Source organism: Scyliorhinus torazame, chromosome 17 (assembly GCF_047496885.1).
Source record: "Scyliorhinus torazame isolate Kashiwa2021f chromosome 17, sScyTor2.1, whole genome shotgun sequence".
Lineage (NCBI taxonomy): Eukaryota > Metazoa > Chordata > Chondrichthyes > Carcharhiniformes > Scyliorhinidae > Scyliorhinus > Scyliorhinus torazame.
In genome coordinates, this window is record NC_092723.1 from 54591962 (window position 1) to 54880319 (window position 288358).

Sequence of the window (288358 nt, forward strand, 5' to 3'; positions counted from 1 at the left end):
GGTCCCCACCAATGGCCTCCGACCTGATACCGCTCCCCCCCCCCCGCTCCCCCCCCCCCCCCCCCCCCCCCCCGGTTGCCTCATTCACCCCTGCGCCACCCACCCTCCCACCAGCAAACCTCACCACAGACCCCACCCCAGCAGGATTTGCTCCCTCACTGCATCCACTAAGGGGTGACGAAGAAGAGGACAACATGCTCCCGGAGTCGCAGGTGTCCACGTCGGCGCCCACATCACCACCAGGACTGAGGCAATCGCAGCGGAGGGTCAGGGCCCCCGACAGACTCAATCTGTAATGTCTTTCTTCAACCCCGCCGGACTCTTTTTTAAACAGGGGGTGAACGTGATAAACACCACTGGTAACACATTGCATGTATTACGGTACTGCCACTGTATTACAGGTACCACAGTTAATCCCAGCCTGCTGGCTCCTCCCAGCAGGCAGCGTATAAAAGTGTCTGCTCTCCTGCGCTGCTCCCATTCTGGTTCCAGCTGCAGGAGGCACAACATCTTGTGCAATAAAGCCTCGATTGTTTCACCATTCTCGTCTCGTGGTAATTGACGGTAATCATGTATGTACTCCAAGAAGTGCGTCGAGTCTGGATGGCCACATATGAGTGGTTTCCCCTTGCTGTGAATGGTACAATGGGCAGGATTTCCAGCCCTTCAGGTCCTGCCGAAGGCGCCCCCTCCCCACCCCACCCCTGGCTGCTCCCCCGGCTGTGAGGCGGTCAAACAACGCAAATGACCATTGACTTTGATGGGACTGGAAGACCCTGTCAGCAACCAATGGCGAACCGCCACCACTGCCGGAACCCTCCCCATAGAGAAGGCCGGAAAATCCCGTCCAATGTATTCCAGGCTATAAAATTGGTTAAAGCTCTTTCCACAGTTAGTGCACTGGAACACTCTGACTTGGGAGTATGTGTCTTGGTGCTGTTCCAGTCACACGGATATTTGAAATCTTTCCTCACAGACAGAACAAACAAACGTATTTCCTTCCACATTCAAAGGTCGCCGATGGAAGATTCAGATGAATCGAGTGACCCTGTCAGAATCGAGTGACCCTGACAGAGTTTCACATGGCGTTTGGTTTGACTTCCTCATTTGCAAATCCAACCTTCCAATTGACCCTTTACTGCCGCCTTTCCTCATCAAACCTGACCATTCCATCCCCTGAAAGGAAACCGATCATGACACAATAATTTTTACGACAATGATTAGTTCACTTAAACATAGGGGGCAGGATTCTCCATTTCTGAGACTAAGTGTTGACACCAACGCAGAATCTGTGGACTTTTGCGACAGAAAAACTGGCGCCGCACCTGGACCAGTTCTGCTACTGTTGAGGGGCTAGCACCGCTGCTGCGTGAAATGCAATCAATTCCATTGAAAAACAGTGCGGGATTCACCGGGAGGCTGACACGCTGCAGCAGCACATACACAGTACAATCCCCCACAATCCTCCATCCTCCCTCATGCTTGGAAGGTTCTCAGGAGTCATGTGATGGTGCACACTCAGAATACTGGTCCTCCATTCAGGATTCCTCACCCTCCTGCCTCATCTACTCCATCGGGACCTTCTGGAAATGAGTTAGTGCTGAAAGGAAGTGAAATAGGGTCCAAAACAATGTGTAATTAAATCTAAATGAACTCTGTGTGTGTGATACCTGATGCGCTCTCCAAGCCTCTGCGACACCCCCATCTCTCCATTGCCATGGTCAGGACTTGCACCACTCTGCTGAACTCCCTTCTTTCTCCATCGCAGTCAGAATGGCAATAGCTGCAGCTCCCCCCACCAGCGTCTCTGCCTCCCCCTGGAGCTGTGGGCTCTCTTCTTCTGCAATAAGAAAAGGCAAAGAGTTTGGAGGGTGAGAGGCGGGTTGAGCGCTGAGGGCGGACACTGAACATTTCAGAAGGATGATTCTAAGGAATGGGTGGCAGAGACTGAGTGTGACTAGGCTGAAGTTGAGATGGAGATTTTAGGAGGAGACTGGATTGTGTGCGGCAGCTAGGTGTGTCGATAAGAGGAGTGCTGTGCAGGAGAATGCTAAGGAGGGGTGAGACAGCGATGGCTGCCAGGGCAGTTTCAAGACACTCACTTTGTCAGACCTATACGGTCTGTAAACCTTTTCTGATACTGGATCCAGGTCCTTGGTACCAGATTCCTGCTGCTTACAGCCTCCACTACTTCTCAGCGCACCTGCTTTGTCAGGCATCCTCCTCCCATCCTCAGGGAAGAGCCCTTCTCTTCTGGACCCAGCTGTGTTCACTGTGATCTCCAGGGACGAGTCTGAGAACCAGAAGACAACCTTTCCACATCTTCCTTCCATCCTGCTGAAACTTCCTTCTTCTCACCAGTATATTCAATCACTGACTGCTGCCATTGTGAGACCTGCCAGGCACCCTTTCAATAACAAACCCTCATTGCATATTTATGTTCATCCACCTGCCAACCCTCTCTAATTGGTCAGGTAACCCAGAGGCAGGATGATAAAACCCGGTGGGAAACTGCCTCAGTTGGTGCTTTTCTTCCAACACCTAGTAGTGCACAAGACACATTTTCACCTCATCCCATAACTAATTTTACTGGAACACGTCACTGGCCTGTCGCCAGAGGCTTATAGCTTGAGGGGCGCCATGCCACATCCCACATGGCTGACCAGGTGTCTATTCCACGCTTGCCAGTGCCATTGGTATATTAGAAAGATTTTGCAGGTTGATATTCACCCTGTTTGGCTGCGTTATGGACGCACCTTCCTTGACCCAATTTGTGGGGAGGCAGTGGCATAGTGGTATTATCGCTGGCTGAGTAATCCAGAGACCCAGAGTCATGCTCTGGGGACCCAGGTTCAAATCCCGCCATGGTAGATGGTGAAATTTGAATTCAATAAAAATCTGCAAGTAAAAGTCTAATAATGACCATGGAACCATTGTAGATTGTTATAAAAACCCATCTGATTCACTAATGTCCTTTAGTGAAGGAAATATTTTGTCCTTACTTGGTCTGACCTACACGTGACTCCAGATCGTAAGCAATGTGGTTGACTCTTAAATGCCCTCAAGGATGGGCAATAAATGCTGGTCCAGCCAGAGACGGCCACAATAACAAAAAAGGTCCTGGGGTGGGACTCAAACCTGGAGATTCTGGCTCAGAGGCAGCGATGCTATCCACTTTGCCACAAGACCTCTCTGAACAACCAAAGTAGAATCCACGAATTAATCAAACAAGTTTGTGATCAAGCAGTTCAATCAATACAACAGGGTCTTGGGGCTGGATTCTTCAGCCACACCCGCGATCGCCGTGGATGGAACGCGGACCATCGGGCTATTGACCTCGGGCGGGAATGTCCGGTTGCCGGGTAGGCGAGGCTGAAGAGTCCCGTCCAATATGTGGAAAATTTAATCTGTTGTTCCCAAAATTGGATTATTTGTGACACTCTGTCCTAAGGTCTGGGTTCGATCGGAGGGCAGGGGTGACCTTATACGCAGCCGGGCAATTTTTGGGTGGGCGGTCCGGGTCGGCCGCACGGCCGATCGGGGGCACTATGTTCAGGGTCCAGTTCCGCGGTCTGAGTCCGCCATGGAGCACGGCACAGCCACTGGAGGCCGCCGCTGTGCACATGCGTGGCCTCTGACCCGGAAGTGCGGGGGCCCGTATCTGAGGCAAAAGCTGCTAGTTTCACGCTGGTTCACTGCTAACCCCCTGCAGAGCTGGGAATATGTGGCCCCTTCACGCCAGGTTTTCTGGCGTGAAAGTCCACAGTTTTTACAATGGTGAGGGGACATACTCCCAAAAACAGAGAATCCAGCTCCTGATGCCACAGGTCTATGTTTAGATCATCACAAAGCACAGGGGCCCAGCACGGATGAACATAGGCCCCCACGGAACCAACCCGCCCGTCGATCGGTAGGCCCCGATCGCGGGCCAAGCCACCGTGGAGGCCGCTCCCGGGGTCAGATTCCCCCCCCCCTCCCTCCAGGACGGCTCCCACAGACACAGCTGCCAGGTCCCTCAGTGTGGGACCTGAGTAACCCACGCCGGCAGGACTCGGCCGAACTCGGCTACCACTCGGCCCGTCGGGGTCGGAGAATCCCGGCCAATATTCTTGTAAATATCAGGGACACGGGTTCAATTCCGGCGTCGGGTTACTGTCTGTGTGGAGTTTGCACTTTCTCCCCGCGTCTTTGTGGGTTTCCTCCCGGTGCTCTGGTTTCCATAGAAATCATAGAATTTACAGTGCAGAAGGAGGCCATTCGGCCCATCGAGTCTGCACCGGCTCTTGGAAAGAGCACAATACCCAAGGTCAACACCTCCACCCTATCCCCATAACCCAGTTACCCTACCCAACACTAAGGGCAATTTTGGACACTAAGGGCAATTTATCATGGCCCAATCCACCTAATCTGCACATCTTTGGACTGTGGGAGGAAACCGGAGCACCTGGAGGAAACCCACGCACACACGGGGAGGATGTGCAGACTCCGCACAGACAGTGACCCAAGACGGAATCGAACCTGGGACCCTGGAGCTGTGAAGCAATTGTGCTATCCACAATGCTACCATTCCCCCCACAGTCCAAAGATATGCAGGTCAGGTGGATGGACCATGCTAAATTGCCCCTTAGTGTGCAAAAGGTTAGGTTGGGTTACTGGGTCTATGGGGAGAGAGTGGAGGCATGGGCATAAGAAGGGTGCTCTTTCCAAGGGCCGGTGCAGACCTGATGGGCCGAATGGCCTTCTTCTGCACTGTAAATTCTATAATATCTATGGTTTGGCTGGGTAGGCAGAGATGTGGCAAATGGAATTCAATCCGGCCAAATGTGAGGCATTTTGGGGGGGAAACAAAGCAAGGGAAGATATTGAAAGGGGCTGAGGAAGTGACAGACCCTGGAGTGCATGTCCACAGGTCCTTGAAGGAGGCAGGACAGGGTGGACAAGAAAGCATACGGAATGTTTTCCTTTATCAGGCAAGGTATTGAATATAAAAGCAGGAATCTGGTGATGGAACTGTATAAAGATTCTTCGGCCGCAGTTGGAATTTTGTATACAGTTCTGGTTACAGGAAAGTCATAATTGCTCTGGAGAGGGGGCGAAGGATATTTACAAGAATATTGTCAGCCTTGCAAATTGCGGTTATGAAATGAGATGGATGGGCTAGGATTATTTTTCTTAGAACAGAAGAGGTTAAGGGGGTGACCTAATTAGGTGTGCAAAACCATCATGGGCCGAGATAGGGTAGACGGGAAAGACTTGTTTCCCCTAGCTGAGGGGACAATTAACAAGGGACATAGCTTTAAGGTGATTAATGGAAGGATTAAAGGAGACATGACGAAAACTATTTCACTCAAATGGTGGCGGATGTCTGGAATTTGCTGCCAAAGTTGGTGTTTGAGGCTGAAATGCTCAACTCGTTTAAACAGTACCTGGACCCGTATCTGAAGTGCTGTAACCTGCAAATCTACGGACCAGATACTGGAAACAGGGATCAAAATGGAACTGCAAGTTTATTTTTTATCTTTTTAGGCTGGCGCAGACACGATGTACTGAATGGCCTCCTTCTGCACCGTATCCTTTCTATGGTTCCCTGAAGATCGCCATTTGTCAAGGCTGTTTGTCTACCCACATAGTCCCAGGGTGATGGGGAGGAATTACAGGTCAGTCATACAAACCTACAAAATGAAAACAGCAACAACAAAACGTACAACCAGTATGATTAGTTGTCTTTTTTATTCTAATACTTCTGGAAATATATATTTTATTTACAAATTCACCCATTGTGTGAACACAGCAATTTTATTACACCAAACCATGACATTTGCATTTAGCAATTCATTTAAATAATAATTTTCGTATGTACAGAGTTGCTTTCTCTTTTGTGCTATTCTGAAATTCCTTTTACTTTTACAAAACAATATCTGATGGCGAAATGTTGATGTATAGTAAACAGGAACTTAAATGAACAACTGTGAGAAGGTGAAAGGGTCAACTGCGAATCCTGATGATTCCACATAAGAGTTTGAAATCGAGAGCTTAGCTCACCTATTGATGAAAAACACTTTAAGAGATACTACATATTATCGGGGAAAGCAAAAGGTGGTTTAACAATATGATAAATCTGATGCATTCATCACACTGCCTAAAATATGATGGCTCATTTCATACTTAATACAACAAAAAGTTAATTTGTATTCAGAAATAATTAATTCAGGTAAGGTTGCCATGGAATGTGTTAAATCCAGTTGAAAGGCCTTGCATGGGTCGGATTTGCTTTCTGCTAATTTTCCAAAATGACCAAACCCCTCTGTCCCTTTTCATGTCCAAGATTTTAATTGTGACTTTTATAACCCTCAGAAGGACCATGGGAAAACAATTTTTATCTCCCCGTGGACCTGTGGAGTGCAAGCTTTCCATATAGGGGGCGGAGGGCACCCAGCTGGAGCTCATTAAAGACTGTAGATAAAAGCCTGCCCAAAACAGGGTCTGGTATGGTTAGTTCTCCCAGCAAGGACTGTACCGGGAGGGAGTTACTGCCGTGAGTAGAATGTCGTACATAGTTAAATAGATCTCTGTTCCACGATCTATTCTTTAAGTTACTAAAGTGACCTTCTGCAGTCATAATCATATTTAGTTTCACTTTCCACTTCCGATGTCCTCTTACTTCAGATGATGTATCGCCAAGATCGTAAGTCAAATAACACAGGAACCTTTTCCACCTGAAGATGGTTTCCAATGTCACTTAACAGGCCCAACTATGAAGCAGCGTTTCCAAATTTCAGTTATATCATTACTAAATAAGTCTCAACCCGTCCAATCATTCTGATTCAAAAACTTAGCTTGAGGAACATAAGAACATAAGAACTAGGAACAGGAGTAGGCCATCTGGCCCCTCGAGCCTGCTCCGCCATTTAATGAGATCATGGCTGATCTTTGTGGACTCAGCTCCACTCTCCGGCCCGTACACCATATCCCCGAATCCCTTTATTCTTTAGAAAGGCATCTATCTTTTTCTTAAAAACGTTTAAAAAAGGAGCCTCAACTGCTGCACTGGGCAAGGAATTCCAGAGATTCACAACCCTTTGGGTGAAGAAATTCCTCCTACACTCCGTCCTAAATCTACCTCCCCTTATTTTGAGGCTATGCCCGTTCTGCTTTCCCTGACCAGTGGAAACAACCTGCCCGCATCTATTCTATCTATTCCCTTCATAATTTTATATGTCTCAATAAGATCCCCCAACATCCTTCTAAACTCCAATGAGTACAGTCCCAGTCTACTTAACCTCTCGTCATAATCTAATCCCCTCAACTCTGGGATCAACCTAGTGAATCTCCTCTGCACTCCCTCCAGGGCCAATATGTCCTTTCTCAGATAAGGAGACCAAAACTGAACACAATACTCCAGATACGGCCTCACCAACACCCTATACAATTGCAGCATAACCTCACTAGTCTTGAACTCCATCCCTCTAGCAATGAAAGACAAAACCCAATTAGCCTTCTTAATCACCTGTTGCACCTGCACACCAAATTTTTGCGACTCGTGCACCAGCACACCCAAGTCCCTCTGCACAGCAGCATGTTTTAACATCTTACCGTTTAAATAATAATCCATTCTCCTGTTAGTCCTCCCAAAATGGATAGCCTCACACTTGGCAACATTGAATTCCATCTGCCAGACCCTAGCCCATTCACCTAACCTATCCAAATCCTTCTGCAGACTTCCGGTATCCTCTGACCTTTTTGCTTTACCACTCATCTTAGTGTCGTCTGCAAACTTTGACACATTGCACTTGGTCCCCAACCCCAAATCGTCTATGTAAATTGTGAACAACTGCGGGCCCAACACTGATCCTTGAGGGACCCCACTAGTTACAGGTTGCCAACCAGAGAAACACCCATTCATCCCCACTCTCTGCTTTCTGTTAGTTAACCAATCCTCTGCCCATGCTACCTCTTTACCCTCAATGCCATGCATCTTTAGTTTATGCAGCAACCTTTTGTGTGGCACCTTGTCAAAAGCTTTCTGGAAATCCAGATATACCACATCCATTGGCTCCCCGTTATCCACTGCACTGGTAACGTCCTCAAAAAATTCTACCAAATTAGTCAGACACGACCTACCCTTTGTGAACCCATGCTGCATCTGCCCAATGGGACAATTTCCCTCCAGGTGCCCCGCTATTTCCTCCTTAATGATAGATTCCAGCATTTTCCCTACAACCGAAGTTAAGCTCACCGGCCTATAATTACCCGCTTTCTGCCGACCCCCTTTTTTAAACAGTGGTGTCACATTTGCTACTTTCCAATCCTCTGGGACCACCCCAGAGTCTAGTGCATTTTGATAAATTATCACTAGTGCTTTTACAATTTCCCTAACCATCTCTTTTAACACTCTGGGATGCATCCCATCAGGGCCAGGAGACTTGTCTACCTTTAGCCCCATTAGCTTGCCCAATACTGCCTCCTTAGTGATTACAATCATCTCAAGGTCCTCACCTATCATATCCTTATTTCCATCAGTCACTGGCATGTTATTTGTGTCCTCCACTGTGAAGACTGACCCAAAAAACCTGTTCAGCTCCTCAGCCATTTCCCCGTCTCCTATTATTAAATCTCCCTTCTCATCTTCCAAAGGACCAATATTTACCTTAGCCACTCTTTTTTGTCTTATATATTTGTAGAAGCTTTTACTATCTGCTTCTATGTTCTGAGCCAGTTTACTTTCATAGTCTACCTTACTCTTCTTTATAGCTTTTTTAGTAGCTTTCTGTTGTCCCCTAAAGACTTCCCAGTCCTCTAGTCTCCCACTAATTTTTGCCACTTTGTATGTTTTTTCCTTCAATTTGATACTCTCCCTCACCTCCTTAGATATCCACGGTAGATTTTTCCCCTTTCCACCGTCTTTCTTTTTTGTCGGTATGAACCTTTTCTGAACACTGTGAAAGATCGCTCGGAAGGTTCTCCATTGTTCCTCAACTGCTTCACCATGAAGTCTTTGCTCCCAGTCTACCTTAGCTAGCTCTTCTCTTATCCCATTGTAATCGCCTTTGTTTAAGCACAAAACACTAGTGTTTGATTTTACCTTGTCATCCTCCAACTGTATTTTAATTTCCACCATATTGTGGTCGCTCGTTCCAAGAGGATCCCGAACTATGAGATCATTAATCAATCCTGCCTCATTACACAGGACCAGATCTAGGACCGCTTGTTCCCTTGTAGGTTCCATTACATACTGTTCCAGGAAATTATCCCGGGCACATTCTATAAACTCCTCCTCAAGGCTGCCTTTACCAACCTGGTTAAACCAATCGATATGCAGATTAAAATCTCCCATGATAACCGCTGTACCATTTCTACATGCATCCGTTATTTCTTTGCTTATTGCCTGCCCTACCATCCTGTTACTATTTGGTGGCCAATAGACTACTCCTATCAGTGACCTTTTCGCCTTACTATTCCTGATTTCCACCCAAATTGATTCAACCTTGTCCTCCATAGCACCAATATCATCCCTTACTATTGCCCGGATGCCATCCTTAAACAACAAAGCTACACCACCGCCCTTACCGTCCATTCTATCCTTTCGTATAGTCTGATACCCTTGGATATTTAACTCCCAGTCGTGACCATCTTTTAAACATGTTTCAGTAATGGCCACTAAATCATAGTCATTCACGATGATTTGTGCCATCAACTCATTTACCTTATTTCGTATACTACGAGCATTCAGGTAAAGTGCACTTATGCTGTTTTTTATGTCTTTGTTATGAATCCTAACACCTTGATCAGTAACTTTTCGCAATTTATTTTTCCTCTTACCCTTTCTCCTAATTTTCCTTGTCTTTGAACCCATATCTCTACATAATAACCTGTCACGTAACCTGCTGCCTTGATCTCCATTAACCATTGTACTGTCCATAGCTTTACACTTCCCTTCCCCCCAACTTGCTAGTTTAAAGTCCTTGTGACCAACCTATTTATCCTATTCGCTAGAACACTTGTCCCAGAATGGTTCAGGTGAAGACCGTCCCAACGGTACAGGTCCCTCCTGCTCCAGTCCTGATGCCAATGCCCCATGAAATGGAATCCCTCTTTCCCGCACCACTCATTTAGCCACATGTTAACTTCTCTAATTTTCTCAACCCTATGCCAATTGGCACATGGCTCGGGTAGTAATCCAGAGATTATAACCCTGGAGGACCTGTTCTTTAATTTAGTCCCGAGTGTTTGATAATCCCCAAACAGGTCCTCTTTCCTAGTCTTACCTATGTTGTTAGTCCCAACGTGGACCACAACAACTGGATCCTCCCCCTCCCTCTCCAAAATCCTTTCAAGCCGATCAGAGATGTCCCTCACCCTGGCACCGGGCAGGCAACATACCATGCGGGACTCTCGATCTGGATGCCATCAATCCCCTAATTATAGAATCCCCTACAACTACCACTTGTCTTTTTGCTCCCCCCTCTTGAATGGCTTCCTGTACCACGGTGCAGTGGTCAGTCAATGCATCCTCCCTACAGCCCTCATCCTCATCCACACAGGGAGCAAGTACCTCATACCTGTTGGACAAGGTCAAGGGCTGAGGCTCCTCAACTCCTAAACTCAGGATCCCCCTACCTGCCTCCCTTGCAGTCACACCACTCTGTCCCTGACCACTGTCCGAATTAACAGAACTTATTCTACCGGGTGTGACTGCCTCCTGAAACAAAGCGTCCAGGTAATGTTCCCCCTCCCTGATGTGCCGCAGTGTTCAGCTCGGTCTCCAGCTCATCAATTCTGAGTCGAAATTCCTCGAGCAGCCAGCACTTGCTGCAGATGTGCTCACTGACGGTCTCAATGGGATCCACCAATTCCATCATCATACAGCAACAGCACGTCACCTGTCCAGCCATATTCAACTAGTTAATTAATTCAAATATTTAAAAAAAAAATTTTTTTAATATATAACCTCAAGGATAAACCCGAACACCAACAAAAACACAGCCCTCTATGGCCACTCACCCAAACTCAGTCACTCACCTGAACTCAGATGCACTCTGTTCCAATCAGCACTCCGTGACTAAAGGCACTCCTGCCACCCTTTTGTGCATTCACCTCTCCCAGCACTGTCCCGGCTCTCTCCTCCCGCGCTTTTTAAATCTCCCGGCTCTCTCCTCCGACGCTGTTTTCACTGTTCCTGGCTCTCTCTGCTCCCGCGCTGTTTTCGCTGTCCCTGCTCTCTCCTCCCGCGCTTTTAAAATCTCCCGGCTCTCTCCTCCGGCGCTGTTTTCGCTGTCCCATCTCTCTCTGCTCCCGCGCTGTTTTCGCTGTCCCGGCTCTCTCCTCCCGCGCTTTTAAAATCTCCCGGCTCTCTCCTCCGGCGCTGTTTTCGCTGTCCCGTCTCTCTCTGCTCCCGCGCTGTTTTTGCTGTCCCGTCTCTCTCTGCTCCCGCGCTGTTTTCGCTGATATGTGAATATGTGTGTGTGAAAACACAGAAAACCATTCATAAACACGTGATAAGATGTTGTCTGAACAACTGATTTCATTTCCTGGTCCTTTTATTCAGTTCTCTTCATTATAAATTGCAGCATCATATGATTTTCTGTGATTCTGTCAATGTCTTTCAGGCAGCTCTTATTTTCAATGTAAGACTATCATTGTTTTGGGTTTCTATTAAGTATATGAGATGAGGCGTCCCGGGATACATTCGAAACAGAAATGTCACCTCAAATTGATTTAGAGCTAGTTTGTTTTGATGGACTAAACATTTTTGTTCATTAATTGTCTTATAATATAGCAGAGCTACTTTTTGACTCAGAGAAGAAAATCCAGCAAAGTTATTGCAATAGAGTAGAAGAAATATTTATACAAAGCATTTTTAAGGAAATGTGTGTATTAACTGGTCATTTTTCACACCTGTAATGGTATCGCCTGCACAACTGTCATTCTATCTGACATAGGTTAACAAGAAGTCTTATTTTCATAAGAGTCTCAGGTATCACAAAGTCTCAGATTCTGCTAATACCTGATTTGAAACTTGGAAAGTTGTTACAATCGATATTTATTAAACTGTTTCAATAAAATGAATGTGGTCGATTGATCTGGTTACCAACATGATACGAATCCAAAATCTTGGAAATCAATTGGAGTCTACATCGCAAAAGAGATGACCTGCTAATAAAGTCTAGATTAATAGGAGCAACTACTGTTACAATAACATCCTTGTCATTTAATTTCGTTTCATTTCTCATTTTGGCGTCTATTCATAAGCTTCAAATGCTACCATAAAATTACAAAGAGGTGTCCATTCCACATAACTAATTGTAATAAAGTGCATTTGGGAAATTTATGGATGCATATGTAATAATCCTTAAAATGTGCAAATTAAATGATTTGTTAATTAAAAATTGAATTATCAGGATATATTTTACTGAGTGACTAATAATTTTGGATGATTTTTCAGCCCTTCCCAAACCCCTGCGGCAGGCAGAATGGACAAACCACGCAAAATGCCATCGGCATCCAGAGACCCTACAGTGCAGAAGGAGGCCATTCGGCTCATCAAATCTGTGCCGATTTCCCGAAAGAGCACTCTATCTAGGCCACCTCCCCCACCCTATCCCCGTAAAGCCACGTATTGATCATGGCCAATCCACCTAACCTGCACATCTTTGGACTGTGGGAAGAAACTGGAGGACCTGGAGGAAACCCACGCAGACACGGGGAGAACGTACAAACTCCACAGAGACAGTCACCCAAGGTCAGAATTGAACCCAGGTCCCTGGCACTGTGGGGCAGCAGTGTTAAGCATTACGCCACCATGATGTCCAATTGGCGGGATCAGAAAATGGTGAGCTACCTCCACTGCCAGGAAACACACCAGAAAATCCTGCCCTCTGTATTAAAATAAGTAATTCCCCACGAGAACACAACCTGAAGTACCTTAACCTCTGAATGTGCATGCCTAAAGATTCCTTCAGTAACAGTAAAGTACATTATCCTAGCCTTGGAGAGGAAGTATAATGCTAAATGCTTGAAAGGTACAGCCTCCTTTCCTGAAGGCAATGAGTCATGCTGAGGTATAGTTCCACTGGCACCAGCAATGATCTAGTACCTCACACAAATGATCATTTGTCATATATCAAGTCTAGACGGTGAGTAATGGAATGCTATTACATTGAGGATGGGATCACAACCAAACCTAGCTTTGCTCTCACTAGTACCCACCAATGCCCACAATCCACCATGAATCATTGGATAATAAGCAGTTGCAAAAGCTATGGCTTATTTTTCTTCTCTGTTGTGTTGAGCCAACAGAGTCTTTCCAATGCTCTGATTGAGATCAACCAACAAAGGAGTGGTTCAGGATCAAAACTAAAAGATCCTGCTCTGGTTGATCCAAAGCTAGGTTTGGTTGTGATCCCATCCTCAATGTAATAGCATTCCATTACTCACCGTCTAGACTTGATATATGACAAATGATCATTTGTGTGAGGTACTAGATCATTGCTGGTGCCAGTGGAACTATACCTCAGCATGACTCATTGCCATCTGGTAAAAAGGCCAGGTCTAAAGTGAAACAAATAAAAAACAAACTATACATGTTTTTCATAAACTGACGAGGGAGAAAACTTTCTTATAGGGATATCTATATAGGAATCAATGTGTCAGCAAGCCTTGTGGCAGAATGGTAGTGCCCCTACCACTGGACGAGAAGCTCTGGGCTAAGTCCAACGCCAAGACTTGTTGGCCAAGGAAGGAACGTTCAACGTGGTTCAACGGGCTGACTGATAATCAGTGTGAAAATCCTCCCCCACTATTCCCCGCAAGGGTATAGGTAGGCTAGCAACAACAATGTGTCAGCTCGTGAGCCTAAGGTGCGGCAGGGCGTTCGGTATGACTTGGGCAAACACTTAATTTTATATTGAATAATGTCAAGCAAACAAAATTATTTTTGAATGCCAAAGAAGAATTTTCAATTCGCTTTAAAAGCAACATTACGTCAAGTGGAACTGTTCTGACATGTGAAGAAATCTCTGGATGAGCAGGAAAATATAATCCACCTGTTTTTGTTATGAAGAAATCGGTGGAATGATGCAAGTTCACGATGCAGGGGACCTTTGGTACTTATCCTAGTCTGTCTGCTGAAGCAACTGCTGTGTCACCAATAAAACTGTTTAACCGACTCCACCATGAGAACCATTTTCTAACATTAGATGCCTATCAAATAATTAGTGCAAAGTAGATTGGAGGCATGAAGACGATCTGGCATCACATTTTCTACAATGAACTGAGAGCTGCTCCTGAAAAACATCCAGCTATTCTCACGGAAGCCACCCCTGAACCCCAAAGCCAACAGTGCAAAAAAAAAATTCCATTTGATAGGTAAAGCATTCCTTTGTCAAAATGCTCCAGTTAGACCATAACACCCGAATGAGAAGTAGCATTGATAACTACTTATCTTTAGAACTCTTTTTGGTAACAACACTGATGCCACCATATGCAGAGCTCCTTCTAAAGGCATATAGGTAGGCGCTGCTCCAGTGTATCCACTCTAGATGCAGTGCCTGAGATAGTTTCCTCTCATGAAGCTTACATAAAGAACTGAAACAAAAAGAAAATGATTCACCGCCAAGGCGAAACTAATGACAAATATGAGCTGGTGAAGACATTGGAAGCTGAATACTTTTAATCAATAGTGTCAGGCTGAACAAAATTGATAAATGATAAGTCGCTGAAAGTAAGCGCACATGTAAAGCAGGCAGTAAAGAAGGAAAAAGGTATGTTGGCCTTCACAGCAAGAGGATTTGAGTATAGGAATAGAGATGCTTTAAAAAAAAAATTTAGAGTACCCAATTCATTTTTTCCTATTAAGGGGCAATTTAGCGTGGTCAATCCACCTACCCTCCACATCCTTTGGGTTGTGGTGGCTAAACCCATGCAAACACGGGTAGAATGTGCAAACTCCACACGGACAGTGACCCAGAGCTGGGATCGAACCTGGGACCTCGGCGCGTGAGGCAGCAGTGCTATCCACTGTGCCACCGCGCAGCTCCTTCATTTTTTTAAATTAAGGGGCAATTTGGCGTGGCCAATCCACCTACCCTACGCATCTTTTGGGTTGTGGGGGCAAAACCCATGCAAACACGGGGAGAATGTGCAAACTCCACACGGACAGTGACTCAGAGCCGGGATCGAACCTGGGACCTCGGCGCTTGAGGCAGTTGTGTTAACCACTGCGCCACCGTGCTGCCCTGGAATAGAGATGTTTTACTGCAATTGTATAGGGCATTGGTGAGGCCACACCTGGAGTATTTTGTACAGCTTTGGTGTCCTTATCTGAGAAAGGATGCTATTGCTATGGAGGGAATCAACGAAGGCTTACCAGGCTGATTCCTCGGATGGCAGGATTGTTATATGAGGTGCGACTAAATCGGTTAGGGTTAGGGCGGCACAGTGGCTAGCACTGCTGCCTCACAGTGCTAGGGATCTGGGTTCAATTCCGACTTCGGATGACTGTGTGGACTTTGCACTTTCTTCCTGGGTCTGTGTGGGTTTCCTCTGGGTGCTCTGGTTTCCGCCCACAGTTCTAAGATGTGCAGGTTAGGTGGACTGGCCCTGATAAATTGCCCTTTAATGTCCAAAAGAGTAGGTGGGGTTACTGGGTTATAGGAATAGGGTGGGGCCTGACTTTAGGTAGGGTGCTCTTTCAGCGGGCCGGTGCAAACTCGATGGGCTGAATGGCCTCCTTCTGCACAGTAGGAATTCTATGATTCCATATTCATTGGAGTTTAGAAGAGTGAGAGGGGATCACATAGAAACTTTACAAAATTCTAACAGGATTAGACAGGGTAGATTCAGAAAGAATGCTCCCGATTGGGGGGTGGGGGGGGTCCAGAATGAGGGGTCATAGTTGAGGATAATGGGTAAACCTTTTAGGACTGAGATGAGGAGAAATTTCTTCACCTAGAGAGTGGTGAATCTGTGGAATTTACTACCACAGAAAGTAGTTGAGGCCAAAATGTGTAATTTTAAGAAGGAATTATGTATAGATCTTGGGTTAAAGGAATCACGGGATATGGGGGTAGAAGGTGGGATCAGGCTATTGAACTTGATGATCAGCCATGATTATGATGAATGGGAGTTAGGCCCGAAGGGCCGAAAGGCCTGCTCCTGCTTCCATTTTCTTTTTATGTTTCTATGTATATTAGATAAACACCTGGGAGCCATTCTATACATAAATACGAATCTCTGCATGAGGAAATGTCATTAATTATGACATGTATTTTACACATGGAAATTATTCAATTGTACCATTGGCTTACAACATCTGAATGCAGGTAAATGTTCAGATTAAATACAGAAGAAAGTCATGTACATCCTGCTCGTTATAAACTCTGTAGTAAGCGGCATAAAATAAACATGGGCAATCAACACATGTGTAGATCGCCAATGTCTTAGTGCAAATTTTAGGTCAATAACAATGATTTCTCTCTTCTAATTAACCACCAAAGATTCAAATGTCAATTAAAAATACCACAATAGTTTACAACTAAATGTAAGGCCTGCTGGCTCTATCTTACAGAGTAATAGAGCGAAATGAACCACCTGTATCAGCAAACGTACACTCATGATTTTATAAAACCCACTTGCTCGTAAAGCATATCGTCAGGCTACCACATTCCTCACAATGATGCACAGCGGCGGTCTTGAATAGTAGTCTCATTTTGGCTGTTTAAGTGCATCACCGTCTTGATCTAAGTTAATGCCACTCTGTTAAAATAATTGAATCCTTGAGGAAAGTTCACTGTACACGTGGAAGTTGGCATTATGGCGCTTTAGCAATGATGCTGCTAATGGAACAGGATCTGTTTATTTGGGAGCTGGAACATCTTTTCCCTCGACGATGTGATTGATGAGGCCAGGGACTGGAAGCGAAAACCACTCTCTCTGCACTGTGCCACCTGTAGCATTTCTCATCCTCCTCAATCCAGCAGCCCGGTATCTCAGCCCGTGCTCACCCTGTTGTTAAATTCTGAGAACATGTAAACATGACAGGAGAGAAAACACAGAGCAAAAAAAAAACTGTGGGAAAATAAAGGCTCAGAAAGACTTTGTCAGCTATGGTTCAAATCGTTGGGGGGGGGGGGGGGGGGGGGGGAGACATTCTTTGATCGGATGTCACGTGACAGCTGAGGATTCATTTTGAAGATTTACCATAGCAGCACACAGTATTTTAAAAAGTTGATGAGCTCAATGGCAATGTATCAAAGTCAACCATGATCATAATTTTTGCACTTGATTATCCAGGCCCAATCACTTCAGGTTAAGAAGTAAATATATTACATAATACTTTTCTGTTCTCTTATAGCCCTTAACTGTTCTCTGCTCAAATTATTCGAGTTGTGATTTTTATTGCAACAAATGTACTGGCTCCAAATCTGGAGAAAAGTCACCCGGAACTTGTTTATCTTGAAAGCATAGACTATGGGGTTTACAGCAGAGTTTGCGTGGGTTAGAAAGATGGCGATGTACATCACTATATTTGGTTTTTCACAGAAAGGACAGAACAGTGTAATGCAGTTGATGATGTGTAGAGGAAGCCAACATATTGCAAATAAAAGCAACACTAGAGCCAGCGACTTGGCAAGTTTCAGCTCCTTCCCAAAGTACCTGCTTGGATCGGTATTGTTGATTGACACTGCCTTTTGATTCAGGTGCTTCCGAATAAGATTAAATATTTCCACGTAGATCACAAAGATCAACACGAGAGGTGGCAGCACCCATCCGAAAAAGTTGAAGTAGACCATGTAGTCCATGCTGATTACCGTCTCAAACTGGCACACAATTATATTGTTCACGAGGCTTGAGTTCACCCCATCTTGAGTTGCCTCTGTGTAATTGTTCCATCCAAACATTGGGATCATACCGACAATCATAGATATGACCCAGCATAGAATAACAGCAGCCCCAGCTCGCTTCTGCGTCACGACACTCTTGTAGCTATGGAACAGAAATAAAAACACTAGGTTAGGTCATCAACTTCACATTTAAGCTCAACGTAACAATCTTCCTTCTGAAACGATTCTATTGCAGAATCTAAACCAATGCACAATGTTGGAGAAGCAGGGCCCAACCATGGACTGATAGTTTTCCACCATTCTTAGCCATTTCTTCTTGAGGTGGTTCCAATCAGAAGCAAATGCTTATCCTCAGCAAATCAAGAAGAACCAAAAGTCCATTCACTCTGTGGTGATCCCTGTAGGTGCATGCACACAAGGGGTTAATGGGCAGATAGCAGCACCACATGATCACCAGGGGACTGGACCAACAGGGGTATAAAGGGCAGCCACATGGAGTCTCTCTCTGTCTCTCGGGTGTGCTGTGAACAGGGAAACACCAGAATCACATAGATAGTTACTGGAGTTACATTTAGTTACAATTGTTAAATCTTGTTATCCAATTCCAATTCCCATGTTAAGGTAAAGAACTCACGCATTAAAAGTTATAGTTACTCAATAAACCTTTGTTGTTACTGGACGAGTTTGAGTCTTCTTCAACAAGATTCAGAGGACCTCACCATCAGCCAAGGATTGAGTAACACGTGTATCGACCACGCAGGTAACACTACACACTCTTGGCCACTTTAAAGTACCTCCACGGAACTCTCCGGCAAAGGGACAAATGGAGATGAGAACGTTGGGAATAATTGCAAGCATAATCTTTCGTTTTCATCCAGAACGTAATCCAGAACGTCCAAAACTTTATTTCCCTTATAATAAACAGGAGACAGATTGTGGCCTTTAAGAGTTGTAAATGGAGCCTGAATCAGCTCAATTAAAGCCATGAAACGTAGCACGAGAAAAGCTCAGCTGATTAGTAGAAAATGATTGGTGTCTAACAGTAGCTTGCCATTAAACTTAGATTTTCGCACAGCGGAATCGAATAGTAAAGGGCCTGTTCTAGATGTTGCATCTGTGAGAAACATGCATTTAATTAGTAAACAATGATTGGATTGAAACGTTGAGTAATACAGAAATGCTGCCAATGTTAGTGACAGATTCAATTTCACAGAATTTTACTTGCTTTGATGCTTTGACATTACAAGTTCCAGGAAGTGGAAGGCACAATTGTCTAAGGTCTCTCGGTAATTTGCAGCCACAAAATTAGATTCCGCAGTACCACTGGTGCCGGTTTCATGGACAGCTGAAACTGCCAAAAACTGGGCCAAGACTCTTCCAGCCAGGATGCCAACATGTGTGAGTTGTGCCTGCCGCTGCAAGCCTGCAGTGTGGGAAGATTGTGATGTCAAATCGCTAACAATGATTTAGCCACCATCTGCCATTTTGAGCATGCAGGCCCATTTAACATCAAGGTTCAGAGATTGAGCACAAAAAACAAGGCTGACATTCAGTACTGAGAAAGTGCTGCACTGCCAGAGGTGCAGGTAAGATATGAAAGCAAGTCACCCCCCCCCTCTCCATACCCCAAATCACCCCCCCCCCCCCCCGCCCCCCCCCCCCCCCCCCCCCCCCCCCACACACACACACACACATACATGGACAGATGTAAAAGATCCTACGGCACTATGTGAGGAAGAGCGGGTAAGTTATCGCCGGTGTCCTGGCCAATATTTTTCCCTCAATCAACACCCCAAAAAAAAACATGGGCCGCGATTTAACGGTAAAACTTATAAGTATTATTTTGGGCGAGTTAGGCGGGATGTTTCTCCCTGGCTTTTTTGGTGAGATCCACACTGGTATTTACCCACATTTATTTTTGGGCCTTGGGAAGTTTCCCCTCGATCAAGCCCAAGCTTAGAAATGCTTTCAGCATTGGGGAGCTGAACTCGCTGGCGAGACTGGCTACTCAGAGATTGGGCCGCCATTTTGAAAGGGTGCCCCGACCTCCAACTGAGCTTGAGGCTCCCCCACACTCTCCACCCATGGACAATGCCACCCGCTGCACACATACACATTACCCCAACCCCCCCCCCCCCCCAAGTGAGGACACCCCGCTACGGGGCCAGTCAGGGGGGCCCCTTTTCAGGCCTCCCTACCACACATTTGGGGCCCGCCCCTTTCAGGATCTCCACCCTTCAACCACCAATCTTTAGGAGGCCCCTTCATACCTGCGCTTCAAACCCTACCCTTCAACCCCCCTTTCATGAGTCTGGCCCCCATCAGGCCCAGGCCCTGGCCCTTGTACCTTGACAGTGCCAGCCTGGCAGTGCCACTGGGACACCTTGGCAGTGCCAGACTGGCAAGGTGCCTGGGTGCCAAAGAGAGAACCAATGTGCCACCCTGCCCTTTCCCTGACCACCCAAGGGTATCCAATGGCCTGGGACACCCTCCCCAGGTGTCGTTAGGCCTGTTCCACATTTGTGTGGACTAGTGATAAACAGCGCCATGGCGAGGTCTCCCAGGCACGGGCCTTAGTTCCCGGGCACTGGAGTAATCCCTCACAGACAAATGTAAGTGAGCTCATTTAAATATATATATATATGGATGTCACCCTTGTGTCGTCTTGCGAGATCTCGTTAGATCTCACAATGCGTTCTGAATGTCACATGTCCTGCGAGAGAACTCTCGTGAGATGTAGCGGCCTTGTTGCATTACCATGTCGGGCGTGACGAGGCCGTTCGATCGCGCCCATGATCTGGTCATTATCACATTGCTGATTCCGGGAGCTTGCTGAGTGCGTATTGGCTGTTTCAATTTCAACAACAGTCATATTACTTCAAAAACTACCTCATTGTCTTTAAAGCACTGTGGGACGCATGTGGTCATGAAAATCACGATAAATACAAGTCTTCCTTTTTCTTTCTTAATCACTTCCAGGTGAACGTACTTTTAGCTGCACAAGGGACCCTCACCCCACCGTGCCACCATCTGAATCCCAACTACTTGTGGTTAAAGGGCGAATCATCCAACAGTCATGTGAGGTTCTTGTGACATTCTTTTATTGGTGCAGAGTTAGTGGAAGATATTTATATTTGTTCACAGGATGTGGTTGTTGCTGACAAAACCAGCATTTATTGCCCATCCCGAATTGCTGGGGCTACAATTCCTCAATTAATAAAGCAGTGTGCCTGCATGCAGAAAGATCTGGACTATATTTGGGTCCGAGCTGATAAGTGGTAGACAATATTCACAGCACACAAGAGCCAGGCAATGGCCATCTCAAATCTAACTACCTCCTCTTGACATTTAATAGCATTACTGTCCCTGAGACCCCCACCACCAATACCCTGGGACAACATTGACCAGAACCATAATAAGATCATCTATATAAACACTGTGGTTACAAAACCGAGTCAGTGGCTAGGAATTGTCCGGTGAGTAACGCACCACCTGACTCCCAAAAGGGTTAACCACATCTACAGAGACACAAGTCAGAGCTGTGCAATGCTCTCCACTTGATTGGACAGGTGCAGCTCCAGCAACACTCAAGGAGCTCGACATCATCCAGGACAAAACAGCTCCTGTGATTCGCACCCCATTTACCCAGTGTCACCCAGTGGTTCCCATGAATGCCGTGTGAACTGATTTTTTTATAACTCTCGCTATAGTTCCCTAATCTTCCACCAAATGAGGGGATTTGCTTTTAATTACCAACTTAAAACATGTGTTCAACTGCAGCACAATTTCAGCATTAAAATGGAGCACCATTTCTTCCACAGGGCTCAGGTGATACGAGTGTGCCTACCCTTGTCATAATATACATCTATGTATATAACGGAGTGCAGACAGGCAATGATTGACACACAGGATGACCAGTAAGCACACAGAACAGAGCAGCCAATCACCAGACAGGACACGACCACTATAAAGCCAGAGGGCACCAGTTTTCCCGCTCTCTCGGGACCCAGCCTCTGAGACAGTCAGAGTTCATGAGCTGGCCAGTGCAAACACCATGTGGTAGCTAGTAAGTCTGGTTAGGCTAGTATCAGGTCTCCAGTCAAGTCAGCATAGTGTCAACCCACAGTTGAACATGTATAATAGTTTGGATGTTAAATAAAATCGTGTTGCATCTTATCAAGTGTTGGAGGTCTGTCTCTCGCTACACTGCATCAAGTGCAGCCCACATCGACCAAGCCTACCCAACACATCAACCCCCATCTAGTTTTCTGCTGCTTTCTGTGGTTTTGTCACGCTGTCCTGCAAGAGAGGGAAATGAATGTCAGTGTGTGTGTGCTGTAATGTGTTTGGGTGATGTGCCTGCACTAGCTGAATAGCTAGAGGAATGCAAATTGTGGGTGTGAGGTGGCAAAATTGGTGTATGTTTGAGGGTGAGATGGAGCATCTGAAGGTTAGGCAGAAGTCCTGATTGCCAGAAATGGCCAATGGGCGAGTGATGGGAGTCTGGTAGGTGGAGATGTCATTGGCATATTCATTCACTGGCCTCGGCCACCCGTGTAAGGTTATTGACATCTTGCAACACTGAGGCTAAGTCCTGGGTTCAGACGCTAGGAGTTAATCACTTTACCACCTGTCCCCATGTCCTGCTTAGGATACGTCTGAAAGGCTGCCTGGCTCCTTTGGAAACATGGCGTCTTTCCTCCATTCCACCTCCATCATTAGTGCCTCTAGAACCATAATCAAATGCCTGGGAGCCTCTCTCTCTCTCTCTCGCTCTCTCTTGCCCGTTGCACCATTTGTTGCACTTTTCTTTCCAGCCAATTCTCTCGCACGCCTGCAGCTCTCTCTTAGGTCTCCTGCCTTCCAGAGGTCCGGGCTGGCAGTGGGTCGTGCGAGCCAAGCACACAATTAGCTCCCTTACTGAGCCTGCGACAGGTTCGCAAAGCGCGGTGTTGCACGCTGAAATCTTTTCAATATGCAAGCAGCGCAAAGTCTGTGTGCCGGACATTGGGCTTGTCTAACCTCCCCCAGGATATTTAGCTCAGGCGAGGTCATTGCATCATAATAACATCAAATTGATCAGTAACAAGACTCTTAAGAGCTGAACACTGATCATTAATTCTGTACAGCAGGAACCGTGTTACAGAAAACACCACTCACTAAATCAGACAACATTGACATTTGCAATTGGCTGAATTCCAGACATGGTCAAACACAGCATAGGGTAGAAATCACTTGAAATATTTTCTGAAATCTATTTTCCTTTGCCAGCTCTATCCAATTTACTTTTGTACTTTAACATCCACCCATTTATCTGTCTGAACAGAATTCCAAAAGTCCTGCTTCCATTGTGGCGCTGCCATGTTATGCCAGTTTGTTACTATAGCAACATAGGAACAGAAGTAGGCCATTCAACCCATCGAGCCTGCTTCTTTAATATGATCATGGCGGATCAGACACTTCAATGCCTTTTACACCAACTCTCCCCATAACTCTTTACGTTATTATTAATTAGAAATATATCAATTTCTACTTTAAACATACTCGATGAATGAGCTTCCATAGCCCTCTGAGGTAGAGAGTTCCAAAGATCCACAACCTTCTGTGAAAATAAATTTCTCCTCATCTAATAGTAATAATAATAATCTTTATTGTCACAAGTAGGCTTATATCAATACTGCAATGAAGTTACTATGAAAAGTCCCTAGTCACCACATTCCGGCGCCTGTTTGGGTACACAGAGGAAGAATTCAGAATGTCCAAATTACCTAACAGCATGTCTTTCGGGACTTGTGGGAGGAAACAGGAGCACCCGGAGGAAACCCACGCAGACACGGGGAGAACGTGCAGACTCCACACAGACAGTGACCCAAGCCGGGTATCGAACCTGGGACCCTGGAGCTCCGAAGTAGCTTTTCCATTATCTTAAAATTGTGCTCCCTGGTTTTACACTCCCACCAAGGGAAGCATCTTACCTGCATCTACCCTGTCTATATCTTTATGTCCCACTACATTTAGGCGTGAGTGGTGGTGGCCATCTATCTTGAAAGATGATGGTTTGCATCACGGTTAAGCATCAGCTGGAGCGCCATTCTGGCCTGGCAGTCTCTGCCACATTCGCTGCAGAGGAAGACAGTGGGCTGAGAAGGTGCATAAATTGCTGGCCCCTGAGCTTTTCGATTCTGCCCACCTCTTTCAAAGTCCTTGAAAACTGTCAGACACCAGAGATCGCAGCCATCAGCCACTGTCCCCCAGTTGTCAGTGTCAGTGTCTGCCATCTTCATGTCTAACTTGCAGGTGTCCTTGTAGCCGGTGACCTGGTGGCAAGTTCACCGTACAGAACATCTTTGGATTTAGGGCTGCCATTCATCCGATGAACATTTCTTAGCCAGTGCAGATATCATTGGGTTATCAATGAGTGTTTGCTGACAGAAATAACATGCTCAGGGCAACGCGGTGGTGCAGTGGGTTAGCCCTGCTGCCTCACGGCGCCGAGGTCCCAGGTTCAATGCTGGCTCTGGGTCATTGCCCGTGTAGAGTTTGCACATTCTCCCCGTGTTTGCGTGGGTTTCGCCCCCACAATCCAAGGAACTTTGGATTTCTTGTCCGCTACGCGTTTCATCACATTTTGTGCGACTTTTAAATGTTGTCTAGCCAATTCACCTGCTCTATTTAATCGTTCCCTAAAATTTGACATGTAATCCAATAATGTAAGTTCTGATTTCTCACTCACCAATTTTTCCTGAATCAATTTATGTGGTCCTCTTACCTCATGACCAAAGATTAGTTCAAAAGGACTAAATTTGGTTGACTCATTAGGTGCATCCCTAATTGCAAACATTACGAATGGAATTCCTTTATCCCAATCCTCTGGATAATCGTGACAATAAGCCCTCAACATTGTCTTTAATGTCTGATGCCACCTTTCTAATGCTCCCTGCGATTCTGGATGGTACGCAGTTGATTTAAATTGTTTTATTCCTAAGCTATCCATAACTTCTTTGAATAACCTTGAGGTAAAATGTGATCCTTGATCCGATTGTATTTCTGTGGGTAGTCCATATCTAGTAAAGAATTTAAGTAACTCCTCCACAATCTTTTTAGCTGTAATATTACGTACTGGAATGGCCTCTGGAAACCGAGTAGACACATCCATTATAGTCAAAAGATATTGATTCCCACTTTTCATTTTAGGAAGCGGTCCTACGCAATCAATTAGGGCAGCACGGTAGCATTGTGGATAGCACAATTGCTTCACAGCTCCAGGGTCCCAGGTTCGATACCAGCTTGGGTCACTGTCTATGCGGAGTCTGCACATCCTCCCCGTGTGTGCGTGGGTTTCCTCCGGGTGCTCCGGTTTCCTCCCACAGTCCAAAGATGTGCAGGTTAGGTGGATTGGCCATGATAAATTGCCCTTAGTGTCCAAAATTGCCCTTTGTGTTGGGTGGGGTTAGTGGGTTATGGGGATAGGGTGGAGGTGTTGACCTTGGGTACGGTGCTCTTTCCAAGAGCCGGTGCAGACTCGATGGGCCGAATGGCCTCCTTCTGCACTGTAAATTCTATGATAATCTATGACCCTTGTAAAAGGTTCCTCAAATACTGGAATGGGTATTAAGGGCGCTGTTTTTATCACTGCTTGAGGTTTCCATATCACTTGACATGTGTGACATGATTGACAAAATTTAACTACATCTTTATGTAGTCCAGGCCAATAAAAATGTTTCTGGATTTTAGCTTGAGTTTTCTTTTTCCCAAATGACCTCCAACTGGTACCTCATGTGCAACTCGCAATTCCTCCTTTCTATACCCTACCGGCAATACTACTTGATGAACTTCTGCCCACTTTTCATCCGCTTGCATATGTAAAGGTCTCCATTTTCTCATCAAGACATTACTTTTACGGTAATAACACTCTGGTATACACTCAGATTCCTCTTCCGTGTATGTTTTTTGATACAGCCGTTTTATTTCTAGATCTTTCTGTTGTAACTCAGCCAATTTTCCTGAACTAAAAATATCCACCTCATCCTCGTTCTTGTTCTTTTTAAACCTTCTGATCAAAAAATGTTTCTGACAATTGCACTTCAACTTTATCTTCACGCTTTGATTTCTCCTCTTGCCTTAACTTGTGACTTTGCAACCTTGTTACTACACAATCCTGAAAAATCCCAGGATATTCGTCCTTCAACACTTCAGTTGTCTGATTTTCCACTGGCATATCAACCACAGTAGGCATCATTCCCACCTGCGATCCAGCTATATCATTACCCAAGATAAACTGTATTCCTGGACAAGATCGTTTCTCTATTACTCCTACTACCACTTCACCACTCTTCACTGGACTTTCCAACCTTACCTTATATAATGGAACACTACTCCTCTCACCCTGAATTCCACATATTTTCACATTTTCTGGCAATATTCTTCCCAAACTACATACCTCCTCATCGCTTACCATTAAAGATTGACTAGCTCCCGTATCTTTTAAACTTGTGACTTCTTTACCTGCTCCTCCTGATACACATGAGTAAACTTTACACACACAAGTAAATTCTTTAAAGAAATCTGGCACCTTCTTATCAATCACCTCTTGATCAGGCTGTACAATCTTTCGCACCTCCTTCGCTTCACTTGGGCTTCCCTTTACCACTTTAACAAACCCCACTGTCTTATCCTGTTTTACCACATCAGCCTTCCCAGTGCTTTTCTTCAATCACCAACACTGACTTTACATGGCCTAGTTTAGTACAGTGAAAACATTTGAAACTTTAAATTTTTCTTCCACCCACCTGGATTTCTTTTTTAAACTGAGGTACACTCTCCTTCTTATCTCCCATCAGATCACCTTTACCTTTACCACTTGAGTATTTCTCATGTCCCTCACAGGCTGAAACTGATGACGGAAACCAAACTTTGGTTTATGAACTAATTCATAATCATCTGCCATTACTGCTGCTAATCTCGCAGTTTTAACCCTCTGCTCTTCCACATGAGTTCTCACTACATCAGGAATTGAATTTTTTAACTCCTCCAAAAATATAATTTCTCTGAGAGCTTCATACATTTGGTCTATTTTCAAAGCCCTTATCCACCTATCAAAATTACTCTTTTTGAGCCTTTGTCTGTAGGCTTCAGGCATTAGTTCATATGCACCTAAGATGGATTTTTTTCAACTCCTCATACGTCCCAGATACCTTCTCCGGTAGTGATGAAAACACTTGACTAGCCCTACCTACCAGCTTTGTTTGAATCAGTAATACCCACATGTACTGTGGCCATTACAATTGTTTAGCTACCTTCTCAAATGAAATGAAAAATACTTCCACCTCCTTCTCATCAAACTTTGCAATGCTTGGCCATATTTAAATAGATCCCCACCAAGCCTTCGACTATGACGCTCTTTCTCACTATCTTCATCACTATCCTCCAACTGTACGTTTCCCTTTACGTCTGCCAATTTTAACTGACTTATGTTTCATAGCCATTTTCTGAAATTCAAACTCTCTCTTTTTCCCTTTCCCCTCTATCTCTTTGTTTTTGTTCTGCTAGGGCTTTCTTTGTTTCTTTCTTCTCTGTCCTTTTCTTTTTCCACAATCTGTATCTCCCTTTCTCTTTCTTTATCTCTCATTGCATATTCAAGCTGTTTTAATTCTTTTTCATGTTCAAGTTGCTTAATCTGCAACTGGATCTTTGCCATTTCTAATGAGTCATACTGTATCTCAGGCAACTTTAAATGCTCAGCTACCATGGTAAGTACCTCATCTTTTTGCATTTTGGTAGGTAATGTTAACTGCAATGTTTTTGCCAAATCTAAAAGTCTGGTTTTAGTCTCTATCCATAAGGTGCTGCGTGTGACCGTACCAACCCCAAAAACTTCAGAGCCTCTGAGAGAGCCATTGGCCACAACATAAACACAACACCACTTAAACTAAAACACCACACCTGAAAAGCAATATGCTCATCCCACTGTCTTTCAGTTCACTAAGCCAATCCAATAGATCGACTTTTATCCCGGATGAGCCCCCAATTTGTTATGCGCCAGGGTTTAGAGAACCCCAAAGTGTATCATGGAGTTCACCTGACCCACAATTTTTAATAGATTGTGGTATGGGGAGCACATGGCCCACTCTACAGGTGTGGTACAGCAGAAATGGAAAAGCATTTTTTTAAGCAAAGCAATGTTTATTCTATGAACTCAAGTTAACCTTTTTAAAACATACAGTGAACATCTTAGCAACCATCAATTCAAATAGAACCCCCAAAGAATACAACACTAAGTAATCCTTAAGCTGCCCTTTTAACATCCATAAGACTTTAAAAAAATGTTTAAAACACAAAGATCAGGTTTAAATTCACTATTGAGAGCAGTTATTAGTTTTAAAACACCAAATGATTGATTTACAGTGTTTAGATTACAGAGGGAGAGACTAATACACCTTCTGGTTGTGACTGCAGCTATCCAGCTCTGAAAATGAAGCTAAAACACACCCTGCAGCAAACAGCCTAAAACGAAAGTAAAAAGCTGACAGACAGCCCAGCTCCACCCACACTCTGACATCATTGATAAATACCCATTTCTGAAAGGTACGTTTCTTAAACACCCATTTCTTAATGGTACTCTCAGGTGACACTCCTCTCCTGCCGAGCACAAGTTGTCCAGGTCTCATAACTCAACTTTGACAAAGGATTATCTGGACTCTAAACATGAGCTCTTTTCTATCCCTACAGATGCTGCCAGACCTGCTGAGATTTTCCAATATTTTCTCTTTGGTTTCAGGTCTCATCACAATTGAGGCGTGTGCTGAGGATTCAGGTTTGGTAGATTGAGAGTTTGGCATTCTGAGTCAGGTTGCTGTTGTTCCGGCCTGGTTATGTGCAGCTATCGACAACCTCCAGTGTTGCATCGTCAATGCTGATGGATGCCGGCATGGTAACATTTGGACCTTGACATTTCTCTTCCTGACTCTGATGGTCACACTAAACTCTTTAAATACTTGAGAGGGTCTGTCTATTTCTCGTTAAAGATTTTCCTCGGTATTGAATGCCAGTGTGACATTATCAGTGGGAAGCAACCCTCTGATGAGAATTTGATGCACCTTGGTTTTGGATCTCAGGCAAGCCAGACTGAATAGTTTTCTGTCAGTTCCGGTATAAGTAGACAGCCTCTGTAGGTGACCTGAAGCCATGTGACATCAGCAAGGTGGTGAATGTAGCAGAAAGTGTCAGGGCCAGAACACAATCTGTTTGACCCCACTGCAGATCTCCTCATAGCTGACCTTACCCATCATGTTGTCATGGCAAGAGGAACTTCGGTGGGCAGCCTATTTTCTACAGTAACTTAAATAAACTGTTTCTGCTCACATGTCCTGATGAGATGAATTAAGGCAGTAAATAGTGGCCTCCTTTGTTCACGGTATTTTGCTTGCAGCTGCTGAACTAAATGGATCATGTCAGCTGTAGATCTTTGCAGATGACTCCTTATCGATCGTGAATGGAGGTAGACAATTCGACAACTTAAAAGACAAAGAGGCTCCACAAATATCCCAAGCTTTAAGACAAGTCTAAAGCATCCACAACCATTTCAGCCAGATGGAGTAAGGGCACGATCTACTGGCCACAGCCTTCTGGAATCGTAGCAGCATGCAGATGGTAGACCCCGAGAGAGGCCTTCCCCCGGATTTATGACGGCCGTCATGCCTCGCAAGATCTAACCAGATCTCGCGAGATGTCACAATCTGGATCCTGGCCACAATGTGCAGGACCCAGTAGTTTAAGAACCCACTTAGCTGTGCTGCCACCGGATCGATCGGCCTCCCGGCATCTACCAGTCTCACTGAGGAAACCCCAGATAGGGGCTATTCAGTACTGGTCCCCGCAAGCAGGGAGCAGGCAGAACGGTTCCTGGGGAGTGTCCCGGGCGACCAGAGGCCCCCGGGTGGTCAGCCTGTGGGCAACGTGGCACCCTGGCACTGCTGGTGCCACCCAGATATCTTGGCACTGCCAACCTTGCACCCTGGCAATGCCACCCAGGCATCCTGGCAGTGCCACTTGGGTGCCAACTTGGCATTGCCAGTGTGTCTAGGTGGCAGTGCCAGTGTGTCAGGCTGGCAGTGCCAAATTGCAAGGCTGGTATTCCCCATGCCAGGGATCAGGCTCGGGGGGGGTGCCCTGCCATGTGTGGTGGGGTGCGGGGGCCCTCGAGCACCCCCTTATAGGTGAGTTGGGGCATTGGGGGTATCCGGGGTTTGCGTCGGGGGAGGGGGTCGCAAGATAGGGACGCCATTAATAAATGGCTTCCTGATTTCTCCCTGTACTGGGGAACTCCACTCGCTGGAGCTTCTCAGTGCAGGAAATGATGCTAAGTGCGGTTTCAGGGGGGGGGGGTGCATTTGCCTGTCGGGGCACTAAGAATAAACAGAGTGCTGTTAGATAGCAGGGTTGTTCCCAGTGCTAATCCTGCCCAGAATGGTCTCTATTTTTTTTTTAGTTCGATCATGCCTAAACTTAAATACGTTTATCAAAAAAATTCCATATTAAACAAAACCATTCAAAGCAATTAACCAATATTATACAATAGAAGAAAGAGATAAACAAGCAAAACACATATTAACTGTAACCCAAAAAACTAAACTAAGTCTGCATTAGCTGACGGTGACTAGCTCCTTATAAAAGGAAATGAATGGCTGCCATCTCAGGTAGAACCCTTCCTCCGACCCTCTAATGGTGTACTTAACCTTCGCCTGGGCAGAGTAGGAGACGTCCACCCAAGCAGAACTTGTCTCCGGGCTTTCAATGAGGCAAAGGCACAGACATCCCCGACTTCAACCCCGACTGAAGCACCGGCGAGTCTGATGCCCCAAATATGGTCACCAGCGGACCTGGATCCAAAGCAATAATGAGTATCTCCAACATGGTGTTGAAAAAAAGAGGCCCAGAAGGTTACCAACTTGGGAAAAGACCAGAACATATGAGTGTGGTCAGCTGGCCCCTGAGAGCAGCGCTCACACTTTGCCCTCCACTCCGGAGAAAGATTTGCTCATCCTCCCTTTAGTCAGATGTGTCCTATGCACCACCTTGAATTGAATCAAACTTAGCGGAGCACATGAAGACGCGTGATCAATCCGGCAAAGGAACTCACTCCACGTGTGGGATTCTTCGATCCCCCGCCGGGGGGCGGCGTGAATCCCGCCCCGACGCCGGCTGCCGGATCTTCCGGCGCCGGTTGTTTGGCGGGGGCTGGAATCGCGTTGCACCGGTCGGGGGCCGTTGGCAGCGCCCCCCCCCCTCGGAGGATTCTGCACCTTCCGGGCGGTCCGATGCTGGAGTGGTTCACCCACTCCTTGGCGCCGGTACGGCCCGCCCCGCCGGGTAGCGGAGAATCCCACCCGCATCTCACCATCCAGAATAGAACATAGAACATTACAGCGCACTACAGGCCCTTCGGCCCTCGATGTTGCGCCGACCTGTGAAACCACTCTAAAGCCCATCTACACTATTCCTTTATCGTCCATATGTCTATCCAATGACCATTTGAATGCCCTTAGTGTTGGAGAGTCCACTACTGTTGCAGGCTGGACATTCCACGCCCTTACTACTCTCTGAGTAAAGAACCTACCTCTGACATCTGTCTTATATCTATCTCCCCTCAATTTAAAGCTATGTCCCCTCGTGCTAGACATCACCATCCGAGGAAAAAGGCTCTCACTGTCCACCCTATCCAATCCTCTGATCATCTTGTATGCCTCAATTAAGTCACCTCTTAACCTTCTTCTCTCTAACGAAAACAGCCTCAAGTCCCTCAGCCTTTCCTCATGAGATCTTCCCTCCATACCAGGCAACATTCTGGTAAATCTCCTCTGCACCCTTTCCAATGCTTCCACATCCTGCCTATAATGCGGCGACCAGAATTGCACGCAATACTCCAAATGCGGCCGCACCAGAGTTTTGTACAGCTGCAACATGACCTCATGGCTCCGAAACTCAATCCCTCTACCAATAAAAGCTAACACACCGTACGCCTTCTTAACAACCCTCTCAACCTGGGTGGCAACTTTCAGGGATCTATGTACATGGACACCGAGCTCTCTCTGCTCATCCACACTACCAAGAATCTTACCATTAGCCCAGTACTCTGTCTTCCTGTTATTCCTTCCAAAACAAATCACCTCACACCTTTCTGCATTAAACTCCATTTTCCACCTCTCAGCCCAGCGCTGCAGCTTATCTATGTGCCCCTGTAACTTGCAACATCCTTCCGCACTGTCCACAACTCCACCGACTTTAGTGTCATCTGCAAGTTTACTCACCCATCCTTCTACGCCCTCCTCCAGGTCATTCATAAAAATGACAAACAGCAGTGGCCCCAAAACAGATCCTTGTGGTACACCACTAGTAACTGGACTCCAGTCTGAACATTTCCCATCAACCACCACCCTTTGTCTTCTTCCAGCTAGCCAATTTCTGATCCAAACTGCTAAATCACCCTGAATCCCATGCCTCCATATTTTCTGCAGTAGCCTACCGTGGAGAACCTTATCAAACGATTTACTGAAATCCATATACACCACATCAACTGCTTTACCCTCATCCACCTGTTTGGTCATCTTCTCAAAGAACTCAATAAGGTTTGTGAGGCACGACCTACCCTTCACAAAACCGTGTTGATTATCTCTAATCAAATTATTCCTTTCCAGATGATTATACATCCTATCCCTTATAAACCTTTCCAAGACTTTGCCCACAACAGAAGTAAGGCTCAATGGTCTATTACCGGGGTTGTCTCTACTCTCCTTCTTGAACAAGGGGATAACATTAGCTATCCTCCAGTCTTCTGGCACTATTCCTGTAGACAAAGATGACATAAAGATCAAAGCCAAGGGCTCAGCAATCTCCTCCCTAGCTTCCCAGAGAATCCTAGGATAAACCCCATCTGGCCCAGGGGACTTAGCTATTTTCACGCTTTCCAGAATTGCTAACACCTCCTCCTTATGAACCTCAAGCCCTTCTAGACTAGTAGCCTGAATCTCAGTATTCTCCTCGACAACATTGTCTTTTTCCTGTGTGAATACTAAAGAAAAATATTCATTTAGTACTTCTCCTATCTCCTCGGACTCCATGCACAACTTCCCACTACTGTCGTTGACTGGCCCTACTCTTACCCTAGTCATTCTTTTATTCCTGACATATCTATAGAAAGCTTTAGGGTTATCCTTGATCCTACCTGCCAAAGACTTCTCATGTCCCCTCCTGGCTCTCCTTAGTTCTCTCTTTAGGTCCTTCCCAGCTAACTTGTAACTCTCGAGCGCCCTAACTGAACCTTCATGTCTCATTTTTACATAAGCCTCCTTCTTCCTCTTGCTAAGTGTTTTGACTGCTTTAGTAAACCACGGTTCCCTCGCTCAACCACTTCCTCCCTGCTTGACAGGTACATACTTATAAAGGACACACAGTCGCTGTTCCTTGAACAAGCTCCACATTTCCATTGTGCCCATCCCCTGCAGTTTTCCTCTCCACCCAATGCATCCTAAGTCTTGCCTTGTCGCATCATAATTGCCTTTCCCACAGATATAACCCTTACCCTGCGGTATATACCTATCCCTTTCCATCACTAAAGTAAACGTAATCGAATTGTGGTCACTATCACCAAAGTGCTCACCAACCTCCAATTCTAACACCTGTCTTGATTCAATACCCAGTACCAAATCCCATATGGCCTCACGTCTCGTTGGCCTATCTACATACTGTGTCAGGAAACCCTCCTGCACACATTGGACAAAAATGGACCCATCTAAAGTACTCGAACTATAGCGTTTCCAGTCAATATTTGGAAAGTTAAAGCCCCCCATAACAACTACCCTGTTGCTTTCGCTCCTATCCAGAACCATCTTTGCAATCCTTTCCTCTACATCTCTGGAACTTTTCGGAGGCCTATAGAAAACCCCTAACAGGGTGACCTCTCCTTTCCTGTTTCTAACCTCAGCCCATACTACCTCAGTAGACGAGTCCTCATCAAACGTCCTTTCTGCCACCGTAATACTGTCCTTGACTAACAATGCCACCCCTCCCCATTGTTTACCACCTTCCCCGAGCTTACAGAAATATCTAAACCCCGGCACCTGCAACAACCATTCCTGTCCCTGCTCTATCCATGTCTCGAAATGGCCACAACATCAAAGTCCCAGGTACCAACCCATGCCGCAAGTTCACCCACCTTATTCCGGATGCTCCTGGCATTGAAGAAGACACACTTTAAACCACCTTCCTGCCTGCCGGTACACTCGTGCAACTTTGAAACCTTACTCATGACCTCACTACTCTCAACCTCCTGTATACTGGAGCTACAATTCAGGTTCCCAATCCCCTGCTGAACTAGTTTAAACCCTCCCAAAGAGCATCAGCAAATTTCCCCCCCAGGATATTGGTTCCCCTCTGGTCCAGGTGTAGACCATCCCGTTTGTAGAGGTCCCACCGACCCCAGAATGAGCCCCAATTATCCAAAAATCTGAAACCCTCCCTCCTGCACCATCCCTGTAGCCAAATGTTCAACTCCTCTCTCTCCCTATTCCTCGTCTCGCTAGCACGTGGCACGGGCAACAACCCAGAGATAATAACTCTGTTTGTCCTAGATCTAAGTTTCCACCCTAGCTCCCTGAATTCCTGCCTTACATCCCTATCCCTACCTATGTCATTGGTACCTATGTGGACCACGACTTGGGGCTGCTCCCCCTCCCCCTTAAGGATTCCAAAAACACGATCCGAGACATCACGGACCCTGGCACCTGGGAGGCAACATACCAACCGCGAGTCTCTCTCGTTCCCACAGAATCTCCTATCTATCTTCCTAACTATGGAGTCTCCAATGACTAATGCTCTACTCCCCTCCCCCTTCCCTTCTGAGCAACAGGGACAGACTCTGTGCCTGAGACCTGTACCCCATGACTTACTCCTGGTAAGTTATCCCCCCCAACAGCATCCAAAGCGGTGTACTTGTTTCTAAGGGGAACAACCACAGGGGATCCCTGTACTGACTGCTTCCTCCCAGCCCCTCTCACCGTCACCCATCTATCTTTATTCTTTGCAGTAACTACATCCCTGAAGCTTCTATCTATAACCACCTCTGCCTCCCGAATGATCCGAAGTTCATCCAGCTCCAGCTCCAGTTCCCTAACGTGGTTTCTGAGGAGCTGGAGATGGGTGCACTTCCCACAGATGAAATCAGCAGCGACACTGACGGCGTCCCTCACCTCAAACATTCTGCAGGAGGAACATTGGACTACCTTACCTGCCATCCCCTCTAGATAAAAAAAGAAAAAGAAAGAAAGAGCTTACCTGTTAATCACTCTACCCCTTAGGTTAAAGGAGGTGGAAGGCTGGGGGACACTACAAGTGTAGTGTCTAGGGTTTAGAAACTGCCCAACTTAAATACAGGTAAAAATAAAACGCTTAACCAGCAACCACTGCGCCCCACACAAAAACAGCAATCAGCTGTTATGGGCCTGCGCAAACAATTTAAATCTTTACTACTTACCCAGCAGTCACTCTGTCCTCCCTCCGACTGGATTCAGCTGCAAACTCCCTACAGTAAGTTTTTTAAAAATTTACTCCCCTTCTCAGCAAGCACTCACTCAGCAACCACTGCGCCCCGCACGATAACACCTCAGGGAAAAGAAAAACTACTTACCAGTCATCAGTCAATCACTTGCCTGCAGGCTATGACGTCACGGTTCAACTTCTTTCTACTTCTACCTGCCCTCGAGCCTTCCTCTCGGCTGGGATCCTCACAGCGGTTGGTTTTTTTGGTTAGAGGAGGGGGTAGGGAGGGAAACACTGAAGAAGTGTTTTGGGTTTAAGTGTCACTTGACAAAAGCTCCTCCACAAACCACCTTCAAGTTACGGCGACCACAATGCACGTATGCAAATTTCCCCCGCAACAGGCAATCAGCAGCTCCGCTCTACTGGCCTCTGCTGGATGCTTGTCTTCACTTGAACAGCTAGGGTCTCTTGCACAGGTACACTTTCAAGTTACGGTGACCACAATGCACGTATGCAAATTTCCCCTGCAACAGGCAATCAGCAGCTCCGCTCTACTGGCCTGTTCTGGATCAAACTCACTAAGTTGGTATGAGATGTTATGGGACCCAACTCAGCCTCCCATTTCATCTGCACTTCAGTTAATGGAGCCGACTCCGCTAAGAGGAGATGGCCATATCTGCCCATTATAGCCCTCCATCAGACATGGCAAAGACAAAATCCTCTTCCACAGGGGAGAGGGAGGTGTCAAGGGAAAGGAGGGAAAAGCCTTGCGTGCAAAATTGAGAATCTGGAAGTACCTGAAAAAACTGGAACCAGGCAGTAGGAATTTCTTCGCCAACTCCTTAAAACTGGCAAACCATCCCTCCATAAACATGTCTCCAAACCCTTCCAAATTCTTCCTGTCCCATGACTTAAATGGCGGATCAAAACCCGCTGGCAGAGAAAGGTGGCTGTTGCAGATGGGGGTTAGCGAAAATATAGAATACAGCTTAAAATGCTGCCTGAACTGCTTCCAGATTCTTAGGGTGGACACCACCACTGGATTCAGAGAAAATCTTAACGGAGAGAAAAGCAACGATGCAGTAACTATTTCGCCAAGGCTAGAAACAGTGCATAAAAGCAAATTATTGCAGATGCTGGAATCTGTAACAGAAACAGAAAATACTGGACAATCTGAGCAGGTCTGTCAGCATCTGTGGAGAGAAAAGGGAGCTAACGTTTCGAGTGGATGACTTTGACAAAGAGTGCCGGCGCTCGCTTCCATTTGTCTCCATGTGGAGCCAGGAACACTGAACCACAACAATATCTTCTGAATATTGGCTGCCCATTAGCAAAACAATAAATTGGGTATAGCCAAGCACCCTGATTGTCTATCTCTGTGGAGCAAAGCCTAACAGATCCTGGAGTCCTCCCCGCCCAAAATGATCTCATCCTCCACCTCAAGATGCCCATCACAGATTCCAGCCTTCAGCCAGATTCACTCCATGTGATATCAAGAAATAGCTGACTATATTGTATACTAGAAAGGGAATCGGCCTTGATGACATCTCATAGTACTAAAGACCAGTATTTCAGAAATACGTATTCCCCTATCCAAGTTGTTCCAGTACAGCACTGTCATCGAGTCAACAATGTGGAAAATTGCCTAGGTATAACCTGACCACAAAAAGCAAGAAAAATCCAATCAGGCCTATTGCCAGCACATCAGTCTATTCTCTATCATCAACAAAGTTGTGGACAGCATTAATTTAGTTTTAATTTAATAATAATCTTTATTGTCACAAGTACGCTTACATTAACACTGCGATTAAATTACTGTGAAAAGCCCCTAGTCGCCACATTCTGGCGCCTGTTCGGGTACACAGAGGGAGAATTCAGAATGTCCAAATTACCTAACAGCACATCTTTGGGGACTTGTGGGATGAAACTGGAGCACCCGGAGGAAACCCACGCAGACACAGGGCGAACGTGCAGACTCCGCATAGGCAGTAACCGAAGCCAGGAATCAAACCTGGGAATCGCACTATGCTACTGTGCTGCTCACAGATGGAGCGATCAACCTGTTCACTGATGTTCATTTTACTTTCAGCTAGGGCTACACAACTCCAGGAGTCCTTACAACCTGGATCCAAACATAGACAAAAAAAATGAATTGAACAGGTAAAGTGAGAGTGACTGCCCTTGGTATCAAGGTGGCATTTGCCCGTGTAACAACAATGAGTTCTTGCAAAACTGAAGTCAATGGGAATCAGGAGGAAAACTCTCTACTGGTTGGAGTCATACCTCACAGAAAGGAAGATGGTTGTGGTTGTTGGAAGTTATTCATCTCAACTCCACGACATAGTTACAGGAGTTCTTCAGGATTGGTGTCTTAGGCTCAACCATCTTCATCAATGACCTTCCCACCAAGATAAGATCAGAAGTGGGAATGTTTGCTGATGATTGCACATTGCTCAGTACCAATCACAAATCCTCAAATGGTGGAGCAGTCCATGTCCACATGCAGCAAGATCTGGACAACTTGGGCTGATAAGTGGCAAGTAACTTTCATGCCACACAAGTACCAGCCGCATATTAGCACTCCACTCCCCACACACATTTAACCCAGCCAACAAGCTGGCACTTATTTGCACTGGAGTGCACCCATCCTGCTGATGGGGCCAGGAGGTACCTGGACCCATACGAGCCGTGGCACTAAGTTCCCATTGGACAGTCAGCGGCATGCGCAGCCATGTGGTTGCCTTGCAGGCTCCGGCATTGCTCCACCCTGACCCCACAGTCCACCTCTGAGCTGTCCCCCATTACTCCCCCCCTGGCCCTGGCAGACATCCCCTGGCCAGCGGCACAACTGTTGGCACACAATGGCGATGGGTGACACTTTCCGTACCTCTCTCTACTCCTCAGCAGCCACGGGGCCTGTGTCCCGGCCTTTGAAACCACAAGTGAAACATGCCGTTGGTAATTCCTCCTGACAGAGGCGGAGCATCGTGGAGCCCCCGGAGAATATCACGTCAGGCCCGCTAATGATATGGCAATGCGGTTACTGTACATGTGGTGTAGAAGGCATTGACATTGCTGCCAAGACACCGGAGCATGGCAGTCTGGTGGGCACCCGGCGCCTGGAACAATTTTGGCCTCACAATTGATTCTCCGCCAAATTGCCTTTGCCGATTTTGGCCTCAGCCGACAGAATCCCGCCTGTTGTTTTTAACCTTAAGTAAGTAGGCCATGGGACTCGAGTTGGATGAAGATGATGCACATAATGGGAGGAGCCATGTTTGAGGCAGGCAGTAGTTTTAGATTAGCTTTTGGGAGCTACGAGTTGAACAGCAGCTTTTGGGCAGAAGGCCTGTTAGGTTCAGCATTAATCTGAAAGGCAGGCATCTGCAGGCTGTTTACTGATGGGATCTTTCTCTTTCTTCAAGCAGTCTTTTAAAATAACTCTTTATCCAGAGGCTAGCAAGTAATCCGGTGTTTGCTCATTTTATTTAGAAGTGTTTTTGACCAATAATGGATTTTGCTTGATTGGAGATGAAGAAGGTATCAGTTCGAAGTTAAAGTGTTGCCTTTTATTTTATTGTTAAGCATTGTGTAACTGTTGATTGTGAGCTACATTTCTTTAAGGTGGTTTAATACTGTGTTAATAATAAAGTTTGTTTTAATATACCATGTCCTTGCTTGTGCATAGGATCACTCCTGGAACAAATTATCCTTTCCTCACAGTTTTACAAATTTAAAAACATGCCGGGGTTCTTGTCTGGTATCCGAGCAAACGTTGGGGTCTTGTAATGTAATAATCTTCATCCATTCACATTTACAATTTAAATGTAGTTACAAGATCACAAATTGATTTGCATTTGTGGAATCGACACGATTTACAAAGATACCTCAATTGGGTTTGATATTGTAATCTTCATTTCAGGATATCTGACACCATATAGTACTGACATTCCTGTCCAGACTCTGAGTAGCAGAGATCTCTCCCAAGGTCAGACAACTCAACTGAGAAAAGTAAGCTGCACTGGCCATTATTGTTGGCAGGTTCAAATATCAGCCAGCGCTGCTCTTAACCCCGTAATTATAGCTGTCATGTGACCAATACCACAACCATGATGTCATTTCAATCTTCATGACATTTAAACAAAAATCTCTAGAACTTTCACTTCTCCTCATCTCTCCTGAAACCATTGGCTGCGAAATCCGATAATGCCTGAAAATTGGTCCGGTGATTGAAGTGAGTGATTAACTGTTCCTTCCAATTTGGAATAATGAGAGGTCAGTGCCAGTCAAAGATGGACTACACTGCTCAAAACCAGATGGATATTCTTAAAAAGATTTTGACTGGAATAGGGACTAGGAATGGTGAGGCAGGTATGCCTGAGCAATACGAATAGTGAAAGATGGAGGAGTAACAAGGCAGCCAGATGCAGCACTGGAGGCCTTAGTCCTGGACGTGGGCAAGAGGTGCTTTATCCATCGGAGACCAGGGGATTCTCCAGACAGAGACTACAAAGGCAGTGGGAGCAGAGATCTGTCATGGTTAATGCCGGCAGATTAGCCCCAGTGTCTTGGATTCAGTGCAATAAAAGGTTTAATGACCTCACACGAGTGGTGAAGGTGAGTGAATGCATCTTCTTAATAATAATGTTTATTGTCACAAGTAGGCTTACATTAACACTGCAATGAAGTTACTGTGAAAAGCCCCCAGTCGCCACATTCCGGCGCCTGTTCGGGTACTCAGAGCAAGAATTCAGAATATCCAAATTACCTAACAGCACGTCTTTCAGGACTTGTGGGACAAAACCGGAGCACCCGGAGGAAACCCATGCAGACATGGGGAGAACGTGCAGACTCCACACAGACAGTGACCCAAGCAGGGGATCGAACCTGGGATCCTGGAGCTGTGAAGCAACAGTGCTACCCACTGTTCTACCGTGCTGGCACATCACACACTGCTTGATTCGCTGCCGCCCTTCCATTCACCTACCAACAAACCTCACACTCATAGCTTCACCTTATCCTCGCACACTTAAGCATGGCTGCAAGCCTCAGACTCACATCGCAAGCTTACAGACACTGTTGGCTATTCAGCCATGACAACAAATTTACATCCCTTTAAGGTACAAAAATCCAGCAGTAAAAGTGATCCAACAGTGGTGAACAAGAGAAATTCTATCATATCAGAGGAAGAGGCAGAAAAGGTTGCCAAAAAAAATAGTAAGCCTGAGAGGATAGGGAGCATTTTAAAATTCAGCAAATGGGAACCAAGAAATTGATAAAGGAAGGAAAAGCAGAATATGATATTAAACTAGCAGGAACATAAAAATGGACTGTAAGTTTCTATAGTAATGCAAAAAGGAAAAAAATTAATTGAGACAAATGTGGGCCTATTACAGAATGAGAATTGAGAATTTATAATCGGTAATACGGAAATGACAGAGAAACCAAACAACTACTTTGGCCAGGATTTTCTGGTGCTGCCTGCAGCGGGAATTATTGCGGATTTGACAGAGAATTTGACGGGCCAGCCAAAGGTTCGTTGACTTTGGGCGGGAACCTTTGGTTCCTTGATGGGAATGGTGAGAAAATCCCAGCCTTTGTGTCAGTCTTCTGGAAGATATGGAAAGCCTCCCTGAAATATTGGGGAGCCAAGAACTGAGTGAGGTTGAGGATCTGAATTAGTATGAGTAAAAAAGTCATACTGGTGAAATTAATGGGACTGAAAGTTGGTACGTCCCCTGGACCAAATGGCCTGCATTCCAGAGGTGGCTGTAGAGATAACGGATGTATTGGTGATCATCTTTCAAACTTCTATTGATTCTAGAACAGTGTCTGCAGATTGGAAAGTAGCAAGTGTAATCCCACTATTTAAGAAAGGAGGGAGAGAGAACACAGGGAATGACAGTCCTGTTATCCTGACGTCAGTAGTAGGGAAAATGCTAGAATCTATTCTAAAGGATGTGATAACTGGACACTGAGGAAACAGTGGCGAGGTTAGGCAGTCAATGTGGATTTATGAAAGAGAAATCATGTTTGAGAAATGTGTTAGAGGTTTTTGAGAATGAAATTAGTAGAATCGATAAGGGAAAACCAGTAGTTGTGGTCTATTTGGATTTTCAGAAGGCTTTCGAAAAGGTTCCACATGAGTTTGTAAGCAAAATTAGAGCGCATGGGATTGGGATTCGGGGAAATATATTAGCATGGGTTGAAGATTGTTTAATGGACAGAAAACAGAGTGTAGAGATAAACAGGTTATTCTTGGGTTGGCTTGCTGTGACCAGTGAGTTACCACAAGGCTCTGTGCTTGGTCCTCAGCTATTCCCAATTTATAGCATTTATTTGGATGTGGGGACCAAATGTAATATTTCCCAGTTTGCTGAGGACACAAAACCTGGGACTTGTGAGGAGGATGTGAAAAGGTGTCAAGGAGAATTTAGACAGACTAAGTGAGTGGACAAGAACATGACAGATGGAATATGAAGGGGTTAAAATCATTGAATGCAGTGGAGTTCCCCTGGGAAGCTGCTGTCAAGTTTCCACAGCTGCAGACGGGCTGAACAAACCAAATGACCAAGAGACAAGAATAAGGGAACTTTTCAGCCCCAAGAAGGTAGCCATAACAGCCAAGCTCTGCAGGTGTGGATGTTTGGATGGTGTAACCATGTAGGCGTGCGGATTGCCGGTGGCAGTTCTGTGGGAGTAAGTCGCACATTTGGTGGCTCCTGCTCTTGCCGGACTTATGGACCTTTGCCCCCGACCTTTTTGCGTTTTTGAGCGCTGGCTTTGAAGGCGAAGTCAATCTGCCACTGGTTCCTCACATTGGTATATGGAACGAAGAACCCCAAGGGATCGAAAAGCGAGAAATAAGAAGACAAGCAAGGGCTGGGTGGAGGCTGCGGCAGAAGGCAATATGGCTGATGTTCGGACCCCTGCTGTGACGGCCCACCCATCAACGGAGGAGTTGATGCAGGTCATTCAAGAGGGCTTCGCTAGGCAGAAAGGGGACTGTCTTGATCCGCTAAAGGAATCAATCGATCGGCTGAATGCAGGCTGGATGCCCAGGATCGGACGATTCAGAAGCTGGAGAAAGCGCTGGCGGACCAGGAGGAGCACCAAACGGTGGTTGAGCTGGAGGTGGGGATGCTGAAGGATCAGCAAAAAAAGCTGCTGGAGAAGGTAGAAGACCTGGAGAATAGAGCTCGCCGGCAGAACTTAAGAATTGTCGGTCTCCAGGAGGGGGCTGAGGGGGCTGATGCTGGTGCGTTTGTGGCGAGTATGTTTCAGAAGTTTCTGGGGGAGGGGGCTTTTCCCTGACCATTGGAGGTAGACAGGGCATACAGAGTGCTGGCGAGGAAGCCGCAGCCGGGGGACCCCCCAAGGGCGATGGTGGTCCGGTTCCACAGGTTTTTGGACAAGGAGTGTGTTCTCTCGTGGGCAAGCATACGCAGAGCTGCAAATGGGACAACAGCAAATTGTGTGTCTACCAGGATCCGAGTGCAGAGGTGGCCAGAAGGAGGGTAGGCTTTAACCAAGTTAAGGCAATCCTGTTCAAGAAACGGGTGAAATTTGGACTGTTATACCCGGCGCGTCTTTGGGTTACGCACGAGGACCAGCACTATTATTTTGAGTCGCCCGAAGACGCGATGGACTTTGCGAAGAGGAAAGGGCTGGTGCTGAACTGAGAACTTTTTGTTTTAAGTTGCAACTTTTTGAGTGATGCTTCTATATTTGTATTGTCGATTCTCTTTTGTGTTTGAGTTTGGTTGAAGAAGGATGAAGTAAAAGTTGTTCGGTTTCTGCGGGTTTTCGGTGTTTTGGGGGGGGTGGCTGGTGGGGCTTTTTACTTTGTATTACTTTGACTATCATGTATTACACTATTGGGGGGGTTTTCTGTGTGTTTTTCTTTTTGGGTTGTTTTTTCTTTTTGGGTTGTCTCTTATGTTAATTGGGCGATTGTTTGGGGCCGGTTTGATGAGGGAAATGGTTTCGATGGGCGGGGGAGGGGAGTGAGGGAGCAATAGGTGGGAGACTTCTTGGCACCGGATGCGAGGGTCACCAGGCTAGCTGGGTGACCTAGTCTACGGAAGCAAAGTGTGGGGTGTGTATATGATTAATCTATGGCAGGGGTTAGGTTACAAAGTGTTGTTGCTGGGGGGTGGGGGAGGGGGGAGTTACTCTGCTGACGAGGGAGGGGACTTAGGTTTTGGGACAGAGAGGAGTCGGTGGTGGGGGCTGCCGGAGGTGTGCCGATGGAGGTGCGGCGCATGGGCTGGTGGAGGGCCCAGGAAAGGGGATGGCTGATCGGCGGAGCGGGGAGGCACGGTGCCCCCCAACTGGGCTGATCACCTGGAATGTTAGAGGGCTGAATGGGTCGGTCAAGAGGGCACGTGTGTTCGCGCATCTGAGGGCTCTGAAGGCGGACGAGGTAATGTTGCAGGAGACACACCTGAAAGTGGCAGATCAAGTCAGGCTAAGGAAGGGTTGGGTCAGTCAGGTCTTTCATTCGGAGCTGGACACAAAGACGAGAGGGGTTGCAATTTTGATCAACAAGCGGGTGCAATTTCAGGTGGGCAGTATAGTCTCGGACGGTGGGGGCCATTATGTCATGGTTAATGGTAAGCTGGAGGGGAGGGAGGTGGTCTTGGTTAATATGTACGCGCTTAATTGGGATGACATGGAATTGAGAAAGAGGCTGTTGGGGAAGATACCTGACCTGGACTCGCACAAGCTGGTTATGGGAGGGGATTTTCATAGAATTTACAGTGCAGAAGGAGGCCATTTGGCCCATCGAGTCTGCACCGGCTCTTGGAAAGAGCACCCTACCCAAGGTCAACACCTCCACCCTATCCCCATAACCCAGTAACCCCACCCAACACTAAGGGCAATTTTGGACACTAAAGGCAATTTATCATGGCCAATCCACCTAACCTGCACATCTTTGGACTGTGGGAGGAAACCGGAGCACCCGGAGGAAACCCACGCACACACGGGGAGGATGTGCAGACTCCGCACAGACAGTGACCCAAGCCGGAATCGAACCTGGGACCCTGGAGCTGTGAAGCAATTGTGCTATCCACAAGGCTACCGTGCTGCCGTGATTTTAAGACAGTCATGGACCCCGGCCTGGACCGGTCGTGTTCGAAAACGGGGAGGGTTCCAGCAATGGCTAAGGAACTGATAGGGTTCATGGAGCAGATGGGGGAGGTCGACCCATGGAGGTTTAGGCAGCCGACGGGGAAGGAGTTTTCTTTCTATTCGCATTTTCATAAGGTTTATTCCCGGATAGACTCTTTCATTTTGAGCAGGGATTTGCTGGCAGGGGTGGTGGACACGGGGTACTCGGCCATCACTATTTCGGATCATGCCCCACATTGGGTGGAACTGCAGGTTAGTGAGGAGGGCTTCCAGCGCCCGCAATGGAGATTGGACGTGGGCTTGTTGGCGGATGAGGCGGTGTGCGAGAGGCTGAGGAAGTGCATGCAGAATTACCTGCAGGTTAATGACATGGGGGAAGTCTCAGCAGCGGTGGTCTGGGAAGCGCTGAAGGCAGTGGTGGGAGGGGAGCTGATTTTGATCCAGGCTCATAGGGACAGGACGGATAGGGCAGAGACGGACCGATTGGTTAAGGAGATCTTACAGATAGACAGGAGGTATGCGGTGAACCCGGGGGTGAAGCTCTTAAGGGAACACCGGAAGCTGCAGGCTGAATTTGGGGTGTTGTCCACTGGTAAGGCAGTGGAGCAGCTAAAAAGGCGAGGGGGGTGTTTTATGAACATGCAGAGAAGACGAACAGAATGCTGGCACAGCAGCTTAGGAAGAGGGAGGTGGCCAGGGAAATAGAGAGGGTGGTTGATGGGGATGGGAACTTGGTAGGGGAAAAGGCAGGGCTAAACAGGACGTTCAGGGACTTTTACAATAGGCTCTACCGCTCGGAACCCCCCACAGGGCCGGAGGGGATGGGACGCCTTTTGGATGGACTGACCTTCCCAAGGGTGGGTAGGGAGCTGTTAAAAGGGCTGGGGGCTCCAATTAGGGCCAAAGAAATAGTCGAGGGCTTGAAGGCAATGCAGTCGGGTAATGCCCCGGGGCCGGACGGGTATCCGGTGGAATTCTATAAAAAGTTCTCGGGGATTTTAGGGCCGTTGCTGGTCAAGGTTTTCAATGAGGCAAGGGACAGAGGGGTGCTGGCCCCGACGATGTCACAGGCCACTATTTCATTGCTATTGAAGCGGGACACGAATCCGGAGCTATGCGGGTCATACAGGCCGATTTCCCTGCTTAATGTGGATGCCAAGTTGCCGGCCAAAATTCTGACCTCCAGGATTGAAGATTGTGTGCCGGATGTGATTATGGAGGATCAAACCGGGTTTGTCAAGGGCAGGCAGTTGGTGGCCAATATAAAAAGGCTGCTCAATGTGATCATGATGCCCCCGGAGAGTAGGGAGGTTGAGGTAGTTGTGGCAATGGATGCGGAAAAGGCGTTTGACCAGGTGGAGTGGGACTATCTATGGGAGGTGCTGGGACGGTTTGGGTTCGGTTGGGGCTTTATCAACTGGGTCAGGCTGTTGTACCAGGCCCCGGAGGCTAGTGTAAGGATGAATAGGACGACCTCAGACTATTTTAGACTGTACCGGGGGACAAGTCAGGGGTGCCCCCTCTCCCCACAGTTGTTTGCGTTGGCTGTAGAGCCGCTGGCAATTGCTCTGAGAGCTTCAAGGGGCTTGTTCGGGGGGGGGGGGGGGGGGGAAGAGGGGTGGGGGGTTGTGGAACATAGAGTCTCGCTACGCGGACGACCTGCTCTTATACGTATCGGATCCAGGGGCAGGGATGGGCAAAATTATGGCGATTTTGGGGGAATTCGGCCGGTTTTCAGGGTATAAACCGAATATGACAAAGAGTGAGATGTTTGTAGTCCAGGCGAGGGGTCAGGAGGGTCGGCTGAGGGAGCTGCCGTTTAGGTTAGTAGGGGACAGTTTCAGGTACTTAGGGATACAAGTGGCGCGCGATTGGTGCCGGTTACACAAGTTGAACTTGTCCCAGTTGGTTGAACAGATGAGGGGTGAGTTTCGGAGATGGGATGCGCTCCCGCTGTCATTAGCTGGGAGAGTGCAGACGGTCAAAATGATGGTCCTACCGAGATTCCTGTTCGTATTTCAGTGTCTCCCAATTTTCATCCCGCAGTCCTTTTTTAAGAGGGTTAATAAAATCATCTTGGGCTTTGTATGGGCGGTTAATTCCCCGCGAGTGAAGAAGGCGATGCTCGAGCAGAATCGGGGGGAGGGGGGGCTTGCGCTGCCGAATTTTAGTAATTATTACTGGGCGGCTAACATAGCCACGATAAGGAAGTGGGTGGTGGGGGCGGGGTTGGTTTGGGAGCGGATGGAGGCAGCTTCGTGTAGGGGTACCAGTCTGGGGGCATTGATAACGGCACCTATGCCATTCCCGCCGGCGCGGTACTCCACCGTAGTGGTGGCGGCCCTGAGAATATGGGGTCAGTGGAGGAGGTACGTTGGCGCAGTGGGAGCATCGGTCTGGACCCCAATATGTGACAATCACCGGTTTGCCCCGGGGAGCTTGGATGGGGGATTCCGAGTATGGCGAAGGGCAGAAATTGAAAAGATGGGGGACTTGTTTTTAGAGGGGAGCTTCCTGAGCTTGAGGGCTCTGGAGGAGAAGTTTGGGTTGGCAAGGGGGAACAAATTTAGATATTTACAGGTGTGGGACTTTCTGCGCAGGCAGGTATCATCCTTCCCACTCCTGCCACTAAGGGGGATGCAGGATAGGGTAGTGTCTAGGGGGTGGGTGGGAGAGAGGAGCGTCTCGGACAGCTACAAAGAACTCATGGGGGCGGAGGAGACGCAGACCGAGGAGCTGAAGCATAAGTGGGAGGAGGAGCTTGGTGGTGAGATGGAGGATGGCTTATGGGCGGACGCATGAGCAGAATCAACGCAACCACAACATGCGCCAGGCTCAGCTTGATCCAATTCAAGAACGCACACCGGGCCCACATGACAGTGGCCCGGATGAGTAAATTCTTTGGGGTGGAGGACAGGCGTGTAAAATGTGCGGGAGGACCTGCGAACCATGTCCACATGTTCTGGGCGTGTCCAAAACTTGGGGGATATTGGCAGGGGTTTGCGAACGTTATGTCCAGAGTTTTGAAAACAAGGGCGGCAATGTGTCCAGAGGTGGCGATTTTCGGAGTGTCGGAAGACCCGGGAATCCAGGAGGAGAAAGTGGCAGATGTTCTGGCCTTTGCTTCCCTGGTAGCCCGGAGACGGATACTGCTAGCTTGGAGGGACTCAAAGCCCCCGAAGTCGGAGACCTGGCTAACTGACATGGCGAGCTTTCTCGGACTAGAGAATGTCGTGTTGGGTGTTCTGGTCTACAAACAGGTCAACACGGCTGGAGATGGTGTAACTCTATTTTATTAACAACTCAACTGTAATAACATACTGTAAGCTAGGGTACGTGCATTACCAGCTTATCTGTGGACCCTGTCCTATCACTATCTAGGTGAGGCACTCAGCACATGGTGAATGTCTGAGAGGCAGGCTGTGAGCTCTGCTCTGAGCTGGCTGCTGCTAGAATGAGCGGGAACTCTGGTGTCCCCTGTCTTTATAGTGCATGTGCTCTCACTGGTGATTGGCTGCGATGTTGTGTATGCTGGTTGGTCCTACTGTATGTCCATCAATGTGTCAGTGTGTGTGTGATTGCACCATGATATGCTGATGTATATCATGACGTCCCCCCTTTTCGCAAAGAATATGAGCATGGTCGAGGTCTGGGACGTGAATGGACGGCACAGTGGTCCTGAAGGTGCGACCCATAAGCAGTTGGGCCAGCAATAGGCCCGTGGACAGTGGGGCCAAGCGATAGGCCAGCAAGGCGAGGCAGAAGTCAGATCCTGCATCAGCAGCCTTGCAGAGAAGCCTTTTTACAATGTGGACGCCCTTCTCTGCTTTGCCATTTGACTGAGGGTGCTGGGGACTGGACGTCACGTGTGCAAAGTTGTATGCACTAGCGAAGGAAGACCATTCCTGACTCGCGAAGCAGGGGCCATTGTCTGACATCACGGTGAGCGGAATGCCGTGGCGAGCAAAGGTCTCCTTACAGGCCCGGATAACAGCCGATGACGTGGTGTCGTGCAGGCGTGTGACCTCAGGATAGCTGGAAAAGTAGTCGATGATGATGCTGTAGTCCCTGCCGAGCGCATTGAACAGGCCCACGCCCACCTTCGACCAGGGGGACGTGACCAACTCATGGGGCTGAAGGGTCTCACGTGGTTGTGCCGGCTGGAACCGCTGACAGATGGGGCAATTGAGCACAGTGTTGGCAATGTCCTCATTTATTCCCGGCCAGTATACAGCCTCTCGGGCCCTCCGTCGGCACTTCTCAACGGCGAGATGGCCTTCATGCAGCTGTTCTAAGACAAGCCGGTGCATGCTGTGTGGGGTCATAATGCGGTCCAGCTTCAGGAGGACACCATCCACGACTGCCAAGTCGTCCCGAATGTTGTAAAACTGTGGGCATTGTCCCTGAGCCACCCGTCCGTCATGTGGCGCATGACACGTTGCAGAAGGGGGTCAGCCGCAGTCTCACGGCGAATGTGGGCAAGGCGTTCGTCAGTGGCCGGCAGATTGGCAGAAGTGAAGGCTACATGTGCGTTGACTTGGCCAACGAACCCCTCTGGGTCGGACGGAGTGTCGAGTGCCCTGGACAGAGCGTCTGCTATGATCAGGTCTTTACCCAGGGTGTGTACAAGTTGGAAGTCGTACCTCCGGAGTTTGAGCAGAATGCGCTGGAGGCGAAGGGTCATGTCGTTAAGGTCCTTTTGGATGATGCCAACCAGCGGGCGATGGTCGGTCTCCACAGTGAACTGGGGAAGGCCATACACATAGTCGTGGAACTTGTCAACGCCAGTCAACAGGCCTAGGCACTCCTTCTCAATTTGCGCATAGCGCTGCTCTGTGGGGGTCATGGCACATGACGCATAGGTGACAGGGGCCCATGATGAGGCGTCAGCTCGTTGCAGGAGGACCGCCCCAATGCCGGATTGGCTGGCGTCAGTCGAGATCTTCGCCTCCCGTGCAGGATCGAAGAACGCCAGTACCGGGGTGGTGGTAAGCTTGACCTTGAGCTCCTCCCATTCACACTGGTGGGTGGGAAGCCACTGGAAGTCAATTGTCTTCCTGACAAGGTGCCGGAGAGCTGTGGTGTGGGAAGCGAGGTTAGGGATGAATTTTCCCAGGAAGTTGACCATTCCTAGGAAGCGTAGCACCGTCTTCTTGTCTGTCAGCTTCTGCATAGCCGTGGTGGCTGCCACCTTGTCGGCATCCGGCCGCACACCCAACCGGGAGATGTGGTTCCCCAGGAACTTGAGCTCGGTTTGGCCAAAAGAACATTTGGCTCTGTTAAGGCGCAGGCCCTGGTCCCGTATCCGTTGAAAGACGCATTGGAGGCGACTGATATGCTCCTGCGGTGTGGTAGACCAAATAATGATATTGTCCACATAGACGCGCACGCCTTCGATGCCCTCCATCATCTGTTCCACGATGCGATGGAAAACTTCAGAGGCCGATATGATTCCAAATGGCATCCTATTGTAGCAGTATCTGCTAAATGGAGTGTTGAAGGTACACAGCTTCCAGCTGGACTGATCCAATTGAATCTTCCAGAAGCCCTTTGAGGCATCAAGCTTGGTGAATATTTTTGCCCGAGCCATCTCGCACGTGATCTCCTCACGTTTGGGTATAGGGTAATGTTCCCTCATTATATTGCGATTTAAGTCTTTCGGGTCAATACAGATCCGGAGCTCGCCGGAAGGCTTCTTGACGCACACCATGGAGCTGACCCATGCAGTTGGCTCCGTCACCCGGGAAAGCACTCCTTGGTCCTGAAGGTCCTGCAGCTGCTGCTTGAGGCGGTCCTTGAGGGGTGCTGGGACTCTGTGAGGTGCATGAACTACCGGGGTGGCATCCTGTTTGACCAGGATTTTGTATGTGTCGGGCAGTGTACCCATGCCCTCGAAAGCATCCTGGTTGTGAGAGAGGATTGAGTTTAGTTGGGCCCTGAATTCCGCATCTTGGAAGTCAGGCGTGCCTTCTGGAGAGAGTGTACTCACTGAACGAGGTGGAGGACTTTGCACACCTGTGCGCCTAGCAGAGAGTCATTTGAAGAGCCCACGATCTCGAAGGGTAGGATGGCTTTACGCGAGTTGTGCGTCACTTTGAGTTGGCACAACCACGTGGCGGGGATGGCGTTGCCATTATAGTCGACCAGTTGACAGATGGATGGAAGAATTGCTGGCTTGACCCTCAGGGTTTGAAGGCCTGACCATGCGAGGAGATTTGCGGAAGCACCAGTGTCCAGGCGGAATGTGATCTGGGATCGGTTGACCGTCAGGGTGGCACACCACTCGTTGTCCGGATCAATGCTGTGCACCGACAGCGGCTGGTGCGTTCGACTCGGGGACAACTTGTTCTTGTTGATGACAGCAATGCGGAAAGGCTCCCTGTCCTCAGTGTCACTGGTGTGTATGATGTCAGGATCGGACCTGGTAATTGTAGAATTGCCCAAACATTTCTGCGAGGCTGGTTAAACTGTTGCGAGTTGGCAGGCTGAGGTGCTCGACAGCAGGCAGCATAGTGGCCAAGCCTGCCACAGCGTAGGTATTGTCGCGCTTTGGCCGGACATTGCCGCTTTAAATAGGCGGAGCCACAGTTGCCGCACGTCATGACACCAGTGCGTTTGTTGCCCCATCGCGCATGCGCGTTGCAGTCATGCGTAGTGCGCGCCTGCGCATCGTGTTCTTCTGCGTCAACGTCCCCTCTTTTGGCGCGTACATGCACGGGAGGCCTCGGAAAGCGTGCAAAACGGCCGCCCTCCTCCGGGCCACGGGCCAGGAGGTACTCGATCGTCTGGACCCGCTCCGCCTCGTGGGGCCCCTGCCGCGCCGTTTCAGCCGCCTGGATGTGTGAGTACCGGCTGGTGGCGTTCTCATGCAGGACGCAGGTCTCGATGGCCCTCGCTAGGGTGAGTGGCTTGATTTTAAGGAGCTGCTGGCGCAGGATGTCCGACATGACCCCGAAAACGATCTGGTCGCGTATCATGGAGTCAGAGGTGGGCCCATAGCCGCAGGACTGCGCGAGGATGCGGAGGTGCGTTAAATAAGACAGGAAAGGCTCGTCCTTACCCTGCAGGCGCTGCTGGAACAGGTACCTTTCGAAGCTTTTGTTAACTTCAACACTGAAGTGTTCATCAAATTTTAGGAGCACCGTCTTGTATTTGGTTTTGTCCTCGCTGTCCGCGAATGTAAGGGAGTTAAAGATGTGGATGGCATGTTGCCCTGCCGTGGAGAGAAGAAGGGCAATCTTCCTGGTGTCTGATGCATTCTCCCTGTCTGTGGCCTCTAGGAAGAGCTGGAAGCGCTGTTTAAAAAGCTTCCAATTCACCCCGAGATGGCCAGCGATGAGTAGCGGCGGCGGCGGGTTGATGTTCTCCATGCTGCAGGATGGCGGGTTGCTGATAAGTTGCAGGTAGGTCTCACAGGGGCTAGTATGCGTCCACTCCTGGAACCATGTCGTGTTGGTTGTTCTGGTCTACAAACAGGTCAACACGGCTGGAGATGGTGTAACTCTATTTTATTAACAACCCAACTGTAATAACACACTGTAAGCTTGGGTACGTGCATTACCAGCTTATCTGTGGACCCTGTCCTATCACTATCTAGGTGAGGCACTCAGCACACGGTGAATGTCTGAGAGGCAGGCTATGAGCTCTGTGCTCTGAGCTGGCTGCTGCTAGAATCCGCGGGAACTCTGGTGTCCCCTGTCTTTATAGTGCGTGTGCTCTCACTGGTGATTGGCTGCGATATTGTGTATGCTGGTTGATCCTAATGTATGTCCGTCAGTGTGTGTGTGATTGCACCATGATATGCTGATGTATTACATGACAGAGAAGATTAAGTTCGCCTTGAGAGGGTCAGTGTTAGGGTTTGCCCGGAGGAGGCAACCATTCATCGACTTCTTCGCGGAGAATTAATCGTTTGCAGGGGGGCGGGGGCGGGGGGTTAGGGTAGCGTAGAATAGGGGGTCAATTAGGCGGGTCTTGGCAGGTTGGAAGTCGGTGATTGCACTATGTTTATTGTTCTTTGTATATTGTTTTTATACTGTTGCTGTTTGTAATGGCAAAAATACCTCACTAAAATTGTTTGTTAAAAAGAAAACCATGTAGGCGTGCTTAGTTGAGCAACTGACTATTATAATTAGACAAGTGCTTAGAGACTGTAACTGGTTAACTATATTCACCTGACATAAATGAAGTCATTATAACTATTAGCTGTAATTGGATATCAATGACTTTAGAACAAATGTATACTTGTGATTGGTACATACAAATCACTTTTACGATAACCAATTGTGTAATTACTGTTGCAATGTGTTGCTCAGGGAGTTAGTGCACTATTTTGTGGATACGGCTCCCCTGCGTACCTGAATAAACTGGTGAAAAAAGAATCCTGTATGCATCTGGCCTTCTGCATTGAGGAAGAAAACTGATATGACTGGATAGCTGGTAGTCCCCCTGACAGAATATAATGTGGAAACATTTAGGCAGCATCGTGGCATTGTGGATAGCACATTTGCTTCACATCTCCAGGGTCCCAGGTTCGATTCCGGCTTGGGTCACTGTCTGTGCGGAGTCTGCCCATCCTCCCCGTGTGTGCGTGGGTTTCCTCCGGGTGCTCCTGTTTCCTCCCACAGTCCAAAGATGTGCAGGTGGATTGGCCATGATAAATTGCCCTTAGTGTCCAAAATTGCCCTTAGTGTTGGGATGGATACTGGGTTATGGGGATAGGGTGGAGGTGTTTACCTTGGGTAGGGTGCTCTTTCCAAGAGCTGGCGCAGACAAGATGGGCCGAATGGCCTCCTTCTGCACTGTAAATTCTATAATAATCTATGTGAGCTTATTGATTTTGAATGTGGGCGGTACAGTGGTTAGCACTGTTGCTTCACAGCTTCAACATCCCAGGTTCGATTCCCGGTTTGTGTCACTGTCTGTGCGGAGTCTGCACGTTCTCCCTGTGTCTGCATGGGTTTCCTCCGGGTGCTCCAGTTTCCTCCCACAATCCAAAGATGTTCAGGTTAGGTGGATTGGCCATGCTAAATTGCCCTTAGTGTCCAAAAATGTTAGGTGGGGTTACTGTGTTATGGGGATAGGGTGAAGGTGTGGGCTTAAGTAGGGTGCTCTTTCCAAGGACTGTGCAGACTCGATGGGCCGAATGGCCTCCTTCTGCACTGTAAATTCTATGATTCTATGATAGGAAAAACAGGAATGTAGAGTATTCTTAAATAGGGAGAAATTTGGAAGTGTTTTGTCCAAAGGAACCAGGGTGTCCTTGTTCATAGGGCTCTGGAAGCCAACATGTGCGTACATAACGTGGCCAAAAAGGTTGAGTGTCAACTTGCAAAATATTTTCAAACACACCGTTTGGCGGTAAGAGCAGGAGAGACACCTGGTCAGCCATGCTTGATGTGAAGTGGCGCCCCTCAATCTATGAGCCCCTGGCCGTAGACTAGCGAGCTGTCCCAGGAATAAGTAGCTATGAAAATGGACGAAAATCTGCCTTAGCGCAACACTAGATGCGGGAAGAGAGAGAAGAAGAAAACCGACTTGCAGGTATAACAAGCAATTTGGAAGGCAAATGGCATGTTAGCCTTTTTTTGCTAGAGGATTTGAATACAGGAGTAAGAAAGTGTTGCCGCAATTGTATCGAGCCTTGTGAAGCACCGGGACACAGTGGTTAGCACTGCTGCCTCACAGCGTTGAGAACCCGGGTTCAATCCCGGCCTCGGGTCACTCTCCGTGTGGAGTTTGCACATTCTCTCCAAGTCTGCGAGGGTCTCACTCCCACAACCCAGGCTTTATGGATTGGCCACACTAAATTGCCCCTGGGTTGCTCAAAATAGAACTGGGTACTCAAAATTTGTTCTTTTTTAAATTGTATCCACACCTGCAGCATTATGTGCAGTTTTGGTCTCCTTACGGAGGGAAGGATTCACTGGCCATAAAGGAAGTGCAGTGAAGTTTCACCAGACTAATCCCAGGCATGGCAGGATTGTTCTGTGAGGAAAGATTGAGGAGACTGGGACTATATTCACTAGAGTTTGGAAGAATGAGGGGTGATCTCATTCAAGTGTACAACATTTTTACAGGACTTTGTCATAATATACACCAATATATCATGGTGCAGACACACACACTGATGGACGCACAAAGCAAGACCAATCAACACACACAACACCGCAGCCAATCACCAGTTAGAGCACACTCACTACATAGACAGAGGGCATCAGAGTTCCCGCTCATTCGGGATGCAGCCTCCTAGAAGGACAGAGCTTACAACTTACAGCACAGATCTTCACCATGTGCTGAGTGTAGAGACTGGTTAGGACAGGCATAGGTCTTTAGTTTAATCTAACATCGTGTTAACCCACAGTGAAAGTATGTTCAACAGTTTCTAACTTAATAAAATAGTGTTGTACTATTTTAAGTGTTTGTGACCTGTATGTGTTCCACAGATCCAGAGCACCCAACACATCAGGGTACCAGTAGTTGAGGGATGTGAGAACTTCTTTGACCTACCTGCAAGTGATCTGCCTTCCACCAGCATACAGCCATCCTGCAAAATGGACAGCGTCCGCCCGCCGCCGCTCCGCATCACCGGTAACCTAGGGGCCAACTGGAAGACATTCAAACAATGCGTCCAGCTCTACCTTGAAGCCACAGACCGGGACGATGCCTCAGACACCAGGAAGATCGTTCTCTTCCTATCCACGGCCGTGGAACATGCCATCCACATTTTCAATTCTCTCACCTTTGCTAATGGTGAAGATAAATCAAAATTCAAGACGTTCCTCCTTAAGTTTGACAGTCACTGCGACATCGAGGTGGATGAAAGTTTTGAGCGCTATGTATTCCAACACCATTTGCAGTGTAAGGATGAACCTTTCCAGTCCTTTCTCACCCACCTCTGCATCCTTGCGCAGTCCTGTAATTACGGGCCCATCTCCGATTCCATGACACGCGACCAGATCGTTTACGTTGTTCAGTCGGACCCCCTACGCCAGCAGCTCCTCAAGGTAAAGCAGCTCACCCTAGCGACCGCCATCGAGACCTGCGTGCTACATGAACACGCCACTAGTCGGTATTCCCACATCCAAGCGGTTGAAACGGCGCGGCAAGGTCCCCACGAGGCAGAACGGCGCCAAGCAATCGAGCAACTCCAGGACCTCAGCCTGGATGAGGGCAGCTATTTTGCACGCTTTTCGCGGACTCGAGGGGACGGCGACATCGATGAACGTACTGCGCAGGCACGCACCACGTACGACCGCACCGCGCATGTGAGGTGGTGCAGCGAATGTACTGACGCTACAACGTGCAGCAACTGTTGCTCCGCCCACTTAAAGCAGCAATGACCTGCCAAATCCCGACGATGCCTGCGATGTGGTAAACTTGGTCACTATGCTGCTTTATGCAGATCAGCTCAGCCTGCCAACTCTCGTCGCTCCAGCCAGCCCCACAGGAATGTCCGGGCCATTCAACCCACGGACACCGAACCCGATTCGGACCTGTTACCTGATATTGACACCGAGGACCCGAAGGCGCCATTTCGAGTCGGTATCATTACAAAAAACAGGGTGTCCCAGGAGCAAAGAATCCAGCTTCTATCGGTATACAGCATCGATCCGGACGATGAGTGGTTGCCACCCTTACGGTCAACCGTCCCAAATACGATTCTGCCTGGACACCGGTGCCTCCGCCAGTCTCATTGCGCGGTCTGACCTCCAAAGCCTTTGTGTCAAACCAGCCATCCTGCCATCAGCCTGCAAGCTATTAGATTGTAATGGCAATGCCATTGCTGCCAGCAGCTCATGCCAACTTGAAGTGACGTACAGGTCACGCAAAGCCATCCTTCCCTTTGAAATCATGGGCTCCTCGAAGGACTCCTTGCTTGGCGCGCAGGCATGCAAGCTGTTGAACCTCGTTCAGAGAGTTCACTCTCTCTCTCCTGCTGACGCATCTGCCTTTCAGGACACTGACTTCAGGGCGCAGCTCGACGCCATTATCAACCAGTACCGCGACATCTTCGAGGACATGGGCACGCACCGGTACGCCTACAAGATTTTATTAAAACCGAATGCCACGCCTGTGGTGCCACGCACCTCGCAGGGTCCCAGCACCCCTTAAGGACCGCCTCAAGGAGCAGCTGCAGGACTACCAGAACAAGGAGTGATTTCCAAAGTCACGGAACCGACCAACAGGGTCAGTTCCATGATATGTGTAAAAAAGCCTTCCGGCAAATTGAGAATTTGCATTGATCCCAAGGATCTAAATCGCAATATTATGAGAGAGCACTATCCAATTCCCAAGCGCGAAGAGCCCACATGTGAGATGGCTCGCGCCAAGCTCTTTACCAAACTCGACGCCTCAAAAGGATTCTGGCAAATCCAGCTCGACAAATCCAGCAGGAAACTCTGCACATTTATCACCCCCTTTGGAAGATATTGTTACAACAGGATGCCGTTTGGGATCATTTCTGCATCAGGAGTGTTCCACAGGATTATGGAACAAATGATGGAAGGTATTGAAAGTGTTCGCGTCTATGTCGATGACATAATCATCTGGTCCACCACCCCGCAGGAGCATGTTAGTCGCCTCCAGCGGGTATTCAGACGTATACATGAGCATGGCCTCCATCTCAACAGGGCCAAATTCTCTTTTGGTCAGACAGAACTTAAGTTCCTCGGGGACCACATCTCCCAGTTGGGTGTGCAGCCGGATGCGGACAAGGTAGCTGCCATCACAACTATGAAAACACCAAAGGACAAGAAGGCGGTCCTCCGATTTCTGGGCATGGTCAATTTTTTAGGGAAATTCATCCCTAACCTCGCCTCTCATACCACGGCTCTCAGGAACCTGGTCAGGAAGACGACAGACTTTCAATGGCTCCCTGCCCACGAGCGCGAATGGAGAGAACTCAAAACAAAACTGACCATGGCCCCAGTCTTAGCTTTCTTTGATCCAGCAAAGGAGACCAAAATTTTGACCGATGCCAGTCAATCCGGCATTGGGGCAGTGCTCCTTCAACGTGATGAGGTCTCATCATGGGCCCCCGGTGCATATGCGTCACGTGCGATTACCCCCACGGAGCAGCGCTATGCGCAGATAGAAAAGGAGTGCCTGGGCCTTCTGACCGGTGTTGTTAAGTTTCACGATTATGTCTATGGACTTCCTCAATTCACCGTCGAGACCAACCATCGCCCGCTGGTCAATAAAATACAGAAAGACTTGAACGACATGACGCCTCGCCTCCAGCGTATTCTTCTCAAGCTCCGGCGATACGACTTCCAGCTGGTATACACCCCAGGCAATGACCTCATCATTGCTGACTCTCTCTCCAGGGCAGTCAATACTCCATGTGACCCAGCGGGATTTGTCTGCCAGGTTGACGCCCATGTGGCATTCGCGGCCTCCAATCTACCTGCCTCGGATGAACGGCTCGTCCAAATGCGCCGCGAGACGGCGGCTGACCCCTTGCTACAGCATGCCATGCGCCACCTAATGGACGGGTGGCTCAAGGGCCAATGCCCTCAATTCTATAATTTCAGGGATGATCTGGTGGTCATTGACGGGGTTCTTCTAAAGCTGGACCGCTTTGTCATCCCGCACAGCATGCGCCAGCTTGACCTGGAAAAAGTACACAAGGGCCACCTTCGCATGGAAAAGTGCCGCCGACGGGCCTGAGAGGCAGTGTACTGGCCTGGCATTAATGAGGACATAGCCAATACAGTGCTCAACTGCCCCACTTGTCAGCGCTTCCAGCCGGCCCAACCACGTGAGATCCTGCAGCCCCATGAGTTGGTCACGTCACCATGGATCAAGGTGGGCATCGATCTGTTCCACGTGCTGGGTAGAGACTATGCCCTGATCATGGACTACTTTTCGAATTACCCGGAGGTGATACGGTTGCATGGCCTCACCTCGTCTGCAGTCATTCATGCATGTAAAGAAACCTTTGCTCGACACGGCATCCCGCTCACGGTTATGTCGGACAATGGCCCTTGCTTCGCCAGCCAAGAAAGGTCCTGCTTTGCCAGGTGGTACAATTTTGCCCATGTGACATCCAGTCCCCTGTACCCCCCAATCCACTGGCAAAGCAGAGAAGGGAGTACATATCGTCAAACGGCTCCTATGCAAGGCTGCTGATGCTGGGTCTGATTTCTATCTTGCCTTGCTGGCCTATCGCTCTGCCCCACTGTCCACTGGCCTGTCGCCAGCCCAGTTACTCATGAGTCGCAGCCTGAGGACGATGGTGCCGTCCATCCATGTCCCAGACCTCGACCACGTTCCGTTCCTTCGCCGGATGCAGCTGTCTCGTGCACAGCACAAGGCGGCTCATGACTCCCGTGCAGCTGATCTCCCTGCTCTGGCTCCAGATGACAACATCCGCGTCCATCTTCCGGATGGTGGCTGGTCTGCAACCGCTGTTGGCCTTCGGCAGGTGGCCCCCCACTCGTTCCTGGTTCGTCTACCGGATGGCTCTATTCTGCGCCGCAATCGACACGCCCTTCGTCTCGTTCCACGCTCGCCATGTGATCCTCCAGTGTCACCTCGCCCTCCTGCTGACCCTGCCACGGACTTTGCAGAGCTCCCTGTCACTCTGCCTCCCCTGACTTTGACAGAGTCCAGCCCGCTCCTGAACCGACGTCTCTCATTTACATTTCAACCCACCCTTGAGGCGGTCAACCAAAATTCGTCGCCCACCTCAGAGACTAGATTTATGAACTTTTCAAATTTATGGACTCTCTGAATTGTTTCGTTGCTTTGTTTGATCGTTTCCCTGGTTTGTATATAGTGTTGATCTTGTTACTCTTGTTGCATACTGCTTCTCTGCACCAGGCACCTTCGCATGTAAATAGCTTAGTTCTCATGTACATAGTCCTGTAAATATGTCTTCGCACCCCACACGTAGTTAGCAACATTATCACCACACATTATTTATTGCCACACACATACATGTTTTTATAAAAGGGGGGATGTCATAATATACACCAGTATATCATGGTGCAGACACACACACTGATGGACACACAGCGGGACCAATCAACACACACAACACCGCAGCCAATCACCAGTTAGAGCACATTCACTATATAGACAGAGGGCATCAGAGTTCCCGCTCATTCGGGATGCAGCCTATCAGAAGGACAGAGCTTACAGCTTAGAGCACAGATCTTCACCATGTGCTGAGTGCATAGACTGGTTAGGACATAGGTCTTTAGTTTAATCTAACATCGTGTTAACCCATAGTGAAAGTATGTTCAACAGTTTCTAACTTAATAAAATAGTGTTGTACTATTTTAAGTGTTGGTGGCCTGTATGTGTTCCACGGATCCAGAACACCCAACTCATCAGACTTGACAGGGTAGATGCAAGATGGATATTTTGCCTTGCTAAGGGGTCTAGAACCAGGGCACTCAGTCTCAGATTAAGAGGTAGGCCTTAGAACTGAGATGAGGAGGAATTTCTTTAGTCAGAGGCTGCTGAATCTTTAGAATTCTCTACCCCTGAGTGCTGTGGAGGCTCAGTCATTGAGTATGTTCAAAACAGATACATTTCTAGAAACCAAAGATATCATGGGATATGGGTATAGTGCAAGAAGATGACCTTGATGTGGAAGATCAGCCATGATCTAGTTAAATGGTGGAGCAGGCTTAAGGTGCCAAATGGCCTACTTCTGCTCCTATATTCCTATATAACCAAATACATTGCACCACATTCGCAGATAGACTTCCCTCTCTCTTGCAGTATCCTTCCTCCTCATCCCACAATCCCTTCTCACACACAAGCTGCAGATGGTATAAGCTTGTCTCCCTTCCTTTCATCCCCCACTTCTGCCTTTCTTCCTGCAGACTGCCAAGAAACTGCAACTTGGGCAAGCAGCAGCAGCAGGAGAAAGACGTGGAAATTAGAGAAGAGACTGTCAAAGAAACATTGTTATTTACTCTTGTCATGATATCCAGGTGAACATCATAGCACATGCATACATACATACTGATGGACAGATCAACGGACCGATCAACACACACAACACGACAGCCAATCACAGGCAAGAGCATACACAGTACAAAACAGGGAACACAACACTTCCTGGGCACTCGAGGATGAGACAGCTCAGGGCACAGAGCTCATAGCAAGCCACTCAGACATCCACCATGTGCTGAGTGCCACTACAAGATAGAATTAGGAGTAGGTCCACAGATTCAAGGGTGATGATCGAACCTCAGTAAACAGTATACAACTGTAAATAGATGTTTGAAATAAAACTGAGTTGTACCATTCGCAACCGTGTTGGTTCGTCTGTGTAGCAGAGTACCAAACACTTCAACTCTCACATGCAACACCAACCAGCACAGATGCTGATAACACATATACTTTAGAGGGTAGCTAAGAAGAAGAAACTACACACGATGAGACATGTGTAGCCTGCAGACAGGGCTGGGGAAAAGGTGCCGCAGGTTCCCACAGGGGTTCCGTTGCAGAGGGCTCAGATGAGATCTTTGACGGGGTGGCCAACAGAAAGTAAGTTAATGGGTGCACAATGAAATGGTTGCTGCAGTGGTAGACCTGCCAATAATCTGCAGTCTCTGTCAAGGAGCATTGAAGAGTCCGGCTCCAACCCAGCACATGGCTTTGTGCAGAACTTGGAGCTTGGAGCCTATTGTTTCCGGCATGGAAGTAGTGACACTCCAGGAACACATCAGCAGACTCAACCATGACACAGCATCTGATGGTCGGTGTCTCAGCTTCTATTACAGCGCAGGCAGAAGACATTCCGTGTCAGTCTGCTGCACTGGACGCTCAGATTGAAGTCAGACAAGCTCGGCTTGCTGCCATCACAGCTGCAGGTACCAGCGTGCAAAGGGTTTTCAGGGTATCACAGCAGTCCAGCCATTGTGTTTCAACATGGCGGCACAGTGGTTAACACTGCTGCCTTGCAGCTCCAGGGTCCCAGGTTCAATTCCGGCCTCGGGTAACTGTGTAAAGTTTGCACTTTCTCCCCGTAGCTGCTTGGGTTCCGCCGGGTGCTCCGGTTTCCTCCCACAGTCCAAAGATGTGCCGATTAGGTGGTTTGGCCATGATCAATTGCCCTTAGTGTCCAAAAGGTTAGGTTAGGTGGGGTTACTGGGTTAAGGGGATAGGGTGGAGGCCTGACGCTAGGTAGGTACCCTTTCAGAGGTTCGGTGCAGACTCGATGGGCCGAATGATGTCCTTTTGCACTGTAGTGATTCAATGAAAACATTGCCAGGATTGCTGAGGCCCTGCCCCGTGGGAATGGTAGCAGGTCTTTGATGTGCAAAACTGAGGTCCTCTTTCAGATTCAGGAATTATCCTCAAACTCTGTCTCTGCCATTCTGTTAGTGACTTTCCTGTTGCCTGTTGCCTGCCAGCCAGCTGGTTCAGTCTACATGTCCAGGCGATGCAGTCGAAAAACAGGCCTTCTCGAGCCAGAGATGAGCAGGGTCGTCTTACAAAGCCAAGTGAAGCTTTACCCACCAACCATGCAGTTGTCACTGGGGTGGCACTCCTTCAGAAGAGAGAGGACAGAGGCTAAGGAAATACACAAGGGTAATTAGCTATCATTTGTATGGAATTTTGGATGGTTTGTTTGGCAAAGTTGGTTTGGAATGCATGTTTTCTGCTGACTTTTATTTTAACCCTGTGGTCATGAGGACACTTTGATGGTCAATACAAAGGGGAGGTAAGACATGGGACTGCCGTTGAATGGGGAATTGAGGTTGCATTTACTGGTATTGCAGTTGGACGAAACAAACACAGACTGCCCGGCTGGCAAGAGGATGTGTTGGTTGTCTCCTTCCTCCTCCTGTTCCTCCTCCACCTCCTGTTCTCCTCCTCTTCCTCAGCTGCTTGCTGTATACCTGGAGGTAGGGCCTGTCCTGGAATTATAGAATCCCTACAGCACAGGAGGAGCCCATTCAGCCCATCAAGTGTGCACTGACCCTCTGTAAGAGCAATCCACCAAGCACACTCTCCCGCCCTGCCCCAATAATCCCTTAACCTCACCTAACACACATCTTTGGACACTAAGGGGCAATTTAGCGCAGCCAATCCACCTAACCTGCACATTTTTGGACGGTTGGTGGAAGCCCACACAGACATGGGGTGAGCATGCAAACTCCACCCTGACAGTCACCCAAGGGCGGAATTGGAACCGGGTTACTGGCGCTCTGAGACAACGGTGCTTTTAAAAAAAAATGATTTTATTACAAACATGTATCGAAACAGGTTACAGCAAATAAACATACTTCCCAACAATCAACTATGCAGTCTGTACAGATTTTTCCCCTTTCTCACCGCCCCCCACTGAGATGAACAGCCCCTCAAACACGGTCACAAACATCCCCCACCTTTTCTCAAACCCCCGTGCAGAACCCCTTAACTCATACTTTGTCTTCTCTAACCGCAGGAAGTCGTACGGGTCACCCAACCGTGTCGCTACCCCGGGTGGCGATGCCAACCGCCACTCCAACAGCACTTGTATATATCCCAAATTTTTCCCATCCCTTCAACATCCGGAAGCAGCAGTCAATCCAGCAGGGTGTATCCCGGTAACCTAGGGAACCCCCTCCAGACCTTTCGTGCAAAGTCCCTAACCTGCAGATACCTGAACTCACTCCCACTCGACAACTCGACCCTTTCCCTTAGCTCCTCCAGACTGGTGAACTCTTCCTCCAAATACAAATCCCTCACCTTGACCAGCCCCACTTCCCTCCACCTCTTGTATACACTATCCATCCCCTCCCCCGGCTCAAACCCATGATTCTCGCACAGCGGCGTTAGCACCGACATCCATTCCACCCCAAAATGCCTCCTCAACTGATTCCATGGGCGGGATTCTCCGAACCCCCGCCGGGTCGGAGAATTGCCGGGGGGGGGGGGCGGTGTGAATCCCGCCCCCACCGGCTGCCGAATTCTCCGGCGTCGGGGATTTGGCGGGGGCGGGAATCACGCGGGCTAGCAGCAGCCCCCCCCCCGGCAATTCTCCGGCCCGCGATGGGCCGAGTGGCCACCCGTCTTTTGCCGGTCCCGCCGGTGTAAATTAGAGTAGGTCCTTACCAGCGGGACCTGGCGGCGCGGGTGGCCTCCGGGGTCCTCGGGGGTGGGGCTGGGTTGATGCCAGCACATGCTGGCGCACCTGCGCATGCGCCAACTCGTGCCGGCCGGCAGAGGCCCTTTGACACCGGTTGGCGTGGCGCCAAGCCTCTTCCCCGCCGGCTGGCACGGCGTAAACCAGTCCGGCGCCGGCCTAGCCCCTGAAGGTGCGGAGGATTCTGCACCTTTGGGGCAGCCCGACGCCGGAGTGGTTCACGCCACTCCTTCCCGCCGGAGTTGCCTGCCCCGCCTATTCCCGCAGAAACCTGCCCCATATCTTCACCGTGGACTGTACCACCAGGCTCCCTGAATGCCTATTCGGAGCCATTGGCAATGTTGCCATCACCATAGCCCTCAAACTAGACCCTTTACAAGATTCCTCCTCCACCCTAACCCACTCTACCCCTTCTCCTTCCAACCGCTGCCGTATCTTATCCACATTCGCCACCCAATAATAATGAAGCAAGTTCGGCAATGCCAACCCCCCTGCTGCCTCTGTAGCAGGGTCCTCCCCACCCTCGTCACCTTCCCTGCCCATACAAAGTCCGAGATGATTGAGTCCACTTTCTGCAAAAATGCCTTTGGTATAAAGATCGGGAGAGGCTGAAAGATAAACAAGAACCTCGGCAGAATATTCATTTTCACCACATGGACCCTCCCTGCCAACATTAAGCTGAGACAGCAGTGCTAACCACCATGCCACCGTGCTCTCATGATGGTGATGCCCCGCAGTTTGCAGCAGACAAAATGGCCGGAATTTTCCAGCTATTCCTGCCGGTGGGATCTGCTGCTTCATGCACTGTTAATGGTCACACACCAGCTGAACAATGAGGAATAGAAGTCCTTGTAGATGCAATGTGTCTCCAAATGTATATGCAGGTTCAATAAAGTGGCATATGTCTAGTCAATGACAATCTGTACCATGGGAAAGCTTGTCATTCAGGTAATGATGTATGCTCACTCTGCCTTCCTCTCTCTGGAAAGGGGAAATGCAATGTATTCCCTTCTCTGCATACAGTTTGTCAGTCACCTGCTTGACACAACAATGAATGGAGAACTGCAAGATTTTGGAGAATGCTCCATTCATCTGGAATGGAAGGAGCCTGACCAGAAGTTGTTTGTGGCCACGGCCATTTACACTGTTATTGGCACTGCCTTCCTCACCTTGCTCTGAAGTTACAATTCGGGCTGTAAGGTGGGAGATTTCAGTGAGCACCTCCTTTGCGAAACAGAGGTATCGAACGCATTGTGACTTACGAAGGTTGTGGTCAGAGATTTGTTCCCTGAAGATCCTGGGTGAATAAAGCCACATCCAGAATGCCCTCTTCCCCTCCTCCTCCTTCTTCAACCAGTTTTTCCTCCTCTGCTTCACCTTTGCTCATTCTCCCTGTCACGCAGGCCAGAGGGGATGGAATCCAGGGCCTCCAGTGTCTGAGATCATGTGGTCTGAGGAAAACACTTGAGTTAAGGCCTTCATCGCACGTCACGCCATTCTTTGCAGCAGCACAACTTACCAAACACTTAACTAACTCAGAAGCAGCCAGGAGAAATAAGTCAGCAACATAGCCAGAAATGGTTGATAAATCATTTAAGTAGAATTGGTGAGCGGATTCTTTCCATCTGTTGGACACATGTTCAGCTGTTTGAGGATAAGGTCGGAGGTTTCTGAAGCACTGACGTTGAAAATGGCCAAAACAGCATAGCACACTGACAAGCATTATGATCTGCTGCGTCTGCTGCAGCCTTCTACAACACTACTGACTTACCTCAAATAGTGGCACATATGGCCTGCACCAAATCAAGCAGATCAAACCCTTTTTTTGGATGCGAAGATGCTAAAAATAAGGCATTATCCAACCGAACTTTCAGCCAATATTTTTTAAATAATGCAGCTAAATAAAATCTTTGTAAGAAACTCGACAAAAGAGACTCGGTGCTGTCTACAAAATGTCATGTTACATATTTACATTTGATAGATTAAATGCACAACTACTGGGGGATTTTGAAAATGACACTTGGCGTGATTGTGTGGCCTCTTTGCGCCCCACTCGGGCGCGACAAGGCTGTCAAATCTTGTGAAAAGCCTCTCGCAAAATCTGCTACGCTCGGGACGCCTCACGAGATTTTATGAGATCTTGTGAGATTTTGTGAGATGTCACGATCTGGATCTCACCCTCACTGGGCAAGACCCAGATTTGCATATTTAAGATTTGCATATTTAGGATTTGCATATTTAGGCTCACTTAAATATGTCGGCGCCTGAGTCTCCCAAGGCCCGGAAACTAATGGCTGGGAGACCTCGCAATGGCGCCATTTGATACTGGTCCACACAAAAGGGGACCAGGCATAATGACACCTGGGGGGATCTTCCAGGCCATCAGAGACCTCTGGGTGGTCGGGCTCTGGTCAGGGTTGTACCCTGGCACTCCTGGTGCTACCCGGGTACCTTGGCATTGAAACTCAGTCACCCTGGCAGTGCCACTCATTCACACTGGCAGTGCCACTCGTTCTTCCTGGCAGTGACACGCCCGAAATGGGATTCATTTTTTTTCTGTTAAATCGTGCCCACTCTTCTTGATGTAGGAAATGGAAATAGTTGTAATAGGTCATCAGCCTTTGAGATTGTCTTCCTCAAAGGCAGTGGAAGTACAGTCTGAATATTTTTAAGGCAGAGCTAGATAGATTTTTGATTAGCAAGAGAGTGAAAGATTATCGGGGTAGGCTGGCAATGTGGGTTGAGGTTACAATCAGATATCAGATCAGTCATGATCTACGTGAATGGCGGAGTAGGTGCGAGAGGCCGAGTGACCTACTCCTGCTCCTAATTCCTATGTTTGTATGTACATCATTTTTATTGCAACATCACGTACAAAAATGTGAAATATATTCTCATGATGCAATGCTGAACCTTGACATAAGTGGCATTTGCATAATAACAAAATGGCAAAAAACTGTGTCTAGATTGTAAACATACTTCTGTGGAGGAAATAGCTGTTTCAATCATGATTGTACATATTTGTTTGAAGGGATAAAGATGGTCAGACATACATTGCTAAATAAGTACAACCAGCAGCAAATCAAAAGTGACCCTAAAACTACCCGGCCCAGTCACACTAGCTCGCTTACTCAAGATATCTACAATTTTGCACATCTACAACCAATGGTTCCTTCATCCCCCTTACACACCTGAGCACCAATCACCATTCATTTTCCCGTTCTACAAGTTTATTACTGTTCTTCTGTAATTTCATAGAACATAGAATTTACAGTGCAGAAGGAGGCCATTCGGCCCATCGTGTCTGCACCGGCCCTTGAAATAACACCCTACTTAAGCCCATGCCTCCAGCCTATCTCCATAACCCAGAAACCCCACCCAACCTTTTTTGGACACTAAGGGCAATTTAGCAAGGCCAATCCACCTAACCTGCACATCTTTGGACTGTGGGAGGAAACCGGAGCACCCAGAGGAAATCCATGCAAACACGGGGGAAAAAGTGTAAACTCCACACGGAAAGTCACCCGAGGTCGGAATTGAACCGAGGTCCCTGGAGCTGTGAGGCAGCAGTGCTAAACACTGTGCCACTGTGCCGCCCGTGCAGCTTTTTCCTCCACAGAAAAATGTGTTTATATTCTAGACACAGATTTTAGTCATTTTTATAATCATGCAAATGCAACTTATGTCAAGGTTCAGCATTGCATCATGAGAATATATTCCACATTTTGTTGCAGTTCTCCTTAGCATTGACCAGTGCCTCCTCAGCTTGGTGTCAACTGCAAATTTAGAAATTGTTTTTGATTCCAAAATGTAAATCATTAATGTAATTTCTAAACAGCAAAACTGATCCCTGTGGAACAGATTCCCCAGCTTTATTAAAAACAAAAACAAATTTAGAGTACCCAATTATTTTTTTTCCATTTAAGGGGCAATTTAGCGTGGCCAATCCACCTAACCTGCACATATTTTTGTTTTTGGGTTGTGGGGGTGAAACCCACGCAAACCCGGGGAGAATGTGCAAACTCCACACGGACAGTGACCCAGGGCCAGGATTCGAACCCAGGTCCTCAGCGCCATAGGCAGCAGTGCTAACCACTGTGCCACCGTGCTGCCCTCCCCAGCTTTATTAATAGAGGCATAGAATCTAAGAGCAAGGAGGTTATGCTGAACGTATACAGGACACAGGTTAGACCTCAGCTGGAGTGCACAGTTCTGGGTGCCACACTATAGGAAGAACGTGAACGCATTGGACTGAGTGCAGAAGAGGGGCTGATTCTCCGGTCCCCCAGGCGCGTATTGTTCAGTAGCGCAATATTCACCGGTGGCGGGATTCTATGCTCCCGCCGCTTGTCAATGGGATTTCCCATTGAAGCCACCCCACACTGCCAGGAAACCCTCCTAGTGGGAAAAATGAATTGCAACAGCTGGAGAATTACGGCCAAGGTTTACAAGAATAGTTCCAGGGATGAGAAAGTTCAGATTGGAAAAGGTTGGGATGTTCTTTTGGAAATGAGAAGGCAAAGAGGAGATTTGATAGAGCTGTTCAAAATCACCAGGAGGCTGGACAGTGTAAATGGGGAGAAACTGTTCCCACTGGTAAAAGAATCGAGAATGAGAGGGCACAGACTTAAAGTGATTTGCAAAAGAAGCAAATGTGACATAAGAATTTTTTTTTCACACAGCGAGTGGTTAGTGTCTGGAATGCACTGACTGGAAGTGTGATGGAGGCAGGTTCAATTGAGACATTCAACAGGGGATTAGATAATTACTTGAATAAAACCAACGGTGAAGGGTGCAGGGGAAAAGTAGGAGAATGGCACTAAGTCACAATGGCACATTTAGTGAGCCGGTGCAGATATGATGGGCAGTAACAATTCTGTGATGCTGTGCAAACAGCACTTCCCACCTTCTGGCATTTTGAGTAACACCCCTTTTGTAAGGGCCCCGAAGAATCCAGCACGAGTTTTAAGGATACGAAATAATAACATTTATTTACTATAACAATATATACATAGCAGTAGCAGTAACTTCCCTTGCTACCTTCTCCTTCCTCCTGGTTCCTGGACTGGCCAGCTTATTTATAGTAGGAGTTTCTCCGCCCCCCTCATTGGGGAAGTTCATACTCCCATAGGATTGTGGGATAATCATTAGTCCCCAGCCAATCGTCAGTAGGCAGGTTATAACATCCCTCCCCCCCAAAGTCCAAGGAATCCACCGTAGGCCCTGGCGAAGGGAGGCGTCGAACTCGTTTGGCCGCAGGCCGGACGCCATTTGCACGCGGCGCTGGATCAGGCGGCGTATAACGAGACGGAGACCGGCGCTTCCGTGATGAACGGTGCGGTTGTACATCCACGGCCTGTGGACCCGAGGATTCCCCCTCTGATTCATCCTGTGTCTCCATCTCGGAGTCAGAGTCTGCTGCCTCCGTCATGTCAGCGTCTCTGCCCCCATTCGGTCCCGTCATGACCTGCGCAGGCTTTGAGTGAGGCACCAGTGGAAGATTTGGAGGACTACCTACCCTTGTTTCTGGTCTTTGCCGCTGTTGAACTGAGCTCCGGGGGCGGGGAATCTTTTGCGGGGATGATCTTCTGGACCGGACGTGGTCTACATGTTTTCGCTGGAGACGACCCTGGGCTTGCACTTGGTACGATATAGGGCCCGTTTGGCGAAAGATTACCCCAGGAACCCATTGGGCACCACCAGCAAAATTCCGCACGAATACTGGGTCACCGGGCGCAAACTGCCGAATCGGACGATGCTGAGACAATCCCGGTCCCTGCCGTTCTTGTGTGCGGCGTACTTTTGCGCCAATGTCCGGGAAGACCATACTAAGGCGGGTGCGAAGTCTCCGGCCCATTAGGAGTTCTGCGGGAGCTACCCCAGTCACTGTATGGGGGGTGGTCCTGTACGTAAACAAAAACCGAGCCAGTCTCGTGTCCATTGATCCGGAAGACTGCTTCTTTAGGCCTCTTTTGAATGTTTGCACTGCACGCTCTGCCAACCCATTTGAAGCCGGGTGGTAAGGGGCAGTGCGGATATGGCGGATGCCGTTCATCTTTGTAAACCTAGCAAACTCCTCACTCGTGAATGGAGTGCCATTATCCGTGACCAGCACCTCGGGGAGGCCATGCGTGCTAAATGATAAACGCATTTTTTCAATTGTTGCGCAGGACGTTGTCCCCTGCATCTTATGCACCTCCAGCCATTTGGACTGGGCGTCAATTAGTAGAAGGAACATGGATCCCTGAAAAGGGCCTGCGAAATCTGCATGTAAGCGTGCCCAAGGCCGCCCTGGCCATTCCCAGTGATGTAGGGGCGCGGCCGGCGGAAGCTTCTGATGCTCCTGGCAAATGGAGCAGTTTTGGGCCACCTTCTCAATGTCGGTGTCGAGGCCTGGCCACCAGACATAACTCCGGGCCAACATTTTCATCTTGGTCACGCCCGGATGCCCATTGTGCAAGTCTGATAATATCAGCTCCTGGCCTTTTTCCGGGACAACCACACGCATCTCCCACAAGAGGATGCCGTCTTCCACGCTGAACTCTGACAGCTTGGAGGAAAATGCCCGTAACTCGCCTGGGAGCTGTCTATGCTGCCCACCATACAGGACTATGTGCCGAACCTTTGACAGGACTGGCTCCGTCTGGGTCCACTCACGGATCTGTGATGCCGTGACAGGCAAGGTGTCCATAAAATTTAGGGTTGCGACCACCTCACCGGTCGTGGGGGTCGACATGGGGCCGGTCGATAAAGGCAATCGGCTCAGTGCGTCGGCATTTGCTATCTGCGTACCTGGTTTGTGCTCCAGAGAATACTCATATGCAGCAAGCAACAAAGCCCAGCGCTGGATCCGTGCAGAAGCAATGGGCGGTATCGGCTTATCCTCTCTGAAGAGTCCCAGCAGGGGCTTATGATCAGTCACGATAGTGAAATGGCGGCCGTACACATACTGGTGGAAGCGTTTCACCGCGAAAACCACTGCCAGGCCCTCCTTCTCGATCTGCGCGTACTTCTTCTCCGCTGCAGTCAATGTGCGGGAGGCGAAAGCTATCGGTCGCTCGGCCCCGTTCTCCATCTTGTGGGACAGGACAGCCCCAATACCATACGGGGATGCATCACATGTGACGAGCAAAGGCTTTCCCGGATCATAGTGGGTTAGTAACCCAGACGACGACAATTGTTGCTTTACCCGCCGGAAAGCGGTTTCTTGCGGCTGACCCCAAACCCAGGTGTGATTTTTCTTTAGCAGCAGGTGTAAGGGGGCCAGCGTAGTTGCCAGATTGGGGAGGAACTTCCCGTAATAGTTTACGAGACCGAGAAAAGAACGAAGATGCGAAGTGTCAGTCGGGGTGGGGGCATGTTGAATTGCACGCACCTTCTCTGCGACGGGGTGCAGACCCTCGCGGTCCACCCGATAACCTAGGTAGACTACTTCTTTTGCCTGAAATACGCACTTTGTGTGACGTAAACGGACTCCAGCCTCCGAAAGGCGTTTAAGGACAGCCTCCAGATTTTCCAAATGCTCTTGCTCCGACGTCCCTGTAATCAACACGTCATCTAGGTAGACAGCCACACGTGGTAAACCTCTCAAAATGCCCTCCATAACACGTTGAAAAATTGCGCAGGCAGAGGATACTCCAAAGGGCAACCGTGTATATTCATACAGGCCCCGGTGTGTGTTAATTGTTACATATGGTCGGGAGGCAGGGTCCAGCTCCAACTGCAGGTAGGCGTGACTCATATCTAATTTTGTGAATGAGAGTCCGCCTGCAAGTTTCGCGTAGAGATCCTCTATGCGAGGCATTGGGTATCGGTCGAGTCGGGAAACTGTATTCACTGTAAGTTTATAGTCGCCACACAAGCGAACTGTGGCATCTGGCTTCATTACTGGCACAATTGGTGCTGCCCAGTCAGCAAAACGGACAGGCCTGATAATACCCAAACACTCCAAACGAGTGAGCTCCCCTTCTACCTTCTCGAGCAAAGCGTAAGGCACTGGGCGCACCCGGAAATAGCGCGGTGTGGCTCCTGGTTCAACTTGGATACAGGCTACGGCCCCTTTTATTTTCCCCAGACCAGGCTGGAATACCTCTGGGTATCGTCCTAGCACCTCAGTCAACCCTCCAGAAACTGTTTGGAGGATGTGCTGCCATTGCAACCGCAAATGGCGCAACCAGTCCCGACCCAACAGGCTGGGCCCATGGCCACGCACTACGATAAGTGGGAAACGCCCCTCCTGGCGTCCATAGACAACAGGGGTCATTGTAGTTCCTGCAATGTCCAGTGGTTCCCCCGTGTAGGTGGCCAACCTGGCCTGTGAGTCAGTTAGTGTAAGGGTCTGTATACCCTGCTTGATGCGGTCGAATGTCCTCTGGGCGATCACGGAGACCGCTGCGCCAGTATCCAACTCCATCTCCAGCGGGTGGCCATTGACCCGTACTGTCACCTTAATGGGGGTCACACGGGGAGCTGCCACACAATGCAGCTGCAGGCAGTCGTCCTCCGTCTCCACGTCCTCAGGAGTGGTCGCCGCAGGTTCATCCACATGGAAGGTACGGCCTCTGGGCTGGTCCCAGTTACGGCCCCTGGGCTGGTCCCAGTTTCGGTCGGAACGACGGCGCCTCTGGCGTCCCCAGGACCGCCGTCCGCGACGGGGTTGGCGCCTACAAGTCTGACACGGACATGGCTCCTCATCCATTGGCTCTGGAGAAGGCTCCCTTCGGGGAGGAATGTCCGATGGCCACTGGCGTCGGTCTGGTCGTTGCCTCGCCCAAGGTACCGCAGGAGTGCGGGGGGACGTTTTTGGGCGGAAAGGGTTTCGCCCCAAGGCATGCACTTCCATTCCCTGTAGCTCCTGTACTCCTCGCTCTGCGCTCTCTCGGGACAAGACTATTTGTATTGCCTGTTGAAAAGTCAATGTTGGCTCCGCTAACAACTTTCTCTGGGTGGCCGCATTGTTAATACCGCAAACCAAACGGTCGCGTAACATTTCTGACAAGGTCTCACCATAGTCACAGCATTCCGCAATCCCGCGTAGCCTGGATTAAAAAATCGGCAAGGGATTCTCAAGGGGTCCTCTCAGCGGTATTAAACCGGTAACGCTGGACTATCGTGGACGGGGTTGGGTTAAAGTGTTGCCCCACTATATTCACAAGTTCGTCAAACGTTTTGGTGTCCGGCGCAGCTGGGTACGTAAGGCTCCTAATCACCCCAAACGTATGCGGTCCGCAGGCGGTGAGCAATATGACCACCTGGCGCTCGTTTTCAGTGATATTGTTTGCCCGGAAATAGTAACGCATCCGTTGCGTGTACTGGTTCCAGCTTTCCAGCGCAGCATCAAAAACATCCAAACGTCCGTACAGAGGCATGGTATAATAGAAAACAACTTCCAACCTGTATCCAACAAAAATCCAGGGAGGTGGCTTCAGCAGTGTAGACAGCTATTCACTTTTACCTTCGTCGCCAGTTTTGTAAGGGCCCCGAAGAATCCAGCATGAGTTTTAAGGATACAAAATAATAAAGTTTATTTACTGTAACAATATATACATAGCAGCAGCAGTAACTTCCCTTGCTACCTTCTCCTTCCTCCTGGTTCCTGGACTGGCCAGCTTATTTATAGTAGGAGTTTCTCCGCCCCCCTCATTGGGGAAGTTCATACTCCCATAGGATTGTGGGATAATCATTAGTCCCCAGCCAATCGTCAGTAGGCAGGTTATAACAACCCCTTTCGTCCTACTCCCTGCTCTCTGTCTTGAAGCTCGCTATCAATCCATTCTGCCATTTGTCCCATGACTCCACATTCCCTGACCTTATTCATTAGACTATTTGGGGGAAACCTACAGGAGGCCTTTTGAAAAGCCAGATAAATTACAATCACTTTCTGACTCTTGTCCACTGTCTCTGTTGCCTCCTCAAAAAAAAATCAGTAAGGTTGGTCAAGAAAGATTTTCCCTTTGAAATTCATGCTGACTCTATATTCATTTGTAGTTTACTTTCCACATCTTGTATTCTTTCTTTTAGTAAGGATTCTATTATTTTTCCTTGATGTTCAGCTGCTTGGTCTATAATTCCCTGGACATGTTCTATATATAGGAATTACACTCGATATCCCCCAGTCCTCTGCCACTACACCTTTTTCGAACAAATTATTAAATATGTTTAGAAACGTATCTGCTATCTCTTTCCTAGATTATTTTCAAATTACAACAAGGTGACTTGATGCAGAACAGAAACGTTAATATTTTATTTAATTATGAAAGAAATGAGAACATTTTCCAAAACCAGAACTTGAGCAAATTGCAAGTCAAATCCTTATTCATTGAAGAAGCAATTCAAGCCAGTTAAAACACACAAAAATACAGTAAAGAAAATTGGGATCAGGCCCAGTCAGGAAATAAATATCACGTTAATTCCCATGATTTTCTGACAATTTATGCTTGGAATATTTTGATCCCATGTACACTACACTACAAGTGCATAAGAGGTGAAAAAGGACCACTTAGCGAGTTCTGTAAATGTTCAATGGTTAACTTGACTATAAAATCCATGGCGAATTGCTTGCTCTTGGATTCTGTCAGCAATTCTGGAGTTGAAGATTTAAGACAATCGATAGCATTGTGCTGAAATTCTTTTTGCACCAGGAACATATTGACAATCAAGAGCAGTTGTCAATAGTTTATGATGGAGAGTTCTTTTTTTATCAATGCTGCACACAACTTAGTTCTCTTAAAGTGAATTGATCAGACTTATAGGGTTGGATTGTTGCGACAGAGACAGGCAGCTGGAGTCTGGAATTTTTCCTGACTTGGCAAACCTGCCTCAGTTTAACAGGCCCTGTTGTACACTATGGCTGGAATTCTGCGGGTTTCCCAATGGCGTGGGTTGGCTTCAATGAGGATTCCCTTTGACAGCGACAGGTGCAGAGAATCCCGTCATCAGCAAACTGCGCACCACTTCCCACCGCCAAGAATCACGTGGCTGGGAAACCAGAGAGTCCCGCCCTATGTTGCTCCTGAAAGGCAGGGGAGGGACTGGCTTTCACCAGCTGACTCCAGAAGCGGATTGTAGGTGGACATAGATGCGGGAGAATGTTGAGGTGGGTTGGTTTGAAAGGCTGCCTCAGTTCAACTGTTTTAGTAGCCGTTGGGCCCTCAGAGCTCTGAACCATCACACTCCCTCACCGATTTCCCATAGCCGCTCCATGCCAACTGATTCTATCCACACAACATGCTTCCTCATACCTCTCATGCCACCCTCACATCCATGCAGTATTCACCATGGGCTAACTCCTGGAGCTATGTGGATATGAAAAGAAAATCTTCAAACAAGCGTGTACCGCTCTCATTCATCGACACTTGACATTGAGAACTCCCATTCATGAAACCCATTCAAGGTTTTAAATCTCTTCATGGGGTTATTCCCTTATAAAAGTAAACAAACGTCTATTCAGACCCCAAATCAAAGAAAGCTAATAGTCAATAACTATTCTGATTAAAACTGTGAACTCAGATGCCCCTATTGAGATAATTGTAGCTCAGCAGTCATTATGGCATAATAAAAGCTTGTGGCAAATATCAACTCAGACCTCCACTGAAATTGCATGAAAAGATGATTTTTTTCCTAACTTACACCAGATGGCCTGTCAGTCAAAGCAATCTAGCAAAGGGTTTTTTCAACTCTTACTGACAGCTGCAGCCTGATTTTTTTAAATCATGTCTAAAGCCCAGCAAATTTTTAAAACTTCAGATCATGGCTCTTAAACAGATTATATCCAACCTTCAAAAGTGTTTACATGTACTCCATCAATTTGTGACTCCTGTAGTATGGGTTAAGGTCCTTGAACCAGTCAAATTGAGGCCTGTTTGAACTTAGCACTCAGTTCAAATGGTCCAGTTAAGTTCTGCTTTTCCTCCTGTGTGAGTCACACTTCTGGTAAATATTGGATCTGTCTGAAATGGATCCAGGTCTCACCCGCTACATTTAAAGGGTTTCAGATGCCTTTGCTCCACAAAAATTCAAACCATAGAGTTCCTATGGTAAGCTATTCAGTCCCTGGGCCTGCTGTTACTTCAAGGGGTTACTTCTATTGCATATTTTGTTTGTGAAATTTGATAAGGCCCAAAAACGGGTGAGGGAATTTCAATGTGTGATTAGTATATGCCCATTGCTTCCAAGCAGGCAGCATGCAAACTGCCTGTCAGTATGCTATGCTGTTTTGGCTCTCGTGGTGCCATTTCCGATGTCAGTGCTTCAGAAACCTCCGCCCTGAACCTCAAACAGCTGACCATGTGTCCAACAGATGGAAAGATCCCTCTCACCAATTCTACATAAAGGATTTCTGGCTATGTTGCTGATTGATTCTACTGGCTGTTTCTGAGTTAGTTAAGTGTTTGGTAAGTTGTGCTGCTACAAAGAATGGTGCGACATGCGATGAATGCCTTAACTCAAGTGTTTTCCTCAGATCACATGATCTCAGTCACTGGAGAGAGATTTATCCACAGGCGTCCGGGATCATTTCCAGGCATGCGCTATCTAGGGCTAAGGCTGGTCACTCCTGAACACCTTTGCTATGGAACACCCTATGATTCCTGAGTTTGTTTAGATTGGAGTACAGGATACTTACTGGATACTGCGAGGCCTGGATAGAGTAGACATGGAGAGGGTGTTTCCACTTGTGGGAAAAACTAGAACCAGATGGCACAATCTCAGACTAAAGGGATGATCTTTTAAAACATAGATGAGGAGGAATTTCTCAGCCAGAGGGTGGTGAATCTGTGGAACACTATGCCGCAGAAGGCTGTGGAGGCCAAATCACTGAGTGTCTTTAAGACAGAGATAGATAGGTTCTTGATTAATAAGGGGATCAGGGGTTATGGGGATAAGGCAGGAGAATGGGGATGAGAAAAATATCAGCCATGATTGAATGGCGGAGCAGACTTGAGGGGCCGAGTGGCCTATTTCTGCTCCTAGGAAAGGGCCGGTGCAGACTCGATGGGCCAAATAGACTTCTTCCGCACTGTAAATTCTATGATCTATGTCTTATGATCTTATGGAGTACTCCTTAGTTGAGGTTTTAAGCTAGGCATCAATTTCCTCAGGAACGTGCAAAACAATTGGATTCTACAGAAGGTTGGGAAACCAGCAGTAGGGAAATATCAGGAATTGGCATGATAATGCAAAAGCACCTAAGAGTACATTTATAGCACTTTGTCAATCCCCTCAAATAACTATAAGACAATTTTCCAGCATCCAGAGGCTGGATGCCATTTCTTCTGCGGACCTTTACTTTCTGGGCTATCTTCAGCCCAGCGGAAGAGACGATTCAATCACTTTTATAACCTTGCAGCAAATATTAGTTCTCCCCTCTCTTTTTCCTCCCTTTCGGGAGGTCACTTAGAAGGAACAGAAGGTTACAAAGTAAACATAGTGTGCTTTTACAGCAAATATTAGTAATCCCCTCTCTTCTTCCTCCCTTTAGGAGGTCACTTGGAAGGAACAGAATGTTACAAAGTAAACATAGTTTGGTTAATAACATCATTTACACTGCATTCGCCTCTGCTCCCATCTCACGTCCACTGCTAGTCATTCAATTTCCTGGGAGAGACCTTAGGAATTTGTCCAGTTCCTATTTGAAGGGCGGTGAATATTTGATTTGAAACCAATCCTAAGTACAGACGATCTGCTTTTGAGGCCAATAACTTACTGTAAAATTATATGCTTTATCACATCAAACCAAAATTCTTGCTTAATATTTCATACACATGCCCGTTTCTCGTTCTATCTCAAATTAAGCCACCTATCTTTTGAGGTTTATTTATCTTTATCTCTGTATTAATAATTTTAGAATCTTCAACCATGTGTTCCATAAGCCGATGCAGCTCTATTGCAAATAGATTCAAATGAATGGGCTGAAATTTCCTTTCTTTCTTCTAAGTGCTGGCTCAGGCGAGGAAAGTGGTGTGCAGCACACCAGTGACACACGTGGAGTTTCTCACCATATTGTCCGGTGCTTTGAAGAAAAATATCCTGGAGGCATATCCTACGCAGGTGGGGTTCGGCCTGAAAAAGCCGGTAATGTACCCCCTCCCCGCCCATCCCCAACCCCTGCATTGGACACAGGACACCCTCCCCCCCCCCCCCCCCGCCCCCCTCACATACAGGCGAGCCCACTCTCCACAGACACCCCCCGCCCACCCACATGGAACTCCTCAGAGGAACCTCCCACTTGGTACTGTCTCCTGGCACCCTGGCACTGCCTACTGGCATCCTGGCACTGTCCCTTGACACAATGAGTCACTCATAAAAAGTAAAAGCACTTAGACTGGATTGGACTTCTTTGTACCTTCTCCATGGCTTCAACATACCCTGCCTTTTACGGGACTAAAATTGGGTGCAGCGTTACAAGGAGAAGTGCACCAAACCCCTGTGTCATCAATGTGAAGCATTTTTAGTTTTCCATTTTATTCTACTAAAAAATGTATTTATTCACTTCCCAAATGGTGTTGATGACTGCTGAACAACTGTCCCCCCTTGCTCTGCATTTATTTAGTGGGAATCCTTGTATTTTATATAGTCGTCAGATTTTTTGGAAACCAAAATGCATAACAGTGCAATAAACTACATTGAAAGATAACCTTACATGTGGCCTATCCTTCTCAGCTTCTCTAATCTATTAATTTGATCTAGCTTCTGTGCAAAACGGTGCCCTTTACAAGCCATCAATGATATAATGAACAGCATTGGTCCAAACATCAGTGGTAGCCTGCCTCCTTGCAGATCTATATTTTCATATTGATGAAAACTCTCTGCCGTCAGGATTACAACCAATCTTCTGTCCAGAATATCTGACTCACCTGATGAAATCATTCGCAGTGACCTTTCAAGCTGAACCCTGAAGGCGATATATTTCTTATCTCAGGAGCAAACTCGCCACAAATGTCTACAGTGACAGTGAGGCATTTGTGTCCGCATTTGTCCATTCACGCAAGAAACTGCAGAGGAAACAAGGTATAAACGTACAGCAAATCCTGCTCTGAACAAAGCTGTGGGAATACCTCCCTCTTATATGCTTATGTTATGGACAGGGGAGAAATGATAGGTATCGTTCCCCCTTTTCCCACCCTCCGACTGACCAAAGGCGGCAGGATTCTCTGTTTGGGAGACAATGTTCACCCGCTGGAGGTGAAACGGAACTGATTTGTGCTCCTAGCCGAAGCAATTCACTATCCCTCGGCATGCAAATTTAAGTATGGCGAGACATCCGAGGGAATCCCGCTATTGGGCCGTTATTTTGACCGGGTGGCCCGATAGCAAGATGCCTCTGCTGGTCATCCCCCCTGTCTCCCCCTCATCTCAAAGCAGCCCTTTCCCCTCCACATCACGATTCAGCCCTCTGCCCCTGGATTTTCCGGGTCCCTTCAGCCTTCCCCTCAGTATAGGGGTGTCCCGACCGCCCCCCCCCCCCCACACCTTGAGCCCCTTGAATAGGGGGACTCCCCGAGACCCCAGAACGAAAGGGGCCCCCAGAGACCCCTAAAGAAAGGGACGCCCCAGAGACTCCCTAACTAAAGGAAACACTCCCTCCCCAGTCCACCCAGAAAATAGTTAAGTGCTGTCAATTTCCAGCTCAGCACTTCAAAATCACTCAAGCATGAAGGGGGGTGGTGATGATTGAAATGCACTTAGCTTTCTTTGAAGTGGTTGATGTTTGTAAACATTGTGCTTATAGCATTTCGAGTTACTCACGCATGAAGGAAGATGAATGAAGCAAGGCTGATACCTGTGCCTGTGGAAGCTGTCAATCACAGCCCACTAAGAAAAATTAATGAATGGCTTGTAGCTAAAGGATCTGAGAGGTTTAAGCACAGGTCACTGCCTTTCTCTGTCCAGGAATGGACACGTGGTGCTTCCTCTGTTTGAGCCAGCAGGTGTATGCCCAGGTGAATGTTATAACAGTAGTTTTTTTTCACTGCCTCTGTCTGGACTGCTCTCTAGCTTCCAGACAGGGGTCTCTTTTCTGGAGGGTCTGTGGGGGAGTTCCTTTGGTTAGGGTTCTCAGGTGGGGGGGGGGGGTCTCTTTAGTTTGGGGGTCCCTGGGGGTCCCTTTAGTTAACGGGTCTCTGGGGGGATTTACTTTAGTGAGAGGGTCTCTGGGGGTTTGGTTTAGCTAGGGGGTCTCTGGTTTTTTAAAATCCCTATTTAGAGGTATCTATGGGGGGTCCTGCTATCTAGGGGGTCTCTGTGGGGGTCCCCCTATCGATGGATTCTCTGGGGGGATCTCCCTATCTAGGGGGTCTCCCCTACTTGGGGGTCTCTGGGGGTGTCTCCCATGTTATGGGGTGTCTGGAGGGTGGCGGTAGGGGAGGGGTGGCAGGTCGTGCATTGTGGGTGGGTGGTCCTCGGGTTACCACTTTGGGGAAAACTCGCTTAAGGGGTTACCACCTTGGCCCATGGCGAGCTCCACTACATCAGGGCCACACTGGGAAAGACCAATAGTGATCCCCGCCACATGATTCCCGGCTCAGAGGACCGGAGAATAGTGAGGGGCTGATACTTGATTTTTCTTGAAGTCTTGAAATGGTGCAGGTGTATGTTGCTCTTTTGGTCCATGAAGATGAGTCTGGAGGTTTTAGGAAGGCGGATTTGCTGGGAGCGATCTACCGGCCGCGTTGTGCCCGAACCCACTTAAGCGAGCGAGACTTGGTCCAGCCATTGTGGACGGTATTCTGATTGCGACGCCTCGCGGGATCTGGCTCGATCTCATGAGATGTAATGGCAGTCAAGAAGCCCATGGGCAGCCTTGCCCGGCATTTGCCGGTCGCGTTTCGCATTCGCAAGTAGCCGGTAAATCGCGCCCCACATCTCTCAACTCCATTTTGTTGTGAAGTAAAATGTCCATTTCAAATTTATACTTCATGATGTGTGAAGTATATTGTGTGATTGTGGCACTTGTGAGACCTGGACTTCCAACTCCAGACATATTGAGCAGTTGGATTGTTTCCACGCGAAATGCGTTGGGAACATTGTGGGCATCAAATGGAAGAGCAGAAATGTTTGGTATTCAAATGCTCTTCATCAAAGCTCAGCTCATATGGAGTTGACATGTAAGATGTACGACCATTGATAAAATCCCTAAGGCAGTCATGTCTTCACAACTTAAACTTGGACATTGTTGTGCGAGCTAGGCTGAGATTAAGATTCAAGAACTCCTTGAATGCAAACCACAGAAAATGTGGCATGCCCACCATAGGCTGGGAGAAAAACAGAAAAGAAAGAACTACCTGGGAAGCAAACTATGGTAGCGCCATTTTTTTTCCTTCAAATAGCATTGATAGCAGAAAAACAAAGGAGAAAAGGCAAGTTAGACAGAAAGGACGTTCCATCAAAATCAGACAACTTTTCCTTGGCCTCACAGTGGATTAGGTCTGCTATTAGGTACCACGGTCACATTGGAACGCACAACAGATGACCCTACACATGTAAGAAATGACCACCTTCGAGATGAAGGGAAACCAATTATGCTGACAAACCTTCTAACCTCTATTTCATCTCAGTCTTTTGGAAATCATGATTATACATCCAGTACAGTGTCATCATTCACTAGCTCAGTCACTTAGAACATAAGAACATAAGAACTAGGAACAGGAGTAGGCCATCTGGCCCCTCAAGCCTGCTCCGCCATTCAATGAAATCATGGCTGATCTTTGTGGACTCAGCTCCACTCTCCGGCCTGTACACCATATCCCCGAATCCCTTTATTCTTTAGAAAGGTATCTATTTTTTTCTTAAAAATGTTTAAAGAAGGAGCCTCACCTGCTTCACTGGGCAAGGATTTACAGAGATTCACAACCCTTTGGGTGAAGAAGTTCCTCCTAAACTCGGTCCTAAATGTACTTCCCCTTATTTTGAGGCTATGCCCCCTAGTTCCGCTTTCCCCGACCAGTGGAAACAACCTGCCCGCGTCTATCCTATCTATTCCCTTCATAATTTTGTATGTTTCAATAAGATCCCCCCGCATCCTTCTAAACTCCAATGAGTACAGTCCCAGTCTACTCAACCTCTCGTCATAATCTAATCCCCTCAACTCTGGGATCAACCTAGTGAATCTCCTCTGCACTCCCTCCAGTGCCAATATGTCCTTTCTCAGGTAAGGAGACCAAAACTGAACACAGTACTCCAGATGTGGCCTCACCAACACCTTATACAATTGCAGCATAACCTCCCTAGTCTTGAACTCCATCCCTCTAGCAATGAAAGACAAAACTCGATTAGCCTTCTTAATCACCTGTTGCACCTGCACACCAACTTTTTGCGACTCCTGCACCAGCACACCCCAGGTCCCTCTGCACAGCAGCATGTTTTAACATCTTACCGTTTAAATAATAATCTATTCTGCTGTTATTCCTCCCAAAATGGATAGCCTCACACTTGGCAACATTGAATTCCATCTGCCAGACCCTAGCCCATTCACCTAACCTATCCAAATCCTTCTGCAGACTTCCGGTATCCTCTCACTTTTTGCATTACCACTCATCTTAGTGTCGTCTGCAAACTTTGACACATTGCACTTGGTCCCCAACTCCAAATCATCTATGTAAATTGTGAACAACTGCGGGCCCAACACTGATCGTTGAGGGACCCCACTAGTTACAGGTTGCCAGCCAGAGAAACACCCATTTATCCCCACTCTCTGCTTTCTGTTAGTTAACCAATCCTCTACCCATGCTACCACTTTACCCTCAATGCCATGCATCTTTAGTTTATGCAGCAACCTTTTGTGTGGCACCTTGTCAAAAGCTTTCTGGAAATCCAGATATACCACATCCTTGGCTCCCTGTTATCTACTGCACTGGTAACGTCCTCAAAAAATTCTACCAAATTAGTCAGACACGACCTACCCTTTTTGCTGCGTCTGACAATGGGACAATTTCCCTCCAGATGCCCCGCTATTTCCTCCTTAATGATAGATTCCAGCATTTTCCCTACAACCGAAGTTAAGCTTACCAGCCTATAATTACCCGCTTTCTGCTGACCCTTTTTAAACAGTGGTGTCACGTTTGCTACTTTCCAATCCTCTGGGACCACGCCAGAGTCTAGTGAATTTTGATAAATTATCACTAGTGCGTTTACAATTTCCCTAGCCATCTCTTTTAACACTCTGGGATGCATCCCATCAGGGCCAGGAGACTTGTCTACCTTTAGCCCCATTAGCTTGCCCAATACTGCCTCCTTAGTGATTACAATCATCTTAAGGTCCTCACCTATCATATCTTGCCCAAAGATCTCGATTGAAGTAGTGTGGCAGAAACTTAATTTTCTAATTTCACAACGAGCCTAGCGAATTCTTGTCAACTCCTCTCACCGATACTAAATTACACCCTTATCACGCCTGCCAGCATTTTCTATGCACCTCGGGCGCGATTCTCCGATGCCGCGCCGTTTGGGAGAATCGCCTGGGGCGCCATTTTTTCACGTGACGCCGGTCCGACGCCCTCCCGCGATGCACCTAAGCGGCGAGATCGGCACTATCTAGTTCTGCATGGCACAGTCCGGTAAATCGCCCGAGACACCCAAAATGGCAATTCTCCGCCACCCCCACTATTCTCAGGCCCGGATGGGCCGAGCGGCCTGCCCAAAACGACGACTTCCCGCCGGCGCCATCCACATCTGGTCGCTGCCGGCGGGAACAGCGCGGGAACGCTGGGGAGGCGGCCTGTGGGGCGGCGATGGGGGTTCTTTCACCGGGGTTGGACTCAAAAGGGGTCTGGCCCGCGATCGGTGCCCACCGATCGGCGGGCCGGCCTCTCTGAAGGAGGACCTCCTTTCCTCCACACCCCACAAGATCCATCCGACATCTTCTTGCGGGGCGGCCTCGGGGAGGACGGCAACCGCGCATGCGTGGGTTGGCGCGGCTGGCGCTGGCCAACCCGCGCATGCGCGGGTGATGCCAGTTAGGCGGGGGATGATGCGGCGCCGCTTTTATGCGGCGCCAATGCCCGGCGCGCGCTGACGACGCTGCTTTAGCGACACGCCCCCCCCCAGTTTCTCGCGGCCCCGATCCTAGCCCATTTTTGGGCCCTGAATCGGTTGAGATCGGGGCCGTTTCGTGCCGTCGTGAACCTCGACGGCGTTCACGACGGCGTGGGCACTTAGTCGCGGGAGCGGAGAATCGTGCCCCCTATGTTACATTCATTAATGTACACCTGAACCCAATTAATAGTAAGTAATATATGAATGGTCAGAATTTGTGGGAGGAGTGCTGCACAGCAGTGAGCAAAGGAAATCATTAAAGTAGTAATTGCTGAATGATTTTAGTGGTCTCTTTACCTTGCTCAGCAACTAATTCTGCTCATCACCTTATTCCCTATCGTCCAGCTGCCTTTTTCGCTTGATTGATATTTAGAGAGCATTCTGTGGAGGATGTTTGTGATGACACACAAGTCAACCATATTCTTAGGGCTCAGGATTGGCCAAATAGTGGAACTCCACTAAATCACCTAGACAGCTGAAGTGCGCCTCAAAGATATCTTTCACTTCGGGTTTTGATGATGTTAGGCACATCTTCTGCTCTCTTTTCATTGGATAGCGCCGAGGTGTTTTGATGAATGGCCACAAAGCCAATCACTGACTCCAGACGCCATCATTGGACTCTCCTTGACCGCTTGATTAAGGCTGGCACAGTTGTCAACTGCAGAATGAATGAATCATGGGAGAGAAATGTGCAGCAACAGGCATGATTCTGCTCCCGTACTCACTGATGACCCACAGTTGGCCAGATGGATCCTGCCACATTAATCTACCTGTAATACAGGAGTCCAGTTACAGATCCCTCCCTGGAACAGGAGATGCAAAGCTGCATGCCAGCTTCCTCCAAGTCTCTTCAGAAAAATTATGGGGCACAACACTGTGCATGATTGACAGCAGAGACCAGTCAGATTAAATCACACTTGCCTTTCATGCTTTCTCTAATCTTATCACCTCCTCTGTCAGAAAATATCCCAAAGGAGTACCCATACATGGAAAGTAGATAGCTCTCTTAACAACAATGGAGGTAGTACCACATTTCAGAAGCTATCAGCAGATGGACAACTATTTCCAGTACGTGCTGCTGTGCTATAAGATGACAATTGTGCAGGAACAGCTCCCAGAATGCAACTTAAACACCATGTCCTTTTAAAAACAAGGGCACGACTATGTGAAACTGGCATTTAGCCTTTTTTTCACAGTTATTTCATGGCATCAAAGCTTTGTTGCAAAGGCCAGCATATGTCACCCATTTCAAATTTCTCTTGAATAGTGGTGGTGAACAGCTGCATTTCAGGCGTTAGAGGCACACCCTCAGTGCTGATAGGGAGGAGCTCCTGGATTTTGACCAAGCTAAAGTGACAGGACGGTGATATGGTTTCAATCCAGGAAAGTATGTGGTTTGGAATGGAACTTGTGGAATGGTGCCACAAGTTGCCCAGAAACCTGCCTTTTTCTCTGTAATGCAATTCTGTTTGTTTGTACACAGTTGATTTAATGAAAGGATTGTGGGTGGGAAGATGGACAGTCCAGTACCTGGGATTAATCAATGAGTCACCAATAATACTCTACAGCTCATCTACCTCTTTCTGAAAAATACATTAAGTTAGTCAAAGGTCTGAAGAACAAAAAAGCCTAAGATTGGTAACAATACAAAAACCCCAACAAAATTAAAGCACAGGTACAGCCTGGTACATTTGCAACCTGGGAATGTGACTAACTGACTCATAAATCAGTGGGGTGCTGCGCTATTGGAAAGCTGGCAGAGTGGAGACTTATGTGGAAACTTTTCCATACTTCTATGGCAAATATCTACTGATTCTAACAAAGATCTGGGGCGGGATTCTCCAGACTGCCAGCTGCATGTTTCTTTGCGAGGAGAGGAGGGGTGCTGTTCGCTGGCGGTGAGATTCTCTACTCCCAGCGCTGTCAATGGGAATTCCCACTGAAGCCATCCCACACCACGAGGAAACCAATGGGACCACAGAATCCCACCGGTGTGAACGGCCTGAGAATTCCTGCCCTCATTTCAAAGCAATTTAACTGGGTAGGAAGATGTGTTCACTCTGGTTCAGTAACCAAGCCCCCCCCCCCCCCCCCCCCCACCCCACCCTTCCCCAATGCTCCCAAATGGTGGCAGGGGTGGTTCGTCATTGGCTGCCAGCCAGATCTTCTGGTCCCGCCAATCGTGGCTGGTCTGCCCCGCTGCCAGGGAACTCACCGCAGGAGGTGGCTTTTGGCGGGAAGATGCTGCTGGCAGGAAGGGCGAGAAAATCTCCCCCATACAAATATTATCCCACATTTATTCACTTCAGTATTTTCGTAATTTGCTTTAATACCTTTAGAGCACTTTAGTTTCACTGCCCGTTAATCCTTTCTTCTTGTTCTACAAAACGGTAGACATTGATTCAATAAATTAAGGTTCACTTCAGATGATTCAGCTGAATGTGTGATTCTGGAATTTCCATTTTGAAAGGAAATCTGGAATGAAAAGGAATATTGCAACGCTGGACCGTACAGATTGTCCAATTTTACCTTCTCCTGCACTGCTGTTCAAAGTTAGCTTTTCAGCATAAATTCGACTCATTCGGTTAAATTGCTTCATTTTATTTGAATAATTTATAGATAATTGCTGAGGATTGTATTTTGAATTTTTCAAAATTAGCAGTGATTTGTTTATAATATTTGGGATGCATAGTAAATCATTCAAATCGCATCTTTAATTTATTTTAGAGCAATGTCAATAAATGTTGCAGCCACCATTTATGCTGTCAAGATTCTCTACATTAATTTTTAAATATCAGTGAAAGTCAAAATCAAATTACATTGCACCCCATTCGGCACTGTAACCAGTGCTCTTAATGTACTGATGTGGTAACCATGAGTAATCACTCTACAATGGGACCACAGATCTCCAGGCTATGTTATCTATGAGAGCCAGACATGCCGGACACCTTCTCCATGAACAATGCTTGGTTTAATATGTCTTTCATCTCGTATCTTTTTTTAAAGCATCCATGCGAGTTGATCATAAGTGCAGGAAGGAATCCCAAAGCCAGGAGATAGTTTTCATAATGTGATTCAATCCCCTAAATGAACGTGGCATGCATAGAGAAAAGGCAAATAGCAAACTAAAGCTACTTCTAGATGAGCCTTGGATCATCAGCTCCCATTACACAAGTCTCACATAGCCTGTGTCAAAACACACCTCTTGGGACATTTAATGCCCCCTCTCCAGCCGAGCATTCTGGATTTCCCTGACTGCTCGGGAAATTGCTGAGAAAAGAGATCTGTCAAAGCTTTCTTTCTTACACTCATCAGACACTTTGCAAGAATACCAATATGAGGGGAAAACAACAATGCTTGGCAGTTTTCTGTCAGTTACTCTCACTGGTGCATTCTCCATGGCAGCACCTCTACCAACCAGAATCTATTTGCCAATGAATCTGCATACAGTACAAATTGCTGATTTCCCTTAAACTGGCACTCTTGCAAAGTGTCCTGATGAGTTCAAGATGAAAAACATTGACGCATCTCTTCTCAGCAAACTCAACCAGCTGCTGGGCGTATTTATGCTTTGGTGATGCTGGCAAGCGTTTCTGGCGATGTCATTGAATTTCATAACATAGCCATGCCCCTCTGCTGAAGTGGCATTGTCAAGCTTTATCATGACATCTCCAGACCATGTACATGCATGGGCCAGAAGGTCTTTGCCAATCAGTGGCATTGGGGATTGTGGTTCATCCACAGCGCTTATAGGAAAATCAGCTACAAAGCAAAAATTTGCTAGAATAAGAATGGAGGTAGAGCAGTGAAAAAGCACTTACATCAGGCAAGCTTACATAGTGGTTGTTGCTGAAACAGTGCTTGGCTTTATAACTGCTTGAGACTCACTGTGTAATGTGTATAATATATTCATTTACAGCTCGATAGAACATGAATTCACAAAGGTTCACAATGTATTTCCCTAAATTGGCCTGCATCTTGATCTAGTTTTTGTTGATATCACAAACCATATGGTTTCTGAAGAGGGTGGCGTTTGTAAATATTGTGATGCACAAGGCATCACAGTTGTACGAAACAGGTAGGGTGGACCAGAGGGTATTCATATTCCTGTCCATCATTCTTCACATGTTCATTTGCAAGTGAAGGGAGGCTATTCAATCTGTCAAGGAAAGGCATCCCCATTATCTTAACTGGTCACCTTCACTGGAAAGAAATAACTGAAAAACTTGACATGAGGAAGACAAAGTGTACAATAAATATTGAATCATTTTTAGATTAAATACTGCTGAGGTGAAACAACTCTTACAATAAATCCCTCAGGTTTTTCACTACAATCTCTTACAACTACCACAATTTTCCATTACCAACAACCCTCCCTTCCTCTCCCAGCGACCAGGGAAAGGATGGCTTATAAATGAATCAGCAGTAACAAATTAAACACATCTGAATAAAAAAGCCTTTGCCTCTTCGTCCATCAGAGCTCAAAGTGCACTAATTTAATATTGACAGACGATGTAAAGGCCCGTTGACCTCAGGCAGAAATTTCCAGTCTTGGGCTAGATGCGACCAGAAAATCCTGCTATAATAAAATGCATGTCTGATTAGAGAGAAACACAAAGGGCTGAAGGATTTACTGATTTTAAGAATAAAAAACATGAACAAAATTTCGATCCATTCTTTCTTTGAACAACCTTTTTTTGTTTCTAGTTGTCACTTTTCACGTTTCATTGCAACATAACCTTATTATTACACTGAAGCCCATTGGAGCCATAAAGAACTCACATTAGCATTAAAATTCGCAAGCACGAACTGAGCTATAAAATTCTGACCAACACACAGTATATAGAAAAGCAACTCGAGCAGAGAATATTATATTCCTTCCAGTCAATTTACTGATTTATAACTAACCTATATTTTCATTATAACTTAGTTCACATTAAAAACAAGACAGGAACAAAGGCAACTTTTGCTCAACTCTTAATTTTGTATGCTTTGAGGTGTGATATACTCGTGTTGGGATAGAGAATATCTCAGGTGCACATTAGCAGTGCTCATCAGCAACTCATGCATATAAAGCACCGTCTATAGCATTCATATGACAGTTTTCCATTTCACATATCAGCCTGTGGTTTCTCTCAGCAATGTGCCAATTTCACCATCAGTAAGTAAGTCTTCACATGTTCTCAAGTGACCATCCAATCAATGCCCTTCACCTCGATGTACTTAACGTCAGTTGATACATAACCACTGCTACTATAATTTGACCTATGATGGAGTCAATTGTAGAGGAGACAGGCAACATGCAGACTTGCAACTATAATTCTCTAAGTAGCAATTTATTCCCAAATTAATGATTGAAACTAGTCAAACCTCGGGTTTCAGAGTGAATTTGAGCAACGGAAAAATATTTTTCCAAAGGGAGTAAGCAAAAATTAGATAAGGAATGACTGTACTTAGCATGGGTGACTTATAGAATATAGTATTTGGTAGTGGCCAAGGGATATGTTATCATGGGCATCTTTGGCCTATAGTGCAATAATAAAACAGAGGTGAAACAGATCTAAAAATGGGGCAACAGTAAAATAAGGACGTCTGGCTCTTATCACATTAATTTTTCTTATTTATGCCCTGCCACTAACTCTAATGAGGAGCACATGGATCAAAAGTGAATACAGACAGTACTGTGGACTTCTGAGGGTGGATTCACCAGTCAACATCGCACCGATTGGGAATTCCAAATGGGTGGAGAATGGAGGGTTTTGTGAAAAACGAGTCTGATGCCCGGCGTCAAACCCGTTGCGATACTCCAATCCCCACCGGCGGCCTTAGCAGACTATCTGCCCCGCGGTGGTGGTAGGATGCAAATCAAGTATTTAGACAAATTTAATATCATTAACGGGCTCGGAGCTCGTGTCCCAACTCCCCTTCATACTCCGATCCCCAAAGCGGGAAATCCATCGGGCGGAATATGGTGCCAGTTTGCACAAGCATAGCGCTGATTCCATGGATCCCGAGGTGGGGCAAGGGGGTTAGAGCACAATTGAGGTGTCCCCAAAGTCCAATGGAATTCCTCGTACCTCCCACAGTGCAATTCCTGCCCTCCCTCTTGACAAGTAGGGCCATTCCCCTTCCCCACCACGGGAATAACAGGTCTTCCCACCACAGCACGCAAGCATGAGGGTGGACCAACACCCCCAACCAATCCCCCAAAGCCTCCCATCAACCCCCCCCCATTCAGGCCCCCCCATCAAATCTCCCATCAGTCACCTCCATCAGATCACCCATCAGACCCATCAGAGACCCCCATCAGTTACCCCCATTAGAGATTCCCCATCGGACCATCCCATCAGTCATCCCATTAAACAACACATCAGAGGCCCCATCAGTTACCCCCATTATAGAATGCATCCTGAGATCCCAATTTGAGACGCCCATCAGACCCCCCATCAGACCTCCCCACCATCAGTCACCCCATCAGAAACCACATCAGATATCCCCATCAGACCTCCAATCACACCCCCATCACACACTCCCATTAGTTCCGCCCCATCAGTCCTCCTATCAGTCCTCCCAGCAGTTCCCCCATCAGAGAGCTCCATCAGAGACCCCCATCAGACGCCCCCCATCAGAAACCCCCATCAGAGACTCCCATCAAACCCCCCCATCAGAGAACCCCATCAGTCACCCCGATCAGAGAGCTCCATCAATCACCCCTGCCTGAAAGCTGAAGAGCAGTCCAGGCAGTAGAGTGAAATTTAATTGCATTTTCACTTACCCTTCTCTAACATCAGATGCCTCAGAAAAAAGTTCAAAGCAACAGTTGTTACAAATGTCAGATGCTTCCTCGAGAGCCAAATACATTTAAATGGGTTTCAAATCCCTTGACAGCCTTTGAAATGCAAAACCCTCTCACCACATCAAAAGCAGCTAAGTGCTTTCTGCTGAGAAAAAGAGAAAGTGAAAGCACTGAACATTGTGTTTAGCATCAATGGAGGGCTCTGTATAACTAAAGCACCCCTCAACTGTTTTTTATTTCACTTCCCCCTTGAGCCAAGGAACAACTTCCCATTTTTCTTTTTAGTTTTGTAGTTGTGCACAAGCTTTTAATCATTTATGTACCATTACACACAAACCCATTCCTAGTCACTCGCCCAGCAAAAAACTCTGAAATAAAAATATGATGCTTTATTCACTTATCTGTTCTCAGTGGGTGGTGGGCTCAGTTGTTGGCTGATTGTCAACTCTGACTCACTGAGAACAGCTCAGAACTTTCCAAATTATTTGTCTTCTTTAACTGGTAAAAATCCTCCAACAATTCCATGAATAATGGTGAGGAATTTAATTATCAGAGTGGAAACAACCATGTGTATTCAGTGAGCTGGTCCTGATTCTGGAAGAAAATTTTAACATGAGTAAAGCTGCTGCGATTGGGTTTCGGAGATTTGGGCGTTAAATGTACAAAACATTCGCGTGCGTTGGAAAGTTGCCTCTGACCCCCCCCGGGTTCAGGGTTTTACTGTGGGACGGATGACCAATCATCTCCCCGGAGTCAGGTTGATATTTTAATGTGTTATTGAGATTAGTGACCTCAGATTTAGCCTGCTTTGCAAATTTGACCATGGCATGCTGGAAATGCAATAGCTCCCTGGAAAGCCTTCACAGTATTCCTTATGGGCCGTGGGAAGCAGCAGTGTTCCTCGGTGGGGGTAGGGTTTGATGACCCCCCTAACCACCACTTCTGGTTTGGACCCTCCCACTGGGGGTCAAGGATCAAATCCCATTTGGGATCACAATACTTCTTCCTCAGATCAGGGAATTGGCTGGTATTAGGCCCTGCCCCCATCCCTGTTGAATCTACCGAGTTGTGAAATTCCTGCAACGTTACTTGGATAACTGTGGTAATTCTAGAGCTTGTCAATCAGGGAGTCTGCCACCTCTAGATCTATCAAGACCCCTCTGGCCTGCTTATTTACAACCCTTCCAAATTAAATTATGATCAGCAAACTTGGGAAGATCTCTTGAAAACACTATAAGACTAGAAATGATCCCCATTATATATCCTGCTGGTCAAATCTTTGCAGTTAGACAATGGTGGCTCCTGAACTGCATCTTGTATACCCTGAGCCAACCAGTTGATTATCCACTTCAAAAACTTTACTCCTATGCCATACCTACTACTTTGTCAAGGAATCTGTAGCCAGCATCACAGAATCTCGACAGAATCTCCTCTGGAAATGGTTCTGTGGTGTTGAACAACATAAGACCTTTCAATTTACGCTCCAACATTGCTGACTGCTGTGACTGTTGATGCTTCATCAACTGGCCTTGCTGCATGTTCGTATCCAACTTCAGAATTATAGCGACAGGCAAGCAATATTCTTCGCATCCAGAGCCTTAATGGTGACCGAGCGACACTATGCCACCATCAAGAAGTAAATACTGGCTGTTACATGATAGATTCCTGGATTAACGTATGAGCTTGTCCTTCCAATTATTGAAGAGCATAAGACCCTCATTCCCCACTTGAGTTTCAAGGAGATTGTTAAAGTGCCCCTACATATGATGCATTATCTATCTACATTCCAGGAAAGCCACACTCCATGGCTGATGCTCTCTCCAGAGCTACAATAGGCCAAGCTATTACCTTGGATTTCACACTAATCTCAGAAGTGGAAGCATTTTCCTCAACTATAATGAGTCTAGTGTCCATCTTCACCATAAAGCTCCAGGATGCCCAACAAGATCAAAGGTGGATGAGGAATGTGCTCAACTCCAGAACTTCTGCCTGCAATGGTGGTTTGAATATACTGTCATGTGAGAGTACCTTTAAGAAATGGGTGTTTAAGAAATGTGCCTTTAAGAAATGGGTGTTTATCAGTGATGTCAGAATGTGAGTGGAGCTGGGCTGTCTGTCAATTTTTTACTTTCGTTTAGGCTGTTTGCTGCAGGGTGTGTTTTAGTTTTGTTTTTAGTGTTGGAGCTGAAGCCAGACAAAGCAGGTGTACTGCTGTTCTCTCTGCCATGACAAGACTATCTCTTGATCATTTGGTGAATTCAGAATTATAAATGTTCTCAGTAGTGAACGTAAACCTAATATGCTTCTCTTAAAAGGTGTTTCTTTTGTCTTCTGGATGTTGTTTGGGAAGTTATTAAGGATTACTTAGTGTTGTATTCTTTGGGGGTTGTATTTGAATTGATGGTTGCTAAGATGTTCACTGTATGTTTTAAAAAGGTTAACTTGAGTTCATAGAATAAACATTGTTTTGCTTAAAAAAATATTTTTCGATTTCTGCTGTACTACACCTGTGGGCAGTCTGCTCCCCATACCACAATCTATTAAAAGTTGTGGGTCAGGTGAACTCCATGATACACTTTGGGGTTCTCTAAACCCTGGCCCATAACAAATTGGGAGCTCGTCCAGGATAAAACTCTATCTATTGGATTGGCTTAGTGAACTTAAAGACAGTGAGGGGTAAGTATATTGTGGTTGCTTTTCAGGTGTGGTATTCTAGTTTATGTAGGGAGTGTGTTGTGGACAATGGCTCTCTCAGAGGCTCAGAAGTTTTTGGGGGTGGAGACGGTCACATGCAGTACCTTACGGACAGAGACTAAAAGCAGACTGTTCGATTTGGCAAAAACATTGCAGTTAACATTACCTGACAAAATGCAAAAATATGAGGTAATTATGGCGATGGCTAAGCATTTAAAGTTGCCTGCGATACAGTTTGACTCATTGGAAATGGCAAAAATTCAGTTGCAAATTAAACAAATGGCACATGAGAAAGAATTAAAGCAGCTTGAATACGAAAGAGGGGAAAAAGAAAGAGAGAGAGAGGAAAAAGAAAAGGAGAGAGAAGAAAGGGGAAAAGAAAGAATAGCCCGCGCAGAACAAAAAGAAAGAGAAAGGGAGATACAGATCAGGGAAAACGAAAAAGAGAAAGAGTTTGAACTTCAGAAAATAGCCATGAAACATGACAGTCAGTTAAAATTGGCAGACGTAAAGGAAAACGTACAGATGGATGATACTGATGAGGATAGTGAGAAAGAGCATCAAACATGAAGGCTTGGTGGGAATCTATTTAAATATATCCAAGCATTGCCGAGGTTTGACAAGAAGGAGGTAGAAGTCTTTTTCATTTCATTTGAGAAGGTGGCTAAACAAACGAAATGGCCACAGGACATGTGGGTATTACTGATTCAAACAAAGCTGGTAGGTAGGGCTAGTGAAGTGTTTTCATCACTACCGGAGGAGGTATCTGGGACGTATGAGGAGGTGAAAAAATCCATCTTAGGTGCATATGAACTAGTGCCTGAAGCCTACAGACAAAGGTTTAGAAATTTAAGGAAAGGATTTGGTCAAACATACATGGAGTTTGAAAGGCACAAACAGAGTAATTTTGATAGGTGGATAAGGGCTTTGAAAATAGACCAAACGTATGAAGCTCTCAGAGAAATTTGGAGGAGTTTAAAAATTCAATTCCTGATGGAGTGAGAACTCATTTGGAAGAGTAGAGGGTTAAAACTGCAAGATTAGCAGCAGAAATGGCTAATGATTATGAATTAGTTGAAGAAAAGCACTGGGAAGGCTAATGTGGTAAAACAAGATAAGACAGTGGGGTTTGTTAAAGTAGAAAAGGAATGCCCAAGTGAAGCGAAGGAGGTGCGAAAGATTGTACAATCAAGAGGTGATTGATAAGAAGGTGCCAGATCTCTTTAAAGAATTTACTTGTGTGGGTAAAATTTACTCATGTTTATCAGGAGGAGCAGCTAAAGAAGTCACAATTTTAAGAGATACGGGAGCTGGTCAATCTTTAATGGTAAGAGGTGAGTAGTTATGTAGTTTGGGAAGAATATTGCCAGAAAAGGTGGTAATCTGTGGAATTCAGGGTGAGATGAATAGTGTTCCATTATATAAGGTAAGGTTGGAAAGTCCAGTGAAGAGTGGTGAAGTGGTAGTCGGAGTAATAGAGAAACTATCTTGTAAATACAGTTTGTCTTGGGTAATGATATAGCTGGATCGCAGGTGGGAGTGATGCCTACTGTGGTTGATAAGCCAGTGGAAAATCAAACAACTTCCATACAGACTTAACCCTTTAAAATTGGCACAGGTTAACAAAGAGATTGAGAATATGCTTAAAAATGGCATAATTGAAGTGGGTTGCAGCCAATGGAGCTCACCCATAGTGATGGTACCAAAACCAGATGGTACCCAATGGTTGTGTGTGGACTATAGAAAGGTTAATACAGTTACAAGAACAGACTCTTATTCTATCCCACGTTTGGAGGATTGCATTGAGAAAGTGGGACAATCAGCTTCTATTTCCAAACTGGATTTACTTAAAGGTTACTGGCAGATACCTTTATCCGAAAGGGCGAAGGAGATTTCAGCTTTTGTGACTCCAGATGGTATATACCAATTCAAAGTTATGCCATTTGGCATAAAAAACGCACCAGTCACATTTCAACGGTTAACGAACAAAGTTGTTTCAGGATTACCCAGTTGTGTGGTATACATCAACGATCTGGTAATTTTCAGCCAGTTATGGACAGAACATTTGAAACATCTGATGGAGTTATTCGATCGACTTCAGGAGGCGGGTTTGGTGATAAACCTAGCCAAAAGTGAATTTGGAAAAGCCCAAGTCACTTTCCTTGGCCATACAATCGGACAGGGTCGAATGGTCACATGGGATGTGAAAACAAAAGTTATTGGGGAGTTTCCAATACCCTCAAGACGAAGGGAAATAATGCGACTTCTTGGCATGAGTGGATTTGATCGAACATGTCTGCAAAGTTTTTGTAGCGTGATTGCTCCACTGATGGACTTGCTGAAGAAACGTCGAAAATTTCAATGGACAGCGGAGTTTCAACAGGCATTTCACTGCCTGAAAGCTGTGATAACCAATGCTCTTGTGTTGGAGAATTGCAAGGGACTCTGATCAGACTGAACTAAAATATCTGACTTTAAAGAGACATTCCATGGTGTAGATGGATCGTGCAGAGACCTTCTTGTTCAATGAGATTGTCAATCGAGAAGGATTTCAGTTGGAGGAACATAAGAACATAAGAACTAGGAGCAGGAGTAGGCCATCTGGCCCCTCGAGCCTGCTCCGCCATTTAATGAGATCATGGCTGATCTTTTGTGGACTCAGCTCCACTTTCCGGCCCGAACACCTTAACCCTTAATCCCTTTATTCTTCAAAAAACTATCTATCTTTATCTTAAAAACATTTAATGAAGGAGCCTCAACTGCTTCACTGGGCAAGGAATTCCATAGATTCACAACCCTTTGGGTGAAGAAGTTCCTCCTAAACTCAGTCCTAAATCTACTTCCCCTTATTTTGAGGCTATGCCCCCTAGTTCTGCTTTCATCTGCCAGTGGAAACAACCTGCCCGCATCTATCCTATCTATTCCCTTCATAATCTTATATGTTTCTATAAGATCCCCCCTCATCCTTCTAAATTCCAACGAGTACAGTCCCAGTCTACTCAACCTCTCCTCGTAATCCAACCCCTACAGCTATTGTTATGGGCCAGGGTTTAGAGAACCCCAAAGTGCATCATGGAGTTCACCTGACCCACAACTTTTAATAGATTGTGGTGTGGGGCGCACATGGCCCACTCAACAGGTGTGGTACCCCTAACCTAGTGAATCTCCTCTGCACACCCTCCAGTGCCAGTACGTCCTTTCTCAAGTAAGGAGACCAAAACTGAACACAATACTCCAGGTGTGGCCTCACTAACACCTTATACAATTGCAGCAGAACCTCCCTAGTCTTAAACTCCATCCCCCTAGCAATGAAGGACAAAATTCCATTTGCCTTCTTAATCACCTGTTGCACCTGTAAACCAACTTTTTGCGACTCATGCACTAGCACACCCAGGTCTCTCTGCACAGCAGCATGTTTTAATATTTTATCATTTAAATAATAATCCCTTTTGCTGTTATTCCTACCAAAATGGATAACCTCACATTTGTCAACATTGTATTCCATCTGCCAGACCCTAGCCCATTCACTTAGCCTATCCAAATCCCTCTGCAGACTTCCAGTATCCTCTGCATTTTTTGCTTTACCACTTATCTTAGTGTCGTCTGCAAACTTGGACACATTGCCCTTGGTCCCCAACTCCAAATCATCTATGTAAATTGTGAACAGTTGTGGGCCCAACACTGATCCCTGAGGGACACCACTAGCTTCTGATTGCCAACCAGAGAAACACCCATTAATCCCCACTCTTTGATTTCTATTAATTAACCAATCCTCTATCCATGCTACTACTTTCCCCTTAATGCCATGCATCTTTATCTTATGCAACAACCTTTTGTGTGGCACCTTGTCAAAGGCTTTCTGGAAATCCAGATATACCACATCCACTGGCTCCCCGTTATCTACCGCACTGTTAATGTCCTCAAAAAATTCCACTAAATTAGTTAGGCACGACCTGCCCTTTATGAACCCATGCTGCGTCTGCCCAATGGGACAATTTCCATCCAGATGCCTCGCTATTTCTTCCTTGATGATAGATTCCAGCATCTTCCCTACTACTGAAGTTAAGCTCACTGGCCTATAATTACCCGCTTTCTGCCTACCTCCATTTTTAAACAGTGGTGTCACGTTTGCTCATTTCCAATCCGCCGGGACCACCCCAGAGTCTAGTGAATTTTGATAAATTATCACTAGTGCATTTGCAATTTCCCTAGCTATCTCTTTTAGCACTCTGTGATGCATTCCAACAGGTCCAGGAGACTTATCTATCTTTAGCACCATTAGCTTGCCCATCACTACCACCTTGGTGATAACAATTCTCTCAAGGTCCTCACCTATCATAGCCTCATTTCCATCAGTCACTGGCATGTTATTTGTATCTTCCACTGTGAAGACCGACCCAAAAAACCTGTTCAGTTCCTCAGCCATTTCCTCATCTCCCATTATTAAATCTCCCTTCTCATCCTCTAAAGGACCAATATTTACCTTAGCCACTCTTTTTTGTTTTATGTATTTGTAGAAACTTTTACTATCTGTTTTTTATATTCTGAGCAAGTTTACTCTCATAATCTATCTTACTCTTCTTTATAGCTTTTTTAGTAGCTTTCTGTTGCCCCCTAAAGATTTCCCAGTCCTCTAGTCTCCCACTGATCTTTGCTACTTTGTCTGTTTTTTCCTTCAATTTGATACTCTCCCTTATAAGACGAACAAAAAAAAAATGGACTATATTATTAGACCTGTTTGCGTGTGATCTCTTGATCTCTTGATCATTTGGTGAATTCAGAATTACAAATGTTCTCAGTAGTGAATGTAAACCTAATGTGCTTCTGTTAAAAGGTGTTTCTTTTGTCTCCTGGATGTTTTTTGGGAAGTTATTAAGGATTACTTAGTGTTGTATTCTTTGGGAGTTGTATTTGAATTGATGGTTGCTAAGATGTTCACTGTATGTTTTAAAAAGGTAACTTGAGTTCATAGAATAACCATTGTTTTGCTTTAAAAAATACTTTTCGATTTCTGCTGTACCACACCTGTTGAGTGGGCCATGTGCGCCCCACACCACAATCTATTAAAAGTTGTGGGTCAGGTGAACTCCATGATGCACTTTGGGGTTCTCTAAACCCTGGCCCATAACAATAGTGCAGCTGACCTGCCAGCTCACCCTTAAATACCACGAGTATCATGGACTCTACCATAGTGGACGACCTCTTAGTTTTTGATCACTCCTTGGTCATTCTTCAGTCCATGCAAGAGGAGAACCTGCGCAAGATCCATGGAGGCCACATTGGAAAGTGGAAAGCATGAGCACTGCAATCTGTGTGGTGGGCGAGCATCACACAGGGTGTTCAAGGTTGTGTCCTATCCTGTCAGACCTGCCACATTAACAGCCAGACACCCAGGGAAACTCTGGTGCCATCCAGTTTTCCACATCGGCCTTTGCAGAAATTGGGGCTTGACCTACTTAGCCATCAAGGCAAGACATACCTCATTGCTGTAGATTATTACTCTCGTAGACTGGTAGTAGTCAGACTCTATGCCACTACCGCAGTCAGTGATCAGATGCAGACTCAGTAATCGACTTTGTGTGTGTCGTACATAGTGGACAATTGGGAGGTCAGTTAGACCAGTTGGCTGGACAGCTGCCCGTGATATGGAGCAGACACCAACAGCGTGGGTTCAATTTCTGTACAGGCTGAAATTTTTCATAAAATCCCTGCCTTCTCAATCTTGCCCCTTGCCTGAGGTGTGGTGACCCTCAGGTTACATCATCACCATTCAGCTCTCTCCATGGTCCTCTGGGATTGTGGCAACATTTACATTTTATTTTACTCGTGTGTTTTTGAGTAGACACATCTCCTCTGAGTCTGCTATACCGAGCCTCGAGCACATATTGTACATATTTGCTTAAATCTGGTTTATTTACACTATTCTTTATTGTACATAGTGCAAATAAACCAGTTTTAAGCAAATACTTGAATCAAGCTATGTATCCTCTTTATAAGGTACAAAACCTAGTGACATTGCGATAATATTGCTGGATTTATAATCCAGAGACCCAAGCTAATGTTCTGAGGGCAAGGGTTCAAATCCCACCATGGAAGCTAGTGGAATTTAAATGGGATGGGAGTGTGAGCCGGAGCTCCTTGGTGCCTGGGGGCAGGGTGCCCCAAACCTGAAGGGGTTGAACCCTAACCCTAAAAATTGAGCCTGGGTGTGAAAATAAGGGCCTGGCAAACTTCACGCCGGAGGCACTGTCACCGTGAAATTGCATCTGGGGCGGGGTGGGCAGGATCCCATCCACTCAACCTGCCAGGTGACAGCGTAAAGTTGATCAGGAAAACCCGGATAGGTTCCTGGTCTCAAACATCACAAACATTAACGCAGAATCCATTAACTATAGAGGGAAACAATCTGCCAAGGGATCCTATCCTCGTCGCTATTCATTGAGAGTTACTATAAAATAGAAAATTTTAAACAAGGAGGCCTGGTAGACACAGGTAAAGCTAATGTTTAAAATCAGTTTCCGAAGAAAAATGTATAGAATTGCAATTGAGTTAAAATAATAAAAACACAGCGAAGGGGTGGGAAATAGAAAAAAAAACCAGAATCTAGGACAAAAAAGAAAATACCAACGCTGTAAAATTTTATTTGTAATCTTTCCAATGTTTAGCCTAGTTATATCAGAAAAATATTACAACATAAAAAGCTGTTGTGACACCAGTAAAGATTTTTTATCGCAACTTCAGAGCAACACAATATCTTGTTTGATTCATGGCACTAAGTTTGTGCCTCACGGGCCAAATCTATCAACTTTCCCACATGCTTGTTCAAACTGAACATGGTTGTACACAGTCTCAAGAGTCCTATTTGATGCTTTGCTGAGCTTCAAATATCAAATCTACCCCCACAAGAAGTCTGGCTCTTTGACTTCCTACAATGCTGTTTCTCTATGTCCAACTCCGTACCATCCCTGCTGAATCCTTTATTAATGCCTGTGTCACCTCACAGTAAGATTTCTTCATTGTTCTCCTGATACCTCGCCCGACATAATATTTAACTCATCCTACACACCTAGCATGCCTGTCCTCATGAATCTCCAACCTCCTCTTCTGGCTCTGCCACACACCGTCTTCATTCCCACCTTCCTGCATGTATGTGTTCTACCTGATCTCTGTAATCTCCTTGAGATCTACGTCCAGTACGTGCCCTCCACTTCAGAGTGCATTTCTCCTCCAGCCGCCTCCACTCTCAGTGGATAAGCTGACAGCCACCACACCATTGCATTGTGGAACCCGCTCCCTAAAGCACCTCTGTCCTTTCCTTCATAAGCTTCCTTGCAATTTTCCTCTTTGACTGCATTTATGGTTATCTCTCATTACTGTTTTTCACGTCTTGTTTGCTGCCCTCTGGCCTCCTGTAAGGAAACATGGAGTGTTTTGTTACGTAAACTGTTGTATGTCAAATTTCACTTTGTTGTTCGAGTGAAATCCTAAAATTGGCTAATTGGATCGCCAAAAAGCTGGCATACGCAAAAAGTGCTGAATGGCCTCTTCCTATGCTGTATCATTCTATGATTCCACTCTACAACTAGTGCAGGGTGAGTGGAATTTCCTGACCTTGCTGGCAATCTATGGGTTACATTTATTTCTATATTTAGTCTCATTCAGTTTCAGACTAATAATCTCAATTTATTGTTTGGCGATTAATAAAGGCCTACATCTGACCAGGCTGACACAAAGCCATAGCTGCACGGCTTTTAATTTCTCTTCCCAGGTAATTCCCGCGCCCCCCCTCCCCCACCCCCGATAATTGACACTGTTCAGACACACTGAACCTAATTGACATTTGTTTGATTCCCAAATGCATGTTATCTGATCCAATGTAATCCAGGGTTTGAACATGTCGCCTTCACCATTTAATGTATCTGGCCACCTACTCCTTTTCAAATGGCTGGACAATTGCAGCGCCCTTCAAAGAAACGTAGGAACATAAGCATTGTAACATAAAAAAGACCACCATACATCTGGCTCATCTTCTATCATCCAGTTACATGATTGATCTTTTACAGTATTTGTTGAAAGAAATAATCTTAATGCATTATAAGCCTTCAAAATCTGAACTTTATAAATAACTCTGACTTGCTGTGCGGTATTCTGCAAGGTACATCATAAGGTTAGGGCTGCATTACTTGTGAGGTCAGCTGAGGTTTTCAGTATTTGATGCAAAAAGATGAACAGTATGAGGAGCCAGTGTTGCTTGCAGCTTGCTGAGGATGTGCACACAACATGATATAACCGACTGTAAATAATTTGTGGTACAAATGTTGACGCCAATTAATGTGCACGACCTATGGGTGCACAGGTAATTTAACATATTCCGTGATTGTTAATGGGCTTGGTATTATTGTCAGTGGGCAATAACATTTTATCGCCGTCCGTATATCTCCCTACCTAATGTTGGTTATCAATCAGATTATGCAAATTAGCATTCAGGAGTATCTTGGCATTGTTTATTTCGTAAATACAGCCACTGCCTGTAGAAAGTTGACTGAACAGCTAATACAGGCTGTGTTTCAACAATGGCACAAAAATTGCATTTATCTAACACCTTTTAATGTAGGAGAGTCCCAAGGGGCTTCAGAGGGGTGTAATCAAACGTGAACCAAAACCCGGCCAAAGAGTGCGGCACGGTGACAGAGTGGCTAGCATTGCAGCCTCACAACACCATGGACCCGGGTTCAATTCTGGCCTTGGCTGACTGTGTGGAGTTTGCACATTCTCCCCGTGTCTGCGTGGGTTTCCTCCGGATGCTCCGGTTTCCTGCCACAGTCCAAAGATGTGCAGGTTAGGTGGATTGGCCATGCTAAATTGCCCCTAGTGTCCAAAGATGTGCAGGGTGGGTGGGGGTACGGGGATAGAGCGGGATGGGGTGCAGACTCGATGGGCTGAATGGCCTCCTTCCGCACTGTAGGGATTCTATGATTCTATGATTAGGACAGTTCACCAAAAGTTTGGTAAAACAGAAGCATCTTCAAGGAAAAAAGTGATGGGGAGAGTTTAAGGGAGGAATTCTAGAACATAAGATGGCAAGCATGGTTTCCATTGATTGCACTAAATTAATTTCAGGGATGCGCAAGAGGTTAGAACTGCTGGAATAAAGAGTTATCGGATGTTTGTATGGCTGGGGGAGATTACAGAGAAATGGAGAGGTGAAAAGGCCAAGGATAGAGTTGATGGAACGAAGGGCAATACGGAAATCGATCACCAGCCTACGTTCTTTTCCCATCAGGCACAAGCCTCCAATGGTAACTGAGCATTGACTAATTTTTAAAAAAATGCTGCTATGTGGAACAAATGTCAGTCTTTGTCAGCTTTTATATGACTTGAATTTTAAATAATCTAAATTTGAGAGATGAAATGTCTGGCCTATTAATTCACCTGATTAGCCCATTCTACTCTGTAGCAACAAATGGCAAGATGTTAGATAAATCACAATATCAGGGGGGGATTCACCGACACCCCCCCCCCCCCCGCCCCCCCGCTGAGTCGGAGATTCGCCGGGGGGGGCGGCGTGAATCCCGTCCCCGCCGGCCGCCAAATTCTCCAGCACCGGAGATTTGGCTGGGATGGGAATCACGCCACGCCGGTCGGCGGGCACCCCCGGCGATTCTCTGGCCCGCGATGGGCCGAAGTCCCGCTGCTGTAATGCCTGTCCCGCCGGCGTGAATCAAACCACCTCCCTTACTGGCGGCACCATGCGGTGCGAGCAGGCTCCGGGGTCCTGGGAGGGGCGCGGGGTGATCTGGGGTGGGATTCTCCCCTACCCGGCGGGGCAGGAGGTCCCGGCGGGATGGAGTGGCGTGAACCACCCCTGCGTCGGGCCGCCCCAAAGGTGCGGATCTCTCCGCACCTTTAGGGGCCAAGCCCTCATCTTTAGGGGCTAGGCCCGCGCCGGAGTGGATGCCGTCCCGCCAGCTGGCGTGGAAGGCCTTTGGTGCCACGCCAGCCAGGGCCGAAGGGACTCCGCCGGCCGGCATGCACTGGAGCGTCAGCAGCTGCTGACGTCATCCCCCCGCATACGCGGGGCGGGGGGTCACTTCCGCCAGCGCCGCCATTCCCGCTGGTATGATAGGTGGTTTGATTCACCCCGGCAGGACTGGCATGACAGCAGCGGGACTTTGGCCCATCGCGGGCTGGGGAATCGCCGGGGGGGTGCGCCGGGCATCGGTGCCGGAGAATTCGGCGGCCGGCGGGGGCGGGATTCACGCCGCCCCCCGGCGATTCTCCGACCCGGCGGGGGGTCAGAGAATCCCGCGCTAGGCCCCGGGGGGTGCCCCCACGGTGGCCTGGCCCGCGACCGGGGCCCACCGATCCGCGGGCGGGCCTGTGCTGTGGGGGCACTCTTTTCTCTCCGCGTCGGCCTTAGTCTCCGCGATGGCTGACGCGGAGGTGACCCCCCCTCCCCGCGCATGGGCGGGGATGATGTCAGCAGCCGCTGACGCTCCCGCGCATGCGCGGACTTCCGCCGGCCAGCGGAGTCCTTTCAGCCACGGCTGGCGTGGCACCAAAGGCCTCCCACACCAGCCAGCGGGACGGCAACCACTCCGACGTGGGCCTAGCCCCTAAAGGTGAGGGCTTGGTCCCTAAAGGTGCGGAGAAATCCGCAGCTTTGGGGTGGCCCGACGCCTGAGTGGTTCACGCCACTCCATCCCGCCGGGACCCTCGCCCCACCGGGTAGGGGAGAATCCCGCCCCAGATGTCCATCATTTTCACCATTAATATTCAGTTTAAACTAAGGAGTATCCAGGGCACTATTCATTTTGTTCAAGTAAAACATTGTAACCTTTACACTGCGATGGAAATATTGCTGCATTATTTGAGAAGTTCTGTCAATTCTTTATTGTGTAATGGCAGTCAAAGCATTTACTGAACATCATGGGGACGGTTGTTACTTTAATCACTATTGGGTCAAAGGTTTGGGTTGATTAGGATTTCAAAATCCTGAGTAACATTTCAAAGTTTTTCTGAGTTCAAAGGCTTGCTCAATGGGAAAAGCAGATTCTGCTTTAGTGGGCAGAGGTAATGTTTTTAGACCCTATAATCTGTTAGCCTGCAACCAACGTGGGCTAGGTTCCAGCTACTGAAATGGGTAGCTTGAGTTGGGACATTTTCCAAATCGGCAGACCTGCCTCAGTTTATAGGCCCCTGTTGCACCCTACTGTTGGTCTGGAGATGTGCTGAGATCACATCTGGAGTGTTGTGTCCAGTTTTTGTCTCCTTATTTGGCCTTCCGGTTCCACCCTGTCTATTGTTTTTGAATACTGAGTTCCCTTGGACATTCAATTCCCAGTTCCGGTCCTCCTGCAAGCATGGGTTGGACTCTCCAATCACTAAAGCCAAAATCGTGTTTGGCAATTGGCCAGAGAATCAATTTTTACACTGGAATGGGGGGCGCGCCATTTTTCCGATACTCCGCCCCCTCAAAAACGACGTACTCCGCGATGTTGGGATGACTTAAGGCCCTCCCGCCATGCTCTGCCTCTGATGGGCCGAGTCCATGACGGCGGGGGCGCGTTTCCTCTCACTTTTCCGGGACCTTGCGTGGTGGCTGCGGACTATGTCCAGCGCTGCCACAGTCGAGGGGGTGGGTGGGAGGGGAGCCATTCCGCTGGTAGGTGGGGCATCTGCGGGGGCTGGGGGCACTGGTGGGGGATGGTCCGGGGTTGGCGAGGGAGCTTACAGGGGGGCAGCTTTTCGCAAGCCAGGTCCACAGGCTGCCGTCGCCATGTTGCACGAAGCAACCGCCGCACGCTCCCGCTGTGCGCATTCGTGGCCACGGACCCGGCCATTCTGCCTCCGTATCTGCAGGGGGGGCTTTACGTTGCGCAGCTGCTAGCCCCCACCAGCCGGAGCATCGGTGGGGGGACGGCACCGACTTTTTGGTCGTAAGACCAGACGGATCCTGCGGACATAGCTGCAGAATCGGAGAATCCAGTCCCATGCTTCAGTAATCCCCACCCAATCTCTATTTGTGCATCACCTCATTTACCTTATTCCGAATACTGCGTGCATTTAGGTACAAGGTACAATATTTCCCCATGTCACCGCCTTATCATCTTGTATCCCTGTCTTCCATGACCCTCCATGTCGACCGAACCCCCATGCCCCCTCATACCCATTTTCCCCCTCCATACTCTCCATGCCTGCATCATGCCACCTAAAGCCCCCTCATAGCCATTCATCCAGTATTCACCATGGGCAAACTTCAGGAGACTAACAAACAAATCAAGCTCTCAGTCATTCACACTTGATACAGAAAATAATTCTTATTCATGAAACCCATTCAAAGATTTTAAATCCCTTCAAGTGGTCAATCGTTATAAAAACAAACAGAAACTGTAAATCCTCTAAGGCTCTTTAAGCTGCCAATCAAAATGTGGACCCAATCCCCGCTAAGAAAATTGCTTTTGAAGCTTTTGTAACACAGCCAAACATTCATAATAACCTCAGGTGTAATAACACAACTTGTCAAATGTCAACAATGAACTCTACTGAAACCGTAAGAACAGATTGAATTTTATTTTCTATCCTACACCAGGTGGCCTGACAAGTCCAACTGCTGGTGTTTTTCAAAAAATTCTAACTGACAGCTGTAACCAGTATTTTTCTTCATTTTTAAAAGGGCTGGTGATTTAATTATCTTCAGATGACACTTCAAACAGATATTATTTAAAGAGCATTCCTGACTACTATATGAATTCCTGACTCCTACATTGTGGGCTAAAACCTGTAGAACTGTGAAAATTAGGTCTATTCAAACTCAGCAATAATTTCAAATTTCGCTGCTGAATTTGGGCGTCCTGCCTTTATGATTCATGCCCCAGACGCTTCCCTTTTCTGGCAAAAATGGAACCTGTTGGAAATGGGGATGCGGTTGCCATATCTGGTTCCATCCACCATTTTTAAAGGTTTCTAGAGTCAGCGTAAATCTAGCTCAATATCAAAAAAGTTAATGAACAGATTTCAACAAAAGTTTGTTTACAGATACTTATCTATATTGATAGGGCATGGCCCAAGGGAAAAAATTTTTTTTTAGCGAAGGTACTGATCCAGATCTGTTTCCTGGGACTGTTTTAAAATATCTATCAACAATGGGAGATAGGACAAATTGACTCTTGGAATGTTGTGTATTGTTTAATTTAGAATGTTTTTCATTGTTTTAGAATGTCTAAGCTTCTGCAATGCAATTTGTCACAGCTGTCAACATGTGAGCAGAGTTTTCAGAGCAAGTTGTTGGGTATGAATTGGCATTAAACCTCCTCAGTAAGGTGGAACCTCTTAATAAAAATATATTTTTCAGCTTTGTCGGTTGACGCCAACGCAGAATCCATGGACTTTTACAACAAAAAAAACAGCATCGCACCTGGACCGATTCAGCTACATTGAGGGGCTAACCCTGGTGCCGCACGGTACACAATTTATTCCAATGAAAAACGATGCGGGATTCGCTGAGTCCGTGATCGACACTCGGGAGGCTGACAAACTGCAGCCGCACATACACATTAACACTCCCAACACATATTTATCTCAGTCGTACAGCTGATGGGTCGGCTGGGGCCAGAGGACAACCAGGGCGGTGCCATGTGGGGACATCTATATGACCCATGGCACTAGGTTCAAAGTGGGCTGTTAGCCGTGTGCGCAGCTGCATGGCTGCCTTGCCGGCTGTGGCAATGGTGTTTCATGCCCGTCCACCCCGACCCCACAGCACACCTCCTGGCCATCCGCCCCCCCCCCCATTACTCCCCGCGGCCTGGCAGAAGGCTCCCGGCCAACGGCACAACTGTCAGCAAACTATGGTGATGTTGGACACGTTCTGTAACCCTTTTTTCCCCTCAGCAGCCACCACGCCGGTTTCACGATTTTTAAAAGCACAAGTGAACCGCGCCATCGGGAACCCGGCCCATTAGAGGTGGAGAATCGTGGAGGCCCTGGAAAATACCGGGTCAGGCCCGCTAATGATATGCAAACAGTGCCTACTGTACGTGCATTCCGGAATGCATTGACGCTGCTGTCAAGGTGCGGGAGCCTGGCGCGATTTCGGCATCAGAACCGATTCTCCGCCCAATCCCTTTCCTGATTTCACCGCCGGCTAGTGGAGAATCCCGCCCAGAGTGTTCTGATACCCCCTACTTACTTGCTTGTAAGGAACGGAGGTCAGGAAGCACAAGTCCCGAAGGCCTCCTGCATCCGCGCAGGCTAAGAGTAGGCTGCACATGCGCACTTTGACATCTTTATGTTCTCCCGGCTGACAACCAGCCCTGCACATAGGGAAAAAACAAGGGCACGAGAAACCGAGTCAGGCAACTGCGCGCAGAGTGCCATTGTCAAGTAAGTGTTCCAGGGAGAGGTATGAGGGGGGGGGGGGGGGGTTGAATAACGAGAGCTCCCAAACCAGAGAGGAGAACAGTATCCCAGAGGCAGACAATAGACAGGGGACAGAAACAGGTCCTGTTGTCCTGTTTGAGTCAGTAAAAGGAGAAATGGTGTCCAATTAAAGACCATTAGACATAGGACCAGAATTAGGCCACTTGGCCCATTGAGTCTGCTCTGCCATTCAATCATGGCTGATATATTTCTCATGTCCATCATCCTGCCTTCTCCCCATAAAGAAGGAACTACAGGGAGCAGATATTAAGTGAAATGTGATAATGTGAAATGTGATTTGGAGAAACTTTGATAACTGAAGAGAGCTCAAGAGAATTTCTGAAGATTTGAGTGGACAGTAACACATTGGTGCCTCTTTGTTCCAGGCCATTGGGTCAAAGGTACCCCTTTGCAGCAGTGGTGTTCTGCTCGGCACAACCACAAAGCTGAAGCTGTGATCGTAATTTGATGCTTGAATACACTTGGGAAATCCGGGGGAAAGAATCCCAGAAGGCAATAATGAAACCCTGTGAGGTGAGTCATTGTTGAAGCTCTCCGAGTGGCCAGAACTCCAAGGCGGGATCATCAAAGTGGAGATTGGAAACTCTCTTGAGAAAATGAAGTACAGTGGGATTGATTGGTTCACAATGTGACAAACGTCTGCGTGGGTTGTTGAAAAATCTATGAATCCATTTTGGTTGCATATATCATATATTGCGCAGTTTTGTGTATTTGACCGCAGTTTACCTGTTAATTCACATGGTACCTCATACTTACCCTGAATGTTAGAGTATAAGCTGGATATTGTTAAATGTTTTGGGTTTCTGAACTTGTATAGTACAGTTTAATTTTGCTTGTTGAAAACTCATGGAATCTTTTGGCTTCATTCACTGAGCAAGTATCTTAAATCGCAAGCTTTGTCTACATGAAACAAAATGATTGGTCCCTAACTGTATTGCATACACAACCTGGGGTCTGGCCAAGGAACATAAAAGGAGCATCCATCAGACAGGATAAAGCCTCAAGAACAAGTGCATAATTGTAATAACATTGAGTTAACGTGCACGGTGGAGGTTTCTGCACAACTGAATGCCCTTCGCACTTGTCTATTCTTCTTTGGAGCTGCAGGATTTCTTGCAAGTTCACTGCTAGAAGAATGTGGAAAAATTAATAAGTAATCCTCACATTTTACTGATTTAATCCTGCTATCCATGATTGTGCTTTATGGTTATATACCATGCGTATTTCTTGCTGCACTCAGACTTGTCCGAACATGGGCAGATTTGTTGAAAGCATTTATTTAAAGAATTACTGGAGCAACTTACATTTATTCAGTTCATTTTACGTGGAAAAGTAGTTCAAACTCAAGGTGGCCTGTAGAGGCAAAATTGAGAAAATGGACACAGAACAAACAAAGGAGAGGCATTGGAAAGCTTGATCAATGGTGAGTTTTAAGATTCACCTTGAGGGAGGAGATGGGGAGGCTGAGAGGAATGTGGGATTGTAAGGCTTAAGGTGCATTGTAAATAGTAACTTAAACAGTTATAAGGACTAGTTATTATCATAAACATTCTATTGGCTTGCACATCCACTTCAAGGTCATTGCCGATGTTTGTAAGTAAGTCCCATGATCTTGCTTTGCTTCGCTACTAACCTTGCCCAGCTTCAAATCCGAAACATACCCGCTGCTCCTACAACCCTGCATCATTGTTTAGACCGCTCTTTCTCTCGCTGAACTATCAGAGGATGTTCTTTCAGTCTCTTAGGAACACCCTGCCTACAATAATTTCCCACTCCCACTGGGTCTAAATCCTGGAACTCCCTCCTAATACCACACAGACGTCAATGGTTTAAGAAGGCAGATCACGACCACCTTCTCAAGGGCAATTAAGGATGGGCAACAAACATTGGCTTTGCCAGCAACACACTCTTCCTAATGGAGAATAATAATAACAACTCCACTTAGTTGAATCAAAACTGCCCATTACAGATAAATACTGAACGTATTAGCAACATATACATTCGAAGAATTAAAAAAAAACACTTATGATCCAGTAACAGCATCCTATCTTTTCGCTCAGCATTCAAAATAACTCTGATCTAATTCATCTGGCATGATTAATGAACCTGTCGATTCTCCTCACATTTTTCTCGCCTTTTAACCTTTTTCTTTATTCCAATTAAGGGTCAATTTAGCCTGGCTAATCCACCTACCCTGCGCATCCTTGGGTTATAGGGGAGAATGTGCAAACTCCGTATGGACAGTGACCCGGGGCGGGATCGAACCCGGATCCTCGGCACGATGAGACAGCAGTGCTAACCATTGTGCCACCATGACGCCCTGTTTCCTTTGAGTGCCTAGTTGTGCCTAAGAGTACATTCCTGAAATGACATAACCTACTTTTTCTCTCTGACCTTGACTACCTCGCTGTTTATTTCCTGCACTTTCAGACAATTGAAATTGCCATGCCAGACCTTGTCCCTGTAGCACAATAAAATGCTTACAGAAGTTTCTGATAAGAATTCAAATCCTTTGGCGAACTGTACGGGCACCATCAATTTAAAATGTCCGACAAATGAATGGGCTGGAAGGTGATGTTATGTTTCAACTGACCAGTGCTGGGACATAGAACATAGAACATTACAGCGCAGTACAGGCCCTTCAGCTCTCGATGTTGCGCCGACCTGTGAAACCACTCTAAAGCCCGTCTACACTATTCTCTTATCGTCCATATGTCTATCCAATGACCATTTGAATGCCCTTAGTGTTGGCGATCCACTACTGTTGCAGGCAGGGCATTCCACGCCCTTACTACTCTCTGAGTAATGAACCTACCTCTGACACCTGTCTCATGACTATCTCCCCTCAATTTAAAGCTATGTCCCTTCATGCTAGACATCACCATCCGAGAAAAAAGGCTCTCACTGTCCACCCTATCCAATCCTCTGATCATCTTGTATGCCACAATTAAGTCACCTCTTAACCGTCTTCTGTCTAACGAAAACAGACTTAAGTCCCTCAGCCTTTCCTCATAAGATCTTCCCTCCATACCAGGCAACATTCTGGTAAATCTCCTCTGCACCTTTTCCAATGCTTCCACATCCTTCCTATAATGCGGCGACCAGAATTGCACGCAATACTCCAAATGCGGCCGCACCAGAGTTTTGTACAGCTGCAACATGATCTCATGGCTCCAAAACTCAATCCCTCTACCAATAAAAGCTAACACACCGTACGCCTTCTTAACAACCCTCTCAACCTGGCTGGTAACTTTCAGGGATCTATGTACATGGACACCGAGATCTCTCTGCTCATCCACACTGCCAAGAATCTTACCATTAGCCCAGTACTCTGTCTTCCTGTTATTCCTTCCAAAATGAATCACCTCACACTTTTCTGCATTAAACTCCATTTGCCACCGCTCAGCCCAGCGCTGCAGCTTATCTATGTCCCTCTGTAACTTGTAACATCCTTCCGCACTGTTCACAACTCCACCAACTTTAGTGTCATCTGCAAATTTACTCACCAATTTGAAACAGTAGCTGCAAAATGGTAAACACATTATAGTCTAAAGAGGGTGTGATTCACAGTCCTAACCTGTAACTTCCAGGCAAAACCAAATTCTAGAAATAATGGGCGGGATTCTCTGGTCCTCCAGCCACGTTTTTCTCGGCGCACGCTGTTGGCTGGTGGCGGGATTCACTCTTCCCACCGCTTGTCAATGGGATTTCCCATTGAAACCACGCAATGCCATCGTGAAACCCACTGACAGGGGTGCGCTGCCAGCGGGAAAATTGAATCCTGACATCTGGAGAATTACGACCATTATTGAATGGAGTGTAACTGGATTGTTAATGGTACATCAACTTCTTAAATATCGCTAAACACCGTCATTTGTTTTGTTATGCTCTTGACGTAGCATAAGCTGTTTCCTTGATGGGCACTCCGACAAAGGTTCAGACTTGGAGATAGCTTCAACACGTTTATTGAACTATTAACAATTCTCCTACTTGGATTCAACGCTACTGTTAATCCTGCCATAGCTACTCAGAATGACTAACCAGTCTGCTACAATCCACGTGGTGGGAGTGATGTGTTTCAATCAACCCTGTGTCTGTGCTCACTGAGAGTCTCCACTGGAAAGAGGCTGTGCATGTGTGATGTGTCCTTTTATATGGGTTGGTGTAATGCCCCCCTGTGGTAGTGTCACCTCTGTGTGTATCGTGACTGCCCATTGGTCGTGCCCTATCTTACTGACCTATTGGTTGACTGTCTGTGTGACTTGTCTCTGGTGTTCCCTCTAGTGTCTAGCTAGGTGTAGTGTATGTACATTAACCCTTTGTGTACTTAAAGTGATGTATATCACCACATCATTGACCTTCAAAAGCCAATTTTATATTTGTTGAATGTCAAATTTATAACACAGCAATTAAAAATGCCACACACTTAAAAAAAAAACTTTAAGAGTCCATTTACCTTTATTTTAGCTTGTTTCTGTTTTTGTTAAATTTAGAGTACCCAATTATTTTTATTTCCAATTAAGGGGCAATTAAACGTGGCCAATCCACGTGCACTACACATCTTACGATTGTGGAGGCGAGACCCACGTACCAACGGGGAAAATGTGCAAACTCCACACGGTCAGTTACCCGGGGCCGGGGTCGAACCCGGGTCCACAGCACCCTGAGTCAGCAGTGCTAACCATTGCACCACCATGCCACCAGTGTTTTAGCTTCTATCTTAATGCAGTTGAGCATTTTGTTTGCTCTGAACATTTAAAGTAAAAATGAAGGACATGAAGTGCTTCTAAGGTTCTGGTTTCTTGTGCATGGATGGTCAAAGTTGATTAGCTGCATACCGACTTGCTGGCATCACTGCTGTTGCACACCAACAGGCGTCAGGTTTAAAAGCCGAGCGAAAACACAATAATTCTGCACTACGATCACTAGAACTTTGTGAGCTACTTTCATGGAGGTCACCAGCGATCAGACCACTGCTTTGCTGCTGATTGAAAGATTCAGGCTGCTAACTTTCAGGGTACTGGGTTCACACTGATTTGAGATAGTGGACCTCCTGCGAATAATGGGTGCATTATATTCTCTTTCAGAGTGAAGTTAAGTCCAGTCTGAAGTCAGTGCTGTTTTTCTGAAAGGCTGGAATCAAAGGAAGATCCCTATCAGCACTGTCTCCTCCATAAATATTACTGTCACTGATATTTCTCATCCCAGACTATAAAAGTAAATATTGAATAGTGACCTAATGGTGACTTTGCTTACAAGTATCTGAAAAATACTGCATTACAGTTCTGTACTTGGCAAGATGTTATTTTCAAATATATAAATATATTTAATTATGTTCTGTCCTCAATACAAGATTGATCTTTCATGAGACAAAACATCAAAATCAGTAAAAGGATACCATACCAAGCAAAGGAAATTATCACTTCATAGAAAATAGATGCAGGAGTGGGCCTTTCGGCCCTTCTAGCCTGCTGTGCCATTCAATATTGCTGATCATCCAGCTCAGTAACAAGTTCCCTTTAGCACCAAGTGTCCTGGGTGTGATAACTGGAATTACAAAGTGCTTTATTGAATCTATATTAGTACTACATCACAGTTGAGTATGTCCACTGGACTATAGAGTGAAATCATTTCATTTTTTTCAGCTACTTTTCTTTCAGGATCTCAAGAACATAAAGTAATTGGAAAGATTTAGAGTTTGACAGCATAGGAAATGCCATCCAAGTCCTCTGTTGGTCTCCTAGTTGTTTGTCATAAAGGATATAGAGTCTGATGTGATCTACTGCACAAAGAGGCAGCCAAGGCCCACATACCATGATTAATGAAACTATTGTTAAGTACAATTGATTAACTTGGAAAGAACAAGAAGACAAGAATAAATTGTGAGTATGTGATGGACAAATTGTGGCAGGAATTTCACAGCCCTTCTGCTGGCAGTATTGAAGGCGGGATGGGCATGTAAAATAAAATGGGTGCCAGCTCAGCCCGTTCCCGTCCACCCCCAAGCTGCCCCCATGCTACGGTCAGCAAAGGCCAGTTAGTTGCCAAGTAAAGGCCACTGAAGGGCCTATTTTCACATCCAGCACCATAACAGAAGAGGTGTAGGATGGCCATAGGAAAGTGGCCAGATTGCTACTTCCCCAACTTGATGTTAAAATGTGGGAAAGAAGGGAGAGGAGACGGGCAAACCTCCTTTGGAGGATCCTTTGTGCTCATCAGGGGAAAATCACTAAGATGGATCCCCACCTGTGTGCTTATCTATCTAGAACCCAAAACCACCCCTCCCCCACCACCTCCAACACGTTGGCTACCCCATTGCTAGGCGCCTCAATCTCTCCCTGCTCCAAAATGCCAGACTTAGCTTTGCATCTGGTATCCACCTTCCTTCTTCTCTGAATACTTGTAGTTCTATTAGCGGCCACTATTGCATTCTGGCGCTGCTGGGACATCTCAGAAGCAGCCAATCAGATTTTCTGGCAGCTCCAGAGAGTGAGATGAGGAATGGAAGTCCCACCTTTACCTAGGTAAGACTGCCTCTGGTGTGCAATCACTGCAGATCAGCCCTTCTTTTTCAGACAGAATTTTCTTCGAGTTTTTTTCAAAATAACGCAACAAACCCTCAAAATCTCGTACAGTATATATACTTCTGTATACATGAGTATAGAAAAAGGATAGAAGAATAATTGACGTTAATGAAAAAAGACTTCATAATATCAGTCGGTTCTTAGACTTTGTATCTCCAAACATGCTATATAAAAAAATACGGATAAACTAGAGAACAAGAGAGAAGAGGATAAGGCCATGTAAACATGGTAATATGATGCACACCTTCACGCACAGCGAAATCAAAATGGTGCCATATAACTGATGGTAATCAAGTCAGACATAGCAGAACCTATACATTTGAGATAGGGGTCCCATACCTTTTGGAATACACTGTTGAACAGAATGTGCAAGTTAGCAACTCTATCGGGTTACATTCTATAAAAATTGGTGGCAATTCTGAATTGAGGGATACTTATACTAACCCAGGAGCAAAGGAAGTTCTTCCATGCCACAAAGGTTAGGATATTATACAGCCTTTTTTCATTAACATCAATCATTCTCCTGTCTGGGAGCCCCAGAATCAAGAATAAAGGATCAAATTCTAAGGCCGTGCTGAAAATCTTTTCAAGCTCTTTAAGTACACACGACCAGCAGGATGTAGTGTATGTAGTCACCCACGACCACTTGACGATTTGGGCACATCAGGGATATAGCAGGATCAAACATGTATCTACGGACGGTGTAACATTTTCACATGAGTCTCCCTCATCGAATCACAGACATAAATTGTATCTGCGTAACAGCAGTCCTTTCTAAAGTTGGTGGTTTACCTGAGGGGTGGGGGGTGAGTTGGGATGGCAAGGAAGATCCCACGTCTGTTAAGTCACCACTGTGGTTTCTTGGTGCAACTTGAGCTACTATTAGAAATTAGCCATACGTCTGGCATGCATGTATATATAATCGGCCTGAAATAGGAATATGTTAGCGCTGTGAGTTTGTTTTACTGGAAATTGCCGAAAGTTTAATTTACACAGAAACAAATCCAGTGGAATAATTATTTACAGATGATTGCAACAGTACCAGTACCTAGTCTAAAAACCCTAAATGGGCAGAAAAGGTCGGGTGGGACAGCAGTTCAGCCTTAAAAGCAAACATGCGACAAAGCTATGCTAGGCTTTTCTGAGATGCTTTCATGAGTTACATAGAAACATCGAAAAGCAGAGCACGAGTAGGCCATTCAGGCCTGCTTTGGCTTTCAATATGATCATGGTTGATCATCCAACTGAGTAACCTGTTCCCGCCTTCTCCCCATATCCTTTGATCCCATTAGCCCAAGCGCTATATCTAACTCCTTCTTGAACACATACAAGGCACATACAAAAGATGAAGTCTGGTACAAAATGTGAAGTCACACAGGATCATGGCTGAGTTGGCAAGGTGGATACAGAACTGGCTAGGTCATAGAAGGCAGAGAGTAGCAATGGAAGGGTGCTTTTCTAATTGGAAGGCTGTGACTAGAGGTGTTCCGCAGGGATCAGTGCTGGGACCCTTGCTGTTTGTAGTATATGTAATGATTTGGAGGAAAATGTAACTGGTCTGATTAGTAAGTTTGCAGACGACACAAAGGTTGGTGGAATTGCGGATAGCTTTGAGGACTGTCAGAGGATACAGAAGGATTTAGATCGTTTGGAGACTTGGGCGGAGCGATGGCAGATGGAGTTTAATCCAGACAAATGTGAGGTAATGCATTTTGGAAGGTCTAACACAGGTAGGGAATGGTAGAACCCTCAAGAGTATTGGCAGTCAGAGAGATCTAGGTGTACAGATCCACAGGTCAATGAAAGGGCAACACAGGTGGAGAAGGTAGTCAAGAAGGCATACGGCATGCTTGCCTTCATTGGCCGGGGCATTGAGTGTAAGAATTGGCAAGTCATGTTGCAGCTGTATAGAACCTTAGTTAGGCCACACTTGGAGTACAGTGTTCAATTCTGGTCGCCACACTACCAGAAGGATGTGGAGGCTTTAGAGAGGGTACAGAAGAGATTTACCAGGATGTTGCCTGGTATGGAGGGCATTAGCTATGATGAGCGGTTGAATAAACTCGGTTTGTTCTCACTGGAACGACAAAATTATGAGGGGCATAGACAGAGTGGATAGTCAGAGGCTTTTCCCCAGGGTAGAGGGGTCAATTACAACGGGGAATAGGTTTAAGGTGCGAGGGGCAAGGTTTAGAACAGATGTACGAGGCAAGTTTTTTTACGCAGAGGGTAGTGGGTGCCTGGAACTCGCTGCCGGAGGAGGTGGTGGAAGCAGGGACGATAGTGACATTTAAGGGGCATCTTGACAAATACATGAATAGTATGGGAATAGAGGGATACGGATCCAGGAAGTGTAGAAGATTGTAGTTTAGTCGGGCAGCATGGTCGGCACGGGCTTGGAGGGCCGAAGGGCCTGTTCCTGTGCTGTACTTTTCTTTGTTCGTTGTTTTTTGTTCAATTTAACCACTGCTGTGCCTGGTGAGGATCGGAGCGCACCGCATGAATAGTGAGACAGTCTAAAATCGAGGTTCGCGGCGGGTGCAAACCATTTTGCCCAGCTCGCTCCTGATGCCGAGTCCTGGATCACGCCCAAAAATAGCGAGATTATTATTAACCCTCATTTGCATTCATTTCATTAATCTCATTAACGAGATTGAAGTTGAATGTTGCAGCCTCCCGGGAATTACCCGACTCCCCAGCGAGAAATCATGTGGGCGTCATTCAGTACTCTTTTTTTTCATGTGGAACTGGCGCTACGACTTCTGAAGGGAAGTTAGGAGGTCTGTAGCAATTTCCACTTTCCAGCATGTATATCAAGGGCACTAGTCCTGCCCCAGTTCTTGGAGAGAGGTCGGTGGCAATGAGCGACCCCTCAGGGGGGTTGGACTTAGTCAGGGGGTTGAAGGGTTCTGGGTCGGGGTTGCACCTGGGCAGGGTGGTGAGGGGTTTTGCATCTGTGAGGGGCCTTCAAGCCATTTTAAAATATTGTGGAGACCCATAACTGGGGCAACCACAGCTGGAGACAGTACGTCCTACCAAACTCTCCCAGGACAGAGCCCTGCTGTGGCTTCTATCCTGAAAGTCAATTTCATCTCCTTTGACTGTGGGCAGCCTCCAACGTCACATCTGAAGGCTATTTCAAATGAAGAAATAGCCTTGTTAGCTGTGATAGCTCTTCACAGTCCTCAACTCTCAAGTCCCTCCTCAAGGGAACACGTGCTATGTCTCAGAGGATGATTAGTGCATAGCATGTCAAATGAACTTTGATGCCTGAGCAGTGTGCATGAACTCGATGAGGGCTTGCTCCACAGAGGCAGCTGTCATGATATTCAAACACACACATCATGATGGACACACTAACAGGCAAATCAGAGTACACAACACCACAACCAATCACAGACAAGAACACCAACCACATAAAAAGCACGAGCACGACACCTGGAGGTCAGTAGGTCTGGGGAGAAGGAAACAAGAAAGAGCTGTTGAAACACCACAAGCAGGGAGCCCCCCACGTGCAGAGTGCAAAGACCAAGTTGTAAATAGTGAGTTTAAATAAAGAAGCGTTGTACCATATGCAACTGTGTTGGCTCATCTGTGTGTCAGAACACCCAACACCACATGGTACAGGAGTGGATCGATACCTGCCTACCAACCTGCCATTCTGGACATGGACCACACCGGCAAACCGCAGCCGATGCAAGTCACGGGGAACCTAGGCACCAACTGGAAGCTCTACAGGCAGCGATTTGACCTGTACATCCGTGCCACCGAAAAACAGAATGCCTCGGATGATTCGAAGATTGCAATGCTCCTCTTCTACGCAGGCCCCCACCCAAACGGTGTCTTTAATTCACTGGTGTTCGAAGAAGGCGAAAACCAGGCCAAATATGACACGGTCATCCTCAAACTGGACCAGCACTTTCAAACTGAAGTAAACGAAACTTTCGAAAGATACATCTTTCAGCAACGCCTGCAAGGTAAGGAGGAGCTTTTTCAACCCTTTTTGACGCACCTCCGGATTCTAGCGCAGTCCTGCGGTTACGGCACCACTACAGAGTCCATGATCAGGGACCAGATTGTTTTTGGCGTTGCCTCTAGTGGCCTACGCCAGCAGCTTCTTAAAATAAAGAGCCTCACCTTAGCGTCTGCTGTGGAAGCCTGTGTCCTCCATGAAAATGCTACCTGCCGTTTTGCCCGATTTCAGGCGTCCGAGTTGGCACGGAGGGGGTCCCCAGCCGTCGAATCGGCAAGCCAGGCCGCCCACGACGTTGGACGCATCCAGGCCGTCGATTTCTTCCCGCCCCACGGCCCGGACGACAGCGGCCGCTTCCCGCGCTTTTCGCGGTCTCCCGCGCAGGTGCGCGCCAAAAATAACGGCCACAACGAGGGACGCACTGCACAGGCGCGCCCACCGCAAGATCGCACTGCGCATGCGCAGTGGCGCAACGAACGTCGTGACGTCATGACGTGCAGCAATTGTGGAGGTCTACACTTAAAAGGGCAATGTCCTGCAAAATACCGACAGTGCAACAGATGTGCCATGATAGGCCACTACGCAGCCCGCTGTCGTGCGGCTCAACCCATGGATCCGGCGCATCCTCGACAACCTCGCACACGAGTCAGGACCGTCCAGCCCACGCATCAAGACTTCCAGTTAAGTGATGCAGATGACCAGGATGACTTCCGAGTTGCCGTCATTGATGTCAACAAGGTCAATGCCATCAATCCAGACGATGAGTGGTGTGCCACCCTGACGGTCAACCGATCGCGCGTCGCCTTCCGTCTGGACACCGGCGCATCCGCCAACCTGATTGCTTACTCTGCAGTCCAGGCCATGAAGGTCAAACCACCCATCACACCATCCCGGCTTAAGATGGTTGACTATAACGGGAACGTTATCCCGTCCGTAGGATCTTGCCAGCTACAGGTGACTCACAAGAGGTACACGGCCACACTCCCCTTCGAAGTTGTGGGCTCATCAAAGGACTCGTTACTGGGCGCACAAGCGTGTAAGGTCCTTCACCTGGTACAGCGCATCATGTCTCTCTCTCCAGATGAGATATCCGACTTCCCGGATGCTGAGTTCCACGCGAATCTCCATTCCCTCCTCGCTCACAACCAGGAGGTTTTTGAAGGCATGGGGACATTGCCACACACGTACAAGATTCGACTCAGACCGGACGCCATCCCTGTCGTTCACGCACCTCGCAGGGTTCCTGCGCCTCTCAAAGACCGCCTCAAGGCACAACTGCAGATTCTTCAGGACCAAGGGGTCCTATCCAAGGTCACGGAGCCCACGCCATGGGTCAGCTCCATGGTCTGTGTAAAGAAGCCCTCTGGCGAGCTCCGTATATGTATAGATCCAAAAGATCTGAACAACAACATCATGCGGGAACACTATCCCATCCCGAAACGAGAAGACCTCACCAGCGAGATGGCGCGAGCCAACATATTCACTAAATTGGATGCGTCCAAAGGATTCTGGCAGATCAAACTGGACCCGGCCAGCCGAAGACTATGCACATTCAACACCCCTTTTGGCAGATTCTGCTACAACCGGATGCCATTCGGCATCATTTCGGCATCTGAAGTATTCCACCGCATTATGGAGCAGATGATGGAAGGCATCGAAGGGGTACGTGTATATGTGGACGATATCATCATTTGGTCCACCACTCCGCAGGAACACATGCATCGTCTTCGACGTGTCTTCACCCGCATACGGCAAAATGGCCTGCGTCTCAACCGTGCGAAGTGTGCTTTCGGCCAGACGGAGCTGAAATTCCTCGGGGACCACATCTCAAGGTCCGGGGTCCGTCCCGATGCAGACAAGGTTAGCGCCATCACAGCCATGCCACGACCGGCTGACAAGAAGGCTGTCTTAAGATTCCTGGGCATGGTCAACTTCCTTGGGAAGTTCATTCCCAACCTGGCTTCTCATACAACAAACATGCGCCATCTCGTAAAAAAATCGACGGAATTCAACTGGCACCAGTCGCATCAGCGGGAATGGGAGGAGCTCAAGCACAAACTGGTCACGGCACCAGTGCTGGCCTTCTTTGACACGACTCGCCCTACAAAGATCTCAACAGACGCCAGCCAATCTCGTATTGGAGCGGTACTCCTGCAAAAAGACAGCACGTCATCATGGGCCCCGGTTGCGTATGCCTCACGAGCCATGACCCCTACCGAACAGCGCTACGCGCAAATCGAAAAAGAATGCCTGGGCTTGTTAACTGGACTGGACAAGTTCCACGACTATGTGTATGGCCTGCCACGATTCACGGTCGAAACTGACCACCGCCCCCTGGTCAACATCATTAACAAAGACCTGAACGACATGACTCCTCGCCTCCAGCGCATCTTACTTAAACTCAGGAGGTACGATTTTGAACTGATCTACACTCCGGGGAAGGAACTCATAGTGGCGGACACTCTTTCCCGAGCAGTGAGCACACCACCAGATGCGGAGGGGTTCGTGCGTCAAATTGAGGCACACGTGACTCTGACAGCAGCAAATATGCCAGCTGATGATCCTAGTCTGGCCCACATACGCGCAGAGACGGCGACTGACCCTCTGCTGCAGCGAGTGATGCGCCACATGACGGAAGGGTGGCTAAAAGGGCAGTGCCCCCAGTTTTATAATGTGCGAGATGATCTCACCAATATAGACGGGGTCCTTATGAAATCGCATAGGATCGTCATTCCACACAGTGTGCGCCAGATGATTCTTCGTCAACTACACGAAGGCCACTTGGGCGTCGAAAAATGCAGACGAAGGGCCCGGGCGGCGGTATATTGGCCGGGTATTAATGAAGACATAGCCAACATGGTGCTCAACTGCACAACCTGTCAGAGGTTTCAGCCAGCGCAACCTCCGGAAACACTTCTACCACACGAGATGGTGACGTCCCCCTGGGCGAAGGTGGGTGTTGACCTATTTCACGCGCTCGGCAGAGATTACATTGTTATTATAGACTACTTCTCAAACTACCCGGAAGTCATGCCTCTCCATGATCTGACGTCGTCCGCAGTCATTGGGGCCTGCAAGGAAACGTTTGCTCGCCATGGCATTCCAAGGACTGTCATGTCAGACAATGGACCTTGTTTTGCCAGCCGTGAATGGTCGTCCTTTGCCGCAGCATATGGTTTCACTCATGTGACATCCAGCCCTCTGCATCCACAATCGAACGGGAAGGCTGAAAAGGGTGTCCACATCGCAAAGCGGCTCCTGTGCAAGGCGGCTGATGCCGGATCGGACTTTAACCTTGCCTTGCTGGCCTATCGATCGGCCCCGTTATCCACGGGCCTCTCGCCAGCGCAGCTACTAATGGGTCGCTCCCTCAGGACGACGGTACCTTCCGTCCTGGCACCGACAACAGACCATGAGGCGGTTCTTCGGAACATGCAACTGCAGCGTGATCGCCAGAAAGGTCGGTACGACACACGAGCGACGGACCTGCCCCCCCTGTCCTCCGGAGACAAAGTACGCGTCCATCAACCGTATGGTGGCTGGTCAGCACCGGCCGAAGTCCTCCGACAAGTGGCTCCCCGCTCGTTCCTGGTTCGCATGCCGGATGGTTCCGTGCGTCGCCGCAATCGGCGCGCCCTTCGCCGACTTCCACGCTCACAGCCACACAACACGCCAGATCCTCAACAGGCTTCCGAGGATGACTTTGTGGAGCTGCCGCACATCACGCCCTTTCCATCGCCACCCATGGCCATGCCTGCACAGCAGCCGGTGGTTCTTGATCCACCCTTAAGGCGGTCAACCCGAATTCGTCGCAAACCCATTAGAATGGACTTATAATACAGTTCATATGTTTAATAAGTTGGACAATTTTACATGATAACCTGTTGTTGTTTATCGTTCCAGATGTCGTCTGACTGGGCAACTGTTCAAATTTTTTTTTCTTCTTCTCTCGTTCGCATTTCTGTTATGTTATGGTACAACTGGATTCATGTGACGCACTCGACATCGCCCCATGTACATAGTTCCGTCATAGACACATGCTGCACACGACACACACACACTCTTAGATGCACTCACGTCACGATCATATTTATTACCACGTAGGCACATATCTTTGTAAAAAGGGGGGATGTCATGATATTCAAACACACACATCATGATGGACACACTAACAGGCAAATCAGAGTACACAACACCACAACCAATCACAGACAAGAACACCAACCACATAAAAAGCACGAGCACGACACCTGGAGGTCAGTAGGTCTGGGGAGAAGGAAACAAGAAAGAGCTGTTGAAACACCACAAGCAGGGAGCCCCCCACGTGCAGAGTGCAAAGACCAAGTTGTAAATAGTGAGTTTAAATAAAGAAGCGTTGTACCATATGCAACTGTGTTGGCTCATCTGTGTGTCAGAACACCCAACACCACAGCAGCTGCCAACAATCAAACACTAAAGAGCAGGTTTCACCACTGTGGATCTTCTCGTGGCCAAAGGGTAAGCACTTGGATCAGGGCTGGGCAGCTGAGCATGGCCTCCCTAATGCTCCCGGCAGAGGTCTGGGGTCTGTGGTCGAGGGGTTCCTGGTGTGGCCGGGAGTGAGTGTGTAGAGAAAGGTTTGCAAGCAAAACTGGCTCACTGGATGGCACTCTGAGAGAAGGCGGGATACGTAAGGGTGGGGGAGAAATGGAGGATCTGAGGTTCTCGGGATGGAAACTCCAACTGATTGCTGGTCTCTCTCCTTCTCCAATTCCTTACAGATCAAAAAATGTTGGTGGGTGTTGATTCTGTAGAGGCTGCCCTCACATTGCTGGTGGCAGCCGAGGCTGGCGGACATTGGAGAAGGGAGCCGTGGTGACGCAGGCTGGAGGCGGCACCCCATGTGCAGGGGGCCGCCACATACCCTGAAGACCCGGCTGTCCATCAGGCTGAGGGGGGACCAAGAAGGGGAGGTCAGCGATGGCTCCAGGTATCCAGGCATTGTTGATCATTCAATGAGCTGATGGACACAATGTGCCACAGAAGACAACGCCTCTGCAGAGAGACAATGAGGCACCTGTGCCATGTCCTCATGGATGTGGCACCCCGTGGGGGAGGACACCTGATCCCGATGGCCAAACAGGCCACCGCAGTCTCGACTAATATGCTACCGGGTCATTCCTGCGTAGCATTTCACAATCTACAGTCCACAGGTGCATCTGGGAGGTGACGGATACTCTGCATGCACAGGCATCAGGCTTTATCACCTTCAACCTGGACCAGGCCCACCAAGGTGCAAAGGCTGCTGTCGCTGGGATGCCCCAAATCCAGGGGGCATCGATGGCATGCATGCTGCCCTGCCGGCATCGGAGGCATCAGGGAGTGCTCTATATTAACAGGAAGGGGTTCCACTCCTTGATTGTTCCGATTGTGCACGTGTGTGCTCGTTACCCAGGGTGCGTGCTCAACAGCTACATCCTGGGGCACCCAGAGATCCCCGTTGTCTTAAGGGGCCACTCCAGGGTGACAGGTTGGCTCGTGGGGGACAAGGAATACCCGATGAGGTCATGGCTAATGACGGCAGTGCGGAGGCCTGAGACCGAGGTAGAGACCGAATATAACGAGGCCTACATTGCCACCCGTGCTGTCATTCAGTGGTGCATCAGACTGCTAATGATGTCCTGCAGTATACCCCCCAGATGGTCTTTGTGGTGATGTGCTGTGTCCTCCACAACCTGGCACAGTAGCGGGGCAACATGCTGGAGAAGGAGGAGGAGGAACAGGCCGTTTCATCTAAGAGACAGATCAGGAGGGGCTGGAGGACGAGCCTGAGGAGGAGCCAGTGGTTGGAGACCATGCAAGTAGGAGTGGGGAAGCCCTCATTGTTTCCATTTTCATAGGATGAGGCTGCATCCATCAGCTCAACACCCAACAAATCCCCCTCCCCCATTTCACTCCCTCCACCCCATTTCCCTCCTTCCTCCTCCTCGACATCCCCTTCCCCCTCCTCATTTTCCTCCTTTCTCCCAATCACCCCTCTCCCATTTTACTCGCTCGGCACCAATTCTCCCTTGCCCCCCCCCCATTGGGAACCATGGTTGACAAGAGGCCATCACGGAAACTTGGATAGAAGAGGGGCAGAAATGGTTGTTGGAGGTTCCTGGTTATAGATGTTTCAATAAGATTAGGGAGGGTGGTAAAAGAGGGGGGGGGGGGGGATTGAATTGTATAACAGCTGCAGAAAGGAAGTTTGAGGAGGATCTGTCTACTGAGGTAGCATGGGTTGAAGTCAGAAATAGGAAAGGAGCAGTCACCTTGTTGGGAGTTTTCTATAGGAGGAATAGATTGGGCAACAGATTTTGGAAAGGTGCAGAAGCAACAGGGTAGTAACCATGGGTGACTTCAACTTCCCAAATATTGAGTGGAAACTGTTTAGATCAAATAGTTTGGATGGGGTGGTGTTTGTGCAGTGTGTCCAGGAAGCTTTTCTAACTCAGTATGTAGATTGTCTGACCAGAGGGGAGGCCATATTGGATTTGATACTTGGTAATGAACCAGGGCAAGTAATAGATTTGTTAGTGGGGGAGCATTTTGGAGGTAGTGACCACAATTCTGTGACTTTCACTTTAGTAATGGAGAGGGATAGGTGCGTGCAACAGGGCAAGGTTTACAATCGGGGGAAGGGTAAATACGATGCTGGCAGACAAGAACTGAAGTGCATTAGTTGGGAACATAGGCTGTCAGGGAAGGACACAATTGAAATGTGGAACTTGTTCAAGGAACAGATACTACGTGTCCTTGATATGTATGTCCTTGTCAGGCAGGGAAGAGTTGGTCGAGTGAGGGAACCATGGTTGACAAGAGAGGTTGAATGTCTTGTTAAGAGGAAGAAGGATACTTATGTAAGGCTGAGGAAACAAGGTTCAGATTGGGTGCTGGAGGGATACAAGATAGCCAGGAGGGAACTGAAGAAAGGGATTAGGAGAGCTAAGCGAGGGCATGAAAAATATTTGGCGGGTAGGATCAAGAAAAACCCCAAGGCCTTTTACACATATGTGAGAAATATGAGAATGACTAGAGTGAGGGTAGGTCAGATCAAGGACAGTAGCGGGGGATTGTGTATTGAGTCTGAAGAGATAGTAGAGGTCTTGAACGAGTACATTTCTTCAGTATTTACGAATAAGAGGGGCCATATTGTTGGAGAGGACAGTGTGAAACAGACTGGCAAGCTCGAGGAGATACTAATTAGGAAGGAAGATGTGTTGGGCATTTTGAAAAACTTGAGGATAGACAAGACCCCAGTGCCTGATGGGATATGTTCAAGGATTCTATGGGAAGCAAGAGATGAAATTGCAGAGCCGTTGGCAATGATCTTTTCATCCTCACTGTCAACAGGGGTGGTACCAGGGGATTGGAGAGTGGCGAATGTCGTGCCCCTGTTCAAAAAAGGGAATAGGGATAACCCTAGGAATTACAGGCCAGTTAGTCTTACTTCGGTGGTAGGCAAAGTAATGGAAAGGCTACTGAGGGATAGGATTTCTGAGCATCTGGAAAGACACTGCTTGATTAGGGATAGTCAGCACGGATTTGTGAGGGGCAGGTCTTGCCTCACAAGTCTTATTAAATCTTTGAGGAGGTGACCAGGCACGTGGATGAAGGTAAAGAAGTGGATGTAGTGTACATGGATTTTAGTAAGGCATTTGATAAGGTTCCACATGGTAAGCTTATGCAGAAAGTAAGGAGGTATGGGATAGTGGGAAATTTGGCCAGTTGGATAACGAACTGGCTAACCGATAGAAGTCAGAGAGTGGTGGTGGATGGCAAATATTCAGCCTGGAGCCCAGTTACCAGTGGCGTACCACAGGAATCAGTTCTGGGTCCTCTGCTGTTTGTGATTTTCATTAATAACTTGGATCAGGGAGTTGAAGGGTGGGTCAGTAAATTTGCAGACGATACGAAGATTGGTGGAGTTGTGGATAGTGAGAAGGGCTGTTGTCGGCTGCAAAGAGACATAGATAGGATGCAGAGCTGGGCTGAGAAGTGGCAGATGGAGTTTAATCCTGAAAAGTGTGAGGTTGTCCATTTTGGAAGGACAAAAATGAATGCAGAATACAGGGTTAACAGTAGAGTTCTTGGCAATGTGGAGGAGCAGAGAGATCTTGGGGTCTATGTTCATAGATCTTTGAAAGTTGCCACTCAAGTGGATAGAGCTGTGAAGAAGGCCTATGGTGTGCTAGCGTTCATTAGCAGAGGGATTGAATTTAAGAACAGTGAGGTGATGATGCAGCTGTACAAAACCTTGGTAAGGCCACATTTGGAGTACTGTGTGCAGTTCTGGTTGCCTCATTTTAGGAAGGATATGAAAGCTTTGGAAAAGGTGCAAAGGAGATTTAACAATGGAGAGTAGGTCTTACGAGGAAAGGTTGAGGGTGCTCGGCCTTTTCTCATTAGAACGGAGAAGGATGAGGGGCGACTTGATAGAGGTTTATAAGATGATCAGGGGAATAGATAGAGTAGACAGTCAGAAACTTTTTCCCCGGGTGGAACAAACCATTACAAGGGGACATGAATTTAAGGTGAATGGTGGAAGATATAGGGGGGATGTCAGAGGTAGGTTCTTTACCCAGAGAATAGTTGGGGGCATGGAATGCACTGCCTGTGGAAGTAGTTGAGTCAGAAACATTAGGGACCTTCAAGCGGCTATTGGATAGGTACATGAATTACGATAGAATGATGGGGTGTAGATTAATTTGTTCTTAATCTAGGACAAAGGTTCGGCACAACATCGTGCACCGAAGGGCCTGTTTTGTGCTGTATTTTTTCTATGTTTTATGTTCTATTCCCTGCCCCTTCTCAACCATTCTGTTCCACCCTCTAAGCATCACTCCAGGGTTTGGGCCTGTGTTGGCATTGTCAGCGGGTCACCGTACAAGGCAGGGGAGTGATGATAGCCCACTGTGAGGAAAGCTCTGGTGCTTCACAGTTTCTGCACAAGTCTGACACCTGTCTTTCTGCTGACAACACGCTCACACTCATCCTCTGAACAGGGTCAGCATCGGGGCCTTTTGATCTTGGACCACTGCGCCCTGGGGGGTGGGGGGAGCAGAGGGCACCAGGGGGAGGGGGCCAGGCAGGCCATTGTGAAGATTAACGTGACACAGGCTTCAAATGTATCAGGTGTTACACGTTTTAATCATGGAAATTTTACATTTCCATTCCCCCTAGTGAACCTCCCAGGGCCCACCCAGTTCTCCTCACTCTTCTTGATCTTGTGTGGTCTAGTGCTACGTCTAAGTTTGTTCCCAGGATGCACAACAGAGGTGGGGGCAGCCTGCTGTTTTCCACATCCTATGGTCTTTGTTGCCCTTGGAGGACATCTTCTAGAGGGCCTGGAGCTGGAGGGCCCCAGCCGACTTACCGGTGTCACAAGTGTCGTAGTGCCACCTTGTTCTGCTCACTGCGGAAGAACTAGAGACCGCCTTCATCTCCTTGGTGGCAGGCCCTGGGTTGGCCCCAGTGCTTCCTTCTCCCTGACAGTGCCCATAGGGGAAGCTGGAATGAACTTCAGAAGCGTCTGAGTCATCTGACTCTATCAGTCCTGGAGGCTCCCCATTGTCTGCACCATGGTATCGATGCCCGCAGTGATGCTCCTCAGTGACTGGGCCATGCTCTGCAGTGCCTCGGCAATGTCCACTTGCTTCTGGGACATGTTTCTCATCGACTGGGACTTGATGTTGAGGAACTCAGCATGGCCGTCACAAACTGAGCCATACCTTGGCACCAGCACTTAAGATGTGGACGCCATGCTCTAGGCTTTCCACTGTGTTCACAACCCTAGCAGTGTTGGCCCGATGTCATGCATTGTTGGCACCATTTCCTGCACCTGAAGCCATTGGGACTCCTCCCGTCGGCTTTTCAGTGACTTCATGTCACTGACACCACCTCCTGAAACTTAAGGTTCTGTCCTATCATCTGCATCACCTCTGGGAGAACCTTGCCCAGAGGCTCAGCATCAGACTGATATTCAGCTGAATCCTTGGATCCAGCAACCCTCTGACTGCCGTCTCCATCGGATGTTCCTTGGATGTTCTTGCCTCCACCTGATGTGCACCTGCAACAATGTGGTGCTCACCAGATTGTGCCCCAAAAGCTTGTCCACTAATGTCGCCCACTGAGGTTTGTGATGCCCCGATGGTGGCTTCCTCGGAGCTCTCCTCCGAGGTGGTCTCTTGGGGGGGTGAATGATTCAAAATGGCCCTCATCAGATGGGAGATATTGCGAGACAATGGACATGTGGTCAGTGAGAGGGAAGGATCATTTGTCTGACATGGACAACTCACTTGAGACAGGTCATCTGGGTGAAGGGCCAATTGATCTTCAATACTGTTCGCACAGGCCAACCTCACTGTCAGTGACTGCTCTCTCCTCAGACAACCCTGCGATTCTCAGGGCCAAATCCTCATAAGGGGTGCGGACTCGGATCTCTGGCATCCTTCCCTCTGTCTTGGCCCTTTCCCACTTATTATGGGCTCTCTTCTCCTGCGGGGACAAAGAGGGGGCAGTGTGAGATGCAAGGTTTATTGGTCAGAGGCATCGATAGCAGGTGGCATGTGTGGGCACCGCACGTGGACATGAAGGGTGGTGGGTGCCACGGCTTCTGAGGAACAAGCACGAAGATAGGATGTAGGAGGATGTGAGGAGTCAGCCATTGATTCGTATGGGCATGGGGTTTGGGAATTTGAGGAGTGGCAGGTGGAACGGATGCCAGGAGAGAGGTGGTAACTTATCCTTGCAGCTCGGTGGAGGTCATAGGTCTTCCTCCAACATTGGACGGCGGTCCCAATGGTCATACTGCCCAAATCTCATCCGCAGCGTCGAGGAGCCTGGCCAGGTTGGCATCGCCAAAGCGAGGAGCAGGCTGCAAGCTGCCATGATTTTGTGTTGACTGGGAGAGTGTGGTGAGGGAGGGTTTAAAAGCAGTTCCATCTTGTTAGCGACGAGAAGCTGACACGCAATTCAGGCGAATCAGATGGCGAGGGAGCCAGTAAAGTTGAGAATTTCGTGAGGGCTCATTTTTGACACGAAGTGCTGTTGAATACGGGCCGTGATCTTGCCAATGCAGCTATCGAGAAACACCCCACCAAACGTGCCCTAAATTACACTTTGGATGGGATTTACTGGCTATTCATGCCAGCGGGAAATTCCGGTTCTTCGCCAGCGCATGGGTTTCCCAGCAACAGGGGGTGCTGTCAATGGCAAGTCTGGAGGCTGGCGGGCCATCTCTCCCACTGAGAAACACGTGATAGGGTGGTCAGTAAATCCTGCCCGTTGAAATGTTTCCGCTAAATTGCGCCCATAATGTTTTGGTCTCACTGCTTCTACTGGTAACAAACCACTTACCACTCATTGGGTGAAAAGACTTCTCTCAGCTGAAAAGGTTTACCCTGTATCCTTAGGCTATGACCCCTGGTTCTGGATACCCCCATCATTGGGAACATCCTTCCTGCATCGAATCTGTCTAGTCCTGTTAGAATTTTATAGGTTTCTATGGGATCCCCCCTCATTCTTCTCGACTCCAATGAATATAATCCCAACCGACTCAATTGCTCTTAATCCGTCAGTCCCGCCATCCCAGAAATCAGATAAACTTTCTCTACTCTCCCTCTATAGCAAGAACATCCTTCCTCAGATAAGAAGACCAAAACCATATAATATTCCAGGTGTGCCCTCAGCAAGGCCCTTTATAATGAAAGCAAGATACACCTGCTCCTGTACTCGAATCTTCGCGCTATGAAGGCAAACATACCATTTGCCTTCTTTTCTTCCTGCTGCACCGACATGCTTACTGTTAATGACTGGTGTACGAGGACACAGCGGTCTCATTGCACATTCCCCTCTCTTGATTTATTGCCATTCAGATAATAATTGACCTTCCTGCTTTTGTTACCAAAGTGGATAATCTCACATTATATTGCATTTGCCATGCATTTGCCCACTCACTCAGCTTTTCCAAATCACACTGAAGTTCATTAGTAAGTGGAAGCAGAATAGAAATTACTTTCATGAATGTCACAGATCAACAGTTTGCTAAGAAAGGAGAACAGCCAAACTGAATGTCCATTATGAGCTGTTTGTTCCAAGTGTTCTGACCAGCCCATGAGTAGAATAGATACAAATAATGGAACCTTTGGGAGTTAATTTGATGCCGGAGATGGGATATTACTGGGAGGTTGAAACGGTCAGAGATTCAATGAGGGAAAGTTGAGGTAAGAGTGATTGATCAGTGCCAGAAGGTAATAGCAAAGGCTCAAGAAACTAACAGGAAATGAACAGCATTAAAGGCAGGATTTTCAAATTAAGGTTTAGATTAAAAATTCCAACGTTTGATGGGGTATTTTGAAATAAAGTAATTTTAAAAAAAAGTTGTATTCATTCATGGGATGTGGGCGCTGCTGACTGGGCCAGCATTTTTGCCTATCCCTGGTTAGTCATGAGAAGGTGGTGGTGAGCTACCTTCTTGAACCACTGCAGTCTCTGAGGTGTAGGTACACCCACAGTGCTTTTAGGGAGGGAGTTCCAGGATTTTGACCCGAGAGACTGTGAAGGAACAGCGATATATTTCCAAATCAGGATGGTAGGTGACTTAGACGGGAACTTCTAGATAGTTGTGCTCCCAGGTATTTGCTGCTCTGATCATTCTACAGATTAATTGTTATGGTTTGGAAGGGGCTGTCGAAGGAACCTTGCTGAGTTCCTATAGTTCGCCTTCCAGATGGTATCCCTGCTGTCACTGTTTGTCAGTGGTGGAGAGACTGAATGTTTGTGGAAGGGGTATCAATCAAGTGGGCTGCTTTGTCATAGCTGGGCTGCTCTACTTATCCAGGCAAGTAGGGAATATTCCATCACACTCCTGACTTGTGCCTTGTATATGGTGGACAGGCTTTGGGGAGTCAAGGCGTGAGTTACTTTTCACAGGATTCCTAGCCTCTGACCTGGCCTTATAGCCACAGTATTTATATGGCTAGCCCTGTTCAGTTCTTGGTCAATTGTAACCGCCAGGATTTTAAAAGTGAGGATATCAGCGAGGGTAATGCCATTGAATGTCAAAGGGCGATGAAATGAAATGAAATGAAATGAAATGAAATTAAACTAGCAAGTTGGGGGAAGGGAAGTGTAAAGCTGTGCACAGTATAATGGTTAATGAAGATCAAGGCAGCAGGTTACGTGACAGGTTATTATGTAGAGATATGGGTTCAAAGACAAGGAAAATTAGGGGAAAGGGTAAGAGGAAAAATAATTTGCGGAAAGTTACTGATCAAGGTGTTAGGATTCATAACAAAGACATAAAAAACAGCATAAGTGTACTTTACCTGAATGCTCGTAGTATACGAAATAAGGTAAATGAGTTGATGGCGAAATCATCGTGAATGACTATGATTTAGTGGCCATTACTGAAACATGGTTAAAAGATGGTCATGACTGGGAGTTAAATATCCAAGGGTATCAGACTATATGAAAGGATAGACTGGACGGTAAGGGCGGTGGTGTAGCTTTGTTGTTTAAGGATGGCATCCGGGCAATAGTAAGGGATGATATTGGTGCGATGGAGGACAAGGTTGAATCAATTTGGGTGGAAATCGGGAATAGTAAGGCAAAAAGGTCACTGATAGGAGTAGTCTATAGGCCACCAAATAGTAACAGGATGGTAGGGCAGGCAATAAGCAAAGAAATAATGGATGCATGTAGAAATGGTACAGCGGTTATCATGGGAGATTTTAATCTGCATATCGATTGGTTTAACCAGGTTGGTAAAGGCAGCCTTGAGGAGGAGTTTATAGAATGTGCCCGGGATAATTTCCTGGAACAGTATGTAATGGAACCTACAAGGGAACAAGCGGTCCTAGATCTGGTCCTGTGTAATGAGGCAGGATTGATTAATGATCTCATAGTTCGGGATCCTCTTGGAAGGAGCGACCACAATATGGTGGAATTTAAAATACAGTTGGAGGATGACAAGGTAAAATCAAACACTAGTGTTTGGTGCTTAAACAAAGGCGATTACAATGGGATGAGAGAAGAACTAGCTAAGGTAAACTGGGAGCAAAGACTTCATGGTGAAGCAGTTGAGGAACAGTGGAGAACCTTCCGAGCGATCTTTGACAGTGTTCAGAAAAGGTTCATACTGACAAAAAAGAAAGACGGTAGAAAGGGGAAAAATCGACCGTGGATATTTCAGGAGGTGAGGGAGAGTATCAAATTGAAGGAAAAAACACACAAAGTGGCAAAAATTAGTGGGAGACTAGAGGACTGGGAAGTCTTTAGGGGACAACAAAAAGCTACTGAAAAAGCCATAAAGAAGAGTAAGGTAGACTATGAAAGTAAACTGGCTCAGAACATAAAAGCAGATAGTAAAAGCTTCTACAAATATATAAGACAAAAAAGAGTGGCTAAGGTAAATATTGGTCCTTTGGGAGATGAGAAGGGAGATTTAATAATAGGAGTCGGGGAAATGGCTGAGGAGCTAAACAGGTTTTTTGGGTCAGTCTTCACAGTGGAGGACACAAATAACATGCCAGTGACTGATGGAAATAAGGATATGATAGGTGAGGACCTTGAGATGATTGTAATCACTACGGAGGCAGTATTGGGCAAGCTGATTGGGCTAAAGGTAGACAAGTCTCCTGGCCCTGATGGGATGCATCCCAGAGTGTTAAAAGAGATGGCTAGGGAAATTATAAACGCACGTGATAATTTATCAAAATTCACTAGACTCTGGGGTGGTCCCAGAGGATTGGAAAGTAGCAAACGTGACACCACTGTTTAAAAAAGGAGGTCGGCAGAAAGCGGGTAATTATAGGCCGGTAAGCTTAACTTCGGTTGTAGGGAAAATGCTGGAATCTATCATTAAGGAGGAAATAGCGGGGCACCTGGAGGGAAATTGCCCCATTGGGCAGACGCAGCATGGGTTCACAAAGGGTAGGTCGTGTCTGACTCATTTGGTAGAATTTTTTGAGGATGTTACCAGTGCAGTAGATAACGGGGAGCCAATGGATGTGGTATATCTGGATTTCCAGAAAGCTTTTGACAAGGTGCCACACAAAAGGTTGCTGCATAAACTAAAGATGCATGGCATTGAGGGTAAAGTGGTAGCATGGGTAGAGGATTGGTTAACTAACAGAAAGCAGCGAGTGGGGATAAATGGGTGTTTCTCTGGTTGGCAACCTGTAACTAGTGGGGTCCCTCAAGGATCAGTGTTGGGCCCGCAGTTGTTCACAATTTACATAGACGATTTGGGGTTGGGGACCAAGTGCAATGTGTCAAAGTTTGCAGACGACACTAAGATGAGTGGTAAAGCAAAAAGTGCAGAGGATGCCGGAAGTCTGCAGAAGGATTTGGATAGGTTAGTTGAATGGGCTAGGGTCTGGCAGATGGAATTCAATGTTGCCAAGTGTGACGCTATCCATTTTGGGAGGAATAACAGCAGAATGGATTATTATTTAAATGGTAAGATGTTAAAACATGCTGCTGTGCAGAGGGACCTGGGTGTGCTGGTGCACGAGTCGCAAAAAGTTGGTGTGCAGGTGCAACAGGTGATTAAGAAGGCTAATCGAGTTTTGTCTTTCATTGCTAGAGGGATGGAGTTCAAGATTAGTGAGGTTATGCTGCAATTGTATAGGGTGTTGGTGAGGCCGCATCTGAGTACTGTGTTCAGTTTTGGTCTCCTTTCCTGAGAAAGGACATATTGGCACTGGAGGGAGTGCAGAGGAGATTCACTAGGTTGATCCCAGCGTTGAGGGGATTAGATTATGACGAGAGGTTGAGTAGACTGGGACTGTACTCATTGGAGTTTAGAAGGATGCGGGGGGATCTTATTGAGACATATAAAATTATGAAGGGAATAGATCGGATAGATGCGGGCAGGTTGTTTCCACTGGTCGGGGAAAGCAGAACTAGGGGGCATAGCCTCAAAATAAGGGGAGGTAGATTTAGGACGGAGTGTAGGAGGTACTTCTTCACCCAAAGGGTTGTGAATCTCTGGAATTCCTTGCCCAGTGAAGCAGTTGAGGCTCCTTCTTTAAACGTTTTTAAGAAAAAGATAGATGCCTTTCTAAAGAATAAAGGGATTCGGGGATATGGTGTACGGGCCGGAGAGTGGAGCTGAGTCCACAAAGATCAGCCATGATCTCGTTGAATGGCGGAGCAGGCTCGAGGGGCCAGGTGGCCTACTCCTGTTCCTAGTTCTTATGTTCTTATGTTCTTATGAAAAATGAAAATGGCTAGATTATTTCTTTTTTGGAGATGATCATTGCCTGACACTTGTGTGGCGTGAATGTAACTTGCCACTTGTCAGCCCAAGTCTGGATATTGTCCAGGTCTTGCTGCATTTGGACATGAACTGCTTCAGTATTTTAGGAGTCACGAATGGCGTTAAACATTGTGCAGCCATCAGTGGACATTCCCACTTCTGACCTTATGATGGAAGGGAGGTCACTGATGAAGCAGCTGAAAATGGTTGGGCCTGGGACACTACCCTGAGGAACCCCTGCAGTGATGTCCTGGAACTGAGATGACTGGCCTCCAACAACTACAATCATCTTCCCTGGTGCCAGGTATGACTCCAAACAGCGGAGCATTGTCATCATAGGATGAAAAGACCTTGCCAATAATCCATCTAGGTCTACCCCACAAAAAGCGATATCAGGTAAGAGATTTTGGAAGTGCTCAGTGCTGTAGACCGTGGGGAATGGTTAAACATTCCTGAGTGCCTCATGAAGACTTGGGCACTGAGAAGGGAAGGAAGAAGAAAAAAGATTTGTTTGAGCATTCCAGCAGTCCTACACGATCCAGAGCAGTATTCATAACTTGTCACGGTTGAAAATTTTTTGCTGTTTCAAGAGTGTATTATGTCCTGTCTTAAGCTGTGATTAAACTCAATATCCCGCCAAGTCGATTCTGATTGATTACATAGTGATAACATCAACTATCCATTGATAGATTAAAATCACTACACTATCAAGTTGATATTTTATCCCATTAGGTTTTTAATTTTACACGTGAAAAAGCCTTGGTGTTGATGCATGTGCAACAATTGTTTGAAAGGTTACTTTGCAAACTTGCTCTCATCTCTAAAACAGGCAGTAGAATCAAGGCTGTGCAGGAGAAAATTAACTAAAATGCAATGTCACTCTTTTTGAAGGGAAAAAGGAAATGAGTAGGCATCGGTAACTTGAAATTAAAACAGAAAATGCTGGACAATCTCAGCAGGCCTGACGTCATCTGTAGAGAGAGTACGGAGCTATCATTTCGAGTCTGGATGACTCTTTGTCAAAGCTGGAGAGAGCTGCATGGTGCACGTGGGCTGGATCGAGGGTCAGCGATAGGTGGAAATTGATAAATATGTCGTGGACAAAAATGCAATGGGAATGTAAATGGTGGTGATAATGACTAAGATGGGTGCTGATCCTGCACATTAAGAGATCAGAATGTGTTAATGGCAGCAGTGTGTCAAAGGAAAACTTGGAACAGGGAACAGATGGCCATAGTGGAGTTAGGGGGGGAGGGGAGATTATGGTGAGGGAAAAATGGATCGATGGGAGAAATGAAAATAAATTGATAGAAATAAAAAAATGGAAATTGTTGTTTAAGACCCTCCTATTAATTAGCAAAGGAACTTCATTCAACTGTGCACACGCTGGCACATTAATGGTTAGGCTGGGGACGAATTATTTAGAGGTATATTTTATCAATGCTTTACTAAATAAATTAGGTTAACGGCAGTTTGGCAAAACAAGATCCTTCAAATTTACATATTAGGTGAAAATACAAGGCGAAAACTATAAAGATGTCAGCCATGATTCAGAGGTAGCATTTCTTTCAATGTGAGAATGTCATGTGTTCAAGCTCCACTGCAATGATCTGAGGACAAGACCTAGCCAATATGTTGACAGCAATGAGACCTAGCAGCTTCCAGAGGAGGGCACGTGGTTAGCAATTTTTAAAGAAATCTTGACGCTTTCATTGGACATTTAATATTTAATGGGAGTCTTTCTGAGGGCTCCTGCATACTCTCCCCCCAGGCCCCGCACCACCACATACACCTGATAGTAGCCAATTGCAAGCGAGGTCATAGCCACTGTTCCCACAAACTCTTCCCATCTGAGTAATTTTTTTTAGAAAATATTTTATGAAAGCATTTATAATTTTAACATTTTAAACAACAGAGATCCAACACACGCAAAAAACCCACAATAACAAACCCAACGCCCCTCAGCCCTAAACCCAAACTACCCATACATTAGACTCCCTGCCCTTAATCGTCACTTCCATGCCTCTCCTTCCCCCCCATTCCCCCCCCCCCCCCTTGCTGATGGTCAATTTTCCTTGAAGAAGTCGATGAACGGCTGCCACCTCCAAGCGAACCTCTGTAACGAACCCCTTTGAGGCAAACTTAATTTTCTCTAGCCTGAGAAACCCTGCCATGTCACTGACCCAACCCCCAACTTTGGAGGCTCCGAGTCCCTCCATCCCAGCAAAATCCGTCTCCGGGCCACCAGGGAGGCAAAGGCCAAAACATCAGCCTCTCTCCCCCCCTGGGCTCCTGGATCTTCCGACACTCCAAATATTGCCATCGCTGGGCTCGGAGTCACCCTCCCTCCCATAACCTCTGACATGACATCTGAAAGTCCCTGCCAAAATCCCCTCAGCCTCGGACACACCCAAAACATACGTACATGATTCGCAGGACTTCCCCCACACCAACCACACCTGACCTCCACCTCCTCAAAAAACCTACTCATCTGGGCCACAGTCATATGTGGACCACCTTGAACTGGATCAGGCTGAGCCTGGCATACGATGAGGATGCATTGACTCTCCTCAGGGCCTTTTCCCATAACCCGACCTCCAATTCTCCTCCCAGCTCTTCCTCCCACTTCCTCTTCACCTCACCAATTGTATATCCTTCCCACTCCATCAGTTCCTTATATATTTCCGAGACCCTCCCTTCCCCAACTCCTGTTTTAGACAACACCTTATCCTGTAGTCCCCTCAGTGGGAGATGAGGAAAGCTTGCGACCTGCCTCCGGGCAGGTGCCGCCTCCATTTGCTCCCAAATCGACCCCTTCCCAATTACCCATTTCCTAATCATCAATATATTCGCCACCCAGTAATAATTAATAAAGTTCGGAAGGGCCAAGCAGCCCCCTCTCCCCCCCTCCCCCCCCCCCCCCCCCCCCCCCCCCCCCGCCCCCCCGTTCAAGAAGGACCTTCTGCACCCTCAGGGCTCTCCCGGTCCATATAAAACCGGAAATGGTCGCATTCAACTTCCTAAAAAATGCCTTGGGGATGAAGATTTGGAAGGCACTGAAACACGAACAGCGATCTTGGGAGGACTGTCATTTTCACAATCTGTACCCTCCCCGCCAGTGACAGCGGGAGCACGTCCCATCTACGGAAGTCCCCTTTTATTTGCTCAATCAACCTGCCCAAATGTAGTTTATGAAGCTGACCCCAGTCCCTTTCCACTTAAATCCCCAGGTATCTAAAACTCCCTCCCACCACTTTGAACGGCATTCACTCGGCTCCTCTCCTGCCCCCTTGTTTGGATCGCAAAAACCTCACTCTTGCCCATATTCAGTTTGTAACCTGAGAGTGAACCAAATTCCTCCAGTATCCCCATAATTCCTGCAATTTCGCCCAACATGTCTGTTTATCAAGGAGCAAATTGTCCGCATAGAGCAAGACCCTATGTTCCACCCCCGCCCTCACTATCCCCCGCTAAATGTTCGATGCTCTCAGCGCCATTGCCAAAGGCTCTATGGCCATGGCAAACAGTAGTGGGGAGAGTGGACACCCCTGTCTCATCCCCCTCCAAAGGCTAAAATGCCCAGGGCGGGATTCTCCCGCAATCGGCGGAATGGCCCGACGCCAAGAACGGCGCGAATCACTCCAGCGTCGGGCCACCCAGAAATTTTGGAATCCTTCACACTTCCTGGGGCTAGGCTGGCGCCGGCGGGGTTGACGCCGCATCAACCGCCGCTGAAGGGCTGACGTGGTCCCGCGCATGCGCAGAACCGCCGGCATGTTCTGGAGCATGAGCAGGGGTTGCCTTCGCTGCGTCGGCCATGGTGGAGCCCGACAGAGGCCGCCGGGGAAGGAAGGAGTGCCCCCACGGCACAGGCCCGACCACAGATTGGTGGGCCCCGATCGCGGACCAGGCGGGGCCGGATTCCCCCCCGCTCCCCCCCCCCCCCCCCCCCCCCCCCCCCCCCCGGAGGACCACACCAGCCAGCCTACCAGCCAGGTCCCGCCATGTGGGACCATGTCCATTTCACGCCGGCGTGACTGGCTGAAATCGGACGGCCGTTCGGCCCATCGGGGCCCAGAGAATTGGCGGGGGGGGGGGGCGCTGCCAACGGCCCCCGACCGGCACAGCGTGGTCCCTGCCCCCGCCTGAAAACCTGCGCCGGAGAATACGGCAGCCGGCGTCGGAGTGGCGTCGCGGGATTCTTGCCATCCACCGGGGTTTCTCCGACCTGGCGGGGAGGCGGAGAATCCCGCCCCGGTTTGTCCTTACATTTGCCACCGGTGCCTGATCAAGCAACCGGACCCAATCCAAAAATCCCTGCCCAAGCCCAAACCTTCCCAGAACATCCCACAAGTACTTCCACTCCACTCGACCAAAGGCCTTTTCTGCATCCGTGGCCACCACCACCTCGACCTCGCGCCCCTCCGCAGGCATCATTATTACATTTAGGAACGGCCTAATGGGCGTCTGGTCTTCCCCTATTACTCACGGAGCACAATCCTCTATGCGTGTGGCCAAGATCTTTGCCAGCAATTTCGCATCTACATTTAACAGGGAGATTGGTCTATATGAGCCACTGCTCTCCAGATCCTTATCCCGCTTCAAAATAAGGGAAATCGATGCCTGGGATAACATTGTGGGGAGTACTCCTAGTTCCTTTGACTTATTAAAAGCCTTTACCAGGAGCGGCCCCAACAGCCTGGAAAACATTTTATGAAACTCCACCGGGTATCCGTCTGGTCCTGGGGCCTTACCCGATTTCATCGCCCCTAACCCATCTATAACCTCCCCAAGCCCAATTGGGGCTCCCAAATCCTCCACCAACTCCTCGTCTATCCTCGGGAACTCCAGCCCTCCCAGAAATTGCTTCATACCCTGCACCCCGGCAGGAGGTTCCGATTTATACAATTAACAATAAAACTCCCAAAACACATCATTTACCCCCGCTGGATCCAAAACCACCTTCCCCCCTGTATCTCTCACTTTCCCAATCTCTCTCGCCGCCTCCTATTTCCTCAGCTGGCGCGCGAGCATCCTGCTGGCTTTTTCCCCATATTCATACATCGCCCCCTTAACCTCCTCAGCTGTCCCTCCACCTTACCTGTGGACAGGAGCCCAAATTCCAGCTGCAGCCTCTGACGCTCCTTCAAAAGTCCGTCATCCGGAGACTCCGCGTACCTACTGTCCACCTGTAAAATTTCGCCGAACAATCTGTCCAACTCCGCCCTCTCAGCCTTCTCCTTATGGGCCCGAATCGAGATGAATTCCCCCTAATAACCACCTTCAGTGCCTCCCAAACTACTCCCGCCAAAACCTCGCCCGTGTCATTGATCCCTATATATCCCCAAATGGCCTCCCTCACCCGCTCACATACCTCCTCCTCCGTTAACAGCACCACATCAACCTCCATTGCGGGTGCTGGGCCTTTCCCTTGCTAACTTGCAAGTCCACCCAGTGCGGGGCCCCATCTGAGTAATTGACGGCACAGACAGCCTGATCCCGAAAGTTACACAGAGATAATAGCCTGTCAATTCGATTCTCAGGTTTTTCTAATAACAACATTGTTCACAACATTTCTGTTGACAAGACAAAGCATGATGATGAGATTTAAAAAGAAACAGAGATGGGAAAAAATATGTTGAAACATTCTAGATATGAAAAATTGGAAAATATCAGAATGTGAGATTTTCTTTGAGCTTTCATTTAGCTGGGACAAGCTTATAATAACAATTAAATATAATTTGGGGGCAGAATTTCTGCTTTGGGTGCAATTTCTGATTCAAGCACAAATTGGGCTCAATATTGTATACTTTTGAATATCATATCACCACACCCCCCACTTTGAGTTTCTGCTAAGCCTCATTTGCGCATCACAGATTGCAAAATTTATCATGAACTAATGCAGTTGTGCAGTAGTTTAAGCTTAAAAGTTATTGTTTCATTTGTGAAATAAAATGTCATTAAAATCATTGAAAATAGGTTTATCACAAAACATAACCATCGTAACCATAGCATCAATTTTAATACCCAATGCTAAATTATTGAAATTGACTTAAAAAATATGTAACTATTTTGACTACATTACTAAATCCTCCATAAAGGCAAATTATGGAGGGTGGAACTGGAGCCAATCTTGACATCCATTTATAAACATTTATTTATGGAGTTACACATTACAAGCATGCACCTCCTAACCCAATGACCTTAGTTTCAGTCAGTTTCTATTTATAGTGGCACATGCAAATTCCCTGTTAATTCCACACCCCTCCCCCTGCACCCCCCCCCCCCCCATCTGCACAGTTATAAATAATTAATATACTATTCAATTTCTCAGTAAATTAGAACAAAATCACATTTAAAAGCTTTTAAAATATATTGTTCAGAATCCTTTTGCCCAAAAGATCCAGTTTAATTTATGGAGTCTCCTGACAGGCCTGCAAATGAGTGCAATCAGCAAAAGCTCCAATGGGGATTAATTCAGCCTGTGGATGTGGCCAGTTTTGGGGGTGGGACATGTTTTTTAGTATGATTTTTTTGTTAAACTAGTACAGGTAATAATGGAATCCTGAGTTACGCTGACTACAAATTGTGCTTAAAATTCCAAAATCTTTTGTGACCGTTACAACATATATTCATCTAACGCCTTTAATAAAATATAATGCTTTACATGAGCATTCTAAAATAAAAATGATACAGAACCCATGAGGGACTCGGTCAATGACCAAAAGCTTGGTTGAAAGGGGTCAATTTGTAAGGAATGTCTGAAAGGAAGAAAGCGGTATAGTGATTTGGCAGAGAGGTGAAAGGGGGGTGTTGAAGGGCTTCAAACCGAGGCTACTGGAGTGGCAGCCACCAATGGTGCAGCAATTAAAATTGGGGATGTATGAGGGACAAAATTAATGCACTGCAGATACCTTGGAGGGCTGTGCAACTGGAGAATATTACAAAGGTAGGAAGGGGTGATATTGTGGATGGATTCGAAAACAAGTGTGAAAATTTTAAAATCAAATCATTGCTTGTCAGCAAGCACAGGGGCGATAGGGGAACACGGCTTGGTGCGAATTAAGAGACAGACAGCATAGTTTTGGCTGATCTTAAGTTTAAGGGCAGATTTGTATCAATGCCTGCTAAAATATGCCACGGGAACCAGAACAATTGAGTGAAAGCTCCAGACAATTGAACTTCAAAACAGAGGCAAATATACTCTATTATGTCCCTTTCAAAGTTAATGAAATGACAGTGGCGTTTGCAAATAAGGAGACTGCAGAAGTACATTAAAAGCTTTTTTCTTTATCTAACTACAAATAGACGTTCGTAGCTTTTATCGCTAATCTCTAACTTGTCACTTTCAAGAAGAAATTCTGTAACTTGCTGACCAGATAATAACATTACCGAAATAGATCACAGCACATACCATCCTGCGTTTGTTTGTGGTCATGATTGAGAGATAAATTTAGTGATATCAGAAGCAGTGGAGGCCAGACTGAGAACGTTGCAACTTTACAAAAAATCATGTACTTGGGTTGCTGATATGCATGCGAGGCCAATTAAGTTTTCCCAACCTTCTCGCTAAGCTAACTTTTGATAAAATACATTCTTTCACGGGGATGTCGGCATCAAAGGCTAGCTTTCACAATGCCTCCAAATTGCCCTTGAACAAAGAAAGCTTGCTTTGCCATTTCAAAGGGCAGCTAAGAATCAACCACATTCCTGTGGGTCTGAAGTCACACATAGGAGGACAGCTTCAAGATGTTTTTTTTAAATGACAATAAACGATGGCTTCACGTATGCAAGTGCTGATTCCAGATTTTATTCGTTGAATTTAAATTCCATTAGCTGCCATGGTAGGATTTGAACACATGTCCCCAGAGCATTTCTTTGGCTTATTAGTCTGATGACATTACCCACCATGCCATTCCCCCATGCACAAAGGTACGATGCATGCAATTTAATGGCTGTGTTGCGCTTAAGCAAGAGCGCGACAAAGCCGTTAAATCATGGGAGAAGCGAAAAACGAGTACCGTGCCAGGCGCTGATCTATTTGCAATCTAACCGGCCCGCCTGTTGGCGATATCAAGATCTCGCAATAGTGTGACGAGAAGCCAACAATCACCATTTAAGCCCAATCTCCATACAATAAACAGGAGCAACCCCCAATCTAATGGCCTCCCGTGATCTACTGGCCTCCCCAGCAAGTGGTCACATGGGCACCGATTGGCACTCCTTTTTAAAAACGTGAAGCTGGCAGAAGAACTGCTGTGAGGACCTGAGCAGGTAGCCATCTTCGCTCACAGGCATAGAGGCTGGGAGCACTGGGTTGCTGCCCCAGTGCTCAGAGATGGTGTGAGAGAGCCCCCGGTGGGGGGGTGGCAATCTCGGTTGGGGTGGTCCGCCATCAGGGTGGAGGGGCAGGGGGGGCGGGGGTTGCGGAGCAGGAGGGGGTGGTCATCCATGTCTTCAGCTGGGGGGGGCGGCTGTCTAAGCACCAGTGTGTCCGCTATGCTAACCTCTGCACCACGTAGTCACATTCCCGGGCAACCCCAGCCCCAGACAGCCTGTGCAACTGACCACCCATAACTCCCACTGACTAATGCGGCCTCTGGCCATGCAGCTGAAGGCTATTGTTAATTGGGAATTGGCAATCGTAGTTAAGTGAGTATCTCATATTTCCTAAGTGGATTCCCGTGGGTAGGCGTGCCATGTAGCATGTGGGTGTTATTGCCCACAATCAGACCCTGATGCTGGACACTGCAGGAAGCAACACTATGGATGCAGCGGCCAACATCCGAACACCCAGGGGCTGGGCCCCAGAACCGGGGGCATTACTGCAGTCGGAGGGTGGGTGTGTGCACGGGGAGGAGACCGGTCCAGGTAATGTTACGTTCAGGTGTCTGAGGTACAGGGTGTGGGGTCCAGTGAGCAGGGGCCCCCACTGTTACCAGAGGTGCATGGGCAGGGCTTGTCAGATGGCATGGGGAATACGGGAGCGAAGCGGGACATGGAGGGTCTCTGGGCGGAAGACACTTCTGGCTGTCAGCCTTACACCCTCTCCCAGTCCCTTACAGATGTTACACGGTATGGACGATATCTTGGATCTCACGGAACCTGGCCTAGTGGTGCTGCTGGTCGGCCTGACGGCCAGACGCCAGAAAGGCAGTGGCAGCAGGGTCGACAGAGGCTCACCCTACACTCTGAGGACCTGGCCGCCCATCAAGCTGGGGAGGGGCCCAGAGGGGGAGGCCCAAGATGTACGGCACCACTGGTCATTCGAACAGATGACAGACAGCGTGTGCCGCAGGACAATCCGCCTCAACAAGGGATGATAAGGCACCTGTGCCATGTCCTCGCACACCTCATGGAGAATGAGGATACCCGCTCCCGGTGACCATCAAGGTCACCACAGCCCTCAACCTCTATGCCTCAGGATCATTCAAGGGCTTGAGCGGGGACTTGTGTGGCATCTCATAAATTGAGCCCACAAGAGCATCCGTGAGGTCGCGGGTGCCCTGTTTGCCCAGGTAGAAAATTATATAAATTTTGACATGGGGCAGGCCCAACAAGATGCCCGGGCGGCAGGATTCTCCACCAGTACTGGGATTCCCCAGGTCCAGATGGCACACATATCGCCTTGCGCTCACTGGGCCATGAGGGAGTGCCGTACATCAACAAGAAGGGCTCCACTCCCTCAACATTCAGTTGGTGTGCGATTACCACATGAAGATAGAACAAGTGTGTGCACGCTTCCCTGGGAGCGTGCACACAGCTACATCCCAGGGCAGTTGGACATTCCTGGTCTCTTCAAGGACCACCCCGAGGTCGCCGGTTGGCTCTTGAGGAATAAGGGATCCCTGCTTAAGATCTGGTTAATGACACCAGTACGGAGGCCAGTGACCGATGCAGAGACTTGATCAACGAGGCCCATGTGGCCACCCGGGCTGTCACTGAGTGGTGCATCGGACTCCACAAAATGCAGATCTGATGCCTCAACCGCTCTGATGATGCACTGCAGCACACTCCCAGAGGATCATCTGCTTTGTGGTGGTCAACTGTGTCCTCCACAACCTGGCACAGCAGCAGGGTGACGTGGTGGATGTGGAGGGGGAGGAACATGGGCCACCTCCAAAGAGCAGGATGAGAAGGTGCCAGGCCAGGAGGTGCTGGAGGATGAGCCCGGGGTGAATAATCAGGACCAGCTGGAGGATAGGGTACAGGCAGGAGCAGAGAGAGTTTGGCAAGCCTGGTGGGCCAGGGAGACCGTCCTCCTTGCCCTCTTCACCTAGGATGTGGCCTCGTCTATCATCCTGCCTCTGCCCAACCCTCTCCCTCTTCCCAACCCCCCATCTCTCCGCATTCCCCCTTCCCTCCCTTCACAATCCTCTCTCCCCCCCTCCCTCCCACCCCCAATTCTCCCACTCCCACGGTCTATGTCCAATCATTCAAGGGTGATGGGTCTGTATCAGCACTGTCAAGGGCAGGGGGGGGCAATGATACCCCGCAGAGAGCTGAGAGCTGGTGCTCCTCATTCAATGCCATTGTCTGATCCCTGAATGCGGTGTGCCGGGGGTGGGGGGACAGGGAGGAGTCCAGGAGATGTCCAGGGAGATGGTGCTTGGTGCTTGGCCTTTAGCGAAGAAAGCGCCAGAGGCATTATATTAGTTGAGGTCAACAAATTTTGATCAGTTATGGAAGTGAACCCCAACTTCCCCACTCTCCCCACCGCTCCCAGACCCTCCCCCATGCTCCTCCCCCAACGCACCTTGTCCCTAGACGCCTTACCCCCCTTACCCCTACCCCATCACCCCCAGTGCCCTCTCAGTGATCCTCAACGACTTAGCCTTCCATGCTCTACAGCTGCACTTAGGTGTGTCCCCAGGATTTACATAAGAGGTGGAAGCAGCCAGCTGCATATCACGTCCCGTGGCCTTTGATGTTCCTGACATGTATCCTCTGGGGATCCTGGGGACTAGAGGCATCCAGCATACTTGCCCATGGCGCATGCCCTGCCGTGCCGCACTGTACCGGGTGCCGATTGCGAGACGCACCGTTGTCAAGGGAGTGGAACTCAGGGAAGCTGGTGGCCACCGTCGCCACTCCATAGAATGGGCCTGAGTTGACACCCAGCCTCCTGTTTGGTGCCCATAGGGCGTTGGGATTCACTGCAGAATGCAGTGGGCAGCTGGATCGAGCGCCAGCTGCCCCTGCGTCATCTGACTCTCCCAGCCCTGGTGGCTCCCCAATGACTGCAGCACGGTGTCACCACCCTCAGCGATGCTCCTCAGTGACTGGGACATGGTCTGCAGTGCCTTAGCAATGCTCACCTGAGACTGGGATATGTTCCGCAGCATCTCACCAAGATCCACTTAGTACTGGGTGACGTCCCCCGTGACTGGGACATGTTGCTGACGCGCTCAGCCATGGCCATCATTGACTGAAGCACATCTTGGACACCTCCACTCATGCTGCCAACATTGTGCACCAGGCTCTCCACTGCGATCACCACCCTCGCAGTGTTGGCTTCGGTGCCACGCATTGCTGGTGCCATCTCCATGCACTGTAGCCTCTGGGACTCCGCCAATCGGCTATGGACCTGCTGGAGTGTCGCTGACATCCCCTCCTGGATCTCACGGCCTGCATCAGCTCCGGGTAAACCTGTTCCAGAGGCTCAGCATCTGACTGGGACCCAGCTGAGTCCTGGGATCCAGCAGACCTCCGACTGCTGTCTTGCCTGGGGGTTCCTGCCTCCACCTGGTGCGCACCATCAACTGTGAGGTGCTGACCAAATTGTGCCTCAGATGCCTGACCACTACCATTGCCCACCGAGGTGTGTGTCTCTGTGTTGGTGGAGAGTGGGGATGACAGTGACGAATGTGATATAAAATAGTTACTTTAGAGATATTAGTTAATGTAATGTAGAAATAAGCCACTTTGATTCTGGCAAGTAGAGACAAAGGATTTTAGACCGCCTGGAAAAAGCAGGAAGAGGTGTGTCTATGAGAGTGATGCTGCATTGATAGGGGCCGGAGAAAGGGATTGGAAGTGAGCCAATCAGAATAGATCAAACAAGTCAGGAGGGACATAGGATGACCTATGGGTGTCGAGTATGTGAAACTTGATGCCATTTGAATGTATGAGTACTGATCTCTTTGTCTGGGACCTTCACTTAGTTCCCGGGGCTGCAGAAAGCAACATGTTATCTGTATCACTGTGGACTAGGTAGCTTGCAAGCTGAATAAAATAACTTCTGTTTTACTTGCAAATCCATCTCGACTTTTATTGAGGCCAGACTGACGGAGAAAGAAATTTGGGATTCAACAACAGCTTTGCCTCGAAAACGGCGGCATCCTCGATGCTCTCCTCCAAGGTGTTGTGGAGGGAAGGGGGGGCGAAGGAACCACCCCGGATGGGCTCAGGTCCTGTGAGAAAGTGAACACGTGGTCGGTGGGAAGATGGGTCAGTGTGTATGGCATTAAAAACACATGTTTGATAGTTCATCTGGGTGGGGGCCAGTGGATCCTCACCTATGTGCTATGCGCCGGTCTCTACAGTGGTCACTGTTCTGTCTTCGGCCAGCCCCGTAACCTCCAGGGCCCGTTTCTCATAGTAGGTGAGGACTCTGATGTCTGGCACCTCGCTACGTGTCGGGGAAATCTCCCGTCGGTAGTGGGCCAACCACTCCTGTGGGACACAGAGGGGGCAGCATTAGCCACACGTATGGTTTATCGTGGTGGTGGAGGGGGATTCCGGGGTTGGTGGGGGGTTGGGAGATTTGGGCCAAATGGGGCGGGATGGGGAGTATGGAGATGTGGGGAATATGGGGGGAATGAGCCGAGTGTCGGGAATCTCACGGCAGTTCCCGCTCGCTACCACACTTAGAAACCTTTTCGTAAAATTGAGCTCTATATCATATCCCTTTGTAGCTGCTAATGCTTCTAACTCCCAGGTTTTGTTTTGAATGCATTCTGAATTTACACACAAACTCAATCTTGACTCCAGTGCTAACCCTTATTTTCTTCCCAAATTGTCTTATTTTATATTTATTTCACATTCCATGCCCCATCTACAACAGTACTGTTTTTTTACTCTCTCTAATAATCAGTAAAAGTGACTGAGATTGTAATCCCACTCAAGCATATGGAACTGCATTTATTTTTAACAATGGTATAGTCATTGAAACAGGTCACTGGAATCACCTGTGGGCATTTGGCGGTCAATCATTTGGGTTTTCGTCTCAATTTGACAACTTTATGATCACCTTTGTGATGCGAGCCCATCAATTGACAAATTTATTTAATTCAGTCTCCCAACTTGCTACATTGGGATTTGAGCTGATATCGATGATCTGTCTGATATACACTAGCTATTGACTTCTGTTTCAGATGTACCACATATTAGCTTGGAACTGTCCCTGCCATGATGGTGGCCTGCAGGATGTATTACCTCCGGTGCACAGTTCCATCATTTCCTGAGCAATAATCTGTAGCCTGCAAAAGCAGTTCACCATGGAGATTCCTAGGTAGCATGTAAGTCTTGATTTCTGAAGAGGAATGCTTAAGGAATGATGGTAGACAGGCCACTTCTAATTAAGGTACACCTCCCACACATTCCCTCTTTCATTCGCCTCTTTCATCTCCCCAAACACTCAACCATGATTCGTAGAGCCATAGAATCAGACAGCACAGAAAAGGCTCTTTGGCCCATTGTGTCTGTGCTGGTCAAAAACCACCTAACTATTCTAATCCCATTTTCCAGCACTTGGTCGATAGCCTTGTATGCCCTGGGATCGCAAGTGCACATCTAACTTCTACTTAAATGTTATGAAGGTCTCTGCCTCCACCACCCTTTCAGGCAGCGGATTCCAAACTCCCACCACCCTCTGGGTAAAAAGGTGTCCCCTCACATCCCCTCTAAACCTCCTGCCCCTTACCTTAAATCTATGCCCCCTGTTCATTGACCCCTCCACCAAGGGGAGAGGTTTCTTCATATCTACTTTATCTATGCCCCTCATAATTATATACATCTCAATCATGCCCCCCCTTAGTCTCCTATGCTCCAAGAAAAACAATCCAAGTCCACACAATCTCTCTTCATAACGGCAACATCCTGGTAAATCTCCTCTGCACTCTTGCCAGTGCTATCACATCCCTCCTGTGATGTGGATTCCAGAACTGCACACAATACTCTGGCTGTGGTCTAACCAATGCTTTATATAGTTCTAACATAATATCCCTGCTATTAAACTCTGTGCCTCAGAGGCAAGTATACCATACGTCTTCTTAACCACTGTATCCACCTGCTCTGCTACCTTAATGCACCGGTGTACATGCACACCAAGGTCCCTCTGATTCTCGATGCTTCCCAGGGTCCTGGTGTTTATTATATATTCCCTTGCCTTGTTTGTCCTGCCCAAGTGCATTACCTCACACTTATCTGGATTAAATTCCATTTGCCACTGATCAGCCCACCAGACCAGCCTGTCTGTATCCTCCTGTGACCGAAGGCTATCCTCCTCTCTATTTAACACCCCACCAATTAATCCCTGCCTCTCCAAATGAGATTAATTCTGACTCTCAAAATTGCTTCCAATAGTTTCCCCGCCACTGAGGTTATACTGACTGACCTGTAGTTTTCTGGTTTATCCATTCCTCCCTTCTTGAATAATGGCACCACATTGGCTATCCTCCAGTCCTCCGGCACCTCTCCTATCGCCAGAGAGGAATTAAAAATTATTGCCAGCGTCCCTGCTATTTCTTCCCTAGCCTCACTCAGCAGCCTGGGATACATTTCAATTGGCCCTGGAGATTTGGCTACCATAAAGCTACTCAGAACCTCCTCTCTGTCTATGTCAATCTCTTTAATTTTATTACAGTCCTTCTCCCTGATTTTTATACCCACATTGTCCCTCTCACAAGTGAACACTGACAACAAGTATTCATTTAGAACCCTACCTATGTTCTCTGGCTCCACCCACAAATTACCACTGTTGTCCTTAATGGGCCCTACGCTTTCCTTAGTTAGCTTTTACCCTTAATGTACTTGTAAAACAATTTAGGATTTTCCTTTATTTTATCTGCCGGTATTCTTTCGTGCCCTCTTTTTGCTCTCCTAATTTCCTTTTTATGTTCCCTCTTGCACATTCTATATGCTTCTCGAGATTCTGCTGTTTTGAGCACTCGATATCTGCCTTGTAATGTTCTTGTTGGATGGCCTGATTTATATTACAAGAACCCTTGTAGCTAAAGCTATAAACAATTTATTAACATTAACTGTGGGTAAACTATATACAAAACCGATGAATAACAGTAAGATCAAGCACAAGCAGCCTCTCCCATCAACTTCCTCCAGCCAGTCTGATGAGTCAACTGGCTCTAACAGTCACTTACATACTAGTGATACTCCTAGTGGTCAATCGGTGAAGTACAACACAACCATGATATCACTGCAAGCCTCTCTTTATCCTTATCCAATGCTGTATTTCCCTCAAAATCCAGGGTTCACTTTATTTGTTGGTCCCATCCTTTTTCTTGATTGGAATAGGTTGGCCCTGTACTTTCCCTATTTCCTTCTTGAATGCATCCCACTGTTCTGGCACAGGTTTCCCTAAAAGTGTCTTCTCCCAGTCCACCCTGGCCAAATCATATTTATTAAAATCGACCTTTCCTCAGTTTAGAACTTTGAGCTCAGGCCCACCATTGTCCTTTTCCTTAACAAATGAGGGCAAAATCCATTTTAGAAATCTTTCTCCTAGCAATTGAAAAACACATTGGATGCCCTTTTAAGCAATCACTTCCTGGATGGCAGCAATATTTCTGACTATTTACACATGGGCTTTGCAGGCATGGATGTTCCTTTCAAAAGGAAATGGAATTTGCAGATTTAATTGGCTCACAAACTACTGACATTGTTTGAAATAAAGCTGAAGGCAAAACTGACGTATTCAATTATTGCTTATGTTCCAAAGTTAGACTGGCACAATGTTCAGTGTAACTTTTGCACTGGATGGTCAATGCAGTCTTCCAGAAAAAAGGGACATTTATCTATCCATCTTGAAATTTAAGGAGAATGGCAACGAAATCTGTAGATATTAGTTCATGATAACGGCGCAGTCAGAAATGATAATAGCCTACCAGTGCCTTTTATCAGACCACAGTAAAAGAGGCGATGTTGAAGTCAATCAAGGTGGGCTTATAATAGACAACACGCAAGCATCACATAGATAGATTTGGATCATCTGTGATTCTAATAATCCATAAAATAATTGTGCTACACTGCCCTACTCCAGGTCAGTTAACCTTCTTTTACTTACCTCAATTTAAAACAATGGCTCATTGGTCTAGGGGAATGATTCTTATTTTGGGTGTCCTGTTTATAATAGAAACAATATACAGGGGTGCATGGGAAAGGCAGTGGAGTGCCACAAAGTCATGATGTTCGTTTGGAGAGCTGGTGTGGGCACTCTGAGCCAGGTGGCCTCCTTCTGCGCTGAAATTGTCCTGTGAAATGTACTGTTAGAAATAATTTTTTTAAAGATAAATATAGATAGTTTTTCGAAGAATAAAGAGATTAAGGGTTATGGTGTTCAGGCCAGAAAGTGGAGCTGAGTCCACAAAAGATCAGCCATGATCTCATTGAATGGTGGAGCAGGCTCGAGGGGCCAGATGGCCTACTCCTGCTTCTAGTTCTTATGTTCTTATCCCTTTGAAAGATCAGGTTGCTATAATTGAGTGGACTCGTCTAATCAAAAGTATGCAGTGTAATGTTATTCAGTGCAATTTGTTTTCCCTATTTCGTACATAAATAGCAACATTTATTCTTGTTCGGAAATGTTGGGTGGAGGGGGGTTGGGGGGATAGATTTTCCTCCCCAGTTTTCAGTGGGCGGAAATGGGGGTGGAAGAGAATTGAGGGGGAGTCCCAAAATGGATTTCATACTTGGGGGGGGGAGGGGGGGGTTACCCACTCGATTGCCCCTGTCAGTGAAGTAATGGTGTTCCTGCCATGCAATGATGGGATCCCCATTATAATACACTTACATATATTTAGCAAGATTCCCGCTTGTATCAACCCCCCACATAGTGAAATCACCACCCCCTTGAGTGGCATCATGTGTGCGGGGTTTCCAATAGATTTTGAAAAATGAGGAACTGGCAAACAGACTCAATGGAGGTGAACTGTAGAGTCCCCAGGGAGGAGGGGGTCATGCTTGGGCAATGCTCTGGCATTGTCCCCTGGTACTGTGCCAGGGGTCCTTCTCTTGAGGAGATTTGGGGTGGGGGGGTGCCCTAAGAGGGTGTTCCTGGGGTCGGGGGTGGGTGCGTGCCCATGGGGGGGTCCCTTTAAAGGCCAGGTCCCATGCACATGGGGATGGGGTGCCTTGTGGAGCGCCCTGTCTACATGGGGAAGGAGGGTGTTCCCTGAGGGGGGTCCTTTTTTAAATTTCATTTTTAGATCAGGGCACCCTCAAAAAACATTCAGAGTCAGCCCATCAGCCTGATGCCATGGAACCTGCCTCTTCGCTTTGGTTTATTTTTAAGTGAATTAAAATACGACGTGAAAACCTGATGAGGCAGCTAGCAGGCTACCTCCACTTTTCCAGCTGAAGGATGCAGCTTTTTTTAAAATCAGAAAATTCTGCCCAAGGGCGGCACAGTGCCGCAGTGGTTAGCACTGCTGCCTCACAGCACCGAGGACCCATGTTCCATCCTGACCCCGCGTCACTGTCTGTGTGGAGTATGCACATTCTCTCCGTGTCTGTGTACTCTCACCCCCACAACCCAAAGATGTGCAGGATAGATAGATTGGCGACGCTAAATTGCCTCTTAATTAGAAAATTGAAATAAATGAAAAAGAAAATTCCGCCCTATGAGTGCAACAGCATGACAAGAGATCCCTCTCTGATTTGACATACAGCTTGACGTGTTTATTTTACGTTATTATGACATATATTTTGATCATACTGTATGCTTATTGGGCTCTTGCAAAGGTTGCCCATTCTGATAGTGTGCTTACACTTTGAATATTTTCTTTTTTTGCTTGCATTTCCCAATGAGATTAATGACACCGATTTCCTGTGGTGCCAAGGAAAATTCACATCTCGTCGCTAGAGTCAATTTTTCCCATGAAAATACTGTTTCATGTTTGGTCTCAAGGTCCTGAGAAATTCTGAGTGAATTTAATTCTGGAACTATAACTAAAAGATCCAGGAAAGATGGCTCTAAAAACACTGTGGCATTTGATAATTGGGCAAGGAAGATTTTAATGACAGGACTAAGGCCTATTTCTCACACTATTTGAACATTTTTACAGAATAAATAAATACAGGGCTGGCTGATCATCTTTTTCTTGTACCAAAATCAAAGCGAAATCTGTGATGGAAATTGGCTAGAATTTTCTTTTCATCTGTTTGAACCGAAAACAAGAGCTCATTGCTTGCATCTTTTGAAGATACATCATTGTAGAAGCCAAGTATTTCAAATACAACTAGGATAGGTAAAAGATAGCTGTTTAAGCATAAATGTTGAGCCCCAGTGTTTTAATACCCACTTATACAGCATAATTCATTTTTACTGAAGTCCATTGTTCTGGCAAATGCATATTTTCAAGAAACAGTGTGACATTAAAAAAAAACACAGTTGCAAGATAATTTGACACTGTCTTGTGCTAATTGTCAAGGACAGGGACTGGATACACAGCACCATTGTTCACAATGCAGATAACAGCTAGGTCAGAAAAGCTGATGTTGCACATTGAAGATGGACGGCTTGCCATCAAATCAAATGTGTTTGAGTCTAACCCAAACCAATTAGGATTATATTGGGGTGTAATTAGATGACTTAAGACAGATATGAAAGTGTATAACTAAAAAGTTTTTCCCCGCCATTTTGGGTTTTGTTTTTAAGTTTTGTCTTTCTGTTAGTTTAGTCAGTTTTTGCCTTTGATTCTAGTCTCCATTTTAGAGATGTCTTTTGGGGGTTGTCAGTTTAACAGTCTGTGTCAGTGATGTTAGTCCACTTTTGACTTTGAGTTTGAGTTTAGCTGAAGATTAGCTTTCTCTCTCTCTCTTCATGTTTCATTGCCAGACTTTGACCTTTAAAAAGTTACTTTCGAGCTGTCTGCCTAAGCAAAGAAAGATAATGTCTGTAATTCTCTGAAAGCTTCGAATTGTCTACGAATTGCCTTTTAAATGACTTTCAAATTGTAATCAAGCGACTACAAATAAAACAATTCTTTTTGGCACCTGAGGAGTTTATACTGCAAATTTCTGCTGAGTTCCAGTATTCGCAAAGTGCTACTGATAACCGAATAGCAGAGATGATATAAATTCCTTCAACTATACACAGTCGAATAATACAAGGAATCAAACAACTTAATACAGTCTACAAATATTACAAATCTTACAACTTGTCGTATTGCGCCAGGACTTGATTCATCAACTAAGCTTCCCCCAAACTTGGCGTAGTTTGACAGGTTAAGATCCCATAAATTATAGTTTCCTTTAATTGGCGTAGTCGGCAGGATTTGATTCATCAACTAAGCTTCCCCCAAACTTGGCGTAGTTTGACAGGTTAAGATCCCATAAATTATAGTTTCCTTTAATTGGCGTAGTCAGATAAGCTACACCAAACAGAACAACAGGCTTGAGTCCATTTGAAATCATCACAGGCAGACCAATGTCTCTGCCAGGAACTATTGACTTGCGGAAAGCAGACTGTCATTTAATGAGTGATGCTTTGTTGTCTTACTGTCAAGATCTAACAAATGCAGTTAGCTCTGCTTCTCAACAGGTGCTAGCTGCGTGGGGAGATCCTCCAGAAGGTGGGCACGACCTGGTGCCAGGTGAAGAAGTGTACGTTAAAAAGCTGCAAAAGGAACCCTTAGGATCAAAGTGGGAAGGTCCTTTCGTAATCCTTCTCACCACCCAATCCGCTGTGAAGTTAAAAGGAAAGAAAAGTTGGATTCACGCATCACACGTGAAGCGCGCGTACAAGTAAAATGTTTGCCGCAATTTTAATTTTCAGTTATTTGATTGGCTTTGTGAACGTTGTATCAGAACTGAATAAGAACACATTCCTTTACACATCTACGATATATGCTAAAAACTTTAATATTTCTAATTGTTGGGTATGCATTGCAACCCCAACTAACTCAGGGGAGGGTATTCCCTTTCTAACTATTCCCTTTAATGCTTCAGAAACGGCAGAATGGTACATCTATCAAAGTGTCCCTCACTCTGTGGTGATCCGTTCTGGAGCATATTCATGTGAAAAAGGGAGGTTCCAGGTTCGCATCCAAAAATATATTAAACTATGGAAATCTGCAGGTTATCCACTAAATACCTTTTTAGGATGGCACCAACTTAAATATAACCCTAACCAAAAACCTCAACATCTCAACCTCCCAACTAATGGTAAACAAAACGGATCAATTTGCTTCATGAGTAAGAACCCTAAAGGGATACAAATGGGTAATAGTATTTGTACTAATTATGTAGATGTTAACACAGCTTATAAATGTACAAACGATCTCTTACAAAGAGTTCTGCGGTCCTCAAAGATAACAGGCATACCTAATCTCAAAAATAATAAAACATTCGAAGACCGATGGTTCTTAGAAAATATTTACTTATATTCTGCTTATAATGGAACTTATTTTATTTGTGGTAATAAAGCATATCCTTGGCTCCCAACATCCTGGTCAGGATCTTGCTATTTAGGATACATTGTACCGGCTATTCGTCATGTGATTAATCTTCCTCATGCTTCAGAAGCAGTTGCTCGAAGGAACAAACGTTCCATTTTCTTAAAAGATGCAATTTTTGATAGAATGATTCCATTCTATCAGGAAATGAGGATGGAGAATAAATTGAATAAAATAACAACCATCATACAAAACGTAGCCGATTACACCGCCACTGCCCTAGATAAAATTTCTGACGAAATGCGAGCAATTAGAACCGTGGTATTACAAAATCGAATGGCACTTGACTATGTGCTAGCTGAAAAAGGTGACACCTGCGCCCTGATTGGTGCAGAGTGTTGCACTTTCATTCCCGATAACTCGAAAGAAGTTAAAGATTTGGCATTACATATCCAAAACGAAATCAAAAAACTTGATCCACCCCAATTTATCTCTCTCTGGGGTAAAATTTGTGGGTGGCTTGGACCTACTGGAATGTCCACAATAAGAATAATCTCATTCTCCTGTGTAGCTGTATTCACCATTTACATAACATACCAATGTGCTAAGTGCATAAAAAACCTATTCGCTAAACGCAGGGGACCAACTATTAGAATGATTCAAACTAACCCAACGGTACCCGTAATTGATGAACTTGAGCTGAAATACTATTATTGAAATATTACTGATCAATCAACTATTTGACTATTATTAACATATTGTATAATTTATTAATACTGAATCAGTAGGATCAAATTTGATTAATTTATTAATTATAATAATTATTTTGACTGTATTATTAACATTGTATAATTTATTAATACTGAATCAGTAGGGTCAAATTTGATTAATCTATTAATTATAATAATTATTTTGAAATGCCTGTTGCAATGTTAATTCCATTTTATTGTTTAAAACTGCAATGATTCTTTGCGCTTTTACCTATCCTATCGCATTAATGATGTATTTTCTGATATATCTCAATTTTTCGATTTATCAAAGGGCCGACTGTAGAAGCCAAGTATTTCAAATACAACTAGGATAGGTAAAAGATAGCTGTTTAAGCATAAATGTTGAGCCCCAGTGTTTTAATACCCACTTATACAGCATAATTCATTTTTACTGAAGTCCATTGTTCTGGCAAATGCATATTTTCAAGAAACAGTGTGACATTAAAAAAAAACACAGTTGCAAGATAATTTGACACTGTCTTGTGCTAATTGTCAAGGACAGGGACTGGATACACAGCACCATTGTTCACAATGCAGATAACAGCTAGGTCAGAAAAGCTGATGTTGCACATTGAAGATGGACGGCTTGCCATCAAATCAAATGTGTTTGAGTCTAACCCAAACCAATTAGGATTATATTGGGGTGTAATTAGATGACTTAAGACAGATATGAAAGTGTATAACTAAAAAGTTTTTCCCCGCCATTTTGGGTTTTGTTTTTAAGTTTTGTCTTTCTGTTAGTTTAGTCAGTTTTTGCCTTTGATTCTAGTCTCCATTTTAGAGATGTCTTTTGGGGGTTGTCAGTTTAACAGTCTGTGTCAGTGATGTTAGTCCACTTTTGACTTTGAGTTTGAGTTTAGCTGAAGATTAGCTTTCTCTCTCTCTCTTCATGTTTCATTGCCAGACTTTGACCTTTAAAAAGTTACTTTCGAGCTGTCTGCCTAAGCAAAGAAAGATAATGTCTGTAATTCTCTGAAAGCTTCGAATTGTCTACGAATTGCCTTTTAAATGACTTTCAAATTGTAATCAAGCGACTACAAATAAAACAATTCTTTTTGGCACCTGAGGAGTTTATACTGCAAATTTCTGCTGAGTTCCAGTATTCGCAAAGTGCTACTGATAACCGAATAGCAGAGATGATATAAATTCCTTCAACTATACACAGTCGAATAATACAAGGAATCAAACAACTTAATACAGTCTACAAATATTACAAATCTTACAACTTGTCGTATTGCGCCAGGACTTGATTCATCAACTAAGCTTCCCCCAAACTTGGCGTAGTTTGACAGGTTAAGATCCCATAAATTATAGTTTCCTTTAATCATTAAAGTGCACCATTCCTCAATTTTTAAAATGTGACAATGTTCAAAAAATCCCATTTCTTTTCAGGTTAGAAGAAGTTCCCACATTTCAGATTCATGTTGCACCATCTGCCATTTACACGCATTGGGCTGAATTTCCGCTCCTGAGTCGAATAAACAAAATTAGTAAATTTCCTGACACTGCAAACTAAACTCGGGGAGAAGCTGCCACAATCTGTTGAATGTTTGCTCCAGTGGGGGGTGGGGGGAGGGGGGACTTCTCCATGCGCAGACCTCAAGAGCTATAAAGAGACTAAATAAAATTAAGTTCTATGTGTTCATTTCAGACTTCACTAAATTTAACAAGAAACACTCTCATTGAGAACATTTAAATTCCTGCGAGCACCAAATCCCTTATAAAAACAAACATTTCCTTCAGGTATTTAATTATTTTGGAAAACAAATACTTATGTTCATTGCCCCACATCCAATGCAATTAATATCTTCATATCCACTTGGAGCTTCTAATCAAACTGTGAACTTACTGGCTCATCACTGTAGTAATTATAGGAAGTGGAAGCACTCAAGCAATATTAATCCTTTATTGGCAGCCTTCTGGCTCATGCCACCAAACAGTGAAATAGCAAGCACTAATTTTTTTTAAAATGCAGGTTAGATGACGTTTGTCAAAAATTTAAAGAGTACTTAAATGGATACCTAAATGACTTGACAGCTTGATAGTTTGAGAGAGCGTGTCCACTCTTTAGGTATGTTCATGTCAACGCGTAACAATCCCAAAGGGGACTTGACCTCTCACAAAGGGCACGTCACCTCTCCCAAAAGACATCTGACCTCTCCCAAAGGATACCTTACCTTCTAAAAAAGGGTACCTTAGCTCTTAAATTAACTCCCTTTCCTCAAATATCTGAAGCACAAGAATTGTGTTTCAAACAGCCCAGTAACAAAAAGTGCCTCAGTTTGAAAATATCTGCAAATGTTAAGACCAGTAAGCAAAGAACAGCCCTCCAGCCCTCACCCTTCACATCCCCTTAAAGACCACACACTCCCCATGCCTCATTTATGCTAACTCATGCCATCTCATGCTCCCACACACCAGGTGGCCCCTCATAACTTCCATGCTAACATCTGCCTCTCTACCCAATGTCATGGCCCTTTATGGCCTATTGTCACCTTAGTTCCAAACCATGCCAACTCATGGCCCCACTCATCCCCATGGACCTTTATCATCTCTATACCAATTTAGTTTCATCTCATGCCAACCCGTGTCCTGCACACACATCATCATTTGCCCTTAATCTCTTGCTGCCAATGCAGCCAGTATCCACCATGGGCAGACATCAAGAGCATTCTGAAATGAAATAAAATAAGGTTCTCAATGTCTATTAATGATCACTACATTAAAAGAAACACTCCCATTCATAAAAAACCATTCAATATATTTAAGTCCCTTCAAATATATAATTCTTTATAAAAACAAACATTTGTATTCATGGCATCATATAAAGACAGCGTATCTCTTTATAATCACTTGGAGCTGTAAATTAAACTGTGAACTTAAGCACCCTTCCCCCCACTGAGATATTGATAGGTGGTGGAAGCAGTCAAGCAGCACAAATCCTGGAATGACAACCCTCAGACTTATCTCAACAAATAGTAATGAAATTGCAAGTTTCTGTTTTTTCTTAGACTGATGCTAACCAGTGTGCGAACCATTATGCCACCATGCCACCCCAAATGTCCTTTACCATTAACCAGTTTAGTCCCCCGAGATTGGCAAAAATCAATTTCACCAAGTAATTAAAAAATTCTGCCTAATGAAATTATGCACAGCACGCAACATCAGATCTTATTGGGAAAAAAATATTCTAACTAACATTGCTGCTTCACAGCGCCAGGGACCCGGGTTAAATTCCAGCCTCGGGTGACTGTGTGGAGTTTGCACAATCTCCCCGTGTCTGTGTGGGTTTCCTCCGGGTGCTCCGGTTTCCTCCCAGAGTCCAAAGGTATGCAGGTTAGGTGGATTGGCCTCGCTAAATTACCCCTTAATGTCTAAAGGTTAGGCAGGTTTCCGGGAGCAAGACGGGGAATGGGCCAAGGTGGTAGTGCTCTTTCAGAGGGATGGTGCAGACACGATGGTTCAAATAGCCTCCTTCTGCATTGTAGAGATTCTATGATTCTATGCAATTAGATGCATGAGCACTAATCTCTTGCTTCTTGCACAACACTAATATAACGGGGGGGTTATAATCAGTATTGCCACTGGCATCTCCTTTGAAATATAACCAAGACCACACATGTGAGTGCCGCATAATGTGCGTACATAATAAACTCCTGTTGATAGAAAGGGGAAATCGTCCATTTGATGCAACAAGTATGAAGTGAAAAGAGACACAACTATCATTTACACTTACTAATAGTCATTTGGTTTTCACTCAAAGTGGGTCCAATGAATCAGGTTTAAAAACAGAACAATTTAAAGCTGAAAGCATGGAAGCGTGCTGAGCTGGAAAGAGGAATGATCAACGGGAGATGCACACGCATACATGGTACATCATTCCCAGCAATCACTTTCTGACAGGAGAGCTGGAAGCAGGTTGTATTCGTGGGCTTTCAACAACAGCTCCCATTTATATCGCTCTTTCAATATAGTTTCACAACTGAAGCTGCGTCACTAGAGTATTGTCAACCTTAACTGCTCTCTCCACCTGCTCTGTCACCTTCAATGATCTGTGCGCATATCCACCCAGGACCCTCTGCTCCTGCACTCCCTTAAGAATTGTAGCCCTTATGTTCTTCCCAGCACAATTTCTCTGCATTGAACTCCATCTGCCACCTGTCCGCCCTCCACCAACTTGTCTATGTCCTTTTGAAGTTCTACACTGGCCTCCTCACAATTTACAATTCTTCAAAGTTGTGTTTCATTGTAAACTTTTAAATTGTCTCCTGCAAACCAAGAACTTGATTGTTAATATGTATCAGGAAGAACGAGGGTCCCAATACCAACCCCTGAGGAACACCACTACAAACCTTCCCCCAGCCCAAAGAATACCATTGACGATTGCTCTCTGCTTCCACAGAACCCTACAGTGCAGAAGAAGGTCAATTGGCCCATCAAGTCTACCAACACTCTGAAAGAGTACCCTCCCTAGCCCCCACTCCCCTCACCCTAACCCCCATATAACCTACACATCCATGGATACATTGGGGCAATTTAGCATGGCCAATCCACCTAACCTGCGCATCTTTGGACAGAAAACGGAGCAACAGGAGTGTGGTGATACGCATCACTATAAATATACAAGGGGTTAATGTAAATACACTACGACTAGGTAAACACAAGAGGGAGCACCAGAGACGTCATGACATGCAGACACACAGCTAATGAACACATAGAATAGGACACAACCAATGGGCAGTCAAGACACCCAGAGGTGACACTACCACAAGGGGGCATTACACAAGCCATATATAAGGACAGGGCCCACATGCTCTGTCTCTTTCCACAGGCGACACTTAGAGAGTAGGACAGGAGCAGATCAGAAGCATCACACCCACCATGTGGCTTAGAGCAGACTGGTTAGTTAGACTGAGTTACTATAGTAAGATTAGCAGGAGAGTCAAACTCATAGAGAACTGTGTTAATGGTTCAATAAATCACAAAGTCTGGAGTATCTTTTGGTCAAAGCTGCATCGAGTTGCAGCTTGTGTTATCCCAGAGTACATAACACAACACGGAGGAAACCCCACAGACACGGGGAGAAAGCGCAAACTCCACACAGACAGTTACTCGAGGCCAGAATTAAACCTGGGTCCCTGGTGCAGTGAGGCAGCAGTGCTAGCCATTGTGCCACCGGGACGCATGTTTGCATTGTTTAGCCAATTTTGTATCCAAATCGCTATTGTCCCTTTTATTCCATGAGCTATAACTTTTCATAAGTCTGTTGTGTGACACTGTGGGCGGGATTCTCCGACCCCCCCGGCCGGGTCAGAAAATTGCCGGGGGCTGGCGTGAATCCCGCCCCCGCTGTGTCCCGAAGTCTCCGCCACCAGAGATTCGGTGGGGGCGGGAATTGCACCGCGCCTGCCGGCGGGGGCGGGAATTGCACCGCACCAGTCGGCGGGCCCACCCCCGCCGATTCTCCGGCCCGCGATGGTCAGAAGTCCCGCTGCTGGAATGCCTGTCCCGCCAGCGTGGATTAAACCACCTTTTGAATGGCGGGACAAGGTGGCGCGGGCGGGCTCCGGGCTCTGGGCTCCCAGCGAGCAATCTGGCCCTGGGTGGTGCCCCCACGGTGGCCTGGCCCACGATCAGGGCCCACCAATCCGCGGGCGGGCCTGTGCCGTGGGGGCACTCTTTTTCTTCCGCCTTCGCCATGGTCCTCACTAGGGGAAGAGACCCCCTCCCCTGCGCATGCGCGGGGATGACGTCAGCAGCCGCTGATGCTCCGTTGCATGTGCGGACCCGCGTCGCCCGGCGAAGACCTTTTGGCCCCGGCTGGCGTGGCGCCAAAGGCCTTTCCCGTCAGCCGGTGAAGTGGAAACCGCTCCGGCGTGGGCCTAGCCCCTCAAGCTGAGGGCTTGGCCTCTAAAGGTGCGGAAGTGCGGCCCGATGCCGGAGTGGTTCCCACCACTCCATTACGCCGGAACCCCCTGCCCCGCCGTGTAGGGGAGAATCCCGCCCTGTATATTGAATGACATTTTAAAGTCCATGTACACCACATCAGCACCATAATCCTGATCAATCCTTTCTGTTACCTCCTCAAAAAGACCCCAAGAAGTGTTATGACACCCTGGGCCAATGTGTAGTCAATTCCAGCCCCACTGTGTCTGCTTTGTTTCACAGAGACATGGCTCACCCCTGCCTCACCGCACGGTGCCATACAACCTGTAGGCTTCTCAATAAACCGGACGGTCTGCAGGGCGTCATCAGGCAAAGCACCTTGTGCAGGGGTTTGCTTCCTCATCTACTCGTTCTGGTGTTTGGATGTGGCGACCCTGGCGATCTAGTGCTCCCAGGACCTGGAATACGTGACCGTGAAGTGCCGCCTGTGCTACCTTCCACGTGATTTCACTTCAGCCATTATCACAGGTCTACATCCACCCCAGGCAGAAGTGAAGAAGGCGCTGGATGAATTGTACACAGTCACTAACAACAATGAAACAGAACACCTGGAGGCCTTGTTCATCGTGGCCGGGGACGTCATCAAGGCCAACCTCAAGAGTGTACTGCCAAAATTCCACCAACACATCTCCTGTCCCACAAGGGGCGACAACATTCTCGACCACTGCTACACAAAAGTCAAGGGCGCCTACCGTTCCATCCCCCGACCGTACTTTGGAAAATCAGACCATCAACGGTGCTCCTTCTCCCGCCGTTCAAACCGAAACTTAAGCGGGAGAATCCGGTGAAGACGATTGTGCAGTGCTGGTCCGAGGAAACAGAAGAGTTCCTAAGTGCCTGTTTGGAGTCAGTGGACTAGTCCATATTTAAGAACTCAGAGACCAACCTAAACGAATATGTTACCACCGTCACAGACTTTATCAGCAAATGTGTGGATGACGGGATGCCAAAGAAAGCAGTGCGTACGTTCCCCAACCAGAAACCATGGCTCAATCGGGAGATTGACTTCCTACTTAAGGCCAGGTCTGAGGCATTCAAGTCAGGTGACCCTGACCGCTACAAGAAATCCAGGTACGACCTCAGCAAAGTCATCCGGGGTGCCAAGAGACAATATCAGACCAAGCTAGAGTCACAGACTGGCGTTACAGACTCTCGTCGGTTGTGGTAAGGCTTAAACAACATAACGGGCTACAAAGCAAAGCGGCGCAGAATCTCCAGCAGCAGCGCACCCCTCCCAGATGAATTCAATGCATTCTATGCTCGGTTCGAGCAGGAAACCATCAAACTGCTGTCGACTGCCTCAGCAGCCCTGGGCACATTCATACCCACCGCACAACTTCTGAAGTCAGATCGACCTTCCTGAAAGTGAACCCTCGGAAAGCAATTGGTCCGGAGGGTCCCTGGTCGTGCACTCAGATCCTGTGCGTAACAGCTGGCAGATGTGTTCGCGGACATCTTCAACCTCTCACTACTCTGTTCCGAGGTCCCCACCTGCTTCAAGAAGACCACCATCATACCCGTGCCAAAGAAGAGCCAGGCTACATGCCTCAATGACTACTGTTTGGTGGCCCTGACATCAATCATAATGAAGTGCTTCAAGAGGTTGGCCAAGAGGCACATCAACTCAATACTCCCAGAATGCCTAGATCCATTGCAATTCGCATACCGCTGCAACCGATGCACAGCAGATGCTATCTGGCTGGCCCTACACTAATCCCTGGAGCATCTTCATAACAAGGACTCCTACATCAGACTCCTATTTATTGACTACAGCTCCGCCTTCAACACCATAATCCCAGCCAAGCTCATATCAAAGCTCCAAAGCTTGGGACTTGGCTCCTCACTCTGCAACTAGATCCTCGACCGTCTGACCCATAGACCACAATCAGTAAGGATAAACAACAACACCTCCTCCACAATAGTCTTCAATACCACGGCCCCTCAAGGCTGCATACTTAGCCCCCTACTATACTCCCGATAAACACAGGACTGCATGTCAAAATGTGGCTCCAACTCCATCTACAAGTTTGCTGACGACATGACCGTAGTGGGTCGGATCTCGAACAACGACGAGTCAGAATACAGGAGGGAGATAGAAAACCTAGAGGAGTGGTGTAACGACAACAATCTCTCCCTCAATGTCAGCAAAACTAAAGAACTGGTCATTGACTTCAGGAAGCAAAGTATTGTACACACCCCTGTCTGCATCAACGGGGCCGAGGTGGTGATGGTTGACAACTTCAAATTCCTGGGTGTGCACATCACCAAAAATCTGTCCTGGTCTACCCACGTCGACGCTACGACCAAGAAAGTGCAACAACGTCTGTACTTCCTCAGGAAACTAAGGAAATTTGGTATGTTCACATTGACTCTTACCAACATTTATAGGTGCACCATAGAAAGCATCCTATCTGGCGGCATCACTGCCTGGTATGGCAACTGCTCGGCCCAAGACCGCAAGAAACTACAGAGAGTCGTGAATACCGCCTAATCCATCACATGAACACACATCCCATCCACTGACTCTGTCTATACCTCCCGCTACCTTGGGAAAGCAGGCAGCATAATCAAAGACCCCTCCCATCCGGCTTACTCACTCTTCCAACTTCTCCCATCGGCAGGAGATACAAAAATCTGAGAACCTGCAGTAAGATTCAAAAACAGCTTCTTCCCCGCTGTTACCAGAATCCTAAACAACCGTCATATTAACTTAGGGAAGAGCGCTGAGGGGAGAGTGCTGAGGGGAGAGTGCTGAGGGGAGAGTGCTGAGGGGAGAGTGCTGAGGGGAAACGGCTGGGGGTAGTGTGCTGGGGGTAGAGTGCTGAGGGAAGAGGGCTGAGGGGAGAGTGTTGAGGGGAGAGTGTTGAGGGGAGAGTGCTGAGGGGAGAGAGCTGAGGGGAGAGAGCTGAGGGGAAAGGGGCCAGACAGGGGGGGGGGAATCTCACTTGGTGGCGCACCCCCGATCTCGGCATGGGCAATCCCCCGTTCCTCGGGTGCACCAGCTATGTCCAGAACCCTCTACTCGTGCACGGTGAGGGGCCGCAAGTCAGCTTCACCCCCTCCGGTTCGGGCACGCTCTCGCTGGTTATGGGCACTCTTCTCCTGGGGGGGGGGGGGGGGTGACACCATTGTTAGGCGGTCCGATGTATGCAGTTGGATCTATGTTGGCATGGGTGCACAGTGCACACGGCCAACGCGGCTTGTATGGGTGGCTGCAGCCATGCGGGTCACGGCTGTGGTTGTACCATCCCCCTGGGGAAGAGGTGGGTGTTACACATGTGGGGGGTAGGGGTTTGGTGCCATGGGCACATTGCTGGGTACTCACCCTGGCTGCCCTCAGTAGGTCATTGAGCCTTTTGCAACACTGCTCGCCAGTCCTGGGTGTCAACGCGATGGCACTGACGGCCGCACCCACCTCCTTCCACAGATGCCAGGCCACGTTGGGTGGGACCCTCTGTCCAGGTCCAGGGTACAGACACCCTCTCCTCTCCTCGAGGGCATCCAGGAGCATCTCCAGGTCATGGTCTGTGAACCGAGGCACTGCTCGGCGTGGCGCCAAGTTGCTCCATCGGCAGCCTGTGCGCTCGCGTCGACTTATGTGCGACGCGGCACCGCGTCGATTGCGTGATGCCGTGTCTCCGAGGCCGTGCCCCTGCACTTCCTGCTGTGTCCCTGCTGGCCCCCTTGTAGGGCGCAGAATGGGGTCCCGGAACGGGCGCCGACCGCGGACTGAAGCACTCCCGATTTGGCGCCGGCTCCGACACTCTGCCGTCGGGGCGGAGAATCGCGCCCATTGTTCCTGGCCAATGCATTGACCAGCAGCAAGCCAAATGAAACAAACCCCTCCAATCTCTTGGGTGCCATTAAGTCTGGGTTCTCCTGCCCAAAATACAAAACTTTATAATAGTATTCTCTTTTGACACTTGGAGTTCCTTCCTTCCTCTGCTGGACTCTTTTTTCTTTTCTTTTCTAAAATAAATTTAGAGTACCCAATTCAATTTTTCCAATTAAGGGGCAATTTAGCGTGGTCAATCCACCTACCCTGCACATCTTTGGGCTGTGGGGGAGAAACCCACGCAAACACGGGCAGAATGTGCAAACTCCACACGGACAGTGACCCAGAGCCGGAATCGAACCTGGGACTTCGGCGCCATGAGGCAGCAATGCTAACCACTGCGCCACCGTGCTGCCCTCTCTGCTAGACTTAAAGGTATGTCTTCATTAATGATCCATTGCCGAAAACGATAAAGACAAGTTGGTTAAACATGATTTCCCTGTAGAAATCCATGCTGTCTTCTCCTTGTCAGCCTACATTTTTCCATGTGACTGCTAATTCTATCACAAATAATTGTTTCAAGAGGTTTTCCCACTACTGATGTTAAACTGACTGGTCTGGAATTGTTGGAGCTGTGCTTACACCTTACTTTGACCATGGGTGTATTATTTGCATTCTGCAGTCTTCTGCCATTTTCCAAAAGTCTGGACAAGGCCGGAAGACTCTGGTCAGTGCCCCTACAATATCCAATCTCACGTCCCTCAATCTGCTTGCATGCATCTCATTTGGTCCTGGTGTCTCATCAACTTTCAGTACCGACAGTCCATTCAATATTTCCACCTCATCCATTTTGAACCCTTCTAGAAACAGAGTTTCCTTGTCTGTCGCCATGTCCTGGGAAGCATCTACGTCCTGGGGTAACGACGGATGCAAAATATTCATTAAATACCTCAGACATGCATCCAGCTCCATGTGTAAATTACCATTTTGGTCCCTAATCAGCCCTATTCCTCCTTTTAACATTCTTTTACTATTTTTAAGCCTGGATAAGACTTTTGTATTCCCCTTTATGTTGGCTTACAGTCTTTTTTCATAATCCCTCTTCGCTTCTTCACCTCCCCTCTAAACCTCTGTATTCCTCCTGCTTCTCAACTTTATTTTCTACCTGACACTTGCCATAAGCACACCTTTACTTCCATATTTTAATTTCTATCTCCTTTTCCCTTTAGGGAGCTTTGGATTTGTATTCCCTACCTTTCCCTTTTACAGGAATGTATTTTGACTGAGTCTGGACCATTTCTGATTTGAAGGTAGCCCATTGTTCGGCTACAGTTTTCCCCGCCAACCTTTCATTCCAGTCTAACCGGCCCAGGGTCATTCTTGTCCCATTAAAGTTGGCTCTCCCCCCGTTAATTATTCTTACTCTGGATTGCCTCCTTTCCTTTTCTATCATCATAGTAAACCTTAGAATACAATAATCCCTCACTAACAACTGGCTTAACTAATTTCCAAGCACCAGGTTCAACAGCGTATCCTTTTTTGTTGGGCTGGACACAAATGACTGTACATTTTCTTTTTGTGAACACAATGTGTTCACTCTTGCCTTTCTTCACCCTTCATACAATCATGTCTTCACATACATGGGCAGTAACACTGATTTTGTAACCAGCCTCACTCAGATTTCACCCACTAACGTTCATTCTTTATACATGTGCTTTCTTTCTCTCCCAGTATTTTGTACATTCCTCTCTAATATTTCCTCTTGGTTCCCACACCCCAGCTCAGTTAGTTAAAAACCCTCCCAACAGCAATAACAAAATGGCCCCGCAAGGAACTCAGACTCAGCTCTGTTCAGGTGCCATCTCCCACAGAATCAATTCCAGTGTCCCTGGAATCGAAAGCCCTCCCTCCTGCACCAGCTTTCCAAACACGCATTTATCTGTCTTATCCTCCGATTTCGGTATTCACGTTCACGTGGCACTGGCAGTAATCTGGAGATGACGACATTTGAGGTCTTGCTTTCTAATTTTCTACGTAGCTCCCTAAATTCTGATTCCAGGAGCCCATCTCCCTTCCTTCCCAAGTCATTGGTGCTAATGCGGGCCATGACATCTGGCTGCGCAGCCTCCCCCAGAAGAGAATGTTCTGCAGCTGCTCTGAGACATCCTTGACCCTGGCACTAGGGAGGCAACATACCATCCTGGAGTCATATCTACAGCCACAGAAAGGCCAGTTTAATGAATTGCCTATCACTATTGCTCTCCCTTCTTCTTCCTTCCCTGCTGTAGAGTTAAGCCGCTCGTGGTGCCACAAACCTGGCTCTGATTGAACTCCTGTGAGGAGATTCCAAAACGGTATAAAAACATTTCTGTGCAGGACTCTTTCTGTTTGACAGCCTGGTAGTCACCCATTCCTCCTCTGCCTCCAGGCCCTTAGGCTGCGGTGTGACTACCTTTCTGAAAATGATATCCACTCTCAGCCTCGTGGATGTGTCACAATGCCTCCAGCCACATCTCAAGCTCTGAAAACCTGAGCTCAGGTTTCTGCAGCTGGCAGCACTTCCTGCTCATGTGATCATCTCGGACATGGATAGAATCACAGAATCATAACATAGAATCATAGAATTTACAGTGCAGATGGAGGCCGTTCGGCCCATCGGATCTGCACCAGCCCTTGGAAGGAGCACCCTATTGCCGTAATCCAGTAACCCCACCTAACCTTTTGGACACTAAGAGGCAATTTATCATGGCCAATCCACCTAACCTGCACATCTTTGGACTGTGGGAGGAAACCAGAGCACCCGGAGGAAATCCATGCAGACATGGTGGGAAAGTGCAAACTCCACACAGTCACCCAAGGCCGGAATTGAACCTGGGACCCTGGAGCTGTGAGGCAGCAGTGCTAACCACTGTGCCATCGTGCCGCCCCATGGTAGCATCCATGACTTTGCACGTATTACAGGACATGCATCTTTCCTCATAATTGAAGCCTTTCATCCCTGGTATAACATAGTAAATCTCTTCTGCACACTCTCCATGATCTTGACAATCACACAACCTTCTATTGACTGTCTTAGAAGCAATTCCTGATCACTATCCCACATTCCCTTTAATACCGTGTTGCTTAAGCTCATAGGCACCTTATCAATTACTTTTTAAAATTCCAGCCGCAACACGTTTGCACTTGGTTTATCATTTTGGCGTTGTAATTCATTGCATTTTCAGAAAGCACAATTAAGTTGTCAGAATACAAAGTAGAAAAACAAGTATCTATATAACAGATACTGTAGCAATAATAAAAAAAGGTACACCATGCTGAGCAGTTTACAAGGAACAAGGAACACAAACATTTTACATGCAAATACAAGAAGCAATTAGAAAGTTGAACTGCACATTGACCTTGACTGCAAGGGGTTTAGGGTACAAGAATAAATAAGTATTGCTACATTTGTATTCACTCAGAGGGCTGAGAGTGTCTGGAATTCTCGACCTCAAGGGTCGTGGATGTCCCACTGTTTCATTGGGACCAAGGCCAGCGGTTCCCAATCTTTGCCTTCAAGTGGACATAGATCATTATCAAAAGCGTTTGCAGACCACAACATGTGCTAACCGTTTTTTACATAGCCAACAGCAGATGGGAATCAAACTTATATATTAACGGGTATTAAAAATGCAGCTATTTCTAATAGTTTATGATGCACACTCATAAAGACATTGTGGATTATATTACAAAAGGATGTTTGCGAAGCAAATTACATTGCGAATAATAATGTAACATTGATTATGATACACACAAGGAACACGTAATTCTATTTGCTTTCTTACAGTCCACCTACAGTACTCTCGCGGATCACCACTGGACTTGAACTATAGAGCAAAAATCATAAAATACCTGTTGGCGGAAGTGGTGAGAAAATGTACACTTGTCCGATCAAAGGGCATTTTGACCACTGTGTCCTGCTGTAAGGGGGAGACTGGTTAATTAGACAGCTGGTTTGCGATGCGGAGTGAAGTCAGCAGCGTGGATTCAATTCCCGTACTGGCTGAGGTTATTCGTGAAGGCCCTGATTCTCAACCTTGCCCCTCGCCTGAGGTGTGATGATCCTCAGATTAAATTACCACCAGTCAGCCCCTTAAAGGGGAAAGAGCCTATCGTCATGTGGGACTGTGGTAACTTTACACTTACACCTGCTGTCATCACCAAGACAGAAGGGAGGCTGAGGTTGATTTCTGCTGTTTGATGCCTCAGTTATGAGCAGAGACTGGAGAAACATAAGCTTTTCAGGAGACAGCATAGATTTGTTCAAATCCCACCATGGTAACTGGCGGAATATGAATTCAACTAATAAATCTGGAATATAAAGCTAGTTTGAGTAATGGTGACATGAAACTGTCATCAAATGTTGCAAAAAAAGATCTGGGCCGGGATTCTCCCCTGTCTCTTACGCGTTGGCCATGGAGAAGGCTGTGGCCGAGGCGGAGGGAAAAGAGTGCCCCCACGGCACAGGCTCTCCCGCGGATCGGTGGGCCCCGATCGCGGGCCAGGCCACCGTGGGGGCACCCCCCAGGGCCAGATCGCCCCCCCCCCCCCAGGACCCCGGAGCCCGCCCGCACCGCCTAGTCCTGCCGGTAAGAGAGGTGGTTTGATTCTCGCCGGCGGGACAGGCATTCCAGCAGCAGGACTTCGGCCCATCGCAGGCCGCAGAATCACCGGGGGGGGGGGGCCGCAGACCGGCACGATTCCCGCCCCCGTTGAATATCCGGTGCCGGAGAATTCGGCAACCAGCGGGGGCGGGATTCACGCCAGCCCCCGGCGATTCTGCGACCCGGCAGGGAGTCGGAGAATCCCGCCCCTGGTTCACCAGCATTCTTTAGGGAAGGAAATCTGCCACCTTTACCTGGTCTGGCCACCATGTGACTCTGGGCCCATGGCAATGTGGTTGATTCTTAACTGGCCTCTATACTGACCCAGGAAGTCATTCAGTTCAAGGTTAGTTAGGGATGGTCAACAAATGCTGGTCTTTGTAGTGATACCCATGAAAGCATAAAAAGGAAAAAAATAGATTCTCAGCTAGATTGATGGAGATGAGCGCACGAGAGCTATTGCAGAAACAATTGAATGCTCCAAAGATAGGACTTTAAGTAAGAGCTCTGAGGAAGAGCCGTACAGATTCAAAACGTTGCCTCTGATTCTCTTTCCACAGATGCTGTTAGACCTGCTGGGTTTTTTCTGTGTTTTTGGTTTTCATTGTAGGTACTTTAAGGGTTGTTCTTCATCGATATACTAAGATGGGCTGAATGGTTTCACCCACTTTCACTGTTTTGTGATTTATTGGACCATAACTTCCTCAGGGCGGCAATCAGTGTTGGATTGACACTCTGTACCAACTTATGTGCACCAAGTTTCTACTGTGCCTGTCTCGCCTCACCTTCCTGACTCAGGGCAGATGGGACTCAGGCAGTGCAGGGATCGCCAGGACCCAGAGTCGAAATCAGCTGCCATGAACAGGTAGGTTTAAAGGTCCACTAGGTGAGTATGATTGCCTTGTGACGGGTGTGTGTGTGGGGGGGGGGGCAGTCCTTCGTACTGTCCGAGTCCCATGGGGGGGGGGGGTTGCACCGAGTATGGGCAGAGGGCCATGCTGGGGTCGGTCTGGGTGACTAAAATAGTCAGATACATTAGTTTCCCTAAATTTTCAGTACCACTGGCAGAACTATTTGAAGTTAGCGATTTAAATCACTTGTCATTGATTCCCAGCGCAGCGCAACTTTCCAAGGAAAGTTAGCACTTCTCTGGAGTCCTTACAGTGCAGAAGGAGGTCATTCAGTCCATCGAGCCTGTGCCAACCCTCCGAAGAAGCACTCTACCTAGACTCAGCCCCCCACCCAATCCCCATAACCCCACACATTGATCATGGCCAATCCACCTCACCTGCACGTTTTTGGGCAATTGCTGTGCTAATGCCAGCCTGGGAATTTCCATGAGGGTTCCTCTGCACATCTTTGGGGTACTCTCACCCCCTGCCCTGAATCCGACGCTGGGGAGCCCAGTTGTAACAGCGCATTGTTTCATGACGATTGTAGCTCACAAATAATTAATAACGTGTTCAACAAAGTCGTTATTGACTTTTTTAAATTTCATTTAAACCTGAGAATCGATTGTGCAAACTAATGTTCTTCCATCTCAAGCAAAAGTGATAAAGTGAAGCAAAAAAATGTTGAAAAATATGTCTCTGGTCAGCTATCATTTGAATGTGAAAGGCAGGTTATCATTTATATGTTGGAGTTCCAGAAATTATTGTTTTGATCCTTTTTAAACCTCAGAAGTTATATTTATGCCAGCTCAAAAAAAACATTTGCTTCAGTGTTTCTATAATAATTTGTTAGAAAGAATAACACTGTCACTAAATCAATGTTGATCTGATAACCCTGCAGGTGAATCAGAGTTTACTTCATTTACAGCTGTTTAGTCTAATGACATCTTCATGCTGAACTGAAATGATAAGGCAAAGATTAGACAGAAAGTGTCTGGCCACAGTCAACATGTGGCTATTTTTGCTGAGAAGTGTTCTGGGTTCTGTGATTAAAACATGAATCAAAGTGTCCGCAAGTAGAAACCAGACAGTGGCGTGCATTAATGTGAGTAACTGTTCAAAGTGATCGCACATAACTAAGAGAAATGACATAGACAGTCCCAGTATCGGTCTTACTGGCATGTGCTTCCAGCACAAAATAAACTGAAACGTCTTTAGTTTGGCATTCCCAATTTTGGGCAGCCTTATACAAGCGAGGAAACAATTTGTCAATGTTATGTCACAAATGGGAGAAACTAGTGTTGAGCCGAGTGGCAAGTTTATTCAAAAGGCATCGGGCGCGATTCTCCACTCCCACGCCGGTTGGGAGAATCGCCTGGGCCGCCGGAATTTCCAGGGACGCCGGTCCGACGCCCTCCCGCGATTCTCCCAAGCGGCGGGAACGGCCCGGTCCAGTTTCGCGGGCCGCAGGCCGGAGAATCGCCGGAGATACCCAAAATGGCGATTCTCCGGCACCCCCGCGATTCTGAGGCCCGGATGGGCCGAGCGGCCAGGTCAAAACGGCGGGTTCCCCCCGGCGCCGTCCACACCTGGGGCGTCATTCTCCGACCCCCCAGCGGGTCGGAGAATGGCCGTTGGCCGCCGTGAATTCCGCCGCCCGCCGAAGTCTCCGAAGGGAGAAAAGTCGGCGGGGCGTTCATGGCACCGCAGACGTCGGAGAATGGCACGGGTGGGCGCAAGGCAGACGATTTTGGGCCTGCCGATATTCTCCCGTCCGGATGGGCCGAAGTCCCGTCGACGTGATGACCGGTCACGTCGACGTAAATCAAACCTCCTTTTAATCAGCGTCAACCTGTGCTCCAGGATTACGCCGACCAGCGTGAAGGTGGGTGACGGCCTGGGGGGTTGGCCGCTGGACAGGCGATGGCGTGGCCGCAGTCTGAATGTGTGGGGAGAGGTGTGTCTCGGGTTGTGTGTGTGGGTGTGTGTGTGCGGCGGGGGGGTTGTGGTTAGAGTGGGCTGGGCTCCGGGGGAGTGCCAGGAGGGGGGGTCAGTGCCGGGGAGGGGGATGGGGGGGTCCGTGCCGGGGAGGAGGATGGGGTCCGTGCCGGGGAGGGGAATGGGGGGGTCCGTGCCGGGGAGGTTGATGGGGGGACGGGGTCTGTGCCGGGGAGGGGGATGGGGATGGGGTCCGTGCCGGGGAGGGGAATGGGGGGGTCCGTGCCGGGGAGGAAGATGGGGGTATGGGGTCCGTGCCGGGGAGGAGGATGGGGTCCGTGTCGGGGAGGAGGATGGGGGGACGGGGTCCGTGCCGGGGAGGAGGATGGGGTCCGTGCCAGGGAGGGGGATGGGGTCCGTGCTGGGGAGGGGGATGGGGGGGTCCGTGCCGGGGAGGAGGATGGGGGGACGGGGTCCGTGCCGGGGAGGAGGATGGGGTCCGTGCCGGGGAGTGGGATGGGGGGGTCCGTGCCGGGGAGGAGGATGGGGGGGTCTGTGCCGGGGAGGGGGATGGGGTGTCCGTGCCGGGAGGGGGATGGGGGGGTCCGTGCCGGGGAGGAGGATGGGGGGGTCCGTGCCGGGGAGGGGGATGGAGGGGTCCGTGCCGGGGAGGAGGATGAGGGGAAAGGGTCTGTGCCGGGGAGGAGGATGGGGTCCGTGCCGGGGAGGGGGGATGGGGGGGTCCGTGCCGGGGAGGAGGAGGATGGGGTCCGTGCCGGGGAGGGAGATGGGGGGGGTCCGTGCCGGGGAGGAGGATGGGGGGTCCGTGCCGGGGAGGAGGATGGGGGGAAGGGGTCTGTGCCCGGGAGGAGGATTGGGTCCGTGCCGGGGAGGGGGGATGGGGGGGTCCGTGCCGGGGAGGAGGAGGATGGGGTCCGTGCCGGGGAGGGGGATGGGGGGGGTCCGTGCCGGGGAGGAGGATGGGGCGGTCCGTGCCGGGGAGGGGGATGGGGGGACGGGGTCCGTGCCGGGGAGGAGGATGGGGTCCGTGCCGGGGAGGGAGGATGGGGGGTCCGTGCCGGGGAGGGGGATGGGGGGAAGGGGTCTGTGCCCGGGAGGAGGATTGGGTCCGTGCCGGGGAGGGGGGATGGGGGGGTCCGTGCCGGGGAGGAGGAGGATGGGGTCCGTGCCGGGGAGGGGGATGGGGGGGGTCCGTGCCGGGGAGGAGGATGGGGCGGTCCGTGCCGGGGAGGGGTATGGGGGGGTCCGTGCCGGGGAGGGGGATGGGGGGACGGGGTCCTTGCCGGGGAGGAGGATGGGGGGGTCCGTGCCGGGGAGGAGGATGGGGTCCGTGCCGGGGAGGGGGGTGGGGGGTTCCGTGCCGGGGAGGAGGATGGGGGGACGGGGTCCGTGCCGGGGAGGGGGGATGGGGGGTCCGTGCCGGGGAGGGGGATGGGGGGGTCCGTGCCAGGGAGGGGGATGGGGGGACGGGGTCCGTGCTGGGGAGGAGGATGGGGTCTGTGCCGGGGAGGGGGATGGGGGGGTCCGTGCCGGGGAGGAGGAGGATGGGGTCCGTGCCGGGGAGGGGGATGGGGGGGGTCCGTGCCTGGGAGGAGGATGGGGGGGTCCATGCCGGGGAGGAGGATGGGGGGAAGGGGTCTGTGCCGGGGAGGAGGATTGGGTCCGTGCCGGGGAGGGGGGATGGGGGGGTCCGTGCCGGGGAGGAGGAGGATGGGGTCCGTGCCGGGGAGGGGGTCCGTGCCGGGGAGGAGGATGGGGGGGTCCGTGCCAGGGAGGGGGATGGGGGGGTCCGTGCCGGGGAGAGGGATGGGGGGACGGGGTCCGTGCCGGGGAGGAGGATGGGGGGGTCCGTGCCGGGGAGGAGGATGGGGTCCGTGCCGGGGAGGGGGGTGGGGGGTTCCGTGCCGGGGAGGAGGATGGGGGGACGGGGTCCGTGCCGGGAGGAGGATTGGGTCCGTGCCGGGGAGGGGGGATGGGGGGTCCGTGCCGGGGAGGGGGATGGGGGGGTCCGTGCCAGGGAGGGGGATGGGGGGACGGGGTCCGTGCTGGGGAGGAGGATGGGGTCTGTGCCGGGGAGGGGGATGGGGGTTCCGTGCCGGGGAGGGGGATGGGGGGTTCCGTGCCGGGGAGGGGGATTGGGGGGTCCGTGCCGGGGAGGGGGATGGGGGGGCCCGTGCCGGGGAGGGGGGGTGGGTGCGAGGGCAAGTGAGTTCGTCCACCTGGCCAGGTGCCAGCCTCCAACGGTTCGACCCATCGGTCCATGCCACCTGGCTGGGGGGAGGAGGGAGTATGGACAATGATGACATGTCATCGTTCCCCCCCCCACCCTCCCCAACTAGGCCGTCATGTTTTCCGATCAGCCAGCGATGTTGGCTGCTGTGGCGGCAACAGCTAATGTCCATGTTGCCCTGGATGAGGAGGAGGAGGTGGAGGAGCGTGCCAGAGAGGCGGCGCAGGCTGCCGCAGAGGGGCAGGTGGCAGCCGCCCAAGCTGGAGGGACACCTGACCGACAGGACGAGGAGGGGGAGGAGGACGTCGCGGCCCCACGGCAACGGAGGCACCCGAGGGCGCCCCGTGTGTACCGGCCCCGGCAGTCATTCCAGGACCCCACGGACCGGGAATGCAGGAGGAGACTCCGGATGAGGCGGGAAACCGTGGCACACATCTGCCACCTGCTGGCACACCTGTCCCCGCGTGGCACTGGCGGGGGACACCCTCACCCCATGTCCGTCAAGGTTACGGTGGCCCTGAACTTTTATGCAACGGGGTCATTCCAGGCACCGAGTGGGGACCTGTCCGGCATATCGCAGACATCGGTGCATCCGGGCAGTGACAGACGCCCTATATGCCATGGTGCACCGCTACATCCGCTTCCCTGTGGACAGGGCCAGCCAAGATGCCCGGGCCGTGGGCTTCTCTGCCGTGGCCAGGTTCCCCATGGTCCAGGGCGCGATTGATGGGACGCACGTCGCCGTGCGGCCACCTGCAGATAACAGGGCCGTGTTCACCAATAGGAAGGGGACCTATTCGATGAACATACAGGTGGTCTGCGACCACCGCATGATGATCCTGCACGTCTGTGCCCGTTACCCGGGCAGTGTACACGACTCATACGTGTTGTCGCGGTCATCCATCACCGGCATGTACGAGGGACGCCATCCCCGGCTGAGGGGCTGGTTGCTGGGCGACAGGTACTACCCATTGCGATCGTGGCTGATGACGCCTGTACGGAGGCCACGCAATGAGGTGGAGAACCGCTACAATGATGCCCATGTAGCGACAAGGGGAGTGATAGAGAGGTGCTTTGGCGTGCTGAAGATGCGTTTCAGGTGCCTGGACCTCTCTGGGGGCACCCTCCAGTATCGGTCAGATAGGGTTGGCTGCATCATTGTGGTGTGCTGCGTCCTGCACAAAATAGCCCAGCAGAGGGGCGATGTGCCGCAGGCAGAGGAGGGCGGAGTGGAGGAGCAGCAGGAAGAGGCGCAGTCCTCCCCAGATGAGGTGGATGGGGGCAATGGTCAGGGCAGACGGGCTAGACACAGGCGGGTGGCTGTCCACCGTTACCGGCTGGCCCAGCGGGCACGGGACAGGCTGATAGCCGCCCGCTTCACTGACTAGATGGGCGTGGGAATCGGGTAGTATGGCCACAGACCGCACACCATGGCAACAGCCGACCACCCACACCCCCCACCCATCCACCCACCCAGCACCCTCACCCCCCCTCCCCAACCCCACCCACCCCACCCGCATGCACATCACCACCCCCATTGCCGATCCACCTGCGGCACAACGGCCGGGCTCACACAGTTGCCGGTAGACGCGTGTCTATTGCAGGCCATGGAGGATGATGACAACCCGCCCTGCGATGAGCTCCTGGCTCCACCGCGTTGGACTATGTCTGACCCATGGCCACAGTACCACCATCCACCCGGACAATCCCTGCATGCGGCTGTGACACTGCAGCACACGGTCGCGTCCTCTGCCCGGGGGGATGTTGATGGCGGCCCAGGGGGAAGGGGGCAGACTCACCTGGGGCTGAGGTAAGACCACCCCTCACACACACACACTTGCGCTCAACGTACATGACACCCCCGCACGCTTTGGACAGAGCACAAAGGCAGCTTCTGTAGGTGTAACATTGACTTTAATAACCAAAGGAGTTCATGCACGTGCCCTAGCCCCTAAAACTCATCTGTGCCCTGCACACGTGCCAACTTTCTCAGTGTCTAATTGTTTGGCCTTACGGGCCCTTTGACTACGTCTACGTGGTTCCCCAGACGGTACAGCAGAACTGGAGGTGGACTCCTGTGATTCCTGCCCTCTGACACGGGATCCCTTTGGCGGCCGTTTCCTGGGACGTCCTGGCCTAGATGGGCCAGGCTGCGGCCCGGGCGACTGTGATGGCGAGCTGCCCGCCTGTCCTGCCCGTTGCCCACCCGATGCACCTGGGACAGAAGAGGGGGGGAGTCCGAGGTGTCGCGGTGTTCCGGGACCTCCCCTACAGGGGGACCCGTGACGGACCACAGCACCTCCTCCTCCCTCGGGGTGCCCGATGGCCCCCAGGCCTCTACATGGGTGGGGGATGCAAACGGACTGGCCATCCAACGCCCCCCCGACATCTGGCGCTGCCAGTCCTGGACGCCCGTGCTGGTATCGACAGAGGTCTGCAGGTTTGCAGCCATGGTGCTCAGGGGATTGGCAAACCCTGTCTGTGACTGTGCGACGCCGGCTCGCACATGGCCAATGGTGCCGATGCCCTCAGCGATGGCCTGCAGAGACTGGGCTTTGGCCTGCTGAGACTGGGCTATGGCCTGCTGAGACTGGGCCATGGCCTGCAGAGACTGGGCTATGGACTGCTGAGACTGGGCCATGGCGTTGAGCGCCTCTGCCATCTGGCGCTGGCACTGGCTCATGGCCTCCCGTGAGAGGGCAGCCATGTCTTGGGCCACAGACGCCGCCTGCACGGAAAGCCCCAGGCCTCGCATACCGTTCCCCATGTCTGACACCGTCGCACCCATTGCCTCCACCGCGGACGCCACCCATGCGGTGTCGGCCTGGGTGGCACGCATGACCGGCACCACTCCCAGCGACTCCTCCACCTTCGACTGCAGCCGCCGCAAGCCGGCCGTCACCCTCTTCGCTCGTCTCCGGTTCGGTGGTTGCATCGGATCTATGGGTGGGTGTGGTAACTCCAGGAACCCGGGATCCATCTGGGCGGCAGATGTTCGCTTGGGCTGGGCTGCCCTCCGACCGCCCGGCCCCTCTGCTGCTCCTACCTCCACCTGCTGTCCCGGGACGGCTGTGTTGTGCGCACCAGTGAGTGTACCAGACGCCTCATCACTAAAGTGCCCAACCGAGGTGAGTGTTTCTGCGATGGTGGAGGGTGTTGGTGACAGCAGTGGCGTTGTGTCGTGCTCTTCGTCCCACTCTGTGTCCATGGCACTTTGGGGTGGGGGTTCGTCTCCACCCATCCACTCTGAGTCACTGTCCGGTATTTCGTCTTCCTGGGTAGTGCTGTCCCTGGTAGGGGTGTCCTGAGCAGTGCTGTCCCGGGTAGGGGTGTCCTGGGTAGTGGTATCCTGGGTAGTGGTGTCCTGGCTCGGATGTGACGGGGGCCTGTGGCTGCCCCCCTCATCGCTGGGTGGCACACGCCTGCCTCGTCGCTCCCGCACGTGACGTGGGTGTCGTCTCCCTGTTGCTCCAGGTCTCTCCATCTCCCGTGGTGTGCGAGGGGCATCCTGCGGGCGTCGCATGCCGGAGGGTTCGGGTCTCTCCATCTCCCGTGGCCTCCGAGAGGCATCCAGCGGGCGTCGCATGCCGGAGGGTCTGGGTCTCTCCGTCTCCCGTGGCCTCCGAGGGGCATCCTGCGGGCGGTCTGCATCTGCGGGGATGGGTGCCTCGACGTTTGCTCCTGCGATACACAATGAAGCATGCATGGTTAGACACGCAGGCAGTGATCAGGTGATATGGGGGAGGGGGATATAGGGGAGGGGGGATATGGGGACGGGCTGTCGGTGGCTCACTTGCTAGTACGCCCCCGACCTCTGCATCAGCAACCTCCCGGTCCTCAAGTCCGCCAGCCAGTTCCAGGGCCCTTTCCTCGTGTTCGGTCAGTGGCCTCTCATCAGCGGGGCCTCCTCCAGTCCTCACATGCTCCCTATTGTTGTGTGCGCGCTTCTCCTGTGGGGGGTGGTGGCAGGGGTAAAAGGCAACAGTGTTAGGCAGGTATATGAATGCACGCCATCAGTTGCGCGGGTATTGCAGAGGTTAAGGTTAGGGCTGGGTTCACTTGGGGATATGGGGGAGGGGGGATATGGGGAGGGGGGGATATGGGGGATATGGGGAGGGGGGGATATGGGGGGTATGGGGGAGGGGGGATATGGGGAGGGGGGATATGGGGGAGGGGGGTTATGGGGTATATGGGGGAGGGGGTATATGGGGAGGGGGGATATGGGGAGGGGGGATATGGGGGATATGGGGAGGGGGGATATGGGGGAGGGGGGATATGGGGGAGGGGGGATATGGGGGAGGGGGAAATGGGGGAGGGCGGATATGGGGAGGGGGGATATGGGGGAGGGGGATATGGGGAATATGGGGGAGGGGGGATATGGGGAGGGGGATATGGGGGAGGGGGGATATGGGGGATCTGGGGGAGGGGGTTATGGGGGATATGGGGAGGGGGATATGGGGGATGGGGGGATATGGGGGAGGGGGGATATGGGGGAGGGGGATATGGGGGATATGGGGAGGTGGATATGGGGGAGGGAGATATGGGGGAGGGGGGATATGGGGGAGGGGGGATATGGGGGATATGGGGAGGGGGATATGGGGGAGGGGGATATGGGGGAGGGGGGATATGGGGGAGGGGGGATATGGGGGATATGGGGAGGGGGGATATGGGGGAGGGGGGATATGGGGATATGGGGAGGGGGATATGGGGTAGGGGGGTTATGGATATCGGGCGGGGGGGGGGGGAGGCTCACCCTGGCTGCTCTGACGAGGTCGTTCACCTTCTTGTGGCACTGGGTGCTTGTCCGTGGTGTCAGGGCCACAGCGGTGACAGCCTCTGCCACCTCCTTCCACAGACGCCGGCTGTGGCGTGGGGCAACTCTGCGGCCGTGTCCGGGATACAGGGCCTCCCTCCTCTGCTCCACTGCGTCCAGGAGCGCCTCCACATCCCGTGACTGGAACCTCGAGGCTGAGCAGCGGCCGGCAATCCAGTCGGGTGTTCCGGTCGGGTGTTCCGGTCGGGTGGGGGGGAGCAGCGCGTCCTTATGAGCCGTCACGCCGTGCGGCGTGTATGACGCTGCACGGCGTGAACCACGTGAGCAAGCGCGGATCCCGTCACGTCGCTGCTAGCCCATTTTGGGCCAGAGGGGGGCGTGAACGCTGGGCGGGGGCGGCCTGTGGGGGGGGCGAGGGGGGATCCTGCACCGGGCTTCACCTTGAATGTGGGGTGGCCCGCGATCGGTGCCCACCGATCGTCGGGCCGTCCTCTCTGAAGGAGGACCTCCTTCCTTTCGCGGCCCCACAAGATTCCTCCCCCATCTTCTTGCAGGGCGGATTTGGACAGGACGGCAACCACGCATGCGCGGATGACGTCCGTTCTGTGGCGCCGGCCGCGTCATCTATTCGGCGCCGCTTTTACGCGTGCGACAAGGCCTGGCGCGGGTAGATGACGCGGCCCCGATACTGGCCCATTGTCAGGGCCTGAATCGGTCGGGACCGGGGCCGTTCCGCGCCGTTGTGAACCTCGACGGCGTTCACGACGGCGCGGTCACTTCGGCGTGGGGGTGGAGAATCGCACCCATCATCTTCCTGCTGATTCCTCTCACCTTCCTTCAACCCTCTTCAATAACAAATGCCAATGTTTTAGCTATTGCCTTCATGTCGTCTGCTGATCAAATGCTGATCACTTATCAATTAGTGGGAGGCGCCGCTTTTGCTGAATGACAGGAATAAATATGTCTGCTTTCTCTTTCCGCCCACCATTGCTTAGCATGATGCCATGTTAACGTGCTGTTCCTAGTTGGCCAATTTAGTATGACTCATTCAAAGGAATGGGATTTCACTGACAAACGTATATTTGGGAAGACAAAGGAGAATTTAAACCTCAAAAATGGATAGATTTGGGACAAGTAGAAGGGCAAAATGTTAAAAACATGACTCCTGACTCAAGATACCCACTTCAGGTTTAAATGTGGGCAGGATTTCAGCCTGTTCCAAGGAGATTGGTTGGCACTTTAAATATTCTAATGAGGTCGTAAGCCTCGTTGTTATCCCCCCTTTGAAATTGAACTTTGGTTGACCAAGAAACCCATCAGCCCAGTTGAGGGTTGCTGGATCCAGGAAGTGAATGGATTTTCATTTACCTGCTGGGTTCAGTCCACCTGCCTGGGCAAACCCTGCACAATCGGGCAACCACACATGATCATCTCCCCACTCTTTCATTCTTTGCCGGGCCTAACCTCTAAGGCCTCCAGTTCCCGCCCCCCCCCATAGGCCTCCCTATTGTCTTGCACACCACACTTCAGCATGTCAACTCAGTTAAAATACAAACCCTAATGATGCAATGAGCACCAATTCAGCACAAGGGGTGTATTTCAGAATGTGGGCAAATTACCAAAACACTGCTGGTCACTTATATCACTCAGAAAAGTCAACTCCAGCAATTCAAGAATCTGCCTTTCATCAAATGATGCATACTTACTAGAAACTTGAAAAGAATGCACAACGAACTACTACAACATCGGAACATTGTTAAGCATACAAATTTGTAGCTACCTAATGCCTAATGCTAGCCTTCAATCAGGAACATGCTTAGCTCAAGGGCTTGTTGATAATATGGTGAGCTTGCAAACTTAGGATCCTTTCAGGAAAGCACTCCAGTCAAAATGCAACAGGAATATTTAATGAAAAACATGTCCTGTGTCCTCACTTCTGATATGCACTCCCAGTTTGTGAGACTTCTTACAGGGAATAATAAGTCAAAAGATGACTCCTTAATGCCTCACCTCTTGTAGTAGATTTGATTCTCGGCTTAAAGGAATTTGTAATCCGAATCCCAGAGGGCATAATTCACACTTTTCATAATTCAGCAATAACTGGCTAAGAATATAAATTCAGAGAAATATTGTTCTCCTCAAATGTATTTTTTGTTCACCTAAGAATATAAATTCAGAGAAATATTGTTCTCTTCAAATGTATTTTTTGTTCACCTTCAGGATCACAGAGGGATTTGCCAGAATTAATTTTCCCCTTAATTGACCGAGGCTTGTTTCCATCTGTCATTTTTGCCTCGCCCAGCAGATAACATGGCTGCTGGTGGGTGGAAACCTTAGGAGCTGCGTTGTCTCGGTGTAACGTAACTAAACAGGACAGACTGAATGGACTAGTCTTTTTATATTACTCTCTTTTTTTTTTCTTAATAAATTTAAAGTACTCAATTAATTTTCCATTAAGGGGCAATTTAGCATGGCCAATCCGCCTACCCTGCATATCTTTGGGTTGTGGGGGCGAAACCCACGCAAACATGGGGAGAATGTGCAAACTCCACATGGACAGTGATCCAGAGCCGGGATCGAACCTTGGACCTCGGCGCCGTGAGGCTGCATTGCGACCCACTGCGCCATATATTACTCTCTTTTAATGTTTGTTTGCACTGTATATAGATCAGTATGATACGGGATGAGGTTAATGAAAGGTATTGGAGGACAATAGAAAAGTTTTATCTGCACTATGCCTTTTTTTCAATTTAAAGTATCCAATTCTTTTTTATTACCAATTAAGCAGCAATTTAGCGTGGCCAATCCACCTACCCTGCACACCATGCAGACACATGGAGAATGTGCAAACCCCACATGGACAATGACCCGGGGTGTAGCCGTCTGGGATGGCCACTTCCCGATTACAAAATGGACACTTTGCAAAGAATGCAGGGAAAATGGACAATGCTGAGAAAACAAGCAGGATGAGGGTTTGTCTGTATATTGGAGCCGCAGCTCCCAGACAAGACCAAAACTGTAGGCCCATTAGTAGACTAATGGCCCATCTCCGGGAACAAAAGAGTAACATTTGAGTAACCGATACTAAGGCAGACACCCCGGCGCCAGAGGAGACCGAAACAAAGCAGGCCAACGGCCACCTAGGACATGCCCAGCCATCAGGTCACCCACCCCTTTATTGGATGAAATCAATAGGAATGATCGAGAGACGGCCCAATTGATTGGGGCCAAGTTCAAGGCCCGCCCAAAAGAGCGCGAAGCCCCTTTGGGTATAAGAAGGAGCCCCCAAGAGAGAATCATTCTCTTGGACCCGGCTCTCACCGAGGAGAGAACTGCCCACCAGCTGCACCAGAAGCAAGTAAGTCCAAGGTCAACGCACGCTACCAGACAGACGACCTTCGCTGTTCCCCTGTACCAGTTCGACCCCAGCAGCCTCAGAACCGAACAATGGCCATTGTTCCTCTGACTGAGTGGGCACCCAAAGCTAAGTATAGGCTTTAGCAGTAGTGATAGTTTAGTCTGTAGAGTTTCGTGCATGAGTATATTTAACTGTGTGTGTAAATAAATAAGCATCGACTTTGAACTAACTAACTGGTGTATCGAGTCTTTGATCAGTATTCGGTTTTGAACCTTGTGGCGGTATCGAAAGATACCTAGCGACTTTCGAGCAAACGTAATTAGAATTAAGGAAGGCGACCATATTGACCACCATATTCAGAGCCAACCAAAGAGAGCAACAGGGGCCACCATGCCGCCCTTTATGCACTGTGTCTGATATCACGCTGCAGATGTCAGCCGTGGCCACCTCTGACTCACAAGTCTGGCTTCAAGTCCCATGGCAGGGCTTAAATGTAAAAATCAAGACTAATATTCCAGTGCAGTATTAGGGCTGTGTTACACTGTCAGTGGAGCTGTCTTTTGGATGAGCCTGCCCCTGCAGAACTCCAAGGGTGGGACATCCTCCGGGTGCTCCAGTTTCCTCCCACAAGTCCCTTCTTAGGTATTTTGGACTTCTGAATTCTCCCTCAGGTGCTGGACTGTGGCGACTAGGGGCTTTTCATAGTAACTTCATTACAGTGTCAATGTAAGCCTACTTGTGGCAATAAAAAAGATTATTATTATTATTAAAAGATCCCATTGCAGCAGTTTGCAGAAGAACTGGGGACATTATCCCAGGTGACCTGACCAATATTTATGCCTCAAGAAGCATTACTAAAACAGATTATTTTGTCATTGTTGTTTATGGGAACTTGCTGTGCGGAAATTGGCTATTTGGTTTCATGGGTAAGTCTTTAAAATGTTAATGTATGCAATCTTCTGAATTTATGTCAGCTATTTAGAATGATTGCAGCTGATCATGCTCACATTTCCTCTGTTCAAATAGTGGAAATGATTAGTGTGCTGATTGCATGAATGGGGGAAAAGATCTTTGCTCCTTGATATTGAAATCTGTTTTTGCAGATTCAGAATTAAATTTAAAGTATTTGTTTCCCTGTATCTGCAGATTATTGTGCCTACCTATCTGTCTCCAGTTAAAGAGGTTTTGTATCACAACTATCCACTTAACTATCCATGAAAGGCTCAAATCAAAAGCAGTGAAATGGATTTTTAACAATTCGCATTGCTTATTATTTTAAAACAGTTTGCGGAGTATACCGAGTATTGGATTGCTAGCTTCCTTTCATTTGTTTCTCTTCTGTGTAATTAACCTGCTTGTAATTACGTTCAACTATTGGTTTAGCTTGAACACAACAGTGCGACAATGCAGCATTTTCCACCTTTCAAACCAGTATCAAAACATGATGGGCAACTATGTAACCTCGGCTTCATCCTCCCATTGGAAAAGGGAAATTCTATTTTCTGGGTCATCGACGGCCACAGGTGAGGTGCATGAAGATTGGAGGGTAGCAAATGTTGTGCCTTTGTTTAAGAAGGGCCGCAGGGAAAAGGCTGGCAACTACAGACCGGTGAGACTAATGTCTGTGGTGAGTAGGTTGTTCGAAGGTATTCTGAGAGACAGGATCTATAGGAATTTAGAGAGGCAAGGACTGATTGGGGACGGTCAGCATGGCTTTGTGAGTGGAAAATTATGTCTCACAAATTTGATTGAGTTTTTTGAAGGGGTAACCAAGAGGGTAGATGAGGGCGGTGCAATCGACATTGTCTACATGGACTTTAGCAAGGCCTTTGACAAGGTACCACATTTAGGTTGTTGCATAAGATTAAATCTCAAGGGATCCAGGATGAGGTAGCCAATTGGATACAAAATTGGTTTGACAACAGAAGACAAAGGGTGGTTGTAGAGGGTTGTTTTTCAAACTGGAGGCCTGTGACTAGCGGTGTGCCTCAGGGGTCAGTGCTGGGTCCACTGTTATTTGTTATTTATATTAATGATCTGGATGAGAATTTAGGAGGCATGGTTAGTAAGTTTGCAGATGACACCAAGATTGGTGGCACGGTAGCATTGTGGATAGCACAATTGCTTCACAGCTCCAGGGTCCCAGGTTCGATTCCGGCTTGGGTCACTGTCTGTGCGGAGTCTGCACATCCTCCCCGTGTGTGCGTGGGTTTCCTCCGGGTGCTCCGGTTTCCTCCCACAGTCCAAAGATGTGCAGGTTAGGTGGATTGGCCATGCTAAATTGCCCTTAGTGTCCAAAATTGCCCTTAGTGTTGGGTGGGGTTGCTGGGTGATGGGGTGGAGGTGTTGACCTTGGGTAGGGTACTCTTTCCAAGAGCCGGTGCAGACAATATGGGCCGAATGGCCTCCTTCTGCACTGTAAATTCCATGATAATCTATGATAAAATAATGAATGTCATTGATAAGGTAGATAGTCATGGGATGGGATTCTCCGTTGCCCTACACCGGTATCGTAATCGGCGATCAGGTGGTGAATCCCTTCAGTGCGCATGCGCGGCCACGGTCCTGGACATTCTCTGCCCGTTTTTGACGTGGGAGGCGGGGGTTTCACCCAACGCCGCTGCTAGCCCCTCATCGGTCCCCAATCTGTGAGGGTTTGGCGCTGATTTTGCTTTCGTAAAACGCCTGGGAATTCTCCGTTTCAGTCGGCACTTAGCCACTGAAACAGAGAATCCAGCCCAACATTTGGGCAGCAGGGTAGCACAGTGGTTAGCACTGTTGCTTAACAATGCCAGGGTCCCAGGTTCGATTCCCGGCTTGGGTCACTCTCTGTGTGGAGTCTGCATGTTCTCCCTGTGTCTGCGTGGGTTTCCTCCAGGTGCTCCAGTTTCCTCCCACAAGTCCCTAAAGATGTGCTGTTAAGTGAATTGGACATTCTGAATTCCCACTCAGTGTACCCGAAGAGGCGCCGGAGTGTGGCGACCAGGGAATTTTCACAGTAACTTCATTGCAGTGTTAATGTAAGCCTACTTGTGACACTAATAAAGATTATTATTATCTTTTCCCAAAGGTAGGGGAGCCTAAAGCTAGAGGGCATAGGTTTAAGGTGAGAGGGAAGAGATACAAAAGGGTCCAGAGGGGCAATGTTTTCACACAAAGGGTGGTGAGTGTCTGAAACTAGCTGTCAGAGGCAGTCGTAAGGGCGGATACAATTTTGTCTTTTAAAAAGCATTTAGACAGTTATATGGGAACGATGGGTATAGAGTGATATGGGCCAAATGCGGGCAATTGAGATTAGCTCAGTAGTAAAAACTGGGCGGCATGGACAAGTTGGGCCGGAGGGCCTGTTTTCATGCTGTAAACTTTTATGACTCTATGGCTCTATTTCACCCCATTCACGTCACACAGAAAGTTGCAGTTCTAGTAAAAATTTGTGCAGAGCAACTATGAAAACTACTTTGCTTTAGTTATTAACTAAAGCGAAATAAGCTGGGTGAAAGCAATAGATATGTTTAAAACCTATTACTTTGCCGTTGAACCATGAAATCAAAGTAACAGAAGAATCTTAAGCTGAGTGTTTAAAATGCTGTGCTATTTTTGCATTCAAATGCTGCTGTCATCATCAATTATCATGACATTAATGTCATTAACCAACTGCGTTACTGTCATAAAATTCAGCCCACACGACTCCAAATTTCAAACCATTTTAGATTTGTAATGTGACACGTAGGTTGACTAGAATCCTGCTCCTAAATACAGCGAATCTCGGATCAACACTGCCAGGCAATATGACAATCTAATTTTCTCTGGTGCCAAATAAACATTTGGGTCAAATCCAACAAATAATTATTCTGAGTAAACAAAGAAAATATGTTCTAAAATTTCAGGTGACATTATAACTTACACAGTGACAGGAAAGAACCAGTGGGCTGGTCCAGACACAATTCAATTTTTATCATTGATTATATCCAGGAGTTAACATTCTCAGTGCATGCTAAAATGACTCTTTGATATGTGGTGCAACAGGCGAGGCTTCTCATCATGACTGTATGCCCATAAAATTCAGGATATAAACTGCATTTGTCAATGTAAACATTGCTCCTGTGGCCAGCGAACAACTATTTGAACGTAACAGATGAACCAATTGCAAGAGAGTCACAGTCACCATTCCAGTTCGCTTATTTCATTGTTTTGAATATTTTGTCATTTCTTTAAAGGTGTGTCTGGGAGGTGACCGGAACACCACATGACCCATGGGTTGCTATGAGCACGGAATACCTTTCCATGATAATGGATAAGCTATCAAGGATAATTGATTAATTGATCATTAAACTGAGCCTCGGACCAACCAGCTTAAGCTGATTCATCAGCGACCTTCCCTCTAACATAAGGTCAGATGTGGGGATGCTCGCTGATGTTTGCACAATGTTCATTCGCGACTCCTGAGATGCTGATCACAGTCCATGTCCATATTCAGCAAGACCTGGACAATATCCAGGCTTGGGCTGATAAGTGGCCAGTAACACTCACACCACACCAGTGCCAGACAATGACCATCTCCTACAAGAGAGTATCTGATGTAGCCACCTGGGTTGGCCACTTCCCGACTTAAAATGGAGATCCGCAAAGAATGCAGGGAAATTCAGCCGAGCCAGGAAAAACTAGCAGGTGCAAAGTCTCCTGTGTATTATAACTTGCAGAAACCCAGACAGCACTGAAACTCACAGCTATCTGCATACTAATGAGCGATCCCCTGGAACAATTGAAACATATAACGTGAATAAGGCCAAGCCAGACTCCTCGGCGCCAGCAGGAGCCAAGACAAAGGAAGGCCAACGGACATTTAGGAACCGCCCAGTGATCAGGGAACGGCTCCAGTATTGGAGAAATCGATCCACGTGATCGGAACATAGTCCAATCACTTGGAACCAGATACGGGGTCTGCCCTGAACAGCGCAAAGCCCCTGGGGACTATAAAGTAGAGTCCCCAGGTTCAATTCGTCCTTCTTGGCAGGGTCACTCAGCAACGCGAACCAACACTTGACAGTGAACTGCCTAGCTGCTGCATCAACCAAGTAAGTCTCCAGTCAACACACGCTACGAGACAAGCAATCCTAGCTACCAGTCTATACCAGCTTTGAATCCTACAGACTCAGAACCTGAACGAAAGGCCATTTGTTCCCCTGACCTGGTGGGCAAGTTCCAAGCTAAGTATAGGCCTATAGTGTTAGAGATAGCCTAGCAAGTAGAGTTTTATACATGAGTAGTTATTGACTGTGTATAATAAATGTGCATTGATTTGAATCTTACTAATTGGTGTATTGAGTTATTGATCAGCACTTCAACTTGAACCTTGTGGTGGTATCATAAAGATACCTGGCGACTCTAGAGCAAAGGTTATTGAAACAGAGCAAATTAAGTAAAGACACAACGGGCAGCGAATTAAGAGCCAACCAAAGTTAGCAACACTGACCATCTCCCCTTCACATCCAATAGTATTACCATCGTTGAATTCCCTATTATCAACATCCTGGGGGCTACCATTGACCAGGAGCTGAACTGGACAAGCCTCAAAAGTACCATGGCTACAAGGCCAGTTTAGAAGCTGGGAACTCTGTGGTGAGTAACGCACCTCTTGACTTGTCAAAGCCTGTCCACCATCTCTAAGGCACAAGTCAGGAGTGTGATGGAGTACTCTCCACTTATATCTCAAACAGTATGCAAGAAGCTAAACACCATCCAGGACAAAGCAGCCCACGTTTTTGGCATCTCATCCACCACCTTAAACATACACTACCCCCGCCCCTCATGCACATTAGCAGGAATGTATACCATCTACAAGATGCATTTCAGAAAGCTCCTTTGATAGAATCTTTCAAACACACAACCTCTGTCACCGAAAAGAACAAATGCAGCAAGGATCAGTACGTTTTGCAGAAGAGCACGTAGGAGAGAGCACTTCCCGAGTGAGACACAGCCAGAGTGAGCACTTCCCGAGTGAGACACAGCCAGAGTGAGCACTTCCCGAGTGAGACACAGCCAGAGTGAGCACTTCCCGAGTGAGACACAGCCAGAGTGAGCACTTCCCGAGTGAGACACAGCCAGAGTGAGCACTTCCCGAGTGAGACACAGCCAGAGTGAGCACTTCCTGAGTGAGACTCAGCCAGAGTGAGTTTGCGTATTTTGGAATTTGGAGCACTCTAGAGCTTCAGTGCAGAGGGAGAGAGGTGCTCTTTTGTTTTGCTTTCTAACTTTTTAATCTTCAGAGAGTGGTCTTGCCCTGCTGCAGGAATAGAGACTACAACGCAGAGAGCTGATTGGTAAATAGCAGTATATTACTTTACTCAAATTTAAAGTTATATTACAGAAAGTTTTTAAAAGAAAATAACTTGAATAATTTTCCAATTGGTATAAATTTAACTAATTTTAACTAAAAGTATGACTGGGGAGCTCAGTCCCATGTTTTGCACAACCTGCAGCACGTGGGAACTCCTCGGCACTCCAGGCAGACTGGATGACCACATTTTCATTAAGGGTCACCAGTTTGACCAGCTTGAGAGCCGGGTTTTGGAATTTGAGCGTCGGCTGGCAGCACAGCAGTGCATTTGCGAGGTTGAGAGGTTTGTGGACCCACAGCTTAAGGACATGCAGCCAGAAAGGGAATGGGTGGCCACCAGTTATAAAAAAGGGGTCAGCAGGTAGTCAGGAAAGCCCCAGAGTGCATATCACTCAGGAGCAGTTTTTCGGTGTTTGAAAAAGGTGAGAGTGGCGGTTCCTCTGGGGAATGCAGCCAGAGCCAGGTTCCTGGCACAAGGAAGGAGCAATAAGAGTGAAAGAATAATCATGGTAGGAGACTCGATAGTGAGGGGTACAGATAGGTATTTCTGCAGCCACAGACCTGACTAGAGGATGGTGTGATGCCTCCCGGGAGCCAGGGTCAAGGATGTCACTGAACGGCTGCAGGGCAATCTGAAGAAGGAGGGTGAACAATCAGAGGTCATGGTTCACATTGGTACCAATGATATACGTAAAAAGAAGGATGAGGTCCTGCAGCAAAAATTCAGTGAGCTAGATAGAAGACTGAAAAGCAGTACCTCAAAGGTTGTAATCTCTGGATTACTCTCAATGTCACATGCTAGTGAGTATAGGAATAGAAAGACAGAGCAGATGAATGTGTAGCTCAGGAGATGTTGCAGGAGGGAGGACTTTAGCTTCCTGGATCACTGGGTCAGTTTCTGGGGAAGGTGGGGCCTGGACATGTCAGATGGGTTGCATCTGAGCTGGAATGGGACCAACATCCTTGCAGGGAGGTTTGCAAGTGCTGTTGAGGGGGTTGGGGGGGGAGGGGAGGTGGGTTAACTAATTTGATCGGGGGGGTGGGTCACAGTGTGGAGGTACAGTGGGAGGTGCGGCACGCCAAATATACAAAAAAAACCTCGGAAGGCAGTGCAAAGACAGACAAGTTATAGCACATGCTGGGTGGCATTTATTTTAACGTAAGGAGTCTTGCAGGTAAGGCAGATGAATTGAGGGTTTTTATTAACACATAGGAGTGTGATATTATTGCTATCACAGAGCCATGGTAGAGACACGGGCAAAACTGGCAGCTTAATAGTCCGGGGTATAGAATCTTCAGACGAGACGGGGGGGGTTGTAAAAGAGGAGGTGGCATTGCACTATTGATCAGGGAGTCAATTACTGCAGTGAGGGTGGATTATATCTTGGCAAGCTCCTCAATTGAGGCCATATGGATGGAACTTAAGATAAAAAAGGGGACAATCATGTTACAGGAAGTATGCTTTAGGCCCCCTAACAGTCAGGGAAAGATAGCAGAGCAGATATGTAGGCAAATCTCAGAGAAGTGTAAAATAATAGAGTAATAATAATATGGGATTTCAACTTCCCCAATATTAATCGTGATAAGCAAAGTGTTAAAGGCTGAGAAAGGGTGGAATTCTTAAAGTGCATCCAGGAGAGCACTTTGAGCCAGCACGGAGAAAGTTCTACAAGAGAGGCGGCAGTACCTGACTTAATTTAATTTAGCCAGACATGTCAGTAGCGGAGCATTTCAGTGATAGTGACTATAATTCGGTAAGATTTAAGGTAGTTATGGAAGAGGACAAAGGTGGACCAGAAATAAGGGCCGGGATTCTCCGACCCTGCGCCGGTTTGGAGAATCCCTAGGAGGAGGCGCGAATCCCGTCCCGCCGCCGTTTTTCACCGTTATTCTCCGGCGCCGTTTTTCGGGTGCCAGCAGGATTCCCGCTGCGCCGGTTGGGGGCCGTTGACAGCAGCCCCCCGGCGATTCAACGGGCATCGATGGGCTGAGTGGCCGACGGGTTTTGCCCAGTCCTGCCGGTGTGGATTGCTCACCCCACACTCGGCGGGACCTGGAAGGTAAGTGTGTGGGGGCTGTCCTTGGGGGTGGGGGGGGGTGGGGCGCGATGGGATCCGACCCGGAGGGGGGGGGGGGGTCACGGTGGCCTGGCCCACAATCGGGGCCTACCGACCGGCAGGTGGGCTGGTTCCGTGGGGGCCTATCTTACTCCGCGCTGGGCCCCTGTTCGGCTCCGCCATATTGCCCAGGGGCTGGCGCGGAAAAGTGAACACCCACGCATGCGCGGAAATATGCCAGCCATTCCACGCGGCTGGAGCTGCGGGAGCCACTCCGGTGCTAACCTAGCCCCATAGAAAGGTTAGAATTCCTCACTTTTGGGGACCGGACACCGGTGTGGTTGGCGCCAGTTTTCACGCCGGCGCAGGGACATAGCCCCATTATTGGAGAATCCCGCACAAGGTTTGCTCCGCCGGGCCGGAGAATCAGCTGGGGGCCTCGCGAATCGCGCTACGCTGCCCCAACGCCGGGGCGCCATTCTCCCGCCCGTGAAAAAACAGACGGGCGCGCATGCGCCGGCCCGCACGGAGAATCGCTGCAAACGGCCGTAGCGGCGATCCTCCGGCAGCGCCGCGATTCTCCGGCCTGGATTGGCTGACTGTCCGTCCGAAAAAGTCCGAGTCCCGCCGGCGCCTTTCTAACATGCATTGGGCTGGCGGGACCTCGGGGTTGAAGGGTCCGGGGGTGGCCTGTGGGGTGGGGGGGGGGTGGGGGGGGGGGAAGAGGGGGTGGTCCAACCCCAGGCAGGGCCTCCGTAGTGGCCTTGTCTGCGATCGGGGCCCAACGATCGGTGGGCCGGCCTCTCTGTCGGGGGCCTCCTTTCCTCCACGCCGGCTCCTGGATCCCTGCGCCATTTGGCGTCGGGGCCGGCGCGGGGAAGAAGGCCACTGCGCATGCACTAGTTGGCACTGGCCCAACTGCGCTTGCACGGATCCCGCGGCGCTGGGTCGACGCCGGGACCATGCTGGCCCCCCAGGACCCTAGAATCGGGTCTCGGAACCGGCGCCGGTGCCGGAGTAAAGTACTCTCGTTTTGGCGCAGGTGCCGGCACTCTGGCGCCGGACCAGAGAATCGGGGTCCTGAATTGGGGTTGGCTGATTTTAGTAGGCTAAGACAGATTTTAACAAAGTGGACTGGGAGCAGCTACTTGTAGGAACATCCACATCGATGCAGTGGGGGTCATTCAAAAAGAAAATAGAGAGAGCACAATGCCAGCATGTTCCCATAAAATTAAAAGGTGCGATCAACAAGTCCAGAGAACCCTAAATGTCAAAGGTTATACAGAATTGGATAAGGGAAAAAAAGGGAAGTTTATGGATGATTCAGAGAGCCCAAAGCAATCCATGCCTAGAGGAGTGTAGAAAGTGCAGGAGGGGTACTTATGAACAAAATCAGGAGAACAAAGAGGGGGCATGAAAAAACACTCATTAGCAAAAAAAGGAAAGTCCTAAAGTGTTTTATTAAGCACAAGAGGGTAACCAGGGAAAGAGTGGGCCCATTAGGGACTAAAGAGGCAACCTGGGTGTGAAGCTGATAGATGTAGGTGAGGTAATTAGCATCTGTGTTTACTATGGAGAAGAACAATGTAGGTAAGGAAAGCAGGGAGGTGGACAGTGATATAATTGAACAGATTAACATTAAGTAGAAGGGAGTCTTAACGGTTTTAGCAGGCTTAAAAGTGGATAAACCCCCAGGCCCAGATGGGATATATCCCAGGCTATTGTGGAAGGCAAGAGAGGTGTTTACAGGGGCTCTCACATTAATTTTAAAATCCTCCCTGGCCACAGGTGAGGTACCAGAGGACTGGAGGATCGCTAATGTGGTACCATTATTCAAGAAAGGGTGGCATGGAAAAAATGTGTAATTACAGGCCAGCGAGTCTAACAACAGTGGTAGGGAAATTACTGGAAAAAATTCTGAAGGACAGAATGATTCTGCACTTGGAGAGGCACGGATTAATCAAGGATAGTCAGTATGGCTTTGTCAGGTGTAGATCATGCCTAACAAATTTGATTGAATTTTTCAAGGAGGTGTCGAGGTGTGTTGATGAGGGGACTGATGTTGAATAATTATTATGGAATAATTATTTCTACATGAAATAATATGAGGAATTTATTTTCTCAGCGGGTTGTGAGTCTTTGGAACTCCTAGTGTATATTTAAGGCTGAGATAGTAAGGGAATCAAGGGTTACAGGAAGAGGGCAGGAAAATGGATGTGAGGAACATCGGATCAGCCATTGAATGGCGGAGGAGGCCCGAGGCGCCAAATGGCCTACTCCTGTTCCTTATGATCGTATGATGTGGAGATGCCGCGTTGGACTGGGGTGGGCACAGTAAGAAGTCTGACAACACCAGGTTAAAGTCCAGCAGATTTATTTGAATCACTAGCTTTCAGAGCACTGCTCATCACCTGAGGAAGGAACAGTGCTCCGAAAGCTAGTGATTCGAAACAAACCTGTTGGATTTTAACCTGGTGTTGTCAGACTTCTTATTATGGTCTTATAAAAGGTGCCTAAGAAGGTATAAGGGACGTGTGCCTTTATTAGCCGAGGCATAGAGTGTAAGAGCAGGGAGGTTATGATGGGGCTGTCGACGAATATAATAATATAAGAACATAAGAACTAGGAGTAGGAGTAGGCCATCTGGCCCCTTGAGCCTGCTCTGTCATTCAATGAGATCATGGCTGATCTTTTGTGGATTCAGCTCCACTTTCCGGCCCAAACACCATAACCCTTAATCCCTTTATTCTTCAAAAAACAATCTATCTTTATCTTTAAAACATTGAATGAAGGAGCCTCAACTGCTTCACTGGGCAAGGAATTCCATAGATTCACAACCCTTTGGGTGAAGAAGTTCCTCCTAAACTCAGACCTAAATCTACTTCCACTTATTTTGAGGCTATGCCCCTAGTTCTGCTTTTACCCGCCACTGGAAACAACCTGCCCGCATCTATCCTATCTATTTCCTTCATAATTTTATATGTTTCAATAAGATCCCCCCTCATCCTTCTAAATTCCAACGAGTACAGTCCCAGTCTACTCAACCTCTCCTCGTAATCCAACCCCTTCAGCTCTGGGATTAACCTAGTGAATCTCCTCTGCACACCCTCCAACGCCAGTACGTCCGTTCCCAGGTAAGGAGACCAAAACTGAACGCAATACTCCAGGTGTGGCCTCACTAACATCTTATACAATTGCAGCATAACCTCCCTAGTCTTAAACTACATCCCTCTAGCAATGAAGGACAAAATTCCATTTGCCTTTTTAATCACCTGTTGCACCTGTAAACCAACTTTTTGCGATACATGCACTAGCACACCCAGTTCTCTCTGCACAGCAGCAGGTTTCAATATTTTATCATTTAATTAATGATCCCTTTTGCTGTTATTCCTACCAAAATGGGTAACCTCACATTTGTCAACATTGTATTCCATCTGCCAGACCCTAGCCCATTCACTTAACCTATCCAAATCCCTCTGCAGAATTCCGGTATCCTCTGCATTTTTTGCTTTACCACTCATCATAGTGTCATCTGCAAACTTGGACACATTGCCCTTGGACCCCAACTCCAAATCATCTATGTAAATTGTGAACAATTGTGGGCCCAACACTGATCCCTGAGGGACACCACTAGCTACTGATTGCCAACCAGAGAAACACCCATTAATCCCCGCTCTTTGCTTTCTATTAATTAACCAATCCTCTATCCATGCTACTACTTTACCCTTAATGCCATGCATCTTTATCTTATGCAGCAACCTTTTGTGTGGCACCTTGTCAAAGGCTTTCTGGAAATCCAGATACACCCCATCCATTGGCTCCCTGTTATCTACCGCTCTGGTAATGTCCTCAAAGAATTTCACTAAATTAGTTAGGCACGACCTGCCCTTTATGAGCCCATGCTGCGTCTGCCCAATGGGACAATTTCCATCCAGATGCCTCTTCGCTATTTCTTCCTTGATGATAGATTCCAGCATCTTCCCTACTACCGAAGTTAAGCTCACTGGCCTATAATTACCAACTTTCTGCCTAACTCCTTTTTTAAACAGTGGTGTCACGTTTGCTAATTTCCAATCCGCCGGGACCACCCCAGAGTCCAGTGAATTTTGAATTTGCAATTTCCCTAGCCATCTCTTTTAGCATTCCATCAAGGCCAGAAGACTTGTCTACCTTTCGCCCCATTAGCTTGCTCATCACTACCTCCTTAGTGATAACAATCATCTCATGGTCCTCACCTGTCATAGCCTCATTTCTATCAGTCACTGGCATGTTATTTGTGTCTTCCACTGTGAAGACCGACCCAAAAAACCTGTTCAGTTCCTCAGCCATTTCGTCTCCCATTATTAAATCTCCATTCTCATCCTCCAAAGGACCAATATTTACCTAAGCCACTCTTTTTTGTTTTATATATTTGTAGAACCTTTTACTATCTGTTTTTATATTCTGAGCAAGTTTACTCTCATAATCTATCTTACTCTTCTTTATAGCTTTTTTAGTAGCTTTCTGTTGCCCCCTAAAGCTTTCCCAGTCCTCTAGTCTCCCACTGATCTTTGCTACTTTGTATGTTTTTTCCTTCAATTTGATACTCTCCCTTATTTCCTGAGATATCCACGGTCGATTTTCCCTCTTTCTACCGTCCTCCCTTTTTGTTGGTACAAACCTTTGCTGAGCACTGTGAAAAATTGCTTGGAAGGTTCTCCACTGTTCCTCAACTGTTTCACCATAAAGTCTTTGCTCCCAGTCTACCTTAGCTAGCTTTTTTCTCATCCCATTGTAATCTCCTTTGTTTAAGCACAAAACACTAGTGTTTGATTTTACCTTCTCATCCTCCAACTGTATTTTAAATTCCACCATATTATGATCGCTGCTTCCGAGAGGATCCCTAACTATGAGATCATTAATCAATCCTGTCTCATTACACAGGACCAGATCTAGGTCCGCTTGTTCCCTTGTAGGTTCCATTACATATTGTTCTCGGAAACTATCGTGGATACATTCTATAAACTCCTCCTCAAGGCTGCCTGGACCGACCTGGTTAAACCAACCGACATGTAGATTAAAATCCCCCATGATAACTGCTGTACCATTTCTACATTCAGTTATTTCTTTGTTTATTGCCTGCCCCACCATAATGTTACTATTTGGTGGCCTATGGACTACTCCTATCAGTGACTTTTTTGCCTTACTATTCCTGATTTCACCCAAATGGATTCAACCTTATCCTCCATAACACCGATGTCATCCCTTACTATTGCCCGGATGTCATCCTTAAATAACAGAGCTACACCACCTCCCTTACCATCACTCTGTCCTTCCGAATAGTTTGATACCCTCGGATATTTAACTCCCAGTCATGACCATCCTTTAACCATGTTTCATTAATGGCCACTAAATCATAGTCATTCACGATGATTTGCGCCATCAACTCATTTACCTTATTCCAAATACTATGAGCATTCAGATAAGGTACACTTATGTTGGCTTTTATACTTCTGTTTTGAATCTTAACGCCTCAATCAGTAACCTCTCCTAAGTTATATTTCCTCTTAACTTTTCTCCTAATTTTCCTAGTCGTTGAACCCATATCTTCATGTAACAAACTGCCGCGTTGCTTATCATTTATGTTTTTACTTCCTGTTTTATTCCTTTTTCGTTTCCTGGGCCAATTCACTGAGCTCCCCTCAGTCACTGTACCTTGCACTGTCGCCCTTTTTGATTTTTGACTATGGCTTCTCTGCCTTACACTTTCCCCCTTACTGCCTTTTGTTTCTGTCCCTGTTTTACTACATTCTGACTTCCTGCATTGGTTCCCATCCCCCTGTCACATTAGTTTAATCCTTGCTAGGCCACAGCTAGAGTACTGTGTGCAGTTCTGGTCCCCACATGTAGGAATGAAGTGATTGAACAAGAGAGGATGCAGAGGAGATTCACCAAAGTGTTGCCTGGACTGGAGCGTTTCAGCTAGGAAGAGAGGATGGTTAGACTGGGATTTTTCATTAGAGCAGAGAAGGCTGAGGGGGGACCTCATTGAGCTGTACAGAATTAGGAGCGATGTTGACAGGTAGATAGGAAGAAACGGTTCTCTTTACTAGAGGGGTCAATAATTAGGGGGCATAGATTTAAGTGTGGAGCAGGAGATTTAGAAGTGATTTGAGGAAATGCTTTTTCACCCAGAGGTTTGAATCTGGAACTCACTGCCTGAAAGGTTTGTAGAGATGGGAACCCTCATAACATTTAAAAAGCGTTTACATGAGCACCTGAAACACCATAGCATACAAGGTTACAGGCCAAGTGCTGGAAAATGGGATTAAAATAGATAGGTGTTCAATGGCCAGCACAGACATGATGGGCTGAAGGACATCTTTCTGTGCTGTAAAATTCTATGACTCTATGAGATAGACCATAATAAATAGGAGTCATTCGGCCCATCGAGTCTTCTCCGCCATTCGATCATGGCTGATATTTTTCTCGTCGCCATTTTCCTGCCTTCTCCACATAACTCCTGATTCCCTTCTTAATAAAGGACCTATTTATCTCTGTCTTAAAGACGCTCAGTGACTTGGCCTTCTCAGACTTCTGTGGCAATGAATTCCACAGATTCGCCACCCTCCGGCTGAAGAAATTCCTCCTCATCTCGGTTTTAAAGGATCATCCCTTCAGTCTGAGGCTCTGCCCTCGAGTCCTGGAATCTCTTACTCGTGGAAACATCTTCTCTGTGTTCACTCTATCTAGGGCTCTCAGTATTCTTTAAATTTCAATGAGATCCCCGCTCATCCTTTCAAACTCCATTGAGTACAGACCCAGAGTCCTCAACCTCTCTTCGTGTGGCAAGCCTTTCATTCACAGGATCATTCTTGTGAATCTCCTCTGACCCCCTCCAAGGCCAGCACATTTTTCCTTAGACGTGGGAACCAGAACTGCTCATGATATTCCAAATGGGGTCTGAGCAGAGCATTATACAGTCTCAGCAGTACATTCCTGCTCTTGTATTCTAGCCCTCTCAAAATGAATGCTAACATTCCATTTGCCTTCCTAACTACTAACTGAACCTGCGCGTTAACCTTAAGAGAATCCTGAACTAGGGCTCCCAAGTCCCTTTGCGCTCCTGATTTCTGAAGCCTTTCCCCATTTCGAAAATAGTCTATGCCTCTATTCTTCCTACCAAAGTGCATAACCTCACACTTTTCCACAGTGTATTCCATCTGCCACTTCTTTGCCCACTTTCCTAGCCTCTCCAATTCCTTCGGCAGCCTCCTTGCTTCTTCAACACAACCAGTCCCTCTACATATCTTTGTATCATCTGAAAACTTGGCAACAATGCCCTCAGTTCCTTCTTCCAGATCATTTATGTATCTTGAATAGCTGTGGTCCCAACACTGACCCCTGTGGAACTCCACTAGTCACCCACTGCCACCCTGAAAAAGACCCCTTTCGATCCACTCCATGCCTTTTGCCTGTCAGCCAATCCTCTATCCATGCCAGTACCTTGCCCCTAACACTGTAACTTCCTTGTTACCTCCTCAAAGAATTCTAACAAATTTGTCAGGTATGACCTCCCCTTGATGAAGCCGTGCTGACTCAGCCCTATTTTACCATGCATTACCAAGTACTCTGCGATTTCATCCTTAATAATGGAGTCTAAAATCTTACCAGGGACCGAAGTCAGATGCATGGAAACACCACCACCTTCAAATTCCCCTCCAAGTCATGCTGACTAGGAACGATATCACCGTTCCTTCATTGTCATTGGTCCAAAATCCTGGAACTCCCTTCACACTACATGGACTGCACCGGTTCCAGATTATGGTTCACTCCCACCTTCTCAAGAGCAATTCGGGATGGGCCACAAATTATGGCCTGGTCAGATTCACCCACATCCTGTTAAAAAAGAAAAAAAAACTTCCCCTACACCATTGCAGTGGTTCAAGAGGATGTTTCATCACTACCTTCTCAAGGGCAATTAGGGATGGTCAATAAATGTTGGCCTAGCCAGCAATACTCACATGAATAAAATAAATGAATACAAAGAGTAATAGCAATAAAGATTGTGTAGTATTTGATTCATGGAAAGTTTTATTGCAAAACCACAGGTTATAAATACTTCTGGTAATACACACAATCATTTCCTCTAGGATATTGATCTACTGGGAATGATTCACATTGATTGGACTAGATTTCTCTGTAAAAAAATCCCATAAAAAGTATTAGTGCATATTAGATAACTATTGCATCATTTTTGTTGATTGCTAATTTATAGACATTTAAACTAGTGATTTTTTAATGAATATTGCAAAAATCCTATAATTGACTTTGTCATAGAAAATTTTCATTTATTTGCAAAGGTACAGTTGCACTAAAGTTCTTGTAAACTTTCCCAACAAGGAGCTCATTATAAATGTTGAAACTCGGTGTTGTCTGATGTGAAAATGCTCTGGTTATTGCAGTGCTCACATAACTTCACCTCTAAATGCCCAACAAAACTACTTTATTTCTTTCTGCTAATATATTCAGTTTTCGTGGAGATACATGGCTGAATCCCTATTTGCAAAACCGGTATAAATCTTTCCGTAAGAAAATAAAATTATTATTTGAACATCATGGAGAAAGATGTCAATGCCGGAAAATGTACTTTTAAAAAACTTTTGTTACATTATCAGGAACTCCAGATTAGGTTTGAGATAGGTTAGATTTAGGTTAAGATTTCTTATGTATGCCTCATCGATGTGTCTCATCCCTTACCCCAAGAGACCAAGCACACACACACTTAGCTGCTACATAATTCCATCTCTTATACAATCCATCTTTGTGACCTATTTGAGCGTAACTAATTTAATTGCAATTAGTATAAAATCAAAAGCATTTTGTGTTGTAAGCTCACAACCACTTTGAGCTGAATCAGAACTGTCATAATTAATTTCAATTAGAATTTCAACGTCTGCCAAGGAAAATAAAACTTACAATGCATCAGTCTTGAATGGATACCAGATATGAAAGAATTATGTTCCAATCTATCAGAACTGCCATTTCCCCATCTTGTAAAAAATTACTTTAAAAGATCGGAACCGATCACTAAGATTGAAGTCATGGAAAGGTCAAACCAATGCAAGGAAAAAGAGTTAGCTTGCATACTTTGCAGTTCTGTTCATCCAAGTGTGTTATAACTAACTGGAGGGAAAAACATCTTATCTATCTATATATAACATATTAAAAAATTTACATCAAAGTGTACTTGAAGTATTATTTTTTCCATTTTGAATTTCTGGGTCGACATGTAAAATCAAGTTGAAGAGCCGCAATTACACCCTCCCTCCAATGGAGGCAATGCCATTTGATAAAGGAGGCTATAATTACCATATAACAAGTTTAGATAGGCTGTTTCCATTACAACGAGGAACATGATACAATGGGAATATATAAAGACTGGAATATATGGTTGTAGAATTGGGACTTTTTAAACACCTACTCCCTGCCAATTATCCCTCGGCCTCTAACCTTATCTTACCTGAAGATTGCACTTGAAGTTGACTTACCATCTGCCATGCCATAGCTAGGAGATCAACCAATATAATGTTTAAAATATTACATTTGCATGTACTTTCCAAGTCAGCTTTTTCATTATAAATTCCCATATCCACATTTATAATGGAAATTGCCCATGTAATCTTGTCATATTGTATTTGCATTCTTGTGGTACTGTAGCACCTGAGCTTGTATCTCCCAGCTCTTTGACCTGTATTGTAGAGACAGTCCTATGAGCCAAGCATCTCTACTTCTCTGCTTCACAAACCACTGTATATATTGCTCTTCAACTACAGATAATAATTTACTTTTGTGCACCCTTGTCTCAGTGTTCCTTGTACTATAGAAGGCTGCTTTGCCTTGACTGGCTCTGTGCAATGCAAGGACGATTTACTAGTATACATAATAAATAATTGAGTGGAAGGTACCTCAGAGTCATCTATATTTAGTTTGCTATACTCAAAATATATGTGTAACATGATTATTTTCCAATATTGTCATAGATTAAAGGTGTGTTATTCATCTCCCCATGTCAGAATTTATGTTAGTGTTCATCAAGACATTTCACACCATCACATAAGCAACTCCACATGCTTTATGTTGGCCCTGTTTTTAAATGTGTACATGTGGAGTGAAAAGTGTATATGTGTATCTGGAGTGGAAGATATGAGTGTAGAATGGAAGGTATGTGTGTGGGTGTGTGTGCCTGTATATGTTTGGAATGGAAGGCATGTGTGTGGCTGTATATGCCTGTATGTGAGTGGACTGGAAAGTATGTGTGTGGGTGTGTTTGTGTGTAGAGTGGAAGGTATGCCCGTGTATGTGTAGACTGGAAGGTGTATGTGCCTGTGTATGTGTTTCGACTGGAAGGTCTGTGAGTGTGTGTGGAGACTGAAAGGTCTGTGTGTATGTGTGTGTGTTTGTAGACTGGAAGGTGTGTGTGCGTGTAGTCTGGAAAGGCTGTGTGTGTGTGTAGACTGGAAGGTGTGTGAGTGTAGACTGGAAATTGTGTGTGCTTGTGTGTGTGTGTATAGACTAGCAGGTGTGTGTGTTTGTGCCTGTATGTAGAGTGGAAGGTGTGTGTGCGTGTTTGTGTAGACTGGACGGTCTGTGTTTGTGGTGTGTATGTGTGTGTGTGTAGACTGGAAGGTCTTTGTGTGAGTATAGATTGGAAAGTGTTTGTGTGTGTTTGTATAAAGTAGAAGGAGATTGCGTGTGTATATAATAGAAGATGTGTGTATATATATATATATATATGTATAGAGAGAGAGAGAGAGTGGAAGGTGTGTTTGTGTGGAGTGGAAGGTATCTGGGGACCAGAAGGTGTATGTGTACATAGAATGGAAGGTGTGTGTGTATGTGTAGAGTGGAATGTGTGTATTTTTGTGTAGAGTGGAAGATGTGTGTGTATATATAGAGTGCTGGGGTGTGTGTGTGTAGAGTGGAAAATGTGGTTGTGTATGTGTAGAGTGAATAGTGCATGTGTGTATGTGTAAAGTGGAAAGTGTGTGTGTTTGTGTAGAGTGGAAGGTGTATTGTGTAAAGTGGAAGATGTGTGTGTATATAGAGTGGAGTATGTGTATAGAGTGTAAAGTGTGTGTGTATAGAGTGGAAGGTGTGTGTGTGTATAGAGTGGAAGGTGTGTGTCAGTGTGGAGAGAAATCTGCGTGTCTGTATGTGTAGAGTGGAAGGGATGTGTGTGTGCAGAGTTGGCGGTGTGAATGTATACAGTAGGTGTTTGTAGACTGGAAGGTGTGTGTTTGTGTCTATGTGTGCATGTGTAGAGTGGAAAGTGTTTGTGTGCGTGTGTATAGAATGGAAGGTGTGTGTGTTTGTGTCATTGTGTAGAGTGGAAGTTGTGTGTTTTTATGTGTAGAGTGGAAGGTGCGTGTGGAGCGGAAGGTGTCTGCAGACTGGTGAGCATATAGAATGGAAGGTGTGCGTGTAGAATGGAAGGTCTGTGTGTGTGTGTATATATATATATATAGAGTGGAAGTTGTGAGTGTGTGTAGAGTGGAAGGTTTGTGTGTGTATGTTTAGAGTAGAAGATACGTGTGTAAAGTGGAAGATGTTTGTGTTTGTCTAGAGTGGAGGTGTGTGTGTCTGTATAGAGTGGAAGGTGTGTGTGTAGCGTGGAATGTGCGCGTATGTGTGAAGTGGAAGGTGTATGTGTGTGTATATAGAGTGAAGGTGTGTGTGTAGAGTGGATGGTGTACGTGTGGTGTGGAAGGTGTATGTGTTTGTAGAATGGAAGGTGTATGTGTAGAGTGGAAGGTGTATGTGTAGAGTGGAATGTGTGCGTGTAGAGTGGACGGTGTGTGTGCGTAGAGTGGAATGTGTGTGTGTAGAGTGGAAGGTGTGTGTGCGTGTAGAGTGGAATGTGTGCATGTAGAGTGGAATGTGTGCGTGTAGAGTGGAAAATGTGTGTGTAGAGTGGAAGGTGTGTGTAGAGTGGAATGTGTGCATGTAGAGTGGAATGTGTGTAGAGTGGAAGGTGTTTGTGTGTGCAGAGTGGGACGTTTATGTATGTGTGTTTACAGAGTGGAAGGAATGTGTGTATGTGTGAAATGGAAGGTGTGTGCGTGTGTAGAGTGGAAGGTGTGAATATGTGTCTGTGTTTATATAGGGTGAAATGTGTGTGTGTCTGTAGAGTGGAAGGTGTGAATGTGTGTTTACATAGAGTGGATTAAGTGTCTGTGTGTATGTGTGTGTGCGGAGTGGAAGGTGTAGAGTGGAATGTGTGCGTGTAGAGTGGAAGATGAGTGTATAGAGTGAAAGGTTTCTGCATATAAAATGGAAGGTGTGTATGTAGAGTGGAAGGCGTGTGTGTGTTGAGTGGACAGTGTGTTTAGATTGGATGGTGTGTGTGTAGAGTGGAAGGTGTATGTGTGTGTTGCGTGGAAGGTGTATGTCTAGAGTGGAATGTGTGTGTGTAGAGTGGATGGTGTGTGTGTATAGTGGATGGTATGTGTGTTTGAGTGTAGAGTGGAAGGTGTGTCTGTGTAGAGTGGAAGATGTATATATGTGTAGAGTGGAAGGTGTGTCTGCAGAGTGTATGGTGTGTATGTGTAGAGTGGAAGGTGTGTCTGCAGAGTGTATGGTGTGTATGTGTAGAGTGGAAGGTGTGTGTTTGTAGAGTGGAAGGTATATGTGTAGAATGGAATGTGATTGTGTAGCGTGGAAGGTGTGTGTAGAGTGGAAGGTGTGTTCGTAGAGTGGAAGGTGTATGTGTGTAGAGTGGAAGGTATGTGTTTGTAAGTGTGTCCTGAATATTCGACTGGTATTGGGGGCAAATGCATGGCACATGCATGGTTGCTAAAAAAATAGCCTAGAAAATGAAAATAAATGCAATACGTACCATATGGAGAAATTATCTGTGGTAAATTATGACAACAGCATGCCATTTATATAGTGCATTTAATGTAATGAAACATCCCACTCTGCTTCACAAGAATGCTATTTGGCAAAATTTGATACCAAGCTACACAAGGCAATATTAGTGAAGCTGGGCAAATGCTTGGTCAAAGAGGCTGTTTTTATGGGATGCCTAAAAGCGGGAAAGATTTTGAGGTGGAGAGGAAGAAAAGATTTTTGGCCGACATCTTAGAATCTAGTCATTTTGACAACTATGGTGTAGAATGAAGTATACTCATGAGTTCTTATAATCAATGCCATATTAAAGGAATACTTAGAGGAGCGAATGTCTGGCAAGATACGGGCAAATATTTCTTGCCTGTAAACACAATATACGTAGATATGCATACTTTAATATTCTCAGTGGTTAGTGCAAGATTTCCTGTTCTTATTCGCTGGGCAAAAGAGGATTCTTTACTTCAGGTATTTGGGGAATAATGTAAATGACTGGCTTTTTAGTTATGATGCAGCGATTAACTTCTGCACCAGCCATCAGAGAGCTAACCCCCTCAATGGTATTAATCATTGGTTGGAGCTGAAATGATGACAAACCAAAAAAAAAGCCTATTTTGTTTTTGGAAAAGACATACATTAATGCTTCCAAGAATGGGTGCGTTCAATTATATCTCACTGTTTCATGAATGGAAATCATTTTCCAAAGCTTGGTTATAATCCAATGAAGCCTTCCAGATTATTGAGACAACAATTATTGGGTTGTACGGTGGCACAGTGGTTAGCACTGCTGCCTCACAGATCCAGAGACCCAGGTTCAATTCTGGCCTCAGGTGCCTGTGTGGAGTTTGCACATTCTCCCCGTGTCTGCATGGATTTCCTCCGGGTGCTCTGGTTTCCTCCCACAGTCCAAAGATGTGCAGGTTAGGTGGACTGGCTACGCTAAGTTGCCCCTTAATGTCCAAAACGTTAGGTGGGTTTACTGGGTTACAGAGATAGGGTGGAGGCGTGGGCTTGGGTGGGGTGCTCTTTCTAAGGGCCGGTGCAGACTCGATGGGCTGAATGGCCTCCTTCTGCACTGTAAATTCTATGATTCAATGTTTGCATTAGTTTGTCCACATTCTAAGGGAGACAAGACTGCAATGAAGTGCTTTTATTTTCGGTTTATTTCGAAAACAGATTGCTATATAGAACAGACTGAGGAGCTCATAAGGTCAGTTGCACCAACAATTCCCTGTGTGATATGTAATTGTGAAGGAAACCAGAAACCTGGCAAGAGTTTTTTTTTTTAAAAGCACCTTCCAATGAGACGCCTCCAAATTATATTCCCGCCCGATTTCTTCCCCGACCCCTCGCTCAGTCGTGACGTTAAAGTGCAGGAACTATCACTGCACAACTACACTGTGGCATTGTCTGGTGCCAGGAGTTTATTTTGGAGCAAGATCCGCTGGCAAGGCACATCCAGTATCAGTGAAGCATGTGCAACAAGCTGGGCAGGGAAAGCCCCCACAGCTCAGTCACTGTGACCTATGTTTTTTCATGTATGGAACGGTCTGTCTGGACTGTGCCCAGAACAGTACTTTCCACTGTACCCCGGTACACGTGACAATAAACCCAAACCTGGAAGTGACCCCTGGATGTTAACTCGGGCTGAAGCTCAATTCCCTGGGGCGGGTCTGAGCGCCACAATCGGCTCACCCACTTCTATGGGAACTGGAGCGAAGGACATCCCTTCAAAACGCCTGCTCGAACCCCGGGGAAAGAGGCAATGGGAGGAGAGGCCGATCAACGTGTCCAACTGCAACACGGCAAAAAAAAAAATCCCAAATCTCGCTCCACCCTGAAAAACAATCGAGCGAAAATTGGGCTAATAGTCTAACCCTGTGACCTGTGTGTTGTTTTCCTCTGCTGGCGCCTGGGGGCTGTCAGACATCACTTTAAATGTCCAACACAATCACTAGCCGCCGGTGAAGTCAATTTACAGGGTTCCTTTCAAATAGCTGTGCAGCGCGAATCTTATTAGCGAGGGTTAAATAACTTCCCAAAGGCACACTCATATTGATCGGAGGGGGAGAGAAGAGATTAAACAAGAGAGCGAACCGTATCTAGCGGAGGAAGGAAACTGCATCCCCACGTGGGAATGCAGGCGATTTCTTTGTTGGAATGGGGTGCAGATTAATAACAAAGCTTTTAAAAGAAATGCACGTTGTGTTGGAAAGGCATTTTCCGATTAGGTTAACATGTCCTTGTACAGAACAGGTGAAGGACATGTTATTTCCCTTATGTAACTGCAGGCTGGCGGGTCCCAGCCGCTCACAGGTAATGCACTGTACTTCACTGCAGTTTGATTTAAGGCTTAGGATTGAGAGGTAGGGGTGAAGGTTACCTGATGGGGATCCTGACTCGGAGGTATCGATCTATCGCGATGGCCAGCAGCGCAAGGATAGAGCTTTGAGTTAGGACCAGCACGGTGCAGGAGAAGAGCAGGCAGCTGTAGAAGTGGGTCTGGAGGCCGATGCTGATGGTGATGGCCAAGGGGATGACCAGGGACCCCACGGCGATGTCGGCCAGCGCCAGTGAGACGATGAAACAGAAGGTGGTGTCCCTGAGAGCTCGGTTGATCTTGACCGCCCAGCACACCAGCACATTGCCCAGGACAGAGGCCAACGCGATCACCACCTCAATCCCGATGTAGATGGCCAGAGAGGGGGAGATGGTCCCAGCTTCATCCTCCCGAGGAGCCGTCATCCTGAATCCGCCCCAGTCCAGAGCTCTCTGAACAGCTCCCGACCGATTGTCACTGGGAGAGTGCCTCCTGCTGCCCCTGTCAACGCTCAGTCCCCTTTGGGAGCGCTCCGCAGTCACAAGCCCGTCTCCCGTCCGCTTGCCCGCATCCGTCGGCTCGCCCCCTTCACCGCCTGTGCTTCAAGGCAATGGGACTGGCACCTGGCACTGTGAAGCGGGTCCTGTTCACTGGCCACTGCCCAGCTTCACACTGACAACATCTCAGGGAGTCTCTCGCCCATCTCTCAGCAGCAGCGGCGGCGGCAGCAGCTCTTTCATTTTGTTTATGGCGCGTTTGCAATTCAAATGTCATCGGGGGGTGGGGGGGGGGGGGGGGGGGGAGAGTTTCCTTCTCACCGAAACTGAAAATGCTGGAAATGTTCAGCAGCCCTTGGCAGCATGTCTGGAATGAAAAAGAGTTAACGCTTCAGGTTGATTGACCTTTCGACAGAACTGTGTCCTTCTCAGTGTGAGCAGTTTAGCTGAAGCCCTTGGCTGTCCCCTCTGTCGCTGTTCATCTCTCTCTCTCTGAGAGTGTGCCTGCGTGTGTTTGGTTTCAATGTGATTTGTGAATGTGTGTTTGGTTTGAGTATGTGTGCGGATTGTGAATCGGTGTGTGGTTTGTGAATGCGTCAAACGGTTTGTGAATGTCTGTGAGTTGTGTGTGTGGTGGGAGGGTGTGTATGGTTTGTGAAGGTGTGTGATTTGAGTGTGTTTGGTTTGCAATGATATTTGATTGCGTGTTTGGTTAGTCGTTGTGGGTTTGTGAGCCTCCGTGGTCTGAGTGCGTTTGCTTGTCTATGTGGGATAAGTATGCGTGGTTTGGTTGTGTGTGTGCGAATTGGTTAGTTTCTGTATCTGGTTCGTGACTGTGTGTGAATTGGTTTGTCAGTGTGTGTGGATTATGATTGCCTGTGTGGTTTGTGAATGTGTGAATTTGTTTGTGTGTCTCTGACTAGATCTGTGTGTGGCTGCAGTTGTGACTGTGTGAGAGTTGGGTTTATTATTGCCTCTGGTTTGTGTGTGCCGGGATTGGTTTTGTGTGTGTTTATAGTTTGTGACTGTGTGAGTTGGGTTGTATGTGCCTATGGTTTATGCATGCCTGTGTGGTTTGTGTGTGTGTGACACGGTGGCAAAATGGTTAGCACTGGTGGGATTATGGATATAGGGCAGGGGAGTGCACCGAGGAAGGGTGCTCTTTCAGAAGGTTGGTGCAGACTCGATGAGCCGAATGGTCTCCTTCTGCACTGTAGGGATTCTATGAACATGTATGGTTTGTGAATGTCTAATTTGAGAGTGTCTGGTTTGTGAAAGTGTGTTTGGCTTGTGGGTATGGACATATCGGAGTGTGCTTGCATGGTAATTTAAAGCAGCAATACTCGCCATTTAATCCCAGCCAGGTGCGTGCAGTCCGGTCAGGGCTCTGGAAGGTTAAAGGAGTGCTTGGCACTTGCCCAGTTCCAACTCCCTGTGGTACTGATTAGACTTCAGTGGAGTAGATACAATCTGCAGCCGAGAACAAACCTGTAACTGTGCTGGAAGCATTCATTTGTCTGAACGATAGGAAATACAAATCACGGAAAAAAAAGGTTGTGTTTAACTGGAATTTGGTTTATGTATTTACATACTTTGAACAGTGTGTGGGCAGGTAAAATTACATCGACTGTCGAAACTTACTATTTGGAGACAAGTTAATTTTAAACGTAACCTTTTCTGTCTCTCTTCTATTTAATTATAGACAAAATGAAACACTTTACAGAACGCAATGATATATTTGAAAAGTTGATAATTCTGATTCAATGGATAATAGCTTGGAAGAGACACAATATAGGTTAGCCCCAGCTCCTGTTTCTCACAATAACCGGGATAAGCAGTCCCTGTGTTGTAATTGTTTTGCAAAATAAAGCCAAATGCGCGAATCTGTTTTAAGACGTAAATGTCAGCACTTTCCTCTAAAAAGTTAGAAAAAAGTAAAGGAGCCACGTGGTGCAATAAATGAGAGTAACCAGGATCGATGTCTATTCGCTGCCTGACTTCAATGTAAAGGAGATGTTAACGAGCATGAAGCGGCAGAGAGCAGACACAAAGTCCCCACAAATGAGCAACCTAATTGAGAGACTTGCTCATTCATGATTGTTGGGAAACAGGGATTTAAACATAAATGTGACACTGGTGCAGCAGAGGGAGCTATTCTGAAATTATGACAGAGAAACAGACAGCCTTCACCAATCCGCAGGGTTTATTTCCTGCTAGTTGATTCAAAGTGAGTGGAAAGAAACACCGACTACTTGCTACTGAACTATTTAATCGGAATATTATTGTAACTCCTTCCCACTTTTTTCCACGTAGCTACTGAAACTCCACATGGTTTGCCCTCCGCGCTAACAAATGGGGACTTATTATTCCCTCCAAACCCACACAAAAAAACAAACACACGGGCAGTGGATTTAAAACAATCCGAAGAGCGAAATGTTAAATTATTCCGCAACAACTGATATACGTGCGATGAACTTGTGTTAAAGGGTCAACGAATCTCCATTATCACTAACGCCTGCAGGCAGCCTGGGACAGGGCACCAGTATCCCGGTCCCCCCACAGGCATGCCATCCCAAACAGCGCAATTGAACGAAATGTCGAGTTTCCATATTTCCACTCCCCCCACGATCACCTCCAAAATAAAAAAATCAGGTTCTAGAAATCTGATCGCAGCGGACTTTCACAATTAATTTGTGTTAATCTGTGACTAAGGCATTGTTTGTCAGCACTTCGAATTTATTTTTAAATGAATACATATATTGTTTCTTCAACCCCCTCCCCCCCCCCCCCATTCCCCCGTGTGTTCTTTGTGTCCTTTGGGGCTGCATTGGGTAAATAATGCATTATGAAATTATTTTCATCCTGAAATTTGCAATGCAAAATTGTTTTCCATTTCACCAAATCGGTGGTAGAGACAGCGAATGTGAAGTATTGCTTATTTGTCTGTGAATCTCCACTGAAATTGGAGCGAAATTGGACAGGAATGGTTGTTGCAGGTGCCGGGGTTTAGATATTTCAGTAAGCTCAGGGAAGATGGTAAAAGAGGGGGAGGGGTAGCATTGTTAGTCAAGGACAGTATTACGGTAGCAGGAAGGACGTTTGATGAGGACACGTCTACTGAGGTAGTATTGGCTGAGGTTAGAAACAGGAAAGGAGAGGTCATCCTGTTAGGGGTTTTCTATAGGCCTCCGAAAAGTTCCAGAGATGTAGACGAAAGGATTGCAAAGATGATTCTGGATAGGAGCGAAAGCAACAGGGTAGTTGTTATGGGAGACTTTAACTTTCCAAATATTGACTGGAAGCGCTATAGTTTGAGTAATTTAGATGGGTCAGTTTTTGTCTAATGTGTGCAGGAGGGTTTCCTCACACAGTATGTAGCTAGGCCAACGAGAGGCGAGGCCATATTGGATTTGGTACTGGGTAATGAACCAGGACAGGTGTTAGATTTGGAGGTAGTGGAGCACTTTGGTGATAGTGACCACAATTCCATTGCGTTTACTTTAGTGATGGAAAGGGATAGATATATACCGCAGGGCAAGAGTTATATCTGGGGGAAAGGCAATTATGATGCAATGAGGCAAGACTTAGGATGCATCGGATGGAGAGGAAAACTGCAGGGGATGGGCACAATGGAAATGTGGAGCTTGTTCAAGGAACAGCTACTGCGTGTCCTTGATAAGTATGTACCTGTCTGGTAGGGAGGAAGTGATCGAACAAGGGAACCATGGTTTACTAAAGCAGTCGAAACACTTGTCAAGATGTAACGATGAGACATGAAGGTTCAGTTAGGGTGCTCGAGAGTTACAAGTTAGCTAGGAAGGACCTAAAGAGAGCTAAGAAGAGCCAGGAGGAGACATGAGAAGTTTTTGGCAGGTAGGATCAAGGATAACCCTAAAGCTTTCTATAGATATGTCAGGAATAAACAAATGACTAGGGTAAGAGTAGGGCCAGTCAAGGACAGTAGCGGGAAGTTGTGCTTGGAGTCCGAGGAGCTAGGAGAGGTGCTAAATGAATATTGTTCGTCAGTTTTCACACAGGAAAAAGGCAATGTTGTAGAGGAGAATACCTAGATTCAGGCTACTAGACCAGAAGGGCTTGAGGTTCATAAGGATGAAGTGTTAGCAAATCTGGAATGTGTGAAAATAGATAAGTCCCCTGGGCCGGATGGGATTTATCCTAGGATTCTCTGGGAAGCTAAGGAGCAGATTGCTGAGCCTTTGGCTTTGATCTTTAAGTCATCTTTGTCTACAGGAATAGTGCCAGAAGACTGGAGGATAGCAAATGTTGTCCCCTTGTTCAAGAAGGGGAGTAGAGACAACCCAGGTAACTATAGACCAGTGAGCCTTACTTCTGTTGTGGGAAAAATCTTGGAAAGGTTTACAAGAGATAGGATGTATAATCACCTGGAAAGGAATAATTTGATTAGAGATAGTCAACATGGTTTTGTGAAGGGTAGGTCGTGCCTCACAAACCTTATTGAGTTCTTTGAGAAGGTGACCAAACAGGTGGATGAGGGTAAAGCAGCTGATGTGGTGTATACGGATTTCAGTAAAGCGTTTGATAAGGTTCTCCACGGTAGGCTACTGCAAAAAATACGGGGGCATGGGATTCAGGGTGATTTAGCAGTTTGGATCAGAAATTGGCTAGCTGGAAGAAGACAAAAGGTGGTGGTTGATGGGAAATGTTCAGACTGGAGTCCAATTACTAGTGGTGTACCACAAGGATCTGTTTTGGGGACACTGCTGTTTGTCATTTTTATAAATGACCTGGAGGAGGGTGTAGAAGGATGGGTGAGTAAATCTGCAGATGACACTAAAGTCGGTGGAGTTGTGGACAGTGCAGAAGGATGTTACAAGTTACAGAGGGACATAGATAAGCTGTAGAGCTGGGCTGAGAGGTAGCAAATGGAGTTTAATGCAGAAAAGTGTGAGGTGATTCATTTTGGAAGGAATAACAGGAAGACAGAGTACTGGGCTAATGGTAAGATACTTGGCAGTGTGGATGAGCAGAGAGATCTCGGTGTCCATGTACATAGATCCCTGAAAGTTGCCACTCAGGTTGAGAGGGTTGTTAAGAAGGCATACTGTGTGTTAGCTTTTATTGGTGGAGGGATTGAGTTTCGGAGCCATGAGGTCATGTTGCCGCTGTACAAAACTCTGGTGCGGTCGCATTTGGAGTATTGCGTGCAATTCTGGTCGCCGCATTATAGGCAGGATGTGGAAGCATTGGAAAGGGTGCAGAGGAGATTTACCAGAATGTTGCCTGGTATGGAGGGAAGATCTCATGAGGAAAGGCTGAGGGACTTGAGGCTGTTTTCGTTAGAGAGAAGAAGGTTAAGAGGTGACTTAATTGAGGCATACAAGATGATCAGAGGATTGGATAGGGTGGACAGTGAGAGCCTTTTTCCTCGGATGGTGATGTCTAGCATGAGGGGACATAGCTTTAAATTGAGGGCAGATAGATATAAGACAGATGTCAGAGGTATGTTCTTTACTCAGAGATTAGTAAGGGCGTGGAATGCCCTGCTTGCAACAGTAGTGGACTCGCCAACACTGAGGACATTCAAATGGTCATTAGAAAGACATATGGACGATAAGGGAATAGTGTAGATGGGCTTTAGAGTGGTTTCACAGGTCGGCGCAACATCGAGGGCCGAAGGGCCTGTACTGCGCTGTTATGTTCTATGTTCTATTTTCCCTTTTTGAAGGTGTATCAACACAAGATCATAGAATCATGTGGCGGCGAGGAGGCCATTCAGTCCATTGTGCCTGTGCTAGCTCTTTGGAAGAATGACCCAATTAATCCAAGCCCCCTGCTTTCTCCTGCACAATTTGTCACTTCAAATATTAATCCCACTTCTTGGAAGGCCATTGTTCAATCTGCTTCCGCCATCTTTTCAGACAGCGCCTTCCAGTTTATTACAACTTGCTGTGTAATTTATATTTTCTCGTGTTACCTTTGGTTCTTTTCTTTTTCTTTTCCAATTAAGGGGCAATTTAGCATGGCCAATCCACCTACCTTGCACATCTTTGGGTTGTGGGCATGGGGAGAATGTGCACAACTGCATAAAGACAGTGAACCGGGGCCAGGATTGAACCCGGGTCATCGGTGCCGTGAGGCAGCAGTGCTAACCACTGCACCACCGTGCTGCCCACCTTTGGTTCTTTAACCTTAAATCTGTGCCCTCTGCGTACTGACCATTCGGCCCCAGGAAAACTCCTTATATACTCAACCAAAATAATGCATGATTTTGATCACTGCCAGCGAATATCCTCTTGACTCTGATCTGCTCCAGTTTCTGTAGTCTCTCTACATAACTGAAGCCCCTCATCCCTTGTACCATTCTAGTAAAACTCCTCACCGCCCTTTCGAGAAACTTGGCGTTTTCTCTAAAATGTGGTACAGAGAATTGGTTTCAATACTCCAGCTGGGACATAAAAGGTCTTTTTTAAAAATATTTTGATAACATGCCTGCATTTGTTTCTATGGCTCTATTTCTAAAGCCAAGGATCCTTTGTAAATGCAATTTCAGTCCAAAAGGAGAAACAAATATAGCTGCAAATCTACTACTTCTTTTGCGTTGGTCCCAGCTTGATTTGGGTATATGTTGTGTGTGTACTCCGGAGTAATGCCCAGATCTGACCCCAGAACTGGAAGGAAATATGAACGGAGGCCGACAGTTCAGCCCCTCGAGGCTGTTCAATCATTCAGTTAAATCAAGGCTGATCTGCACCTCCAGCCACTCTTTGCTGTATATCCTTCGACAGTCCTACTTAACACAAATCTATCAATCTCTGTCTTGAAAGCATGAATTGATAGGGCCTCTGTGGGACTCTCAAGAGAGGAAGCTCCAGATTTCTGCCACCCTCCATGTAAAGAAGTGCATTTTGGCTTAAAGCCAAACACTGTGTGACCTCTTCTCGTGCCACCTGGACTTTACACGAGATGCAGTGTAACTGAAGTCTGATTTTTTTTTAAATGCTTCTGTTTGAAGTGTTAAATCTCCTGAGAATTTTATATACTCCGTATTTAGCCCTGTCAACATTATGAGTCACTACGTTGGCTCTCCATTGTCCTAACCTTAAAATTAGCTATCAGTAAAACAGTGGGACATTGGCAGGGGGGGTGGGGGGGGGCGGTGGGAGAGAGAGATTTGGAGCTGCTTTTTGCACATGCAGTCAACTTGTCTTCTGGTGGGCAAACTAAGGCACAGCGTACCCTATCTCCTGTTCTGAAGTTACTTCTTTGACTTGAGGTCATCTTTTGTCTGCTTACTCTTCCATGAAATGCCTTGGAACGTTTTAGTACTCTAAAGGTGTTAAATAAGTACAAGTTGCTGTTGTTTATAAAGTAAATTTTGAGAATTAGTGACACCCATGTGCAGAGCTTCACACATCAGGAATTCAAGCCTGAAGCTTTTACACCCTGGTTGTTTTTCCAGCTGAACCTTCTGCTGATATGCTTTTCTATCACCTGACACCTCATGTTAGGAGGTTATCCATAAAGGTCCTGCCTTCTCAACCTTGCCGGAGGTATGGTGACCCTCAGGTTATATCACCACCAGTCAGCTCTCCCCCTCATAGGGGAAAGCAGTCTCTGATCATCTGGGAGTATGGTGACATGACCTTACCATGATAGGAGTGCTCATTTGTTTTGGAAATCTACCCCCAAGTCCAAGTAAAGGTGATAGAATAAATTTGAATTTCCATTGCTCTGTCTGGTGCTGCCACATTGCTGTCCTCATGCTCGCACAGTAAAGTGTCAGGACACAGGCTCTCCTATCATCAAAGCACTTCGTACAGGCCTAGAGTTGTATTCTCACTTTGCAGCCAGGTTTAAAGGATCGCGGAATCTTCAGCTTGAGTTGCAGGTGTAACAACAAGATAAACCAACCTCCCCGATCTTGTGGATTCGGATTCCCTTGAAGGGAAATAAGGGATAGGAAACAAAATGCTAGTCTTGCCAGCGACTCTCACATCTCATGAGCAAATAAGGAAAAGAAATGATCATGTTCCCAATTCTCAAATGCAAGAACTCATCCAATTGCACTTGACTCAGCATAGCAGCTTGATCTTCTGGGGAAACAAAGTCATTTTGTTTTTTGAGTATTTGAAAGAAAACTCTGATTCCCACTGAGATCTGTGCTGTATTTTTCACATCTTATACTTTGCCATAAAAATCCTTTGGAAGTCACATTAAAAATTGAAAAGCTTTATTGCAGATTATTAGACTAGCTCTGCTGGATTTTTTTGTGGGAGTGTGGTTAAATGAGTTGAATTGTAAATTCTAAAAATTATACCCATTTGCTGACATTTTAAGGTTTTTATGTTTGTTATGGGGATGTGGGCGTCGCTGGCTGGGCCATAATTTATCGCCCATCCCTAATTGCCCCTTGAACTGAATGGCTTGCTATGCCATTTCAGAGGGCATTTCAGAGTCGACCACATTCCTGTGGGCCTGGAGTCACATGTAGGCCAGCGTCCGACTGAGTAAGGATGGCAGATTTTCTTCCCTAAAGGACATTAGTGAACCAGATGGGTTTTTCCAATAATCGACAATGTCACCATTCGACATTTAATTCAAGATTTTTATTGAATTGAAATTTCACCATCTGCCATGGTGGGATTCGAACCTGTGAACCCAGAGCATTACCCTGAGCCTCTGGATTACTAATCCAGTGACATACCCACCACACCATTGCCTCCCTTTTTATGAATATTCAAATGAGATTGGGAGGTAGTGTGCAATTCGAGATTTGACGTTTTTGGCTCATTTTTGGTAAGATATCCAGGTGGTACCTAAGGAAGAAACGGCAGGACCTGAGAGTACTGTCAGGCGGATGTACCTTTAAGAAATGGGTGATTATCAAATAGCTGCAGTGATGTCAGTGTGTGGGTGGAGCTGGGCTGTCTGCCTTCCACTTTTGTTTTTGAGCTGGCAGATGCAATGTTTTTGTTTTTGTTTTCAGAGGTGGATAGCTGCATTCAAAGCAAGCAGCTGTATAATGATCTCTCTCTCTACAAGCTAAGGAATGTATCCAGATCATTGATGATTTCAAAGTAATACCTGTTTCTGTAGAGCATTTAAACCTGCTGTTTTCATTTTAAAAAGGATTTAACTTATGGATGTTGTTTGGGAAGTTAATAAGGGCACCTATAGAATATTGTATTTGGGAAAGTATCAGTGTTTGTAGTTGATAAACTGTTTACTGTGTGTTTATAAAATGTTAACTGGATTCATAGAATAAACATTGATTTGATTTAAACATATTTTAGCTCTCTGTTGCACTACATCTGTAAAGTGGGCCCTTGTGCTCCCCATAACCAAAATCTATTTAAAGTTGTGGGTCAGGTGAACTCCATGATATACTTTGGGGTTCTCTAAACCCTGGCCCGTAATAGTACAAAATACCCATGAGGCCCAGCAAGCTAAATTGAGCACTTTATAGATCTGGTTTCAGATTAGGCTCAAGTTCCATTACATCAAGTTCAAAAAGGTCGTGTGACAAGCTCCCGGATGACAGTGTTTGAATTTCTTAGTAGTAGTTCATGTTGTACCATTTACCATGCATTACATTAGAAGCACTTAATTGCTTGATAGACAGGAATAACTGGTTTTGCAAAATGTCTGGATGTCTTGGTTGATACCGGTATTTTATCTACTGATTCTCAGATTTGCATTGAATTGAAGTTCATCGGCAATTTCTACCAACAGATATTATCAGAAATGGGATGGTCAGTGTTCCCTCTAAGCTGCAAGGGTGCATAGCCACGCAGCAATGTGCAGCGCAGGGAACAAACAAGCCTTGCACAAGCAATAATCCTTTTAAGAGGTGCACATGCCTAGTTGCTTGTCAGTCTTAAAGGGTCCAGTGTGACAAGTCAGCTAGGTATAGGATGCAGAAGATAAAGGGAGCATTGGTGATATTAATACATGACCAACTGTGTCATTAATTGTGCACTCACCCCTTTACAAATCCCATAAAGTGCCTTCTCAGGAGCTTTATAATTTTATATCTTACCATCACATGCCCCCATAATCCCACCACCCTACCACCACTCCTTCCTCTTCTAGAGGTTCTGACTGATGTTGGGTATTGTGTCCACAGAGGAGTCCACACTCAAGGCGTAAAGAAACAGATCGTTTATTGAATAAGGAACTATTTACACATGGTACACAGGTCCCAGTTGGGCTTTCCCTGCTCAGCTCCCACTCAGGCTGAGCTTTTATACATAAACAGCAGGGAAGTTCGTACTCAGCGAGACTCGTGGAGAGACTAATTGGTCTGACCCCGTAGATTTTGGCAAGTTATAACATTGGGGTATTTTGCCATTGTACAAGCAACAGCAACAACAGAAACATAATAACATTTCTCAAAGTTCTTTGAAGGAGTGCTTTCACACAACTATGGACACACAGTCAGCTTAGGGGATATTGGACCAGGTGACTGCATGCTTGGTTAAATAAAGTTTTAAAGGCCACATTAAAGGAAGTAAGAGAGACAGAGAGAGGAGAGGATTCAAAAGGAAATTCCAGACCTCAGCAGCTGAAGGCATGGTCACTAATGATGGAACAATTAAAATTGGAGATGCTTGAGTCATCAGATTTGGAGAAATTTCTTGGAGTTTGTAGGACTGGAGATCACAGAGATAGGGAGAGGCAAGACCATGGATGCATCTGATAAACAAGCATAAGAATTTAAAATGAAGGTGTTATTTAACTGGGAATTAATATAGGTCAGTGAGCACAGGGTTAATAAATGAACTGGACTAGGAAGGAATTAGAACATGAAAATCAAGAGTTTTGCTTGACCTCCTGTTTACAGAGAGTAGAATTGGGGATCCACAAGGAGTGCACTGGAAATAGTCAAGTTTTGAACTAAAAAAGTCATGGATGAAGGTTTGAGCAGCGGTTAAATTCTCTGGCACCTTTCCAAAAGCTCCCATTACTCACCACCCAGCCTGTACAGTGAGTGTTAATAACCCCTTTGACTCTAGGGAGCATCACATCACAGAGAGGCCTGGGCCAATGTTCATTCGATGTTTGAACTTGTGCATTCCAGTAGGGTTCACTGTACATCAACCGGGAGTTGGAAACCTGAATAATCTACCTCTCCCTTACCCAAGGGCAATTGGAGATCAACTGTAGTTGAGATTAGTGTGGCTGAGGTAAATGAACTGGAGTATACCCGGGTCTTCCTGGGATAACTTAAATGCCATTTCACACTTTTTTTAAAAAACTAATTTTATTCAAACTTGTATCAAAGTAGGTTACAGCAAATAAACACCCCGGGAAACATTCTTCCCAACAATCAACTAGACAGTTTGTACAGATTTTTCTCGTTTTTCACGCCCCCCCCCCCCCCCCCCCCCACCACCACCAATCACCCATCCCACCCCTCCTCTGCGATGAACAGCTCCTCAAACACGGTCACAAACATCCCCCACCTTTTCTCAAACTCCCCTGCTGAGCCCCTTAACTCATACTTTAACTTCTCTAACCGCAGGAAGTCATACAGGTCACCCAACCATGCTGCTACCCCCGGTGGCGATGCCAACCGCCACTCCAGCAAAATACGTCGCCGTGCAATCAGAGAGGCGAAGGCCAAGACATCGGCCTTCTTCCTCTCCATGAGCTCCGGCTTCTCCGAAACCCCAAATATTGCCACCAAAGGGTCCGGGCCCACTCCCTCCTCCACTATCCTGGCTAAGACCGCGAACACTCCCGCCCAGAAACTTCCCAATTATTCACAACCCCAAAACATGGGCGCATGATTCGCTGGCCCCTGCCCACACCTCACACTCATCTGCTACCCCCTGAAAGAACCCACTCATTCTCGCCCGAGTCATATGCACCCTGTGCATCACCTTAAACTGTATCAGGCTCATCTTTGCACAAGAGTAGGTCCCGTTTACCCATTGCAGTGCCTCACTTCATACTCACCAATTGATCTCCATTCCCAACTCCGCTTCCCATTTCTCCTTGATCTTCACCACCCGCTCGCCTCCTTGCTCCCCCAGCCACTTGTATATATCCCCAATTCTTCCCTCCCCTTCCACATCCGGAAGCAGCAGTCGCTCCAGCAGGGTGTATCCCGGCAATCAAGGGAACCCCTTCCAGACCTTTTGTGCAAAGTCCCTAACCTGTAGATACCTGAACTCACTACCCCTCGGCAGCTCTACCCTCTCCCTTAGCTCCTCCAGACTGGCGAACCCTTCCTCCAAATACAAATCCCCTCACCTCGACCAGCCCCACTTTCCTCCACTTCCCGTATACACTATTCATACCCCCCCCCCCACCCCCGCCGCCGTCTGAAACCCATGATTCTCACACCGCGGCGTTAGCACCGACATCCCTTCCACCCTAAAACGCCTCCTCAGCTGATTCCATATCTTCACCGTGGATTGCACCACTGGGCTCCCTGAATACCTACTCGGAGCCATTGGCAGTGCTGCTGTCACCATAGCCCTCAAACTAGACCCCTTACAAGATTCCTCCTCCATCCTAACCCACTCTACCCCTTCTCCTTCCCACCACCGCTGCACCTTGTCCACATTCGCCGCCCAATAATAATGAAGCAAGTTTGGCAACGCCAACCCCCCTGCTCCCTCTGCCTCTGTGGCAAGGTCCTCCCACCCTCGGCACATTCCCCGCCCATACAAAGATAGAGATGATTGTGTCCACTTTCCGAAAAAAGGCCTTTTGTATAAAGATCGGGAGAGCCTGAAAGATAAACAAGAACCTTGGCAGAATATTCATTTTCACCACTTGGACCCTCCCCGCCAATGTTAAGTGCAGTGTATCCCACCTCTTAAGATCCTCCCTGGCCTCCTCCACCAGCTTCGTTAAGTTCCACTTATGGAGCCCCGTCCATTCCCTCACTACCTGAATCCCCAAATACCTAAACCTATCCCTCGCTACCGTAAATGGCATTCCCCCCTAAATTAGCCCGCTGTGCCAGCTCATTCATCGGGAATACCTCGCTTTTCCCTACATTCAGCTTGTATCCCGAGAACCCTCCAAACCTCCCCAACAGGCCATTATCCTTCCCATACTCTCAAACGGATCCGAAACATACTGCAAGAGGTCATCGGCATAGAGCAACACCTGATGCTCCCTCTGTCCCCTCATTATCCCCTGCCACTCTGCCGACCCCCTGGGAGCCATCGCCAATGGCTCTATGGCCAGCGCAAACAGCAGTGGCGACAGCGGGCACCCCTGGCTCGTACCCCGGGGAAAGTCAAAGTTTCGTGAGCTCATATCATTCATCCTCGCCCTCGCTCTTGGCGCCACATACAGCAACCACACCCATGCCACAAATCTCGGCCCAAACCCAAACCGTCCCAAAACTTCGAACAAGTACCGCCACCCCACCCGATCAAATGCTTTCTCTTGTGTCGATGGTCACCACCACCTCCGGTACCAGAGCTCTCGACGGATTCATCACCATATTCAACAGCCATCTTATATTACTCGTGAACTGCCTGCCCTTCACGAAGCCTGTTTGATTTTCTGCAACCACCCCCGGGACACAATCCTCCATCTTCCCTGCCAACAACTTTGCCAATACTTTCACATCCGTGTTCAATCGTGATATGGGTCTATACGACCCACATTCCACCGGATCCTTCCCTTTTTTGGGGGATTAGTATGATTACTGCTTGCTTCATCGTCTCCGGCAACTCCCCCTTCTCTAGTGCTTCATTAAACGCCCCCAACAGATGTGGTGCCAGGTCCGCCGCAAATTCCTTGTAAAATTCTGCCGGGTACCCATCCGGCCCAGGGGCCTTCCCCGACTTCAAACCTCTGATACTATCCAGCACCTCCCTCAGCCCCAGGGGCTCCTCCAACGCCTGCCTCTTTGCTTCCTCCACCTGCGGAAATTCCAGCTCATCCAGGAACCACCCCATGTCCCCCTCCTCTCCTCCTGGGTCTGCCTCATAAAGTCCCTGGTAATACTCTCTAAATACCTCATTTATCTTCCCTGGCACATCCCCAGCCCCAGTCGGGATCTTCAATATTTCCCTGGATGCAGCCTGCCTCTGCAGCTGGTGCGTCAGCATGCGGCTCACCTTCTCCCCATACTCGTATTGCACCCCTGTTGCTCTACGCAGTTGCCCAACCGCCCTCCCCGTTGTCAGCCTTCCAAATTGCCCCTGCAACCTTTTCCTCCTCGCCAATCCCCCCACGGTGGGCACACTCGAATATTCCCTGTCCACCTCCACTATCTCTCTCACTAGACGTCATGTTCCGCCCTCCTTTCCTTATTCGCACGAACCGTAAATGAGATAATTTCTTCCCAGACCACTGCCTTCAGTGCTTCCCAAAAACTTCCCGCCGACACCTCCCCATTCTGATTGAACTCCACATAATCCCTAATCGCCAACCACAACTGACCACAGACACCTCCATCCGCCAACAACCCCGAGTCAAACCTCCACTCCGGCCTCTGCTCTCGTCCCGTACTGAACCGAATATCCAGCCAGTGGGGTGCATGGTCCTAGATAACTATCCCCGCATACTCTGCCCCCTCCACCCCAACCAAAATCTCCCGACTCACTACAAAGTAATCAATCCTCGAATACACCGTATAGACGTGTGAAAGGAAGGAATACTACCTTCTCGCTGGGTTCTGAAAGCACCATGGATCCACCAAACCCATCCTCTCCATAAACCACCCCAGCTCCCTTGCCATTCGTACCCCACCCTTCGACCTGGGGCTCGATCTATCCACTCTCGGCTCCAGGACACAGTTAAAATCTCCTCCCATGATCAATTGCTACGTGGCCAAACCCGGGATTGCTGCCAGCAACCCTCTCATTAAACCCACATCATCCCAATTTACTGCATACACATTTACCAACACTACCGATACCCCTTCCAATACCCCACTCATAATCACATATCTCCCACCTGGATCGCTCACCACCTTCGCACTCACGAATCCCATTTTTTTGCTCATTAAAATCGCCACACCCCTTGATTTCAGAACAAACCCCGAGTGAAAAACCTGCCTGACCCACCCCTTCCTTCACCTAACCTGGTCCTTCACACGGAGTTGTATCTCCTGCAAAAAGATAACCCCCGTTTTCAAGCTCCTGAGGTGCACGAACGCCCGCGACCTTTTAACCAGCCCATTCAGTCCCCGAACGTTCCACGGTACAAACCTTACCGGAGACTTGCGCCTCCAATCCCCTCTACCGTCCGTCATCTTCCCCACTTAACTCCTGCCCCTTTAATTCCACTCTGTACCTAGCCCATCCCAGATGGCCCCTTTCTTCACCCTTGACCATGTCATCTCTCACCCCCTGCCGCATCACAGCAACCCCCCCCTCGCTTTTCCCCTTCCCCTTCTTGGCCCCCCCACTTCCCCTTTCCCCCCCTCCCCCGGCCACCCCTCCTGGCCTTCTCCCCCACCACCTCACTTCTGTTCACTAGCATAACCTGCTAGCGCGGCTTCCCCTGCCCAAAGGCACATCCTAATGACCTCCTGCTCCTCCTCCTCCTCCTCCTCCTCCTCCCCCTCCTCCTCCCCCTCCTCCTCCTCCCCCCCCCCCCAGCTCAAAAAAGAAGGCCTCCTGCTGGCCTTAGCCTCCCGCATCCAAACAAGGACTTCTCCTGAACTCCAGGTAGCCTTCTCCAAAAGCAAACAAACAGATGTTAAACACAAACAGTCCCATAAAACAGGAGGGGGGATGGGAACATCCAACCCCACATAAGTTTTTCATCCCTACAACTCCTTACAATCTCAACATTGAACAGAACCCCCCCCCCCCCCCCCACCACCCCCCCCAAAAAAGGCGAAAATCCCTCAATCCCTACACCCACTTCAAACATGCTCCCGACCATTACATAGTGCCAGCACCCCAGTTCCCAAGCATTGAGCATTGTCCACTCAGTTCTTACCCAGTTTATGCTCCTTGATGAAGTCTTCGGCGATTCTGGGGCCTCAAAATAGTAATCCCGGCCTCCGAACGTCACCCATAGGGTTCAGCGCCCCAAACCTGATCTGCCGCCGGTACAGCACTGCCTTGGCCTTGTTGAAACCTGCCTGCCGTTTTGCCAACTTGCTCCGATGTCCTGATAAATCCGGACAGTCATCCCCTCCCAGTCACAGCTACGCTTCTCCCTGGCCCACCGTAGAATTTTCTCTTTCTCCACAAATTTATGGAGTCTCACGCTCACCGCCCGCGGCAGCTCCCCAGCTCTCGGCTTTTGCCTCAGCGACCTATGCGCTCGGTCCACTTCATGTGCCTTATCCAGCACCCCTTCTGCCACCAGTCCAGCCAGTATCCTCGAGACATACCTCGTGGCACTCACACCTTCCACTCCTTCAGGCAGGCCCACTATTCGCATGTTCTGTCTTCTCAAGGTATTCTCCTACTCTTCAACCTTTTCACTCAGCGTTTTACAAACGTCTCCTAGGAGCCCCACCTCTGCCTCCAGAGCCACCACACGATCGCTGTGACCTGAGATCACTCCTTCAATCTCCCGCATCTGTGACCCCTGCACCTCCAGACACCTCTCCATCCACTCCAAAGTACTCTTCAGGGGTGCCACAGCTTCTGCAATGGCCTTTGCATGATCCTCATGCATTTCTTTCCTCTGTTTATGGAATTCCTCCTGGATAAAAGTCATCAGTTCCTGTATCTGAGGCCTTACAGCTTGCCCCTCCCCTGCCTGCATGCTGGAAGAGACTGTCTGTGAAGCACAAGACTGTTTCAACTTTCCAGCCAAACCTCTCACTGTTTTCTGCCAGGTCCAGTGATCAGAAGACATACCATTCCAGGGGTAAACTACTCCTCTTAACATTCACCTATGCCTTTTCATCAAAATTCCACCTGGATCTGGGTAAAAAGAGCCCTTTTCTGTGACTTTGAACAGGGACAGCCCTTTATGTGACCAATCACTCCATGGTCACAAGCGGAAGTCGGGCCATTTCACATTCAGTGCCGAATCATGTTGCAGCTATTGAAAAATAGAAAAAATAGCCTTAAATTATTTGATACCTTTCGTGACGTCAGGATGGCTCTTCACAATTTACAGCCAATGAAGTTCCTTGTGAACTGTAGTAATGTTGTGATGGGGTTGTGCGGTGGCGGGAAGATGGAAGGGTGGGAATAACCTATCCTGCTCCTATTTTATTTTGTGTTTTATGTTTTTATGTAATGTCAGGAATGCAGCAGCCAGTTCGTGCACAGTGAGCGTCCCTAAATAGCAATGTGATAATGACCAGACCACTTGTTTTAATGGTTTAGGTCAGGTAAATGTTGACCAGGGCACCAAGAGAATTGCCCCCCTCTTCCAATGGAAACACTGAGATCTTCTTTCTGGATCCAAGAGACCAGAAAGGTGTGGGAGGAGGGCGGCTGAAATATGACATCTCTGACCGGACAGCACTCCCACAGTACCGCACTATAATGTCAGGTTGGATGATGTGCCCAAGTTGCTGCTGGGACTTCCACTCACAAACATTGCCTCAGAAATGAGATCACTGGACCATAGTTGACACATCAAACAAATGAACACTTGTTCACAATCTGAACATACCTCATGGAATGTGAGGTTTAACTTTCTCTCCTCGTGTGTTACTTGGTACGAATGTGAAAGTAATATACAAATAACTAACGTTTGTGCCTTTCGATCAGTTTAAGTTGACATAACCGTCCGTACCTAAGAGCAATGTTCAGATCACAGATTCAGCTGGTGTGTTCTTTATTCTGGTGACGACAATATAACAGAAATAACTTTTAAAACTTAAAGGCCCTACAGGCATTGTTGCCAGAGAACCCAGAAGATTTGGGGGTCTGCACACTCCTTTGAATTGAAACTGATGGAAAATACAGTGAGCATAACCTGAGCAAGCACATTAACGGGTGAGCAATGAGATTGGTGCTGGGGTAGAGACATGAGCCACAACTGCTTCCTTCTGGAACTAACGATTGTGCAAGTAAACTGGGTTCGACTTCAAAGGCACATTTTAATCACTGATATGTAACATAGCTCCTGAAGGGCTCAGCTGAATGAATCATTGAATATTCAGTTTGCTACAGACCTGTATAAATCAGGAAATTCCCAGACCTGACTCTTAGTTGATTTTTGCTAAAACAGTAACGAGGGCACGACAATTGGCCTTTAGTTTCCCTGCATTTAACAAAAGGAGTGAGGGAAATCAGCCAAGATCTGTGCTGTGGTCCCTGGTGTATGTGCAGATGTATGTGCAGATGTACAGATCACTACACAAGATAGCTCGTTGGACAAGAGGCACAAGACCTGATGTGCCTATAGCAAGCTATAATGTTGCCTGTCACTCTGTAATATGTCAGGAGTATGCTAAGAAATGTTGAGTGTACCTGCTCCTGGAGTCCTTCCCTCGTAGTGCCAGGGTGACAAGGGAAGCCATGAGTTACACCCTTTTTTTTCACAGCGCTTAGCTGCCCTTTTCAGTTTGACAAACTAGGGAGGGAAGGTAAGTAGGTAAGGGGGTAGGGTGGCAAGTGGGTGAGGGGATAGGGTAGTAAGTAAGTAGGTGAGGGGGTAGGGTGGCAGGTAATTGAGTGAGGATTTAGGGTGGCAGGTGGGTGGGTAAAGGGGTGTGGTAGTAAGTGGATGGTGGGGTGGGGTAGCAGGTAAATGGGTGAGGGGGTATGGTGGCAACTACGTGGGTGAGCAGTAGGGTGGGTGAGGGGGTAGGTGGTAGGTAAATGAGCAAGTGGGTAGGGTAATTGTGTGAGGGTATGTGCAGGTGGGTGGGTGAAGGGGTTCTGTGGCAGTACGTGGATGGGAGAGTGGGATGGCAGGTACATGGGGGAGAGGGTAGGCTTAGTTAGGGATGAGGGGGCAGTCAGGGCCTATGGGGTAGTTTGCGGAAGGTAGTTGGGGAGTCATCGGGTTGTCCAGAGGGCAGAAGGATCATTGAGTATGTACTTCGGGGTTGGGGGTAGTCGGACGGTGGGGAGTGGGTGGGTCAGAGGGGTAGTAGAGTTGTTGGGGTGCCTCCAGTGGTGATTCAGAGATTCAATAGTATAGTTACCCACTGGTTAGACTGGTTCTAATCCTTCTAACTTTTCCTGGGTAATTATTCTGGTAAGTGAGTCAAAACCATTCTAAATCTCCAAGTTTGAATCAGAGTTTCGGAGCGTTCCAGATGCAGGGTAATTGCCCAGTGGAAGTTGAAACTTCTCTGGCAATTCCCGTGTAGTCAGTGTGTGGCGATTTCACAAAATCCTTCCAGTGCAGAAGGAGGCCATTCAGCCCATTGAGTCTGCACCGACCCTTTGAAAGAGCACCCTACCTGCACCACTCACCCGCCCTATCCTCGCAAGCCTGTAACCCCACCTAACCTACACATCTCTGGACAATTAAGGGACAATTTAGCATGGTCAATCTACCTAACCTGCACATGTTTCGACTGTTGATGAACTTCTGTGCAGTACCTCTGGAATGTGACCATCCTAAGACTGGAAAATTTGGGTGATATATCATTTTGTGCGGTTGTCAGTTTTTAATCTTATTCATCTTTACTCCTGATCCCAGGATTCCTAACTTTCCACAGCCGAATCCTGTGAGGGGACTTAAATTCCCAGTGGCTGCAAATACAAATTAAAATGGCAGCAAGTAACTGGTAGCCAGCAACCTTTCCTTTTCAGTCCCAGGTACCAATGGTTCTCTTAGAACATCATGTACCATAGAAGGAGGCCATTTGGCCGATCGAGTCGGCATCGACCCTCCGAAAGAGCAACCTACCTAGGCCCACACCATCATCCTATCTCCACACATCACTAAGCCACTAAGGAGCACTTTAGCATGGTCAATCCACTTAAACGGCACATTTTTGGACTGTGGGAGGAAACCAGAGCAGCCGAAGGAAACCGGCGCAGACACGGAGAGTGCAAACTCCACATAGTCACCCGAAGCCAGAATTGAACCCTGGTACCCTGAGGCAGCCGTGCTACCCACTGTGCCACTGTATTGCCCCCTTTGGTTGGAAGCACCATTGATATGTTTAAATTAACCAACGCCACATTATTATACAAGATCAGTTCACTTTGGTACACTGAATGCTTTGTGCACAGTGATCCCAATAGTACTGCATCAGGCTTGAACTATTAGACCCATTGGGCTGGATTCTCCATCGGCTGGAGTGCACTTACGCCCAGGTATCATACGACGGCATGGGGGTGCCCACAATGGGAAACCCCATTGGCCGGCTGGCGGGATGGAAGATTGCGCTGCTGGGGGGATGCACTGCACCAGGAAACGGGTGCGGCGGGACGGAGCATCCGGCCCATTAATTCTTGATTAGCCAAAAGGCACCTCTCCTAACAAACTGGTGAGAAAGTAGTGCCACTCATGTAGACTGGCAACCTGCAATTCATTCATTACCTGTTGTTGGTGGCATGTAGCACCTTGATAAAGGGTGAGTCAGGCAACAGTATGCATCACATTGTAGTCATTATCACACTTCAACATAACGGGATTGTTAAGGTAACTAGCATTGTGTGTGGGACAGGGGCAAGCTGATCAGTGGTCTTGTTGCAGCCTAATCTAATTTGTATAAGTGGAATTGCCTTAATGTTGAGCTTTATTGTCATCGGGTGGAGACAGTCGAATATTGCCATGTGGTAGGTCAACAGACAATGTTTATTTTACCATGGCATATGTGGCTTATGCTTAATGACATCCTTGAAAGGAGCAAGGGCTATAGCTTTGGTCACTCTTACAGTGAACAGTCCTGGAAAGTACACATGTGGACCACACAAGGACAGGATCAAACTTGACCCATTTATCGGGAATAACTCACAGACGCTTGTGTCTAGGTTCAAATTTAAAGAACCAGATCCCAAAATGCATTGATATGTTGAGGAAAAACGAAAGAAATTGGCAGGTAATAAATGAACAGCCAACAAAGGCTTAGATATAACTAATATTTAAATGGTTTGTCTGTATTGTACGTCACGGAACAGCCAGGATTTTCCAAGAAGTGACAATTGTGGTGTTGGGTGCTCTGGTGCACAGATGAGCCAATACAGTTGTATGTGGTACAACTCTATTTTATTTTAACTCTTATAATACAGTTCGTTCTGGGTACTCTGCACGTGCTGTCTCCCTGAGTGTGTCGTGTAGCAGGTCTGCCCTGGTCCTCCTCTCCAGCTAATACTGACCACCAGGTGTCGTGTTTGTGCTTTTATATCTTTCTGTGATTGGTTGTGGTGGTGTGTGTTCTGATTTGTCTGTTGGTGTGTCTATCATGATGTGTGTGTTTGAATATCATGACATCCCCCCTTTTTTACAAAGATATGTGCCTACGTGGTTATAAATATAATCGTGTCGTGAGTGCATCTAAGAGTGTGTGTGTGTGTTGTGTACAGCGTGTGTATATGACGTAACTATTTACATGGGGCGATGTCGGGTGCGTCACACTAACAAGGTTGTACCATAACAAAACATGAATGCGAGAAAAAAAAAAAACTTGAACAGTGGTCCGGTCAGACGATATCTGGAACGATAAACAACAACAGGTTATAATACAGAAGTGTTTGACTTTTTGAACGTATGAACAGCGTTATAAGTCCAGTCTAATGGGTGACCGCCTCAAGAATAGGCTGGTCCTCAAGCCGGTTCAGCTGTGGAGATTTGGGTTCACACTGGTTCACCTTGGACTGTTGGAGGTGATGCTGTTGCCGAAGTCTCTACTTTTCCATTTGTTGTACTTCGTGCAGTGCTTGGTTTTTCATTCGTGCAAATATAACATTCAACATCTTTGTTAGTGTTTGACTGTGGCTGTGGTTTGATTCTGGTGGCGATGGAAGGGGTATGATCCGTGGCATCTCCACGAAGTCATCCTTGGGAACCAGTGGAGGATCCGGCGTGTGCGTACGGTTCAGTTGCGAGCGTGGAAGGCGGCGCAAAGCTCGCTGATTGCGCCTACGCACCAATCCATCCGCCCTGCATGCCAGGAACAAGGTGGAGTCTTTTTTCTTTTTATGTTTGTGGTGGACGGCATCTTGTAGCCGATGGGTCGTTGCCATCGAAGTAGCACCATCACTAATATCATGCAAGACGATGACTGTGCCAGATGTGGAAGTTGGCCGAGACCGTGCACGCTGGTTCCGGCCACCTGCTGTGCCGGAAGGGCGACTCCGCAGATAAACGTCGAAGCATGTCGCCTTGGAGAGAGAATTGTTGCTCGTATCAACGTCTGGCGATGGCGCGAATTGGTGTGTCCGTCTTGGACCGCCGGTGCTGGTCGCCACTGCCGACCCAGTGGGACTGCCACGCGATCCATTCCCTGTCGCCGTGGCATCCGCCGTCACCCTGAGCGTGCCATCACCGAGGCTGCGACACCGCCCGTCCGGAGCAAGGTCTGGCGTGCGCGAATCAGAGTCGGCGCTTGGCTGCTCCCCATCTGGAGTCCGGTCTGCCTTCCGTCGATGCTCCCCGTCCGGAGTCCCAACAGGTTCACTGGAAGCAGCCGAGATTCCCTGAAGCTGCACTTCTGGAGTCGGAACATGCAGGAATGCACCAACCAGTGGAGAGGCTCGAGCCATCGAGGGTGGAAGCGGTGCACCGCCACCGCAGTCGTCAGTGGTCCCACCGTGATCGTCGAGTGCCTCGGTACGCACTAGGCGAGGTCTGTCACCTTGCACCTTTTGCATGGGAAGTGGGATGCTGTCGTCACTCGTCTCACATCCCGTGGATAGATCCTCATTAGCAGCTTGCTGTTCACTAGGGTTGGGTAAATTGTCAGAGTTTTCATCTGGTGGTGCACACCATGTCGGTGGACTGTCATTGTCTTGCCGTTGTCCTTCATTTGGGCTTTTCTTCTTTGGGCTTTTAAATCTTCCCCCAGACATTGCAGAACCTTGTTTATTACCCCCAAATTCTCCCATATGTATGGTCTCGAATATAGGATCCAATGTTTCTATCAACATTGTACTATTTTCCAAAGAACATTCCGTTTCACTTTTCTTCTCGGGTACCTCATATGTATCTTTGTCTAATGTACATGCCTTCATGGTCTCTGGGTCTGATTTTGCTGGGACTGGCATGGTCACAGTCTCTCTTTTACTGCTCTCAATTGCCCACATTATACTCCCCATACATAACTGCTTAATCACGGGGGTTAGTGTGGTACAATGGATAATCGGGTCGACCTTATCTGCATCTTCACCATTAGTGGAAAGCACACTTGGTTCACTTGAAACTGCTGCGGGTTTTAAATTCGTTATCTGGCTACTCGATGTCGGTGTCCTCAGGATTCTTGCTCCAATGTTCTGCTCATTTATCAGTGGAGTGTGTATAGGTTCAATGCAATTAATGTTCCCCTCAAGGTTTGAAGAGTCATTACTGACTAACTGCTGGTCTCCGAAGTTGGGACTTTGCGGCGTTGTGTTGAAGGGAGACATTTGTCCCTGCTGTAGATATGATTCAGGTTGTGTTATTTCCATTACCTGAGGATCAATGTCTTGTCCATTTTTTCGATCCGTACTAAAACACTGGCAATTCTCAGTCTGCTCCTTGCAAGTTAAACATTCAATTAATTTCTTTAGCAAATCCTCAGCATCCTTCTGTGACCGTGCAGCATTATTAATCTCTGTTCGGCTATAATGATCCTGAAGATCAGCGCATAAACCTTTTTTCTTCGGGCTTGGAAGAGGCGATTCCTTTGGCTTGTCTTCAGTTGGGCTTGAACAGTCTTCAGCGCTGTGCCCTTCATTGTAGCATGAGAGACCGTCATGGTCATGTTGCTGTGTAGTGGAGCATGGTAGGCTGTTATAGCCTTCTTGCTGTTCACGTGAGCATGGCAGACTTGCATCGTCTGCCGCTGGTTGGTCAGGAGAGGTTGCTAGACCCTCATGGTCTTGTTCCTGCAAGGACCGCACATTGGAGTCTTGCGTTGCTTCTATCGTGGAGGCTGTCCACGAGCTCTCTGTGGAGGCTTGTGACACTGGAGTCACTTCTTGTTCGTGCAAGGACTGCGCTCTGGAGTCTTGCGTTGCTTCTATCGTGGAGGCTGTCCACGAGCTCCCTGTGGAGGCTTGTGACTCTGGAGTCACTTCTTGTTCATGCAAGGACTGCGCTCTGGAGTCTTGCGTTGCTTCTATCGTGGAGGCTGTCCACGAGCTCTCTGTGGAGGCTTGTGACACTGGAGTCACTTCTTGTTCGTGCAAGGACTGCGCTCTGGAGTCTTGCGTTTCTGCAATTGTGGAGTCTGTCCACGAGCTTGCTGTGGAGGCTTGTGACACTGGAGTCACTTCTGGTTCATGTGAGGACTGCGCTCTGGAGTCTTGCATGTCTTCTTTCATAGAGTCGGGAACGTTGAGCGGGACGTGGACCACGCTCTGTGTGGCAGCAGAGCGCTCTCCGTGTGCTTGCAGCGCTCCCTGTCTGTTAATGTCAGGCTGCAGCATCATCCGGTACTGATAAGTTGGGACGTCATATCTGCTGGATTGAAGATCCTCAAATCCGAAAAATGAATCCGCATCTGGGTCGGATTCAATGTGGGGGCCGCCAATGTGCAACACGAAAGGTTCGTCCGAGTCATAGTCGTATAGGACCACGGAGCTATCATTGGGCTCGCGAGGTCCGGAAACACTGTAAAGATCGTCATCGAAGTATTCGAGGTCGGAATCATCGGCTTGTGCGTAGATAACTGCTTGTCGGAGGGTTCTTCGGAGGTCAAATTCATCTCCTGGGTCAATTTGCGGCAATGTGCTGTCATTCCAGGTGAGGGAAGGTTGTTTTACAGCTTTAACAGATTTTTGTTTTTTTGATTTGGGACGTTTCCCTTTTAAATTGGATTTGGGACATTTCCCCTTTAAATTGGTGCGGTCTTGGGCCTCTGACATCCTGACGCTCGGTATGTAGCATGTAGGAAGCAACTGCGCATGCTCAGATCGCTGTTCCTTTACCGATGGCCGTTTTCTTGACTGCGCATGCGCAGCATCTCGCGCATGCGCAAACGAAACTTCCGGTTCTGCGCACTGCTCGCGCAACTGTGCTAGCGTGATACCTTTAGCAAGATGGCCGCCGACCTCGACCCAGCCCTCTCTCAGGCCCGGGATTTCGGCCTCTGGGAATTCGGGCTCCGGGATCCCAGCCACGAGGTGAGTACTGCCGCTTTTCTTACCTTTACTTGCCGATTGGATTGCGTTTTCTTCACAGTACTTGGAGAATTTGTCCAGGACTGCCTGGTAATCGTACCTTTGCTGCCTCCTGAAGAACCTGAACCTTGTGAATATTTCTCTTGCCCTTGCACCGGCGATGGTGAGGAGGAATTCAATTTTTTCGCTATCATCCAGGTCTTGGAGTTCAGCTGCCACCAGGAACAATTCGAACACTTGCCGGAATCGCCGCCAGTTTTCGCGGAGATCGCCGTAGCACTGGAGCGGCTGCGGAACCGGGAGCTCTATCATTTTGCCTGGGCACTGCTGGTTGTCTGTGTACACTGAGGTATGCCGGCAGGTATCGATCCACTCCTGTACCATGTGGTGTTGGGTGCTCTGGTGCACAGATGAGCCAACACAGTTGTATGTGGTACAACTCTATTTTATTTTAACTCTTATAATACAGTTCGTTCTGGATACTCTGCACGTGCTGTCTCCCTGAGTGTGTCGTGTAGCAGGTCTGTCCTGGTCCTCCTCTCCAGCTAATACTGACCACCAGGTGTCGTGTTTGTGCTTTTATATCTTTCTGTGATTGGTTGTGGTGGTGTGTGTTCTGATTTGTCTGTTGGTGTGTCTATCATGATGTGTGTGTTTGAATATCATGACAACAATCATTAGCAGAATGCCACTCCATTCCAACTTTTCCACGCGACAACGCTGCTCCACATTTCTTGTCCGGTCTTCTGAGACTATCTTATCCAGAAATGTGGAGTGCAGTGTCCATCGGAGAACTGCATGGCACTTTGTAGAGGGGGGAAGACCGGCTACACCCCTTTTATGGCACTAATTGCCATGTAGTTAGTTTAAATGTCCACTGGATGTTAGCGAATAGTTGGGTGGCAGGGTGAGGTAAGTGGATAGGGTGGCAGGTGGGTGAGGTTGTAGGTAGGTAGGGAGACAGGCGTGATATATTATAGGTGGGTAGTGTTGGAGGCTGTTGGTTACAATTTGGAAGGTCTTGAAGAAGTCATGAAGGTTAACTGTAAGTTTTTATTGACTATTATAATTATTCTTCTCTCGCCTTCTGTGCATTCTACACCTTGACAGTTAAATAATTTGTCAAAGGCTTTTAATGTTTCATCAAAGCAGGTGAAGGGTTCACGAATGCTGTGCATTACGATTACTTCATCAGCAAGTTCACCAAACCAATATAAAATATATTAATCTCTACTTTTTCTGACTTTCTACGGAGACCCGATGGCTTCCAATATCATCTCTAGAACGTCCAATTTTTCATTTGGATTGGCCCTTGGACAATTCCAAATTGGTCCCGAAGAGTGGAATTCTGATTCGTGGATAACATTTTAAAGTGTAACTTCAGTTTTAAGAATTTTCTGAAATTGAAGATGGCGACCCATTCACTATGGAATTTGTTGCATTTGCCAGTTTTGTATTGTTCTGCCATAACGGCAATCGCCCTTAGTCTGAAAATTGGTTTGAACAATGGCTGCCTGGATGGATTGCCTGCAGACCACTTCCGTACAGTGCCAACATTTTTTAAGTGTGTTTTCAGCTGAGTTTCTAAGTTATGATTGTCCTGAATTATTTAGTTTTCTTTTTCTTACTTTGAAGCAAGCTTAGACTTGGGGATTGGTTATTAGCAACATGTTTTTTCAAGCTGACCTTCTAACCACTGAATTTGTTAAAAGGTTCTCTGTACTTGCTGTATCCTGGGATTTTAAAAGATTTAGCTCACCCCTGCTAGCTCTGTTGACTCTGCACTCCAGGATTGGAAGCTAGATATCCTAAAGCATCTCCTGCTGAAGTAAGGAATTTTAAATTTCAGTTTCACCATCCAAACCTTTGGAGCATTTTCCTAGTGATTTTTTCTCTGTGCTTCTGCTTCAGGGGCTTATTTTTAGGTCAAGATGCTTGGTCAAATTTCTTTCTCAGTTTTCCTGTAGTTTACTCTTTCTCTGCCACCTTTGGACTTATCCACCAGCTGCCACCATGTTATATGGTGTTGGTTACATTCGGTTGATCTTGGAGAAGTTCTCGTAGTCACATGCAGGCTAACTGTAAGCCACTATTGACTATTATAACTTTTTACAAATACATTGTGCAAGGGACAGGCTAAGAGCTGTCTTCATGCTTGCTAGTATACACTGCTCTTTCCAACATGAGACTGACCCCCTGGGGGTGGGCCATGTGTTGTCTTACATCACTTTGTGGGCGGTATTGTACTCGGTCACTGTTATGGGTCCGGGTTTACAGAACCCCAAAGTGTTTCCTGGAGTTCAACCGACCCACAACTTTTAATAGATTATGGTGTGGGAAGCACACGGCGTACTCTCCAGGTGTGATACAGCAAAAATGGACAAGTGGTTCTTAAAACAAAACTATGTTTATTCTATAAACTCAAGTTAACCCTTTTAAAACAAACATTGAATATCTTAACACCCATTACTTCAAAGATAACCCCAAAAGACTACAACACTAAATAATCCTTCAAACTGTTCCTTTGAACATCCGAAAGACTTCAAACCTTCAAAAATAGGAGCACATTAGGTTACATTCAATATATTTATAGTCTTTGGATTACAGAAACAACAGACCAGCTCTGTGTTTCTTCATGCAGTTCACAGCAAAACACACAGACACTCCCAGATGCCTTCTCAAACTGAAACTCAAAAAGCAGAAGGGAGCTCAGCTCCCCCCACCCTCTGACATCATTCAGTAATATGATCAGCTCCATTTCTTAAAGGTACATTGCTTAAACATCCATTTCTTAAAGTACTCTCACATGACACCTCCCCGCAAGAAAAAAAAATAAACCATCAACTTCAAGATTGTTTCATTTTTCACCTTTGCACCATCAATTAAGAAATGCACACAGTAATAACACTTTACCGGTTCAAAAAAACAACATAGCAAACAGGTTTAATAATAAAGTCTATTTTTTTTGTTTTCCGTTCTTCCTCCTCCAACCGAAATCCTTCTCGATTGACAGTCTCTTTGAACGAGAAAGTCTCTGCACGATCCATCCATTCCTCTATGCCTCGGCATTTCTCTTTAAAGTTAGATACTTCAGTTCAATCTGATCACAGAGTCCCTTGCAATTCTCCAATACAGGAGCATCGGTTACCACAGCTTTCAGGCAGTCAAATGCATGTTGAAACTCCGCTGTCTATTGAAATTTGTTTACGTTTCTTCAGCAAGTCCATCAGTGGAGCAATCACGCTATAAAACTCTTGCACAAATGTTCGATCAAATCCACTCATGCCAAGAAATTGAATTTTTCCCATCGTGTCGAGGGTATTGGAAACTCCCAAATAACTTTTGTTTTCACATCCCGTGGGACCAATCGACCCTGTCCGATTGTATGGCCAAGGAAAGTGACTTCGGCTTTTCCAAATTCATTTTTGGCTAGGTTTATCACCAAACCTCATATGAATGGTAATGGAATTACCACCAAATGGCATAACTTTGAATCGGTATGTACCATCTGGAGTCACAAAAGCTGAAATCTCCTTCACCTTTTCGGATAAAGGTACCTGCCAGTAACCTTTAAGTAAATCCAATTTGGAAATAAAAGTGGATTGTCCTACTTTCTCAATGCAATCCTCCAAACGTGGGATAGGATAAGAGTCCGTTCTTGTAACTGCATTCACCTTTCTATAGTCCACACACAACCATTGGGTACTGTCTGGTTTAGGTACCATTACTATGGGTGAGCTCCATTGGCTGCACCCCACTCCAATTATGCCATTTTTAAGCATACTCTCAATCTCTTTGTTAACCTGTGCCAATTTTAAAGGATTAAGTCTACATAGATGTTGTTTGATAGGAACAGCATTTCCCACACCTACATCATGTACAGCCATTTTAGTACTTCCCAATTTATCTCTACAAACTTGCCCATCTGACATCAATAACTCTTTCAGGTCAGTTTGTTTTTCCTCTGGAAGGTAACTTTAATTCATCCCAATTTTTAGGAACATCCTCATTTTCCAATTTAATTTGAGGAATGTCAAATTCACAGTCATCTGGATTTGATTCGTCACTTTGAGTTAAAATCATTAAAACCTCCTTTTTCTCTCCTTCCCTTTCAAAGTACCTTGTAAGCATATTCACATGACACACTCGGTGAGTCTTCCTTCTATCTGGTGTTTTTACCACATAATTCACCTCACTTAATTTCCTTTCAATCTGATAAGGTCCACAAAACCTAGCTTTTAAAGGCTCACCTTCCACTGGTAACAACACTAAAACTTTATCTCCACTGGTAAAACTACGAATGTTGGATTTCTTGTCCACTCCCTGTTTCATCACATTTTGTGCAACTTTCAAATGTTGTCTAGCCAATTCCCCTGCTCTATTGTCCCCTAAGATTTGTAACGTAATCCAATGTGTAATTTCTGATTTCTCACCCACCAATTTTTCTTTAATCAATTTAAGTGGTCCACTTACCTCATGACCAAAAATTTAGTTCAAAAGGACTAAATTTGGTTGACCCATTAGGTGCATCCCTAATTGCAAACAGTACGAATGGAATTCCTTTATCCCAATCCTCTGGATAGTCTTGATAATAAGCCCTCAACATTGTCTTTAATGTCTGATGCCAACTTTCTCACGCTCCCTGCGATTCTGGATGGAACGTAGTTGATTTAAATTGTTTTATTCCTAAGCTATCCATAACTTCTTTGAATAACTTTGAGGTAAAATTTGATCCTTGATCCGATTGAATTTCTGTGGGTAGTCCATATCTAGTAAAGAATTTAAGTAAGTCCTCAACAATCTTTTTAGCTGTAATATTACATACTCGAACGGCCTCTGGAAACCCAGTAGACACATCCATTATCGTCAAAAGATAAGGATTCCCACTTTTTGTTTTAGGAAGCGGTCCTACACAATCAATTAGGACCCTTGTAAAAGGTTCCTCAAATGCTGGAATAGGTATTAAGGGTGCTGGTTTTATCACTGCTTGAGGTTTCCCTGTCACTTGACATGTGTGACATGACTGACAAAATTTAACGACATCTTTATGTAGTCCAGGCCAATAACAATGTTTATGGATTTTAGCTTGAGTTTTCCTTATTCCCAAATGACCTCCCACTGGTACCTCATGAGCAACTCGCAACACCTCCTTTCTATACCCTACCGGCAATACTACTTGATGAACTTCTGCCCACTTTTCATCCGCCTGCATATGTACAGGTCTCCATTTTCTCATCAAGACATCACTTTTACGGTAATAACACTCTGGTATACTCTCAGATTCCTCTTCCGTATATGCTTTCTGATATATCTGTTTAATGTCTACATCTTTCTGTTGTAACTCCGCCAATTTTCCTGAACTAAAAATATCTGCCTCATCCTCCACTTGTTCTTCTTCTTTTTCAACTATTTGATCAAAAATCGTTTCTGATAATTGCACTTCCACTTCATCTTTACTCTTTGATTTCTCCTCTTGTCTTAACCTGTGACTTTGCGACCTTGTTACTACACAATCCTGAAAAATCCCAGGATATTCGTCCTTCAACACTTCAGTTATCTGATTTTCCACTGGCTTATCAACCACAGTAGGCATCACTCCCACCTGCGATCCAGCTCTATCATTACCCAAGACAAACTGTATTCCTGGACAAGATAGTTTATCTATTACTCCTACTACCACTTCACCACGCTTCACTGGACTTTCCAACCTTACCTTATATAATGGAATGCTACTCCTCTCACCCTGAATTCCACATAATACCACCTTTTCTGGCAACATTCTTCCCATACTACATAATTCCTCATCTCTTACCATTAAAGATTGACTAGCTCCTGTATCTCTTAAAATTGTGACTTCTTTACCTGCTCCTCCTGATACACATCAGTAAACTTTACCCACACAAGTAAATTCTTTAAAGAGATCTGGCACCTTCTTATCAATCACCTCTTGATCAGGCTGTACAATCTATTGCACCTCCTTCGCTTCACTTGGGCTTTCCTTTACCACTTTAACAAACCCCACTGTCTTATCCTGTTTTACCACATCAGCCTTCCCAGTGCTTTTCTTCAACCACCAACACTGTGACTTTACATGGCCTAGTTTATTACAGTGAAAACATTTGAAACTTTTCATTTCTCTTCCACCCTCCTGGATTTCTTTTTTAATCTGAGGTACACTCTCTTTATTATCTCCCATCAGATCACTTTTACCTTTACCACTTGAGTATTTCAAATGTCCCCAGTTTCTATCCCTCACTGGCTGAAACTGATGTCGGAAACCAATCTTTGATTTATGAACTAATTCAAAATCATCTGCCATTTCTGCTGCTAATCTCGCAGTTTAAACCCTCTGCTCTTCCACATGAGTTCTCACTACATCAGGAATTGAATTTTTAAACTCCTCCAAAAGTATAATTCCTCTGAGAGATTCATTTGTTTGGTCTATTTTCAAAGCCCTTATCCACCTATCAAAATTACTCTGTTTCAGCCTTTCAAACTCCATGTATGTTTGACCAAATTCTTTCCTTAAATTTCGAAACCTTTGTCTGTAAGCTTCAGGAACTAGCTCATATGCACCTAAGATGGATTTTTTCACCTCCTCGTACGTTCCAGATACCTCCTCCAGTAGTGATGCAAACACTTCACTTGCTCTACCTGACAGCTTTGTTTGAATTAGTAATACCCACATGTCCTGTGGCCATTTCATTTGTTTAGCTATCTTCTCAAATGAAATGAAAAAGGCTTTTACCTCCTTCTCGTCAAACATTGGCAATGCTTGGACATATTTAAATAGATCCCCACCACATCTTCGACTATGACGCTCTGTCTCACTATCCTCATCAATCTCATCCTACAGTATGTTTCCCTTTGCGTCTGCCAATTTTAACTGATTTTCATGTTTTATAGCCATTTTATGAAGTTCAAACTCTCTCTCTTTTTCCCTTTCCTCTCTATCTCTTTCTTTGTTACTTTCTTCTCTCTCCTTTTCTCTTTCCTCTCATTGCATATTCAAGCTGCTTTAATTCTTTTTCATGTTCAAATTGCTTAATCTGTAACTGGAGCTTTGCCATTTCTAATGAGTCAGAATGTATCTCATGCAAATTTAAATGCTCAGCTACCGTGGTAAGTACCTGACCTTTTTGCATTTTGCCAGGCAATGTTAACTGCAATGCTTTTGCCAAATCTAACAGTCTGCTTTTAGTCTCTGTCCGTAAGGTATTGCGTGTTACCGTGTCCACCCCTAAAAACTCCTGAGCCTCTGAAAGAGCCATTGTCCACAACACACTCCCCACTTAAACTAAAATACCACACTTGAAAAGCAACCACAATATGCTCACCCCTCACTGTCTTTAAGTTCGTTAAGCCAATCCAATCGATAGACTTTTATCCCGGACGAGCCCCCAATTGTTATGGGTCTGGGTTTACAGAATCCTAAAGTGTTTCATAGATTGTGGTGTGGGAAGCACACGGCGTACTCTCCAGGTGTGATACAGCAGAAATGGACAAATGGTTTTTAAAACAAAACAATGTTTATTCTATGAACTCAAGTTAACCCTTTTAACACAAACATTGAATATCTTAACACCCATTACTTCAAAGATAACCCCAAAAGACTACAACACTAAATGATCCTTCAAACTGTTCCTTTAAACATCCAAAAGACTTCAAACCTTCAAAAATAGGATGTATTTAGAATGTAACATTAGGTTACATTCAATATATTTATAGTCTTTGGATTTCCGAAATCAACAGACCATCTCTGTGTTTCTTCATGCAGCTCACAACAAAACACACAGACACTCCCAGCTGCCTTCTCAAACTGAAACTCAAAAAGCAGAAGTGAGCTCAGCTCCCCCCCACCCTCTGACATCACTTCAGTAATATGATCAGCTCCATTTCTTAAAGGTACATTGCTTAAACATCCATTTCTTAAAGGTACTCTATCATGACAGTCACATATTACCCCTATATGTGTCAGACCCTTATACTACAGGTAGGGGGGCAGGTGTGATGGTGGTTGGAAGGGTGGCAGATAGGCAAGGTGACAGTTGGGTAGGATAGCAAGTGGGCGAGGTGATGGTTAATAGGATGGTAGGTGGGTGAGGTGGAAGGTGAGTAGGGTGTAGGTGATGGGTGTGAGCGAGCATTCAGCAGATAGGCAGGGGTCAGATTATGGCATGGATTGAGGTGCTCCAGGGCTTAGCTCTCTATGGGTTATCATCAACCCCCCCGCCCCCCAGCCCTCGACAGTGAACCACTGACAGTGCCGACAAAGTAGCAGCACCTTTGATCGATATAACGTCGACCCTGGGAGGGTGGGGGAGAGGGAGGATGGTGAAAGGGCTGCAGAGGGATAGGAAGCGATGGGGGTGGTAGGGTGAGGGGGAAGCAGGGAGGAGAGAGAGAGTGCAATAATGGACTAAGTCACGTCCTATGTGAAACAGTGACGATGAGGGCTACCCAGGCCCTCCCTCGCTGTTGCCACCTGTTCCCCAGCCTCTGGCTGGTCCTCCATTTCCGCTCCAGGATCATCCTCCAGCCCCTCCGAATCCAGCGCCTTCTCATCATACCTCTCCTCCTCCTTCTCGGCGGTGTCCACATGTTCCTCCAGCACGCCGCACTGCTGCCATGCCTGATTGTGGAGGGCAAAACAGACCAGCACAAAGTGGTTGACCCTCCAGGGGTTTAGAGCAGGGCACCACCATAATGATCAAGGCATTGGAACCGCATTTTCAGCAGTCCAATGCACCACTCAATGACATACTGGATGGCCGCATGGGCCTCATTGTATCGGCTCTCTATGTCGCTCACTAGCCTCCTTACTGGCATCATTAGCTAGGTCCTCAGCGGGTACCCCTTATCCACCAAGAGCCAACCGGCCATCCTGGGGTGATCCTCAAAGAGGCAGGGGATATTTGAGTGCCCCAGGATGTAACTGTCGTGCACACACGTGCAAGATCTTCAGGTGGTGGTGTACATGAGCTGGATGTTCAGAGAGTGGAACCCTTTCCTGTTACATTCCCAGCCGGTCCAGTGAGCAAAAGGTAACATGCGTGCCATCTATGAACTCCTGGACTTGGGGCATCCCTTCGATGGTGGAGAATCCTGCTGCCAGGCATTCTGATGGCTTTGGTCCGTGTCGAAGTTTATGTAGTTGGATGCCCCGGAATCCATGACCTGTTGGATGAACCTGTGGGCTGTAGCCTGCAAGATGCCACACATGTCCCCTCCTCAAACCCTGGAATGACCCTGAGGTGTAGAAGGTCAGGGCTGCAGTGACCTTGATAGGCACCGAGAGTGGGTGTCCTCCTCCGCATGGACATGGCACAGGTGCCGCACCATCTGCTTGTTGAGGAGGAGCCTCCTGCTGCACGTGCCGTCCAACATCTGCTCGAAAGACCAGTGACGCTTGTGCACATTACGCCATCGCAAGCCTCCCCACCTGCGTCTCACCCTGGCCTATTGGGCGGCTGGGTCCTCAAACCGTGAGGTGGGGCCCCGCACATGTGCCGCCGCTTCGAGTCTCTGTTGACGCTGTTGCTGCTTCGCCTTCTTTGGCGCCTGGTCACCCAGCCTGCCAACCGCACCACGAGGGCAAGTTCCGCGGGGTCCAAAATATTGTTCAAACCGATCGATACCTGTAAGGAATTGGGAGAAGATGTGAGAATGACGAACAGTGATGCCTTCCACCCCAGGACCCTCCAGTCCCCACCTCCCCCCCCCCCCTCCCCCCCACCCCCCCCCCCCCCCCATCACCCACCAATCCGGCACACCCTGCCCATGCATACCAGATACCAGGCCGCAGCGGGGGCCACTGCTCACCAGCCCCCACACCCTGCACCCCAGAGACTCGCACATAATGTTACCTGGTCCCCTCACCTTTGCACATACCCACCGTCCAGCCACACACGCGGTGGGGCCCATCCCCTGGGTGTTCGGATGTTGGCTTCTGTGTTCGTGATGTTGCTTCCTGCAGTGTTCAGGCACAGTATCCAGACATCACTGTCTGATTGATATGCTGGGCAATAACCCCCATAGGAATCCACAGGGTTGTATGATTGCCAATTCCACATTAGCAAATAGCCTTCAGCCGATCGACCAGAGGCCTCCGCAGTCAGTAGGAGCCAGAGAATCGTCGCAACCGCGCCCCACTGCCCCGCCGCCGGCAAACGATTCTCTAAGGCGCGGTGAATCAGCGTTATTTGCGCCGGCGTATTTGGCGCGGCGCCGGTCGCGGGCCGCTGTACGAGGTCGGGCCGCCGATTCATCAGACCGGATGGGCCGAGCTGAAAAAACAGAGTCCCGCCGGCGCTGTCCACACCTGGTCGCTGCCGGCGGGAACTCTGCGCGAAGGGTCGGGGGGACGGCCTGTGGGGGGGGGGGCACCGTCCCCGGGGGGTCCTCCGATGGGGTCTGGCCCGCGATCGAGTCCCACCGATTGGCGGGCCAGCGTCTCCCCCCCCGAGCCTACTTTGTTGCACGTCTGGCCCATGAACCCCCGCGCCATGTTGCGTTGGGGCCGGCGCATTCCGTAAAGCCACCGCGCTTGTGCGGGTTGGCACATCGCCACTGCCCATGCACGGGTTGGCGCCGCCCCCAGTGCACGCCAGGAAGTGAGGCTGGAGCAGCGTGGACCACTCCAGCGCCGTGCTGGCCTCTATGGGGGCCGGAATTGCTAGTGCCTGCCCCCATTTTGCGCCGTCGTGAAACGCGATGGCGTTCACAACGGCGCGGACACTCTGTCCCGCGATCAGAAAATCACGCCCGGTGAGTCTGATGTATAGCATTTGTACAGCATTCCATGAGAATCACATTATTTAAAGGAGAAGAAACACTGTGAATGATGTGATATCGCTTTAAGAGAGAATATGCCACTGCATAATTGGGCAGGATGTAAACCAATTGATCAGCAGTCATTGTTCAGAGGAGCTTTCAGTTAGCTAGCAGCAACTGTACATTGCTGTTAACAATACCTGTTGAACCTTTATAGCAAATGTGTCTGTTGAACAATCTTGTACTACATCTTCAAATAAACAATACCTATATTTAATTTACCAGTCCTGTGTAAGATGGGTAAGTTTGTATTAAGCAAATGTAAAAATACAATGGGGAGGATTTTCCACCCAACACGCTGCGCACTTCACCACTGTCTGGCGGCAAGATCTTCTGGTCCCACCATTGTCAATGGGGTTTCCCGTGAAGTGCACCCCTCACTGCCGGAAATTCCGTAGTAGAGGTGCGCCGTTGGTGGGACTGGAAGATCCCGCTAGCGTGAATGGTTGGAAAATTCCGGCCAATAGCTTTGAAGATGAGTCATTCGGACTCGAAATGTTAACTCCGCTACTCTGTCTTACAGATGCGACCAGACCTGCTGAGTTACTCCAGAATTTTCTGTTTTTTATTTCAGATTTCCAGCACCCACAGTATTTTGTTTTTGTTATATACAAATACAACAAGCGGATCATTGGATAACTCAGCAAACTCTTCAATTATGACTATTAAGTAGTCCATCAAATGCTCCAATATAAAGGATCACTTTTCTTTGGATTCCTCATGCTCTTCAATTGCTATCTTCACCTTCAAGAGATGCGATCCATGTAGCTTAGTGTGGTAAAACACTGTGCATAAAAGAGAAGTGACGTGCGTAATGTATCAAATGGTACCCCCGAGTATACGTGGCCATTCTCCATTAGGGTTCATACAATGGTCATTGAGTGTCACAAGAAACGTGTACAATACTGAAAAGCTCACGAATATATCAGTACACTTGGTCTTCATTTGCACTGAGGAAGATCGAGTTGTGTGACTGCATTGATTTAGTTAGCAGACTCTTCCCCTAGAGCTGACATCTGTGCTTTTACTAAGGGTGACCTTCATTTCCAATAGACCCACCTGATCTTTGATGCATCTTCTGCACATTAACTTTCAGCATCAGAGAGAACAGTGCTGCCTACATTTCATTATTGTGACCTTGGGAACAATGAGTTTACTTTTCTGCCACCATTCCAACCTCCTTTTTTAGTGTGCGTTTATGAGCTTTTGTCTTTACAGATTTTAGAGTAAGTCTGATTAGTAAGTTTGCCGATGACACAAAGGTTGGTGGAATTGCGGATAGCGATGAGGACTGCCAGAGGATACAGCGGGATTTAGATTGATGGAGACTTGGGCGGAGAGATGGCAGATGGAGTTTAATCCAGACAAATGTGAGGGAATGCATTTTGGAAGGTCGAACGCAGGTAGGGAATATACAGTGAATGGTAGAACCCTCAAGAGTATTGAAAGTCAGCGGGATCTAAGTGTACAGGTCCACAGGTCACTGAAAGGGGCAACACAGGTGGAGAAGGTAGTCAAGAGGGCATATGGCATGCTTGCCTTCATTGGCATTGAGTATAAGAATTGGCAAGTCATGTTGCAGCCAATAGTTCCTTAGTTAGGCCACACTTGGAGTATAGTGTTCAATTCTGGTCGCCACACTACCAGAATGATGTGGAGGCTTTAGAGAGGGTGCAGAAGAGATTTACCAGAATGTTGCCTGGTATGGAGGGCATTAGCTATGAAGAGCGGTTGAATAAACTCAGTTTGTTCTCACTGGAACGACGGAGGTTGAGGGGCGACCTGATAGAGGTCTACAAAATTATGAGGGGCATAGACAGAGTGGATAGTCAGAGGCTTTTCCCCAGGGTAGAGGGGTCAATTACAAGGGGGCATAGGTTTAAGATGCGAGCGGCAAGATTTAGAATAGATGTACGAGGCAAGTTTTTTACGCAGAGGGTAGTGCGTGCCTGGAACTCGCTACTGGACAGGGCGGGCAGGGCAGGATAATCCAGCCCTCATAATTATGCCATTTATGACTTGTGTAAGACAGAAGTTCGCGTTCGCATTTCTTTTTTCTAAGTTTTTCCAATTAAGGGGCAATTTATGTGGCAATCCACCTACACTGCACATCTTTTGGTTAGATAGATAGAATTTACAGTGCAGAAGGAGGCCATTCGGCCCATCGAGTCTGCACCGGCTCTTGGAAAGAGCACCCTACCCAAGGTCCCCATAACCCAGTAACCCCACCCAACACTAAGGGCAATTTTGGACACTAAGGGCAATTTATCATGGCCAATCCACCTAACCTGCACATCTTTGGACTGTGGGAGGAAACCGGAGCACCCGGAGGAAACCCACGCACACACGGGGAGGATGTGCAGACTCCGCACAGACAGTGACCCAAGCCGGAATCGAACCTGGTACCCTGGAGCTGTGAAGCAATTGTGCTATCCACAATGCTACCGTGCTGCCCCACGTGGGGGTGAGACCCCGGCAGACACGGAGACAATGTGCAAACTCCACATGGACAGTGGCCCAGGGCTGGGATCAAACCCGGGTTCTCGGCGCCATAGGCAACAGTGCTGACCACTGCACCACCGTGCCGCCACATAAGTTCTTATTTCTAATGCTCACAAGACAGTGGGAAGCAGAGAGAAAGGCACAAATACCGGAAGCCAAACTGAAAATTTATTTCCTCAGCTTCATTTGGTTTAAAAAATAGAACACAGTTTGAAAACAAACAAAACTTCTGAAGGAAACAAATTGAGGGAAAAAGGTGGATGTCATGAGGGAGGCTCGGGACACCTGCTTCATGACTTTGGGAGATAATATAATCTTTATTGTCACAAGTAGCCTTACATTAACACTGCAATGAAGTTACTGTGAAAAGCCTCTCGTCACCACATTCCAGCGCCTGTTCGGGTACACATTCCAGCACCTGTTCGGGAACACCAGGTTCGATTCCCGGCTGGGTCACTGTCTGTGCGGAGTCTGCACGTTCTCCCCGTGTGTGCGTGGGTTTCCTCCGGGTGCTCTGGTTTCCTCCCACAGTCCAAAGATGTGCAGGTTAGGCGGATTGGCCATGACAAATTGCCCTTAGTGTCCAAAATTGCCCTTAGTGTTGGTTGAGTGGGGTTACTGGGTTATGGGGATAGGGTGGTGTCGGCTTGGGTAGGATGCTCTTTCCAAGAGCCGGTGCAGACTCGATGGGCCGAATGAAATGAAATGAAATGAAAATCACTTATTGTCACAAGTAGGCTTCAAATGAAGTTACTGTGAAAAGCCCCTAGTCGCCACATTCCGCAGCCTGTTCGGGGAGGCTGTTACGGGAATGGCCTCCTCCTGCACTGTAAATTCTATGAAATTCTATGAAACACAGAGAGAGAATTCAGAATGTCCAAATTACCTAACAACATGTCTTTCGGGACTTGTGGGAGGAGCTGGAGCACCCAGAGGAAACCCACACAGACACAGGGAGAACGTGTATACTCCGCACAGGCAGTGACCCAAGCCGGGAATCGAACCTGGGATCCTGGTGCTGTGAAGCAACAGTGCTAACCATAATGCTACCATGCCGATTTAATGGGGAATGTGATAAAAGTTCAGATGGGTAACTGCAGAGTACATTGAACATAGAACATACAGTGCAGAAGGAGGCCATTCAACCCATTGAGTCTGCATCGACCTACTTAAGCCCTCACTTCCACCCTATCCCCGCAACCCAATAACCCCTCCTAACCTTTTTGGTCACTGAGGGCAATTTATCATGGCCAATCCACCTAACCTGCACGTCTTTGAACTGTGGGAGGAAACCGGAGCACCCGGAGGAAACCCACGCAGACACGGGGAGAACGTGCAGACTTCGCACAGACAGTGACCCAGCCGGGAATCGAACCTGGGACCCTGGCACTGTGAAGCCACAGTGCTATCCACTTGTGCTATCGTGCTGCCCTTTGGGGACAGCAGGGGTGGGGTCAGCAACCAGTAAGAGGGCTATGGCGTTAGGTTGCTGAAAGGAGAAGCGTTTGGATTTGTGAATGGGAAGGGAGAGTGAGAAGGTAAATGGACAGGTTATGATGGGCAAAGGTGATCAGGAAATAAAAAGGAATCACTGGAGGGGCTAGAACGTGTGCTGCTGAGGAACATATTGTTTGCAACCCCAAGCCCAAATTCAATCTGCAGGACTTGCGGCTGTTTCTCCCACCACATCACCTTTCACCCCAAAAAAAAACAAGTAAACAAAAATGTACAGTCAATGAGAGAGATTTACACTATTCTGAAGCCAATATTTAGCTAACTATTATAAGACAATGAAGATCATTTTCCAAGTACTAGCCAATTATGAAGAAAATTGTCCTTGAAATGTTATCTTAAATAATTGCACAAGGACATGCACGTTCTTTGACTACTGCATATTTATGGAACTTATATGCGAGAATTTGAGTTGTCCTTGTGCTAGGGTTAGATGCAAATTAGTCGCTTTTTATGGAACTTCATGTCCAATCATTGAAGAAAACATTTTGTAACAAGGATTCATCCTTCTACAATAATAACTGAGTAACTCGAAAGAGGATGAACAGGGCAGATGGTTACGAACACTGAAGAGACTGCCAGCAGTGAGACAGCCAGGTGGAAACCACTGTCAGCAGATTAAGTGAGAGTTTAATTTTAACTGCAAACTGAGAGTGGGAGGAAGTATGTTGCAGACACCCCACAGGTGAAGCTAATCATAAAAATCCTGCTCTGCTGCTGCTTAAGCATTGCCCAAATTTACAGTTAAGGATTTTTTGGAATTGTTCAATACTTCAATTCTGCATGACGTTATTCAACAATGATACACTAAAGTCCTTTGACGGGAAACAGATTGGGAAGACGTTTGGGTGCTCTACCTTTGCCCTTTGTTGGTTTTGGAGCAGCTACCTTAAGTGTCCTGTGCATTGCATGTCTGACCACATAAGTGAAGCCTTGCTGAATTACAGCACACTTGCCTCGAAATCAGAAGGTTGTGGGTTCAAGCCAACTTCACTCAAGAGGCATGCACGTTTAGGCCAGAACCTTCACCAAGGAAGGGGGAGGCCAAAAAACGCCAAAGACCCTGTCAAAGCTGGGGATGCAGAGGCCGTGCTGGGCCTCAGATTTTTTGATCTGTTACTGGCTTGACATTTGGCCAAATTGACATAATGGCTGGTGACTGAGGGAGCAAACCAGCCTCAGGAGGCCCCAGTCAAGGACTCTTGGGTCTTAGCACTGGGACTACGGCACTGATGACCCGTCATATTCAAATCCCGGCCCTGGGTCACTCTCCTTGTGGCGTTTGCACATTCTCCCCGTGCCTGCGTAGGTTTCACTCCCACAACCCAAAGATATGCTGGTTAGGTGGATTGGCCACGCTAAAATTGCCCCTTAATTGTGATTAAAAAATAATTGGGCACTCTAAATTTATTTTTAAAAAGGACTCTTCGGTCAGTCTCTGGCAATTGGAATGGGGGGTGGGGGTCAGTAGGGGTGGGGTCGATAACCAGTGTAATAAATAAGGTCCTTCAAGTGTAATTTAAATGCCGTCTCCACTCCAATCAAACTCTGTCAGCGCTACTGTTGGTGAAGTCTGTCTACAGGGGGTGTCATTACAAGTTGCTTACTCAAGAGCCTCTATAGGCTGCCCAACCTGGACCTCGTGGTTGAGCTGTAATGCAGTGTTGGTGTGAGACATTTGCTTTGTCAGGAGGTTTATTTAAATATGTAAATGTCGCCAAAATCGCAGTGGACCACAGGCTGCTCTCCCCTTTGAGACCTGACTAGTGGTGATTTAGAACCATAGAATTCCTACAGTGCAGAAGAAGGCCATTCGGCCCATAGAGTCTGCATTAACCCTCTGTGGTGGTATGTATTAGGGGTAATACAGTACACCATGAATGCCGAGGCGCTATTGGAAGACAGATGCTGGGTCCCGATTGGGGTATAAGAACCTGGGTTAATCCCCGCAGCTGCATTCTGTGACTGAGCTGCTGGGGAACAAGTCTGAACAAGTCTGCTCAATAAAGCCTCGATTGAAGTTCTTTACGCCTCGCCTCGTGTATAAACGACAAAGGTGCTGGTGAACGGGCACGAGACGCCATGTTTTATCGATTCGGGGAGCACGGAGAGTTTTATTCACCTGGACACGGTAAGACGCTGTTCCCTTGTAATTCGGCCAAGCACCCAAAACATTTTCCTGGCGGCGGGGTCCCACTCCGTTGCAATCAAAGGGTTCTGCATCGCAAACCTAATGGTGCCGGGGAGAGAGTTCAAAAATTACCGGCTGTATGTCCTTCCCCACCTCTGCGCTCCCACCCTCTTGGGTTGGACTTCCAATGCAACGTCCAGAGCTTAACATTCAAATTTGGCGGCCCTATACCCCCACTGACTATCTGCGGCCTCGCAACACTCAAGGTCGAACCGCCCTCCTTGTTTGCGAACCTCACCCCGGATTGCAAACCCGCCGCCACTAGGAGCAGACGGTACAGCACCCAGGACCGGACGTTTATCAGGTCCGAAGTCCAGCGGCTGCTGAAGGAAGGCATAATCCAGGCCAGCAATAGTCCCTGGAGAGCCCAGGTGGTAGTAGTGAATACAGGGGAGAAGCAAAGGATGGTCGTAGACTACAGTCAGACCATCAACAGGTACACGCAGCTAGATGCGTACCCTCTTCCCCACATATCCGACATGGTCAATCGGATTGCACAGTACAAGGTCTTCTCCACCGTGGACCTTAAGTCCACCTACCACCAGCTCCCCATTCGCCCCGGTGACCGAAGTACACTGCCTTCGACGCAGACGGGCGGCTATACCACTTCTTAAGGGTTCCATTCGGCGTCACGAACGGAGTCTCGGTCTTCCAACGCGAGATGGACCGAATGGTCGACCAGCACGGTTTACGGGCCCATTTCCCGTTCCTCAACAACGTCACCATCTGTGGCCACGATCAGCAGGACCACAACGCCAACCTCCGCAAATTCCTCCAGACCGCTAACGCCCTCAACCTCACCTACAACGAGGAAAAATGCGTGTTTAGCACCGACCGTCTAGCCATCCTTGGCTATGTAGTGCGTAATGGAGTGATAGGCCCCGACCCCGAACGCATGCGCCCCCTCATGGAGTTCCCTCTCCCCCACTGTGCCAAAGCCCTGAAATGCTGCCTGGGCTTCTTTTCTTATTACGCCCAGTGGGTTCCTCAATACGCAGACAAGGCCTGCCCACTAATCCAGTCCACTACATTTCCCCTATCGACAGAGGCCCGCCAGGCCTTCAGCCGCATCAAAGCGGATATCGCAAAGGCCACGATGCGCGCCATTGACGAGTCCCTCCCCTTCCAAGTCGAGAGCGACGCGTCCGACGTAGCTCTGGCGGCCACGCTCAACTAAGCGGGCAGACCCGTGGCCTTTTTCTCCCGGACCCTCCACGCTTCAGAAATTCGCCACTCCTCAGTAGAAAAGGAGGCCCAAGCCATAGTGGAAGCTGTGTGACATTGGAGGCATTACCTGGCCAGTAGGAGATTCACTCTCCTCACTGACCAACGGTCGGTAGCCTTCATGTTCGATAATGCACAGCGGGGCAAGATAAAAAACGACAAGATCCCACGGTGGAGGATCGAACTCTCCACCTACAATTATGAGATCTTGTATCGTCCCGGAAAGCTGAACGAGCCGTCCGATGCCCTATCTCGCGGCACTTGTGCCAATGCACAAGTGGACCGTCTCCAAGCCCTCCACGAGGACCTCTGCCACCCGGGGGTCACTCGTTTCTACAACTTCATAAAGGCCCGCAACCTCCCGTACTCCGTCGAGGAGGCCCGTACAGTCACCAGGAACTGCCAAATCTGCGCAGAATGCAAACCGCATTTTTTCAGGCCAGATAGAGCGCACCTGATAAAGGCTTCCCGTCCCTTTGAACGCTTCAGTTTGGACTTCAAAGGCCCCCTCCCCTCCACCGATCGCAACACGTACTTTTTTAACATCGTTGACGAATACTCCCGTTTCCCCTTCGCCATCCCCTGCCCCGACATGACCGCGGCCACGGTCATTAAAGCCCTATGCACCATCTTTACCCTGTTCGGTTTCCCCGCCTACATCCATAGCGATAGGGGGTCCTCCTTCATGAGTGACGAGCTGCGTCAATTCCTGCTCAGTAAGGGCATAGCCTCGAGCAGGACGACCAGCTACAACCCTCGGGGGAACGGGCAGGTAGAGAGGGAGAATGGAACGGTCTGGAAGACCGTCCTACTGGCCCTACGGTCTAGGAGTCTCCCAACTTCCCGCTGGCAGGAAGTACTCCCGGATGCCCTTCATTCTATCCGGTCCCTGCTGTGCACCACCACGAACCAAACACCGCACGAGCGCCTCCTTGTCTTCCCTAGGAGGTCCGCTTCTGGAGGTCACTACCGACCTGGCTGGCAGCCCCGAGACCCATTCTGCTCCGGAAACATGTGCGGGCGCACAAATCAGACCCACTGGTGGAGAAGGTACATCTACTCCACGCAAACCCGCAGTACGCCTCCGTGGCATATCCAGGCGGCCGACAGGACACGGTCTCTCTGCGGGACCTGGCGCCCGCCGGAGCTCCCCACACCCCCCCCCAACACCAATCACCTCCCCCTCACTCCCGCCGGTGCACCCCACAGCCACCCCCTTCCCGGGGGGATCGGTTCGCCTCCCAGGCCCGTCCAGGAGTAAGGAAACAGAAGGGGACAGCGCGATGCTCCCAGAGTCGACCGGACCCGAGCCAGTACCACCACCACCACATGGGCTGAGACGATCGGAAAGGGCGACCAGAGCACCATCTCGACTCATCGAATCGATTTAAGATGTATATATTTCAGTGGCCCAGTAAAGCGGCATTGTTGTAAATAGTTAACGCTGCTAATAGGGTAAAATGTGAATAATTCAGTGGCCCAGTAAAAGCGGCATGGTTGTATATAGTTCAATGGTTAAGGCACCGACCCTGTAAACCCCTACCACCATACCACCCACCACCCCGCCGGGTTCTTTTTTAACAAGGGGAGAATGTGGTGGTATGTATTAGGGGTAATGCAGTACACCATGAATGCCGAGGAGCTATTGGAGGACAGATGCTGGGTCCCGATTGGATCTGCTGCCTACTGGGCTCCACCCAGATAGGCGGGGTATAGGAACCTGGGTTAATCCCCGCAGCTGCATTCTGTGATTGAGCTGCTGGCGAACAAGTCTGAACAAGTCTGCTCAATAAAGCCTCGATTGAAGTTCTTTATGTCTCGCCTCGTGTGTGATCAATGGTGCTACACCCTCTAAAAGAGCACCCTACCTTGGCTCACTCCTTCGTAATCTGCCTTAACCAGCACAACTTTGTACATGAAAGGGCAATTTAACATGGCCAATCCACTTATCCTGCACACCTTTGGAGGAAACTGGAGAACCCGGAGAAACCCACGCAGGCATGGGGAGAAAATGCAAACTCCACACAGACAGTCACCCAAGGCTGGACTTCAGCCTGGGTCCCTGGCGCCGTGAAGCAACAGTGCTAACCACTGTGCCACCGTGCCGCCCCATTTAACTGGAGGATCACCACACCTCAGGTGAGGGGCAATCTGAGAAGACAGTGCCTTCCTGAATAACCTCCGCCGGTACGAGAATTGAACCCACGCTGTTGCCGTCACTCTGCATCACGGTTAGCTCAGTTGGCTGGATGGCGGGTTCAATTCCCGTACTGGCTGAAGTTATTCATGAAGGCCCTGCCTTCTCAATCTTGTCCCTTGCCTGAGGTATGGTGAGCCTCAGGTTAAATCACCTCCAATCAGCTCTCTCTCTCGGGAAGAGCAGGGATTGTGGAAACACTTACATTTATATTTTACATATTTAAATATGTTCATTAAGGATCCCATGGAGGGCACTCAGATGTTATAAAATGATGTTCAATCCCAGCGGAAGCCTGAGGGGCTTCTTTAGAAAATGACTGTTGATGTGCCTGAGTACAAGTAAATCTCTTAGAATCATAACCTGTTCTTTGAGGATTGTAGCGATAGCAATGTGGTGAAGGACAACATTTTAGGAACATCGCCTTTATTTTATCCTTTCAAATCTACTGACCTCAGAATGATACACAAATTTGCTGAGCATTTTGCTGTGTTTATAATTGATGCTGTCACACCTCAGAGCTGGAACTGGAATGTTAATTGAACAATTGGTCTCCACAAAATCGGAGTACACCGAGCCTGTGGAGGAACATATTAAAATTTTCTTCTGAAAGAGAAGAAATAGGACAAAAATTCTCCTCTGGAAAGCTGTCAGACTTACCCTGTGTATAATTCACCTGTAGCTGCGTTTGGAGATTTCTTGCTGAGCCTGGTTGATGAAAATGAGGTGAGAAGTGTCCATCCCTAAACCATTCATCAAGATAATTACAAAGATATTGAATTATTTTATTCCTCCTATACTTTCCCAAAGAATAGCTGATTTCTTGGTGACACAGAAATTGCTGCATTGTATTAGCATTTTCAGAGTCGGAGCCAATAGCTCAAATCTCATTGGTCAAGAAAATACTTTACTCTGTTTTTCCAGCTTGACTACAAAATTTTATTTAACCACTTATGACTCGGACATTTATGAGTACCCCTGCATTGACTGATTTAGCTACACATTAGCTAACAAATTGATGTCTAACCAATGGAATAAATAAACCTCATGAAAGATTGTGGGCGTGGGCTCTCCATTTGCCAACGCCGAATTCGCAAAACGCAATTGGGCGGAGAATAGGTTCTGACGCCAAAATCGCAGTGGGCACCGATTTGATGCCAAATCGTGATTCTCAGTAACCTCGACAGCGACGTCAATGCATACCAGAATGCACATACAGTGGACATCGTTTGCATATCATTAGTGGGCCAGACCCGGTATTTTCCGGGGCCTCTGCGATGCTCTGCCTCGGATAGGCTGAGTTCCCGATGGTGCATTTCACTTGTGCCTTTAAAAATTGTGAAACCGGCATCGTGGCTGCTGAGGGAGAGGGATGGGGTACGGAAAGTGTCCAACACCGCCATAGTTTGCTGTCAGTTGAGCGTCTGGCCAGGGCCTTCTGCCAGGGCCGACGGGAGTAGTGGGGTGGCCAAGTGATGGGCTGTGGAGTCAGGGTGGAAGGGCACGGAACACCATTGCCACAGCTGGCAAGGCAGCTATGCAGCTGCGCACACCGCTGACAGCTCACTGTGAATATAGGGCCATGGTGCCCCAGTTGACCCACCAGCTGTATGGGCGCGCTCCAGCACAACCAGTGCCATCTGTTGGCTGGGATGAGTGCGTGTGGGATTGTAATGCGCCTATGCGGCTGCAGCTTGTCAGCCTCCCGCGTGTCAGTAATGGACCCGGCGAATCCCGCAACGTTTTCCATTGGAATCGATTGTGTTCCACGTGGTGCCAGTGCTAGCCCCTTAACAGTAGTGGAATCAGTCCAGGTGTAGCACCAGTTTTGCTTGTGGTGCTCTTTGTGTTGCTAAATTCAGGAAGGTTGGTTTAGTGTTCACAAAGATCACAAAATAGCTTGAACTTGAACAAAGCTATACATTTATTAACACTGCTAATTTGGATTTGACACGTACTCCTAAAGAATACACAGTTGATTATTAATATTGAAACTACACTCATCTACAACTAATCTTTATACTGATATAGACTATGATCTGCTCTTACTCACACTATCTGTACTTCTAACTCTCTCTAGCTAACTCCTGCACATACTCTCCCACAAGGCTGAGCATCAATGCCTTATATACTTGTAACTGTAGCTCCCTCTAGTAGCTACTCTAGACATTTCATGAACCCTTGCTGTTCTTACATTTATGATAATACCAAATTGCTGTTGTGTAAGTCCACAAATTCAGCATTGCCGTCAACACCGCCTCAGAAACGGAGAATCCCGCCATGTCTCTTTCAATCTGATCTCGGATTAAAAAATGGTTCTCTAGCAATCATTATACTTGTTTTGAGTAAAGATACATGCCGACAGCTGTTCAATTCAAGCATGCTGGTGACATACATCACAAAACTCGTATCACATATCATCTATGCATTAGTGGACAGGTAAATTGGTAAACATGAAGCAAATGGATAGATGATTAAGTTGAAACAAGTAACAATGAGGCAAAAGATTTTTGTCTGGTTTCTGCATTATTGTGGGGTGTCACAATTTCCGTTTTTATTGTCAGATAGTTACTGCGACCACTCCAATGAGCAGAACCCATGATCCCTCTGCATGCTTTTCTATCCATTATCAGTTAAACAATATTGTGACCTACAGATTGTAACATATAATATTGGCTGCTATAAACCAGCAAATGGAGAAACAAGGGGTGGATTCTTCGTCCCGCCGCGGCGCCGCATTTTTGTTTCACCCCACCGGCGGGATGCTCCATTATGCCGGATGGTCAATGGGGTTTCCCATTGTGGGGCAGCCCCACGCTGTCGGGAAACCCCCGGGCGCCGGCAAAACGGAGACTCCCGCCGGCGGAGAATCCAACCCAAGATATCTCTTATTGTTTAAATGGCTGGCAATAACTAGTTATTAACATTTACTGTATCTGAAACAATTTTTGCTGATAGCTTAACGTGCTTGTCCATGACTGCCTATTTGAGCTGCTTGATTTCCTGGGATTAAGAACAGAAAGTGCTGGAGAGACTCTGCTGATCTGGCCGTAGCTGTGGAGATTTTCTTTTCTTCGCTCAAGGGATGTGTGGGCGTCGCTGGTTAGGTCAGCATTCGTTGCCCATGAGAAAGTGGTGGTGAGCTGCCTTCTTGAACTGCTGCAGTCCATGTGGTGTAGGTACACCCACAGCACTTCAGAGAGGGTGTTCCAGGATTTTGACCCAGCGACAATGAAGGAACGGTGATATATTTCCAAATCAAAATGATGAGTGACTTAGGGGACTCCCAGGTGGTGGTGTTCCCATGCATCTGCTGTCCTTGTTCTTCTAGATAGAAATAGAATTAACATTTTGAGTCCAATATGACTTCTTCGGAACCCAGTTCTGAGAAAGCACCATATCACAGAATCACAGAATTGTTACTGCGTAGAAGGAGGCTATTCAGCCCATCGTGTCTGCATTGGTCATATTCAGTTTGAAACTCTCTCCACGAATGTTGCCAGATCAAATGAGATTTTCAGCACTTTCGCTTCTATTTATTTCAGATTTCCTTGGGAGACAAGGTGGCACTGCTGCCTCACAGCGCTGAGGACCCGAGTTCAATCCCGGCCCCGGGTCACTATCCGTGTGGTGTTTGCACATTCTCCCCGTGTCTGCATGGGTCTCACCCCCACAACCCAAAATGATGTGCAGGGTATGTGGATTGGCCGTGCTAAATTGCTCCTTAAGTGGAAAATATAACTGAGTATTCTAAATTTCAAAACAAATTCAGATTTCCAGCACCTGCTGTATTTTGCTTTGATTCCTACAGTCTTTTCAATCTTGTATGTTCTCAGAAACTTGCTACTGCCCCATCACCACCATCCCTTTCCTCTTTAAAGTCCTTGCAAGTGTTGTCACCTTACAAAGGCATGTCCAGCTTTCCTGGACCTCCAGGTTTTAATTCCTCCACACTGTCCCTCAGCAACCTTGTGCAGTGTGCTTGGAAAGCCTGCCAGTACATCGCACATTCTCTGCTGTATCCTGTTCATCGATGGGTAGTGTCTGCGTCCAGCTTAGAAGAACTTGAAGGATCCTGTGCCCGCTGAAGCAGACTTGCTACTGCAGTTCAACAATGGGAACCTCATTGAAATACACAAGCTTATCATTATCGGACCAATAACTCGAATCCCATGTTAAAAAATACATTAATGTCAGCGTGATGTCAGAACGTGTGAAGCACGACAGGCCTCAGAAGGCATACACCTGGTAAACAGAAATCCGCAGGGAATTCAGAAGTGAGCGCAGCGCTTGGGGAGACAGGATTATGCGAGGGTTATGCCATGGTACTACCAATTATACGCCAAGATAGTGTCAGGATGGAGGATGGTGTTCGGGGTAGTGGTGCCAGAGGGATGCCAGGAGGTGCTGGGGGATGCCAGGAGGGTTCACCTGGGTGAAGAATATTTCCTGGTTTTGTTGCTGTGCCCTGGGGTGGCCTTTAAGTATGGCACCTGGATCATCAAAGCGCTGAATTAATGGTGGGATTAATGGCGAATCAGAAACTGTCCTCCACCGATACATCATGAAACCTCTGCCTGACTTCCTTTGGCACTGTGTGCTGCACAATATGGTGTATAAAGTTACTGTTGCCATCAGAGGCCCCAATGCTGCTTTTCCTGTCCGACATTGGAACTTTAATGTTTCTGTTTTATATGTGAGCTGTTTAAACATTGTTTTGCATCACTTTCTTGCCTTGGCCATTTTTGGTTGCTGGCTGGGTTGTTAACACCCTGGTCAAGTGTGCGGCCAATTCCAGCCTCACTCGTCCCGAAGTCATAACACAAGTGAATTAACCAATAATTCTTTAAAAAATACCCCAAATCTTTGGCCCTTGGCAATCCAATAATTAGTCACCAGGTATATAAGTTTAAGTACAATTACTGTTTATTTATAACAAGACCAAATATGAAATATGCAGTGAATACAGCTGCTTATCTACAAGATAAACCTCTCTTTCCCCTTTAACTGCCCCACCCTCTACCCGCTTACACATGACAGACAGAAACGGAGGGGTGGAAAGGGGTAAAATAATAAGGATTAACGTCAAAAGATAAAAGTCCTTGCTTCAGATGATGAGTTCTTCAGTGCACTTTCTTCACAATATAAGTGTGGTCTGTAGCCCATAATGATCATCCTTGCAGTTAGCAAAATCGTACTAACAGCTTATTCACAGGAGCTTCAGACCAGGTTGTTCTGCAGAGAAGATTATAAGATGCTGGTCTCTGCTTGCATCAGCCCTTTTCTACAGAGAGAGAGTTGGTTTCCACAGTGACCTTTTGGTGAGAATTTGCTGGCTATTTCTGGAGAAGACAAAGTGGTATAAAGAGAGCCTTTCTTCCTCAGCTGCCAAAAGTGAAACTGAAACCTCTTCAGGTCTCTGAACCATTTATTTGGGAACAGAACCAGTTACCACCTGTTACCGGCCACAGCACTACCTTTTAGGTTCATTCATTGCACCCCCCCGCCCCCCAGTCACATCAATTAACCCAGGTCATCGCTGATGTCATTCTAAAACAACACAGCCTACTGGATTTTCCTATTAAATTAAAGGTGCAGGCTGCTTTGCCTGCTGTACCTAAAATCACAGGTCCATTAAACATCCATGGATAAAAAAATCTAACAGCAAAATAAAAGAACGGGTAAATAAGGGAATAAAAAGAGAATAAACAGGAACAAACAGGAAGGATTTTTACAGGGTAATGGCCTTTTCAGCTGTATGATAATGAATGGGAAGACAGGCTATGAGGGCGGTGAAAGGCTTGTTCAGTTCATTTGAGGGTTGCCTTTTTTTACTGACACTGGAGGAATAGAACAGGGGAAATGGCTTTTGCATGTGGTTGTTAGTGAAGCTTGCCATATGAGAGCACCTGGGAATGATGCAAAGAAATGTGCCATACTGGTGGGTGCATTGCCGGCACCATCTTCTGCCTCCTGTTCCCCCTCCCATATCCCTCCCTAAAAACATTAAAGGAGATTCTCTGCTCTGTGTCTTTCTCCTATAAATCCAAACACATCTGTTGTGCAGAGAGCAGGGGACACCACAGCCATTCAGGAGAACATGGCTGGCATGTACTGAAGGCCATCACCGGATCTGCCAGGCACCTGGGGTATATTTCTTGCAAGCCAATTGCTTGTTCCATGAATTCATGACATTCATTCTATCGCCGATGTTCGACGGTTCCTCAGGTTTGTGAGAAGTGTTGTCAGCTATGTTTTAAGAGCATATACCTTGTCTCCAAATAGCTGATCAGTATTTCTACTTCCAGGAGTAAGGTGTTAAAGGAGAATGGGCTGCCACAAGACAAAGCATCATAGCAGCTGCGTACTTGCATAAAACTTCTTTAAGTAATGGCACAGCACACTGATGGAGTGGGAGCCCTTGTGATTCATAAACACTCCTGAGTGATTTATGGATGCTTTCAATGTCATGGGCGAAATTCTCCCGAAACGGCACGATGTCCGCCGACTGGCGCCCAAAACGGTGCCAATCAGACAGGCATCGCGCCGCCCCAAAGGTGCGGAATGCTCCGCATCTTTGGGGGCCGAGCCCCAACATTGAGGGGCTAGGCCGACGCCGGACGGATTTCCGCCCCGCCAGCTGGCGCGGAAATGACATTTTGGGGCGGCGCATGCGCGGGAGCATCAGCGGCCGCTGACAGTTTCCCATGCATGCGCAGTGGAGGGAGTCTCTTCCGCCTCCGCCATGGTGGAGACCGTGGCGGAGGCGGAAGGGAAAGAGTGCCTCCACGGCACAGGCCCGCCCGCGGATCGGTGGGCCCCGATCGCGGGCCAGGCCACCGTGGGGGCACCCCCCGGGGCCAGATTGCCATGCGCCCCCCAGGACCCCGGAGCCCGCCCGCGCCGCCTTGTCCCGCCGTTGAAAAGGTGGTTTAATCCACGCCGGCGGGACAGGCAATTTATCGGTGGGACTTCGGCCCATTCGGGCCGGAGAATCCAGCGGGGGCGCCCGCCAACCGGCGCGGCCCGGTTCCCGCCCCCGCCGAATATCCGGTGCCGGAGACTTCGGCAACCGGCGGGGGCGGGATTCACGGCGGCCAATGGCCATTCTCCAACCCGCTGGGGGGTCGGAGAATGACGCCCCATATGTGTGCACTCATCTGTGGTAAGCCATTCAGCATCACAAACATGAGCACCCAGTCATTTTGACTAACATCAAGGCAGGCAATGCTTACCTAGTTGGTGGGTTTGGCAAACAATTCATCAGTCACATTGTGCGTTTTAAATATCTCCAGGTTACCCCCACAGGATCCAGGAACGAAAGACATCAGCTGTCACTGATCACATGGCCACCAGGTGATGGACGCCGCAACACTCTGAGCCTTCTGAGACATTGATGTTCTAACATGTTAAGGAAGATTATCCTTTGCCTACAGACTCTATGTGCTAGCTATGAACTCCTGCAAACTGCACCTCTCTGCTGCTTCCTTCTCTCCTTTGCATTCTAGTCCCAGCTCTGTCGGCCCTCTTGAGAGCTTCTGCCTAAATTGAGAGAGCTGCCCCACACACTAGTCAAGCAACAGCCTGACATAGTCATACTCACGTAATCATGCAAAGCAATGTCCCCAACATCACCATCAACATCCCTGGGTCTGTCAAAGCAAATTACTGCGGATGCTGGAATCTGAAACAAAAACAGAATATATTGGACAATCTCAGCAGGTTTGACAGCATCGGTGGAGAGAAAAGGGAGCTACCTTTTTGAGTCTGGATGACAAGCAGATTGGCCAGTATTTTCTGTGTTTATCTCTGGGTATGTCCTGTCCCACCAACATGAGAGATCCACCAGAGGTGGCAGTAGTGGTATAAAGTTGGGAGGTAGTTGTCTTGGGAGTTCTCAACAAAAACTCTGGACTTCATGATGTCTCATGGTATCAAGTCAAACATGGGCAAGGAAACCTCCTGCTGCTAACCATGCACCGTTCCCCCTCAGTTGATGAATCAGTACTCATCATATCAAACGCCACTTGGAGGAAGCACGAAGAAAGGCAATGGCACAAAATGCACTGTGGGTGGGGGACCTCTATGTCCATCACCAAGAGTAGTGCACTAGCACCACTAATGATTGAGCTGGCTGAGTCATAAAGGACATAATTGCTAGACTCGGTCGGTGGCAGGTGCTAAGGGAACCAATGAAAGGAAAAAACCTACTTGCCCTCATCCTTACCAATCTGCCTGCCACAGATGCATCTGTCCATGACTGTATCGGTAGGAGTGACCACTGCACAGTCCTTGTGAATCAAAGTCCTGTCTTCACATTGAGGAATTTCCCTATTGTGTTGTGTGGCACTAACACCATAATAAATGGGATAGCTTTCAGACAGATCTGGCAGCTAAAAACTGGGCATCCATGAGGCGTCGTGGGCTTCCAGCAGTAGCAGTGTTCTACTCAACCACAATCTGTAACCTCAGGACTCAGCATACATACCATTATCATCAAGCCGGGGGATCAATGTTGGAAGAGTGCAGGAGGGCATGTTCGGAGCAACGCCAGGCATACCTAAAAATGAGGTGTCAACCTGGTGAAGTGACAACAAAGGATTACGAGCATGCCAAACAGTGTCAGCAAGTGATAGAGAGCTAAAAGAGCGCACAATCAAATGGTCAGATCTAAGCTCTGCAGTCCTGCCACATCTAGTTATGAATGGTGGTGGACAATCAAACAGCTCATTGGAGGAGAAGGCTTTACAAATAAACCCATCCTCAATTATGGGGGAGCCAAGCACATTTGCGCAAAGGACAAGGCTGAAGCATTTGCCGATGGATACAAAGAGCAAAAAAGAACAAAGAAAAGTACAGAACAGGAACAGGCCCTTTGGCCCTCCAAGCCTGCACTGACCATGCTGCCCGTCTAAACTAAAATCTTCTACACTTTCGGGGTCCATAGCCCTCTATTCCCATTCCATTCATGTATTCGTCAAGACTCCCCTTAAACGTCACTATCGTCCCTGCTTCCACCACCTTCTCCGGCAGAAAGTTCCAGGCACCCACTACATCTTGACCTCCTCCGGAGCTCCCCAGCACCACCAATGCTTCAGCCAATTCAATTCACTGCACGTGAAGTCAATATACGGCTGAAGGCACTGGATACTACAAAGGCTATGGGCCCTCACAATATTCAGGCAATGTTACTGAAGACTTGTGGTCCAGAACGAATTGTGTCCTTAGCCAAGCTTTTCCAGTTCAACTACACCACTGACATCTACCCGGCAATGTGGAAAATTGCCCAGGTATATCTTGTACACAAGAAACAGGACAAACCCAATCTGATCAATTACTGGCCCGTCAGTCCATTCTCAATCATCAGCATATAAGGGGCCGTCAACAATGCTATCAAACGGCATTTGCTCAGCAATAACTTGCTCCCTGATGCTCAGTTTGAGTTCTTCCAGGATCATTCAGCTCCTGATCTCATTATAGCCTTGGCCCAAACATGGACAATTGAACAGAAACTGGACCAGCCATATAAATACTGTGGCTACAAGAGCAGGTCAGATGCTGGGAATTCTGCGTTGTGTAACTCACTTCCTGACTCCATAAAGCTTGCAATCATCTACAAGACACAAGTCAGGAGCATAATGGAATACTCTTCATTTGCTTGGATGTGCGTATCTCCAACAACACTCAAGAAACCTGACACCATCCACAACCATGCTTGAATGGCACCCCATTCATCATCTTCAACATTCCCTCTCTGCACACAGGAACTCATCAAGTCTTCATTGACAGTATCTTCCAAACCCTCAGGAGGTAGCAGCTAACCTGCCACCACCTGGAAGGATAAAAGCAGCAGATGCTTGGGAACACCCACCATCTGCAAGTTCTCCTCCCAACCACACACCATCCTGACTTGGAACTATATCAGCTGTTCCTTCACTGCCGCTAAGCAAAATTCCTGGAACTCGCTCCCTAATAGCACTGTAGATGTAAATACGCCATGTGAACAGCACTGATTCAAGAAGGCAGCTCACCATCGCATTCTCAAGGGCAATTAGGGATGGGCAACAAATGCTGGCCTAGCCAGCGTAGCCCACATCCTGTGAAAAAAAATATTTTAAAAATACTGGGCATGATTCTCCAATACTGGGCTATGTCCCCAAGCTCGCGAGAAAATGTGCGTGAATCACTCTGGAGTTTCTTGGGAGAGTGAAAGGGGCTAGCAGGGCCCCGGAGTAGTCCTCGCTGCTCCGGCTGCCGATACGGGACCCTACACTTCCAGTCGTGGGTCCGCGCATGCGCGCAGTGGCCACCTGTGGAGGCGGCCCCACGCAACATGGCGGACCCACACAGCGGGCCGGCCCCATAAATATAGGACCCCCGTCAGATCGCGTGCACCCGCCAATCGGTGACCCCCGATCGTGAGCCTGGAGGTCCTGGAGGTCCTGGAGGCCCCCCTGGAGGTCCTGGAGGCCCTGGAGCCCCCCCCCCCCCAGCGACGGATCCCCCCCCCCCCCCCCCACCAGGGCGACCGCGGGCTGGGACGGCAGCCGCCACTCCGAGCTTCCGCCGGGTGGAACCATGAGTGAACCACGCCAGCGGGAAATCGGCCAGTTGTCGGCGGAGAATCTGCGAGGGGACCTCGGACCCGATCGCGGGTCCGACGCCCCAGTTTCCGCCCCCGTGCCGAGCACGATTTTGGCGCAGAGGCTCGGAAAATCCTGCCCCCTGTTCCCACAGCAGCTGACGGTTTCTGGTGCAGGTGATGCAGCTCCTTGTTCTGCTGCTGCTGATCCTAATGCTCCTGTTGTTAGTTTCCTTAGTCCCTGCCCCATCACCACCGAATGTTGCAAATATGCAATCTGATGCACTGGAGCTAAATGCTGAAGTCGTGGTCTGTAACTGGCTGACTAATGCGCTCACTCACATAGCCTGCATTTCACCCCCCCACCCAGACTCTGAACCATGCTCTCATCCACGGTCCCCCCCACCACAAACTCTAGTCTCTAGCCACCAACTCTATCCCTCTCCCTGTCAACTGTCTGAGGCTGAACCAGGTTGTTCACTACCCTGATTCCCATGTCCATCCACACCATCTGCAAGGCTGGTTACTTCCACCTCTGTATCATTGCCTGCTTCTGCTCTTGCTTTAACTCATCTGATGCTAAACTCTCAGATGTGCATTTACCTTTAGGCTTTACTATTTCAATGCTCTCATGGTCAGCCTCCCAACCTCTACTCTGCACAAACCAAAACTCATCCCAATTTATATCCTAACTCACAAGTTCTGTGCTTATTGACGAGGAATGACCCCTGGTTGAGCAATGTTTTGATTTTCAAATTCTCATCCTAGTTTGCAAATTCCTCCATGACCTCACCATTCCCTATCTCTCTAACCTCCTCCAGCCCTATACAGATATCTGCATTCCTCTAATTCCAGCCTCATGAGATACCTCAACAACTTTAATCACTCCACCATTGGTGACTGTGCCTTTAGCTCCCGAAGACCCTAATCTTTGGAATTCCCTTCCTCAGCCTCCCTATCTTGCATTCCCCTCTTAAGACGCTCTTTAAAATTTATCTTTTGGGCCAAGGTTTTGTACATCTGTCCTAATCTCTCCTTATGTGGCTTAGTAGTAAATTTTGCTTAAAAATCCTCCTGTTAAATACTTGGGTCATATTGCTACATTAAAGGGGTGGCTTCAATGGGAAATCCCATTGACAAGCGATGGGAGCGCTGCCGAGAACCATATAGCTGGGTGATTGGAGAAACCGACCCAAAATGTTTCCAAACATGAAACGTTCAAAATTATGGGTCATACGTATAAGATCGACACTAAGAAACCCAACAGGGAATTCAGGGAAACTTCCTTATCAAGAGAGTGGTTCGAAGGTGAAACATACTACTTCATGCTCCAGTTGGGATGAATGGTATGAATGAGCTTAGGGGAAAATTAGATAAGTCCATAATGGAGAAAGGCACAGAAAAAATGCTGATGGGTGGGGTGGCACGGTGGCACAGTGGTTACCATTGGTGCCTCACAACACCGAGGACCTGGGTTCAGTCCCGGTCCCGGGTCACTGTCTGTGCAGAGTTTGTACATTCGCCCATGTCTGCGTGGGTCTCACCCCCATAACCCAAAGATGTACAGTGTAGGTAGATTTGCCACGCTAAATTGCCCCTTAATTGGAATTTTTTTTTAAAAACATGCTGATGGGTTAGACGAATTAGGGTGGAAGAAGGCTCATGTCGATCAGGAACATAGATTGGTTGGACCAAATAGCCTGTTTCTATGCTGTAAATTCAATGTAATTATTTGGGAGACTGATTATCACTTAACATTATACTTGCATTGGAAGGAGTTCAGAGGGATTATCTTAAGAGGAAAGTTGAACAGATTGAACCTATACCCATTGGAGTTAAGAAGAATGCGAGGGGACATGATTGAAACATTTAAGATTCAGAAGAGGCTTGACAGAGTTGATGATGAGAGGATGCTTCCTCTTGTGGGTGAATTTAGAGCTCGGGGGCACAGTTTAAAAATGAGGGATCTCCCAATTAAGATGGCGATGAGGAGGAATTGCTATTCTCAGAGGTTCATTAATATTTGGAATTCTCTTTTACAGTTAGCAATGGAGGCTGATTATTGGATATATTCAAGGCTGAGTTAGACAGCCTGGGATCTACAAGGGGTTATGGAGATCAGGCTGGAAAGTGGGGTTTAGGTCACAATCAAATCAGCTCCGATCTTTTCAATTAGTGGAGCAGGTTCAATGGGCTGAATTTCATAGAATCCCTACAATGCAGAAGGAGACCTTTTGACCCATTGCGTCTGCACTGACCCTCTGAAAGAGCACCATATCAAGGTCCAATCCCCTCCCTATCCCTGTAACCCCACCAACTTGCACATCTTTGGACTGTGGGAGGAAACCGGAGCACCCGGCGGAAACCCACACAGACACGGGGAGAACGTGCAAACTCCACACAGACAGTCTCCAAAGCCTGGAATCAAACCTGAGTTTCTTAGCGCTGTGAGGCAGCTGTGCTACTGTGGCCTCCTCCTCCAATTTTCTGTGATCTATGATTTCCTATGATCGTATGATTTTATTATTGCAGCCTAGCTGTTTTGATCCCCTTCTAGCTTTAGGTTCAGCTGGATTTAACATTACGGAACTATGATTAATTAAAAAGACTAGCTTCAGTACGAGAGGCAAATATCACATTGTTACAGGAATATTGGGCAAGTGAATAGGAATGCAGCAGTGGTCCGAGAGAAAGTTTAAAAATCTCAAATGTAGATGAACAAGTTTTTATTTTCAAGTATGTGCGGAAACAGTGCTTCAGCAGTCTTTTTGAACTGAGCTGAAGAACTGTAGTTACAACATATTTTTAAACTTGGTCGGTGAAAACTCCAGTTGTCTTGATGATAGTTATTAAAAGAGATTAAGATGGTTTTCTGCGGCACGCAAATAAGGTGCAACTCTTCTTTTCATTGATGTGAAAGTCCTACAATTTCATTCCTTTGGGCGGCTAAGCACATTGATCCATCAACACGCTTCCTCACAGCATAGGTTTGCACACACAATATACACCCGCCAATCCTCAGTGTCAGCCGAGCCAGCAGGGTTGGGAGAAAGGGGAAACTGCACATATACCTCCTCGGGTTTCTTTCCTCGTTTGTGGAAAGAAATCAATGGCTTATCTTGAAGAACCTTTCCGTACTTTCCTTTGGCTAGTTTTAATCACCAATCACTGAAGGATCTGGTTGCTGTCTGTAATTATGCTGGGGCATGGCTATGACCAAAACTCAGAGAAGTATGATGTTAATAGTTGCAAACCCAGGGAAAGAAAAGTGAACACTGGAAGATCTCAGCTTTTATCTGCTTGACTAATCTTTAAGATAATTGGGTTAAGTATTCACTCGACCATTAAAAACGTGCATTGGTGCCATTCTGTAATCTTAGTACTTTGATATTGTGCCTGAGGTTCTTCAGAATAAATGTAATTACAGTTTATTAAATTGTTATAACATTGAAACAGTCTAGTCTAATCATTCCTGCCTCGTGCGTGTATTATGTTTACACAAAAATGAATTGAAACACGACCATGAAAGGTTTTTTTCAAAGTCTTTTTGTCAAATGTCATTTTGACTCCCTTGGACTTGAAACTTCAGAAGTCCTTCGGGAGGTTCAGTAAGCCTGTCTGTGAGAGAGGCTCCAGGATCTGGTTAGTTTGAGCAATGCAAATGTTGTGATGTTCTGATGATTGAGTCAATCAGAAGAAATCAAGAAACCGTTTCAGTCTGCAAACTTGGCCACCCATTGAAATGACTAAGAACCAGATTAAGTGACACATAGAGTTCAGATGGAGAAAATTTCAAATTTCTTTAAGCACTCATCGGTTTCCCCCAGTCACTTGATAACGGCGGCCGCCACAGTGCGACTGAGCAATATGGGTTTGGGTCAAGGGTAGTTCTCAGACTCAGCTGAGTCAGCTGATGTTGGCTGGGACAGCAGTTGGAAAAGGGACTCACCGTCCTAGTTATTTACAGGGGTGAGTTGTGTAAGTGCAGGGGCTGCAAGATTTGGGGAAGGGGTGTTGGAGAACAGTGTTTCAGACTGGCGGGGGGGGGGAGTGTACGGTTTCCCGAGCAATGAGGAGTTTTAACTCCACAGCCTGCACTTTTTCTATCTTTAACTGGTTCCCCGCTCCGATAGCAGCCTGACTAACAAGCAGAGCTTCCAGTTAGGCAGAGAAGACTCTGGAGTAGGCGACGGTCGAAATCCTGACGACGGGGTGGGCCTGATCCAGAAGGGGAATCTAATACATGACTTTGGCTAGGTGTGGAGGCAATCACCAACAATGGAGAAGGCCTAATCAGTGACCCTAGAGGGTCTTTGTATTGGGTGGGTGTATCTGATGGGGTGAGATAGAGTGGGAGAGGGGTGTTTCAGGGGGGGATCTTTGGGAAGGGGTGGATTTCTGGGATTTGTTTGGCCGTCCCACCCTTGTCCCACTTTCATTAAACCCGGAACTGGGTGGACTGGAAGCAAGTCAGGATTTTTAAAATTTCAACATCTGGCCCTCCCACCCCAACCCACCTATTCTAGGGGCTAAAATTTACTACCTCTGGGTTTCTTACTCCTGGTTGCAATCCATTGATCTCTATAGAGATATCAACATGCATAGATGCCAAGTAAGCAATGCTCAGCTACAATGATTTCACAGTGGGGAAGGTGGCCAGCTCTTAACCATAGGGCGGGGGAGTGGGTCTAGGTTGGCTGCTCTTTCAGAATGTCAATGCAGACATGGTGGGCCGAATGGCCTCCTACTGCACTGTAGGAATTCTAGGGTTCTAACTTAGATCAAATGTGAACAATGGATATTTTGTTCTGGTCTTGGAGGGCTGTCTGCATCAATGAAGCAGTCCAAAGAGCAAAGTAGAAAGGCAAAAACAATTAAAATGTAAGTTACCCAGTTTAGATTTTTGTCCTCTATTTAAATGTCTGTAAAACTTTACAATCTTGATAAAAACATCCAAACCATTAACTTGTCTCTTCTCTCCGCAGATGTTGCCTGTCCAGCTGAGTGGTTCTAGTGTACTCTCTTATTATTTTAATTGAAATTTTATCTTGTCCAATCCTTGCCAATCCATCAGTGCCATTGAACAACTGGCTCCTCTTGAAGAAAACTCCTTTGATGGCTAAATTTTAAAGGCAACGAATTGTCTACCTCAGCAATTTGCAGGCTCTCGTGCTTTGGCACTTGAAAGAAAGAAATGCCAGCCAGCGTACAAGTTTTGACCTAAATCATTTCTCAGTCCTGCCTTAAATATGTGCAAAGCAATGGAGCTGCCACTCTTTTGAAATTATGGGTGCATTCAACGAGTTTTGGCCATTTCCTTAATAAATAGACAAAGGATTCAGCTTTCAGTCGAAGTCAATTTTAAATCATATTCACCATGTTTACTTCAATTCACATGAAGATGTAATACATAAAGTTCCCTATTTAATGCAGAATGAAAACAGTTTTGGCAAAGAGAGCATAAAATTAGCCGGGGAGAAAATGACGTGATTTAATTCTCTTGCATAATCTCCAGATATCAACGTGTGATTTTTAAACATCTGACATAACAGTGTGAGCAGCTTTCTGCTTATAAGTGCTTTATAAACAAGCATCAGCTTGTAGACAATAAATGTGTAATCTGAGCCTGTGGCTATTCAGAGAGAACACTTTCTAAAGTATACAGAATATTGTACAAGCTTTATTAGTATAATTAATATAAATCAGTCCCGGCTCTTGCTTACCACCCCAAACTGAAAATTCAGCCTGGAAAGTTAGCATGCAGATACAGCAAGCAATTAGGAAGACAAGTGGCATGTTGGCCTTTATTGAATAGGCCCAGAGTACAAGAATAAAGAAGTTTATCTACAATTGCAAAAGGCTTTGATGATACCACACATTAGGGGACATCACACAGCCCCCCAACTGGCTCCCATTGAATGGGTAGCTCGCCCACAGCAATCCCATCCAGTACCAAGCTGTGCAAGATATCAACCAGCCTACCCATCCTTAGGCCTATTGAGGCTCATAATTGGCCAATTCATGGCCAATTAAGGATCTGTTCCTGCATCTGCTGCAATAATACATGCGGCTGGGGGGAGCAAAATGATGGACACCAAGGAGGAGTGGTACTTCTTTTGGGGGAGGGGGGTGTCTGTGCAAATTGGAGTCCCCCACCAGAATGTTACCTCATCCCCCACTTTGTGTCTGCCAACACAGGATTCCAAACCCATAAATCCCTGAACCCCACAATCCCAACACCCCCCTCCCCAAACCCACTCCCCATCCCCACCACTAGGGTCCTGATCCATTGCTGACCAAAATTCCTGCACTTGTCTTACTACAGTATCCATGTTGTCTTCCTTCTCAGAACTGCTTGTAGCCCCAGCAGTGCCTACTACTGAATTAGGGAACTTCTGGAACTGCTGAACTGCCAGCTAATCCGGCAATGGTGACACAGTGGTTAGCACTGCTGCCTCTCAGTGCCAGGGATCCGGGTTCGATTCTGGCCTGGGTAACTGTGTGGAGTTTGCACGTTCTCACCATGTCTGAGTGGGTTTCCTCTGGGTGCTCCGGTTTTCTCCCACAGTCCAAAGATGTGCAGGTTAAGTGGATTGGCCTTGCTAAATTTCCCCTTCGTGTCAAAAGATGTCCAGGTTAGGTGGGATTGCAGGAATGGGGATGGGAAGTGGGCCTATATGTGGTGCTCTTTCAGAGGATGGGTGCAGGCACAATGGCCCGAACACACTATAAAGATTGAATGGAATCTGCAGGATGTGGTGGGGGCATTGCTGATAGAATTTCTCTAGTGCTCTTATGCATCACTGATACACAATCCAGCTCTCACTGCAGCACAGCTCTGTATACTAGAACTTTTCTTAACCTGTAGAGGTCTTTGTTGCTGTGATTTTAGAAGACTGAGCTAACTGTCTGGGATCTCCTCATCAATTATGACATTTTGAGAGAGGTTGCTGGAAAGGAATGGGAAATGCGAAACATATTCCAGAGACTTTCCTTCAATATGTGTACGATCAGGCATGGGTTGATATGAGTTTTGTTTTGGCAACATTAATGTTCAGGCTGAGTTTTTTTAAATTTAGAATTGAAGCAGTCGAGAGTGACTTTCAAGTTTTGTGCAGAGTAAGCAACAACCCGACATTCATCTGCAAACTGTAGATCACGTGAGCCTATGGTGGTCAGTTCAGTTTTAGCATGGAGGCGAATGAGATTATAAAGTTTTTATGTTGGTCTTTGATGAGGTGAATAGTCATTGCCAGGTAGATTGTAAATAGTACGGGAGCCTTGCTTGACCCCAGACTTTGAAGGCATCTGCTTCAGTTCCTCCACACCAGGACAGGCGCAGCCATATGATCATAAGGCAATTGCAGGGTACTGATTAAATTTGTTGGACATAGAATCATAGAATTTACAGTGCAGAAGGAGGCTATTCGGCCCATTGAGTCTGCACCAGCTCTTTGAAGGAGCACCCTACCCAAGCCCACACCTCCACCCTATCCCCATAACCCAGTAACCCCACCCAACACTAAGGGCAATTTTGGACACTAAGGCAATTTAGCATGGCCAATCCACCTACCCTGCACATCTTTGGACTGTGGGAGGAAACCGGAGCACCCGGGGGAAACCCACGCAGACACGGGGAGAACGTGCAGACTCCGCACAGATAGTGACCCAATCCGGGAATCGAACCTGGGACCCTGAAGCTGTGAAGCAATTATGCTAACCACTATGCTACCATGACAGCTAAGCCTTTGGAGCACAACGGACAGAGCCTCATGATTCACTGGGTCAAATGTTTTGGTTAGGTCAACAAATGCATCAAAGATTTCCTTCTGTTGTGCTTGACAATTTTCATGGATTTACCTGACAACAAAGAACATGAAAGTTCCAAAGGCAGACTGAGTCTCTGGGAGGATTTCCTCAGTGACAGGAAGTAGGTGATTTACAAGAACGTGTGTCTGCTATGGATGAGAGTGAAGTATCTAGTTCCCACAGCAAGATTTATCTCACTTCTTGAAGATATTTTCTATTGTCACATTTCTGAGGTCAGTGGAGAGTTCTTTTTCCCGACAAACCTATAAGATAAATGCATGGAATCTTGATGTGAACAAATGTTTGCCAACAGTGAAGATCTCAGTGGAATACCACTGGGGTCAAATACTTTATTATTTTCCATCCATTTGATTACTGGTTGCAGTTATCTATCGATGGTGGTTCACCCATAGATTCCACTGTATGGGTGTGTTAATTACTGCTGAACTCAGATGGTGAAATAGGAAACTAGCACCTATCTTTTACTCAAGACTAGATTTATTGATGGATTGCAACATCACAAATGTCTGCCTGCTCCCTAACCAACACCCAGGTCCCAGAGGTCTCTCTTTACATGTACTCAAGATACTTAACCACTCAGTGCCCATCAACTTTTATCTTTCACATTAATAATACTATTAACAGAGAGCATCACAGCCATTGTGGATTCACAGCACCTGTAGTAAAGTTTTTGTCACCTTATCTAAGTTAAGATATGCTTGCCTTGAGGCAAGATTGATTCCTGGGGAGACAGGTTAAGTCAAATGGATCTATACTCTCTGGAGTTTTGAAGAATGAAAGGTGATCGCATTGAAGGATTATGAAGGTGCTTGACAGTGTAGATGCTTGCTGGAGAACTAAGAACCAGGTGGTAGGGGGCCAGATTTTCTCCTTTATGTTGGGAATCATGAGTAAGGCCATTTCCTGATGTTGCATTCTACCTTCCTGTATAAACTCACATGCGTATATTATTTTCCTCCCAGAGAGCTGGGGTTGGGCTGAGGTAGGGGCCTCTGGTTACCAAAGCACGTCTGAGGCAGGAATAGAGGTGGGTGGATGCTGAGGCTAGCAGTGTGGAACATCATTGAGACATTGACCTAACAGCTTTTTACTGTTAGGGCCACTAGCCATAACCCCTCAACTTCCTCATCCCCCTCCAAGCCTCCCACCCCTCTCCATGCCCCCTCACCAGCCTTATAATAATATTGGGAAGACTTTGAAACACTCATGACATTGTTAAAAATAAACAAACATACCATAATCAATTTGAAAAAAGCTGCCCTTAGGATTGTTAATCAAACACAGAGGTCATTCAAATTACACTTGAAACATAGGAACAGGAGTAGGCCATTCAGCCCCTCGAGCCTGCTTAATGATCAATTAGATCATTACTGATCTGTGGCCTAATTCCATACACCTACTTTTGGCCTTAATAGCTTTGCTTAACAAAAATTTATCTCTCTCAGATTTAAAATTACCAACTGATCTAGCATCAACTGCTGTATGTGGGAGAGAGTTCCAATTCTCTACCACCTTGACATCTCTCCTGAATGGTCTGGCCCTAATTTTTAGACTATGGCTCCTAGTTTTAGAATCTCCAACCAGTGGATCATTGTCTATCCTGTCTTTTCTTGTTAATATCTTGAAGACTTCGATCAGATCACACTTTAACCTTCTAAATTCCAGGAAAAACACCTAGGCCTAAATGTGTAAGCTCTCCTCATAGCTTAATCCCAGTCCAGGTATCATTTTGTAAACCTATGTTGCACTCCCTCCAAGGCCAATATATCCTTCCTAAGGTGTGGTGCCCGAACTGCTCGCAGTACTCCAAGTGGGGTTTGCACTGAGTGCTGAATTTGGTGCCTTTTGAGTGCGATAGTGAGAGTTTGGTGACCGAGGGAGTATAAGGCTTCATTTTTATCTCAAGTTTAGTCTTTCTTTTATTTAGTTAATTAACTTAAAAGTTGCTGTTTGGTTTAGAAGAAGGTGAATTTTCAATCAGCTTTAAACAGGCTTCTACTTCTAGGCACTTGCAGCTGGAGCTTGTTAATTAGTTAATTGGATTAGGCCAGTTTTCAGAGGCTAGATTCACAGTATAAAAGTGATCCCCTACAGTGCAGACTTTGTTTGCACTGAGTGCTGAATTTGGTGCTTTTTGAGTGTTATAGTAGGAGTTTGGTGACTGAGGGAGTGCTGAATTTGGTGCTTTTTGAGTGTTATAGTAGGAGTTTGGTGACTGAGGGAGTGCTGAATTTGGTGCTTTTTGAGTGCTATAGTGAGAGTTTGGTGACCGAGGGAGTTAGGTGAGGAGGGAGTAAGGTGCTCCTTTCATTTTGTTTCCGACATTTCCGCAAAGAGTGCGAAGAGAGCCAGGAGTTTACAGGAGGTGTAGCTGACTGGGAGCAGAGTCGGAGGGCGGAGATCTAGTTAGTCCACACAGCAGCTATATTCTGTAAGGTAAGAGGGGATGGAGGCTAGGCCAGTTACATGCTCCTCCTGTAGGATGTGGGTGGTGAGGGATACCACCGGTGTCCCCACTGACTATACCTGCGGGAAGTGCACCCAACTTCAGCTCCTCAAAGACCGTGTTAGGGAACTGGAGCTGAAGCTGGATGAACTTCGGATCATCCGGGAGGCAGAGGGGGTGATTGAGAAGAGTTACAGGGAGGTAACCACACCCAAGGTACAGGACAAGAATAGCTGGGTTACAGTCAGGGGGAAAAAAACAAACAGGCAGACAGTGCAGGGATCCCTCGTGGCCGTTCCCCTTCAAAACAAGTATACCGTTTTGGATGCTGTTGGGGGGGGATGACCTACCGGGGGAAGGCCCTAGCGGCCAGGTCTCTGGCACTGAGTCTGGCTCTGGGGCTCAGAAGGGAAGGGGGGAGAATAGAAAAGCAATAGTTGTAGGAGATTCAATGGTTAGGGGAATAGATAGGAGATTCTGTGGTCGCGAGCGAGACTCCCGGAAGGTATGTTGCCTCCCGGGTGCCAGGGCCAGGGATGTCTCGGATCGTGTGTTCAGGATCCTTAAGGGGGAGGGGGAGCAGCCAGAAGTCGTGGTGCACATTGGTACCAAAGACATAGGTAGGAAAAGGGGTGTGGAGGTAATAAACAAGTTTAGGGAGTTAGGCTGGAAGTTGAAAGCCAGGACAGACAGAGTTGTCATCTCTGGTTTGTTGCCGGTGCCACGTGATAGCGAGGCTAGGAATAGGGAGAGAGTGCAGTTGAACACGTGGCTGCAGGAATGGTGTAGGAGGGAGGGCTTCAGGTATTTGGATAATTGGAGCGCATTCTGGGGAAGGTGGGACCTGTACAAGCAGGACGGGTTGCATCTGAACCAGAGGGGCACCAATATCCTGGGAGGGAGGTTTGCTAGTACTCTTCGGGAGGGTTTAAACTAATTTGGCAGGGGAATGGGAACCGGATTTGTAGTCCAGCAACTAAGGTAGCCGATATTCAGGACGCCAAAGCATGTAATGAGGCAGTGGGGAAGGGAACACTGACAAAGGAGAGTATTTGCAGGCATGGAGATGGGTTGAAGTGTGTATACTTCAACGCAAGAAGCATCAGGAATAAGGTGGGTGAACTTAAGGCATGGATCGGTACTTGGGACTACGATGTGGTGGCCATCACGGAAACTTGGATAGAAGAGGGGCAGAAATGGTTGTTGGAGGTCCCTGGTTATAGATGTTTCAATAAGATTAGGGAGGGTGGTAAAAGAGGTGGGGGGGGTGGCATTATTAATTAGAGATAGTATAACAGCTGCAGAAAGGCAGTTCGAGGAGTATCACCCTATTGAGGTAGTATGGGTTGAAGTCAGAAATAGGAAAGGAGCAGTCACCTTGTTAGGAGTTTTCTATAGGCCCCCCAATAGTAGCAGAGATGTGGAGGAACAGATTGGGAAACATATTTTGGAAAGGTGCAGAAGTCATAGGGTAGTAGTCATGGGCGACTTTAACTTCCCAAATATTGAGTGGAAACTCTTTAGATCAAATAGTTTGGATGGGGTGGTGTTTGTGCAGTGTGTCCAGGAAGCTTTTCTAACACAGTATGTAGATTGTCCAACCAGAGGAGGGGCAATATTGGATTTAGTACTGGGTAATGAACCAGGGCAAGTGATAGATTTGTTAGTGGGGGAGCATTTTGGAGATAGTGACCACAATTCTGTGACTTTCACTTTAGTAATGGAGAGGGATAGGTACGTGCAACAGGGCAAGGTTTACAATTGGGGGAAGGGTAAATACAATGTTGTCAGACAAGAATTGAAGTGCATAAGTTGGGAACATGGGCTGGCAGGGAAGGACACAAGTGAAATGTGGAACTTGTTCAAGGAACAGTGCTACGTGTCCTTGATATGTATGTCCCTGTCAGGCAGGGAAGAGATGGTCGAGTGAGGGAACCATGGTTGACAAGAGAGGTTGAATGTCTTGTTAAGAGGAAAAAGGTGACTTATGTAAGGCTGAGGAAACAAGGTTCAGACAGGGAATTGGAGGGATACAAGATAGCCAGGAGGGAACTAAAGAAAGGGATTAGGAGAGCTAAGAGAGGGCATGAACAATCTTTGGCGGGTAGGATCAAGAAAAACCCCAAGGCCTTTTACACATATGTGAGAAATATGAGAATGACTATAGCGAGGGTAGGCCCGATCAAGGACAGTAGTGGGAGATTGTGTATTGAGTCTGAAGAGATAGGAGAGGTCTTGAATGAGTACTTTTCTTCTGTATTTACAAATGAGAGGGGCGATATTGTTGGAGAGGACAGTGTGAAACAGATTGGTAAGCTCGAGGAAATACTTGTTAGGAAGGAAGATGTGTTGGGCATTTTGAAAAACTTGAGGATAGACAAGTCCCCCGGGCCTGACGGGATATATCCAGGGATTCTATGGGAAGCAAGAGATGAAATTGCAGAGCCGTTGGCAATTATCTTTTCGTCCTCACTGTCAACAGGGGTGGTACCAGGGGATTGGAGAGTGGCGAATGTCGTGCCCCTGTTCCAAAAAGGAACTAGGGATAACCCTGGGAATTACAGGCCAGTTAGTCTTACTTCGGTGGTAGGCAAAGTAATGGAAAGGGTACTGAAGGATAGGGTTTCTGAGCATCTGGAAAGACACTGCTTGATTAGGGATAGTCAGCACGGATTTGTGAGGGGTAGGTCTTGCCTTACAAATCTTATTGAATTCTTTGAGGAGGTGACCAAGCATGTGGATGAAGGTAAAGCAGTGGATGTAGTGTACATGGATTTTAGTAAGGCATTTGATAAAGTTCCCCATGGTAGGCTTCTGCACAAAGTAAGGAGGCATGGGATAGTGGGAAATTTGGCCAGTTGGATAACGAACTGGCTAACCAATGGAAGTCAGAGAGTGGTGGTGGATGGCAAATATTCAGCCTGGATCCCAGTTACCAGTGATGTACCGCAGGGATCAGTTCTGGGTCCTCTGCTGTTTGTGATTTTCATTAATGACTTGGATGAGGGAGTTGAAGGGTGGGTCAGTAAATTTGCAGACGATACGAAGATTGGTGGAGTTGTGGATAGTAAGGAGGGCTGTTGTCGGCTGCAAAGAGACATAGATAGGATGCAGAGCTGGGCTGAGAAGTGGCAGATGGAGTTTAACCCTGAAAAGTGTGAGGTTGTCCATTTTGGAAGGACAAATATGAATGCGGAATACAGGGTTAACGGTAGAGTTATTGGCATTGTGGAGGAGCAGAGAGACCTTGGGGTCTATGTTCATACATCTTTGAAAGTTGCCACTCAAGTGGATAGAGCTGTGAAGAAGGCCTATGGTGTGCTCGCGTTCATTAACAGAGGGATTGAATTTAAGAGCCGTGAGGTGATGATGCAGCTGTACAAAACTTTGGTAAGGCCACATTTGGAGTACTGTGTACAGTTCTGGTCACCTCATTTTAGGAAGAATGTGGAAGCTCTGGAAAAGGTGCAAAGAAGATTTACCAGGATGTTGCCTGGAATGGAGAGTAGGTCTTACGAGGAAAGGTTGAGGGTGCTAGGCCTTTTCTCATTAGAGCGGAGAAGGATGAGGGGCGACTTGATAGAGGTTTATAAGATGATCAGGGGAATAGATAGAGTAGACAGTCAGAGACTTTTTCCCCAGGTGGAACACACCATTACAAGGGGACATAAATTTAAGGTGAAAGGTGGAAGATATAGGAGGGATATCAGATGTAGGTTCTTTACCCAGAGAGTAGTGGGGGCATGGAATGCACTGCCTGTGGAAGTAGTTGAGTCGGAAACATTAGGGACCTTCAAGCAGCTGTTGGATAGGTACATGGATTACGGGAAAATGATATAGTGTAGATTTATTTGTTCTTAAGAGCAGCACGGTAGCATTGTGGATAGCACAATTGCTTCACAGATCCATGGTCCCAGGTTCGATTCCGGCTTGGGTCATTGTCTGTGCGGAGTCTGCACATCCTCCCCGTGTCTGCGTGGGTTTCCTCCGGGTGCTCCGGTTTCCTCCCACAGTCCAAAGATGTGTGGGTTAGGTGAATTGGCCAATGATAAATTGCCCTTAATGTCCAAATTGCCCTTGGTGTTGGGTGGAGGTGTTGAGTTTGGGTAGGGTGCTCTTTCCAAGAGCTGGTGCAGACTCAAAGGGCCGAATGGCCTCCTTCTGCACTGTAAATTCAATGATAATCTATGATTAATCTAGGACAAAGGTTCGGCACAACATCGTGGGCCGAAGGGCCTGTTCTGTGCTGTATTTTCTATGTTCTATGTTTAACCAGGGTTTTGTGTAGCTGCAGAATAACCTTTGTATCTTTATACTCCAATCCCCTAGATATAAAGGCTAGCATTCCATTAGTCTTTTTGAATGTATTCTGCACTTGTTCATGACATTTTAAAGGTCAATGGACCTGAGCTCCCAAGTCTCTTTGGACATTACTCTTCCCATTTATCCTTTTTTTGGTCCAATCTCACACTTACATTGAATTTCATCTGTGACCATTTTGCCCATTCACCGAGCCTGTCAATATCTCCTTGCAATTTTATGATATCACCCAGTCCTAGACTGTATACAATGCCACCTAACTTTGTATCATCAGCAATTTTGGATAGATGACTTTCTATGCCATCATCCAAGTCATTAATGAATAATGTGAATAATTGAGGCCGCAACACAGATCCCTGTGGTACACCAATAGTCACACCCTGTCAATTACCAATTATCCCCACTCTCTGTTGCCTGCCACTCAACCAATTTCCTAAACAAGTCAATAATGTTCCTTCAACTCCGTGAGCTGCCATCTTAGTTAACAGTCTTTTATGTGGGACTTTATCAAATGCCTTCTGGAAGTCCATATAAATATCATCCATAGACATTCCTCAACCACTACCTTAGTCATCTCTTCAAAAAATTAAATGAGATTTGTCAGACATGACCTTCCCTCACAAATCCATGTTGGCTCTCCCTGATCGACCAAACGTTTTTGAGGTATTCAGTTACCCTATCCCTGATTTCTCCACCACAGATATTAGGCTAACCAGTTTTTAATTCCCTGATTCCCTCCTTTCACCCTTCTTAAAACACGGAGTGGCATGTGACATACTTACTCCTCTTAAGTGCTCATAAATCTGTCAAAATAAACAACATTCAAAAAGCCCTTCAAAGAAACGTAACCCTATTAAATAGTCATAAAACTGTCAAGCAAACAAATCGCACAGTTGTTTTGAAAGTTATGGTAAACAACACCTGCTGAGCCAAATTAATGAGCAGGATTCGGACCTCTGACAAACATTCATATATTCTATTGCACAGCTATATAAACTCTCAAAAGCTGAATACAATAGAGCCTTTGACATTGACTGAACATGAGCCTAGTCATCTGGTCATGTTTTCAAAGGTTCAACAGATGTCTAGACATTAAATCAATGTAAAACATTAAACACAGGGTTAGGATGACACTTTCACATCTGATTCTCAATACGATTGAATGCATAAGAGCCTTTATCGACTGGAGAAACTACCCCAATGCATCGGACCACCAGCACAATGCTGATGAACTTAATGGTTACTTACCTTTTAAGGACCTATGGTCAATCACTGAATTAGAAACCTACCTAACTTATCAGGTAGCACCTAATTATGATGTCAAAAGTTGCCAATACCATTTAAACTTATCTTTCAAAGGTTTCCTGACTCCACAGCTAGCTGCCACAAAACCTTAGGAACTGGCTGACCTGAAATGTTTTACATAGGCTTCAGGAACGTCTTACTGAAAATCTCGAACTCCGGGAAATTCAAAATTAAGGCAGATATTTAAAAGGTTGTACCCAACATCGATTTTCGTGCATGTTGAGTTGCGACCTGCGCTAGTCAAAATGGCAGCTGGCGGGAATCAGCTGGGAAATTGAAACTTATGTTCCTTTCACCTCCAGTTTCAGATGGGCGATGTGGGCTGATGCTAGGACAGCAAAATCCAGCCCCTAGTCTCAGGTTAAGGGGTGAACCATTGAAGACTGAAATGAGAAGAAACATCTTCACTCAAAGGGTTGTGAATCTTTGGAGTTCTCCATCCCAGTGGTCTGTGGATATTCAGTCATTGAGGATATTCAAAGCTGAGATAGATAGGTTATCCGAATGTGGGGATTTGGGGATTGGATGGTATGGGGAAAATAAAGTCAAAGATCAGCCATTCCATATTGAATGGCAAAGCAGGCCCTGAAAGCAATATGGCCTAGCCCAATTGGTTGCCCTTTTGTGATCTGCTTTATATTTTCGTAACACATTTTATTTTAATGAGCAACTCTGTGAGCATTGCATCTGGCCATGGAATAGGTCCAGAGGAAAGCTGAAGGAATGATTCCTGGCATAAAGAACCTCAGCTACTTAGATAGGCTCAGAAGTTTTGATTGATTTACTTTGCAGCAGTTTAGACTTATAAATGATCTGACAGAGGTCTATAAAATTCCTCAAGAACTGGATAATGACCCTAAAGATATTTTTTATTCCAGTTTAACAGAATGGAAGGGCTAGGGATAAGAGTTTAAACTCTGCAAGATCAGGAATAGACTGAGTTCTCTTTTACGAGAGAGTGGTGAGATTCTGGAATACATTGCCACCCGATGTAATAGACACTGACTCTCTGTATGGCAGCAGACACGAGCTGAACTAATTCCTGAGCAGGCCAGATGTAATATCTCACACGGGACTTACGATGGGAATGATTATCTTCCCCATGGTTTTCACGGAATACGAGCCTCCCCACAGTGAGGTAGGGGTACTCCACTTACCATTGTATAAAAGGTTGGCCAGTAAGGTACCGACCAGAAAGAGACCCAGTAGGGATCTACCGGGAAGTGTGCATACCGTAATTGTAAATAAATCAGAGTTCTTTATTTTACTTGGTGTGGATTCCCCGTGTCCTTATTAAACCAGAGTTCACGTCATGGAGAAGTCTTGAAGTTACGTGTGATCTCCTGGACTGGCGTTGATGACCTGACAGAGTCAGAGAGGAATTTTAATGGTTACCGGTTCCCTTATTAACTGTTTTGTGTTTTTGCTGCTTTGCCTCTTCCAGAGTACAAGGCTGGATGTGGAGTAGGAGGAAGTGAGGAGTTTGGGAGGGGGGGGGGGGGGTGAGGAGTTTGGGAGGGGGGGGGGGGCGGTGCCGGCATTAGGGATCGGCTGTTTTATTTCTGTCCAACATTTTGTGGCTTTACATAAAACTGCAGGGGGATAAGATAATGTGAACCAATTTGTTTCTTTAAGAATGTAGGGCATTTTTGGGAGTGGGGGAAGAAAGGCAAAAGATGGGAGTTTTATTCTTCTTCTGAAGTTTCTCGCTCAGTCTTCTTCAGCTTTATTCGAGGTATGGGTACTGGAATGCCTGAGAAGCTGCTGTGCTGCTGGAAGGGCAGTGGAGCAGTATTTCTGGCTGCCATTCCAGCTTGGCCATTGCTGTGTTGTGCTGTGACAGAGGGTGAGAGGTGTGATGGGATGGGGGAGGTGGGGGGGAGCCATTTCAGCCGAAGCAGTGTTTGAAAAAATAATTAAATTTCAGCTTTCCTAACAGCAATCATTGGCAGAGCAGGCACAGGGGGCATGTCAATCACACACAGTATATATTACACTTGGATGTCTTACAACAATAGTTGCCACATCTGTTCATTTTCTGCTTTTTGTAGGCTCGGAGGAGCAGCCTGTCCACGCCTGACTGGCCCTGTATCAAGCATACCAGTTACTGCAACTAATAGCACCCATCCTGACAGCTATAGATGGTGAATGAGAAAAGGTATAGCATACACAATAAACTGCAATAGAAAACCTCTTCAGCCTGTTAAATTTTCCGATCCCCCATTCATTTATAAACTTAGGCCAATCAAAACTCTGATGACTTTATTTGAAGATTTATGTCAGAACAAAAATCAAGGAATACTAATTTGCAGAGCTGGGCATTACCTCTAATGGCTGAGCTGAAGAAAGTACATCTTGTTTTCCAAAAATACATTGAGATGCTTTTTACTTCCAAGGTTTGTCCACACCTTCCAAAATTGGTGACGCAAAAATAAATACTTCGATACTGGCCTGTGTCATTAAGACTTCTTAAATAAATCATGCAGTGCCCATTTTTCAGCTATAAATATCGGTGGGCAGTACACACGCACTTATTGCTGGAAGTGAATCAACTGTTATAATCAATGAGTAAAAAACAAGGAAAGTCCATTACCCATGTCAGAAGTGGGTATTGCGCTCTTTGAATTTGTAAATAGAAGGCCTAATGCCTGTTTGAAGTCCCATCTCCAAGTTTGGTTTACTCCGAGACAGCCAGTGTCTGGGTCAGTGACTGCACTAAAGGAAACCAACCTAGGACTTCATCTGAAACAAAAAGAGTATGTAAATGTGGAGACAAGAGGAGCAGGAGGCTCCCACCTGACTCCCAACTCTACATTTAACCACCCTCTCAATCCCCACCTCCCCATCCCTTTGCCTAAGAAGGAGATATGCCATGTCTTTTTAATGGCCTTTTGAAAATCCAGATATATAAGGTTTTCTGCATTACCTTGTCTGCACTTTCTGTTATATCTTCAGCGTTCAATAAAGTTAGTCATGCATGGCCTTACCATTTAAAATCTTTGCTGTCTATTCTTTATTGATTTTCAAGTTTTCAGCCCTCTAAAGAGAAAATGGACATTCATCATTTTTGTTGTGTTATGAACGTAGGGATTTCAGTTGGAGCAGCGGTTGGATGCACGTAGGAGCATGCAGGTGGGGGAAAACGTCATAGATAACAGTTATATAGATGTGGTCACACCCAAGGTGCAGGCAGAGAGATGGGTGACCACCAGAAGGGGCAGGCAGTCAGTACAGGAATCCCCTGTCGGTGTCCCCCTCTCGAACATGTAGATCGCTTTGGATACTGTTACGGGGAATAACCTATTAGGGGGAAACAGCAGTAGCCAGAGCAGTGGCACCACGACTGGCTCTGATGTTCAGCAGGGAGGGTCAAAGCGCAGAAGAGCAATAGTCATAGGGGACTCCATAGTCAGGGGCACAGATAGGCGCTTCTGTGGGTGTGAAAGAGACTCCAGGATGGTATGTTGCCTCCCTGGTGCCAGGGTCCAGGATGTCACTGAACGGGTAATGGGAATCCTGAAGGGGGATAATTAAAATATCCTAAAAGTAGGGCTATTGACATTTTGTTTATATAACAAAGGTTCCCTGGGGAGCAGATAATTAGAGACATTGTGCTTAGTGTTAGTAAGATGATGTCGTTAATGGGAGGAGCCAGGAGCTGAAGCAGTCAGGAGTTGAGTTTCAGTTCAGTTTAGATTGGGGATGTGAATAGACAAGCATCATTTTGACAAATATTGGGAAGTTAAACAGTAGTTTGGCACAGGGAAGAAACTACAATCTCGTTCCTGAAGAATCGCTCTTTCAAAGCGGTTTATCCAAGACATCTCTTTATAGCAAGTATTCCTGGGTTGGCTAACTGTATTTAAAAGTGGACCTGAGATGGGTTCTGCATGAGTGGAGATAAAAGATAGCAGTTAGGAGTTGGTGTTTCATTGTCATTGTTAAGCATTGTTCAATGGGTAATTGTAAGCTATTTTCTCGTATGATGTTAAAGTTATGTTAATCCTATGTTAATAATAAAGTTTGTTTTAATATACCACACCCCTATTTGTGCATGGAATCACTCCTGGACCGAAGTATCATTTCCTCACAGTCTTACACATTAATTAAAATATTGGCATTTCTGTCTGGTATCCGAGCAACTGTTTTTTCATAATCTTTAATGTCACAAGTAGGCTTACATTAACACTGCAATGAAGTTACTGTGAAAAGCCCCAAGTCGCCACATTCCAGCGCCTGTTGGGGTACAGAGAGGGAGAATTCAGAATGTCCAAATGACCTAACAGCACGTCTTTGGAGATTTGTGGGAGGAAATCGCAGCACCCGGAGAAAACCCACGCAGACACGGGGGTAACGTGGAGACTCCGCACAGGCAGTGACCAAGCCGAGAATCAAACTTGGGACCCTGACGCTGTGAAGCAACAATGCTACCCACTGTGCTACCAGGAGTCTGGTGCGGGATTGTAATAGCTGTTGACTGTGAGTCAGCCACAAGACCCTCTCCACAAATAGTGTTCCCCACTCTCCACTTCAACAGTCATATACAGACGGTTTATAAGCTACATCATCCCGTCATTCTGTCACTGACTCTTTCCCGCCTCCAATTATGCTGCCTATTAATGGTTTTTGTTGATCATTTATTTTGTCCCGTACAGTTTCAAGAAAGAGTTTTATTCTCATTTACACCTTCTGGAGAGGTAGAAATCTATTTTTAACCTTACTTGGGGCCATTTGCCTTTTGGTGACCCCCAAAGGAAAGCCAGTCCAAGCTGGGAGGTTGACTTGAATAATAAAACTTGGATTGTCGGGAAGATGTAACATGTTTGATTGTTGCCAATATCTGTGAACCAATATTAACTAGGTTTGTGCAATCTATAATATTTAATTGAAAAAGTAATTTTTTGTGTTATGGTGTATGAATTTTATTATGCAGTAAAACATCGGGATTAGCAGCCCAATGTCAAATCCCTGCTGCTCATTTTATAACCCTTTCTGAATAAATTGTCTAATTTAGCTTCAGATTCCTCGGATACAGGTTGGACATTATATTAGCATCTGGGAAATTCATATCTCTATTTTTATCAGAAGTCACATTAATACATCACCTTCCGCTTCAGCGAGCAAAATATTCATACAAGCTTTTTGACTCAATGGTAAAATAATTGATATTTGTATCTCAGACAGTGCTGTATTTTTCAAATTAAATTCCCATCTAGATTTAGACTTACATTGTGAGAGAGGCTGGACTTAGCTGACAATATTGATTGTAAAATAAGGTATTCATGAGTGATAAATTGTTCAAAGAATTCGGAATGATATTAGAAATGTTGGGCCGGATTCTCCATTGCCTGACACGATAGCGGGTTTCCTGACCATTTCCGGGAGCGGGAGAGAGAGAGAGAGAGCCGGAGTGCAGCTTGGGAATCAGGTAGGTGATTAAACTTACCCCCAGGTTCCAGCGGCCTTCATTTACGGGAGAGAGAGAGAGCCAGGGAGCAGCTTGGGAATCAGGTCGGTGATTAAACTTACCCCCAGGTTCCAGCGGCCTTCATTTCCGGGAGCAGGAGAGAGAGCCTGAGTGCAGCTTAGGAATCAGGTCGGGATTAAAGTTACCCCCAGGTTCCAGCGGCCTTTATTTTCGGGAGAGAGAGAGAGCCAGAGTGCAGCTTGGGAATCAGGTAGATGATATAAACTTACCCCCAGGTTCTAGCGGCCTTTATTTCCGGGAGCAGGAGAGAGAGAAGGAGCGGAGTGCAGCTTGGGAATCACGTAGGTGATTATAAACCTACCCCTAGGTTCCAGCGGCCTTCATTTTCGGGAGCAGGAGAGAGAGAGAGAGAGAGCCGGAGTGCAGCTTGGGAATTAGGTAGATAATTAAACTTACCCCCAGTTTCCAGCGGTCTTCATTTCTGGGAGCGGGAGAGAGAGAGAGAGCCAGGAAGCAGCTTGGGAATCAGGAAGGTGATATAAACTTACCCCCAGGTTCCAGCAGACTTTATTTCCGGGAGAGAGTGAGAGAGAAGCCGGGGAGCAGCTTGGGAATCAGGTCGGTGATATAAATTTACCTTATTGATATTCTGAGTGTTCCGGCTGATGGAACAAAAACTGAAAAGTGATGTCACAGGGAAGCTGTGACCTGTGGGCTTTGACAAAGAGTCATCGGACTCGAAACATTCGCTCTTTTCTCTCCCTACAGATGCTGCCAGACTTGCTGAGATTTTCCAGCATTTTCTCTTTCGTTTCAGATTCCAGCATCTGCAGTAAATTGCTTTTAAGCTGTGACCTGATTGGCTGGTAGGGAATCTGCACTAAATTTAAAAATTAAACATTGTTAAACTAATTAAACATAATTAATTAATTACTTAATCATAATTTAGAGGGTTATCTAAGCCAGAGACCGGAGAGTACTGTATTTAGCATTTACATTTATAGTAGAAATCTAGTGCTAGGAAACATATACTTAACAGTAACTAATTAAAACATTTATTTTTTAATTTAATTAATTAATTAGTTAACGGAATGTCAATTAGAGGGGTGCAGTGCTCTGACTTTGAGATGTGGCAGGTCAAGGAGGCTTCCAGCATCCCAGCTGGCAACATCTGCAGAAAGTGCACCCAACTGGAGCGCCTCACAGACCACATGGTTCAGTTGGAGCAACGGTTGGATGCACGTAGGAGCATGCAGGTGGCGGAAAACATCATAGATAACAGTTATATAGATGTGGTCACACCTAAGGTGCAGGCAGAGAGATGGGTGACCACCAGAAGGGGCAGGCAGTCAGTGCAGGAATCCCCTGTGGGTGTCCCCCTCTCGAACATGTAGATCGCTTTGGATACTGTTATGGGGAATAGCCTATTAGGGCGAAACAGCAGTAGCCAGAGCAGTGGCACCATGACTGGCTCTGATGTTCAGCAGGGAGGGTCAAAGCGCAGAAGAGCAATAGTCATAGGGGACTCCATAGTCAGGGGCACAGATAGGCGCCTCTGTGGGTGTGAAAGAGACTCCAGGATGGTATGTTGCCTCCCTGGTGCCAGGGTCCAGAATGTCTCTGAACGGGTAACGGGAATCCTGAAGGGGGATAATTAAAATATCGTAAAAGTTGGGCTATTGACATTTTGTTTATATAACAAAGGTTCCCTGGGGAGCAGATAATTAGAGCCATTGTGCTTAGTGTTAGTAAGATGATGTAGTTAATGGGAGGAGCCAGGAGCTGAAGCAGTCAGGAGTTGAGTTTCAGTTCAGTTTAGATTGGGGATGTGAATAGACAAACATCATTTTGACAAATGTTGGGAAGTTAAACAGTAGTTTGACACAGGGAAGAAACTACAATCTCGTTCCTGAAGAATCGCTCTTTCAAAGCGGCTTATCCAAGACATCTCTTTACAGCAAGTATTCCTGGGTTGGCTAACTGTATTTAAAAGTGGACCTGAGATGGGTTCTGCATGAGTAGAGATAAAAGATAGCAGTTAGGAGTTGGTGTTTCATTGTCATTGTTAAGCATTGTTCAATGGGTAATTGTAAGCTATTTTCTCGTATGATGTGAAAGTTATTTTAATCCTGTGTTAATAATAAAGTTTGTTTTAATATACCACACCCCTATTTGTGCATGGAATCACTCCTGGACCGAAGTATCATTTCCTCACAGTCTTACACATTAATTAAAATATTGGCATTTCTGTCTGGTATCCTCGCAACTGTTTTTTCATAATCTTTATTGTCACAAGTAGGCTTACATTAACACTGCAATGAAGTTACTGTGAAAATCCCCAAGTCGCCACATTCCAGCGCCTGTTGGGGTACAGAGAGGGAGAATTCAGAATGTCCAAATGGCCTAACAGCACGTCTTTGGAGACTTGTGGGAGGAAATCGCAGCACCCGGAGAAAACCCGCACAGACACGGGGGTAACGTGGAGACTCCGCACAGGCAGTGACCAAGCCGAGAATCAAACTTGGGACCCTGGCGCTGTCAAGCAACAATGCTACCCACTGTGCTACCAGGAGTCTGGTGCGGGATTGTAATAGCTGTTGACTGTGAGTCAGCCACAAGACCCTCTCCACAAATAGTGTTCCCCACTCTCCACTTCAACAGTCATATACAGACGGTTTATAAGCTACATCATCCCGTCATTCTGTCACTGACTCTTTCCCACCTCCAATTATGCTGCCTATTAATGGTTTTTGTTGATCATTTATTTTGTCCCATATAGTTTCAAGAAAGAGTTTTATTCTCATTTACACCTTCTGGAGAGGTAGGAATCTATTTTTAACCTTACTTGGGGCCATTTGCCTTTTGGTGACCCCCAAAGGAAAGCCAGTCCAAGCTGGGAGGTTGACTTGAATAATAAAACTTGGATTGTCGGGAAGATGTAACATGTTTGATTGTTGCCAATATCTGTGAACCAATATTAACTAGGTTTGTGCAATCTGTAATATTTAATTGAAAAAGTAATTTTTTGTGTTATGGTGTATGAATTTTATTACATGCAGTAAAACATCGGGATTAGCAGCCCAATGTCAAATCCCTGCTGCACATTTTATAACCCTTTCTGAATAAATTGTCTAATTTAGCTTCAGATTCCTCAGATACAGGTTGGACATTATATTAGCATCTGGGAAATTCATATCTCTATTTTTATCAGAAGCACATTAATACATCACCTTCAGCTTCAGAATACAATCTATTTAAATGTAATTGTTTTACTTAAGAATTCATTTTTTTCAAGCACAAATGAAAACTTCTGACATGACAAATAATCCGGAGCGTGATTCTCTGGCTCTCCTGTGACGTGTCTCTGAGCGGCGGGAGGCAGCCTACCATTGGCTGGTGG

The 288358-nt window shown here is 47.4% G+C and overlaps 1 protein-coding gene across 1 annotated transcript; it reads right to left on the bottom strand.

The window, feature by feature from the left end:
• Nucleotides 1-13498: 13498 nt before the first annotated feature.
• Nucleotides 13499-208169, bottom strand: LOC140393877 (adenosine receptor A1-like). The gene is made up of 2 exons (XM_072480445.1): nucleotides 207049-208169; nucleotides 13499-17982 (listed from the first exon to the last, which is right to left on the bottom strand). Exons 1-2 carry the CDS (start codon nucleotides 207408-207410, stop codon nucleotides 17322-17324), a joined length of 1023 nt encoding a protein of 340 aa, XP_072336546.1. The 5' UTR covers nucleotides 207411-208169; the 3' UTR covers nucleotides 13499-17321.
• Nucleotides 208170-288358: the final 80189 nt, after the last annotated feature.

What these genes read in the sequence shown, in the direction of transcription:
- LOC140393877 (XM_072480445.1), bottom strand. Translation starts at nt 207,410, where the DNA reads ATGACGGCTCCTCGGGAGGATGAAGCTGGGACCATCTCCCCCTCTCTG. An exon ending in CGAGTCAGGATCCCCATCAG is followed by an intron (nt 17,983 to 207,048) that starts GTAACCTTCACC and finishes TCTGTTCCATAG; the next exon opens with CTACAAGAGTGTCGTGACGC.